This window comes from Fulvia fulva, chromosome 4, assembly GCF_020509005.1.
Source record: "Fulvia fulva chromosome 4, complete sequence".
NCBI lineage: Eukaryota > Fungi > Ascomycota > Dothideomycetes > Mycosphaerellales > Mycosphaerellaceae > Fulvia > Fulvia fulva.
Window position 1 is genome coordinate 3,656,783 of NC_063015.1, and position 217,767 is coordinate 3,874,549.

Consider the following 217,767-nt stretch of genomic DNA (forward strand, 5'->3'; position numbering starts at 1 on the left):
TACTAAAGTGGATTAGCTAGTATTTCTTTAGGGTAAAACGGACGCCGTAGCGTCTAGCCTAGTCCTCGTATACTCTATATCTCTCCGTAAGTAGTCTATAGTTTTCCTCCGTTATCGCGGACTAGGCTAGGATGTTTATATCATCTACGAAGCCTAACGCTAAAGTCTAAGGGGACGTAAGTAAGGAGATCAGGTCGGCTATAAAGATTAGGAATAGGATCGAGGATAGCGTAGATCCTTAGGGGATTCCGGTCTCTACTATTAGGTTTGGTATAACCTAATGATATCACAAGATCAGAAGACCAAGCTCAATCGGGTTTGTTCTCGGGCCGATGGGAAGTTGAGGGAGGGTGATGAAGCAGTAGCTGTCTTGTCTCGCAGAGATCAAGTAGCAGTGAGGCAGAGGTTGTGTTGTGGTGTATTCCAAACAGTGATATTAAACAGTGAGTTGAACGCCTCGAAGCCATAAGGGATTCTCAGCGTTCCTAAATACAAAGGAGATCCCCTTATGCCCAGGGGTATTGCTTTCTTTGCTTTCCATCATTTCTGTGCTTTCTCTAGAAGGCGTACCGAGCGTAGAAATCGCTGCGAGCGAGCTGCAGCGGGAGTGCCCGCTAGTTGGCTCGGCACCACGTGATCCGAAATCGGTTGGCTCGTAGGGTCCAGACGACTCGATCCGTAACACCATCCCCTTTCCAGTCTAGCTCGTCCCGAGCTAATCATAAGCTTGCGGGGTCCCTTCTATTCGTAGGTCGTTATGACCGTTTCTTCTCCTTCGCCATGCCAAAGGCGTCCTCTTCAAAACGCTCTTCCTCCGACGATCGCAAGCGTCTTGGAATTTTTATTCGCGCGAACGGCGAAATCATGCCTCGGGCATGCTCGAATTGTCGTCGTCTAGGTCGGGTGTGCAAGGTGCACGTAAGATCAGGTCGCTGCAGCGAGTGCAACATCCACGGGTTGAAGGGTTGTGACATTAAGATCACTGCGTCGGAATGGGAGAGGTTGAGCAAGGAGCGCGCAAAGCTGCTGTCCCAAATTCAAGATGCGCGTCTGGCTTCTGCCGCTGCGATGGATCGGGAGCGCGAGATCGTCGCGCGGGCTCGCGAGGCCACATCAACGGCTTTAGCGAAGGAGGAGCGGCTGGCGAAACAGCTGGAGCTGTTGGATCGTCGTGCGGATAATGCAGTGTCGGTTGCGGAGGCCAACGCTCTGGAGGCGGAGGCTGAGGAGCGCTCGTTATCATCTCTTCCGGAGGGGGTAGCTTCCCTGGGTCCCGAGCTTGCTTTGTCTCCATTTACTTGGGCAAACGACCCGTCCCTGGATTCCTCAGATTTCTTTGCTGGCGTCTCTGGGACCCTCCGGTTCGATCCTTCTTTATTTGTTGATCCTGGCGGAAGTGTCGCAGGAGCTGGCAGCAGTTCGTGAGGTTTTCTTCTGGCTCCCAGGTATTTTCTGATTCGTCGTATCCTTTCCATTTGACAAGGTATTTCTGACCCTTCTTGTCTAGGATTCTTTCGACTTCGAATTCGTCTTCTGCTTCCGGCTCGAAATGGAAGCTTTCTTGGCAAGGTGTTTTGGCGTCTGCGGGTTCCAGCTTGGAGATGTGGAAGACTGGATGGATTTTGGCGTCAGGTGGTAGTCGTAACCGGTAGTTGACTGGTCCTACGACTTTATCGATGAAAAATGGTCCGACCTTAACATGATCCAGTTTCTTGGTCTGTCTTCTCGTTCTCAGGTTTTTTGTGAGGAGATAGACCTTATCCCCCTTTTTTAGTAGAGGTGCCATTTTTCCTTGGTTTTGCCGTTGCTGAGACAATTTTTGTTGTGCATCTTCGATCGCTTTGCGTGCTTCCTTGTGCACCTCCTTGAGAGTCTCCGTCGTCACGATTGCTCTCTCGGCTTGTGGGTGAGATCCAGGTGTTCCGAACAGGTTAGGATCTTTGCCAACCCCCATAGAATGGCGTCGTTGAAGTTGTCTCTGATTTGTGGTTGTTTAGTGCAATCTGCGCCACTGGCAGTAGTGAAACCCAGTTGTCTTGTGCGTAGTTAATGTAGTGTCTTAGGTATTGTTCCAGCGTTTGGTTCGTTCTTTCTGTTTGTCCATCGGTCTCTGGATGGTATGCTGTTGACAACTTGTGCTTGATCCCGATCGTTCCCATAAGTGTTTTCCAGTAGTTGGACGTGAAGAGCTTATCTCTGTCCGTGATGAATGTTTCCGGGAATCCGTGGTATCGGATCAATCTGTCTAGTACGAGGTATCCGAGCTGCTCTGCTGTATATGTCTCCGATGCAGGAATGAAGTGTGCATATTTTGTGAGTCTGTCGACCATGACCAGTATCATGTCGTACGTTTGTTTCGTGACTTGGTCTTTCGACAATGGGAGCTTTGTAATAAAGTCCATTGTAACTTCGTCCCATGGTTTCGTCGGTGGTGTCCTGAACTGTAGGTGACCGTACTTGGCGTGTCTCGCAGCTTTGTTTTGTTGGCAGTGTACGCATTGCTTAATGTAGCGTAATACTTTTTGTCTCATTTGTGGGAATGAGAAGCTACGTTGTATAAGGTCAACCGTCTTCGTAGTTCCAGGGTGTCCATAAGTTGGCTCGTCGTGATGTTGTTGTATACACTCTTCTTCTCGGTCCTTCGGTACTTGGTATTTTCCTTGCGATATAGGGAACTGTTCTTCCTTGTCGCCTAGGATCTGTACGATGTTGTTGAACTCTTTCGTGTTGGCACTAAGACTTCCATCGGGGCTCGTCTTAAGTATCTTGTGTTGCACTGGTTCTTTTCCTTCCATGTAGTCGCTTCGTCGGCTCAACGCGTCTGCGCGGCCATTCTCTGTTCCTGGAGTGTATTTGATTTCAAACTTGTACTGTCCTAGCAGCTCCGACCAGCGGGCTTGTCTTCGGGTAAGTTCTTTCGTCGTCGTGAAGTACGTAAGATTCTTGTGGTCTGAAAGAATCGTTAACTTCGGTGGGCCCTCGACGTACACTCTCCAATGTTGCATGGCAGCAACAATGGCTAGAAGCTCTTTGTCATGGATGTCGTAGTTCTGTTCCGCTGTGGTCATTTTTCGGGAATAATAGGCCACTGGGTGTCGTTTCCCCTCGTGTGTCTGTGTAAGACATGCGCCTATTGCCATATCGGACGCGTCGGTCTCGATGTGGACTTCCTTACTACCATCGAATAGTCGAAGCGTTGGGGCTGAAGCGCATTGTTCCTTGAGTTTCGTGAACGCTTCATGTTGTTCCTTTCCCCATTTCCAGCTGACGTCTTTTCTTGTAAGCATCGTCATTGGTGTTGCTGTCTTTGAGTAGTCCTTGATGAATTTCCGGTTGTAGTTGGCGAGTCCAAGGAACGATTGTACTTCCTTGACTGTCTTTGGTTCTGGCCATTCTCTGATTGACTGTGTTTTCGCAGGATCGATGGTGATTCCTGTTGTGCTGATGATGAAGCCTAAAAACTTGACTTGCTTCTTGTGGAACTCGCATTTCTCGGGTGCCGTCTTGAACCCGGCTCTGGTGAGTCGTTCGAAGACGTCCTGAACTTGCTTGGTGTGCTCCTGGAGGGATCCTTTTGTGTAGACCAGTATATCGTCCATGTACGCAATGACGCACACGTCGAGCAGGTCTCTAAGCGTTTCGTTGACAAGGTCCTGGCAGGATGCGGGTGCGTTGGTCAGTCCCATAGGCATGACCAAGAACTCGTAGAGTCCATATCTTGTTCTGAAGGCGGTTTTCCATTCTTCTCCAGCTGCCATTCGTATCGCGTAGAAGGCATCTCGTAGGTCAATCTTCGTGTACCAGTCCGATCCGGTTAATCTGTCTTGTGCTTCTTCGATGTTGGGTAGCGGATATCGGTTCTTGATTGTGATCTCGTTCAACTTTCGGTAGTCTTGTACGAGTCGTAGTTTCCCGTTCGGTTTTGGAACGAACATGCATGGAGTTCCTGCGCTCGAGGTGGATCGTCGTATCCATCCTTTGGCCAGCTTCTCCTTCAGCCATTCTCGTAAGGTTTGGAGCTCTTTCTCGGACATTTGGTATAGGGGTCCCCATGGAGGCTCTTTTCCTGGCTGAATGTTTATCTTGTGATCCCATGGTGCGTGTTTAGGTAAGGCGTTCTTGCCTTCCTCTTCTCGGAATAGTCGTGACCATCTGCGATATTCCTGAGGGATGTCTGGCTCCGATTTTCCAGTCATCTTCGATGGTGCGTTACTTCCATCCGTTCTGGTGATCTCGTGACCCAACTGCCCCAAGTCGGTGTCTATCCCAGTCGAAGGTGGTTCTTCTGTCCTTCTGGTCGGTGCAAGCTGTATCCTGTTTAGCTGTCTTACCTCATCCACCAGCGAACGCTGCCGCTGCGTAGGTTCAATAGCGATAACGCAATCGCATTGTTCAAATCTGAGTACTCCTGTTCTCCAGTCGATTACTGGGTTGTGCTTTCTCAACCAAGGTGTACCGAGTACAATGTCATGACTGGCCATGTCAGTGACATCCAGGGTAATTTCCTCGTGGTGCTGTTGGATTGCAAGTGGTAGCGGTATCGTCTCGCGCTCCACACTGGGTAAGGATGATCCGTCTACCGCGATCAATTCATAACCCTCTTTCTTTCTGCGGGTAGCTAGCCCGTGTCGTTTGACAAATGATTCGGAGGCGAAGTTCCCGCTCGCTCCGGAATCTATCATGGCATATGTCCGATGCCCATTGACGATAATCTTCGTTCGAAACACTGTAGTCGATGCTTGAGCCTTTTCTGTGTTGCATAACTCCTTTCGGTCGCTCATTCCTGAGGAGTCGATCCTTTTCCCTGTTCGTATGTGGAACGTCGTGCTTCGTGTCTCGAGGCCTCCGCTTGAACCTGGCGCGAGCCTTTCTGTGTCCACACCTGTAGTCGGTGACGTTCCTGGATCTTCTGCGTTTCTGAGTAGAGAGATCGTACGTGTTGTACGGCGTGTCGTAATTCGTTCGATACGAATGTTCCTGACGGTGTAAGGTATCCTGGTCCTATCATATGGCTTCCTATCGGTGGTCTCTCGATGACAGCTGTTGCTAGGTTCTCGGTGACGCTCACAGCTGGGTATGTCCATACCACTGCCCGTAGCGTGTCGAGGGTCTTGTCGAACTCAATTGGGTGTAGCATTCGCCGTCCCGATATTTTCGGTAGGAATTCTTCATGCCTTCTCTGTAGATGTACGATCATGTCGAATAGCTTCTTAGGTGCATCAATCGTGAAGGTCAACTGTTCGTTGTCGTCGTCAGTGTCGCTCTCTTCTCCTTCGGAGGAATCTTCTTGGCTTGATTCTTCCGGATCCTGGTCTTCTTCGATCGTATCCAGCCCGGTGGTTTCTTGACGTTCTTGTGGTTCCGGTGACCACGATCCATTCCATCCTGGGTCCTGGTTTTCCTTGTCGTCGTCGTCGAAGCAGGATTCGTCGATGTCCACTTCTCGGAGCGTAGCGTCTTGCCTATGCGTCGCTCCCAGGGTTCCTCGCGGTTGCTGAGGCCAATACCCTGCTCCAGCCTTTGCGGAGTAGTGAACTTGACACGAGTCTTGGTAACAGAATCGCCAATGAAGGCTTCCATGACCATTTCGAGATTCGGATTCGATCTCGTAATCGACTCTTCGTGCCATCATGTTGAACTGTTGTGGTCGGTTCTGCAGTCCGAATGGAATGACCTCCATTCGCTGCCCATGGTATCCTCCTCGTCCTTGTGAGGGGTCCAGGAGAGGCTTCGTGCTTCTGTTGCTAGCTCTCTCCTCCACTCTCTGAGTATAGTCGGTATCTCCCGGAGATCCAACACTGCTCTCAGATTTACTAGTTCGGGGTTGCATCATGTTGAACTGTTCGCGGCGCACCATATTCTTACCGCGGCAGTCCCTTGCTAGGTGGCCAGGTTTGCCACATCCATAGCAGGTTCGTGTTTCTCTTCCTGAACTCGGGGGTCTTCCTTTCCCCTTGCTGTTCCTGATCTTGCGACCTTTTTCGGTAACGTCGAGCTCCATTGGTTGAGGTCCGTAATATGGTTTGTTGTTAGGCTTGTGGTTGTAGTTGTCGTTGAAGCCTTTGTTACGGTTGTCGTAGCCTGGTGTGTATCCGGCCTTTCCGGATACCTTGGAGTCGTATCGTCGTTCCATAGCTCTTTCGTAGAGCTTGTCGTCAAGATCAATCGTGACTTGGACTAGGTCGCCTAAGCCATCGATCCTCCGACCGTCCCTCATTAACTCATCCTTGACATGCTCCTTCAGTCCTCGTCGGTACATGACCTGAAGTGCTTCGTCGTCCCAATCGGTAAGTTGTGCGTACTCCTGGAATTTGGCAGCGTATTCGGCGGTGGATGTCTTCTGAGTCAAGTGCTGAATTACACGAACGGCAGTGGCAATCTCGTTGGAGACCCCAAAGACGCTCTTCATAGCATGCTTGAGATGATTGTAAGACTTGAAGACTCCGTCGGCATTATCTTCTCCATTGCTGTCCAGGTACTTCCTAAGGAATGGTTTGACCCAATGCTGTGCTCGTCCTCGAAGAAAGGTAGTGGCAAAGACAGGCTTGAGGTTCTCAGCCATGGAGTTGAACAAGAAGTACATGTCCATCTGAGCAACCCAAGTGTCGAACTTGTCTCGGTCGCCATAGTAGAAATCTGGCTTGCCAATCTTGAGGGTGTCGTTGCCTGTATGAGTAGCCAAGGCATTGATAGCATCGTTCGCGGTCTGAGGTCGTCGGGCTCTGCTTGCTTCACTGGGGGCGGGTGTTCCCCGGTCACTCTGTCGGTCTCCCATCGTAGAGGGCGTTCAAAGCTGTTAGGTTTGGTATAACCTAATGATATCACAAGATCAGAAGACCAAGCTCAATCGGGTTTGTTCTCGGGCCGATGGGAAGTTGAGGGAGGGTGATGAAGCAGTAGCTGTCTTGTCTCGCAGAGATCAAGTAGCAGTGAGGCAGAGGTTGTGTTGTGGTGTATTCCAAACAGTGATATTAAACAGTGAGTTGAACGCCTCGAAGCCATAAGGGATTCTCAGCGTTCCTAAATACAAAGGAGATCCCCTTATGCCCAGGGGTATTGCTTTCTTTGCTTTCCATCATTTCTGTGCTTTCTCTAGAAGGCGTACCGAGCGTAGAAATCGCTGCGAGCGAGCTGCAGCGGGAGTGCCCGCTAGTTGGCTCGGCACCACGTGATCCGAAATCGGTTGGCTCGTAGGGTCCAGACGACTCGATCCGTAACATCTACGTATACCCTATCGGATTTATACCTCCCGAGGACTATTCTCATAGTCCTCTCTTTAAGGAAGGAGTATATAAATTTCGTGGCCTATACGGGGACTCCCTTCTATCGGAGTATATAGAGGAGTCTTTCGTAGGAGACGTTATCGAATACTCCGGAGATGTCTAGAGAGAGTAGCGATACTATTCTGTTCCGTCTATAGTACTAGAGGGTTTAGATCTGTTCGGTTATTAGTTTTATTACCGTAAGGGTGAAGCGGTTACTTCTCCCTCCTATCTATGTCTCCGGGAGGATATTGTTCTCCTCGACTAGTTTTATAAGTCTCTAGACTACTACCTTCTCTAGGATCTTCCCTACTATATTTAGGAGCGTAATCGGTCTATATAACTTGAGCCTATTATAGTCTTCCTTCTATAGCTTCCGGATAACTACTATTAGGGAGTCTCTATACGGCTTCGGATAGTAGCCTTTCCGTAGATAAGAAGTAAAGAGCTTAGCTAGGCTCGGGGCGATTTCCTCTTTATATTCCTTTAGTAGGAGGTTTAGGATTTTATCGGGCCCTAGGGCCTTTCTTCCCTTAAGCTGTCCTATTACAGCCTTAACCTCGCCTAGCTAGACTGTCTAGTACATATCTAGTAGTTCCGGGTATAACGTGCCTACTATATCCGTTAGGTCCGCGTCGACTTATATTAAGAAGAAGTAGTCCGTAAACGCCTTCGCTTTTACCTCCGGCGTTAACCTTAGCGTCCCCGTTATGTCTACTATAGACGGGAAGTAAGGCGTCTTCTCTGTCCCTCTAGCTCTCGCCTACCTCGCTAGTCGCTATATCTAGTTAGGATTCTCTATTACGAGCCCTACCGTCGTTCTCTAGTCTAGCTATTTGTCCCGACGTATCTAGGCTTTCTTAGCTTAGCTAGCCCTTTAGTATACGTCCTATATTGCTTATATATACTCCTTCGTCCACTCTCGTCTAGCCCTCCTCGCCTCCTTTACCCTTTCCGCGTACGCCGGGGTCTAGAATAGCTTCTATCTTTAAGAAGGTCGAATGTAGGGTATATACTAACGAGCTACCTCCTATACGACTATCGTTATCCGTTCGGCTTCTTTGTCGAGCTCGGCTTCTTGTTCTACTTCTGTTCCTACTTCTAGTCCCGTATTTACTCTATTATCGTATAGTTGTGCCGCTAGTTTACCTCGGATTTCTTCCTACGGGGCCTTCTTCTAGTTTAGGTATAGCTCCGCTATAGGTTCCTCCTCGACTCCTACCTCGATTGTTATCTAGTAAGGAAGGAATCGTATTTAGTAAGCTAGCTACGAGATAAGGTAACAAGTCTTTACCGCGCTTTCCTACTTATCTAGTACTACCGTATAGCCTCGTTTCGAGAGGTAAGCCCGGAGCAAAAGCTTCCCTCTACGCCCTCCCTCCCTATTTACTCCTTAAGCCAATATCTACCTCTATAGGCCTAAGCCCTTTAGTGCTCTTTATTAACCGACATACGTATCCGTCCCCTCGGGCTTTATAGACAGTGTTAGCCGTCGCTACTAGTATATACTACGCCCTAGGTTTTGACGCCCTTCGCGTTACCGTAGCCTATCTCTAGAAAGCGGCCGTCTATACCTCGTAAGTTTGCTCGGGGCACACACTACGCCGGGTAGCGTACTCCTTACGTTTCTACCTACTAACTAATATAAAGTTCCTTATTACCCTACCCTCGATCCTCCCCGATTATAGAACTAATTTACTTATATTATACGTCTTTTCCCCGTCCTAATAGCCGTCTTTTCCTTACTTAGGCTATCGTCTTTTCCTCGTCGTAATCTACTATATTAGACTAGGTACGTTATGTAGCGGGACAGATAGTACCTTAGGTAAAACCCTCGTTCCTATACCGGGTACTTAATAGGCCCTTATAGGCTTCGTTACGTATCTACCTACCTACCGTATTGCCCGCTAGTAAACACTAGATTGTTTCGTAGTCCGCTCGACGCCGTCGTATAGTCCGCTTAGTTATTGTTCTATAGTCCGCTCGTCTAATGTTCGTCGCTTAGCCCGCCCGGTTTACGGTCTCCGGAGGTAAAAATTATATACTTATACTAGAGGTGTCCTATCGAGCGTATAGGCCACGGTTCCGCGCCCTTCTTATAAAAGAAGAGGGACTCGCTCCCGATACGAGTATACGCTCGTCGGATAGTTTTTATACCCGTTTTACTAGTAGTCCTCTATTCGCCGCGGCTTCGCCTACGTTACGCGCCCGTCGCGCCTACGACACTCTAGCGTAAGAAGACTTGGCTCTCTCGTAGTAAGACGAGAGGTTCGTAGCCGACACTACGTATAGGTAATTCTCGTCGTCGACCTATATTCGTAATATAGTTACCTATATATTATAGTAACGACATATTCGAAAGCCCTTATTAAGGCTATTTTAACGATCTATAAAGTAGGCTACTATCCCTAGAATTGAGGGAGTTCTACCTTATTTAATTTAGATAGCTTAAAGTTCTCTTCACCCTATTTCTTTAGCTCTAAACGCCGCGGAGGTGCCTAGCTATATTAGGCAACTCCTAGGTAATACTAGCCTAGGCTACGGTACTACCGGCGCCTACGGCTCTATAGGTAAAGCTCCCCTAAGATAACTAGTAGTAACTTATAGAGGACGTAAAAAGTATAGAAACTAATAATTAGCTCCTATACCGGTCTCTATAGCTAATAATCACTTAGCTACGTACGGCGCTAGTACTATCGTATTACTAAGGGTAATAAGAAATAAGGACGACGTCTTAGGCGATTAATAAGGCCACCCGGAATTAATACCCCTATAGCTAGGTATCGGTCGCGGTATTGATACTAGGCCCCCGCCTAACGTACGATATAGTTACGATTCGTACTATAGTAAAGGAAGACTAGGCCGAAGTTACGAAGCTATCGAATAAGGAGCTCGCCTAACGAATTAATTAACTAGGTATAGTCGTAGTAAACTAATAGTCTAACGGTACTCTATAGATCTATACTAGCTCTACTACTACTAGGAGGTACCTAGAGGCATAGCTATAGTAGGTATCTAAGGTTACGGTATTAGCGAAGGCCTTAACGAAGTAATTTACGATCCTAGTCTACGACATACCTAAAGAGTTCGACCTAACTAACTAAGGTTACCTATATACTCTCTAAGAGGACAACCCGGTTACTCTTAACTCTCTAATCTAGAAGGCGACTCAGCTCTATAGGAAATAGCTAGAAGGTAAGAAGGCCTCGGCCTAATCGTATAGCTATAAGACGCGAAAGCGGCGGATCTAACAATAGAACAAGGCCTAGTCTAGCAATATAGACTCAAGATAGTAGAAAAGCACTCCTTATCCTTTCGTGTCCTCTAATACTTTAAATACTAACAGTATAGACACTAAACCTACACGTATATAAATAAGTAGGCCTACTCGAACTATATAGGAGACTATATATCTAGGGACTATATATTGGCTACGAGGCGGTACGCGAACTGTCCGGGGTACTACCTATTATATAGCGCGGAATGCCTATAGCGGAAACTAGCGTAAAACAAGGCAATTATAAACAGAACCGTCGCCCTAAGATTCTACGGCGACCGTAAGGCTAGTCTATACCGGAATAGGCTAGCGGCGGTCGGGTATAAGCGTCCTAGGGCCGAGAATAATATAAAGAATACGTAACCTAGGGCGTACGGGAGGCTACGTACTCTACTAGCTACGGCGAGGGAATCTAACTAGGCCCGGCTCCCCTTAAGTATATAACTTATAGGCGTAGACTAGGACGTACTAGTTAGTAGGATATAGGACATTATAGAGGAAATAATTGTCGATAACGATAACTAGCCTCGATACGCTTAGTATTATCTAGTATAACGTTAACTATAGTAAGGATATAGTCTAGAACTATTTCCTATACGAGGTCGACGACGAGAATTACCTATACGTAGTATCGGCTACGAACCTCTCGTCTTACTACGAAAGAGCCAAGTCTTCTTACGCTAGAGCGTCGTAGGCGCGACGGGCGCGTAACGTAGGCGAAGCCGCGGCGAATAGAGGACTACTAGTAAAACGGGTATAAAAACTATCCGACGAGCGTATACTCGTATCGGGAGCGAGTCCCTCTTCTTTTATAAGAAGGGCGCGGAACCGTGGCCTATACGCTCGATAGGACACCTCTAGTATAAGTATATAATTTTTACCTCCGGAGACCGTAAACCGGGCGGGCTAAGCGACGAACATTAGACGAGCGGACTATAGAACAATAACTAAGCGGACTATACGACGGCGTCGAGCGGACTACGAAACAATCTAGTGTTTACTAGCGGGCAATACGGTAGGTAGGTAGATACGTAACGAAGCCTATAAGGGCCTATTAAGTACCCGGTATAGGAACGAGGGTTTTACCTAAGGTACTATCTATCCCGCTACATAACGTACCTAGTCTAATATAGTAGATTACGACGAGGAAAAGACGATAGCCTAAGTAAGGAAAAGACGGCTATTAGGACGGGGAAAAGACGTATAATATAAGTAAATTAGTTCTATAATCGGGGAGGATCGAGGGTAGGGTAATAAGGAACTTTATATTAGTTAGTAGGTAGAAACGTAAGGAGTACGCTACCCGGCGTAGTGTGTGCCCCGAGCAAACTTACGAGGTATAGACGGCCGCTTTCTAGAGATAGGCTACGGTAACGCGAAGGGCGTCAAAACCTAGGGCGTAGTGTATACTAGTAGCGACGGCTAACACTGTCTATAAAGCCCGAGGGGACGGATACGTATATCGGTTAATAAAGAGCACTAAAGGGCTTAGGCCTATAGAGGTAGATATTGGCTTAAGGAGTAAATAGGGAGGGAGGGCGTAGAGGGAAGCTTTTGCTCCGGGCTTACCTCTCGAAACGAGGCTATACGGTAGTACTAGATAAGTAGGAAAGCGCGGTAAAGACTTGTTACCTTATCTCGTAGCTAGCTTACTAAATACGATTCCTTCCTTACTAATAGGACAGCGCGACAAACGAAGGAGCTATATAGCTAACGAGCACCCTAATAGACCTTATCCTAGCTAGTCCGTAATACTAACATAAGCCAACCTTACTATTATATAGTATAACGTTAATAAAAGTAAGGATAAGGTTTAACTCTACTTCCTCTAGGAACTCGACGACTAAAGGCATTATATTATAGTAATATAAGAGCTATAGCTAAACCTATACATACGAAGACCTACTACCTATACCGACCTACGGTACTATATAGCTATCGAGGGAGGCATAGGCTATACCCTAAGGACATATATATACGTTAGTAAAGTATTACGTACGGACGCCTAGAAGGTAATCTCGTACCCGGAAGGGAGTTAAGGGGACATTACGACTATCTAAATCACTACGAGTTAAGGACCTATCCTGATATATAACGTCTATAACCCTCCTCCTTAGGGAAGAACGAGTAGAGACCTTAGCACGCTAGTACGACTTGACTAGGTACTCGACTAAGGGGATATAAACTATATCCTCCTAGGCGACTTCAACCTCTACTACCTAACGTAGGGTCTAGAATTCACCCCCCCCTTACGTATATCTAGGAGGTAAGCTCCTAGAGATCACGGAAAGTAGGGATATAGAGCTCGTAACCCTAAAGGGTATAGAGACGTAGAAGGTAAGAACAAGCGCGAGTACTATCGACCTATACTTTCTATCGAGGGACGTAGTAATAAGGCTAGTAGAGTATAGACCTAACCTTGCCCTAGAGGCAGGGTTAGACTACATCCCTATCTAGATAACGATAGCGACGGGGATAGAAGAGGAGCTCCGGGGTGAAAAGCGCCTTAACTAGAAAAAAGCTCCCTAGGAGGAGATCCGGAATCTACTTAAACAGTACCTAAATAACACTAGTATCGGGGAGACGGAAGCCGAGCTTAATAGTACGGCAGAATAGATAATAACGACGATATAGTAGGCGGCCGAGGAACATACACTAGAACTAAGGCCCTCGAAGTACTAGAATCCCTTCTAGACCCTAGAGTACTTAGCTAAAGTCAAGGACGTAAGGAGGGTAAGGCGAAAATAGACGAAGGAGTAAAGCCAAGAAGCGTAGGACGAGTACTAGGAAGCAAGTTAGGCAAAGAAGGCCTAAATACGACGAGATAAGCGACAAGACTAGAGGGTAACTATAGGTCTTATAATAGAGAACCCGGAGTAGATATAGCGGCTTATAAAGTAGGTAAGGGCCGGAGACGGGGACAGGACACTACACTTCCCCCTAATCTAGGATACGATAGGCATAATATAGATAACGCCGGAAGGGAAGGCGAAGGCGTTCGCCGACCACCTCTTTACGACATAGTTAACGGCCGACCTAACGGATATAGAGGGAACGATCTACCCGGAGCTACTCGACATATACTAGATAGTAGGCGAGGAGGAGATAAAGGAGATTATAGGAAAGCTAAAGGGCCGTAAGGCCCCGGGACCCGACGGTATCCTAAACCTCCTCCTTAAAGAATATAAAGAAGAAGTCGCCCTACACCTCGCCGAACTATTTACGGCTTACCTACGTAAGGGGTACTACCTACGGCCATTTAGGCGGTCCCTTATAGTCGTTCTAAAGAAGCTATAGAAGGAAGACTATATAAAGCTAAAGTCCTATAGGCCGATCGTACTCCTAAATATAATTAGAAAGATACTAGAGAAGGTCGTAGTAAGAAGAATTATATAGCTCGTCGAGGATAACAACCTACTCCTAGAGATATAGATAGGTAGTAGGAGCAAACGATCCACCCTAACGGCTATAGAGCTTATTACCGAACAGATTTATACTCTCTAGTACTATAGACGGAATAGAGTTATATTACTATTGTCTCTCGACATCTTAGGGGCATTCGATAACGTCTCCTACGAGCGACTCCTCTATATCCTACGGCAAAAAAATCCCGCGGTAGGTAACAAGTTTTGTAAACTCCTTCCTTAAGGAGAGAATAACGTAGATTGTCCTTAGGAAGCGTAAGGAGGGCAACCTTATATATATAGAATACGGGATCCCCTAGGGCTTAACTCTATCCCCGATCCTCTTTCTAATCTTTATAGCGGACCTAATACTACTACTCACCTCACTATAAACGTCGGCCTCGGGGTTCGTCGACGATACGAATATCCTAGCCTAGTTAACGACGACCGAAGAAAACTACCGGCTACTTATAGAAAGATACGAGGTATACGAGGAATAGGCACGTCGACACGGCGCCCGTTTCGCCCCGGAAAAGTACTAGCTTATCTACTTTAGTAAGGCAAGAACCTACTATAATATATAAGTAACGGTAACTATCTAGGGTTACGTAATAAAGCCCTCTCCCGAATTACGAGTCCTAGGAATCTAGCTAGACCCTAAGCTTAGCTAGAACCCCTAGATTAGGAAAGCCTAGAATAGAGCCTAGGTTAACGAGGCTATAATAACTAGACTCATAACGTCAATATAGGGAGCTACGTTTAGTAAGGCAAGGGTTATATATAAGACGATCGTAAAACTAGTAATGCTCTACGGGGCCTAGATATAGGGGATAGGAGGAGTAGGCAAACCGATCCTAAAGCGGATAGAGGGACCCCTAAACCGGACGTAGGCCGCGAACCTCAGACGGATACTAGGAGCCTATAAGATAACGCTAACGAGAGTAGCGGAAGTAGAGATAGGGTCCCCCCCCCGATTAAACATTATATTAAGGGAATGAGGATCTAATACGCTAGGAAGACGGCGGATTATCTAGTATAACAAGCTATTCGGGACTCTACGGAGAAGATCGCTAGGAGGTACGACCGACTGCCTTACCTTAGGGTACATTAAAGCTAAAAGCAAGACGACCTACGTACGTTTAAAGTCGTTAAGTAAACCTAGGAGTGGATAGAGAGGAAGGAGGAGGAGGAAAAGGCACGGAGGAAACAGGGTAATAAGGCAAAGATATAAAGCCTCGTAGAGTAGGTAGCGGGCTGCCTTTAGGAATAGGAATAGAAAGAGAATCCCCTATCGAATCGAGGACCCCTAGCCTTACGCCCCTTCTAGAGACATAACTACCTACTCTACCGTGACCTAATAAGGGCCGAAGTAAGTATCGCGATATATATTAGGTCCGAATATATCGGGTTAAGGGCCTACCTATATAGAAGGAAAGTCCCGGACGTATATAGCCTAGTATACTAGTATAACTACCCGTTATAGAACCCGGAGTATATAATACTACGGTGCCCGTAATAGGTAGAAGGACGAAGCTAGTAGAGAGCCAAGGCAGTAAGACGCGACTACTAGTCAATCGTAACGGATAAGCGAGACGTAAAACGGATAGTATAGTAGATACTATAGTAGGGCTTTCTGAAACAGTTCGCGCTAGCTAGCGAGACGGAGGAGTAGATAGAGAAGAGGCGGGAGGTCAAGGGGGTGCAGACCGGGTAGTTATTAGGGCAGGCCTATAACACTAGTATATCCTTAATAAGGAAAACACGAAAGAAGGTAATGTTAAGAACGTATAGGAGAGGAGAGGGGGTTTTCACTCTATAATACGAGTTTCCCCTTTATAACTAGAAGTAAGTAGTATAGCTATATAGGCCAATAGGCTCTATAACAGCATAATGAACAATATATATATATTACGAATATAGGTTAGTAGGCATGTCGTACGGTACTAAGACTAACTTAGTATATACTAAGTTAGTCGAGACAATAGTACGGTAATACTACCGAGACACCGTACGAATAGTAGGAGCGACTTAGAGGACCTAAAGTCGCTTAGCTAGTTAGTACGAGACTGTCGGAGGAACTGTCGTCGTAGGATAAGATATAGGTAAAACCAATAAGGCGTAGTAAAACAGAACTAGGACTAGAGTAAGATCCCTCTATATAGGTATAAGAGACGTAGTCTCTATACTAATAGTAGAGACACCTTTAGTACTAAATACTATTCTACTATATACCTTCGTATACTACATTAGTCCTTCCTCCTTCCCTATTACGTGTCCTAACTTCCGTATATATATATATATATACTATACCCTTTTAACAGGTTATAAGCCCGGGTTTGCTTAATAGGACATCGATATACTAAGGAAGTACGACGTAGAGTATTATACCCTATACCCGGAATCCGTACGGTAACGTACTAATAGACTCGGGGAGTCTACTATACGGAACGCTACTAATAGACTCGGGGAGTCTACTATACGGAACGCTACTAATAGACTCGGGAGTCTAAGCTTATTCTAACTACCGTAGTTAAGTAGGACTTACTATATATCTAAGGCTACCTTTGCTATAGAAGACTTAACGAGTTACGAGGGCCCCGGAAGGTCGGCCCTACCCTTACTCGTAAGAACTAGAAGCGCTAGATCGTTATACTACGAGACTATCTCGAAAGCCGGGAGGTATTCTAGGTTATCGACGACTCGTCGGCTAATCTCCTAGAATCCGTTACGCCTAAGATTACTTCGAAGGCGAACGGTATAGCGAGATATACTATCTTAGTATATTTGTCCGAGGAGGATAACTAGGAAATCTTAGACATACGAGATACCAAAGAGATCTAGAAACGTCTATAGAAGAAGTATAGTAAGGTCTATAAGGCATACGTAGTATCGCTTATAAAATAGCTAGTATCGTTTAAGCTACCGGACGATTAGACAATTAGATAAGGGTAGATATATCTAGGTAACCTATCTATATAGATAGATAGATGATTCATTTACCCGTTGTAGTGCCCTCCGGCCTATACGGGTTTATGTCTATATATGTTACTGCATAAGGTAGGAAACCTATTCCTAGGTAAAAACCTCCTCTCCTTCTCTAATAGCTTCCTTGCCATGAGTTCTCAGTTTTCCTTCTATTAGGGTGCACTAGTGTCATGGTGGTTAGCCTCTGACTACCTTGTCTGCAACCCTAGAGTTGTCCCCCTCTTCCTGCTCTCCTCCTCCTTCTTTCTCTCCTCAATCCATCTCTCTGTTTCCCTAGTAAGAGAGAACTGCTTAAAAAATCCTTAGTGGATGATCCACCTTGTAATTCTCTGGAGGTCTCCCTTATTGCTGATCATGGCTTGGAAGTTTCTGTTCCTTGCCCTTGCCCTCCATTCACCTCTCCCTGTACTCCATTCTTTGCAAACCAGAAGTCTATGTTCGACATTCTGGGACAGGTAGCCGCATGGGCAACTCTTGTCTTCGATACCTGGGACTTTTCTCTGATGCAGGTATGCCCTGACTCCGATGTGTTCAGAGCGGATTTGTATTGCTATGCTTGCTTCTGACCTGGTCAGGTCTGAGTACAGTAGGTAGTTGTGGCTACCAAACTGTTGGAGTGCCTTTGGGGTTCCTGGCCTCTGTGGGGTTCTTGTCCATTCAGTCTTCCAGAGGAGTCCTGCCATCCTTTCAGCTAGAGACTGTTGCTTCTTCCCTTGGCTGGCTGCTGATCCTCTCCCTTGAGCCCTTCTGTCCTGTTCCTGCTGGGCTAGGTGCAGCTGTTCTGTTAGTTCTTTGAACTTCTGCAGGTCCTGCTGCTTCTGTGGGGCTGGATTGGGTCTTGCTTGTCTGTGCCTTCTTGTGCACTGGCTCCTGATTTTGTTGACTGCCTTCTGGATTACTAGCTGGGCTGGGTATGCAGACGTCTTTCCTGCATACTGGTATCTCAACCCTTGAAGGTAGAGCTTGGCTGGTGGGGAGCCAGACTCCATTTCGACCACCCTTGTTGGAGTTGACTTGTATGCTCCAAGCACCTTTTTCAGACAGGAGGCTTGGGCTCTGCTGATGGGATCTGCAATTCTCTTTGGGATCTTGTCTTGGGCTGACCAGATCTGGGCTCCATATAGCATGGCTGGCTTCACAATGGCCTTGTACATAACCTTTGCTTTCGCAAATGTGGCTCCCCATGTGGAGGCTGTAAGCCTGTCAATTGATTGCCTGTTGTTGTCTGCTCTTGCCTGTGCTTTCTTGACCTGTGGTCCCTAGCTGAGCTTTGGATCCATCCATATTCCTAGCACCCTTAATTCACTTGAGGGTTCTGTTGTGTGTCCCTGAATAGTGATTGGGGCTTGCATATTGTGTCTGTTTCTGGCTCTACTGAAGTGGATGAGTTGATACTTCTCTGGGGCAAATCTGGCTCCATGTTTCCTGGCCTATTCCTCACATTCCTTGTGTTTCTTCTGCAAGATTCTGCAGTTCTCTTCTGTGCTGTCTGACCAGGCTAGGATGTTTGTGTCATCTACAAACCCTGAGGCTGATGTGTTTCTGGAGTTTAGCTTTGCTGGCAGGTCTGCCATAAAGAGGAGAAACAGGATTGGAGACATTGTTGATCCCTGTGGGATTCCTGTCTCTGTAGGCATGCTGTCAGATTTGTATCTGCCCAGTCTTAGTCTTGTGGTTCTGCCTCTGAGGAAGGACTGGATAAACTGGACTGTCCAGTTAGGGATAGCCTTCTGTTTCAGGATGTGGATCAGCCTCTGGTGTGAGACATTGTCAAAGGCTCCTGATATGTCTAGTGAGAGGAGTGTGGCTGCTTTGTTGTTCCCAAAATGCCATAGGGTCTTGATCTGCTCTGTGATAAGTTCCACAGCTGTTAGTGTTGATCTTTGTTTCCTGCCTCCCATCTGTTCTTCAGGAAGGATTCCATGTTCTTCAGCTAGGTTTGTCAGCCTTTCTGCTATGATCTTTTCCAGGAGTTTGCCTAGTGTGTTGAGCAAGGCAATAGGTCTGTATGCCTTTAGCTTTGTGTAGTCCTCTTTCTGTGGTTTTCTCAAGACCACAGTCAGTGACTCCTTGAAGTGTTTAGGACAGTGTCCTTGGGCCATGCACTGTGAAAAGATGTTTGACAGTGCAGGGGAGATCTGGTCCTTGCATGTCTTAATGAACAAGTTTGGAATCCCATCTGGTCCTGGGGCCTTGTTTCCTGAGAGTCTCTTAATGATGCTCTTGATCTCTCCCTCTCCCACTGTGCAGGATTGCTCTAGTGGTGTTGGATACACACTGCCCTCCAGATCCTGCAGGTCAGCTTCTACCTGTGTGCCAAAGAAATGTTTCCCCAATGCCTGTGCCTTTCCTGGGAGAGTGTGTTGGATTACTCCTTCCTGGTCTTCAATGTTTGGAAACTGGGGCAGCATGTTTCTGTCCTGTGTGGGTTGTCTTGCCCACTTTGCTAGTTTCCACATCTTCTCAGGATTCTGGGTAATGGATCCAACTGTTGACCTCCACTCCAGCATCTTGTCCCTCTTGATCTGGGCCTTCTTGTCTCTGGTTGCCTGGTTGTATCTGTCCCATGCTTCCTGGGAGTGGCTCTGGGTAAGGGCTCTCCTGGCCTGCCTGGCTGCCTTGACCTTCTCTGAGCATTCCTTTGTCCAGAATGGCTTCTGGTACAGTGACTGTTTCTTTTCTCTGGTGTGGGCTGCCGCAGTTTCCTGCATTGTTCTAACCAGTTCTGCCACTGCTTGGTCTATGTCTAAGGCTGTTTCCAGTCTCCTGGTCTCTAGTCCAGCTAGCTTCTGTTCCAGGTCTTGTCTGATCTGTTCCCAGTTGGCTGCCTTCCAGGCCAGCTGAGGTTCTAGGTCTCCTTCCTGCTGTGTCTGTGTTTCAAACTCCACCTGAATTGGGAGGTGATCTGATGAGGACTCCAAGTCCTGGTTAACCCAGCATCTGGTGACCTTCTGCTGCAGGTCATGTGATGCAAAGCACAGGTCAATGGTGCTTGAGCTTGCTCTCTGTGACCAGGTAGTTAGGCCCTTTGGGGTAACTAGGTGCATGTTGTTGCTTCGGGTAGTGGAGAGGAGTCTGTTAGCTAGGAAGTGATGGGCAGGTGCAAAGTCTGATCCCCATGTAGGATGGTGCAAGTTGAAGTCTCCCAGCACGATGTGTTGGGAGTCACTCTGCAGGATGTCTGGCAGCTGTTGTAGTGTGCCCAGCTGGGTGCTGCTTCTGGAGCTGGGGGGTGGGTTGTATACACTGTGGATGTGGATGCTGCCTTGGTTGGTGTTGAGTCTGACTGAGGTGATGTCTCCCCCTTCCTGTTGGATTTGTTCCCAGCTGTCTGTTGCCATCTCTTTGCTGATGTACATGCATGTTCTAGGGGTGCCTTGTTTGGCTAGGAGTGTGTGATACCTTGGGTCGTTAGCAGTAGATGGTCTGTTAGATTTGCTGTTGATCCAAGGTTCCTGGACTGCAATAACTAGGTGTTTCTTTGGGTCCAGTGCTTGGAGAAAGCTTCTCTGGACCTTGTGCTGGCTTTTGTTGACGTTGTACTGGATAGTGGTAAGATTAGGTGTCTCAATCATGACTTATCCATGCTGGTCTCCTGCTGGTCATCTCGTGCTTCCTGCTGCTGGCTGCTATTTGGGATTGTGGTAAGGTTGAGCCTGCTTTGTGACGGGTCTCTTCCTGCAACCACAATTGATTTTGGTCTACCCATAGCAGGGTGGCCTTGGGCCTGTGTGGTCTCTTCTGTTCTGCCTCTTTTCAGAGGGTTGTAGACAGTCCTTAGGGGTTCTTGGGTGATTGTCCCTGTCTGGAATCTGATAGGGGTGTTGATCCTGGCTTCTCTTGCCCTCCTCTTTGCCTCAATCCTAGCTGTGCAGTCTTGGGACCAGGAAGGGTGTTTCTTTCCACAGCATGCACATCTGGCTTCACTCTTTGGGGCTGTGCAATTCTGTACTTTGTGGCTACCAGCACAGTGGGAACAAGTGTCCTTTTGGCTTAGGCATCTAGTAGAGATATGACCATACTGTTGGCACTTGAAGCATTGCAGTAGTCTGTGGGTGCTTCTATGGATTTCTGTGTTCATTCTTTCGCATTCCCAGAAGATGCCCTTGTCAAGCACGGTGTTTGCCTGTTCTACAGTGCCTATCCAGAGCACTAGAGAAGACTCTCTCTTTGTGTCCTTTGTCTTTCTGTTGACCCATGCTGCTTTTGTGATCTGTAGCCCTGGGCATACAGCCTGGTTCTGGTCCTGCAGCCTCTTAAGGTCTCCTTCAATGTCAAACTTTGTGGTCATCCCATGGGCAATAACCATATTTTGTTGGTGTGAGACCTTAGCCGTCTTGCCTAGTTTGACTGTCCACTCCTTCTGTGTCTCTAGCCTCTTCCTGTCTTGCTCCTGTGCTGTGAACAGCTTAAGGACACCTCCCTTCTCTTTCCTGGCTCCAATGATGCCTTGTATCCCAATCTTCTGTATGATCTCCTTGCCTGACAGGCCCTCAATCTCTTTCTGCTCTTGCTGGTCGGAAATGTAGACCTTGATAGCTGTTTTCAGGGGGGGGGAGGGTTTTGGGATGCAACTGCTGCCCAGGTTGGTTGGCTTAGTTTCTGGCCTTCCTGTGTCCTCTTCTTTGCTGCTGCTGCTACTGTCCTGTTAATGATCTGTCCTGTTTGGCTCCTTAGTGCCTTTAGCCCTCCAAGGAGCTCCAAAATCATCCCCTTAAGTGCTCTTTCTGGGTGCTCGCCATCTCCTGCCATTGCCATTGTTTCTGCCTTCCTGCAGACCTCCTTCCACTCGTTACTCTCCTGCTCCTGGTCGTTTCCTGCGATCGCTATCATCGTGTCTCTCTGAACCTTATCAACCTATCTATATAGATTACTAAAACAGATAGTAAAGAGACCTACTATAAGGACCCCGTCCGGAGGTTTGAGTACCTACTAAATAGCCTTCCGGACGTCTACGCTAGTACTAGGGATACTATCCTAGCCTAGCTAAACCTAGGCTAGGAATCCGCTATAACCCTACTTAAATCCTACGAATTACGGATCTAAGAGAGTGAGGGCGAGACCGCTCTATACTCCTAGAGATTAGGGGGCAAAAGCGGCTACTTTATCTACGATAGTAACTACCGAGTTATATCGTGCCCGGAACTAGATTCCAGAAGGAGTTTATTAAAAAGAAGAATACCTAGAAGTAACCGGAGAAGAAGTCCTACGAAGAGCTAGTTCGGGATCTAGAGAAAGCCTAAAACGCCCTTAAGAAGTCTAGGAAACAGTAGAAGGATAGGAGAAGCTAATCCGACAATAAGATAAAGGTAAAGGCGGCACGAACCTATACCTTATAAGAAAGCAATACCGAGGAAATATACGACGACGAAGTCGCCTATTCTACTACCGAAGTAAAAAGTAAGTTTCCCGCCTCCAAATAGTTACTAGACTCCTATACCTCCTTATACATAACTGACAATAAGTCTCTATTTAGATCGCTTAGGAAACTAGCGAGAAGGAAAGTGATTAAAGTCGGTAGGGGGTACCTATATATATTCTATAAAGGAATAGTAACTATAGGAGGACTAATAGGGAAACAAATTACGCTAGAGAAAGTCTTGTTTGTTCCTAATCTCGGAGTTAATCTAGTTTTATAGAGGTAGTTTAGTGAGCAATTCGATGTCGAACCTCTAAACTTTATACTTAAGTATAAGAGCGGAAAGCCTATCGTACGAATAGTACTATAAGGGGGGGTACCGGTAGTATCTTCGATATCTGACTCCCTAAACAGTACTTACCTATCAAAAAGGACCTACTAAGATCAGGTCTAGTAGACCCGAACTTCTTAGCGCCGAGAATTACTAAACTAGATAGATAGTAGGCCCCGGAGATATTACCCGCGGATAATATTCCTAATAAGGAAGCTCTAGCCGCGGTAACTACTAAGGATTAGTAGGAGCTTTAGTATAGAAGATTCGTATACCTAGGTAAAGGATTGCTCCGGAACGTCTATAGGGTAAGTAATAAGAAGGACCCGATTCCTATCCCGGATAAGTATAACTATAAGGTATACTCTATCGCGAATATACGGAAGTTTAAAGGGGCTATCGTAGAACGAAAGAACGAAAGAATTGCGCTTATATCTATCGATATCTACGGACCCTTCGAAAATACGATATCTAGGCTAGGTTTTAAATACTAGCTAGAGATCGTAGACAACTTCTTAAGAAAGAAGTAGGTAATCCCGCTTAAGAACAAATCCGACACACCGTAAGCACTATAATAATAGCGGCTAACTATAGAGAAAGTATCTAAATGCTACGTAAGTGTCAGGGCGAGAGCCTAGCCTATGAGATGCAAGGGTGAAAGCGAGAATGCAGGTGCGAAGTGCAGATGCAAAAGGGTATGGTATGATTGCTACACAAAACAAAAGACGAAGAAAGCAAGAGAGGCCTGGGGAAGGCCAGATATTTATACGCGACCCTCGCGAGTGCGTGTCCCCGCATCAACAGGGCTAACCCGTGCGAAGCCGCGCTCAGCAGCTTTGCTCAAAACCTTATTCCAACCTGCCCTACGTTCCGAGTCTTCCACGTGCTTCAAGGTTTGGTAGAGGGGTGAATTTGGAGGGCTGGGTCCCGTAGTGAATGTTGCGGGGCATGTGATTCTTGGCGCTCACACACCAAGCTGGACTGTCACTTCTTGACGACTTCTGAGCGCTCTGAGGCTCTTCTGTCCCCACCTTCTGTACACTCTGTGGGGAGACCATGACAGTAGCCCCCCCGAACAAAGCTGAGTTCCTACGAAGCCGTAGTAGTTCCACATATCGAGGATGTTCAGCTTCAGTACCAGGCCTAGGCCTGATGTCATGGTCGATACACCATTGGTAAGCCCCGTCGAAGAGCTCAGATTCGAAGAGCCTGCCGATGTTGACTTCTGGGCCGTCTGCGCGGGCGTGGTATTCTTCGATTGCTTGACGATTGAAGATGATATGTTGGATAGGTTCCCATGAGGTATCCCACTCAGGGCAACCTTGCCATTCGACTTCATACTTGATCGGCGGTAGTCCTTCAACGTCGTTAGGCTCTGCGCGGATTCCCCGGATCTTGCGGACGGCATAGTCGTCAGAAGGTAGGTTAATAGGCTCGTCGACTTCTACTTCATCGGGAGGACCTGGCATGTCTTGGTTTTGGTTCGGGAATGGGTCCTCAGCCGACGGCCGAAGGCGTACGGGATGGAAGACGTCGTGGATCTTCATGTTCGCAGGAAGAGCTAGACGGTAGGCGTGTGAACTGATACGCTCGGTGATCTCAAAAGGACCTAGGTTCTTCCAGTTCAGCTTCTTGGAGGGGCGGTCCGTCTTGATGTTCTTAGAGTTGAGGTAGACCATATCGCCTACTTGGTAGTCGGGAGCTGGCTGGCGACGACGATTGGCTTGATCCTCGTAGATTGCTTGTGCGTACACCATCTCGTCGTGAACTTCTTCATGGATCTGTGAGAGCATAGTAGCGAACGCGTCTGCTGCTTGCTCGTTTGCGTCTTCGGTAGGCGGGAGAGGTTCTTCTGGTTCCATGCCTGTACGAGGGTGGTAACCTCTCGTAGTATAGAAGGGGGAGTAGCCAGTAGTCTCCGAGTCCCAGTTACGAGTAGCGAACTCCACCGCAGGGATATGCTGAGGCCAATCCTTCTGGTGGTAGTCGACGAAGCAACGAAGGACCTGCTCGAGGATAGCGTTCGTAATTTCGGTCTGGCCGTCGGTCTGTGGCTGAAAACTGGTCGAGAGGTTATGCTTGATGCCCAGGATAGCACACAGACGCTTCCAGAAGTGCGAGATGAACTGGGTGCCTCTGTCAGAGGTGATGCTATCCGGGAGGCCTTGAAAGCGCCAGACGAATTCGTAGAACAAGCGAGCAGTCTCCTTTGCGGTCATGCTCCAGCACGGGATCATGTACCGGTCCTTGGAGTGACGGTCCACGATCACTAGAAGGGCCTTTGCTTTCACGCCGCTAAAGGTCTTGCCGTGAGGAAGATCGGTGATAAAGTCCATAGTGATGTGCTTCCACGGACGATCAGGAGCCGGGAGAGGGTGCAAGAGACCGTGGGGACGGTGGCGGTTAGCTTTGGCTCTTCGGCAAGTAGCGCAGTTCAGCACGTAGCGGCGGACGTCCTTCCAGGAATGCGGCCACCAGTAACACCTAGCGAGGAGCTTGTGGGTCTTGGCTACGCCTGGGTGACCCCCAGAGGCGGAGTCGTGGATGATTTGAAGAATCTCAGCTCGGATATTAGAGCCTTCGGGCTGCGGTACGTAAAGCTTCTTACGGAAGTAGACGACACCTTCCTGGAGCTCGCACTCGGATAGCGAGAAGCCCGGGAATGTCCTCGCGCCAGATCCAAGGGCCTGAACTAACTCTTGGGCGTCTATGTCGGCATCGTACGCTGTTCGTACTCGTGCCATAATGCCTTCGGGCTGCTCCTCATTATCAAACCCCTCAAAGTCTGATTCGGATGAGCCGTCGGTCGTTACTGAGCCCTCTTTATCGTCGTTCAAGTCCTCAGCGTCCGAGGCGTATTCTTCAGGCTCGGATTCATCGTCACTCTCGTCAAGGTAGGCAGGAGCGAGCACGAGAGTAGCAAAGGAAGCGGCGAGCGTAGGCTGGCCGTTCGATAGGTACTCTCGAAGCTCGGAAGAGAGGTTGTGCTCTTTGATGACTTGTTGCCCTGCGATTTGCCGGCCCCCTCTTCGATCAACTGGAGAGTCACCAGGGCGGCGGGTAAGGGCGTCGGCCATCGAGTTGGCCTTGCCGGGCGTGTACGAGATCACGAAGTTGAACCGGGAGAGGAACTCGCTCCAGCGGGCCTGGCGACGATTGAGCAGCTTGCTCTTCATAAAGTAGACGAGGTTCTTATGGTCGGAGCTTACTTGGACGGGCATAGCAGAGCCTTCGAGCTCGGGGCGCCACTCTTCGAAAGCTTTGACGATGGCGAGAAGCTCCTTGTCGTAGATCTCGTAGTTACACTCCGTAGCGGTCATCTTCTTGGAGAGGAAGGCGACAGGTAACCAGGGGGATTCAGGCGAGCGGCGTTGTAGCAGGACACCGCCCACCACGCCGTCGGATGCGTCGGTCTCTACACGGGTCTCCAGTTCGAAATCGAAGTGCCGTAGAAGCGGGTTCTTAACAAACTTCGCTTTGAGCAAGTCAAAAGCCTCCTGGCATTCGTCGGTCCAGGCGAACTTCTCACCCTTGCGCGTGAGCTTCGTCAAAGGGCGTACCACGCCCGAAAATGCGTGGATGAAGCGGCGGTAGAAGTTGGCAAAGCCTAGGAAACCCTGGACCTCTTTGACGTTCGTAGGAGCATCCCATTCGACGATAGCGTCGATCTTCTCTTGGTCCATCTTGATGCCGTCTGCGGTAATGATCAAACCAAGGAACTTGACTTCGGTCTTCTCAAACTCGCACTTGTCGATGTCGAGCTGCAAGCCGGCGTCTGCGAGCTTCTGAAGGACCTTACAGACGTGCTCGCGGTGCTCCTCCTTGGTCTCGCTATAGACTAGGATGTCGTCGATGTAGGCAGTGCAGAACTGATCGAGGAACTCCTGAAGGATGTCGTTAATGAAGTTCTGGAAGGTACTAGGCCCGTTACAAACGCCGAAGGGCATAACGAGCGACTCGAACAGCCCGTAGCGAGTACGGAAGGCTGTGAGATACTCGTGTCCTTCTGCCATTCGTAACTTGTTGAACGCAGCGATGACATCGAGCTTGGTGAAGTACTTGGCCTTAGATAGGCGCTCGAGCGTCTCCTGAATCAACGGTATTGGGTAGCGGTTCTTCTTTGTAACAGCGTTCAAGCCTCGGTAGTCTACGCAGAAGCGTAGACCACCGCCGGGCTTCTTGACGAACATGACGGGACTGCCAGCGCTGGAACGGCTCGCTCGAATGAACCCCTTCTTTAGGTTCTCTTCGAGGTATCTCTTGAGGACGATAAGCTCTTCTCGGGACATGGAATATAACGGTCCGAACGGTGTCTCTGCACCTTCTTCTAGCTCAATCTTGTGGTCGTGAGGGCGATGAGGAGGCAGCTCGTCTGCGGCTTTAGCATCGAATACGTGGAGGATGTGGTGTGCCCAAGGAGGGACCTTCGTAGCAGGGTCGGTAGGTGTACGCTTCTTGTCGAGCTTCTCGAGGGCGATGTCGATATCGCGGAGAGAGGCGGCGAAGACTTGAGCTTTGGGCTGCTTAGCAGCAGTGGTGAAGGCAGCGGCGTTCACCTGGAAGATCTTGGTATACTCAGGACCGCGCTGAGGCGGCGGAGAAGGCGGAGGTGCCGGAGGAACTTCTGGAGGGAAGCTGACAGTAAGGGAAGTCCAGTCGATGATAGGTCGGTGTCGTCTGAACCAGGGGAGGCCGAGGATAAACTTCTGATGCGGTAGGGACGTAAGGAAGCTGGTGATCGACATACGCTTGCCTCCGAGGGTGATTGACGTGTGTACAACATGAGTAATCTTACCAGTGGTAGTCTCCGTGCCGTCAAAGAGTTCAAGGGTGCGAGGGTACTTCAGTTCCTGGGGTTCGAGGTTGAGAGAGGTCGCGAGTTTATAGTCCATAAAAGACTCGCCTAGTGCGCCAGTGTCCATGAGAGTGAGATTGGAAGAAGAGAGTTTCTTTGAGCCGATATTTACATTCGTGACGAACGGTTTGCAAGCGTGGTCCTTGCCCGTCTCGTCGTACAGGTCTAGCTGTGCTGTATTGATCCTCAACTTCTTTCCTCTCTTCACTTTCGGTAAACGTTGTTCTTGGTCTTCATCGCGTCGATGAGGAAGACCTAGGCTTTTTCCTGCTCAGCGGGAGCAGCAGGAGCAGGCTCGATAGCGCCGACAGCGCCGCGAACCGGGTTGCGGGCGTTACGGGCAGCGAGCTGCGGACAGTTGGCTGCGATGTGGCCTGGACCGCCGCAGTAGGTGCAGAGTCCGGCCTGGCGACGGCGAAGCTTCTCTTCGGGAGTGAGCTTACCGTTGACGAGGCCCTGGACTCGAGGGACGGCGGCACCAGCGCTGAGATCCATAGCGTCACCTACAGAGACGGGAGGGAGAGCCGTAGGAGCGGCGGCGCCTAGTGGAGCAGCGAAGTGGCTTCCGGGACCACGAGGCTGACGACCTTGAGAACGGGAAGCGAGGAGAGAGGCGGTGTGTTTCATGTTGGAGTCGAGGCGCTGGCAGGTCTCGACGAGCTCACGGAAGCTCATAGCACCGACGTCCTTGTCCTCGAGGGCTCGAAGAAGCTCTGCTGACAAACCACGGCGGAGAGTGCTCTTCTTGGTCTCTTCGTTGTAGCCGGTGAACCCGATGTCGCGGTTGAAGGCCGCGAGGTACTCGGCGAAGCTCTTGTTCTTCTGGAGGAGGTTGTGGATGGCGTTCTGGGCGGTGGCTCTACGGTCTGGATCACCAAAGGCAGCACGGAGGTCCTGCATCAAGGTGAGGACGTCCGGGCAGCCGATAGTCTACGTAGCGTTGTCGATGTAGTGTTGTACCTGAGCCGCGGCGTCTCCCCGAAGGAGGGAGAAGACGTACGTGACTTTGTCCTTCTCTTGCGGAAAGTGGTCGGCATTAGCCAACAGCTTGATGGTGAGCTGTGTCTCAAATGCCTCAAACTTGCTCTTGTTGCCGTCGAACTCGTCTGGGTCGTTGACCTTCTTGGAGAAGTGCTGGCGGCGGTTGTCGTCGGCGTGCGGGGCGAGGTTCTGGAAGGTGTTCACAATACCTTGAAGGTATGTTGCTTGGTTGTTTGCTTGCTCGACCTGCTGGGCGGTCTCGCGGAAAGAGGAGACGGTGCGGTTGATGAGAGCGTAGGCGGTGTCGGGGTTGGCGTTTGCCCAGGCACCGAAGGCAGCGGCGTTCGAGAAGGGGATGTCAGTCCACTCACTGAAGTGGAATGGAGTGTCTTGGTTGTCGAGGTTGACACCTCTATCGGTGGCGTGGTCACCCATGAGGATGACTCGAGTGGTTGACGGTTTGTTGGTCTTTTGTGATGTCAGGGCGAGAGCCTGGCCTGTGAGATGCAAGGGTGAAAGCGAGAATGCAGGTGCGAAGTGCAGATGCAAAAGGGTATGGTATGATTGCTACACAAAACAAAAGACGAAGAAAGCAAGAGAGGCCTGGGGAAGGCCAGATATTTATACGCGACCCTCGCGAGTGCGTGTCCCCGCATCAACAGGGCTGACCCGTGCGAAGCCGCGCTCAGCAGCTTTGCTCAAAACCTTATTCCAACCTGCCCTACGTTCCGAGTCTTCCACGTGCTTCAAGGTTTGGTAGAGGGGTGAATTTGGAGGGCTGGGTCCCGTAGTGAATGTTGCGGGGCATGTGATTCTTGGCGCTCACACACCAAGCTGGACTGTCACTTCTTGACGACTTCTGAGCGCTCTGAGGCTCTTCTGTCCCCACCTTCTGTACACTCTGTGGGGAGACCATGACAGTAAGAGTAGTACGGAGTAACAATATACCTAAGCTACTAATAGTTCTAAAAGAATAGGAGAAAGAATCGGGTATTTAGTACGATAAGACGGATACTTATAACTCTATACAAAACGGAGTGGTAGAAAGGTCAATCTAGGTATTAGAGAACGCGATCCGCGTAATGCTCGAGGAATCGGGGATGCCGGTAGAATTCTAGCCTAAAGTACTAGAGGTATAGGTAGTTATACGTAACCTACTACCGAACGGACCGTTACTAAGCGGCGTCTAACTTTCGCCGGAAGAAGTATTTACTAGCAAAGTACCGACGGTAGATCACCTAAGAGTATAGGGTTGTAGGGTAGTAGTTTACGTAGAACCGAAATTATATCTAAAAGGGCTACGATAGGATAAGTTAATAAACCGGGGTAAGGAAGCTATTTTCGTTAGATACGGTCAATCGACTAAGTAATAGTTATTCTAGGAGCTAGATATACGAGCTATTAGGCAGTATAGCTAAGTAGATTAGTTCGAAAACGAGAAGGGGGGAGATCTATATTTAGGTATCTCCTTTACGAACTAACCTAGTAAGGCACCCGAACGAAGGCTAGTCGGTCGACTACCGGCAGTCTCGTAACTACTACTAGTTTAGCGACTAGCGGATGCCCCGATAGTAATCTTACGATCCTTAGGTAGTATAATACCTAGGCTCGACGAGAGTAATATAAGCGAGATAGGGTATAAAATACCCTAACTTTCTACTACTAAAGTAGCCGAGTCTTCTATAGAAGAACCGACCTAGCTAATCCCCGCTCCCTACGTAGAGACCGAACCCGCTACGGCTAAGGACAAAGGACAAAGGACTAACTATCTTAAGACCGCTCTATATCTAACTTCCCGGTAGACTAGATAATATCGCGGACTATAAGAAGATTAAGGAAACCCCGGAGCTACCGGAACTAATCGTCCGGAGGAAAAGGACTAGGGATCCTAACGATAACTACGGCTAGGACTAGGACTATAAGGCTAAGCACTATAAAGCTATAATAGCTTTGTTCTACTAACTACTATAGGTGAATAATAGACTTACCGATACCGACGAACGTATATTTATAGCTACGGTAGAGGAACTATTCGACGAAGTCTAAGAACACGCCTTTACTATATTCGGACCTAGTATCGCCTACTAATAGGAAGTACCTATCCCGAAGATATATAAGGCTACGGTAGGGGATCCTAAATAGGGCTACTTATAGAAGGACGCTATCGATACCGAGCTGCTCTCGTTATTAAGTAACAATACCTAGGAAACGGCTGTCGCTCTAAGGGGGGCGAATATAGTCACCTCTAAGTAGGTCTTTAACGTAAAGAGACTTATTAGCGGAGCAATCGAAAAGTTCAAGGCAAGACTTGTCGTAAGAGGGTTTTTATAGAAATTCGGCGTTAACTTCGAAGAGACATTCGTACCTATAGTACGCTATAACACCCTAAGGGTCTTTATAGTAGTAGTTTACGAGCGGGATCTCGAGATGTACTAGGTCGACGTTAACAATACGTTTACCTAAAGCTACCTAGCTAAAGACATCTATATAAAACCCCTACTAGGAGTCGAAACCCTACTAAACACGGTCCTTAAGGTACTCCGGAGTCTCTACGGCCTAAAGTAGGTAGCTAGAGACTAGAACAAGCTCTATATTGCTACGTTAGTCAAAATAGGATTCTACTAGTCCGAGGTAGACCTATGTCTCCTAACTTATACTAAGAGAGACATTATACTACTTATCTATATAGACGACATACCTATCATAGCACTAAGGTTAGCCGATATCTAATAGTTTAAGAAGTAGTTCGCGTAATACTTTAAGATTAAGGATCTCGGGGAACCGGAGAAACTACTAGGACTAAAGATCACTCGCGATAGGCGTAACGGTACCCTAAAACTCGACTAGGGCTATTATATCCGTAAGGCCCTTACTAAAATAGACATAGCAAAAGAAAAGGCAAGCCTAATACTCTCGCTAATAAATAGTTACGATGATCTCTGTCCTATAGCCCCGAACGACGAGAGATATAGTAAGGATGACTACTAGAGCGATAATAGGACCTAGATATAGCTAATAACTATAATAAGACCGGACCTAGCCTTCCTACTTAGGAGAACTAGTATATATATCGCGGATCTAATAAAGCGGTATATAAAAGTACTAAAGGAGGTCTCGAGATACCTAAGGTCGTTCCCCGACCTAGGGTTAATATTTAGACGTAGTAGCGGTACCCTAACCGGATACTTAGACTCCGACTACGCGATAGATCGAGTAGATAGGGTCTTAATTCTAGGACATGTCTAGCTAGTATACGGTACGCCTATATCCTAGATAAGTAAGAAGTAAAAGTCTGTAGTAACCTCTACTATAGAGGTAGAGTTTATAGCGATAAACGCCGCCGCGAAATAATTCTAGTTCCTAGCGGCTATCCTCCGAGAGATAAACTGCCCGGGGCTAGTAGGAGACTACTCTTTCTAACTAATAGTCCTAGCCGACAAGAGCACCGTCGACGAACTAAGACTAGTACGCCTTATAGGGGATAACTAGGCGGCTCTAACCTTAGTTAAGGACGCCTATATCTACGAGAGATCTAAGTATATTAGTATTACCTATAACTATATTAGGTACCTCTAGTAGTAGAGGAAGATTAAAGTAGAGTACTACTGAACTAAGGAGATAGTAGTAGATAGTTTGACCAAACCGCTAGCCGGTCCCTAGTTCTAGACCTTCGTATAAAAGCTATAGCTAGTATAGTAGGAACAATCGTTCCTTACCTTACGACCTAAGTAGGAGTATTACGAATATAGGTTAGTAGGTATGTTATACGGTACTAAGACTAACTTAGTATATACTAAGCTAGTCGAGATAATAGTACGGTAATACTACCGAGATACCGTACAAATAGTAGGAGCGACTTAGAGGACCTAAAGTCGCTTAGCTAGTTAGTACGAGACTGTCGGAGGAACTGTCGTCGTAGGATAAGATATAGGTAAAACCGATAAGGCGTAGTAAAATAGAACTAGGACTAGAGCAAGATCCCTCTATATAGGTATAAAAGACGTAGTCTCTATACTAATAGTAGAGATACCTTTAGTACTAAATACTGTTCTACTATATACCTTTATATACTATATTAGTCCTTCCTCCTTCCCTATTACGTGTCCTAACTTCCGTATATATAAACACTATACCCTTTTAACAAACTATAATAATCTAGGGATACGAGACGAAGCCCTCCCCCGAACTCCGAGTACTAGGAATCTAGCTAGACTAGAAGCTAAGCTAGAACCTATAGATTAAGAAGGCCTAGAACAGAGCATAAGTAAACGAGGCATTAATAACACGTCTTACTAAGTCAACGTAGGGGGCAACCTTCGACAAAGCAAGAATAATATATAAAGTAATCGTTCGACTAGCGATACTTTACGGGGTATAAATCTAGGGTACGGGGGGAGTCGATAAGCTAGTACCGCGACGGATCGAAGAGCCTCTTAATCGAACCTAAGTAGGCAACTTAAGAAGAATTCTCGGAGCGTATAAGACTATACCGACGAGAGTAGCCGAGATAGAGACCGGGATACTACCTATCCGTTACTATATCTAAGGGATAAGGATCTATAATACGGCGAAGACGATAGGGTACCTAATATAGCAAACTATCTACGACAAGATAGTACGAATCGGATAGAGATATAGCCGACTATATATAGGACCGTACGTAAGGAGGACTTAGAAGCGGGACGACTTACGGGTTTTTAGAAAAGTATAAGGAACGCCGGAGTAGCTAGCGAGGGAGGAGGAGGAACGAAGAACCCGGGAAAAGAAGAGGAGTAAGGAAAAGTCCTAGAGCCTCGTAGAGTAGGTAGCCGGCTACCTATAGGAATAGGAATAGAATAGTAACCCGCTAGTAAGAATAGGCCCCCTAGCCCTACGAACCTTCTAGAGATATAACTACCTCCTATACCGCGACCTTATAAGGGTAGAAGCAAGCGTAACAATCTAAATCCGGTCTGAATATATCGGGCTTCGGGCTTACTTATATAGGAGGAACGTCCTAGACATAGACAACCTAGCGTACGAGTATAGCTACTCGTCGTAGAACCCGGAATATATAGTCGAACGGTACCTATAGTAGGTAGAAGGGCGGAGTATATAGAGAGCGAGAGTAGCTAGATGCGACTACTAGTCGATCGTTACGAATAAGAGCGACGTATAGAGGATAGTACGTTAGGTCCTAAGATAAGGATACCTTACCTAGTTTTAACTAGCGAACGAGACGGAGGAGTAGATAGAGAGGAGGAGGGAGACTAAGGGGATATAGACAAGGTAGTCATTAGGACAGGCCTATAACACTAGTATACCCTCTATAAGGAAAGCGGGAAGGTAAATAACGGACAATAGTAGTATAGGAGAGGAGAGGGTTTTTACCGTAAGCGGTTTCCCCTTCGTAAGACAGAAGTACGTAGAATAGCTATATAGGCTAGGAGGCACTATAATAGTTTAATAAACAATAAATATATATATATTCGCTAACGTGCTTTACTACCGAGCGGGCTATACTACCTAGCGGGCTACTTTTACTAAGAACTATACTACTTCTACTTTGATTACGACGGTATCTTAATACGACGATATCCTATAGAATCGTTACTAGGAGGACAATTCCTCTTTAGATTCTTCGCTATCTAGTAAGTCTACTTAATAGGTGCGTACGTTATACCCCGACTCGCTAGATCGCTTATAGCGTTGTAGCCTTAGTACTAGCCGAACACTATCTAGCGACTCTCTACTCACTTCCTACCTCCTAGTATCCTCTAGAGGTATTAATTGCGACGCCTTATCGAAGGTTAGAGACCCTCTAGACTGAATGTACTTGCGCTTTCGTACTTTCCGCTATATAAGGGCCTTATTAGACTTGCGTAGCTTACTAATCTCGCTTCGTATAAGAGCTATTTAATACGCTATCTCTCTACTCCCTTTTATAAGCTAATACACCCCTTCCTATAACGAGTTTAGCGATAAACCTACCCGGGCACGCATTTTATTCGTTACTAGTGTCGATTAAAAGTCGAATTCTTTTGTAGTTCGTAGTGTCTTCGACTCCTAAGGGGTAGAGTCCGGAGCTAGAGGGGTTAGCGTACGTAGCTTAATATTAAGCTTGTCTATCACTACCTATAGATTAAATAGAACCAAACTAGCGCCTCTAAAGCTCGATAGGATGTTCTCCTATCTAAATATAGCGTCATAGGCTACCCGGAAGGCGCGTAGGAACTCTACCTTATCGATATAAGTAATACGCTAGCGTACTAAGCCCGAGAGCTAAGTACCGTATACCTTCTTTAAAGGCGAATAGCAACCTATATTAAATAGCTAGAGTAAGTACGAGGCGTACGATAGTATATATAGGGCCAAGATCTTATATTCCTTATATAGATTCTAGAATGCTATCGAGTTGTAGCTCTCGTAGCTATTAATAATAAGCAGTCTCTATACCCTAGTCGTACGAGCTATAGTATACTTCTAAAAATGCTCTAGCTACCGTATACCGAACTTATTATTAGTCTAGCCGTTCTCTATTAGCTCGATTATCTAGTCTAGACCTAAGTTGCCGTCTTAGTACTAGGTACTAATATACTGTTTGCCTATAAGGATAACGTAGGGTAGGAGCGCTACTCCGTCTATATAGATAGTCTTAATTACTATTACCTATTCTCTATTACCCTATTAAATGACCTTCCTCTTTCTACTACGCCTTTCTAAACCCGTAACGACGCTCTAAGACGTAATGACACCTATTATAAACCCTATCTCGTCGAAGTTATAGGTGTCCTAGTTAAGGATACTATACTTCTCCTTTATATTACGTATAAGTAAGAACTACTTCTTAATAACGTCTAGATCTTCTATTAGGGCTCGCTAACGATTGTATCTACGTATTATACGAACCTTTAGCTCATAATGCCGCCTAATGAACCTGTCTGTCTAATTAAGACCCTTCTCTTATAGTAATAAATTGGCTATTGCTCGTATACTAGCCTTTAATAGCGGGAAACCTCTAAGATCTAGCTCGAGTATATACTTAAGTATCACCCTCTCTTCTAGCTCTATAAGCTTCTTCGAATTAGGCTCGTAGTCACCCCGAGGAGGTCGTCTATTTAATCGATACCCTAGTATAGTTCGAGACGCGTCGTATACCTTTATAGTAAGTCGATTCGTAATTGTCGCGTCGCGTTTCGTAGCCTAGACAGCTAAGGTCAATTTAGCCTCGTTTAAAGACAATATACGCTATAATAGTAGTTATATAGCTATATCTATAGAAGTAGTACAGTTCTTAGCAAAAGTAGCCCGCTTAGTAGTATAGCCCGCTCGGTAGTAAAGTACGTTAGCCCTAACAAAATTTATATCTTTAATAAGCTATGTATATTACTAGTTCTCTACGACGTAGAATAACTTTATCTATAGTATATTATCTAGGCCGACTTCGGTCTTAAGCTCGTTACTTTAGGCTAGGCTTAATTAAATAATTCGCTTTCCTTAGAGAGCCGCTAGATATAACGGAATACTAATTAGTATATTTCGATAAACCTACTATTATAATTCCTCGGGTATATTTCGGACGAGCTCTCGTATCTCTAAGGTAATAGGCCGTAGTAAAAGCAGCCTTAGTAATAGCTTTGGTCTAGCGGACCTATCTCCTACTCGCTTCTTTCTTACGGCCCGTCCCTTACTTATCCTACCTTAGACTACCTCCTCGTCCTTATTACTCGACTTTAATACTTTTTTGTTCTTACGCTTAGGCATCGGCTTTACGCGTAGCTTACGCTTCGTCGCTATATTATAATTATTATCGTCTTTATCTTCCTACTCTCTAGCATTATAAACACTTGCTTTCTTAGTCTTCTATACGCGCTTCTTAGTTAGAGGTATTACGTTAGAAGTGTAGGAAGTTATTGTACGGGCTTATATAGAGTGTTTTAAAAGTAGGTTGTGTATTGTATATATCTATCTAGAATGGACAAGTATTGCTCTTAAAGAGGCTATAGGTAACTAATCAGTCACCTGATTCTTAGTATACGTAGCCTTAAGTTTTGATAATAGGATATTGCCTATATATACGCTCGGATCGCGAGTACGCTAGAGTAAATGAGCTAATTCCTATATAATCGCGTGCACCCTATTATAACTACCCCCCCTACCTATAGCAGTGACGTTAGGCCCTCGGTATTACTACTACTATAGTAAGAGTAAGTCAGCTGTTTCAAGTGAAGTGAGCTAAGGTAAGTAAGGTAAGCTTTGTACCCCTTCCCTTATTCCTCACTTTCACTACTACTATTGTTACCTATATAATAAAGTATAGAATATATAACTATTACCGGTGAGATAGCTTAGGTAATAGTCCCGTTACACGGACTTTTACTTAAGTATGTAATCATCTTACCTACCGGCAAACATCAGAGGTCCTAAGTTCAATCTAGGGGTAGCCTTAGTCCTATCGTATACTTAAACATATATTGTCGTCCGCTTAACTTATTAAATTGTCCGATAATTGCTCTATACTAAGTTATTTCGCTCCGGCGAATAGTAAGAGAGCTCGCTCTACCCCTAGGGAGTATGAGATACTAGTTAGTAGCGTAATATACTAGGCTGTCTACGATAGAGCTTGTACTATATAAGGTGTAATAGGGCTCTAATAGGTAATACCGGAGTAACGGTATCGGAAAGTTAAAAAGGTACCTTCGGGGTGCCTTGCTTTCTATACTTTTAAAGGGTATATAAGGTGCGAAAGTAGCGGATTATATAGTAACAAGGTGGTAGTGTTGTTACTAGTAGTAAGTTAGAGGCGTTTCTCGCTTTCTAATTAGATGCGCTACTTTTGTCGCGCGCGTACGCTACTACTAGTAATAGGGGTGTTTCTCGCCCTTACGCTATTAGCTAGTAGGAGTCCGAGAAACACCTATTAATAATAGTGCTAGGGCCGTACCGGTGAATAGTAGATGCTTTACCCTAGCTTCGTTATCGTCTATAGTATTAGTAGCTACTAGTAGCCGTGTTTTGCGCCTACTAGCGCTTCTAGAGAGGTGTCCGTAAAGATGAAGCCGTTCGGTATTCGTTTCGAGATAAGGTAAGGCCGCTACTACGGGCTTCTTAGGCGTCTATTGGCCCGTTACCTCCTAATACGGCTATAGAGGGCACTAAGGTACGTAGGTCTACGCCTTCCTTAGCTATATTAAGTAGCTTAACGAAGTGCTTGTACTTCTATAGTAGAAGCAGCTTAGTCAGCCCGTCTATAGGCATGTCGTTAGTACTAAGATACTTGATCTTAATGTCTCTACGCTAGTCTCGCTATCGGAGCTAGTAGTAGTAGATATTAACGTGGCGTAGCTTCGTATTAAGCTTTTGCCCTTATTAGTTAATAAGGCGGATAGTCTACGTATTATCGTAGTATAAGTAGGTACGCTAATTAAACTGAAGGTGTATCTTAGCGAAGACTCGTTCCTACTATATAAGCTCTAAGGCGGCTTACAAAAGCCTAAGTAGCTTAGCCTCTATTAAGGACTTAGTAATAGTGATTTGTTTAGATGCCTTATAATCTACTAGTCTACCGAACAGTATAAAGACCTAGGTATTTAAGCTAGTCCTGTCATTATTTATGCCGTAGGACGCGTCAGATGCTCTAAAGAACTCGTAGTTACTACCGAGGTGCTCTAGTTAGCTATAAAGGCTAGTGATGTGTTTGCTAGCGCTATATATAAGGCAGAGGTTCTTAGTCTCTAGGAGATAGCGTAAGTACTAATCTATAAGCTTAAGGTGTGTCTTAGTTAGCTTAGTTAGATACTACGATAGTATAGATAAGGAAAAGGCGATATTAGGCCGCGTATGTATAGCGGCGAAGTTAAGGGATCCTATACGTTATTAGTACGTAAGGATGGCGATAGAGGTGGGTTAATGACCCTCTAGAACGGTCTAATTAAGGTGTTGATCTACTAGTACTATCGTTTTACGTACACTCGTAGATATACTAAATTTAGCGGCTAGCTTCTTAATATAGTCTTCTTAAGAGAGCTATAGTAAGCGCTTATTTCTATCGCGCGCAACCTTAATTCCTAGGAACTAGGAGAGATTACCGAGCTCGTACATCTCGTACTTAGTAAGTAGCCGCTACTTAATATTGGTAGTATAGGCCTTATACTTACGGTAAGAGAGTATAACTAGGTCGTTAACGTAAAAGAAGAACATAACCTTGTTATTATAGTAGATACATTCGGAGTCTGATAGGGGTACTAGTCTAAGGGAGGCTAGCGTCTCGGTTAGGGAGTTGTACTATAATAAAGGGGACTCCTTTAGACTATAGAGGGCCTTAACTAGCTTAAGGGCGTATCTATAGGATGGCCTATCGATTCTAGGAGGTGGTTATAGATACATAGTATATAGTAGGTCCGAGTTTAGGAAGGCGTTAATAATATCGAATTGTTCGGCTTCTAGGTCGAAGCTCGCGGCTATAGTATAGTAGAGGCGGAATATACTTACTAGTAGTATAGCGGCGTATATATCTAAGTGTATTCCTTACAAATCGCCTCTTACGTATAGCCTAGCCTTAAAGCTCTTTAGTATACCGTGCTCGTCTAGTTTATATTTATATACCTACTTAAGCGGTAGTAGTAGCTAAAGTCCCTCCTCTTACTAAGCATCCTAATCCTTCTCTTCCTTTGTTGCCTATCTAAATGTGCCTATTGCTAGGGCTTTAGTAAACTCCTTAGCTATAGCTTCGATCTACTATTAGGAGAAGCGGTGTTTTATAGCGGCTCGGTAGTTAGAAGGTTCGGGCGGAAGGTCATTACGGTATATAGAGGTAGTAGTGTTGATACGCCTTAGAGGGCTATTACCTCTTCGTATAGGGCTTCGATCGCTCTTATCGCGATAGGCGCGTATTCTAGGTCGTATACCGGACATCTAGCCGATGATTATATTAGCGACTATAATCTAGTATAGTATATAGTAGAAGTAGGCCGTTCGTAGGCGCTTTCTATTCTCTATAACTATATAGTTAGACTCCTCTAGTATGTAGAGCTCTAGCTCTAGGGGGAAGAGTAGTGTATTAGACGCGTTGTATGTTAACGCGTCTTCTAGTAGTGTGAATATAAATAGATATAGCTCGCGATTAGGGTCCGTATTACCTATAATCTCCTTACGGTCTTCTACGGTAAGGGTATCTATTATCTGCTACTATAGGGTGTCGTAGTAGTTAGTAGTATTAGGTACTAACTACTATATATTGTCTTAAGTTACGTGATCTATTACGTGCTCGATTTGCCGGTCTTTTTAGTTATATATTACTAACTCGCGGTATTACGGCCAGTATAGTTCTTGCCTAAGGAGCTTTTAGTAGGCGTCTCGAGGTTATTAGGTATACGGCTACTAAGCCTATTCTTCTACCCCCTCGGCCTATACTATATCTTGCTCGTGATAAGCGATATATAGGTCGTAGTATTTTTTAGGCTCTTTAGCCGGTTCCGCTATTACGATGTTCTCGATAGGGGTCGTATACCCTACTATTAGGCGTAATAGGTTATAGAACGTGGTCTTATCGAAGAGGACGTCCTTGACTCGTATAACCCTATCTTTTAATAGGTCCTATACGCGGTAGATGTTAGTAGAGTCGTATCCTATAAGGTAGCCTATAAGCGCTCTCTCTTAGAGTTTCTCGCTCTTACTAGGCTAATCTAGTCTATAGATAAACACGTATATAAGGGAGCTATACACTACTATATAACCTACGTTCGGAATTCGTCCTATTACTAATTCGAATAGGGTCTTCTAGCCCTTTGACTAGATAGGGGATCGCTAGAGGATGTATACCGCTACTATAGTATATTCTAGCTAAAGCTTTTCCGGCAATCGTACGTAGATACGAATAGTTCTGCTTATAGTAATGATTAGAGCTCTAGCTCTTTCTACTAGGTCCTACGTAGGCGCGTATTCCGCGGTTACGTACTATTTAATCTTGTTATTGTTAATAACTAAGCGAAACACCTTCCTAATAGCGGGCTCGTTATCGCTATAGAAGTATACGAACCTACGACTAATGAAGTTAATAAAGCTTAGTAGGCTATTAAAGTAAGCTAATACCGATTGCTAATCCCTGTTCTTAATAGTGAACTAGAAGTGTCTATAGGTATCTAGATCGTAGAAGTAGACGAGGTACCTATTACCGTTATAGGCGATAGTAAATTCTACTAAGTCTATAGCTATATAGCCGTATAGGGTCATTACCCTAATAGGCTAAGACCGATTATATACCTTGTTAGCTTTACTAAGCCTATATACTCTATAATATATAGTGAGGGGTACGCTGAGACTATCGTTAATGATCACCCCCTTAACTCTAAGCGGTAACTACTTGATACGTTTAGCGCTAATATAACCAAAGATTTGATACTACTAGCGGCTAGAGAGCTTTCGGTGTTTAATAGGGGTCCTACTAGACGTAGCTACACCTTAAGTGCCCCTAGTGCTGTTTATAACTACGAGAACGGTGCGGTTACTATCCTCTTAAGTAGTTAGAGATACTACGCTATTAGTAGGTTTATCGCCGATGTTTGTACCCCTACTAATAGTGCTGATAAAGTGCGCGTTACGTATCTTTTTAGTGACCTTTAGTAGTACTAGGCCCTCTTTTATAGGCCATTAGTAAATGATAGGTGACTTAGGTAGTATAACTACCTTAAAGAAAGGGATTGTACTAGTAGGGCGGTGTAGGTCTATCAATTTAGTGTCGTTATACCATATTGAATTACTACGTCCGTACTACTAGAGTCCGGCTCTTTCTATACGTATATAAGAGATAACGTTTACATAAAAGCCTAGGTAGTAAGCTATATCTAGCAAGGTGAATAAATGGCCCCTAATTGATATATAAACACGCCCTAACGCTATAATTAGAAAGGTGGTTGTTCTAGCCTAGATTTCTAAGGTAGTAAGGCGCTCTGTAATGAACTCTACACCCTCCTAGTCATAATGATTGATTATATAAGTGTCTGAACAGTTATTATATACCTAGCAATCCCTAAAGTTGACGCTCAACTTGCTAATTGAGCTAGAAAGAACGGTAAGGCCAATAAAGCCCTTATCGCTTAGTAATGCCTTCTTCGTATTAGTAATAGCCTTGTTACGTTCCTAGTCCTTACAATTATTACGATTCAATACGCTAAGTAGACGCTCGCCGTCGTCGCTTAAGTAGTAGTTAATAAAGTTTTTCTAGTACTTCTTCTACTACTCTAAGCGCTAATCCTTTACTAGGCGCTTGTCGGGGTTAATCACATTATATAAGAACAGGCCCTTATAATAGGTGTCCTTAGGCTCGCCGGTAATGTTCTAGTAGCCGCTTAGCCTATTGTTATCCTTATCTTTGTTCTTATCGCCGCGGCTACTACTACGACCCTTGTTACCGCGGCTATTACTACGGTTATTACTACGGCTACTACTACGGTCACCCTCCTTTTGACTAGCACCTATAGGTACTGTTTCATCCTCTACTTCTACTAAGGTTTCTCCGGAGAAGGTTACGAAGACTAATCGACCGTTAGTTATTACTAGTACGGTGTTACGTATCTATTCGAGGTAACGCTTAGTAAGCTTTTATAGTAACATTTTGTTACGCTTCTACTCGTTATATAGAGAAGCACCGTAGGCTAGAGCCTACTTCTACTAAATAGTAAGTAGGAAGTGTCTACTAAGGTCGTTGTACTCGGCGTAGTTATACTTAAGTATCTTAGTCTATAAAACTAACTAGTCTAAGTACTAGTTATCGATTCTACGTACGCTAGCCTTCTGAAGCCTAGATAGCTTAAGCGTGAGCTACCGCTTACGTAGTATATCGTCTAGACTATACTAATCCTTAATAGCCTAGTATTTCGCTCTAAGGGTGTTCTAGCCGTATATTAGCTCTTACCCTAGCTCTGTCGTTGTACGGATAAGGTAGGTAATAAGCTTTAATCGCGTAGTAGTAAAGATGTCGTATATCTGTTACCTTCGGTCTACGTCTATTTGTCGTAGCTTAATAAGATCTCTTAATATAGCGTCTCCTACCGTATACGCTTATTAGATTTCCTTAAACGTTAAGTAAGTAGGCTCTATTAGCTCGTTACTCAGTTAGTAAGGATCTATATACTTCTAGACATTTAAAGACTCTACGTAGAGCTCTAGCTAACGGTCAAACTTGTCCTATTAGTTATAGCTCTTTAGAACTACGGTACTCTAAGGTAGGGTACCGGTAGTTACCGGCGTCTCGGTAGTAGCTATAACTACAAAATAGGTTATAGGCTAGTAAAAGTTCTACGCGGGTTCACTAGGCCTAGGGGATACTACTATACTAGTTGTAGTAGTAGTGCTATAACAATATAAACTCTACTTTAGGGCTTCCTTATTATAGCGAATGTTAGTAAGCGCTAACCGGGCTTATAACTATTACGTTAGAAGTGTAGGAAGTTATTATACGGGCTTATATAGGGTGTTTTAAAAGCAGGTTATGTATTGTATATGTCTATCTAGAATAGACAAGTATTGCTCTTAAAGATGCTATAGGTGTTAGGGCGAGAGCCTAGCCTATAAGATATAAGGGTGAAAGCGAGAATGTAGGTACGAAGTGTAGATACAAAAGGGTATAGTATAATTGCTATACAAAACGAAAGACGAAGAAAGCAAGAGAGGCCTAGGGAAGGCTAGATATTTATACGCGACCGTCGCGAGTACGTGTCCCCGCATTAATAGGGCTAACCCGTACGAAGCCGCGCTTAGTAGCTTTGCTTAAAACCTTATTCTAACCTGCCCTACGTTCCGAGTCTTCTACGTGCTTCTTCTAGGGTCTAGCGTAGTCGCGGGTGCTTACGGGAGTACCGTAAGTTATATAGTTACGAGCCGAAGTAAATCTATTAAGGTTTAGTAGAGGGGTAAATTTGGAGGGCTGGGTCCCGTAGTAAATATTACGGGGTATATAATTCTTAGCGCTTATATACTAAGCTAGACTATCACTTCTTAACGACTTCTGAGCACTCTAAGGCTCTTCTGTCCCCACCTTCTATACACTCTATAGGGAGACTATAATAGGGGGGGCTACTGTTATAGTCTCCCTATAGAGTATATAGAAGGTGGGGACAGAAGGGCCTTAGAGTGCTTAGAAGTCGTTAAGAAGTGACAGTCTAGCTTAGTATATAAGCGCCAAGAATCATATGCCCCGTAATATTCACTACGGGACCTAGCCCTCCAAATTTACCCCTCTACTAAACCTTGACAGATTCACTTCGGCTCGTGACTATATGACTTACGGCACTCCCGCGAGTACCCGCGACTACGCTAGACCCTAGAAGAAGCACGTAGAAGACTCGGAACGTAGGGCAGGTTAGAATAAGGTTTTAAGCAAAGCTACTAAGCGCGGCTTCGTACGGGTTAGCCCTATTAATGCGGGGACACGTACTCGCGAGGGTCGCGTATAAATATCTAGCCTTCCCTAGGCCTCTCTTACTTTCTTCGTCTTTTGTTTTATGTAGTAATTATACTATACCCTTTTGTATCTACACTTCGTACCTATATTCTCGCTTTTACCCTTATATCTTATAGGCTAGGCTCTCGCCCTAACATTATAAAAGACTAATAAACCGTCAACCACTCGAGTCATCCTTATAGGTGACCACGCCACCGATAGAGGTGTTAACCTCGGTAACTAAGACACTCTATTCTACTTTAGTAAGTGGACTAACATCCCCTTCTCGAACGCCGCTACCTTCGGTACCTAGGCAAACGCTAACCCCGACACTACCTACGCTCTTATCAACCGTACCGTCTCCTCTTTCCGCGAGACCGCCTAGTAGGTCGAGCAAGTAAACAACTAAGTAACATACCTTTAAGGTATTATAAACACCTTCTAGAACCTCGCCCCGTACGCCGACGATAACCGCCGCTAGCACTTCTCTAAGAAGGTTAACGACCTAGACGAGTTCGACGGTAATAAGAGCAAGTTTAAGGCATTTAAGACATAGCTTACTATTAAGCTATTAGCTAATACCGACTACTTTCCGTAAGAGAAGGACAAAGTTACGTACGTCTTCTCCCTCCTTCGGGGAGACGCCGCGGCTTAGGTATAACACTATATCGACAACGCTACGTAGACTATCGGCTGCCCGGACGTCCTCACCTTGATGCAGGACCTCCGTGCTGCCTTTGGTGATCTAGACCGTAGAGCCACCGCCCAGAACGCCATCTACAACCTCCTCTAGAAGAACAAGAGCTTCGCCGAGTACCTCGCGGCCTTTAACCGCGACATCGGGTTCACCGGCTATAACGAAGAGACCAAGAAGAGTACTCTCCGCCGTAGTTTATTAGTAGAGCTTCTTCGAGCCCTCGAGGACAAGGACGTCGGTACTATAAGCTTCCGTAAGCTCGTCGAGACCTACTAGCGCCTCGACTCTAACATAAAACATACCGCCTCTCTCCTCGCTTCCCGTTCTTAAGGTCGTTAGCCTCGTAGTCCCGGAAGCTACTTCGCTACTCTACTAGGCGCCGCCGCTCCTACGGCTCTCCCTCCCGTCTCTATAGGTGACGCTATAGATCTTAGCGCTAGTACCGCCGTCCCTCGAGTCTAGGGCCTCGTTAACGGTAAGCTTACTCCCGAAGAGAAGCTTCGCCGTCGCTAGGCCGGACTCCGTACCTACTACGGCGGTCTAGGCTATATCGTAGCTAACTGTCCGTAGCTCGCTACCCGTAACGCCCGTAACCCGGTTCGCGGCGCTATCGGCGCTATCGAGCCTACTCCTACTGCTCCCGCTAAGTAGGAAAAAGCCTAGGTCTTCCTTATCGACGCGATGAAGACTAAGAACAACGTTTACCGAAAGTAAAGAGAGGAAAGAAGTTGAGGATCAATATAGTATAGCTAGACCTATACGACGAGACGGGCAAGGACTACGCTTATAAACCGTTCGTTACGAATGTAAATATCGGCTTAAAGAAACTCTCTTCTTCTAATCTCACTCTTATAGACACTGGCGTACTAGGCGAGTCTTTTATAGACTATAAACTCGCGACCTCTCTTAACCTCGAACCCTAGGAACTGAAGTACCCTCGCACCCTTGAACTCTTTGACGGTACGGAGACTACTACTAGTAAGATTACTTATGTTATACACACGTTAATCACCCTCGGAGGCAAGCGTATGTCGATCACTAGCTTCCTTACGTCCCTACCGCATTAGAAGTTTATCCTCGGCCTCCCCTAGTTTAGACGACACCGACCTATTATCGACTAGACTCCCCTTACTATCAGCTTCCCTCTAGAAGTTCCTCCGGCACCTCCGCCTTCTCCGCCGCCTTAGCGCGGTCCTAAGTATACTAAGATCTTCTAGGTAAACGCCGCTACCTTTACTACTACTACTAAGTATCCTAAAGCTTAAGTCTTCGCCGCCTCTCTCCGCGATATCGACATCGCCCTCGAGAAGCTCGACAAGAAGCGTATACCTACCGACCCTACTACGAAGGTCCCTCCTTAGGCACACTACATCCTCTACGTATTCGATACTAAAGCCGTAGACGAGCTGCCTCCTCATCGCCCTTACGACTATAAGATTAAGCTAGAAGAAGGTGTAGAGACACCGTTCGGACCGTTATATTCTATATCCCGAGAAGAGCTTATCGTCCTTAAGAGATACCTCGAAGAAAACCTAAAGAAGGGGTTCATTCGAGCGAGCCGTTCTAGCGCTAGCAGTCCCGTTATGTTCGTTAAGAAGCCCGGCGGTAGTCTACGCTTCTACGTAGACTACCGAGGCTTAAACGCTATTATAAAGAAGAACCGCTACCCAATACCGTTGATTTAGGAGACGCTCGAGCGCCTCTCTAAGGCTAAGTACTTCACTAAGCTCGATGTCATCGCTACGTTTAACAAGTTACGAATAGTAGAAGGATACGAGTATCTTATAGCCTTCCGTACTCGCTACGGCCTGTTCGAGTCGCTCGTTATACCCTTCGGCGTTTATAACGGGCCTAGTACCTTCTAGAACTTTATTAACGATATCCTTTAGGAGTTCCTCGATCAGTTCTATACTACCTATATCGACGACATCCTAGTCTATAGCGAGACTAAGGAGGAGCACCGCGAGCACGTCTATAAGGTCCTTTAGAAGCTCGTAGACGCCGGCTTATAGCTCGATATCGACAAGTACGAGTTTGAGACGACCGAAGTTAAGTTCCTTAGTTTGATCATTACCGTAGACGGCATCAAGATAGACTAAGAGAAGATCGACGCTATCGTCGAATAGGATTCTCCTACGAACGTTAAAGAGGTCTAGGGTTTCCTAGGCTTTGCCAACTTCTACCGCCGCTTTATCTACGTATTTTCGGGCGTAGTACGCCCTTTAACGAAGCTTACGCGTAAGGGTAAGAAGTTCGCCTAGACCGACGAATACTAGGAGGCTTTTGACTTGCTCAAAGCGAAGTTTGTTAAGAACCCGCTTCTATAGCACTTCGATTTCGAACTAGAGACCCGTATAGAGACCGACGTATCCGACGGCGTAGTAGGCGGTGTCCTACTATAACGCCGCTCGCCTGAATCCCCCTAGTTACCTGTCGCCTTCCTCTCTAAGAAGATGACCGCTACGGAGTATAACTACGAGATCTACGACAAGGAGCTTCTCGCTATCGTTAAAGCTTTCGAAGAGTAGCGCCCCGAGCTCGAAGGCTCTACTATGCCCGTTCAAGTAAGCTCCGACTATAAGAACCTCGTCTAATTGATAAAGAGTAAGCTACTTAATCGTCGCTAGGCCCGCTAGAGCGAGTTCCTCTCCCGGTTCAACTTTATAATCTCGTACACGCCCGGTAAGGCCAACTCGATAGCCGACGCCCTTACCCGCCGCCCTAGTGACTCTCTAGTTGATCGAAGAGGGGGCCGGCAAATCGTAGGGTAACAAGTCATTAAAGAGCATAACCTCTCTTCCGAGCTTCGAGAGTACCTATCGAACGGCTAGCCTACGCTCGCCGCTTCCTTTACTACTCTCGTACTCGCTCCTACCTACCTTAACGAGAGTGACGATGAATCCGAGCCTAAAGAATACGCCTCGGACGCTAAGGACTTGAACGACGATAAAGAGGGCTTAGTAACGACCGACGGCTCATCCGAATTAGACTTTAAGGGGTTTGATAATAAGGAGCAGCCCGAAGGCATTATAGTACGAGTACGAATAGCGTACGATACCGATATAGACGCCTAAGAGTTAGTTTAGGCCCTTAAATCTAGCGCGAGGACATTCCCGGGCTTCTCGCTATCCGAGTACGAGCTCTAGGAAGGTGTCGTCTACTTCCGTAAGAAGCTTTACGTACCGTAGCCCGAAGGCTCTAATATCCGAGCTGAGATTCTTTAAATTATCTACGACTCCGCCTCTAGGGGTCACCTAGGCGTAGCTAAGACCTATAAGCTCCTCGCTAGGTATTGCTAGTGGCCGCATTCCTAGAAGGACGTCCGCCGCTACGTACTAAACTACGCTACTTACCGAAGAGCTAAAGCTAACCGCTACCGTCTCTACGGTCTCTTATACCCTCTCCCGGCTCCTAATCGTCCGTAGAAGTACATTACTATAGACTTTATTACCGATCTTCCTTACGGTAAGACCTTTAGCGGCGTAAAAGTAAAGGCCCTTCTAGTGATCGTAGACCGTTACTCTAAGGACCGGTACATAATCCCGTGCTAGAGTATAACCGTAAAGGAGACTGCTCGCTTGTTCTACGAATTCGTCTAGCGCTTTTAAGGCCTCCCGGATAGTATCACCTCTAATAGAGGCACCTAGTTTATCTCGTACTTCGAGAAGCGTCTATGTACTATCCTAGGCATTAAGCATAACCTCTCGACCAGTTTTTAGCTACAGACCGACGGCTAGACCGAAATTACGAACGCTATCCTCGAGTAGGTCCTTCGTTGCTTCGTCGACTACTACTAGAAGGATTGGCCTTAGTATATCCCTACGGTAGAGTTCGCTACTCGTAACTAGGACTCAATAACTACTAGCTACTCTCCCTTCTATACTACGAGAGGTTACTACCCTCGTATAGGTATAGAACTAGAAGAACCTCTCCCGCCTACCGAAGACGTAAACGAGTAAGTAGTAGACGAGTTCGCTACTATACTCTTATAGATCTATAAAGAAGTTCACGACGAGATAGTATACGTATAAGTAATCTACGAGGATCAAGCTAATCGTCGTCGCTAGCTAGCTCCCGACTACTAAGTAGGCGATATAGTCTACCTTAACTCTAAGAACATCAAGACAGACCGCCCCTCTAAGAAGCTGAACTAGAAGAACCTAGGTCCTTTTGAGATCACCGAGCGTATTAGTTTATACGCCTACCGTCTAGCTCTTCCTACGAACATAAAGATCCACAACGTCTTCTATCCCGTACGCCTTCGGCCGTCGGCTAAGGACCTATTCCCGAACTAAAACTAAGATATACTAGGTCCTCCCGATGAAGTAGAAGTCGACGAGCCTATTAACCTACCTTCTAACGACTATACCGTCCGTAAGATCCGGGGAATCCGCGTAGAGCCTAACGACGTTAAAGGACTACCGCCGATCAAGTATAAAGTCGAATAGCAAGGTTGCCCTAAGTAGGATACCTTATAGGAACCTATCTAATATATCATCTTCAATCGTTAAGTAATCGAAGAATACTACGCCCGCGTAGACGGCCTAGAAGTCAACATCGGCAGGCTCTTCGAATCTAAGCTCTTCGACGGGGCTTACTAATAGTATATTGACTATAATATTAGGCCTAGGCCTAGTACTGAAGCTGAACATCCTCGATATATAGAACTACTACGGCTTCGTAGGAACTTAGCTTTATTCGGGGGGGCTACTGTTATAGTCTCCCTATAGAGTATATAGAAGGTGGGGATAGAAGGGCCTTAGAGTACTTAGAAGTCGTTAAGAAGTAATAGTCTAGCTTAGTATATAAGCGCTAAGAATTATATACCCCGTAACATTTACTACGGGACCTAGCCCTCTAAATTCACCCCTCTACTAAACCTTAATAGATTCACTTCGGCTCGTAACTGTGTGACTCACGGCACTCCCGCGAGTACCCGCGACTACGCTAGACCCTAGAAGAAGCACGTAGAAGACTCGGAACGTAGGGTAGGTTAGAATAAGGTTTTGAGTAAAGCTACTAAGCGCGGCTTCGTACGGGTTAGCCCTATTAATGCGGGGATACGTACTCGCGAGGGTCGCGTATAAATATCTAGCCTTCCCTAGGCCTCTCTTGCTTTCTTCGTCTTTTGTTTTATGTAGTAATCATACTATACCCTTTTATATCTATACTTCGTACCTACATTCTCGCTTTTACCCTTATATCTTATAGGCTAGGCTCTCGCCCTAACACCCCCGAACAAAGCTAAGTTCCTACGAAGCCGTAGTAGTTCTATATATCGAGGATGTTTAGCTTTAGTACTAGGCCTAGGCCTAATATTATAGTCGATATACTATTAGTAAGCCCCGTCGAAGAGCTTAGATTCGAAGAGCCTGCCGATATTAACTTCTAGGCCGTCTACGCGGGCGTAGTATTCTTCGATTACTTAACGATTAATAATAATATATTAGATAGGTTCCTATAAGGTATCCTACTTAGGGCAACCTTGCTATTCGACTTTATACTTAATCGGCGGTAGTCCTTTAACGTCGTTAGGCTCTACGCGGATTCCCCGGATCTTACGGACGGCATAGTCGTTAGAAGGTAGGTTAATAGGCTCGTCGACTTCTACTTTATCGGGAGGACCTAGTATGTCTTAGTTTTAGTTCGGGAATAGGTCCTTAGCCGACGGCCGAAGGCGTACGGGATAGAAGACGTTGTGGATCTTTATGTTCGTAGGAAGAGCTAGACGGTAGGCGTATAAACTAATACGCTCGGTGATCTTAAAAGGACCTAGGTTCTTCTAGTTTAGCTTCTTAGAGGGGCGGTCCGTCTTAATGTTCTTAGAGTTAAGGTAGACTATATCGCCTACTTAGTAGTTAGGAGCTAGCTAGCGACGACGATTAGCTTGATCCTCGTAGATTGCTTATACGTATACTATCTCCTCGTAAACTTCTTTATAGATCTATAAGAGTATAGTAGCGAACTTGTCTACTACTTGCTCGTTTACGTCCTCGGTAGGCGGGAGAGGTTCTTCTAGTTCTATACCTATACGAGGGTAGTAACCTCTCGTAGTATAGAAGGGAGAGTAGCTAGTAGTCTCCGAGTCCTAGTTACGAGTAGCGAACTCTACCGTAGGGATATACTAAGGCCAATCCTTCTAGTAGTAGTCGACGAAGTAACGAAGGACCTACTCTAGGATAGCGTTCGTAATTTCGGTCTAGCCGTCGGTCTGTAGCTAAAAACTGGTCGAGAGGTTATACTTAATACCTAGGATAGTATATAGACGCTTCTAGAAGTACGAGATAAACTAGGTGCCTCTATTAGAGGTAATGCTATCCGGGAGGCCTTAAAAGCGCTAGACGAATTCGTAGAACAAGCGAGTAGTCTCCTTTACGGTCATGCTCTAGCACGGGATTATATACCGGTCCTTAGAGTAACGGTCTATAATCACTAGAAGGGCCTTTACTTTTACGCCGCTAAAGGTCTTACCGTAAGGAAGATCGGTAATAAAGTCTATAGTAATGTACTTCTACGGACGATTAGGAGCCGGGAGAGGGTATAAGAGACCGTAGGGACGGTAGCGGTTAGCTTTAGCTCTTCGGTAAGTAGCGTAGTTTAGTACGTAGCGGCGGACGTCCTTCTAGGAATACGGCCACTAGTAATACCTAGCGAGGAGCTTATAGGTCTTAGCTACGCCTAGGTGACCCCTAGAGGCGGAGTCGTAGATAATTTAAAGAATCTCAGCTCGGATATTAGAGCCTTCGGGCTACGGTACGTAAAGCTTCTTACGGAAGTAGACGACACCTCCCTAGAGCTCGTACTCGGACAGCGAGAAGCCCGGGAATGTCCTCGCGCTAGATTTAAGGGCCTAAACTAACTCTTAGGCGTCTATGTCGGCATCGTACGCTGTTCGTACTCGTGCTATAATGCCTTCGGGCTGCTCCTTATTATCAAACTCCTTAAAGTCTAATTCGGATAAGCCGTCGGTCGTTACTAAGCCCTCTTTATCGTCGTTCAAGTCCTTAGCGTCCGAGGCGTATTCTTTAGGCTCGGATTTATCGTCACTCTCGTTAAGGTAGGTAGGAGCGAGTACGAGAGTAGTAAAGGAAGCGGCGAGCGTAGGCTAGCCGTTCGATAGGTACTCTCGAAGCTCGGAAGAGAGGTTATACTCTTTAATGACTTATTACTCTACGACTTGCCGGCCCCCTCTTCGATTAACTAGAGAGTCACTATAGCGGCGGGTAAGGGCGTCGGCTATCGAGTTGGCCTTACCGGGCGTATACGAGATTATAAAGTTGAACCGGGAGAGGAACTCGCTCTAGCGGGCCTAGCGACGATTAAGTAGCTTACTCTTTATCAATTAGACGAGGTTCTTATAGTCGGAGCTTACTTGGACGGGCATAGTAGAGCCTTCGAGCTCGGGGCGCTACTCTTCGAAAGCTTTAACGATAGCGAGAAGCTCCTTGTCGTAGATCTCGTAGTTATACTCCGTAGCGGTCATCTTCTTAGAGAGGAAGGCGATAGGTAACTAGAGGGATTTAGGCGAGCGGCGTTATAGTAGGATACCGCCTACTACGCCGTCGGATACGTCGGTCTCTATACGGGTCTCTAGTTCGAAATCGAAGTGCTATAGAAGCGGGTTCTTAACAAACTTCGCTTTAAGCAAGTCAAAAGCCTCCTAGCATTCGTCGGTCTAGGCGAACTTCTTACCCTTACGCGTAAGCTTCGTTAAAGGGCGTACTACGCCCGAAAATACGTAGATAAAGCGGCGGTAGAAGTTAGTAAAGCCTAGGAAACCCTAGACCTCTTTGACGTTCGTAGGAGTATCCTATTCGACGATAGCGTCAATCTTCTCTTAGTCTATCTTAATGCCGTCTACGGTAATAATTAAACTAAGGAACTTGACTTCGGTCTTCTTAAACTCGTACTTGTCGATATCGAGCTATAAGCCGGCGTCTACGAGCTTCTAAAGGACCTTATAGACGTGCTCGCGGTGCTCCTCCTTAGTCTCGCTATAGACTAGGATGTCGTCGATATAGGCAGTATAGAACTGATCGAGGAACTCCTAAAGGATGTCGTTAATAAAGTTCTAGAAGGTACTAGGCCCGTTATAAACGCCGAAGGGTATAACGAGCGACTCGAACAGCCCGTAGCGAGTACGGAAGGCTATAAGATACTCGTATCCTTCTACTATTCGTAACTTATTAAATGTAGCGATAACATCGAGCTTAGTAAAGTACTTGGCTTTAGAGAGGCGCTCGAGCGTCTCCTAAATCAACGGTATTAGGTAGCGGTTCTTCTTTATAATAGCGTTCAAGCCTCGGTAGTCTACGTAGAAGCGTAGACCACCGCCGGGCTTCTTAACGAACATAACGGGACTACTAGCGCTAGAACGGCTCGCTCGAATAAACCCCTTCTTTAGGCTCTCTTCGAGGTATCTCTTAAGGACGATAAGCTCTTCTCGGGACATAGAATATAGCGGTCCGAACGGTGTCTCTACACCTTCTTCTAGCTTAATCTTATAGTCGTAAGGGCGATAAGGAGGTAGCTCGTCTACGGCTTTAGTATCGAATACGTAGAGGATGTAGTATGCCTAAGGAGGGACCTTCGTAGTAGGGTCGGTAGGTATACGCTTCTTGTCGAGCTTCTCGAGGGCGATGTCGATATCGCGGAGAGAGGCGGCGAAGACTTAAGCTTTAGGATACTTAGTAGTAGTAGTAAAGGTAGCGGCGTTCACCTAGAAGATCTTAGTATACTTAGGACCGCGCTAAGGCGGCGGAGAAGGCGGAGGTGCCGGAGGAACTTCTAGAGGGAAGCTAATAGCAAGGGAAGTCTAGTCGATAATAGGTCGGTATCGTCTAAACTAGGGGAGGCCGAGGATAAACTTTTGATACGGTAGGGACGTAAGGAAGCTAGTAATCGATATACGCTTGCCTCCGAGGGTGATTAACGTATGTATAACATAAGTAATCTTACTAGTAGTAGTCTCCGTACCGTTAAAGAGTTTAAGGGTACGAGGGTACTTTAGTTCCTAGGGTTCGAGGTTAAGAGAGGTCGCGAGTTTATAGTCTATAAAAGACTCGCCTAGTACGCTAGTGTCTATAAGAGTAAGATTGGAAGAAGAGAGTTTCTTTAAGCCGATATTTATATTCGTAACGAACGGTTTATAAGCGTGGTCCTTGCCCGTCTCGTCGTATAGGTCTAGCTATACTGTATTAATCCTTAACTTCCTTCCTCTCTTTACTTTCGGTAAACGTTATTCTTAGTCTTCCTCGCGTCGATAAGGAAGACCTAGGCTTTTTCCTACTTAGCGGGAGTAGTAGGAGTAGGCTCGATAGCGCCGATAGCGCCGCGAACCGGGTTACGGGCGTTACGGGTAGCGAGCTACGGATAGTTAGCTACGATATAGCCTAGACCGCCGTAGTAGGTATAGAGTCCGGCCTAGCGACGGCGAAGCTTCTCTTCGGGAGTGAGCTTACCGTTAACGAGGCCCTAGACTCGAGGGACGGCGGTACTAGCGCTAAGATCTATAGCGTCACCTATAGAGACGGGAGGGAGAGCCGTAGGAGCGGCGGCGCCTAGTAGAGTAGCGAAGTGGCTTCCGGGACTACGAGGCTAACGACCTTAAGAACGGGAAGCGAGGAGAGAGGCGGTATGTTTTATATTAGAGTCGAGGCGCTAGTAGGTCTCGACGAGCTTACGGAAGCTTATAGTACCGACGTCCTTATCCTCGAGGGCTCGAAGAAGCTCTACTAATAAACTACGGCGGAGAGTACTCTTCTTAGTCTCTTCGTTATAGCCGGTAAACCCGATGTCGCGGTTAAAGGCCGCGAGGTACTCGGCGAAGCTCTTGTTCTTCTAGAGGAGGTTATAGATAGCGTTTTAGGCGGTAGCTCTACGGTCTAGATTACTAAAGGTAGCACGGAGGTCCTATATTAAGGTAAGGACGTCCGGGTAGCCGATAGTCTACGTAGCGTTGTCGATATAGTGTTATACCTAAGCCGCGGCGTCTCCCCGAAGGAGGGAGAAGACGTACGTGACTTTGTCCTTCTCTTACGGAAAGTAGTCGGTATTAGCTAATAGCTTAATAGTAAGCTATGTCTTAAATGCCTTAAACTTGCTCTTATTACCGTCGAACTCGTCTAGGTCGTTAACCTTCTTAGAGAAGTACTAGCGGCGGTTATCGTCGGCGTACGGGGCGAGGTTCTAGAAGGTGTTTATAATACCTTAAAGGTATATTACTTAGTTATTCGCTTGCTCGACCTACTAGGCGGTCTCGCGGAAAGAGGAGACGGTGCGGTTAATAAGAGCGTAGGCGGTGTCGGGGTTAGCGTTTGCCTAGGCACCGAAGGTAGCGGCGTTCGAGAAGGGGATGTTAGTCTACTCGCTAAAGTAGAATAGAGTGTCCTAGTTGTCGAGGTTAACACCTCTATCGGTAGCGTAGTCACCTATAAGGACGACTCGAGTGGTTGACGGTTTGTTAGTCTTTCGTGATGTTAGGGCGAGAGCCTGGCCTATAAGATGTAAGGGTGAAAGCGAGAATGTAGGTACGAAGTGTAGATATAAAGGGTATAGTATAATTGCTATACAAAACGAAAGACGAAGAAAGCAAGAGAGGCCTAGGGAAGGCCAGATATTTATACGCGACCCTCGCGAGTACGTGTCCCCGTATCAATAGGGCTAACCCGTACGAAGCCGCGCTTAGTAGCTTTACTCAAAACCTTATTCTAACCTACCCTACGTTCCGAGTCTTCTACGTGCTTCTTCTAGGGTCCAGCGTAGTCGCGGGTACTCGCGGGAGTGCCGTGAGTCACACAGTTACGAGCCGAAGTGAATCTGTCAAGGTTTGGTAGAGGGGTGAATTTAGAGGGCTGGGTCCCGTAGTGAATGTTGCGGGGCATGTGATTCTTGGCGCTCACACACCAAGCTGGACTGTCACTTCTTGACGACTTCTGAGCACTCTGAGGCTCTTCTGTCCCCACCTTCTGTATACTCTGTGGGGAGACCATGACAGTAGGTGACTAATTAGTCACCTGATTCTTAGCGTACGTGGCCTCAAGTTTTGATGATGGGATGTTGCCTATATGCACGCTCGGATCGCGACAAGAGGTCCTTAGGTCGCCGAACCGCTATCCTTACTAGAGGCCCCCTTTCGGCCTAGCCTATTCTTCTAATACATTTATATAAGATATTTGAATCGAGCAGGCTCGGAGTAGCTATAGCAAGATCTACCCCTCCTTAGGCGCACGCGGGTTCAGACCCACCCCTTTCCTAATCTGGTATAATGTGGGCGGGGTAGGGTCTGGCGTAGCGCCTGAGGACAAAGTAGCCAAATCGGGCAAAATCCTGTTCACCAGCAATCTCACCAAGAGTCGCATTTTGAATCGCAGCACAACCACGCCAGATATGCACAATCTGAAAAAAACGGCTCCAGATATCAATACGAACAAGGTTTTGTAAGAATTTCATGTACATGCGCGGAAAGGTGCAGCCTGCATATGCTGGAAGGTAGAAGGTCATATTTCTGTTCCCGTGTTTGCTATAGACTGTTGCCCGACACCACTTTCTCATTCACCAACCACGACACATGCGCGCAGATTGAAGTGCACGAGCCCCCTCAGAAAAGCACGCGCTAGCACCTCCAAGTGTCCGTGTGACCACATTCGCAGATTCTACCTTGTTCTCGCCCTCAACCGGGAAATCCACTTCATCCACCACAAACGCCGGCGACAGCGAGCAAACAGCACTGCATCCACGTGGCAAGGCACCTTGCAGAGCATCCGAGAAGCCTTCGAATCCTCCCCTGTCTGTTGGGAGATCTGGCGGCAATGGTCCTGTTGGCAAGTCGAGCTCCTCGACATCAGCCATCTCGGAGTCGGGGTTCTGTGGATCGGCCATGTCGGTAGCCCGGCGGAGGTGTTGTGATGTGGTTTGGACGTTTGCGGTGGTGTCGCAAGCAAAGGATGTGGTTGGATAGGTGGTAAGAGGAAGCTCGAGGTGTCAGAGTGGTGATCTGGTGTGACCGGTGTTGGTGGTGGGTTTGGGGTTTGTCTGGCTGGTCAGAATGGAAGGGAAGATGCGGCTTTATGAACACGCGACCTACCAAGCATTCACTCGTGTTCACGTGCTGAAAGAGCTCCAGGTGTTGGATGAATGGATTTGAAGTGTTGATGTTTGCTGCAAACGCGACCTGCAGCAATCCGAGTGGGCTTGATGGTAGATGGCTTGCGATTGGGATTGTTTCTCAACAGCCACAACACTTATTGCTATATACACAACACAAAAAGTGGTCGCAAGTATGCATACAAGAAGCTCCAAGTGTCATAGTTATGTATTTCAAGTGTTGTGTGGTTTGCAACCGTGGTGAACAGCAATCCGCGCATTCTGCGTGCTTTGGCTTCAGACCCTTGGGCTTGAATCAGGGTGTTGCGCTAATAATTGGTACCTGAGGCACGAAGGACCGATTATGTAAGCTGAGCAACACTCCTTTCAAGGCCCAATAGTCTGAGAAGGAGATAGAGCAAGATGAAGACATACCTTTATAGGAGTACTACGCGGTCTAGTTCCCTAGGCCTTAATACGATCGAGATCATCTTCCGTATAATCGTGGCTAGTAGCATTACGACTTTTGTTCTTGCTTGCTGTTGCCGCTACGCGGGCCGGCTTAGGTAGTATGTTATATGCTGAATGAAGTATGTTATAATGATACGTCGGTAGCACGGGTACAGGAGGTAGATGTGTGTTAGAGGGATAGATAGCAGAAAGCCTAATGATTTTGATGCCGTATAAGTGTGAGTGTGATTATGAGTGTGAGTGTGAGTATAAGTGAGAGTGAGATTGTAGGCAGACAGGCAGGTATAAACGTGAACGTGAACGTCTTTGCTCTCACTTCGCGCCTTAGCGACAATCACAATTACATGCTACACCTGCCGCCTTTACGCTAGAGCTACTTATGCTGGATCAGTGACATTGATCGCGACGACGATAGCAAGATCAAGTACGTAGATGATTCTGTCTATTACTAGCCATGATCTTAGCCTCACACTACTAGTGAACAAGGAGGTATATCTGAAAGACACTTTTTCCCGCGTCACTTTCCTCTTTAGACCTAGCTAAAGTCGAGCACACCACAGTTAGCACTTCTTTGCTATACAAAACACCAACTGTATTTGCCGAGACCAAGGATCTCAGCCCGCTGAAGCCACCGACTACGGTCGACACATTCACCAAAGCTTCACCTAAAATCTGGTTCACACCACCATACGCCCTTGACAGCGTCACATCTGCGCTCTCAATCTTTGAGAGTGCAGCGGTATAGCAACGCCAACTCCTGACCACAAGAAAGGAAGACTGAGGTCTCTCGCTACTGTAAGATGTGTCAGTCTTTTGAGGTTGGAGAACATCACATTGTTGGAGGAGGCTCACGAGAGTATCGCTTCAACTTACGCATGACAGCGTTCAGCACATGGCGGCTAGCAATGTGGATTTGTTTCAGTGCTGTTGTTATCCGGACTACACACGATCATGGATTGCTTAACAATGAGGCGTAAGATTGTGTTAGATTCTCTCGCAAGGAGCACATGGCGTCTAGCAATGTGGACCGTTTCCTGTGCTATTGTTGTGCGGACTGTGGATGGGTCATACAATGCTTGAGGACAAAACCTAAGACTGTGTTAGATTCTCCCGCAAAGATTGGAAAGTATGTCGGCAAACCAGGCTAGATGGGTTGCTTCTGCATAAACGGGTGTCAATGATAATGAGTTTGGCGGAAAAGGAAATTCTGTCGTAGAACCTAGTGAGGAAGTGGAAAGTCTTGACAGCGGAGTTGATACTTATGAGCATGAGGTCCTCAGCTTACACTGCTCTGGAGGCCCCGTTGGCGGCCACTTGCACCTATGCGTTTGTGCCTGACAACACAACCACCAGGGCTGTTACTCGGTGCCTCGAGGATCCAGGAGGTTGCACAGCAGGAAGGCAGAACGTTGCCTCATGCGAAAGCGAGCTTCTCTGCTACGCGAAGAGCATCTCGTGCGACAGCCTCACGTGCAAGGCATCGGAGACAGATCTGACTGCAATACTGGTATGTCCAAGGAAGGGAGACAAAGGACGGGTGTTGTGAGGACTGCCCGAGACATCGGCAACATGCACCTCGGCTTCCAGCTCCCCTGTGGATCTTCGTCGGCCCATGCGCGCAATTGAGTTTCATGGAAGCACATGGTTACTCACGTCCGACCTGTATGCAAACATTTTCGAGGAGTTGGGAAGTTGAGGTGTAGGGCGTGTAGCGGAGCTGAAGACCACATATCGTTCCTGGACATGGCATCGAGTGGCAGCATCGGAAGGTCGACCACAGTGGATGTTGTCCTACTGCCCGGCCTGAAGAGCTGTCTGCTCAACTTGCCGGCTTCACTGGTGTCGCTCCTCCTGAACTCCAACATCGTCGCGCAGAATGTGGTGGTCGAAGTACAATGGCGACAATCTGCGCCATCGAGCCAAGAGCAGCAGAGGGGGAAGCCCGCGGCAACGACTCAGAGCGCGTACCTGGGATGGACGGGCATGCAATCGCAGTCCAAGGTCGCGCCCTTGGTAGGAAGAGATGCTGTGCGGAGCGGAGGCAGACAAGAGCAGGATGTACCAACAATAGAGATCGATGCTACGTTCGCCAGGCGGCTGGGCTTGAGCGAGGGCGTGAAGGTTGGTCCATACCATATGTGTGCATATCCAAGCACCACGATCGTTGTAGGCTGATGTGGTAGTGTAGGCAAATGTTTCGCTTCATGTAGACCCGCCCCAAGCACATACCGTGAACATTGAGCCTCTCACTGCAACGGATTGGGAGAGTAAGCCAGCCCATTGCTACCAGAAACAGCTCGCCCAACATGCTAACAACGCTCTGCAGTAATCGAGCTTCACTCGTCCTTCCTAGAGATGAACTTTCTGTCCCAAGTTCGCGCCCTTCCAAACCCAGTCGCCGGCCAAAGCCACCCGCTTACGCTCCATCTGACTCCTACCTCGACCGCCAACATAACAGTCACCTCCCTCACACCAGCAGTAGCCAACACACAGTCTTTCGTGAAGATAGCGCCAGACGCGGAGGTTATTGTGGCACCGAAGACGAGGGAACGAGCAAGGCAGAGCAGTTCACGGGACAACCGAAGCACAGCCAGTGCTGGTGCAAGAAGTGCAGGTGGCAGGAGCACTAAAAGTCACGTGCGGCATAGAAGCACACATGAGAGTGAGAAGGCGAGACCTCCCTTGTTCCTGCGGGGTGTCACGCGGGCACTGCAGAACGAGTGGTTTGAAGACGGTGGAGATGATCTCAAAGACGAAGGCTTACGGGTCTGGCTTGATCGCGAACACTTGCTTTCGAAGACCTTGCGAGGCGTGACGTGGGTCGCCGTTACAGTGGTCAAGCCAGCAGGTCTGCAAGAGCCTGTTGATCCACAAAGCCAGCCTTCACCAGACCAACTGCCAGCATCGGAGGTGGTCGCAAAGCTGTGCACCTGGGACGATGCGCCAGACAGCAGACATGTGGCACTCTCTTCTATGCTATGCGGTGCACTGGGCGCGGAAGGTATTGTTGGAGGCATTGTTCGTATCGACCCTGCGCCTGCACCACTACCGAGAACAGCTTCGGCCATGAAGGACCCGTCCTCGCAAGCCAGCAAAGAAGCTATCGTGAAACGGTTGAAGGTCACACCATATTCCCCTTCACAAGCAGACAAGAAATCGACTGGCATCAGATTCGGAGGCAAGTCGAAAGGCGATGGAGAAGATGCTGTACAGCTCTTCGAAAATATCTTTGGTAAGGGTCTCCTGGAAGGTCCGCTGACTGATGGCATGCTCCTTCCAGCGCAAGACAGCTGGCCGGGGGGTATAGTCGACTTTGATCCTGCGCCGCCAGGAGATCCGGCCAAGGCTAGGACAAACTGGTTTATAGGAGGCGAGAGAAAGCTCGAGATCTCCGTGCAGGAGCAGACGGTGAGGCCGAACACGCCTCAGTGGCCGCCTGGAGAAAGGCTACCAGAGAGTATACCCGAGATGGTCGGCATTGATATCACAATTGAACAGACACGGAAAAGTCTGCTTCATGCTTCGTCGGTGCTACTGACGGGTGGTCTTGGATCTGGAAAGACATCTCTCACGCACTTGCTCGCTCACCAGCTTCGAAGCGAGTATCTCTACAACATCATCTACTTTCCCTGCCGAACATTGGCGACGGATGAAACACGGGTCAAGACCATAAAGGACACACTACAACGGGTCTTTGCTTCTGCCTCTTGGGGCGCACGGTTTGGTGGCCGGTCACTCGTGATCCTGGACGATCTTGACAAGCTCTGCCCTACAGAGACTGAGCTGGAGCAAGGATCAAATGGCAAGAGCAGGCAAGTCAGTGAGCTACTAGGGCCTATTGTACGAGAGTGGTGTGGGCGTGAACATGGCGTAGTCATGCTCGCTACGGCACAAAGTAAGGAGTCCGTCAACAACATTGTGATTGGTGGTCACGTTGTGAGAGACATTATTGCCCTCAAGGCGCCCAGCAAAGATGGACGACGCAGGGTATTGGAGCTGCTGGTCAAGCAAGCTCAGAAGAAGCCTGGCAACAACACCGAAGCTGGAGGTGTGCTGAGAAACGGCAGTGCTGCAAATGAGTGGATGGACGGCTCCGACGGCGATCACACAAGACCCAATTCTGCTGGAGGTGCTGATCATGAGGGCGTCGACATCGACTCCAATCTTGACCTTCTAGAGATTGCCGGCCAGACTGATGGATATATGCCTGGTGACCTGGCACTGCTAGTTTCACGAGCACGCAGCGAGGCCTTGATTCGTGCTGTATCGAGCGACAACGAGTCTGACGACATTACCTTGGCTGCAGACGACTTTACAGCCGCGCTCAAGGGCTTCACTCCTGCATCGCTTCGAGGTGTAACGCTGCAGTCGTCAACCACTACTTTTGCAGCTATTGGTGGGCTGAAGGAGACTCGCCAGACTCTTCTGGAGACATTACAGTATCCGACTACATACGCGCCTCTCTTCGCAAAGTGTCCACTGCGGCTGCGATCCGGGTTGCTGTTGTATGGGTATCCCGGATGCGGCAAGACTCTTCTTGCGTCTGCCGTAGCAGGGGAGTGTGGGCTCAACTTCATATCGGTCAAAGGGCCTGAGATCTTGAACAAGTACATTGGTGCTTCTGAAAAGTCTGTTCGCGATCTCTTCGAGCGTGCTGAAGCTGCGAAGCCGTGTGTGCTGTTCTTCGACGAGTTCGACTCGATCGCGCCGAAACGTGGCCATGACAGTACCGGTGTCACAGATCGTGTCGTCAACATGCTCTTGACCATGATGGATGGTGCCGAGGGCCTGAGTGGCGTGTACGTCCTCGCTGCCACATCACGGCCAGACCTCATCGATCCTGCCCTGCTTCGACCAGGACGTCTGGACAAGTCCTTGATCTGCGACATGCCCAATGAAGAAGACCGCCTCGACATCCTCCAAGCCATCAGCAAGAAGCTCCACCTCGAGTCAAGCTTGATGAATGACTCCAACACCGGACCACAATCTGCTCTCGAGGTAGCCCGCAGGACCGACGGATACTCCGGAGCAGACCTCCAAGCAGTAATGTACAACGCCCATCTCGAAGCCATTCATGACGTCCTTGGACCTTCAGCAGACTCAGCAGGGCAAGAACTCTGCAAAAAGCAAAAGGACGGCAGAGGACGCGGTAGCAGCGGCAGCAAAGCCCACGACTTCACTTACTTCCGCGTTGGCGAGGTCGGCAAAGACAAATCTGCAGCGGAAGCCACCGCTCAAGCCGCAGCCCAGAACGCAGCGACCCGAGCTGAGATCGCAGCGAAGCTTTCTGCTCTCCAGCTCGCACGACGCAAGGCTAAAGCTGAACGTCACGCCGCACGGGGAAGGCCTGTGTCCGCTCAGGTGAATGGGAATAGGCCGGGCTCTGGCGGGCAGGCGGAAAGTGCTGAGCCGATCATTAGTTGGAAGCATTTGCAGAAGAGTCTGCAGGAGACGAGGAGTTCTATAAGTGCGCAGGAGAGGGGACGGTTGCGTAGAATATATAGGGAGTTCGTGGTGGGGAGGAACGGAGATATGCACGATGGACAGGGTGGGACGGAGATTGGAGGGAGGACGAGTTTGATGTGATGAGTGTACGCATACTGTTCATCTAGACTTGTGTATGGAAAAAGTGCAGTGAATGAATATGTGCAAGGTCAGCACGGATCTCGTGGTGGGGCTTGCAATTGCCGGATGACCCTGGTCAGGCAATCGCGATGACGGAAGCGGCATGTGCGAGAGACAACTGAATCGTGACTTTTGCTTGACAACTCTTGCTTCTTTTCACACAACAACACATCACACTCTCCACCACCCAGCAAACCCTTATTACTTGTACCTTTGACTACCGCCCCAGTAACAATCGGTGGCAAAAACGCTGGTCATCACCCCACGCCGACCAATCTCCGACAGCTTTCATCACGGTTGAAGCTCCCCGAAGCACCAACGGAAAGCAGACTTCAACAGGCAAACGCCACCTCTGGATCTTACCACCGCCAACATAGCATTCAAACGGTCACAGCGGCATAGAGCGCGGCGATAGGACGGCAAGCGACCAACCCAACTCGAGCCAACGAGCTCACCACTGCCCAAGATGGACGAACAGATCACCACCTTCGTCGCATTCACAGGCGCATCGACAGAGCAAGCACAGCGATATCTGCAACTCGCAGACGGCAACGTAGAGGCTGCTGCTGGTCTCTTCTTTGAGAACCCCGACCTTGGCAACGCATCTGCCGCCCCAGCACCTTCCGCGCCTTCAGCTTCGAATCGCGAGCCACCCATCACTATCGATAGCGACGATGATCTGGATTTGGATGCCGATGACGTGCAAGAGACGGGCAGTAGACCTGCACAGCGAGGCGGACCATCAGTGGAGGATGACGAGGCCATGGCTAGACGCCTACAGCAAGAGATGTACGGTGGCGGTGGCAGCGGAGGTGCAGGCGGTGCCGGACTCGATGAGGATGAGGTCAGAGCACCGATGGCACGCACAACAGAGACACTCGTCGGCCCTGGAAGCTACGACTTCAGAAGCGATCCTGGTGAGATGAATGCTGCGATAGCGCAGCAGATGTTCAATCGTCAGAATCGTCAGAACATTGCACGTGGTGGTGGGCAAGCGGGCATCTTCAATCAGCGCTCGTCGGCAGCAATCTGGAACGGTGACGACCCCGGCGATGCAGAAGCTCACCGACAAACTCTTCACCGGGCGACTAATGGTGCCTCCAGTGCATCAAGCAAAGCAAACCACCTCGCAGAGCTGTTCAGACCCCCCTTCGATCTGATCGCCGGCTTCTCCTTCTCCGACGCGAGAGATGAAGGCAAGGAGAACGAGAAGTGGATAATGGTCAATGTGCAAGATCCGTCAATTTTCGACTGCCAGGTGCTCAACCGCGATCTCTGGAAAGACGACAGAATCCGCGAGACGATCAAGGAGCACTTTCTATTCCTGCAGTACAACAAGGATGACCCGCGTGGACAAGAGTACGTGCAGTACTACTTCGCTAACATGCGAGACTCTGACGATGCATACCCGCATATCGCAATTATCGATCCACGCACAGGTGAGCAGGTCAAGACTTGGAGTGGTAGCCCCAGTCCCAAGCCATCCGACTTCCTGATGGATCTCCACGAATTCCTCGACCGATACAGCTTGAAGATGGAGAAGAAGAACCCGGTGCAGAAGCAGAGAAAGGAGAGCAAGAAGGATGTGGCCGCCATGAGCGAGGAAGAGATGCTTGAGATGGCTATGCAGGCCAGCATGGCGAATGGACCCAGCGCGGCACCGAAGGAGGACGACCCCGACGCTCTGACTAAGAGTGTTGAGTTCAGTGGAAAGGGCAAGGCACCAGCTGGGACAGAAGACGCTATGGACGTTGAGCCAAGTGCAGCTGTCAACCCAGAGAAGAAGGACACGCCTTTCTCACGCATCTCCTCTACGAACGCACACGAAGAACCCGCCAGCGACCCAGTAACGACCACGAGGATCCAGTTCCGGCACCCTGGCGGCCGTATCGTGCGACGTTTCAACGTGACAGACCCTGTGCGCCGTCTATACGAGTGGCTCAAGGTCTCGCCGTTTGAAGGTCACGAAGGCGAAGACTTCCAGCTCATCGCAATGGGGAAGAACCTCATCGAATCGCTGGACGCAACAATCGCCGACGCAAACCTCAAGCAAGGAACAGTCATGGTGGAGTTCATCGACGATGAGTAGGTCCTAGTCAATGGACCCTGCCAACTCACAGAATATATATCCCGTGAAAAGCGTCGCATCCAGCTTGTGTCAGAAGAAGCGGCACCACCGGCGCCCAAAAGACCACGTCTCGTGCTCAACCTCACGAAGGCACGTCCAATCCTCGCCTCGCCCACCAACGCATGGCGGTGCCGATGGATTGCCTAATCATCTGGGCCTCATGCTTTTGGAGGCCATCACTTTCAATCGTTCTGCATCCACGGCGTTATGATTATTCCAGGTAGCGCAACGGGAGGAATGGCCTTGACAAGCGTGCTGTAACGCCGCTGCGGCTATGCATAGATGGAGGGTGTAAGTATGTTGGGATAGCTTCACGGCTGCACCTACTCGCTGGTACGCGCTACATACTTTTGAATGAAGAATGAGTTGATGATCAGTTTTCCTACAGTCTCGGGGACCATCTTTACTGCTAACAAGCTTCCAAGTAGCAGAACTTGCGAGCCTTGCTACTGACTCAATCACATAGGCCTTACTACCGCCTCTTCCTGACAGTCAATGGCGCCATGGTCTGGGACACAGTGTTCGGCGAATTAGAAATGCATGGCCCCCCGTGGATTCATTGTGTCGCAGTGGCCACATGTGTAGCCACAAGCTGGTGACGTCGACGCATCGATCGTGCCTCTCGAGAGTGCAGCGTCTTCGTGCAGCCGAGTAAAACGCGCTTTTGGCTGCCGCCAGATCGATGTTGGCTTCTTGGCTCCATACCTGGTTTTTGCCAGGAGGAACAGTCCGCCGGGATCTAAATTGTAACTCGGCTGCTCGAAGACGCTGTACGAGATCAAGTCGCTGTTAGGCATCGAGGCAAGAATCACCCCTACTAGAGGTGTGGCTATAGGTGGCTTGATAACTGGCCATATGTTCACAGTATGGCCAAAGGGCCATCCCTGCTCTCGGTCCCGTACCGAATCCGCCTCTACCAGCCTTCTACTCCGTCTTCGTCTCCCCCCAACTCTGCTGCGTCGCCGTGGGAGGTCTTGTCGGATCTTTGATCCCTCCCTTGCCCGAATCGTCCTTTTTCCACACATTCGGATGACTCTCCTCATGCCCCACACTCATCTGCCTCTCCTTCAAATGTATTCTCGCCATCGCATCCGCTCTATTCTCCCCTTCCCGCGCTGTGCTCACGTCGTCTTGCGATGTTCGAGATGTGGCTACGGCGCCTTGGTGGTCGTCTTTGGCGCCGGCTTCGATGAAGCGGTTTTGGACGTTGGTGGTTGAGGTGGTTTCGAAGGTGTTGCTGCCGAGGGGGACGAGTGTTAGTGGTGGGATGAGAAGGGGAGGGGAGTCCTCGTTGCCTCGTGGGCGCTCGACTTACCCTGTGCGGCTCTTGACGGGGTATGGGTAGATTGAGGTGAGGATTAGGGCGCCGCCGACTGCGATGAGGGCTATGCCTTGGGTTTGTTTGGAGGGCATGCGGGAAAAGAAACCTTTTGGTGCGGCTTTGCCTGTTTGGTGCGCTTCGGTCTCTGGGGTCGGCATGTTGGCAGTCGTGTGCTTGTGTTGGTGAGTGCTGTGGTCAATGGTATAGAGCAAGACCGAAGTAGAAGAAAACGTGGTGATGCTGAGCTTGTATTACCTTTAGTGTCATTGCACTGAGCGTATCACTTTGAGCGTGTCGTCAGAGAATGTCTTTGTCCATAAGCTGTCGTTCGCAAAAGACCAGGCGAGCGATGACCGCCATGTGATGTGCTTGGGATGACACTTGAGATGACATCCATGAAGACTGTAGAGTTTGTGTAACGATCGACTTGGGGACGTTCGAGTGATAAGATTGATCCCCATCGTGCATCTCGAAGTCGTTCTCGAAGCCTATGCTTCGACGGTGAACTGCTGGCCGGCGTGGAAGGAGGCTCTGTATCCGGAGTGTTGTTGTCAGTCTTACACCCTGTAGACCCGCGTGATAGACGCAGGTCCGGACCTTGCAGCCATTAGCTAGCGTGGTCATGTTTCAAGCCAATAAGGATGTTCATGATCATCCATGTCCAGAGTTCGTGATTTCTCGCGTTCAAAAGACCTTCCTTGAGGGTGCTAAAGCTTGGTATACACATCAGCGTCAGGCATGTAGGACAATAGGATAGGATAATGGCCAGACTTGAGCGGCGACGAGGTGGAACTGTCGTGACAATCGTCCATGCATCGAGATGGCATTAATATTATATGGCAATGCCCTTCGGCATTATTGCCAACATATCTACATCGAAGTTCATGCGGTTTTTGTCCCTTCCATGCTTATCATGACCATGCTCCTTCCCTTGCAGTCCCGTTGACCTGCTTACAAGACGAAAGCAGCCATGGCACCGAGGACAGCGAGGAAGCCAGTGGCGGCGACCTGAGTACCAGCGCCCATGTATGGCTCGACAGATGGCATTGGCTTGGAGGTGCCATTGGTTGGTGCCTGAATCTGGCCGTCACCGATCTGAGTGACTGGCTTTCCGGTTGGGGCCTGGATCTGACCGTCACCGATCTGGGTCACTGGAGAGCCAGTTGGTGCCTGGATCTGGCCATCACCAATCTGGGTCACTGGGGAGCCAGTTGGGGCCTGGATCTGACCGTCGCCGATCTGAGTGACTGGCTTTCCGGTTGGGGCCTGGATCTGACCGTCACCGATCTGAGTGACTGGCTTTCCGGTTGGGGCCTGGATCTGACCGTCACCGATCTGAGTGACTGGCTTTCCGGTTGGGGCCTGGATCTGACCGTCACCGATCTGAGTGACTGCGGCGGCGGAGGTAGCGGCCTGGATCTGACCGTCACCGATCTGAGTGACTGCGGCGGCGGATGTGCTGGTGGCAGCCTGGATCTGGCCGTCGTCTATATGATGTTAGAAGAAAGCTCTGAAGCATCACACGACTACGAACGTACTGATCTGGGAAACACCAGCCTGAGCGGCGGCGAGACCAGCGAAAGCGACAACTGCGGCGGCGACCTTCATCTTGATGAACGAATGTGGTGTTGTGTGGTGGTGAGGTGGAATTAGTCGTGAGGTTGTAGTAAAGCGATAGTGGATAGAACAGAGAGAAGCTCAGCAGAGGTAGACTCGTGCGACTTTAAGACCCCTGTGCCTCGTACACAGCTGTCTTCCACACTGGCCGCCTGCAGAGACGGTGGTCTATTGTGATCTGCTGGCCAACCAGAAGTCTTGCCGTCCGAGGAGCCGTCTGGAGAAGGTTGATCGATCGACTGTTTGAGAACTGGTCTGGCGCTTTGGGTTTGATGGCTTTTGGTTCGTAACCGAGCGGTCACTCAGCAAGTGCATTGCACCGAGCACTACTGCAAGATATTTCTGTCGCCACCACGTCGATTCTGTAGGATGCAGCCAGTCTCAACAGAATCACCTCAGGGTTACCGTATTGGTTGACCTGCTCTCGCAACGTGCCGTGTGAAGGTACAGGGGATGGACGTTAAGAAATTGCTTCAATCTGGCCGTTAGATGTCTTGACGTCGTCCAACGCGCGATCGTAAAGTGGCGTGAGAGATCACCAAGCATGATCAACAAACGACTCGACGGCATCCCCAAAGCCGTGCGAAGCTTGTGGCCGCTTAGCAGCCAAAAACGGTTGAGACGGTGGAGGTGGCGTCCTTTCGCTTCGCCGTCCCCATGAAGAACTTCCGCGGTTCACAATGGCCCGATCCATGTGGGGGGGGCTTTATGCAGTTCGTCCAGCAACAAATGCTGCAGGTATTGGTGTCCAACACAACTGTATTTGTTAGAAGTATCGTGTCGTGCTCGTTGTGGGCAAGCACATTGCGAAGTACCAACAAGGTATTGATTTGGATGTCCGCAAGAATTTCTGGACAAACGTCTGCAGCGCGACAAATGCAGACAATCTTGCAACGCTGAAATGAAGGACGGAGCACAGTCAGCTAGCAGCAACACAAACCCAAGCCTTCCAGCTCTTTTGTGGAACTCAAACATCGATGTCTTGCCCTAACCACCCGGATCGCAGCCTTACGATGTAACATTGGTACTGTTGCCCTTCCGCACACGCTTGTCACCTGGACAACTGCCAGATGCTGGCAGTCCGCTATAGTCTCCACTCTGCGTGTCGAGAGCTGTGATGGTAGTGCGCAGAGTGGAGGCACCCCCAGAAGGACCTTTCGCCTGGCCTGACAGAATCTCTTTCGCAGAGATGCCATGCACGCCATAATATCGATCATTCTCGTCCTGGGCTTGATAGATCTTGAGACCATCGAGTTTGAGATCGATAGAGTGACCCTTGCTCTTGGCGTATATCCAGACTGGAGCCAGAAAGCTGTCCGTGGAGTACCCTTCAGCGCCAGCATCACTCTTCGGTAATGGGCCCGGGGAGAATCGCAGGGTCTTGCCGAGAACGCAGTCGTCCCTGGAGATCGCTTCGAGGCTCTGCTTGTCTCTGAAGACAAGCACGACATCGATCACTTCTAGCTCGGAGGTCTTTGGCAGGTCAAAGTCGACCAGAATACCAGCCGTGTCAGACCACTTGCCATCCGGAGAACGAGCTAGAATCACGCCACTACCACTTGCGGCTGGAGACCGCAGGTCATCTCGCAGGACATGGAACACAGCCAGGCCCTGGCTTTTCTTGATAATCTGCACAAATTAGCAGACTCACATAGGCGTGAAGCAGGTTACTGACTTCCTGTGGACAGGACGAGGCGGTCCTGTACGGCACAATGAAGCCGTCGACGAAGAATGATCGCAGGATCGAAGCAGCATTATCGGCTTCTCTGTCAAGAGATTCAGGCCATAGTGTTTGCGCATCTACGCTTCGCTTTAGGCTCTGGATAGGATCGCCTGATTTGGCTGCAGATAGCAGCTCGAGAGCTCTCGCCTTGAGGCCGGACATGTTTTCGTGCTGGAGGAGTAGTTCTGTAGGGTGAAACGGACCAGAGTCGACCGTGTCAACTGCGTCGAAAGGATGTAGTTCCTGTTTTCACGAGTCCATTCTATCCAGCGTGCGGCGTAGCATCGCGCTGTCACCTGGCCAGAATCCTGCGCTAGGAACTTGCTGCGGATGCACAGTAGCTTCTGCTAAAGCTTGTAGAGCTTCGCTGCGCCGCATACGATGCTTGGCATCGGATGATTGATGCCCCTCGTGGAAGGTACGATGATAGGCATTTCTTTTGTTAGTAGCTGCTGATACTGGGTAAGGGATTGACATCAATCCTTCACCAGTAAGTCATGCGCCCAGCCTTTCTGTATGTGCCGGATGCCGTCCACCGAGGTACACCGCTGTAACCAGTGGACATTAGCCACACGTCTGACCAGGATCAGTTCGACACGGCTGAAAGTGAGAACAATCTCGATGTGCTATGCCATCGGTCACTGTGGCGCAACATGTTGGAAGCCCTGTGAGTCGAGAGGTGGCCAAGTGCTTCAGCACTATCACGTCCTCTTCTTGCCTTTGACCACATAGTCATCGATGATCCCGACAGCGAGGATATGCCTGCGTGTATCTTGGTAGGTCGTGGTCTCTTGAGGGTGAACTCATCTACAGCACTCGTTATCGTTCGAAGGTCATCATGCAAAAGGACACTCGGGGCAGATTGGACAAGCATTTGGTCAGTGTTGCTGTGGAGGGGCTCGAGGTCCATGGTCCTTTTGCTCCGGAGCAAGCTGTTGAAGACGTCATGTGCATCTAATGGATGTAACGGAAGAAAGTCCATCAATCGTGAAGAAAGTGCCACCAAACGCAGGTGTCGCTTCATGCCACGTGCTTTCCCCGCGTCACATGGCGACAAAGCCACCGTCTCCATCATCGCTTCTCGACACTTCGACCTGAGCATCACCAGACATCCTTTACCAGCGTGAGCCGGACGTACATCTTGTACGACCTGTGCGCTGCCCATCCCCATCACAGACATCACCACCATGGCAGCGAACACCAAGTACACCCCGGCGCCGCAGCGCGACAGCCTGGACGAACCGCAATACTCCCAGGCGCCACCCAGCTACCAGGCCGAACCACTCCTTAACGAGCCCAGAAGCGACGACGACAATGTGCCCGATGATTTCAAGGTAAGCAGAATGAAGCCTCCCCGTCAGTCCCCCAAGCAGCACTAACACTCCTCCAGTTCGGCGGCTCCGTCGCAGAAGCCACCCTCCCAATCCGCATGCAATTCATCCGCAAGGTCTACGCCATCCTCACCGCGCAAATCCTCCTCACGACCGTCATATCCTCCATCTCCTTCTTCTCCGACTCCTTCCGCGGCTGGATCCAGTCGAATCAGTGGATGATGTGGGTGTCGCTCTTTGGGGCCATCGGCTTCATGCTCCTCACATTCTGGAAGAGAAAGAGCTTCCCAATGAACTTGATTTTCCTGGGAGTGTTCACGGCGCTGGAGGCATACTCGATTGCGGTCATAACAAGTTTCTACGAGTCGAGGATCGTGCTGCAGGCGCTGGTCTTTACGGCGGGAATCTTCGTGTTCTTGAGTCTGTTTGCTTGCCAGACCAAGTATGACTTCACGAGCTGGATGCCGTATCTGTTCGGAGCACTGTGGGTCTTGATCCTTTTCGGGTTCATGTCTGCGTTCTTCCCACACACGAAGACGGTCGAGCTGGGATACGGAATTGTGGCTGCCTTGATCTTCAGCGGATACATTCTGGTGGACACGCAGCTCATCATCAGGCACTACCACGTGGAGGAGGAGATCGCTGCGGCCATCTCGCTCTACTTGGACATCCTGAACCTGTTCTTGGCCATCCTCCGGATTCTGAACAGCCAGAACAACAACTGAATTAAGCGTACTGGATGCTTGAGACCTTACGACCATACCACACCTTACGGATTCAGATTGATGATTAGCGTTATTGATAGTGTACCTTGGCAATGTACCTGAGCCTCGGAATAAAGGGTTTCTTTTGACTTTGTTTACTGCCGCTTTGGTCTGCATTTGCATCGTACGCGATGTATCTTGGTTACACTAATGACTCAACCCCTTTGCCCTCGCCTTCGCAACATCCCTCCAATATCGCTCTGCGCTCGCCGCCCTCAGCTTCGGACCAATCCTCACCATCACAAACAGACTCGCATTCCACGCAAAACCTATCACAGCCACCATAATAAACGTATCGCGATATCCCAGCGCATTGAGCCAGGGTGTGATTCTGAAATTCTAAATCAGCTAACCATCTTCCCCCTTAGGAAGCCCTTGTGTGGTGAAACATGCCCATAATTAACAGCAAAGCTGAGCGTATTCCGGATCAGAATGAGCGTAGTAAGCATATCACCACTCAACGCATGGTATGAGCTGATGGCGTAGCTGATGGCTCCAGCTACACATAGCGAATTGGAGATGGCCAGACTGGCTTGGCTGAAGACTAGAGCGAACCAGTGGATGCGATATGTCACTCCCAGCCCATAGAGCAGCATGGAGAAGGGGACCAAGATCATGGATGCGATGAACATGTACAATGTGTCTTCGGGTTCAGAGATACCGCCCCTCTTGCGAGCGAGGCGAAGCGTCAGGATTCGACCCATTTTGCCGCAGTAGTATGCTCTGTGATGCATTATCAGTTCTCGCCTCGTAACACGTAGTGATAGCATACACACCCAATCAAACACCCCACAACTCCCCCGCTGTAAGCCGCTGCGATCGCTGTGGTGGAGAATCCGTAGTATGTCGTGTACACCGTCCCAGTCGTGGCATTCTGAACCCCAGACCAGACGAGGGCGTTGGCGCCGTACATCAGGCCGGCGTAGACGATTACGGGGTATGTGAAGCCTTTGAAAGGGCCGAGGAAAATGACAAGCATGCGGTTCGGGCGAGGTTTGTCGAGGAGGTAGAGTTTGGATAGGTATGTTTTGCGGGTGTACGTGGTGAGGTGGCCGGGTTCTATGTCGGGTGTAGGGTTTGTTGTGATGTGCTTGAGATCCTTCTCGTCGCCGGGTGTGGTGAGGCCGGATGGGGCATCGGTGGCTTCGACCGAGGCGTGGTTATGGGGGCTGTGGACGCGGTCGTAGTTGGTTTCTTCCATGAGGAAGAAGCAGTAGATGAAGGCAATACCGATCCAGATGGCGGTCCACCATAGAACCCATCTCCAGTCCTGGCCATCGTTGATGAAGCCTGCTAGCATTGGTGCTAGTTTGCCGGTGATGGACAAGCTGAGGCCATACCATGCGAGGTACTTTGGTCTCTCGTGTGCGAACCAAATGTCCGTGATACTGATCTCACACAAAGCCTCGACAGGTGCTCCAAAGAACCCTTGCAGTACTTTGTTCGCTAGGTAAGTGCCCCTCGTGGCACAGAGTGGCGCGCAAGCCATGATGATAATGCTAGTCGCCATGCTGACCAGGTAGGCTGGTCGCTTGCCGTATTGTAGAGCTAAAGGTTGCCCGAATACGCAGGCCCAGCCATGGGCGAGGAACATGACCCCCGTGCCAGTGTTGAGAGTGTTGAGGGTCAGACCAGTTGCTTTCTCGATCGGCTTGACCACCGAGGATACTGATCCGGAGGGCAAGGCGACCATGAGCGTGTACATGAGCACGCATGAAGTGGCCAGCATCTTCCGCTTGAAAGACCAATTGAGAGGGTCCTCGGGATCGTCAGATGGTCGTGGCAGTAGCACAATGTCTTGTTCAGCAGCGCTGGAGGCATGTTTGGTGAGGAGTTTGCCGTGGACATCGATGAGCCGGACTGTGCCTGGTGGAAACTGCTTTTCGTCGTCCATGGCGAAGAGTCGAGTGCCTATGGTTGCATCAAATGGTCACGACAAAGTTCGAAGGACGTTGAAGGACATCCTTGAGCAAATGGGAGGATTTCGCCAAGCGTTACACGAGAGTCACTCCTGTGCTCGCCTATCAGTCATGCAGCTGACTGCCTGTGACAAGGTACAACAAAGGGCATCTGCGTGCTGATGTTGATCTTGGCGAGGAGATAATGGCTGCGATAAGGTGGATCCTCAGATAGGCCTGGCGATTTACTCCATCTGGAGTAATCGTCGGGCAAGGAATGGGTGCACCGATACTGACGTTGCAGTGAGTAGTACGGCAAGCGTTTTCTCCAGATAGTCCATCCACCATGAGCAGGATTGTGTTGGCTGCGTCAGATCTAGCTGGCCAGGAAGTAGTATCGAAATGCCCGCGGACGAGATGAGATCAGACTGTAACGCCGGCATATAAGTATCTGTCAGTCTTTCTCTGGGTACTTCGCCTTCAGTCTGCCACACTGAACAGCACCTTGAGCCATAGACTACAGCCTTTGCAACCTGTCACCAACTCGCCATAGTCTGCATTCTTCTCAAGCTCGGCCTCAGAGATAACGAAAGCAGGCTGGTTGCCACATCGGCATGGTCGCGTCCAACACTCACTGTCTTCATCGAAGTCCAGCTCCTCGAGGTCAACCGTCTCCATCCCGGTGTGGCGAGTGTTGAGTTTGCCCATCTCATCATCCTCTGGACGCTGTAACCTCAGCTCGCGGTCATACTCAGACCGCGAAGCAGGGTCGGAGAGCACTTTGTACGCCTTTGTGATATCGTCGATGCTTGGAACCTGGCTTCCAATGCTCGCTCGAGCAGTTCCTCCTGCCTGTTTATCCGGATGGTGGTAGAGAAGAGCTTGCTTGTATGCTTGTCTGACTTCTGATGCTGGGAGAGGTTTCCCGTTCCTGCTGTTGTCAAGGCCGAGGATTTGGTAGTAGTTCATCGTGACTGCCATGATCGTCGAACGGCCCTCTCATTGTGCGAATACGCGGTCTGAGTAAGTGATTCAATACACGTCTCTGTGCCCTTACCGGGACAAGGCTCAGCTTGGGGAAGAATAATCTGGTGGAACATGACAAGCATTTTTGACAGTCACGTGGGGAGAAGCTTTCTACGGTCTCGGCAACGGCTGCTCGATTTCGTTCCGATCGGATCCCCGTCGTCATTCAGGCCACGATAGTGAACATGCCTCAGCATCGCCTACCGAACATCCGATCGCTCAGAAGCATCGCAGAAGCATGATGGAATGGTGCTCCACCACGCGGCCGGTTCAACCACACGAGCAGAGCTTGTCGTACCTGCAGGCGATGCCGTGTCGCCGTTTGGAGGCTCAACGGCTATTTCGGTCAACACGAAGCTGCCTGATTGGTGTGGCAAAGACATCGAGCTCCAGTTTATGCATTGTCTACCTGGTAACGTGCCAGATCTGGCCACGAGTCTATCGATTCCCTTCGAAGCTTGACATGAGACACGAGTCGGGAGCTATGGGACCGCGGGAAGATGCTGTGAAAGTGTGGCTCAGGATGAGAAACGACATCACTGTTCGTATTTGGTTCCTGCCCGTGTTATCCTTCAAGGCATTCGTCATCGCCTTGAGTGTTCGATGTTTCTTATATGTACTTCTAGCAAGCATTTCTTTGGCTTTCATGCATACTCCTTGCCTATCCTACTCGGCAACTTTCCTAGTATCCTAGCATATCGATTCTTCATTGTTCTTGATATCTCAATATGCGTTTTACTTCCCTTCTGGCCTTGGCCGGTGCTGCCGCTGCGCAGTACAAAGGTTTCAACTATGGTACGCCCTGGTGTGTAGTGGACATCGAACATGACTGACGTGCTTCCGTTCGTAGGCGCAACGATGAATGATGGCACCGTAAGGACTCAGCAAGACTTCGTGAACGAGTTCAACCGCGCAAAGAGCCTTCAGGGTACCTCTGGCTTCACGAGTGCTCGTCTATACACTATGATCCAGGGTGGCACGCCAAACACAGTCTCTTCTGCCATCCCAGCTGCGATCGACACCCAGACCTCTCTACTACTAGGCCTGTGGGCCAGCGCCGGCGAGGATGCTTTCAAGCAAGAATTGACGGCTCTTGAGAACGCCATCAAGCAGTATGGCACTCGCTTCACTTCCCTCATTGCTGGTATCTCCGTTGGCTCTGAGGACCTGTACCGCGTATCGCCCACTGGCATCGAGAACAAGAGTGGCGCCGGCTCCACCCCAGATGCGCTAGTCAGCTACATCAAGCAGGTTCGCAGTACCATCTCAGGTACCGCAGCATCTGGCGCAAAGATTGGTCACGTCGACACTTGGACTGCGTGGGTTAACGGCTCGAATGCCGCTGTCATCAATGCTGTCGACTGGCTCGGGTTTGACGGCTACCCATACTACGAGACGACTGTTTCCAACAGCATTGCCAATGGTGCATCGCTCTTCTTCGAGTCGTACAACGCCACTGTCGGTGTGGCTCAAGGGAAGGAGGTTTGGGTCACAGAAACGGGTTGGCCAGTCCAAGGTCCCACCGCAGGTCAAGCCGTTGCAAGCGTCCAGAACGCCGCGACCTACTGGCAGGATGTGGCTTGCCGTATCCTGAGCAACACCAACACCTGGTGGTTCACTCTCCATGATCCACAGCCGAGCACTTCCGACATCTCCTTCGGCCTTGTCGGCAACGACTTGAACACCGCCCCACTCTACGACCTGACCTGCAAGAACGGCAACACTAAAGGCAAACCCGCTGCCAGCACTTCGGCACCATCTTCCAGCGCCGCTTCACCAACCAAGCTAACCAACGTCGCCGACTCTTCCACCATCAAGATCGCCACCACACCAAACATCCAGTCCCCGCCTCCTGCTAGCCAGTATGCCAGCGGCAAAACCCAAACCGTCTACAGCTCCACCGTCGTCACCATCACAAGCTGCCCCGGCGGCTGCCCCAAGAGCCAAACAACCCTCGCAACCAAGCCAGCCACATCCCCCGCCGGCTCCGCCGCAGTGTCGACAATTCCAGCCGCCAGCGCCACCGCTCCAGCTAGCAACGGCAAGGACTGCCCAACGAACCTCAAAGGCCAGTACGAGTACCCACACCTGATCGTCCCCGTCGACTCCCAAAACCCTAAGAAGGCTTACGGCACCTCATACAACGGCACCATCACGCCAACAATTAGCAGCATTTTCAACTTCGACATTCCCGCCTCCGACGCGGGCAAGACGTGCTCACTCGTCTTCCTGTTCCCGGCGCAGAAGCATTTGCAGACGAGTGCGTACAAGTTTAACGGTGAGGGTGGACTCAAAATTTCTGAGTTGAAGGCGCCTGCTACTGAGCAGACTACGTATGAGACTGTTCCGGCTGCGAGTGGGGGTAGCAAGATTGTTGGAGGTGTGGCGCCGGGGAATGAGTACCTGGTTTTCAGCCGTGCGTGTGCTGCTGGCCAGAGGATCGCATTCGAGCTCTCGAGCACCGACGGACTTGACCTGAGCTTCTTCCAGGACTATAATCCGAGCGCTATTGGGGCTTATGTCACTGTTTGCTAGGTGGGCTGCATTATGGTCATGGAAGGGAGAGATGTGGAATCGGATTAATGAAGTTGGATGACTTGCTTGAACGAAAAGCACAGGGAGGGAGTCGGGTTGCACAGAACCATCAGGATAGATAGAACGATTTTTAATGAAGACATGTACATCACGATCTTCCTTGCCACAGTTGGAGCTTCACATGCTCCAGTCTCGTTCCCAAGCAATACATCGGCGTGACATCATCGCCGAGGTGTCTACCAACTTTCCAACACAGAGCTCTGTAGCATTCCAAGTGGGGATGTTCCAGATCAAAGCGGCTACAACTACAAACGAGAACAACACCAACAACCCTTGCACACTTACCGCCTCAACAGAACCCCCAGCAGTATCCTCCCAGTATCTACCTGTCTCTCCGGTAGCAACAATGGGCCACATCAAATGGCCCCCCTCCCTCCTGCGCACCGACATCCTAGGCGAAATCACGGACACCTCCGGCCGCAAAATCGCCCGCGACATCGGCCGTGCCGTCTGGCTAGGCGGGAACTGCTACTACGCCTTTGGCGATACGTTCTGCCATGATGTTAAGAACGAGTTTTGTGGTGTCACCAACAACTCGATCGCGTATGTTCCGGATCCAAGGGGAGCGCCGACACAGTCTACGTATATTGATTATGCGGCTGGGAACCCAGGGGCGGTGAGGGCGTTTGTGGGGTATACTGATGGTGAGGTATGTACGATGAAGGGGTGGAATGGTGAGGGTGGGGAAGGGAGTGTGATGATGGTGAGCTGATGTTCTCGCTGACGCTCGAGAGTAGAGACAGCATTCAGTTGATGCGCAGGGGAAGGAGAAGCATGATCGGGTGACGTGTTGGAGTTTTGGGGGGATTGTGGAGGATAGGGAGGGGTGTGGGAGTGGGTGGGTTTTCTTTGATAAGATGATTACGGTATGAAGGAAGGAATGTTGATGTGTGTGTGGGAGGGGGCTTGCTGACTTCTTCTTTTGATGGCAGGTCGGCAGTGAGAGTGGGAAGCATTATGGGATTGGCGTTGCTCGCGCGACCGTTCAGCCGGACAAATCGATAAAGTTGGAAAGGCCGATGGGCGATGAGACAGTATTCAAGGAGGGAGAGCCGAAATTTGGAAGTATCTCGCACCTCTGCGATGACGACGGGTTCGTATATCTCATGGGTGGATACGATCCTACTCCCGGATCGCTGGACATGCGGTGCCATCTCGCGAGGATCCGTCGGGATGCGGATTTCACGAAGCGGGAGAATTATTCCTTCTTCTGCGACTCGATGGACATGAAAGGCGAGTGGAGGCAGCAGTACGACGATCCGAATCAGTTGGCGAAGATGGGAGACCTGGACATCCAAGCTCAAGGGAAGTTATTCAAAACCCCCGACTTCGCGCCCGAGGGACGACGCTACATGTGGATCGGCGTGAACAAGTTCATGGCCGGACACTTCTACGTCGGCAGTGCTCCTGCGATCACTGGGCCATGGGAGGTGCACGACTTCGGAGAGCTGCCGAACGATCCACATCCATACGATGGCCATTCCTCAGGTCCGAAGTACGCGCTGTATCCAAACCCACGAGCTAGCGATCTCGCGAGGGGGGAAATGTTGTGCACCTGGACCGATGCGGCGCAGATGGGTGGGAAAGTGATTGCGGCCAAGTTTTGGTTTGAGGGCGATTACGAGAGACCGCCGCCGCCTGCGCCGGGTGTTGTTGAAGGTGGGCAGGGTGGCCACGGCGCTGAGCATAAGCATGGTGACGGGAAGGATAAGCTCAAGAGGGACTTTTTGGGTGGGTTGTTGCCCAAGTAGAATAGATGATCGTCGTTACGTAGGAAATGCAAAGTCGGAGAACTCAGACTTGACCGACGTTGCGGAAGAAATGCGAGGTCCGAGCAGTCTCACACTTGACCGACGTTTCGTATGGTAGATTTTCAGCTTGTGGAAGTTTGATGGGTCGTTCAGATATGCGGTATATTCTGCTCTGGCGATTGACTGCTCGGTGCTGTGTCTCTTCTCCTCGGCTATGTAGTTGAAACGTGCCAAACGACATGATTATGCTTCACGCGCGATGGGGACGCCCGAGCATCTTGTCTGTTTTCGTGAAGAGGCTCGAGAGGTATTTGCAGGAAATGGCTCAAGACGCGTAATCGTCGTAAGCCGGAGATGGAAAGGCGTCGCGTGAGCATGGTCCTGCCTTGCTGTGCGAGATGATGTCGACGGCGCGCGGAGGTAGTGGTGTGGGGCAGCAGAGGGCGATGATATGTCGTGGGTGAGGAAGGTGTGGCGGAGATGTTCAGGCACCAAAAAGTCGCGCAGGATGCGTTCTTTTCTTGCGTAGCCCACAGACATACAATACCTCGTCCTGCATCACATTATCCAACAACACAACTCCGATTACCACCGCATCCAGCTTCACCGCATTGTAAGTCGCGATCCCTGCTGCCTCCCAGATCGCCGATGCGTCTTGTGACGACAGCCACAGTCCCCTCGCACACAAATTCTTCCCCTGCAAGCACCACTCTCACCAACATCACCACCTGCTAATACACGCTACTCCGCCAGCTCCGCGTGAAGCTCCCTACACCAGACTTCGCCTTTGGTCTTCATCAAAGGCGCCCTCACCACCACGGCCTTGTCGGCCTGCGACCGCGTCATCAGCCAAGTTGCCTCAGTCCGAGCACACCGCGACATCAACAACAGCAAGCCGCCACCCACCCTCCGCTCGTTTGGCGTCGTCACTCGAGTGCGACCCTCTGCTTTTTGACTTGTTCCTAGAAACGCCTCGGTCGCCGCCAACTCCCCAGCTGCCGCATAAGAGTACTTCTGGGGCTCTTCCCTTCGCAGGGGAAGACTCTGGGCTCCGCCACCCAGGAAGCATTCGCTTGGGCTTTGCTCCCTTCAAACCACCTTAACGACCCTGTCGATCCTACCGAACACCAATCTATCACCCATCACCCTCACGAAGGGTATGGCACCTTGCGCGATCGACATCACTGCCAACGACTATGAGATTCTGTCTCTCAAAGACGATTACATAGACACCCATTCTGTCTCCGACTGTGAGAGCGGAGCAGAGCCTGTGCATCATGGCGCAAAGACGGCGAAGGAGATGATTGGCGCAGCCCTGCAGAAGCACATCGAAGGAGTTGATCCACACGACTGCGAGGCTGGCGCTGAGGATGCCTTCTTTGTCGCTGACCTGGGAGAGGTCTACCGTCAGCACATGCGCTGGAAGAAGCATCTTCCGCGCATCACTCCACACTACGCTGTGAAGTGCAACCCAGACGACGCCATCTTGCGTCTGTTGGCCAAGCTTGGTGCTGGCTTCGATTGTGCTAGCAAGGCGGAGATCGAGCAGGTCCTTGGCTTGGGTGTTGACCCAGAGCGCATCATCTACGCGCAGCCATGCAAGACGAAGAGCTACCTGCGATACACGGCTAAGACCGGAGTCAAGCAGATGACATTTGACAACACGGATGAGCTGTACAAGGTCAAGGAGCTGTTCCCACAGGCGGAGCTGTTCCTGCGCATCTCGACAGACGACTCGCAGAGCCTGTGCCGCTTGAGCCAGAAGTTTGGCGCGAACATGGACAATGTCCCAGAGCTCCTCGCGTTGGCCAAAGACCTTGACCTGAACGTTGCAGGTGTTGCGTTTCACGTTGGCTCTGGCGCTTCTGACCCACAAGCTTTCCGCCAAGCTGTCAGCGATGCCCGTAATGTTTTCGACCAGGCCGCTGCTCTTGGCCATGAGCTGCACACTTTGGACTGCGGAGGTGGTTTCGTGTCCGAGACCTTCGACGACATGGCTGGTGTACTTGCGCAAGCCCTGGACGAGCATTTCCCACCAAGCGTTCGTATCATCGCCGAGCCAGGTCGCTACTACACCAGCTCCGCCTTCACCTTGGCCTGCAACGTCATCGCTCGTCGCACTGTCGAGGAGAAGCGCCTCGGCGGCAGCACCAGCTACATGCTATACATGAACGATGGCGTGTACGGCAATTTCTCCTGCATCATCTTCGACCACCAGCATCCCGTGCCAAAGGTCTTGCGCAACCAGCGCCGCAACGATGGCTTCAATTACTCCACCAGCTACGAGTCCATGGTCGACTCCGGCTACACTTCTGCCGAAGACGAGCATACGGCCCCCGTCCGCGCTGGCCGGAAGCAGATCACCTACTCCATCTGGGGTCCCACCTGCGACGGCATCGATGTCATCGCCGAGCAGTGGCAGTCGAACGAGACTCTTGACGTCGGCGACTGGCTGTACTTTGAGGACATGGGCGCATACACCAGGTGCTCGGCTACTCGCTTCAATGGTTTTACCAATGGACATGAGACCATCTATGTCTGCAGCGAGCCTGCTGCCGACAGCTTGGTTGCCTTGTAAATACAGGCGAGGGTATACTAGATGGAGGGGTTTGGCTCAGAGCCATGGATACTAGGGTACTACAGGGTAGAGGAAGTTTGCTGCTTGAGTCGTGCTTTGTGCGTGGATTTGAAAGCGCTCTCAGGAGCGAAAAGTTCTTCCTTGGAGTTGATAGAGTGCGTTAATGATAATGCGTGTGACACAGCCCGTTTCACGACGTCCTGATGGCAGAGCATTTTTGCTCAGCGAGACACCGCACTCACTCTCGAAGACGCAGGAAGCAAAAGACTGCATCTCCCGCGCCAGCAAAGCTCAGATACAATTTCAATTTTAACAAAGGCCGGCGCCGCCTAAGACTGGGGAGGATTTGCTGAGGTTTACGGGGTTGAGTGCGGAGGAGATGTGGAGGTGGTGATTGGAGCGTATGGATTGTACTGCTGGGTGAGTTCCGGACTGACATTGTGTGGTCAGATGCAAGCCTTCGAGATGTCGACAATTCGGGCGAAGGGTAGGCCTCGCACTCGCTAGCCCCGAGACGATGCTCGATTGTTACAGACCGCTCTACTTTACTTGGACTCGAGGGTATGTTCTGTGAACCGACTACCACGATGTTCTGCCAATAGGTTATGCTCGAAAGTTCGCGACACATCAGTGTTTCGAACGACTAAGAGTTTGCAACGCTGTGTTCTACAATCAGCACAAAAGGATCTCGCTCTTCGCGCGCATAGGACAAGAGTGAGTTCTTGAGGTCGACGGGGTTGTATCATAGTGATTCAGCTATGCACATCGCAAGACAGAACGAGAGAGAGAGTAAAACTCGGCAGTAGTGATCGAAACCGCAAAGTCTACGCCAAAATACTTCGGACTGCTGCACATTGAAGCACTCATTACGAGCCACACCTCGATCAAAACCTCTCCCAAGCCTGACTCCGCTTTTTCAATCTGCACTGTCCATACTCCAATCACTCCTCGCCGTAGCCCTCCTCTCGCCCAGAAACACAACACTCGAATCCCTCTTCTCCCCCACGAACACCACACTCGCCTCCCTCCCCTCCACACTCCCCATCTGCACTTCCTGACCCCTCCACCCTCCCTCCAACCCATACCCCTCCGACCGCACATCCCCCTTCCCATCCCCAACATCAAGCGGCCCAACCTCCTCCACCGCGTTCCCCCTCGAAGCCCCCGACCTGAAGAAAACTCCCTCGTCGAAGATCACGCGGATCTCCTTCGGCGCCTGATGCGCATCTAACCACGTCTCCCGGTCCGGCAGCTCCTCTGGGTGCAGGTGGTAGTGGTGCATTGCGTTGCGGCGTTGTGGGGAGGTCATGGGGTCGAAGATGGAGGTTGGGTCTGTGTGGGAGGGGATTTGGATTGGGGGCGTAGTAGGTCGCGAGTGGGAAGCTGGCGAATCATTCGTGCTGATTTTGCTCTGGGGACCAGTGAGAGCGCGGGGGTTGATACGGATTGTTGGGCTTCTTTTGGGTGGTGTGGAAGTGGTTATGCTAGTCTGGAGGGCGTTGTTGGACATTGCTAGGGCTCGGAGGTTGAGTCCCTGTGCTGCTGCTGGTGTGCCGGCTGGGCGGCGGGTTGGTTTGGTGATGCGGCTTTTGGACTCTGCGGGCGAGCGGGGGGTAGTTGAGTCTCTCGCCATCTTGGACGATGAAGGTGGTGTTGATCTAGAGTTCGTGTTGTCTAGACAGGCTCGCTATCGAGTCCTATGCGCTGGTCGCAGTTGGATGGTCAGGATTGCAGTGTTGTAGTCGTTGTTGAAGGTTGAAGTTGTACAAGTGGGCTAAGCAAGGTATCGTGACCAGGCATGGATACTGCCGGTCGTGAATGAGGATAGTGCCCACAAACACCGAAGTTTGTCTCCGTGAACAAGCGAAACCGTGTGACCTGATCTGGATCGTGCTGGAGTTTGCTTGAACTTCTATGACTTTGTGAATAGCCAGGGCGATGTTTCATGTGCTCGTGTGTTGGAGTTCTCTGCGGCGGATGTACGCAAGAAGCTCGGGCCCGCTGTCACATGTTCTTGGCAGCCTTCGCCAGGACAGCCCAATCACGACATAACACAGCTCTCACAAGCCAGCAATACGAGACCAATACTGGTTTTCTACCATCATAGTATGGCCTGTGAGCAGTATTCACGAATCACGTCACCACACTTACGTACAACAGACAGACCTTCGTGCCTGCTGGCTTTCCCATGGCATAGTCAGAACTGTCCGTTAATATGATCTCTATTGCGTAAGACGCTACCTATGCGTCACATTTGGCTGTATACAACATCACATCCTTCGGCACCCGTGGAGCTCACCATGCTTGTGCGTCTTGTCTCCTTCCAGACATCCTATCCGTCCTCAGGATCACTCCAGCATCGGCCATCCTATTGTCTCCAATATGGATGACCAAGATCGAGCTTCTATGCCGCCGAAAGTGACGACCAAAGTCATGAAGTTCGAGATCATCGATACCAGATCGCAAAGCAAGCATATCAGCAAGCCTGTGGTCGCAAGCTCAGAGATTCCACCCTCCTTGGAGCTTTCGATCAGACGTGAGTATGCACACAGGTCTGCATCTTCCAGAATCTTCACGAAAGTAAAAGCCTTGCATTACTTGGATGGAGCGAGGATGGAGCGACTGCCGACGTCAATCGCTCGCGAGGACGATGCAGTGAGGAGGATACCCATTCAAGCCGGTGAATTGCTCCGACAGGGACAATTATGTCAAGAATTACTACGACAGGGACCATTATTTATTTCTTACTCCGACAGGGACCTGCACGGTATCCATATTACTGCCACAGGGACCATTATTGCCACATCGTCGCATTCTCACCCCAACCCATTTAACCTGCTCTCCCATTCCAGCAGAGCACGTTAAATGAGTTAGGGCAAGGCCAGAAACGCATGGCCTTGTGAAGGCGAATGATCGTGAGCTACTGAGCCATGAGCAGGTTAATCGTGGAGATGAATGCACGAGAGGCACGAGCAGCGCGAGCAGGTTAATTCAGCAGAGGTGAATGAACGAGAGGCACGAGCAGGGCAATAAGACGATGGGAACAGGTTAATAAGACGATGCGAGCAGGTTAATGACATAATGAGAGCAGGTTAATGAGACGATACGCGGCCAAGAGAGTTCATTCGAGCAGAGCAGAGACAGACAGACACACCCCAAAGCTAATCACAATCCTTGCCTTGGTGGCGGCACTAGGCACACCGATTCACAGCGTCGACGCGAACGCCGACGGCAGAACGACTAGCTACAGAGTAACGCCAGCACCCATCACTCGTGTCACCCTCGGCGACACGGCCAACACAGCGACGGCATGGTGTTAGGCGAGCTTCACGAAGCTCAGGGCGCTCTATAATGTTGCCGACGTGCGTAGCTTCACGAAGCTCGCCAGCAGCGTTCTCATCAAGATAAGCATTCAGCTCGTAAGCTGCCCACTTCGCAGCAGACCACGACCACCACTTGCTAGCGACCACAGGTCGCCTGCGAGTGACTTTCGTCGTACCCGCAGGACGACCTCTCTTCTTCTTAGGAGCAGGCAGCGGTGCGCTAAGACATGTCAGCTTCGAGGTCGTGAAGGGTTAAGAGAACGACAAGCTTGCTTGTCGTGTTCGAGGCTCAGGAGTGAGACTTACGCAGAGGAGGGACCAGCCGTGTCGTCTTCGTCGTCGTCGTCGTTGGTGCTAGCAATATGTCAGATCGTTGCTCGATGCTCAACGTGAAGTGTCTTGATCAAAGCCGAGGACATGATTTGACATATATGTTGTGGCCGGAGTTTATGTCGAAGTCGCCGCCGCCGACTTCATCGTCGTCGTTGTCGTCGTTGGGTGTGCTAGAAACATGTCAGATCGTTGCTCGATGCTCAACGTGAGGTGAGTGCCTTGACCAAGATCAATCAAGACACGAGTCTGACTTACATGTTCTGGCCGGAGCTACCGACCATGTCGTTGTCGTCGTCATTGTTGCTAGCAGCATGTTAGATCAATGCCGAATGCACAATGCGAAGCAGCTCGACATACAATTGCTGGCCGCTAGAATAGTGTAGAGAGCGAGCAGTATAAAAGGTGTGGCCGAGAAGATAGACATCGCTAGACAATAGCGTAGCGTAGGTTATTGTGTATGTGAGGGTAGGGTATAAGGATAGGATGTGAGAATAGGATGTAAGCATATAGCCTCTTTGCTACCCACGTTACGACAATAGCAACGCTCGATTGTAGGGCTAGCAGGCTCGGCGATTATATACGTTATAGCATTGCCCTGTCTAGTATGATTTAACCTGCTCCGCAAGGACAAGTGAGCAGGTAAAATCACACTAGACATAGTGCCTATAACTGTATAAGGTCTAGGGAATAAGAACGCCGAGGGAGGGCTATAAGCTAGGCGATCAAATGTATTATGCTACTTCCCTGTATTATATAACCTGCTCGCAGCTCATCTGTTCTTGCAGAGCAGGTTAAAGCGCATAGGGAAGGCGCCTATAACTGGATAAGGTCTAGGTAACAAGAGAACGAAGTAAAGTACGGTTACACGGACATAGCTATTAACTCTCCTTTGCCTACCTATGCTACTTGATTTGTTGCTCCTATATCGCTTTAACCTGCTCTGCAAGAACAGGTGAGCGGGTTAAAGCGATATAGGAAGCTCTACCTGGCTATAGTACTTCATTTGTGTCGTTGGCGATAATGGTCCCTGTGGCAGTAATATGGATACCGTGCAAGTCCCTGTCGGAGTAAGAAATACATAATGTTCCCTGTCGTAGTAATTCTTGACATAATTGTCCCTGTCAGAGTAATTCACCGCCATTCAAGCTCTCCGGACGATGAGCTGGAAGTCGTGGCAGTGAGGGTTTGGTGACAGAAGAATGGTACCGAAAGGAGAGGTCAACCTTCGTAAGCGATTCTGGCGTGAGACCTATAGGATCTACATAGCTTTCACTGTGATATCCGCTCCGACACAGGATTCTCTTCATTTTCCTGCAAGGTGCAGTAGCTACCACACAACAGCATTACGAAAGTTTGCCGCAAGACAGATCGTCTGATCCTGTCTTGCGAAGAACCCTGATAACTCGACCGTGCTGACGTAGAGTGATCGGATCATGACCCGCAGGCTGCATTCACGTGTCTCTTGGCTACATGTATATGGAGGAGGCGTCGAAGCCTCCAAAGTTTCCGTGAAAGTTGTTGTCGAGAGTGCCTCCTTACAACAGTCTACTGGGTTACACGCCGCCCTTACATGATCTTCAACAGTATACCATGTGGCTCCTTTCAGCATCCTGACAGCCCATCTACGTGAAGCATCTCATGCTCTTCGAGATACGTTCTTGATCCTACACAGCAGCTGTACATCAGTATGCCTACCTCTCCCATTCCTAATATGCAGCGAAGACCTCGTCATTCGGCACCTCCCTCAATGGCTTCGACACCCAGAACGCCTATATACCATAAGTTCCGTTCTCTAAGCGAGTCGATGGCCATCGCTACAGAAGCACCACAATCTGCCGAGCATCCACTGAGGCGCGATCATGCACATCGATCCGCGTCGTCAAAGCACGAAGCGAGAATCATGGCTGAGAGATACCTTGACAAGGCAACTGCGAATGTTGACCGGGCGCGAGGAAATCAGGGTGAGAGTGAGGCCGCGAGAATGGAATCAGTCGGTTCACTGGAAATCGTTGCAGTACGGATCTGGTGATATGATAATGGAGAAAGATGAACCTTGCACGGCTTCGGCGAAGCTATATGTAGTAGTCTCACAGCACGATCTTCGTCGCCCGAACGTTGATATACATCTGATCCAGTACCATTATTCTCTCATGGACTTTCTTCGCTGATCAATTCATGCTGGTGAGCTGCTGTCGCTCCCTACTGCGAGTGCGTTGACTAGTCTGTGACGCCACCAATGAGTGACTCTACCCGTATCTGCCTCCGTCATTACGATCGTCACAACGCACCGTCTGTTTCTCGTACTTGGGCCACATGCCGCCCCTCCGTCACTAATTACAGCAGTGTGCCACAATGACTCGTCAGCACCTTCGGCGTGATTGCTGGCCTGAGCTTCTCCTTTCTTCTACATCTATACTTCCCCATCTACGCTCAGCCGTCGGAGAACATTCACACAGAGACCGCACACAATCACTGCACAGACTTCCTCAACTACAGCTCCGAATTCAGCCCTGTTTCCCAAGCATGCCTCAATTCTGGGTCTCAGTCTCTCCCAACGCACGAGGCGGGGAAGAGATTAAGGTCGTATCAAAGCGAATACGCACGCGGCTTGCCCCAGTCGAAGATCGTAGGCATGAAGCCGCCCAACACGTTCTCAACACCAGGACAACCACTGTCGTTCACACATACACGAGCAGCTACAGCTACAAGAGGACAGTCGAACACAGACTGCTACTTTATCGTAGCCGGTGATGATCTCAATCCTGCTCACGGATAGTACCCAACTCATCATTGGCATGTGAAATTTCACGCTAGTCGGAAAACCCGACGTGATGTCAAGGCATGGTACTGAGGAACCAAGCGGTTGCCTTGCTTCTTATCTTTGCGGATAGATCTGTGTGCCTGAGGTTTCGATAGGGTAGCACGTAGATAATGGATGTATAAGTTCGGGTCTGATCTTTGGAGGGTCTCTTTCCGTAAGTGTCCAGATTTCCCCTGGCTGATCACATGCGTATCGCCTGCAATCCCATCATCGACTTTTCTCACTACAGTCAACCCAGCGACCTGCTCGTCCATGTTGACGCTTTCCAGGTCTTCAATAACTTTCTTATACAATCGCCATGCGCCACCTAGGAATTTCATCGTTAATATTATACACGGCTTCGTCATCGACGCTCTCATCATGCACCAGTTCCTCCTCATATTATAAAAGAGCTTAGAGTTTCTGAGTGCTCCTTTCACTTTTTCCACAACCTGCAATCCGACATCACGACAACGACACAATCTTGCAATCTCCAAATCGACACACGCTTCCAGTACTAACCATACCGCATGCATCACAACATGCCCAGCGACAAAGTGTCGACCAAGACCCCACCCTCCAAAGGCGGTGGAGGTGGAGGAGGGCCATATGGCAACGGACCCGGCCCTTCGGGTGACCCTCGACCACAAATGCCTTGGTGCGACTGCGGTTGTGGAGGCGATCCGGTCCTCAAGGCCCAAATCGCTGCTGAGCGCGGTTCCCGAGGAGCTACTCAGTTCTCACACATTGGACAGGAGTAGTCCTCGCTCACTGAACGTTCAGCGCACGCTGACGCTTGGAGCTCCAACTTTGGAAGCTGGCCACGGAGCCCGTCGACAGTGTAGGCTTCTACAACCGTCTTTTTCGTCGAACATTGGCGAATGTGTTTGATAGCTTTCTAGGTAGTATCCATCACTGAGCTTTGTTTGGCAACAGGCGCGGCTTACTGCCCCCTGAAACGGTGATTCCAACTTCCTTACTGCGTAGATCGATGTGTTTGTATAGTTTGTCTTCATCTCGCGTGACTCTCGATCGTGCTAATGAGTTATCTCCGTAGAGTCATTGTTCGATGTATCGTTGGCACTTGTTCTACGTGCTGCACTTTCTTTCTGGTTCAGGGTCATGCTTTTTGATATGGAAACTCCAGAGCACTCTCATCATGGTATATCCTGTAGCCACAACATACTCGCAGTATGTACCAACTCCTGGTCAATCAGTATGAGGATTCATGCTTTTTCTCTTTTCCCCCTTCTCTTATCAAACCCTTCGACGCCCGCAACCAACCCCTCACCGAACAATCAGCCCTCAGACTCACCACAACCTCTACTTACCCACCTTCTCAAGACCCAGCATTGTGATGTCGAACCACAGCCGACCTTCGAAAGGCGGAGGAGATGGTGGAGGCAGAGATGGGAACAATGGCGGCAACGCTCCTTGGTCACCACACCCACCGCCGAACACTCCCGACCGCTAGTAGCTGCTAGTCGTTCCTGTGTCCTCTGCAGCTGCGATATAATTGCTTTGCCTGAAGTTGCATAGCAAGGGAATGTCGCAGATCTAGGCGTTTTTAGTCTTCCTCGTATGGAATACTCCATCATTCTGCATATCTTCGCTCTGAATCATGTCCTGATCGTGCTATTGTGCCGTATTGCTTGCAGCGGTCAATGCGATGTTTGTGCTGTCACTGTTGCTACTGAGTCCGTTAAATTTGGAGTCATTGTCCTCGTCCTGTACTCATTCGATTGTGTCGCTCACTCACAGTGTGGTATAATGCATCATGCTCTGGCCATGTGCACTGCCATCGTCTCACTGCCACGCGACAGTGTCCACCATCGTATATCCGCCACAGCAGCATAGCTCATCGCGACACTCCATGCTGGCAGTATGCACCACTTGCGAAGCACCATGCACCACCTCCTCTCCAACACTATAAGAAACCTTGCTTCTCTCCCCTTCTCTTACTCCTTCACCCTACCGACCACACTCACATCCACAACTCTAACCAACACCGACCACCATCTGCAAGTACTCACCCAACTTTCAACAACTCCCCACTTCCAAACCAATCACAATGGGCGGTGGCAACGCAATCGGACCTGGCCAAGACTGGGGCCCGACCAACGACGACGACTGATGGCCACCCATCATGTCTCCACCATAGCTGCAGCCACATGATTCGGAATGGGCTCGCAGTCACAGGCGTTTGTTTTCTTCTTTGTTGATCGGCTGCTTTGCATCTATGTAAATAGGTGTTTGTAGCGATCGACAGGCGTTGGTACCATGATTTGCTTTTCAGATCGTCCGAGCCGATAAGTGTGACTCGCCGATCTAATGACTGTACCTGTGAGTCACATCAGTCGTCGTATGAGATAAACCATCGCTGCGATCGTTACAGTATGCCCTCACTCCTCATGCCACTCCCAACTTGCATTCTTCCCAGCAGCAAGCTGGCATTGATAAAGTCGTTACGCCTTATAGCACGTCGCCACAAAATCAAGTCGCAATATACACCAACTCCTCTCCCTGGCCGTGAAGATCACGTCCTCTGGTGGATATTATCTTCTGCTTTCACCTACACACCTCGAGCCTCTCAAAGAAGCATCACCACATCGTTGCTAACCATTGCCTCAACCTCACGATTCCCACCGCGACCATGGCAGACGCGGGCTGCCCTCACACAAGCCCAGACCGCAACGACTCACGCAGCCGCGGAGGCGACCCAGTCCCTGGTCAGAAGTGTGCAGCCGAGCGAGCTGCCCACAGTGAGAGGCAGGCAACATATGCTGATGGCCCTGCAGACCACCATCCACGCAGCCTAGACTTCGGAGCCTGCAGACCAGACTCTTCAAGGCCCGTGGCTGGGAGGTCGATATACTGGCTGCATCGGTGCGGGAGAGGTGGGCTATGATTCGGAAGCACTGTTTGATCAAGACATCTTACCAGATGCCGACGTTGGCGAGTTTGCGTTTCGAGGTGTAGTCTAGTCGTGGTCTGCAGCAAATATACTGCTCAAGTTCGTCTTTCGAGTCTTGCTTGTCGATCTTGGTGCCTCAGAATCGATCTTTCTCGTGACCTAGCAGTGATCGGTAGTCGTGATTCGCTACGATCGTCGCCTCTTGGATTTCCCATCGTCCTGAGGCTTTCTTCACAGCTATATGATCCCCTCTCGCGCCACCCGTCACGATAAGTCGTGAATAATTCATCATGGTATACCTCACGACACCATAGTATACGGCCTCGACCTCTCCCCGACCTCGGAATCAGCATACCAGATCACCAAACCGCCACCCATCACGCACGTCAACTTTCAGTATACAATGACATATGCTTCAGCACCCAAAGCCACACCCACTCCTTCCTCCACTCCTCTTCCCACCAGACAACGCCCACAAACAACCTCAACCTCCATCCACGACCAGAACAACCCAGCCACTTCCCACGCACAATGGGCTCCTCGCACTCCAAACCCCCCAAACGTGCCGAGAGCCCACAACCAGAAGAGTTCGACAGTAGGCTACCGTACAGCGTGGCTAAGTTCTGTCGAACCCATAAACCGCTGCGCGCGCTCGGCAGACTCTTCATACCTAGGCCTGGAGGACCCCAGCGAATTCCTTCTCCGCCACGCCATCGAAGCCGCAGACAAGCAGTGGGAGCTATGGCTGGTGTGTAGAAGGGGCGGGTGTTGCTCGAAGGGGAGTGACGTGGAGGAATGCGACATGGCCTTGTGCTTGCTTCTGTGTTTCGAGCGTTGGAGGTTGTGATTCGGTGATGCGTTCCACAGTTTGCGTTGGTGTGACGTTTAGAGTGGCACCGGGATTGCTTTGCTGTTTGTCCTTTTCGATCGAAGCATTGTGGTATTTGTAGCCATCAGGCCATGCGTTCGAATGCCGTTTCCCCTGGGTTTCCCTCTTTCGTACTTTGCGCTCGTTGAGCGCCAAAATCGCAGTATACAATACTTCCTTTTCTCACGATGCTGCACCATCAGCATACCATACCATATCCTTAACCCGCATCACCCCAAATCCCCATACTTTCCATATACCCCCATCCCCTCCTCCCATTGCCCCTCTCCTTCACCTTTCCTCACTGCCACTCACGACCCACTTCCACTCACAAAACTCTTCAAACACCACAACCCCCTCTAGCCACCGTTCAACCATGCCTTCCTACACCACCCTGCACACCGGCCGACAAGAACCAGTACCTCGCTACAACCGCGGCCCAGATCCCCTGGCAACGTTCGAGGCACTGCAATGCAGCTGGCAGTCCCGGACTAATCCGCTGGTACCTTCGCCATTTCCTGACGAACCTCAGCCTGAGGACACGGAACCGGCGACCAGACTACCGAAGCTGAGGAGGCCAGGTGGTGGAAACGGTGATGCGGGGTGCATCATGGTGTGAGGGGTGTCATTGTTGAAGGGAATCGTGTTCGGAGACGTTGCTGCTTGTTGACCGAGGTCAGGGGTTGTTTTTTTGTATGTTGAATTCATGCTGTTAGGCACAGAGGAGTAGCTAGCTGTAAACACAGGTGTTGTTGTGGTTGATGCGAGTGATGACGCCAAGCACCGGCTAGGAAGAACCGCTTCATACTTCTACATACGCTCGCGACATGCTAGAACGTGACAGCCTCACCAACACTCCTGACCCTCTCTATCGCTTCTCTAAGAGCTTTCATATCCTCAGCACCGACTACGACATCACCATAGCTCTGACCCAGGTCTTTCTCTTCATACCACGCCACCACAATGACCATGCGTCCTTGACTAAACTCATCACTGAAACGCTTGATGAATTCTCCTCTGCTCTCCTTGACCGTGATCGAGATCGACCCGGCAGCGTCCAAGCCTCGACTCGTGAAGTGCGTCTTCATCAATGGCAAGCACAGTGATCCGGATGTGCGAACGTTGAGGTCGATAATCTGGTAGCCGCCTTCCTGAGTCTGGAGAATGTCTGCGCCAACGGGACCGATATATCGATGCTCGAATAGCCAGGCAGCGATTTTTTTCATGATAGGAGTGAGTTGCTTCTTCATTTCCGCCTGGCGCGAATAGATGATTGTACTTCCCAACCATGAGGAACTTGCTGCGTCGATCATTTGGTCAGATGCGGCCAAGAAAATGGCTTCGCCGGCCTTTATCGCGAAGAACGTCATGCCGAAGTTTGCAATTGGGTCTTTGACCATATCGGAGATCATGATAGTGCCAAGATTGAGGTGTTCATTTGATGGGTGAATGTGTGTCAGTAGCTTCTCCAGCAGTTGAGCTTCCAGCAGGTGGATAAGGTCTTTGCGCTCCGACTCTGACTCCAATACGTGCGTCCCAGCCCCAGCGAAACACTGGTTGCCTTTCACGACGAAAGGCAGGGTCTGCTGTCTGACGGCTTCGATGATGGGTTCCTTTTGACTGCTCAGCCAGTCTGTCCAGGCAGTCCGACGATCCATATCAAACCCGTTGTGGTCCGCCATGACGTCCAACCCCGGAGTGTTCATCATGCTGTCTTCGATATGTTGGTCAACCTCTATGATCTTGGTGCGTGGTGTGGGCAGGCCGGATCTCGCGAGCGCCTCTTTGCAGTTGAGATACCACGGCACATCAGCATCAACTAAGCATTCCACACTCCCATCAGGATGATCGGTAGCTTCGACCACATCGTCAATGACGAGTTTCGAGGAAATTCTCTTGAGTCCATTCCTTTGCGCAACCTTTTGGAGACTTCCTGGTCCAGCGGAGTATATTGGCTCGGGTCTTTGATCCGAAGATATGACGCTCAGCGTTTTGTTAGTCTCTTCGATATCATGGGCCATCTTTGCATCATTTCGCGAAGTGTGAAAGAACATAACAGGCGTGCTGCCTGCGATGAATGCATCGCGTTGTGGGACGAGCGAAAGATGCTTCACGGCCATTTCTTGACGGAACCTCTCATCCTTGTCCGATGGATCCGTGAATGCGCTCTCCTGGTACACATATTTCAGATTCCTTGGAAAATCTGGCGTAAGATCCAGGGCAGACGTGACACCACAGAAGATGTGTGCTGTACGTGTGTCGCTGTGATCGTGACCGGCTTGCTTATATAGCTCGCTCAATGTCGTGTCCAAGATGATAGTGGGAAGGTGTGCCATCCTCAAGGTCTGAATCAGCGACCAATGCTGATTACATTGATGGTCGAGTTGAAGTAACTCAGTATTGATGTGACTGTTTTGGCCGCCACCGAGCAAGTCAATGAAGTGTGCTCGCAAGTTGTCAATTGGGTCGTGTCAGATGGTACGCCCAAAAATACGCGAGCATCACCGGCCCCGCAGAACGTGGCGCGAATGGCTTCATCGAACACCAGATCGGGAAACCGTATTACAACGCCTACGCATCATTCGATGATGCGTCCGGTAAGACGACTGTATCTGCTGCGCCGCTGTTTCGATTTCAGCTGCTCATAACACTGCGAAACGTTGTCTCTTTGTGCTTCGGTGTCCGGCGAGCCGTGAATTGTATGTCCAACACGCGAGCAGGATTCCGCTGTTGGTTTCGCTCCGCACGTGGATGACTCTCGATATCCATACAGTGCTGGCGTGCTCATATCCCAGCTCGTGAATGCGGTGCTGACAGACAGCTGTCTGTTCGGACATCCCCAGCCGTCGCTTCTGGAGTGTAGGTCGTGACGGGCGCATGTAACAGATTCGCCTCGTTTAAGATGAACCTGATCGAGTGCTTCACCGCTGGTCGCACCTATGCAGCTCCAGCGACTGGTCGACTCGCTGCTGGAAAGCGTTTCGCACTGAGCAGAAGACCCTTGACGGCACGAATCTCCTTCTTGAAGTGTTCAATCTCGTCATTCTTGCCGTCATTACCATTTCTCAACGCCATGGCGTCTTCGCTTGATTGCCATACGTATGAGCCACCGCCGTATGTCAAGCCATCAAGATAGTGCCTCAGCTTGTTCATTGTCTCTTGCCGATCCTTGTTTGCTTCCGCAGTCTTCTCAGAGCCCGCAGCAAGCTCATCAAGATGACTCTTCATTATGTCCAAAGCACCCACTTGGTACGTGACGGGATCCTTCTTCTCTTGTGCAGTACCACCTGGCAAAGACGATCGTCGCGTTGGCGGTGGAGATGTCTGTGTGCCCATGTCTCGGTGATACAGCTCGGTTGGATCGCTGGTCTCGCTGTCTGTCTCATCGGCATCGATCTCGGATGCCGTGCCATCCTTCTTCGTGTCCGGAATCTTCGTCACAATCTTGGACAGGCGCTCATTGAGCTCATCGACCTTGCTCTGACTGTGTGTGAAGAAGTCGTGGCTTGCTTCACTCAAGCCGTCTTGCATAGGATTGAGTATCCATTTGCTGGCACCGTATAATAGTGCAGCTACAGCTCCTGCACCATAGGTGAAGTTCAAGACTCGCGAAGGTGTGATGAGAGGTGGAGGCTTATGTGCCTCGACAAGGAACTCCGGATATGTTATTATGGGAGGCGCGGCTGGTCTCTGTTGCGGTAGCGATGCCTGCGCAGTCGTTGTCGGCCGGATCTGCTGCTGCTCGTGTTGCCTGAACATCTCGAAGTCGTTGACGCCGAAGCTGTTGCCGGAGTTGACTTGAGCGGCTTCTGCAGGTTGCGCGTCCTTGAGCGCATCCTCTGCTGGCTCTGCAGTTTTTGCCTCGCCATCGACATCATCCTCTGTAGGTGTTGGAGCTACTGAAACCTCCTTCAGCTCCGACTCGGTATCTTGCTGGCCTTGACTCTCCTCCGGCTGGCTGTACACTGGGTCTTCGGTGGGCGCAGGCTTTGTCTGGGCTGTACGTTGCCACTCCGGGATCAATGGCTTTGGTCTACCGTTCGACATGGTATCGATGTGACTGTTTGTTGGCGATACGTGTGTTGTGCACAACATAGTAATGCTATGCTACACTATGCTATGCTATGCTATGCCATGCGACAGCTAGTGGGTCGGCAGTTGAGGCCTCGGCAGGCATATACACATGGTCAGGCATCCACTCATCGCAGCTTCCTCCGCAGACGGCGTTGGCTGCAGCAACGGTAGCACCTTCCTCCCGGACACATACACTTTACCATTGAGCGATTCGACGCGGCAACTACCATTTGCAGATCCCTTGTGCATTACGATGGACCATCACGGCAGCAGTAGCAACAAGAGGCTGAAGTCGTCTTCGGGGGCGCCAATCAGCACCAGTGCAGCATCAGGCGCAGCGAGCCTGCCAGCGTATCAGCCGCCATCGCGTAGCGGCAGCAGCGGGTACGTCACGGCACATTTCATCCTTTGTTGTTCCTCCTGCTAGGCGTGATAAGCTTTAATGCGCGATGGGGGCGATGGCGCCACGTGCGACGAGTTTGGGGTGTGAGGTGAAGAGGACGGACGCTGAGCTTGGTGGGTGCACCACTAAAACCATGTCCTGCACGACGCCGAACGGCAGCTGCGACACGACCAACGCCTGGCTGTGTGGCATCGTGCGAGCGAACGCAGATCTCCGGCCTCCGCCGAACACAACGCCAATGAGGGAACAATAGTGCCTGCCAATACATGTGCATGACCACCCATGATACATGATTGTCGGCTGCACCGGTCGACTACACAGTCAGCATTCCCCAACCACGCGAGATCCACCACATCGCATGCGACAACCACACTGCAACATACCGCGACACCACTGCCACCACCATGCCACCTGCACGCCGCTCAGCCCGCACCGTCTCCTCGACCAGCGCTCGCGAATCCGCGCAGCCTTACGCTCGCACTAACGCACGCACCAGCAGGAGCCCAACTACCGCTCGCTCATCAGCCACCATAGCGCGCCCAGCTAACGGCAAGACCAGTCTCAGGCTCACGGTGAAAGCACCGCCCAGCAAGCTCCGCCAGGCCACCTCAGGCTCGCAGATCCCACCCAACCCATACGCCAACGACCAGAGCGAAAGCGACGCGACACCTGCTCCAGCTCCACGTCGGTCGCGGGCTACGCGCAATCCCAGAACCGTCGTGGACCCAGACAGCGACGAGGACGATGATGACGAAGAGGACGAAGATGCGGAGGGTGAGGTGGACCAAGAACTACTTGCAAACGAAGACGACAGCGAAGAGGATGCAGAAGGAGAGGATGACGAAATGGATGAGCTGTCACGAGATCATCCTCCACCGCCCGTGATCATACAGCAGCGCGTGAATGGCCAAGCCAGACCGAATGTCGCAGTGACCGCACCAAATGAGGGACCTCTGAAGTCTGTGGAAGACAAGGAAATGGAGGACGATGACGATGACGAGTTGTCAGAGCTAGACGACTTGGACGAGCTGGAGCCCGACAACGAAGAGGAGAACGAGGAAGAGGAAGAAGAAGACGATGAGGATGGCAGCGATGAGGACGACGAGAACTCGAGAAGTGCCACACCCGATCTCACTAAGCTCACCAAACGCCAACGAGGTGCCTTTTCTGGCACGGAAGAGTTCGATGGTGGTCTGATGGCTCTGTCGAACGAAGCACTCAAGAAGAAGCACCTCACCGAAGAAGAGCATGCTATGAGGCGACAGGAGATGGCACGACGGCGGAAGAATCTGAGCGAGAAGCGGAATGAAGAAGAAAAAGTGAGCCGACTGATTTCCAAGTCATGCTTGGACTCGAACTAACACGGTATGCAGATGGACACCATCAACAAGCTTCTCAGTAAACCAGCTCCCAAGCGTCGCACGCGAGCAGAGATGCAAGCACTACGGGCAGCGGGAGCTGCAGGCGGAGATGACGAAGAAGACAAGCCAGATCCCATCTACACCCGTTGGGTCAGCAACAAAGAAGGCAGCCGGCTTGGAGTTCCTGCCGAGTGGATGGACGCCCCTGTCGGGATCACATTCAAGTCAGGTGGTGGACGGATGGTGGAGGAGGTAGCTTGAAGGACGCCTGCCTTGCAACCATCTGTCAAACATGGGCACCAGGATCAGTGCGAGCAGCAGATTCGCCAGCTTGAGCGTCGTGGAGAGGTAGACACTGTTGGACATTCACCAAGCTTGTCCATGCGTACCAAACCACACTGCACTCACTACGTCAGTAGCATGTTGATACAGATACCACTGTCGAGACAAGTCGTCAAAAGCATCAGCTCTCTGTCATCGCTGGCTTCGTTCTCGCAGGCTTCGTTCTCGCAGGATCGCCTACCACCGTTCGTGGTGTCTCAAAGGGGCACCCCTAGGACCGTCATACCACTGATGATCACTACCGGAGCCATCACCGAAGTCTCACTCACCAAGATGTATCATTGGCCACCACTATGCGATGGTCCGGGCTTGTCCGCGTGTGCTACCGCAGCTCAGTTGCCTACTAGGCATAATGGCGTCTGCCACATGCGTAGGACATCGATCGTCTGTGCCTACACTACCCCGGTGGTGGCGCACCTATTTGAACTCTTCACACGAGCAATATCTCAGATCGTTCACCTAGGAGCTTGGCTCATAGCTTCAAGAAGGGCGATGTGACGGTTCATGGCATCGACGATGATGTTTACTTGGTTAATGGAAGCGAACATTGAGATGGCTATTTGTCACAACTTGGACATCCGTGCTCTATAAAGACTGGGGACTCCATCAGTTTTCCCAAAATCTCACAAACCAGGAAGCAGGAGTCTCAACATTAACCTCTCATATCATCAACATGCCTTCAACCCTCGCGAAAGCGGTATGCCTGCTCCAAGCAACACTGCTCACCGCTACAGCCACTAGAAACTGCGTCCTCGGGACCCACAAGGTACCAACTCCTATTGCTACAGCCACCTTCTTGGACTCCATCCCATCTCTCACTAACACCCAACCCCACCCAGTTCGACGACATCACCCCAAACCCACTCCTACCCCAACTCCAGCCCTCCCTAGGCCCCTACAACGGCCTCTCCTACAACTTCCGCGTCGCAGTCCGTCCCAGCCATACCCCCCATCCACATCCCCCACCTCTAACACCCCGCACCCCAGCCCCAAGGCCTCCCCATCAACATCATCCCAGGCCTAAAAATAACCCTTGGCCCCACCACCCCCGCCTCCGAGCGCAACGTAATCGGCGCCGGCGCCATCCATCTCGACGGCCTCATCGGCGGCCAACTAGGCCCTCAAGGCATAATAACAGCCACGGGCAAAACGAAGCATTTCGATTTAGACTCTGTCTACTACGCCTGTATGATCAACATTCTGCCGCAAGTCGCGCTGCCGAGGCCGTGCACGTTGACGGCGACGGAGTTCGGGTGGGATGAGGGGGAGGGGAAGTATGTGAGGAGGAGCACGGAGGCGTTGGCGTATACGCCGGATGCGTTGCAGAGGGCGGGGATGTTGTTTTTTGAGTTTAGGGGGTTGAGGAAGATGAGGGAGGTGACTTTTGGGGTTGCGGATGGGAGGGGGGGCGGCGGTGAGTGTGGTTTTGTTGGATAGTGTGGGAGTTTGTAAGTATCAGTAGGGGGAGGGATGGGGATGGGAGGGGGATGGTAGAGGTCTGTGGTTTTGGAGCTGGGGTTGGGGGTTATGGGAAGGCGGTACATCGCAAGGTGGGATGCGGTTATGGGAGTTTGTGGCTAGCTTCGTATGTAGGAGAGCGTAGCACAAGAATGACATGCTGCGATTCATGCAGAAGAATGGTGACCGTGGCGATCGGATCTGCCGGGCTGTAGCTCCTCGTGGACCACGAATTTGGGCAACGTCACAAGCCATCAGTGTAGCAAGTGACAACATTCAAGCCTGGCCAAACCGACTATAATCTCGAGACCGACTTCAGCAGAATGCGAGCAGAGGCATAGCGCCCGTCTTCCCGCTCCGGCCCGCAGCGCGCCAGGTGAATGAAGGATGCGGTAGCGCTTCGAGAGCATCATCACAGAAAGTCAGCGTGGAGATCTTGATCACTATGCATAAAAGGCGTACTGCGGCAGCTAAAGTCTCATCGCCTGTTCCAATGAGAGCCCATGCCACCGGCATCTGCTGGATATTTAGTATCTGTAGCTTCTAGTCTGCATTAGCTCACTTTCCTATCTCGGCAGCTGCCAAGGCGATCTGAAGCATATATACTGACCTGCCCGACCCATGTCCTTTGACCACAGCACGACAACATCCAGGCCTTTTCCCTCTTGTTCCTCCTCACATTCACGCAGAACAAGCCGTCCAGACTTTGAGATGTCGCACACACTAGCTCCGACAACTACAAACGACTTTTCGAAACCATAAGCAACGAGGCTTTGGTGAAGGGCGAGCCGACCATCAGTCAAGAGTCGCATGTCTATGCATTGAGGCGTTGGGGGTGCTGCGAGTACTCCTTGCCATATGTAGCCGCAACTTCGACATGATGATCCAGTATCTTGCCCCAACCCAAATTGCCCCAGACTACAGGATTCTCGACGGCCTCGACCCACTGCTTCATGGCAATCACGCATTGCTCAGCCCATATTTGTGGACTAATGTTGCCAACACCAGTCCCAAGTGGCGTCATTAGAATACTGCGGATCTCCTGTTTTCCAGAGTTCGACGCCCGCATTTATCGATTGTGGTTGTCGATAGTACAAAGTAGGGACCAGACACACTCGTAGACAACTTCCACATCCCAACCGACCAAATCAGGAATGCGCATTGTCGGGCAAAGGAGGAGGTATTTCGTGTTCCAAGGATGTTGCATCTCAACTTTTGACTGACCTGCGTCGTCTTGGTGCTCAAGCGGCACAATTGTACACGTTCCTGGAGGCGCAAAGCCACGCCATTTTTCATATAACACCTTCTGTGCCTTCCGCGTGATCCACTCGTAGTCATTCTTCGGCCCGTATGTTCGTGCCAGGGCATCATCGAAGGCTCCGTCCAGACGGCCGTACGAGTTGGCTGGGGAGACTACAGCATCGAAGCGAAGTTCTTTCGGAAGAGCGCCCAATCTGCAATTATGGATCGTGATGGTGGCTTTCTGGTGTAACTCTGGATAGCACTTTTCGACTGCAGCATTGAAGGCATCGGAGAATTTTTCGTACATGCACAATAGCTGGATGTCGGGCAGGATCCTGGCGTTGTGCGAGCCAGTGGCGCTGGAGACTGGTGCGATGTCTGTCATTGTGTCCGGATTAGGGTTAAGTTGATCAAGAGTCGACGCTGAGAACGGCAGAGCAGCCTATACATATAGCTTGACCATGGGTCGGTGCCTGGCTGAACGCCCCCTCGGGCATGGAAGGATCTGCCACGTTGCTTCTCTTCAAGCTTGACACTGGCATACCACCTTTTCAGGAAGCTCCTTCAAGAGAATACTAAAGAGTCTGTCTTGTCACTTGGCTTGGCCTACTGCAATGGCTATCGTGTCGTGGTCCGCACATCGAGCAGTTGCGCGGCCCACAACTGCAAGCCCAGGATCGAGCAAAGTGAGAACCTCTGTTGTGTATCAGCCCCGTCACTTCCTTCAAGGCAGCGATGATCAAGCAAGCAAGTGATGCATCAGCATACAGGAAGATCAGAGGAAAGAACAACCACACACCAAGAAATGCACCCCTCCCCCTGCCTAGCGCCCTCCAAGCCGCAACTTCGGCTCTCCAACCAATCAAACTCCCTCCCCCCCAAAGCCACTTCTCCTAAACCTTCAACACCCTTCCATCAAGACCTCACCTCCACCACCCACCGCCTGCACCCCTCTCAAACCATGTCCGCAGCCCCGGCCGAAGGCCCAGAAGGCCCCGATGCCTTCAGCCGGGCCCTGCCCCTCCCCTTCCGCCTCCAACTCGAACTGATCCTCGGATTCTGGCTCTGGGGTCTAAACTTGCACGGCTTCTGGCTCTTAAACATCGATATCTTCAGTCTAATCCGGTACCCTGTTCGACCTGATGGGGAGGGCGAGCCAGCGTTGCATACGTCGACGTATCGACTTGCGGGAGTCCTCACGGGGATATGGATGTTTGCGATTGTGGTGTTTTGGAATGTTACGGGGGGAGAGGCGGAGTTGGTTATTGCGTATGATTGGATTCCGAATGTGTTGTTCTTTGCTATGATGGGGGTGTTGGTTCTGCCGAGGGTGGGAATTGGGAGGGCGTTGTTTGGGATGAGGAATTCGAATGGTGTGGCGAGGCTGTTTCAGGGATTGAAAAGGTGCTCTATTGGAGGCATTGCGAAGCCTAAGCCGGAGAAGTTTGGGGATGTGTTGTTGGCGGATGCGTTGACGAGTTATTCGAAGCCTATTTCGGAGGTGTTTGTGACGTTTTGCATGTTCTTCAAGGGCCTGCATACGACGAACAAGCCGGACCGACTGTGTGCGCATGAGGCGATTGTGCCCTTGGCGATTGCATGGCCGTTCATGATTCGACTGAGCCAGTGTTTGAAGGAAGGTCAGAGAGCCAACGCGCTGAAGTATGCGACTGCCTTCCCGGTCATCATCTTGAGCTCAATCGCGAGGAACAATCCAGGGTATCAATTCTTCTGGTATGTACATGCATTCCATATCCGCAGTCCTTAGTTTGACTAACCCCCATCCCAGGACCCTAGCAGCCTTGATAAACTCCCTCTACTCCTTCTGGTGGGACGTCACCATGGACTGGGACCTCACGCTCCTCTCTCAGACCTACCACGCCCAGCCCGACAAGCCATTAGGTCTACGGCAGCATCGAATCTTCAGACTGCCGATGATATACTACATCGTGATCGCCTTTGACCTGATCTTCCGTTTCGCTTGGTCCATGAAGCTCTCGTTGCACCTTGTGTATCTCGACGGTATAGAAGGCGGAATCTTCTTGCTGGAGATTATGGAACTGGTGCGAAGGTGGGTGTGGGTGTACTTTAGGGTGGAGACAGAGTATGTACGAAATCTGCCGGGGGCAGGTATAGATCTGTAACATCAGATAGACAAGGATTGAGAAGCATCACCGATCGAGTTCATCATGAAAGCTTCAGATTCATTTCTCCCTCACACCATAGGGCATCTCCCTTGCTTTCTACTATACATATACTACTTCTCCACGCAGCGACCTGCCGCTTTCTCCCTTTGCGACTGTTGTGCCTCCAAATCTTTCACACATGGTATGCCCTCAAGCCGGTCCCATCTCGTGAACGAGGTATACCCTTGTCCTTATTTCCCACATAACATCTATTCCAATAGGAGTGCAGCGCAGCGTCAGTACCAAAGTAGCAGCAAGAAGAAAGAGTGTCCCATCATGATAACGCCTGTCCGTTGGTCGGCGCTTGTTCGCTGACAATCGGTTCGTCCCTGAAACGCCTCCGCTAGCTGTGTACAAAAGTAGTTGTAATTCCGTAGACAATACAGAAGAAAATGTAGTAGTCGCATAGTAGTAATCGTGATAGTACGGTGGTGCGGTGCGGTGTGGTATTATCATTCGTCCAGTCTCCAATATTCGGTGCCAGGTATCATGTCGTCAAGAGGAATGGAGGAAGCATGTGCAGTACGCACAAGCATTAGCTCTCGCTTGAAAGAATGATGAAATGTTGTTCCCAGATCCAGCCAAGTTCATTGTTAGCATCATCCTGGTTCTTCGCCAACCACAGCTCGCCTTTCTGCGCGACGACATCGAAGACTTCGCCTTGGACGTACTGCAGGTACGGGTAGCCAGCTTCCTTGCGAGTCTTGTCGATACTGAATTCGAACAAGCTGGCGCAGACAAACATGACCTCGGTGTCCTCTGGTGCCGCTTTGGACGAAGATGCTGTCTCTTGTGATGCGACCTGCACTTCCGGAGGTAGTGCGGAGTTGAAGAGGCCAGAATATCGGTGGTTGTCCTCGCTCTTGCCAGGCCTAGGCGTGAAATAAGTGGCGTCTGAGCCACGGGATACGCGTTGGTTGTCAGAGCTCTGGCGTGAGAACGAGGGAAAGGCGCCAGTAATAACAGGCGTGTTGGCAGTTGTAGGTCTGCTAGTTGTGAAAGAAGAGCTAGGTGTCTGCTGGTTGGACCATGGTCGTTGATTGCTTTGCGTTGAGGCTGGCGTCTGTGACACTGCAGTACGGCTTGACATCGACGAGTTCGATCGGATGCGACCATCCAAGTTCAGGATGAGTGGCATCATATCGGTAGCTGTCGAGTAGATGCCACTGTGACGCCTTGTGTTGGGCGCCGTTGACGCCTCACTGCCGACCGAAAGTGTCCGCTTGTCAAGGTTCGATGGACGACGAGATGTGCTATCATCGGCGTACGGTGTCGGTGTTGGTGACAGGAAGTTCGCTGCCTCGATCTTCAATGTGCCATTGCAGATCGACAGCTGATGCAAACTCTTCTCAACCTCCGCATAGTCTGGCTTGAAGGCCGGCTCGATGTCTTGGATGCTCTTCGGTATGTCAACAGCATCCAGAAGTGGTTGCAGCTTCCTCTCCCACGTGTTATGCCACTTGAGCTGGATGTCAAGGAAACAGTGCAGTGTGTTCTGGACCAGCTGCGCCGTCAAGTTGTAGAGCTTTGGCAGATCAATCTTCAGCGTCTCATTCAACGCCACATATTGATCTGATGCTTCTACCGTCTTCTTGTCTGGCTTGACGCCACGGCGTTCTTCAGACTTGCACTTGGCGAAATCCACAATGCGTCGCTTGCGCTTGTTGATCGCATTCTGAGGGCCCTCGTGTAGCTTGATACACTGTATCATTGGTGCAAGCACACGCTTTGTGATGTCGGCCTTGTGCTCGTTGAACGCAGTCGTGGCCAGCTCATGGATGACCTGACCATACCTGCGCCACTTGCTCACAGCGACAGTATCCGGATTTGTTCTCAGGTCAATGAAGAGCTGAAGACCTGTGGCGTAGCTGTTAACCAGCTCAATGGCCTTGTCAGCTCGGTGCACATAGTCCTGGACGTCACGCATGCATATTTGCAGACGGATGAAGTGACCGCCGAACTTGTGTGCAAGCTCGTCGAATTCAGGATCCTGGAAGACCTCGGCGATTCCAACACGCTCCTTGAGCTTCTCAGTACGACGTCCAAACGCCTTCGCTAACCCGCTGCGGATGTCTGACTCCTTGCGAGTTTTGCTCGGGTTCACGATCTGATCGACAATATCTGCACGCTTCTTGGCGTCGTTAATGCGCGTCAACATGCTGATCGCGTCCTTGGCAGCTGTTTTAAGATCCTCATGATCGGGGTGATCCGCTGGAGTGGTCTCCAAAAGCTGCTGCAGCAACATTGGATACTTGGCCACTCGTTGCGTTGGCTTGACAAGCAGTGAATCAAGATCCCACGCTGCTGTGATGTCACTTGCATTCGCGTGACATTCGTCCAACCAACACTTGACAGTCATGATGTTCTGTATCGCCGACAGCCGCTGGTTGGCCGCGTCGTGGTTCCTCAGGTATGCTCCATAGACTTGCTCCATTTGCGCCAGGTTCATCAAGAAAGTGCGACCGATCGTGGTTGTACGGTCCTTTTCATCGTCCACGCCTTCCTGTTGGGATGTCTGACTCGTGCCATCACTTTGAGTAGTGGAGAAACTGCCACGCTTGTTAAGCCAACGATGCTGCTTTGGGGGCACATAGACTTGCGTTGCAGCTTTCCGCAACTCATCGTAGAAGCTCAGTGCGAAGCGTTCGATTTCATCACAGTTGCCAAACAGGACCTTCTTATCTTCAGCAGCCACGAGCTCCGGTGTGCATGTCGCTTTGTAGATGTCCTCGATAATCTTGAGATCTTGATGATAGGAGTTCTCGGTATCCAGCAGCTCTTTGATGATGTGACGACGCTTGAGAAGACGCTTTTGCTCTGGACCGGGCGACGTTGTCTTCGTCAGTCGGGATTGGCTGTCACCACACGTGTCAATTGAAGCCTGTCTTGTCGATTCTCCAGTAGCAAAAGAGGTCATCGATTGCGAACCCGGAAGCTGCATCGCCATTCGTTGACTGTCGATTGACGGCCGCGACGACTCTGACGCGCCCCAATTGGTCTTACGATATTGCGGTGATAGATCACTCGATTCTCGATCGGAATATGCTTTAGCAGAAGCCATGTCGGGGAGCGCAAATGGTATTCTTGATGCCGAGTCTGGCGGAACCGGAGGTGGCGCATACGACGGCAATGGAGGCGCTGAGGTCTGCAATGCCGAAGCTACCAGCGAAGATGGCGAAGTCAGTTCCGCAGCGAGATCACCAGCTGCTTGGATGTCTGCCATGTCCAGTGCACCAATTGTTGATATCCTCAGGCCGCCTTCACTAAGTCCAGATGCGAAAGTCGTGCTGACTGGGCCACTGCTTGATCGAGGTGTGTATCCAGCATCTTTTGGCGGTGGAAGTGGCTTGTCCTCTTCTTGGTGATGTCGAGTGAATGGGTCCTCGCCCATCTGCTGACGTGCCCAATCTTCATCTGCCTTACGAATCTTGGCTTGAAAATCATCTTCCTCGTGCGACGTATTCACATCGCTGCCGTACACGATCACATGACCTGGCTCGAAGTCATCCGCCATGGGCGGTGTGTCTGGTGTCACAGTCGGAACTTCGTACGTGCTCGCCTCCAGCAGCTGCTTGCCACTGACTCGCTCTTGCGGCACCCTGTTGCCCATGATGCTGTCAAGCAGACGCTCGATCATATGCGCATTCGAGCCACCATTGGCAGAGATGCGCTGCAAATCCACCATATTGTGGGTGTTCAGCTCTTCCAGCATCTCTTCGGTGACTGTGCCGGTCGTACGGTAGTACTCGAGCACGCTGGCAAACGTGCCTGTGTCATTTGCGTTGTGATTGTCTTCTCCATGTGCTTGCTCGTAGTTGAAAACGGTGGGCTTCAAGGTATCGTCACGGTTGGGGAGTCTACGCGGAGTTACCTGCGCAGGGTCATCAAGGAATGTCTCAGTCTCCTCCGTGGGGGATTCCATGTAGCCATTGGCTGTAAACGCTTCGTGGTTGTACTGTTGCACTGCTTGCGCATCGGTCTTGGAGTGGTCACCTTGTTGCGCATCTTCAAAGTGATGGTCGACATCATTGGACCAGTGCTCCGCATGTGCTGTGAGATTTGGGTCATCATCAAGCATGATTCGGATGGAACCTTGGTCGCCGTTCAAGCCATTCCCGCTGAGGGTCCACCCATCACCCAAGTCGCTGGGACTTCGATCAGCAGAAGCACTTTCATCTGCAAATTCTGTACCTGTCCGACTGGACGTTGAAGGGCTCCTTTCACGCATGCGCATGACATTGTCCAAGACACTCGGACTCTGCACCTCTTGCCCAGGCGCATCCTGCGTTACGTCAATCGCCGTGGGCTTCGATGGCAATTGATACGTCGCGGGTGCCAAAAACATATGCGGCTCTTCTGCTTCCTGTTTAGGGGCAGTTGTTGCTGGGTCCGCTGCGGGCCGGCCATGAACAGGACTCTCGTCCTCGAACATCGTCCGATCGGTGTGACCAGTAAGAGGCTCCGGACTCACCACACTTGGAGCCGCGAAGCCCGCAGTGTCAACGCTCAACGTTCGTGCATGGCTTTGGTGCTTTGCGGTCGTGTCGTCCGGCGCCGATCGCGACATTTCAAAGGTCCCACCTTTGCCTTGCCTTTGATCCCCGTCCCGCTGCGTGTCGGCATCTGCACCTCTTGTAGCTTGCCCATGGTCGTTGGAAGCCGATCTCGAAGGAGCACGCGAAGCAGCGCCTCTAGATCTGCTCCGTGATTGACTTCTCTTCAAGCTCTCGGACGACTCGGCAGACTTCAAGCTCTGTGATATTGCTCTCTGTATTCGTTCTCGTCTCTCCGCAAAATCCACGTTGTTCAGCTCTGGTATCGTCCGTCTCGATCGCTCACTCGGAGGATCATAGGGTTTGCCCAACCATTGCTCGCTCGGTCTTCTGCCATCTCTTGAGTTGTTCGAGTTTAGAGGACCGTGGAATCGCTCAGCCGCTCGTGCACGGCTGGCAGAAGTGGTCGCCGAGCTCACAGGCTGCCTGGGTCGAGATGAGCGCAGTGGAGGAGAAGTCTTTGGGACAGGCGCCACGATTTTGGCGGAGAGGGTTTGGCCTGATGGGGTGGACGGCATCGGAGGATGGTATCGACTTCGAGCGTTCGGGTTGCTGTTTTCTTTACCTTTCGAAGGGGTCGTCGGGCGGGTCCGACTCGGTGATTTGGCAGGTCGTCTTCGATCGGCGGGGTTGGACATTACTGACGGTGGGCGAGAATAGCCATTGGAAGAAGCACCCGAGTCGTCTGACATGCCACGATTGCTGACCGGTATTCTCGACGGCGGAGGTGAGTTCGTGTACCGAGCATGACGATCAACAGAATCGGGTGGTGTGGGATACAGCCCGGGCATCATCTGCGCGCTGAGGTTGGGCATACTGGGCATGACCTGAGGCCTCATCTGGTCCATGTCGCTTCGACTCCGCTTGTGGCTTAGCTTCTGTTTGGGTGGCTGTGTTAGGTATGGTGATGAGATGCCCTGATGGGACTGGCTGCGTCCATGGCCGAGTGCGATACTGCTCTCGCTGCCACGTCGCGGTGCTTTCTGGAAGGTCGGCAGTGGTCCATAGTTGCCCAGATCGAAGTTGCCATTCCACTTTCCATCCGCCGTGATCTCCCCAAACAGAGGCCTCGAGCCGGCATACTGATGTTTGCTGGGTGACATGGCGCGTTTGGGGCTGAAGGCGGCATGAGGCTGACTGCGCGATGTCTTCATGGTGCCAGTGCTGGTGCCGGAGGAGAATGAAGAGTTTGACAGCTCGAATGACGTCGATGGTGACTTTCGCGGCAGCCTGTTGTCGGGCATGCGTTTCTGCAGGCGTCTCGTCTCGCCCTCGCTGGTGCCGCCGCCTGTGGGAGAGCGCTGCGCGTTCCTGCTGGCCGTGGTCGGTCGTCTGTACCTGTCTCTGCTGGTGCTGAGTGCAGGTGGTTGCGATTGGGCTCCGGGTCCTGCCGCGGCACTCCGGTCGAACCTATTTCGCATATCTTTGACGGTGCCCGGCGTTGGAAGCAGTACCCGGTTGAGGGCGCTGCCTGAGGCGGAGCGCAGTTGTTTTGTTGCAGCGCGCGCGGCAGCATGACTGGCAGCAGCACTGAAAGGTCCAGTCTCTAGTGCTGGGGCCCCTGCTGCTGCTCCGCCTGCTGTAGCACCAAGTCCGTGGTATGGGTCAACATCAACATCGTCAGGCGCGGCCATGTAGAGGTCGGGTCCTGCCCCGTTCGGGCTCAGCAGCACGGGCGGCGTGTCTGAGCGGTGGTCCATCGCATGTCGTGGTGTGTGTCGCCGGTCATGGCATATCGAGTGGTGACTGGAGCGTGCCGTAAAGTTCCGGTCGGTGGTGATGGGCGCGGCTGCGAGTCTGCGGTGGTCTCGATGCCAGCAACACTCGCAGGCCTGTCAACGCTAAGCAGGCTGTCTCCACTGCCGCACTGCGTCCACTCTCGCCCGATTTCAGATTGCAGCGGGGATGTGCGACGCGAGAGCAGGAGAGCGGCCAATGCGCAGCAGCTGGTGACGCGGGCAGCGGTGGTGACAGCAGAAGAATGATCGAACGGCGGGTGTATGTAGGCGACACGAGGTGCGGTGGAAGGTCGCGATGTGAGATTCACGCTGCACGGCGGTGGTCGCAGGTAGGGCCCTGTCGACGTCGGCTCGCGATTCGTGCTAGAACGTTTGTGTGGCGGCCGCTGAGTGGCTCAGTAGGCCGGCCGTTCCTTCTTCACACAAACCTGGAAGTCGGACGGGATGGAAGAAGCCGCACGGTGTTCCTATTTTCGACGGCAAATCTACTAACTAACGAATTTCTCCTCTCAATAATGACTTAATGCCATCACTACACTACCCACGCCTCACTTCTCGGATCACTCGACCCAAGAAACACGTCCAAACAAACAGGTTCCCCTTCGTACGCTTCTTCCCGTTTGCTCATGCAGGCGGACGTAGCCTGCGCATAGCGTCAATGTACGCATGTTAGTGCCCAAAACCCGGATCGCAACCACGCAGCTCCGCGCCCAGAAAGTCGCATACACCAGACAACGGCCCTACGAGCCTATCTGTTGACAACGTGTGAGATTCTGCTGCCCTTGCATCGTACCTTGCAGTACCAATTATCTAGTCGGTTGGTGTGCCACCACACCTGCTTCGGGTCATCAATGACATCCACATCAGCGGCACATTTGCTCAGAAAGGATACTTGCGACTGTGAAGTGATTGGTTATGTGAGTGATTGATCAGGGACGCAACGCAAGGTGTGGTTCGAGTGGCTGAGTAGCCTGAGTTCGAACTTTCTCTAAGCTGATCGGTGTGTGAAACACTTGCCAATATGCCAATATGCCTAGCCGTGTCGCTTCCCATAGTCTATCGTCTATGCAATGGGGCCAGAATGTTGCACGCAAAGAAAGTTTCACTGCCTTTACGTGGCGTGGTGCGACTATGCACTTGTCAAATAAACCGCAAGGGACATCTGTCTCCTGCGCATGGTGGAGATCACAACAAACAGCTCTCTTTCACTTCACGCGCCGTTTGTTTTGCCAGCTTCGCCCTTCTCCATCTTGTCTAGCATATTCTCGATCTTCCGATGCTCGAAGTTGAACCGCGGATACAGGAACGGCCTCAGATCGTATCGATTGTCATCCGGCGTGTACGACTCCAAGTACAACCCAGGCGTCATGGTCGTCATCTTGTGTCGGTTGATGGCGTAGTAGTACATGAAGTTGCGCACTTTCGTGTAGATGTCGCGCGGCTGCATCTTGTCCTTCCACTCGACCACGAGACGCTCGAACATGCCCACGTAGCCGAGCTTGAACGTCTTGCGCAGACGTCCCAAGATCGATAGCTCGTCATATGTGAAGCCCATGTCGACCTCATCACTCTGAACGTAGGTCTCGGTGATGGGCTCGAGCTCCGCTGTTGGCACGGCGTCCAGAAACTGCTGCAAGATGGGAAGGTCGAAGTTGGTCTCTGCCCACTTGATGAAGCGCTTGAGGTCAGTCTTCGAGATGCCGCCAATGGGGTTGATGTCAGCTGAAGAACAGTCGTACTTGGTCAGGTAGCCACGAAGGCACTCATCGACGTTAGCGGAGCCGAGAATGAGGAGACCACCCGCGCCGCCACGAGAGGTGGGGATGAGCTGACCAAGTGCATATGCCAGAACCATTCGTGAGCGAGATTGGAAGTTCTGCAACGCCAGATTCTCTGCTTGCGATCCGCCGTGCACCTTGAACTTGGGCTCGAAGTTGAGAATGCCGGCCACCACTGAGTGCAGCGACTGAACCATCGGATCGATATTTGTGTCAATATGATGTGCTCCTATCGCTGCAGCGAGCTCCTTGGCACGACTCCGTGTCTCGATAGATGACTGCTGCTGCATGCCCATGAATACGGTGCTGAAGACTTTGTTGCAGAATTGTTGTGCAGAAAGAGCTGTTGGGTCGGAACCAGCAAGTCGCTCAGCGTCCTTGATCACGTCTTGGTTTCCCTTCGCGATCTCTGAAATGACCAGTCTGCACATGCTGAAAACGATGGTGGCAGTAGCACAGCTATCAATGCCACCACTGAGAGGTACCAGCAATCCGGCAGCGCTCGAACGTCGAAGATAATCCCACAGCCAACACGCTGGTCCCAGAGCAATCTCTTCCTCCGGCAGATGGTATCGCGGCTCTCTTGCGGGTGTTGGTGGCTCTGTGAAGTCCAATGTGCTTGAACAGAGGCTGAAAGGAACCTGGATTCTTTCGAGCTTGTGCAGCTCCGGGTTGTTCGCTTGCATGCCTCGACTTCTCGATGTCCGATATGGCCAGATCTCATCGAGGTCTACAACTGCAGTCTGTACTTCAACATCGCGCAACGAAAACTGCGCTCCCTGGGCTACCACCTGACCGGAGTTCATAATCAGTGCACAGCCATCGTAATACAGTCTGTCGCCATCGCAACCCTTCTGGTTCGAGTACATGTAGACTCCGCCAGTCTTTGCTGTGGCTTCTCTGATGAGGTTGACCCGAGTGTCGAGTTTGCGCAGCTCGTGATGGCTTCCACTTGAATTCAGGACAATCTCGATGCCAGCGAGAGAGTAGGATGAGTGTGGCGAGTCTGGCGTCCATAGCTCCTCACATGTTTCTGAAGCGAATGTCGCGTCTTCTGCCTCAAATAGCACCTCACCGATCCTCGTGGTCCGCTGTCCTTTCGGTAAAGACTGAATGACTTGGGGTAGACGATAGTCCTCAACTCTCTGCCTGGGCCATGGGGTGAAGTATCTCATCTCTCGGAAGTTGCCATCGTTGCAAAGATCGAGCTTCGGTCGCACAGCCAGCACCTCCCCATTGAGAGCGATAAGTCTTGCATTGTATGTGCAGCCTCGGTGCTGGACCGGTAATCCAAGGTCGATAACAATGTCCTGGCAGTCTTCGTGTGAGATGATGGCAGCAGCAATTTCCCAAGAGTGGACGTAGACATCATTCTCCAGCCAGTGATCTAGCAGTCCATAGCCAGGTATGCACAGTTCTGGTGTAAGTACCAGAGTCGCTCCTGAAGATGGGTGTCAGCTTTAGTTACAAGGCGACTGACAGTCTTGGAGGATGGTGAGGGTGGTGAAGCGAGCCGGCAGCGTTTCGAGCATTCGAGCACTCGGCTGTTGGTCGATGTATTGCTCGATGTCTGGTGATTTGTATCAGTACGTACCTGCTGCTTTCGCTTGACGGATCGCTTCGATGATGCGATCACGATTACCATCCTACATGTAAAACTCGGAGTCAGTCTAGCTGGAAAGGTGCTGCAGATCTGGAGTTCATCGACCCTTGTGAGGCGCTCGAAGACTTTTGCTTGGTGACCATACACAATCGCGCCTCGCTCCCAGGAGACAAGCAATCGCTGCTGCGTGACAGTATTGCTACCGTGGCGTCTGAGATGTGCTCGGGATGATGCGTCGGCAGCCAGTCCACCTTTTTTGCTGGGCGTCCTCATTGTTCAGATTCACTCACCCAATCGAGAACCCACTGGTTGAGCTGTGTTGTTGCGAGGATGCATTTGCGCGCCATGTTGGATGTGTTGCTGTGAAATCTGATATATTGAGTGGTTGGTGCAGGATCAATTGACCTTCAGGTTGGTAGTCACAGAGCTCGGCACGCTCCGCAGTCGCACATCTGAGCGGCTCAAAGCTCAATTCGACTTACATTCACCTTTGCGATAATCTTCACAAGTCAAGGTCAACGCCACAGATACGGATCCAGGTTGATGCAAGTTCTGAGCCGTTTGTTCGTCCCGACTCGGATGCTCGGGCGGCTGGCACCGAAAGGGACCACTCTTCATCGACGGCTATCAAAATTGCTGACTAGGGTGTCCCAAGCCCGCAATCTTTGGCAAAGTACAAATGATCAAATCTTGGGTGGTACAATTGCCCATTGCGTGGGTTGCCGTCTCGCAAGCAGACGCGATCAGATACGGACGATGAGGATTGTACGCATCACGAGCGGTACACGAAGCAGGATGTCGCGCAAGAGCAGCGCAGAAGCTCTGTGAAGTACAGTACGAGAGCTCGGCGAGCTAGACCCGCCAGTTCTTCCAGAGTTCGGGAGCTTGTTGTCAGTTGAAGAGCCGCATCCTGATGTGGCTAGACCGACGAGCGCCGCGGCAGATGTGCAGCATGATCATCTGCTTGCCAGCTTGTTTGGCGACTCTTGGCAACGTCGGCATGCAAGCACGTGTTGCTCGACGACGATGTGTTTTCGAAGCGTGAGATGATCTCTGTTGATGTGTCGATGGAAGATAAACTACGCGCCGTGCCATTGGCACTTTTGAGCGTCAACTGCGATGGATGTATGCCTTATCTGGCCAAGGATAACTCAGCTCGGTTCTGGGTGAAACTACAGCGGCTGCCCGTTGCCACAGCTGCAGGCAAGCAGGCAAGCAGGCGCAGGCAAGCTAGTGCAAGCACGGACACAGAATGTGGAAGGAAGCATGGATGCATAAAGAAGTGGCCTGCCACCACCGAAATCCGAAACCTGAAACCCGCTCCTCGCACAGCTCTTCCTCCTCGCACAGCATCTTGCCATCAACAACAAGCAGCCCACCCCAGCTCGAGATCCATTGCTGAAGAGTATTATCTGCAATCAACCAAAAGGTAAGTCTGACAAGCACAATGCCAATCACCAATCGACCACCCACCACCAAACGACCACCGACCATCGTCGTTGTTCCTTGCACTGACGCGGTCCGCGCCTTTTAGATCCATCCTCCCAGCAACCATTGTTTCATTCTCACCACCAGCAACCACCATGTTCCGCTCCACCCTGCTCGTCGCCGTGACGGCCCTCTCCATCGTCGTCAGCGCCCAGAACTACTCCACCTCCGGGCCACTCACCATCGACGTCAGCCAGATCGAGGTTCCACTCCGTCAGTCATGGTGCCGTGCGCAGACCAGCTCTTGTCCGCAGATCTGCGGTGGTCAAGCTCAGCCCAACACCTGCGACCAGGTAAGCACATCAATGCAATACTGAGAGGCTTTGACTCGAGCGTGATTACTGACCTCCGGCCTAGGAAACCCTCGAATACGTCTGCACCTGCACTGACGGCAGTACACCCAACATCACCAACTACGACCAGACCATCCCGTCCTTCATCTGCGCCCAATGGAAAGCGAACTGTGTCGCCAACCACCCCATGGATTTGCCTGGTCAGACCGGTTGCTTGTCTGTGACTTGCGGCAGTGAGAACGCTACCAGCGGCGACTCTACCGCAACCACATCCTCAGCCTCTGAGACCATGACTGCCACAAGCACCGGCTCTGCCAGCGAAGAGACTGGCTCCGAGTCTGCATCTGCTTCCGAGCCGGCTGCCTCCGCGACCGAATCGAGCGCAGCCATCGCCCTCAACATGGCTCAGCAGTACGGCACTGGCATCATGGGTGCAGGTCTCCTTGCAGTCTTTGGCCTCGCCTTGTAATGTGGAAATGGACGTCTGGTATAATTGCAGTAATGTTTGAAACGGCAGGCAGAAACATTGTGTAGGCGGAGCATACCCATGCCCTCTGTCAGCGCGGATGGGATTGAAGACATTGGAAGCTTCACGGTCCATGGTTTACGAGATAACGCAAGAGCATGCATGTAATAATCGGTTCTCCAGCGTTAAAGCGTTGGAAAGATTTGATACGCGTACAGAATAGCATCGCGCTCATGTAAGCGTTGATGTTTGAGCATACTTTCCCAGTCCCATGGTCCATCACCAGTGCATCTCCACTGTCACTGCAACAGTCGAGCTGTGTTTCAGTACCCTTTCTCGCGCACACTCATTACTGACGGTTTGCAGGTCCGGCAGGAATAACCATGTCAGCCACACTTGCCCTCCGCATGTTTGCGCGTTCGGTACCGGGGCTTGACATGCATGACTGCAGGCCAAGACGACAGGAACAGGGGGGACAAGTACATGTACCTTACAACATTTCAAGACACTGCACGACCTACTGCGGTAAAGTTGATATTTCGTTCATTGCATGCAATACTGATCGCTCGTAGTGTCAATGGCTCCACGGCCGTCTTCGCGTGCTCGACAGCACCGTTTTGCGGCCTTCCCAGACTTCTTCTGGGTTGTTGGCGGTTCGTGCTGCAGCCGGCGATGGTCTCCGTTAGATATCAATCAGGTGTCATGGCCTTCCTCCATCACAGCATCTGTCCTCTCTGGCTCCCCGTTCGGCACACCACTCTCCTCGCTCTCCTTGGCGTCCGACTTGGCGTCCGACTCCGGCACGGCATCCTCGTTCTCTTCTGCATTCTCGCTGGTCGCCTGCCTCTCCTGCTCCGCCTCGATGACAAGTGTGGCTCTTTGAGCCTCTCCGCCGGCGGGTCGTAAGCCTTGTAATGCTGCTTCAACGCCCCACGTGCCTCGTCCGAAAGCTTCTGGTCCTGCTCATTGGCCCCGATGGGCTGGTTTGCGCCTCTGACAAGACCCAAGGCTCCATGTCCAGCTGGTAGGGGGACGTAGCTTAGTCCGCGGGCCCGCGGTGTTGGTGTTGGTATTGGGAGCTGAAAGGGCTGTAGTTGCGGCGCTGGGAAGGCTACTGGTACTGCTGGTGAGGGGATAGCTGGTGTGATACCTCTACGGCTCACCCAGCCCTTGTAGGCCGCCTCGGACGCTTTTGAGCTAGGATTTCGAGTGGACTGGGTAGGCTGCCAATCTCGAGTGGTCGAGCCGGTGTCGTTCTTTATCACCGTTTGGAGGAGGTGATCATACTGCGCGTCGAAGTTGGAGCGTATGGCCTTCTTCTTGCGGGCGAGGGCTGTGCGGCTGGCGGAGGGTGTGGAGGATTGTGATGTTGGTGTGGACGGTGGGGAGCTCGAAGCGGTAGGTGGTGGTGGTGGGGGGTCCATGGTTTGGTGTTGTTTGCTATGTGTTTTCGGGAAGTTCCGAGAAATATAAGGAGGCAGGCATGTGACAATTGCGTTTGTCACATGTCAAGTCGAGGGCTTGTGGCCAATAAAGACCCTGGTCGAGGCCCTGTGCGCTAAGAGGTGTTTTGCTTGTGATTGTGGTTCTCACATGCGCATGCTCGAGAAATGAAGGTTTGCGCTTCTCGATCACGAGTGAATGAAGCCCTACAATGCACGACGCGCTCTCTTTGCAGTCGAGTCTCGAGTCAAGGGCTATTTCGGCGCTTGCGGAGTACGCTTTGGATGGTTATTGGACCCTAGGATCGATACGTAGTATGGGCGCGCTTCAGCAAGGCTCATGATTGCATGTGCCAGTCGAGCGTGACTCTCACATGCTACTAGCCTCACTTCAACGATCTACACAAGCTATCAGTGACGAGTGAATGTGCAAATGCAGTGCTCGACGCGCCTCTCTGGCGGCAATTTTCCAGTGTGATAGCAAAGTTTTGGTAGTGAACCGCGCTCTGGCACCCTTTTGCAGTTCTCTTCGGGTGGTAGCATGGCGCGATAATCCGACATGTGCTCCCTATAAAGTCATCATCCTTATCAGAAGTGTTACTTTCATATGCCGCAACATTATCCACATCAAGCCAAGATAATTAACGTACGACTCCGTTCTTCATGTGAACGGCTGAACCCTTCTGTGCTAGACGCGGCGTCTGCGATGTTCAACTCCATAAATCTGTGAGCTCCATGCCCATGGGTTGGTTTCTGGACCTTCAATGACTTTTCGTCGAAGCAGAAACATCGCGCGATGTTCAGATATATACGCATACAGATGTCTTCACTTGGGTCGAGAATTCCGCCTTCACATGCTAATCGAGCAATCACAAGTGGCTGCACATGCTCCGCCGCTTTCCTTTCGTAATACACGACACGTGATAGTGCAAATGAACACATGCCAGTAATGCTCGACGCGATGCTCGTCCTTCGCTCCGACCGCTAGCTCTGTACCTATCGAATACACTCCAGACCTTCATCGCTTGGCCGCCCGAGTAGAAGCACAGCGCAGCGCAGTGTTATGAACATGCAACGTCAGTAAGTATACGTGATGCTCGAAGCGTTTCGCGGAAATTGCCTCCACTAGAAATCGTCAGCTCTGCTTCTCAGATGCACTCTGTTGCTTTCGACAGATCTGACGGAGGTCGGGGACGCTGACGCTGATGCTGATGCTGTCCATACATATCTTGCTATCATATGATCCTGAGCAAAGCCTACTTTCCATGAGCGAAGATGCTCCCCATAACACACTCTTATGATGTCGTTGTGAGCCTCTGATTTGAGCTATCGCCGAAGACACTTCGTCCAGTGTCAGTCTCTGCATCTGTCGTGGCGTCGACATGCTCCAGGCCGTTGCGGTCAATGAAAGACCGCATCGGCTGCACCTCCTCTGCAGTATTGCCCTGCGATGCCGTCCTGTTGTCGTCGACATCGTCGAGCTCTTCAACCGTACTTTCTCCTCCATCCTCGTCTGGTCCACGCTCCGTGGCTTGCTTCAGCTCATCATCAAGAGCCGTCATCCTCACAATAAACTCCTTCTGCAAATCCTTCAACCAGTTCCTCAGCGTCTCATCATCCATCGACCCATTCTTGGCATGCTTAAGATGCTCCTTCAGATTTAGCAGCAGCTTCCTCCTTCTCGCCTTGATTACACCGATTGAGTCCCGCTTCTTCTTCTGCATCGCCTTCTCTAGAGTCATCGAAACAAGCTCAGCATGTTCGATGATATCTCGCGGCAGTGGCACCACCCTCGCAAGCTTGAGGCCGTAGTGCTCTTCTTGCACTATACCAGCCGCAACGCGATACAGCATCTCCATACGGTCTTGCTCGCTCATGTCGACTGCAAGATGTAGGCTTACGACTCCAGCGCGTTCGGACATGATGTGCGCCAGATCGCGAAAGTGTGTGACGAACCAGACGAGTGCTTTGCTTTCGACCAATGCCTCGGCTATGGCGATAGCAATGGCAATGCCATCACGAGTACTTGTGCCTCGACCCAACTCGTCGATGATGACCATGCTTGACGGATCAATGTTACGCAGGATGAAGGCTGTCTCCCGCATTTCCGCTGCGAAGGAAGAGACATTGGCTTCGATACTGTCATCCAGCGAGATCCGTGCGAAAAATTGCCGGATGATTGGGAACGCTGCGTATTGGGCTGGCACGAAGCTACCAACCTGTGCCATAATGGTCATGAGCGCGATTGAACGGATGTAGGTGCTCTTGCCACTCATGTTGCAGCCGGTGATGACCTGGAAGCGGGTCTGCTCGGTGGCGTACACATCGTTTGGGATGAACTTGGTGTTGTGAATCTTCTCGCGGATAGGATGACGACCAGCTCGAATGGCGAGTGATTCGCCGATCATGGGTCGTACGTAATTCTGAATTGAGACAAGATGGGCAAAGCCAGTGAGCATGTCGAGCATAGCGATACTCTCGCAGATCCGGAAGAGGCTGAACATGTGCTCTCGGACGCTTTCGATCAAGTCTCTGACAGACTGATCGCTCATGAGGAGGACTTCGTTGTGAGCGTCACCGATCTTCTGGCTCAGTTTTACGAGGGTCATGGTCTGGCACTCAATGATGTCTTTCTTGCGGTACACGTTGACGAAGATGGCAGGTAGATTGCGGTCTTGGAGCTCGTCTGCTGATAGCCGGAGATAGAATTGGCGCACGTTGTCGAACTTGGTCTGCAGAGGCAAGTTGTGTTCCTCAGCAAGGTCACTGATATGCTGCAAAGCATCGGTCATTGACTCCTTATACGTCTGACGAGCCACATCGAGCAAACCGTTGACACCAGACTTGACGGCATACGTGCGCTGGTTGCGAAAGTCCAGAGGTTGCTTGGCGTAGGTTGTATCTTCGTTGATCGTGTTGTTGATAAGCTCCTGGACGGTAACTGTGTTCTCCGATGCACAATTGGTCTGGATGGTCAGTAGCATCGGAGAACGTGCACCCGTCAGTGCCTCCCAGACAGGCTTCACCAATAGAACAGCGTGCTTGAGCATAATGACATTGTTGATGCTTTGCTGCACGTCTGGCAGACTCTCCTGGATCGGGACAAGAATGAGCTGAGTCAAAATCTTGTCCAGGTCAAGGAATGGTTTCAGGCCCGCCCGAACAGAGAAGAACAACTGTTCTTTAGTGCTGAGTTCTTCAACCGCATCGTATCGGCCGGCCAGCGTTTCTGCATCCGTGTTTGGCTGCAGGATGTTGCTTCGGAGCATACGCATGCCCATGGGCGTCTGTGTCTCGTTTAGGAGTCCAAAGAGGCAGTCACGAGACTTCGGCATTTGTAGATTCTGCACAAGCTCCAGTGACTTGATCGTGGATAGGTCAATCATCATAGAGCCGTCAGCTGGCTCATACTTGATGCGAAGGGAATGCAGAGGGAATGTTTTCGCCATCCCCAGCTCAGTATACTTGAGTGCTGCAGCAAAGCAGCACACTGCGAAGTAGTTGCCAGTGACGGCAGTCTTGATCGACTCGACATCTTCATGAAAAGCGAGTTGTTCAATGTATTCAAGACCAGTCCCTTCGTTCCAATACTTCCGATCCAGGAGTGTGATCTGGCTCTCGATGTCATCCCCATTTAGCACTTCTTCCTCAAGCACCGAGAACAATTTCGACTTCGGATGGGCAGCCGACTGCACCATACAGATGTGCGATGGATTGTACACGATGAGCTTGTGCACCGTCTTGACATAGGTCTGCGTGTCGTTCAGCTGGCTCAGGACAGCTTCACCGGTGTCGAGATTGATGAACGCAAGACCGACCGAGGGTGAGACACCTCGCGATTCGGCAACAGCGCAAGCGATCTCTTGGTTCTCGACGGCAAGCGTGGAGTAGCCAGTGCGTGGTCTTGCTGTAGCGGCGGTGCCTGGTCTGCCAGTACTTCGCCGGCCAGTGCGAGGGCGCGACACTGATGCTGTCGTGGTATCATTGTATCCGTAAAGACGATTTGACGTGCTGGTGCTGGCAGTGGTGGGACGTGTCTCGTATGAAGTCTTTTGATACGATGTTCTTTGATTGCCCGTGGCGGTCGTCAGGTAGGAGGTGGTTGTTTGTTGGTTTGTAGCCGACCCTGTCGTGTGCGACGTTGACGGTCGGCGGCGACGTGGATCCATTGTGACCGTCCTCTTGCAAAGGTGTTGAGAAGTTGGAACGTAGCAGATGAAGTCAAGACAAGCTCCAGGCAGCCAGCTTCACGCTTTGGCAAGTTCAATGATCGCGCCTTCCCCGATGCTCAACTAACTCCTGAAGGTGGAAGGCACGCTGTTTCGCTGCACTTCTACATCGCGATTCCAACTCTGATCTGCTGTCTTTACACGCACGGCGTCAAGTACGACCCGTCGTTCTAATTTCTCCAGATCCTCACTGCCTTGTCCTGGCCACCGCTGCCCACTCGCTCACCATCCGGCGCCCAGTCAACCGCGAACACTTCATCTTGATGTCCAGGTAGATTCTCAGCCAGCTTGCCTGTCCTCACATCCCACGTTTTGAGCGTTGCATCCTTACTACCACTCACTAACAATCTGCTATCGGGCGAGAACGCGCACTGGTAGACTGGTCCAACGTGTCCTCTCAACGTATTCAAGAACTTGCCATCCTTCGCCTGCCATAACTTCACATGATTGTCGAAGCCCGCACTGGCGATCAGAACACCATCTCCACTAAACGTGACGTGATTGATCTGCTTCTGATGCCCAACCATGCGATGTATGGGTTTCGTGCTCTTCGATGGCTCCCACAGGTACATGGTCATGTCGTCGGATGCGCTGACAAGTCGTTCAATCCCCCCGGAGGTGGCCAGAGCAATGTCATATCGTTGCTTCGCTTTCTTTCTCTTCTCCTCGACCGTTTCTGGCGCCTCTTTACGACCTTTGTGGTCGAAGTATCCTGTTCGAAGGACGAAGTCTGTTGACAGTGCCAAATGGTTCACCCAATGTGCGTGAGCGTTCAGGTTGTGCACCAGTGTACCCTTTACTGCATCCCAGACCTTCACTGTTCGATCTCGCGACGCAGTGTAGATGTAACCCGCTCCTCCCCATTTCACGCAAGTCACACAATCTTTGTGGCCGGTCAGTGCCATATCTGTATGCCCATGAACAGCATCCCATATCCGCACAGTCGCGTCCTTCGATGCGCTTGCCAATCGTGGTCGACCTTGCTCTCTTGAGTGATATGGCTCCCAGGAAATGCTTGTGATCCATTTCGTATGACCTTTCAGCGGCCCTCCTAGTGGCGTTCCCTTGACAGGGTCCCATAATCTCACTGTGTTGTCCATGCCACCCGTTGCTAGTATACCCTCATCGGGACTCCACGCTACTGCCAACACCCAACCTGTATGCCCCTTCAACGTATGTTGTGGTGTACCTGTATCACAATCCCAGATTCTCGCCGTCTTATCACCACCACCAGTCGCCAATCTCGAACTCGTGCCGGGCGAGAACGATGTTGCAAGAATGCTCTCTCCATGACCACTTATACTCGCCGAACATCTTGTCACTGGCTTGACCTTGAAGACCGCCTCGGCTCTACATGGTACGTCTAGTGTGCCTTCTGTGTTGCTTCTGCCATCCAAGTACCTCGCGATGATCTCTTTCTGGTCGAATTCGCCGCTGCCTTCGAACGGATCGTAGAATCGGTAGGGTAGTCGGTCGCTTGGATCCGTCTTTCCCAGTAGACTATTGAGTAGTAGCGAAAGCTTTGCTGGCGAGAGATCGCTAAGTGAGACGGCCACAGCAGGACCTTGTGCATCGCCGCTATCTGCATCTCGAAACTGAATTCGTTGCGTTCCCTGCGGTATTTCAGGCGGAGGTGTAATGGCTTCGCGCGCGCGTGCTGCAGCTGCAGTCTTTTGGCGCTTCGATGGTGGAGGGAGGACGGTCGCCATGGCTGTATGTACGTCTGCTCTGCTGTGTTGAGGTCAACAATAGGTCTTGCCATCGACATTTTCGAGACTGAACGAATCTTGCAAGGATAACTTATCGATATCGCTTAGCGGCAGCCTGATTTGACGCATGGAAGGAGAGGTCACGATCTCTTTCTCTTTGTCGTTGAACATACTGCATCGAATGTCACGTCTTCTGCAAGTTGACATACAGATCTTGCACCAATATTTATCGAGAATGCTCTGAAAAACGGCATTGTCATCGGACCACGGTTCGCTGAGATGACTCTGCAATGTCAAGCAGGAGAGCAAGGACCTAGTACCACCAAGACATTACGACCGTTCATGACCCATACTCGAGAATGTGTTCTACTTCTTATCTAACCTCTCTTTCTCATCGTCCACAATCTCCGGAATCACCTCCTCAAGGGTTGGCCTATGCGGCTTCCAGCCCAGGACACTGCTAGCACGCTCGCCTTTACCTCTAGAATTGAGACCCCAAGACACCGCCTGGAAGTCCGCCACCTGAAAGGCCTCGTCCTTCGACAACGGCTGGTCCTTCCAATCTTTGGAAATGTAGCCCTTCTTTGCCGCCGCCTTTGCGACCTGCCTTGACACCTCGCCCCACACAAATTCGCCATTGACTGCAAGGTAGTACCCTTTCGCACCCCAAATTTCCTGATCCAGCTTCTTCGCAATGGCAGCTTCGACGAGTAAGACCCAGAGATCCGAAAGATCATGGACGTGGACTTGGTTCCAGCGCGCTTTACCCTCGCCGACAATTGGAGCATAGCCCTTTTGCAGAACCAATTTCGCGAGTTCATACGCCTGGCGACTTCGGCTACTGACAGGACCTCGTCCGCGTCCATAGATCGTGGGAGGTGCAACGAGCGCAGTCTTGACATTCTCAGCGTTCTTCGTTCCGGCTTCAAGGACGATCTTATCGACGTTGCGGTGGAACGCCTCGTCAGGCAAGGTAGTAAGTTCTTCTACTCCACTCCAATCGTTGAAGATCTTCTCGTTCCACTCTCCCAGTTTCTCATCCCTCGTGTCGAAATATGTCAGGATTCCAGTTCCGCCTGTGTGCAGCCAGAAGCCAGGGCGTTCCTTCGAATGGCCCGTCGCTAACCCTTCAGCGATAGCTTTTGCGGCGCCTTCGTGGTCTGAGGCGTCAGCGGTGTGGAGAACTATGTCGGCTTTGGCGGCTTCATCGCTGATGATCTGCGAGTCATCGAGACCGCCAATGACAACTCGTAGGTCTGGATATGCTTTCTTGACGGGAGCGGCTTTCTCTTCAGAGCGGATGAGGGCCGAGTACTCGTAGTCTGAGTGGGCTTTGTTCAAAGCGTATAGGGCGTCGCCACCGATGTAGCCTGTTACGCCAGTGATAAAGATCTTGGGAGCCATGGTAGTGGTTTGTTGGAGCGCGGTGGATGTAAAACTGAAGCAATGGAGATCAAGTTATACTCATGTATGGAGCTTATGTGGCCGGAGAATGCTTTCGAATCATGCTTTCGGACAGACCTCCGACTCTGGACTGCCGCCAATGGTGCTTAACAATCCGAGTGACGTTATTTGGATGTCGAAGGCATTGTGGTGGAGGCTCCACGTCATGAAGAAGGCGATGGAAAAGCGTTTATCCACTCCATTACTCCACCCTCCACTGTGCTTCAGCATTGTAGGCGATCCGGAGGCAACATCGAGATGAATGGTTTTTGGACTTTAGAGGCAGACGGTCATCTGTAGGTAGCGGAGCCTGTTGGCCTGCTCGAGCGTCGCCGTGCCACTCGCCATCTGCCAGACTGCCATCTGTAAGCTGGAAATCAGACCGATAGAGCGCTTTGCCTCAGCGCCGCATGTACAACTCTCGGCAAGAGTGACGGAATTCAAGTAGGTCTTCAGATTGGACCAAGATGGGATGTCTTGCCGAAGCAGCCAAGCCTTTCCTTTACCAAAACGCTATGCCATGCCACGCTATAAACATTACCAAGAACTTCCGAGGGTCCACTCTCTCTTATCTCAATCGACAAATCTGCAGAATGTCATGCCTCGCAAAGAACGATCGATTCTTCTTCCCAAATATATCTGCGCGGAATGAGTTAGCACAATATCTTTCATCTCTCCAGGACATTCTGCACTTACACATCAAAATCGTCAACAAACAAATCACGACCTGCACACTACTGATCCACATGAACACCGGCTTGATTCCGGCCTTCACCAACCAGTCCAACCCGCTGAATGTCAGGCCGAACGAGAAGATGTTCTTGAAGATCAGCAGACACGTGAAGCCCTCCACAGCAAGATCCCGATGCGCGTCCACGATGTATAGAGCTGATGCAACAGCTCCCAGCACCATGCTCATCACTTCCAGAGCGAAGAAAAAGTCCGGCCAGAACCATCCAAACTTCCTAGTGTCGTCTGCCGTGATTCCGAATCCGTAGAGCCCGGCACAGCCAATGATGAGCATGGGTATGACGATGACCATCCTGAACTCTGGCTCGTAGATGCCCCCATTCCTCCTCGTCAGCCACCTCGCGGACCAGTCGGACATTAAACCGGCGAGAGCGAAGCCCAATACCGCCCCGATGAAAGCGCCGGTGTACATGTACCCAGTCTCGACTTCATTGAAGAAAAGTGGGGGACCAAGCATGATTGCGGCGAGGACGATTCCAATTAGGACTGTCCAACCAATGATGGCGCCTTGAATGAGGCAGGCCCAGAGGATTCCCGGATGGAAGAAGAGTGGGAAGGGTCGGAGAACGAGTTTGAAGAACGATTCGTCTGTTTTGCGGCCGTTGAAGGGCATCAGTGCCTCCCTGCTTCTCCAGCTATACGCGGGAATGGTGTTGTGGGGCGCAGAGCCGGCTTCGTGGTTGTGTTGGTACGTGTCCGTGTCCATGGGTTTGTCGAACGAGGTCGGGTTCTGCTCTTCGAGAGATGGGGACACTTTCCATTCCTGGCTGTCGGAATTCTCGCCCATACGGGCCCAGGACGTATCGGTGTTGTACGACGAATCGCGAGTATAGGCTGTTTCCGGGCAAAAGAAGATAACCAGAGGCAGGAGCGCTGCGCTGAAGATGGCGATGAAATAGAACGTCCATTGCCAGCCCATGGTGTGTGTCATCTTGCCCACGATGACCGGTGTGAAGAACGCTCCACCGAACAAGCTCAAGTTGCTCAATGCCATTCTCTTACCGCGCTCATGGACGAAGTATAGATCTCCAACACTTGCGTTGACAAGCGCTTCGAAGGGCGCCAGAGCAACACCTTGGAAGAAGCGCGCTGCCATGAGGGAGTTGTAGTTGTGGCCGCTGGCACCACCCCATACTGAGCTGATCACGATCAGGATCGTTCCGCCGATGTATAAATGCCTCTTGCCCCAGATTCGTCCACTTGCAACGAAGATAAAGCCTGCTAGGCCCACGCCGAGGAGATGATATCCTGTCAGTAAGGCGATATCGGTGAAAGGTTTACGAAAGTAGAGCGTCAATGTCAGAGTGTTGGCAGCGAGAAGAGGCGAGAGTGTCGATGCGATAAGGGACAGGATGCAAAGGATGCCGCAGATCAAGTCGCGTCGCCATAGTGGCCAGTTCTGGGCAATGCATCAGCATACGTTCATTACACCGTTCATGCCTGTGTTTGGCTTGCATACCAAGGGGTCTTTTGGATCATCGCTGGGCTGTGGCACCAAGATGGTTCCATCCTTGGCTTTCTTGACGTTGTGTCCTCGCGCTGCGCTCGCAAGAGGATCGAGGTCTTCAAGTGTCGCCGTTCCTGCATTGTGCAACGATTAGCGTGCGCTCCACTGTGTCTCCGCTCCGTGTGGGTATTGGTGGTCCTACCAGGGACGTGCGATAACTTGTGGTCGTTCAAGACTCCCAAACCCATTGTTTCAATATATGCTCACCACAAACATACGGGAACGAAGGATGCAACGACTGGGCTGCTCTTGGAAGCCGAAGGAACATGAAACATGCGCAGCTGGAAAGTCACTCCACCTGAGTCTGGTCCAGCTGAACGGCAAGATCCCGCCGCCCCAACATGATCGACGCGTAGCACAAGGGTCTCGGCAATCTGCTTGGGAGCGAATCAGAACATCCTGATCTCCAAAGTATGCCGTGTCAACATCCTGGTACTTCACCTCAACTTCTTGTTGTGACATTACCTGGGTCTTATCATCGCTAGAGCACCTGTGGTCGCTCATGTTACCAGATGCGCTCATCCATCCCCGCTGGACAACATCACCCCCGTCCATTCTCCTCGGAACCGTGCTATCGAGGCACATCAGGTAGATGCAACGTCAGCAGCCAACGAGTTACAACAGCTCCCTGGTCGATTGCTATTAGTGTCTCACACCGCAGCATGCCCCTGACATACAGCGTCTGTCCGCAGCGGAAGGTTATCTTTTTGGTGCTTTTAGTGCCCGTACCAGGATTTCGCGAATGTGATTTGCTGCAATCCCTGCTTCCGCCTGCTATGGTTAAACAAAATAACCTTCCGCTGCGACAAGACGCTGTATGTCTCGTGGCAATGCCGGCATCACTGGCGTATGCCAAAAGTTTGAATGATCTTTTGTGCTGGTTGTCTTCGATTTGTGCAGCAGGTGTGATCTTGGCCTTGCGCAGTGGCGGTTTGGCTGTCTGGCTGGGAATACATTGAGGACTGGCACGTGACTGGCAAGATGAGCTTCCGGATGCTGATCCTCGAAGCATGTAAAAACTTTCAGTCGCGCATGATGCCACCGTATGGCTTGGTAGCTTGAAGTCGTTCCAGTATTGATGCTCTCTACGAAAACGATGGAAACTTCAAAATAGCTAGTGAGGTATGTGCAGAGCAGATGTGAGTGCGAGGGAGTCGTTTCTCAGGTTTACACGTTCCCCCAACGAGACCATGTGTACGTGTCGGACTGGTCAAGTAAGTGGAAGATCAGCGGCAAGGCCGGGGCAAATCTGGCACGGACTGGAGACATTACCTCAACGAACACTCTGTCTTCTGCCTCGTGTACTGCAGCTTCGATCGGAACGGCCAGAGCAATGCGACTTGATGAACGGGAGTAGTAGCAACTCTGTCACTTGTTGTAGAGCCATGTCCATCAGCTGGAACGTTCCGGCGCCACTGAGCGGTAGCCATACTCTGGGTTTGGTCAGAACATACGACCTGTTGGCATTTGCTAGACCTACTCACTCTTCACGATGGTCTGCCAGGTGTGATCTTGGATCGGCAAGGGCAATTTCACGTGCCTGACGTCCTTGCCGGTAGTGACTTCAGTCCACTTCATCCAGCCTTTCGGATAGACATAGGTCGGCCTACGCTGTCCCGTCGGCCACAGGACTGCGTTGAAGAGATTGTGTAGTCGAAAGTATTCGGTTGGGTGGCTGCGATACTCTATCTCGAAGTACTGACTCACGTAGTCCCAGATAGCCTGTGGGTGATGGGCTTCTTTGATGGACGGCTGGCATATTAGCATCCGCTTCCAGCTAGCCCCTACCCGCTGCAAGATCGACCACTCCTCGCTGCCAATCTTTGACTTTTGGCGTTCGCAGATCAGGTCAAGGAACGGATTGTTGAAGACGAGCGAAGCAAAGCCATTGTATTTGTTTGCAGACCAGAATCCGTTCTTGCCGTTGTCGATGTACAGCACGAGAGGACCAGGGAGTGGCCGTAGGAACAGCGCTTGCTGCAGGCGCTCCGACTTCTCGATGATAGTGAGCCATCGCTTGCTGACGCGCATGGCATTGACCAGCAGATCTCGGGGAGGTACCAGCAAGAGCATAGCCTCCATGATTTTATTGTACTCAATGTCCTGACCTGAAATCGAAACATTCGCAGCAGGTCTCGCATGGTTCTGCTTCTTTTTTCTTCCTCTCGTCATGGTTTGAGCCTGGCCGTAAAGCAACTCGTGCTGCAGAGCCTCAAGAGTGCGTTTTGCGTGAGCCGGGAACGGGTTTCCTTTCCTTTTGCATCTTCTGCGCATCTTCTTGAGTCGACGGACAGTGCGGCGCAGCTTGCGTTCATGCCGCGCCTTGATGTGCATTGCCGCTGCATGATCTGTTGTCGTGTGTTCCGAAGGCATGGTAGGCGAGCAGCTGCGTGCTATATCCATGGTGCGTTCAGTCTGACGCGTCTGGTGTCAAAATGAAGTGCAGCAGTTCATGCCTTCCCATCGTGAAAGTCATAGCAACAACCCTGTCCCGTCTGCGCAAGCCAGCGAACTCTCCTGTCTCGACTTCACTTCATGCTCAGCAGCGGCACCCCGCCACACGTCTCTTTCGCCTTCGTAGACACGCGCTCCTCTATAGTACGATGCCGTTCAACTTCTGTAGCCTCCTTCGCACATTCTCTCGCAGCTTCAGCTGAGCCAAGCTATTCAATCGCCTCATCGTCCACTGTCGTCGACAGACGATGCCACTGCACATACTACACCATACCACCAGACTCGACGGCTGAGACGCTGGCTGAAGCTCCATAGTCCACCTTGCTGTGGCTTGTTCGGTCCTTACCGGGGTTCTGAGCATCAGGCAGCTCGTCCCCAGTGATGATGGCCAGCTGGAACGTTGAAATTGCTCGTCCATTACGCCTTCAGCCCCATCACCGCTTCGTATGGCTCTGTGGTGACAACGACTCTAGAGTTGCGCTTGTCGTACTGGATGGCCTGGAAGCTACTGTCGTAGCTGGTAGGTGAGGTCGAACAGGTAGTAGAGGTTGGGCCGTGAATGCCATTGGTCATTGTGGTGCCGCACTGGAAGCCTGGGAACACTGTGTTAGTGTACTTCAGGTAGATAGCAGAGCAGCGCACGTGAGGTGCCGTCGAGAGTGTTTTGCTGCATGTAGAGGTCACAGAGCGGTGACGCAGATCTCGTCCCAAGGCGACAGCGATGTACCACCTCGTTTACCATCGAGCTACGCATTTTCAACGGTTCGGATGTAGACTGGGTCTGTAAGCTGCCCCGCCGTTGTGCAGAAGTGATAAAGTAAGCGATCATACCGAAATGGAACGTTTTGAACATTGGAAACAGCTCTTACTATGTACAAACGCCTTGCCGACTGTGGTCTTTTCCGTCGCCTGTTGTGCTAGCGCCACTACTAAGACATCCCAAGTTGCTGCAACAATCTATGCAAAAGCCATGCTCTTCTTAATCTCTGCAATTGCAAGTGCAGGGTTGAGACCCTTCGGGCACGTCCTGCTGCAGTTCAGGATCGTGTGGCATCGGTAAAGGCTCATGCTGTTGTTCAAAGCGTCCTTGCGCTGGAGGGTCTTCTCGTCACGCGAATCGGCGATCCATCGGTACGACTGCAGCAGGACGGCTGGACCAAGGTACTCCTCGCTGTTCCACCAGTATGAAGGGCAAGATGTGCTGCAGCATGCGCAGAGAATGCACTCGTACAGACCGTCGAGCTTGCGTCTGTCCTCCTTTGACTGGCGGACCTCCTTGCCATCTGCTGGTGCTGTATCCCTCTGCAGGTATGGCTTGATCGACTTGTATTGCTTGTAGAATTGTGTAAGATCGGGCACGAGGTCCTTGACGACGTATGTGTGCGGTAGTGGGTAGATCCTCGACTCTGTTTTGGTATCTGTGGGAATACGGCCTGATAGAATGTGAGTGGGTGGCGTCGAAATATGCAAACAAAGGTGTCTCTACTCACATAAACATGCCAATGTGTTCACACCATCGATGTTCATCGCACAGCTGCCGCAGATACCCTCTCTGCAACTCCTTCGGAATGTCAAGGTTGGGTCCACCTCGTTCTTGATCCTGATCAGCGCGTCCAGCATCATTGGTCCGGTCTTGTTCAGGTCCAGTGTGTACGACTGCATCTTTGGCTTGCTCGCGGGCTCATCTGGGTTCCATCTGTAGATCTGGAATGTCTTGATGCGCGAGTTCTCGTCTGCCTTGGGCTCGTGTGCAGTGCCGGTCTTGTTTGCTGGTATGGGTGGTCGGGAAGCCGAGGTGGCCTCTGCTACGGCGGAAATGGGCTCCTTGGTGTGCTCAATTGTGGTGGCCATGCCTCGTCGGAAGACCTGAGGCGCAAAGCGCCGTGTTGCAAGTCTCAATGCCATGCTGTGATGTGGTATGTGCGTCTGGAGACTGGTGTGTAGAGGGGCGACTGGGTGTGTGTATATGGAGGAAGGAAGTCGAAGATGTCACTCCCTCGCCTCGCTCACGTTTCTGTCGGCTATGGAAGTAGCCAATCAGCTGAGCTTTTATTACACTGCATTATTTCCCTGTTGTTTCCGCCTCGGCTGATACCGCGGCTTTCAATTCTCGTCGAAAATCTTCTTCCGCCGAACTTCCACAGTAACACAATCCAACACCGCGACCATCAGCGACTCCAGGCTACACACGGCGTTGTTCCATCACCAGCAACATGTGTTCATAAGAGAGCAGGTCCAATGTGCCACGCGATGGACAGATCTCGAAACCGAAACTCAATCTGAGTGGCGGCAGCTTGCACTTTCCTCGGCGAGGTACTTCTCTACCTGCATGTGACCCTTCGCTGCTTCCTGTTGCGGCAAATCTCAACCTCTGCTGGTCTGCGGCAAGTCTAGACCTGGCGAGCACACAACATATCCTGTGGCAAGCACGAGTGACCAACGGCTGCTGCTATAACTTCATGAAGCAGATCATCAACACCATCATCCGGCTCAGCTTAGTCAACCAAAGAACACTCTTCCGGCCTCAGATCGTCCTGAAGCCTTTGAGGGCCGGCCGCGACCTGACGACAATGGCCGCTGGAACTCTCAGGCGTCCTATACACCTCATCTTGGACTATGATGGCACGCTCACAGTCAAGGACACTATGGCGGTCCTGGGCAACCTTCCAAAGCAGCCACGCCTGACTTGGAAGGAGATCGAGGAAGCATACCTGAAAGACTACCAGAGCTACAAGATGGACCACTTCGGCTGGATCCATTACAATGATAAAGAGTACAGCGAGTGGCTTTCGCGTCGTAAGGAGGTCGAGCAAAAGAGTGCCAAGCGCGTTCAAGACGCATGCTTCTTTCGAGGCGTCAAACAAGCAGACGTGGAGCAAAGTATCATTGACTCGCTGCATAATGGCGACTTGCAGTTTCGCTCTGGCTGGCTCGACTTGTTCGCTCTCTTCCTTGCAGACTATGACCCTGCCACTGGTATGTCAGATGGAAGCAAGATCAGCATCCTCAGTGTCAACTGGAGTGAGACTGCCATTCGTCGTTCACTGTGGGAAGCAGCACGCCAAAGTGATCATCCACAAAAAGATATCATCTGCTTGTACGTCAACGACATGGAGATTAGAGCCAACGAGATCGAAGGCCTAGCATCACCCAATGGTTCTTCTGGTCGAGTGTGCCGCCCTCTGCCATCATCCGACATTCGCACAAGTGGCGACAAGCTCGTGCACTTGAATCAGATGCGGAGTGACCAAGCTACGCAACCTCAGCACAACAACGGCTCGATCATCTACGTGGGCGACTCATCTACCGACTTTGAGAGCTTGTGTGCAGCTGACCTGGGGATCTGGCTGTACGACGTGGACGAATCTGAATACAAGGACACGTTTGTGGAAGTATTCAAGCCCTTGCAAATGATCCCGCCCGTGCCAATCCGCGAGGTGACAAAAGTGGCTTCGAGGGACGAGCCAACATGGACTCTGTTGCTGGCTTGGGATCGAGACTTTTATGGCGTGGTCAAGCTTTTCTCCGATGCCTGAGCATTGCTGGTGATCCACTGCAACATGAGGCTTGCATGAAGCACGAGCACTCAGTCAAGAGCGCTGACACCGGGTGCACCATGCAACGACTCATCTGTCAAAGTAAGTCTATCGTCCTCCGCCCCCCCCTACCCTCTGCATGATGAACACACCATACGTTACACCCAGCTCACTCAGATGCTACGGCACGTGCTGTGAACGCGTAAGCAAAGCCCTGATCAACAACTTACACACCTCACACCACCTTTCAAGACCGCCACATGCCCATACTGACTTGAAGCAAAGACAGGTCACTTCAGGGAATGGATGATTGTAGGTGAAGATTCCATTGCTTCGCTTGCCCAAAGTTCTACGCTAACGACTCTCCATCGAGCGCCACAGCATACCCGCCCAATCATGCCGCCACCGCGACCGGTGCGATCTCCTGATCTCTACTTGGGGGAGACTTTCCGATGGTCAACATCGTTGCTTTCAACGACTTCATCCAAGTCTTGTAATCCTCTGCTTCTTGCCAATAGCCGCGGAGCTGCAAGATCTTTGGCAGCACCGAAAACACTGTCCGGAGGGTCATCGCGTGAGGCTGTAGCTCATCCTGGACGATCCGAAGGTCATTGCAGAATTGTCCGATCCCATCTCTCCCGCCAGTCCATCGCGCCACACCTCTTGGGTCGTTACGAGCCATCATCCGAATCTGGACGTAGGCGGCAAGTTTGAGGGCTTCCTTCATCACAGCAATGTCTTCTGTCGCGCTTGTCGCCAGGAATCGTTGCAGTCGTGGACGAGCGACAACCGCGTTGATCCATGTTGCCTTTTCCAAGAAGCTCGTACAGATATGAGACGTGCCTCTTGTGGGTCGCAGGCCCGATGTGTTCTTCGTAGTGACGCCCGTCAATCGCAGGGACCGTAAGTTCGGCAACTTCGGCAGCACGCTCTGCAAGTACGTCTCCCAGGCAGTCCGAACACCTCCCTCGACTGGCAACGGACACGATATCGATGTGATCCACAATCTCTTGAAGCTTTCCATTCTCGCAATTTCGACAGAGTACAAGAATGCTGACATTTGAGCACCGGGCATGTTTAGTCGTGATGGACAACCGCCGCAGCTCAGAGTCGCCGTGCGGAGGAATGGACGTAGGGCTGCAGCGTACCATGCCCCTGAGATCGTGAGTCTGGGATGTCCGACCTGCTGCCAGGGCAAGACTACTCTATAATCGACCAGGTCGTAAAGGCTGTAGATATCGTCTATGGTGAAGGTGTACTCGAAAATGCGTTCGAGGATCTCTGCCGGTAGGTCGAGGAGGTTGATGCTTGCTCTTATAGCTGGAACGATGGTCGTATCTGGCTCTGTCAATGGTGTTAGGCCATCGCTAGGGTGCGACATTATTACGTGGAACTTCAGAGATGAAGGGCCAGCGGACGTGGTGAATATAACGCCATTTTCGACAATGGTGCCAAGGGTCAGGTATACTTCCAGATGAATACGACACGGAACAGACCACTGTGGACCGTCGACTTAGCCTAGCTGCAGCGTGCGCAACAGAGAGGCTGTTTGGTGTCTCTGTCCGCTCCAGACGCAAGAACTCACTTCACTGACGCATGCTGAGACAAGGATTCTGAAATATCTGCTTGTATGCAGTTCAAGTGAGACAATCAGTAGAGCAAGCAGGAGGTGACTCACTTCAAGCACGTGGATCTATGTCGACTGGTTGCGCTTATTTAGCTCGTAAGCACTTCTCTTGCAAGCATAGGCACTCGCAACAGGATGTCTTCCACCAAGATAGACCCGAGACTCACCAACGTCACCACCATGAATTGGCTGACTATGAAGAGTTGGCTAGACGGCAAGATTGACAATCTAGACGTCAAAGTCTCACATGTCAGGGTAAACATCGCTTCGGCTCATCTTGCAGCTGACTATATCTTTGAGCGGCTGAAGACGATAGAGCTTGAGCTGGACAAATCAACGGAGGAAGCAGACGACAAAGGTATCTACATCCACGATGCCTTGCAAGGAATGCAAAACGACGTCAAGCATTTGGATCCGGATGAACTCATTCTGCTGGAAGACTGGGAAGCTGGAGAGTATGTCACAACGCCGCTGGAACAGATTCGAGCTATGCAAAAGGTGAAGATCGAGATCGACCGGAGAATCAAGGACGCAGTGGACCAGAAGGCAAAAGCGGAGAAGGCGGAAGCTGAAAAGGCAGAGGCGGAGAAGGCAGAAGCCGAGATGGCACAGAAAGAGGTAGGGAAAAGTTCAAATACGGAGAGATCAGAAGTAGGGGCAGAGGAGAGTCCAGAGACAGACAAAGCGAAGAAGAGGTCGAGGACCAGGCGACGCAGGAACCCTTGACTGGACGACAATGAGATACGGCTTGTCCTGTTGCCATGGACCTTGAAGGCTTCTCGAAGCACTCAGTATCCGCCGCGGTGGTCTACGCCCGCCTTTAGAGTACCATATTCACGGTGCTGCTTAACTACGTACGTACTTCGACCTATACTGTAAACGTCAGGTATACGTACATTCGATACTACCCGTGAAACTTCCACTCACCTAAGTCCAGCCCGCATGAGCTTTCCACCTTAAGCTGACTCGCAAAGATCTCGTAATCATACGAATCTTGTCCAACTCTGTGGCAACTATGAGGAGCACAGACATTGCCTCGTCTGACGATGGCTCATCACGATACACGTCGAACTTGATATTGTTCAGCATGATGTGCAAAGACTTCTGTGCGGTGCGGTATGGCAGTCCATGACGCTTGCAATCATCACATGTTGACTGCAACTCTTTAAGTAGATCAGCACGCTGCTCACATGCGTCTGATATACAAGTGGCCTCTGTGAAACTCGTACTTCCATTTCTCCTTGTCCTGCGACTCCTGCCCCGGCAGGGCAAAGCGGCGTAACAGTCGAAGGTCATCCTCGTACAAGACTTTCCGAAGCCACCGCCTGAGGATTGTCATATAGGGAGGTGCTTTGTGCTGTGGCGGTATGTCCTTACTCGTGGGTGGTTTGACCATCGCTCGTGGTTGGTGATCAAAGCTTGTGATCGTGCTCGTCGGCGTTGGTGGAACGTGCTTGATGTGGTCGTGCTCAGAACTGGGGTATGGCTGTCGTGTGTGATTGTCGGGTGCGGTCGATAGACTTGAAAAAGGAACTCATGTTATATGTTTCTCACATAAACTTGTTCACCAGAGCACGACACTCGTCTTTGTGGAATCTTCACTGGCGCAACACTGTGAGCCGTGCCGCTAGTTGCCGCACCAAGTATTCCAAGGCATATGGCGAATGAAACGCCACTTCGCGTTGTCAAGTACTTCACTAAAGTGCTCTCATACCAAGGAATGTAGCCTCGCTCTGGTGAAGATGAATACTGATCAAGCGCTTAGCGTCAAGGTTGGTGCAAAATAACGCGCTTCCGAGCAGCGAGACGAAGCTCCCTCTGGTCCAGAAACTCGACGTCTGATTAGAGGCGGTGACCAACTTCATGGTCAGCACTCACACGATTCAAATGCCAGTAGAGCTGGAACGTACATTTCCGTGTACATACCGCCCCTGGTGTACGTACAACGTGCTATACAGTAAAAGTCAGCTCAAAGAAGGTTCTCAACACCCGTGGCCATGGCTTAGCTCGATCTGTCAGTCTTTGCGGTGTCGAGTCCAACGTATACAGCTGATAGTACTGCCGAGATGTGAGGGTAGTATCGAATCGATTCTGGTTTCGATGTCTTTCTACTGTAGTGACCTGTGATGAAAGTCAGCGGCCACTTATCGCAATTGATGAAAAGGGAGCTCACAACTCTTGCGCCGCTTGTCGCTGCCACTTATGTCGCCTTTGAGGTGCCGCTGGCGCTGAGCTCCTCTGTGGCGCAGTCTCCAAAAATCCTCCTTCGCGCAATCTTGCTGTCGGATTTTGCCGCGAATGAGTCTTGTCCTTTCATCTCATCGATCCGCCGTGGAACGGAACCAGTGTCAAAGTCCAGCCTTGTCCTGCTCTGCTCTGCTCTGCTCTGCTCTGCCCTGCAATGTTCATGCTCTGTCTGCCTTCGCCCGCCTCTCACACCACGAACCTGAAGTTCTGTGTCTGAATCACCCACTGCCTTCCTTCACCAGACTTACCCAGGTCCTTGTTCGCCACCAACACGAGGTGATCGGCAAAGCCTCGCATGGGACCATCTTTACGCTCAAACAGCCGTACATAACCGCTGACCTGACCAGTATCCATCAGTCCACAATGTTCTCCACTTAGAGATCCGCATCTTTCATACCTGCACCGAGATGCTCACGTTCCTCTCAGCCTCCTTCTTCGTGCTCTTCTTTGCGCCATCCACGCATTCGTTCAAGATGTGGGCGTTCAAGCTCTGCACCTCAAGGAAGAAGTATGGCATTTTGTCGAACTCTTTCTGGAACTCTGCGCCGCTGAAGAAAGCTTCCCCATTCCAGCAGATGAAAGGAAGGTTCCTCTTTGCGTCGGCCTCGTCTTTTTCGGCTGCGCAGTAGTAGGTGGACACTGTCGCGCGAGAATTGTGCAGGGCGGCGTAGAAGTTGTCGACGAAGGACTCGGCGGTTTCGGTGGCAACCTTAGTGAGGTCTGCCTCGGATAGCTTGACGGTCTTGTCGGCTGCCATGTCGGCTGCAGCACGCTAGTGTGCAGGTGAAGCAAGGAGTGAAATGTTGCAGCTAACATGTGATGCGCCGCTGCAGCTTCCGCCAAGCAGTCGGAATCAAGTCCGCCGCGATTTCCCCACTCGAGCATTTTGCATTGGCTTCGAACTTTTGGCAGGAACGAAGAGCAGTCCACCGCCAGACAACAGCAGAGTCGACCATCGCCCAACATGCCAAAGGAAATCAACGACATCAAGGCCTTCCTCGAGGTGTCTCGCCGCAAGGATGCTTCCTGTACGTCGGCCACCCATTGCGCACACCGGCGCAAGGTGCAGACACGGCGCAAACAGAATACTGACATATGATACTACAGCCGCCAGGATAAAGAAGAACAAGGCCACAGGCCAGACCAAGTTCAAGGTCCGATGCCAGCGATATCTCTACACCCTCACCCTCAAGGACTCGGACAAGGCCGACAAGCTGAAGCAGTCACTCCCACCTGGTACACTCCCATTCCCGCCACCTCTCCCTACCCTCCTTCCTCTTGCTGATACGCTTCATCCCAGGCCTCACCGTCACCGAGACCCCAAAGAAGAACGCCAAGGGCAAGCACACCGCCAAGACCTCATAGACGACCCAACGAAAGCATGATCAAAGAGCACGGCGTTTGGAGACAAGGGACAACTGCATGGGCTTGTGAGGGTATCATGGTACGACTCTGGCAATCCTGTATGGGAGAGCTAGTGGAGACTTTACTTAGTAGCACTATGTCATGAGTAATGGCAATGCGAATGGATGTCTCGTTGCGTGCCCGACTATGTCTACCTGAACGTGAAGAGCTTGTGAAGAACAACGAGGTGACTAATGAGGTGAGTGGGCATGTTCTGGTCGTCGTGTGGTGATGTTTGATACCAATCTTCCCGATTATGGGCTCGCGGGGCGAGCAGTCTTTATGCTGCGGCAAAAGAAGTGTTTACCACCCGGGATGATGTCTCCCAAATCAGCAGAAAGTCATGGACTGCGCCATCCGAGCGAACACGATCGTCGAAGGTCCCAAAGCCCATGTACTCCGTCTATCGTAAATCAGCATCAGTAGGTCAGCTGCCTCCGATTCCTTTACTCCTTTGGTAGCCACAACTCCCTGCGGCACATCCGGTCCTATTCCGATTGTGACGTTGATATGATGATCAACGTGCAGTATCAGCATGACATGTAAGTACAATCCCTTTTACTCTCCTAACATCAATTGAGGTAAGCAACAATCGCATTGCAACAGCTCTCACCACCAGTCATGTCTTCACAAACTATCAAACACCACCTCACCCTGGACCCAACCCACCACCAACCTCCCACCCGCGACGAGACCGCAGAAAGCAGCCAAGCAGACCTTCCACCACCAACACCCAAACTCTCCCACCAACATCCAACCAAATCCCACGGCAAAGAAAACGCCAGCCTCTACTTCATCGGCACCGCAACCACTCTCCTCCAATGGCAAGGCATCCGAATCCTAACAGACCCCAACTTCCTCCACGCCGGCGAGCACGTCCACCTCGGCCCCGGCGTGACTGGCACTCGCGTCACAAATCCTGCCGTCGATCTCCATGCTCTGCCGCATATTGATGCGGTGTTGCTGAGTCATTACCACGCCGACCACTTTGATGAACTGGTGGAGAAATCGCTGCGAAGGGATCTGCCGATTGTTACGACGCCGCATGCGAAGGAGCATTTGGCAGATAAGAAATCTGGCGAGGAGAAGTTCACGCAGGTTCATGATTTGAATACGTTTGAGAATGCTCTCCTCGATATCAAGACCGAGGGCGTGGCCTCGCCGGACCGCATCCCAGCCATCAAAGTCACAGCAATGCCAGGGAAACATGTCCCTCCTGGTCCCCTGAACGTTGCGAACGATATTCTCGGTGCGGTCCCACCGACGAATGGCTGGATGTTGGAATTGGGGAGTAAGCCTGCGATGAGTACGGTCGCCTCCGATTTTCGCTCGGGTTATAGAGTTTACATATCTGGCGACACACTCCTCGTCGACGACCTCAAGGAGATCCCTAAGCGTTACGCTGGACTCGAAATAGATCTCATGCTCATCCATCTCGGTGGTACGACGATTCCAGGCCCGAAAGTGCCGCTGTTGATGGTGACTATGGATGCTGTGCAGGGGGTGAAACTGATGCAATTGATCAAGCCGGATGTGACGATTCCAGTGCATTATGATGATTACGATGTGTTCTTGAGTCCGTTGGAGGATTTCAAGAAGGCGGTTACGAAGGCGGGGTTTGATGATAGAGTGGTTTATTTGGATCGGGCGGAGGAGTATAGATTCCACGTGAGAGAGGGAGAGGATGTTGAGGGCATGTTGAGGGGAGGACGCTGAGCTCCTGAGATCAATTAGAGATCTGATGGAGCCAGTCTGATCAACAAGCAAGTCATTCTCCAAGGTTTGCAATCAAGCCTTGTCACAAGCAAGCAAGTTGGAAGCCTATAGCTTAGTCAGTATTTTCAAACAATCAAGCGGTGTTTTCTCCTTCGTTTACAAGCCTTGTGAGCATGTCTGTGTCGTTTTACAAGGTGTTGTTAATGATATTCAAGGTCATGTCGATCTAAGAAGGTGGAATTCTAGGAAGTGCGGACCTATCTCCAAGCTAATCGGATCACGTACCGACGGTCACGTGCTTTCCCGCTTCAGTTTTCCCGACTTCTCAATTCCGACGCGTCTATCTCAACCTCTAAGCATCAACTTCACGACCTCACTACACCATAACATAGACTCGTAGCAAGTTGAAACTGGCAGTGTGCTTTCAACCGTACTAGATACTGAAGATCTGTTCGCGCCGACTATCGAGATTAACGCCGTGAGCAACAAAGCCGACATATCCAAGGTGCTAGGGAAGAGAAAGTACGACTTGCTTGACCAGCCAGATTGGACGCGACTGAAGGCCTATTGCCGTACCTCACAAGACCGCAACTACTCATCATTCATTTGGAACTACGGCTGGCCTATTGAGGACAAAGATAGGCTCGAATGCTAGCTCTGTAAGCTATGCCACAGCGCTAGTAGAAAAGAGAAGGGCATCTATAAGACCAACGTCTCTACGACTAGTGCTTCGAACTATATAAAGACGAAGCACCACATCGATAGTAACGGTGTCATTCAACCGAAAGAGAAGAAGAGGAAGGGCTTGGATCAATATTACAGTGGGCAGCAGATTAATAACGAGCGTGCTATCGAATTCAATAAGGACGAGTTAAGGTCCAGACAGTGCGCTTCAGACGACTACTTGTCTACCTTCAAGAGCGCTATAAGTCCTATCTACCGTGTCAAGTCACTACCGGCTCAACAATCGATAGAATCTACGATAAGACACTAGGCTATATCACGGAAGAATTGGCCTTATCATTAAGCAAGATCAGCTACAGCTTCGACTTGTAGACTTCGAAGAATAAGCTCGTACTACTTAGGCTCGTTGCTCACTTTATTAATAAGGACGGTAAAGCTACGAAGATGCTACTCGTATTGCTACGATAGCGAGGTCGTCATTCTAGATACAATATCTCCGAGACTATTAGCAACACGCTTGTCCACTACGGCGTAGAGCATAAGATCGGTTACTTTATTACTGATAACGCTAGTAACAACCCGAAGGCAATAGGCTTTATGTCTACCGAGTACGGACTCGATAAGAAGTGGTACTAGCTTCGCTATACTGGTCATACCTTTAACCTTACTATATAAGCTACGCTCTTCGGCAAGCACGTAGGCGATATCACGTAGGGCTTCGAAGACGAGCTTGTCGCTATTGAATCGGTTAAAGAGGCCAATCTACTGCTATAGCGAACGCGAGGGCCTATCGGTAAGCTTCACTACGTACTATATTTCATTGACTCGTCACCTTAGCGCCTAGAGCTATTAGATCAACTACAACTTGACCTTATGACTCTAACGAAGCCGGACAGCGCTTAAGACATATACGGCATTATCTACGCTATCGAGACATACTAGAACAGCTATGTCGATAGTGCCGAGAGAGCCGCGTACCTAATGCTAGCTATCGACGAGTTTATACGCCGAGAAGTCGACAGCTAGCATAACTACCTACGCCGCTATATAGAGCGCGGTATAGAGCCTAGTCGTAAACCTCCTTCGATCGTACGCGATGCCCTCACCGCTGACGATTAGACTGTCATTAAGCGATATATCGAGATCCTTCGGCCGTTAAAGGACGTAACGATGACTCTATAAGGTGATGCCGGCGGCAACTTCGGTATAATCTAGTAGGTACTGCCTACTTTCGCTCGCGTAATACAATACTTCGAAGAGTAGCGAGAGAGGTATCTACTTTAGCCACTACGGCGTGCACTACCGCGGTCTCGAATGACGGCTAATATAACACTTGAACGAGTGTCGGATAAGGAGCTCGAGCTGCCCTTAACCGTAGAGGGTCACTTCTCTACAGCGATCAACCTTGCTTAGCAGAAGATAAGTAAATACTTTATGCGATTAGACGACACGCCTATGTACGTAGCAGCAGTCGTATTACACCTAAGAATGAAGTGGCGTTAGCTTGAGTATAACGAAAGCGATGGCTGCTTCGGTCCTACTAATACGTGGATTATAGGCCGTAAGAAAGAGGTAACGAAGCTCTGGCTAACCTACAAGCCAGTCACGATCAAGAAGAAGCAGCCGCAACAGTCCTTACACCTTGCCGTCGATAAGGGCTTCGTCGAAGATTACGAGAGCGACGAAGATTACGCTCAACGAGGCCTCGATAAGATGGAGCAGTACATACGCCTACCGCGGTGCCCTGAAGCTGAGCTTGCTATTACTGATTCACCTGGCAAGTATTGGGTTGATAAGCTACCGCAATGGCCCAATCTAGCACGAATGGCGCTCGATATCTACTGCTGCCCTACAATGAGTGATGAGCCGGAGCGACAGTTTAGTCAAGCAGGTAATATTCTTACACCGAAGCGGAGGCACATAGCAGCAAGCACTATCAACAACCTAATGACCTTGAAAAGCTGGTGCAAGCAAGGGGTGATAACGATTGAGTAAGAGCTGTTCAATAGGGTGAGAACTCCGGCAACAACACCTCCGACAGCAACACCAGCAACGACGACGATATAGGTCTTGGCACGTCACAAGTTGAGCAACCAAGGCAAGTCAGATGCTGTGTATTCACTTGCAAGGCAGGTCACGAGCTAGCAGGGTACAAACAATCAAGTCATTCACCTCATTTTTGACTCGTTTGTTTGTTGATCAGTCTGGATGGAGCCAAGAGTAGTGCATGTTACATCAGGTTTGGCTGGAGCGCAGCAGCAGCCAAAGACGTGCAGAGCGGTGATATCTTCCCCTGACGGTGTCCAAAAGACACTTTCGGCTTCGGTACAGCTGAATGTCCCTGCTATCCTGCGAATCGGGTACAGTCAATCGTCTAGATAGCTCCAACCTTCTTCAGCCACTCCTTGCTCGCATGCACCAGATCTTGCTCCTGAACCTCAAACTCCTCCCAATCCGGCAACTCAAACCATGGCATCTGATACTCATCAATCGCAATGAGGGTATGATACTTCAAGCCTCTGTCATACTTAGCATATTCGTGGTAGCTGTAAGGGCAGCCACAGCCAAGACCATCGCGATCCGCATCCGGCCGACCGTGGAAGTCCATAGCCTCGGAATAGTACCCTCCATGCCCGATGAAGTGTGTGACGGCGTCGCAGACCAGCTCGGTGGATCTGATCTTCAGTCCGATCGCAATGTAAGACTCTGGCTCGTAGACAACGTCTTACCACATCTTGGGATGCTCTGAAAGCAGCACCTCGATCGCTGATGCGATGCAGGGCAGGAAGTCGTAGTACTCGGCCAGAGCGATGACATTGGCCACGTCCACCACGACGGTCCCTATGGGACTGTCGCTCAAGTCAACCACCATTTGATGCAGGAGCGCGAATGCGATCTTGTGTGCGCGTATTGAATTCTCGCGCTCGACGGAAGTGGTAACCCCCTTGACCGTGCGACACCAGCCTTCGCTGCGATCAGTCCGGCGCTCATTCAACGTGGGGACCCCGCTGGCAAGGCTCGAGTGGCAGAAAGTATTTATGTAGATCGGTTCGGTCGAAATGATACCCCGGTCGTCGCGAGACGTTTCCTCTGTGGGCCACTCCATCGATTTGTCCTGTCGCCATGTCAGCATTGCGAAGGCTAGACTCATAGTCGCGACCGGGGCTTACCTCGTCCGAAATCGTGAAAGCCGCGTCGTCGTAGAGCAGTCGGTATGTGTAGATGGGCAGATTGGTCCCGGCGTTCGTGGTGACGGTCGTGGCCACCTTGGCTTTCTGCCAGTCCTTGCTAAAGCGCGACCTCAACCGCTGCGAGGCCGCGGCAAGGACCTTGCTGTGCACGACCAGAACGTCCTCGGGCTCGTGCGACAGATGGATGACCATGTCGCCGCCCTCGAGCTGAACAAGAGCCAGTGGTAGTTCGAGTGTGATCGCACCACTACATATGTCAGTAGGTTGGGACGTCTGCGGAGTGCGCTGGTACGTACAGGTGCTCGAGTACTGGATCTTGTGTACTTGTCGCCATGAATTCTGGTGTGGAGCACTTGTGTGAGTGTGTCGCAGACTCGAGGCAGTACGAGTAGCGATTTCTCGGGTGGTGCAAGAAGTTCGTGTGTGTGTGTGTGTCGGAAGCTCAAGTAGCTTTTGAAGAGTAGAGCGCGTCTTGATAACACGTCAGTGCGGTCAAAGCCGAGAGCGCTTCATTCATCAACTTACGAGTCCGTGCACGCCATTGTATAGAGTTTCGAAGCAGGGTATAGTCGGTAAATGAAAGAACCTGGGGACAGCGGCCACGACAGGATCCTTTGGACAAGTCTGTTCAGGAAGTGTAAGTGTGTTAATGCCATGGATCTGTGCTCCTGCGCCGCCAATTCACGCCCACGAAGAAGCGATGAAAGTGCCTCGACCTTGCGCGCCATGGTTCCCTCATCGTTCCTTACTGTGGTGTGATCATACTGGACGCAAGCACCTTGCTGAAAATTTCTCAGCAGCGTACATTTCAATCGCGAAACTCGCGCCTCATCTTAACAGCGAGACATGTTTCCTTCAGCTCACGGTTTTTGTGGACCTTTGTAACACTGGACAGCCATTGCTGTAGTGCAAGGGTTGTTGACAAAGTTGATTGCTGCTTGGCACTGTAACGACCGCTCTTTGCAAACCAGGCGTGCTAGAGTGAACAATGTGGAGATGCGAATAGGATCCTACGACGCGCGAGTGCTTCGCGTTGATCGCTATATTTGCGCATCGCTTGAGCACGCCGGCAGGCTTAAGCAACGATGTTTGCAGTGAAAGGTCTGAAGACGACGTCGCGCTTGGCGGTAACGAGCTTTATCCTCAGCCCTTGCTATACCGGTATCGCATGTCTCCGCTTCGTCTTTACTCTTAATTGTCTTGATTGCGGCAGTGTCGATGGCGCTTTTGCCGTTCGTCTCCGTCCTTCACCGTTACGTTGTCGGCCCAGTTGGGCAGACGGGGCAGACGGGGCAGACTCTCGCTGTTGCGGAAGCAACACTCATGTCTCTCAGAGGAGTCCGCTCGGGATAAGGCTATGACCACGTGTCGTCATGCGTATTCGTCAACGTCAACAATATGTTTGAAAGGATGCCGTGAGTGGTCTGTGTCGTTGTATTGTTGCAAAGTATGTCTACGATGAGGTTGCGTTGCCGGCGTTCGCCAAGGTGATGGTAGCTCATAGCCTCGTACCCAGTCCGAGGGCCGTGAAAGTGGAGGTGGAACCAAGCTTGTCAGCGTGAGGGAACTTCACCTGTAACTGCTCCTTCCTCTTCCTCTTTTTGACTTGCTCATCACCCTCTCGCTGCGATACTGATGCCACGGGTGAGGCTCAAAGATGCAGTGCCAGAGCTATGACGGCCGTGAAGGCAGTGAATAAGACCACGCGTGCATGCGCTTGACTGCGATGCACTCTGCAACCACGTAGGCTGCACGCTCGCTCACGAGGGTACACCTCTTGCCAGTGCCAATTGGCGACTGGCTCACCGCGATCAAGCTGCGATACGACGACGATGCAGGACACGTGTAGACGGGTGGAACGACGCGGTGCCGGGCGCCGAGAGAAGAGCAAAGCGAAATAGAAGACCAACAGGCGGTGAGCCGGACGGTGAAAAAGGCGGATGGGCGGAATATGGTCGCCGTTGAGGTGAGATGCTTCATTGTGGTATGGGTCTGCCTCTCAAAGATGCAGCACCGCCATACCGATACTGGCGGGTCGCGGACAGCAACGGCAGGTGCTCATGGGGAGAAGGTATCAGGACAATGCAGCTGACTGTGCAGATGGCGAATATCTCTGGGTGGTTGCGGTTGCTGAGCCAGCACGCATCAAGACCTCGAAGACTTCGCGCTCAAATTTGTGGCAGCTGCTGCCTGAAGCCTGCCTGAACCTCGACTTCCTCCCTCGAACGCACCGGCACCTCGACACCACCACCTACAACCACCGAAACACTCTCACGACCCATCATCAACACTTCACCAACCTCCTCTCGATCATCCCAACCCCCCTCGACCTCCACAGCACCCACAGCACCCTCGCCGCCCTCACCATCGGCTTTGCCGAGGCACAATCCCTCTCAGAACTGAAGCTATATAACACAAAATTCCCATCCCGTGACCATAGAATCCCACAGAGCATTGGAAGATAGCCACAAAGACACCACAACATTGTGAACTCACCAACTGACACGCTTGCGCCTTGAGACACAGCGCCTTCAAGTAGTCAGATTGTGTGTACGACATACACATTGTTCCTCCAGCAACCTTCTCAATCGCGGCGTGAAAACAAACCACGAGACACTTGGGAATTTGATAGGGCTTGCACTCAATATTGGTGTGAGTCGAATTTTTGCATTTTCTTCGGGACGGGGTTCGAGTCCCGCGCAGGAGGACTTGGGGAATGGTGAGGAGGGTGAGTGAGAGTGAGTCGAGGAGGATCGGGAGAGTGGATGTATTTTGGGTCATGTTTTTCTCCTGGGTGCCTCTCTTCTTTTCGGCCTGCCCATGGGTTCGACTCCCAATGGTCGACATAGAACGTGTTCCCAAAGCCGAGCCCCTTTTTGGCGACAATCCACACACATTTTCAAGACACAACCACAGGTAGCTCTCTATGAATCTCAAAAGTGCCAGCGCATATCACACTTCAAGCCCTCTCTAGTTACACAATGTCGTCCACATCATGCAACTACCTACCTATCTCCAGACGAAGCAGGATCTGTCCATTCGAACGCTGTCCATTCGAACGGCTCACCAGAATGCAGATTTGCCAGCACACAACGAGCTACGGAATCAAAGCTAGCCCCAGTCGTTGCTGCCCATCTCACGCTACAAATCACCATGATACTCGCCCCCGACATTTATCTGGCACCCTCACGCGCGAAGCTGGTCCGCCCCTCGCTCACGGCCACCGCCACCTCCATCAACACAGCATGAGGCACCAGCATCAAAGCTTGCCAATCTAGCGCAACTGCCACCATTGCTTCACCACACGATTGAGGCGTACCTCCCGCTTCTCCCATACTATGGCACTCAAGCAGCCTAGCAAACATCTTCCAGATACATTTCACGATACGTCCATGATCGCGTTCTGTACATAATCCTATACGTATCCTACCGCGGCAATTTGAACATGTTGAGGATGATTGATAATACGTATCCTTGAAGGTAACCTGTTGCCCTTACTTACTTCCCACCCACCGACGAGAACACTGCCGTGCTACGGAGCTGCCCATCGGCTGTCTTTCGCGAGATGGCAGAGTCAGGAGTCTGGATACAGAGCTGGTGGTCGGTGGCACAATCAACGGAGAGAAAGAGCACGGTGGTCAAGACGATGATAAATGTGGTCATCTAGTCCCTCAGAACGATTAGAGTTTCATATCGCCCTCCTCGCAGCATTGAGAGGCCTTGCGCAGCATATACCTCCACTACGTACTTCGCTATTCACACTCGCGGTCATACAGGCATCATCGATGATAAGCTATACCTCAACCTTCAAACCACACGTATGCACATAAACACCTCCCTTCTATCGCCCTCAAAGCCTCGCGCGAACCGGCCTACTCTCACGCCCACACGACAGCAGTAGTCAGTCACACCGCCTATACACCACAAAAGCAACGCCTTCGCCCAAGCTCCATGCGTCGCAATCATAAGTCCTTACTCATTATGCGGCTCAATCAGCTCCGGAATATCCTCCGGCTTCTTGTTGCCCTCCAGCACATCGAACACAGCCGTGAACAATGGGAACTTCTTCTCCATGCCCTGCGCCTTCAAAAAGCTGTGTACCTCGTACGCCGTGCTTGTTCCCTGTAATTTCTGCCCGTTCAGCTCCCGCTCCTCGATCTCGTTGATCGATTTGCCCTCTTTGATGGACATCTTCGCGCATCGGAAGTTCCTGCCGCCGGAACAGGATGTGATCATGTCAGCGACACCACACGACTCTTCGGTAATCGTCTCGCGCTTAAACGTCTTGGAGTAGAACGCTTCGCCGAATTGAATTGTCTCGAGGATTCCAACACGCATGATCGCGGCCTTTGCATTGTCGCCCCAGCCTAGACCGTCGACCCAGCCGGCTGCGAGGGCGACCACGTTCTTGAGTGCGCCGCCGAGGGAAACACCAGCGACGTCGTCAACCATGCGGACGTGGAAGTAGGGGCGATGGAAGAGTTTCTTGATGTTTGCGTGGTTTAGGGGTGGGTACTCTGCTGGTAGGGCCATGAGGTTCTGCTTCTTGCCCTTGGGTGTGGTGGCCACGCTGTTGAGGTCTTGGAGGGTTGCGGATGAGCCGTGGGGTGAGCCAGCGGGTGTTCCCTCGGGTGTGGGTTGTCTGGAGTCCATGTGTGGAGGGTCGTAGGCGACTGTTGTTTCGCACCATTTTTCGAGGGCGATTTCGGATGCGATGTTGGCGCCGCTGAGGGCGCCGACGTAGATGCCGAGTTTTTGGCCGATGCTGTCGGAGAAGAGATCGCAGCCTTGGTCTGAGACTTCGACGCCTTTGATGCAGCTGATTCCGCGGGCGTAGGGGAGGTGCTTGCCCTTGATATTGTCGCAGATGCGGCCGATGAACTGGTGGGGAAGGTTGAAGATGAGGATCGTGGCATGCTTGACTGCGTCTACGACGTCTGGGTTGGCGATGATGTTCTCCGGGAGCTGTATTCCGGGCAGATACTTGACGTTCTCGTGTAGGCCATTGACGAGCTGTGTCAACTTCTGTGGCTTCTTGCATAGCTCCGAGCCTGGGTCGAAGTGTTTGCTGTCCTTGGGAATCTGCACTTCCTCCTCGAATACCCACATCTGCACCTCTGCGTCGAAGATGTCCTTGTTCTCCTTCACATTCTCTGCAATCACCTTGGCGATTGTGGTGCCCCAGTTGCCTGATCCCACCACGCACACCTTGTGCTTCTTCGAGTGTACTGCGAGACTCGCCATTTGGTTCGGTGTATGGGCGTGGTGTTCTTGGTGGATTCGACGAAGCTGCCGCCTTTGTAGGTCGCTCTCTCCAGCTGATCGTCTCAAGCTCGCTGTCCTCGTCGATATATAGCTCGGTGTTTTGCTTGTGTTTCTCAAACAAAAGCTTTGTGCCGAGGGAGGCTTGCTGTAAAGCCGACAGGAAGCAATTCCTGCAGAACAATCGACGTTGATGGATCTATGAGTGAAGCATGACTTCAAGGTGATGTGTAACCGTCTGGCTAGTGACATATAGTTCTAGCTCCACGACGAACTTTTTGGTTGAAGATAGCCTGGACAAGGTGAGCTGCAGGTGCTCCAGCCAGACCCAGAACAGCTCAACACCGGCTCCTGGCACGCGCACATCCAAATGACGCAGCTCTTGCATTCATGTCCACCAGATCAGCACCAGGAACAAGACATCAATTGATCCACTACGGCACAGCACGGGGACGATCACACGGTCCGCAGACGGATATCTGTCACGGAAATACTGATTGTGAGAGTGCTTCTCATTGACCTCGCTAGACCTATAGCTCTCACGCTACCTCTAACGTACAGCCGAGAGACTTTCCTCCTATCCAATCTGATATGACGCTCGCTCGCTCGCTCACTGCAAAGCATAAAAGGGCTCCGCCGCTTTGATAGTAGTCGCTAGTGGTATCGTATGTAGTTGCGCCATCCCATCCCTTTGCATCCAATCTTCATTGGTATCGTCTTGCTTCCTGCTTCCTTTGCAACAGCTCCGTAGATGCGCCTGTGTCCTTCGTATGTGAGAGCAAAGTCATCCACATGCGCCAGCCGAGATATCCTTCCCTTCCCTTCCCAGGTAGATCCTGCGCCATCCTGTCTGCGCCCGTGGTCCCCGCCTTCCCGTGTAAACAAAACGCCATTTGGCCAACGCCTGCTGAAAAAACCATTGAGTCGTGTTGACTCTTCTAAACATTCTGATAAGTAACGCCCATTTTGTGGTGCTCATGCACTGTTATGTCGTGCGTAAGGAGCTCGTGCCGAAAAGTATAGACGCCCGCTTGTAAGCAAAGTGCGATGTGGTTGTGGTGTGCTATGTCGCTTCAAGGTCATCGCGGCGACGCGTTCGCGATCGTAGGTGATGCTGCGACTGGTGATGGGTTTCCAGCCTTGGGAGTCGATGTGCCGCTTATGGAAGAGCGCCTAGCAACGTTTTGCTGCGCGATAAGAATCTTCCTTCGAAGTGCGTTGAGGCGAGACTTGGTGCTATCGATGACTGCGATCGTGTTAGTGTCGAGAATGCCAATGCAGCGATTTCACTCACGCTTGATGACAGTCTGCCTATCCTCCGTCTCCATGCCATTGATGACCTCGTCTGCCGGCTTCTCCTTCTTAGCGCTCGGCTTGCGCATCAACGGATCGTCGTCGTTCTCCAGCACAGCTTCGAAAAGCATGATGGCGGTCCTATAGCTCAGCTCGCAGTCTGGAAGATCCTCCCCAACAAGTTCGTTCACAGCTGCTGAACGGCTCATCTCTACCGCGCGATCGAACATAAGCCTCTCTGCTGTAATGCCGCTGGTGATTCGGATGTGCTCAGCCGAAGTAGTGATAGTACCAGAGTGCTCTGCTTGATTGTTTGGATGTCCAGGATGATCTTCAGGGAGTTGTCTCTGTGCATGTTGAAGTTTGCGGCCCACCACTTCAGACTTCTCGAGACATTCGTTGAAGCGCGTACGACACCACTTCACCACATTGAGTATGCGCGTACCCACAGCAGACGAGCTGCCAGAGTAAGAGGTCGGATCTGAAGTGACGCCGTCGCCCCTGCCCTGCTTCGACCACCACTGTCCAGCGAGATCGATAGTCTTCGACAGAATTGCCAGTGCTTTCACATACAGAACAAGCGCCTCTTCAGCAACGCCAACCACGGCTACAGCGGTCATGTCATCATCTTCTCCGGGCCGCTCTTGGGCTTCAATCTGTTGAATGCCGAGGGCATCCTGTGATGAAGGCGTTGCTGGCAGCAATTGCCGGTACTTGACCTCTGCAAAGCCAAAGATGACGTCGCTACGATGAGCGGCTTCCTCCATGATTCGGACAATCTTAGTCTCTTCATCCATAGGAGCTTTGATCTCGTTGGCGTCCCAGATCGTAAGGGCCCCTGCTGTCGGATAAGCTGGAAAGGCGCCGTACCCACGCGGCGGGGAAGGACCACCCATGCCAAATGGAGGAGAACTGCCCAACGCTCCAAACAGACGCGCGTTGGCAGCATTGAGTGCCTTTGTAAGCATGTTTGTTGCAGATTGCGGCGATGGAGCGTAGCGTCTCTCAAAGGAACCAGCACGCGCATGGCCGCCAGGAGCTCTGGTGGTCACTTGCTGCATGGCGCGAGAAGGACTTGCTGGGGTGGCTCCAGTCTGTGAGGTAGGCTGCCCTTGGGTCGTGGCTCGCCTCACCATTTGCCCCTGCTTGGCCGAGGAGCCATATGTATTCTGTGCAGCATCGAGCTCATCCGCGAAGGCATTGACCTCCACTGCACGTTTCTCGATCACAACATATTCCTTCTCGAATGTGAGATCCTGCTGAGTCTGCTCCCGTTCCTTGCGCGCTGCGCGCTCGCTTTTGACCTTCTCGTCGTATGTCGGTTCCCGGACCAACGGCGGACCAGCAAGTGGCGATGAGCGACTAGCTCGGCGCTGTATAGGTGGCGCTGGAGCCAGTGGCTGCTGTTGCTGGTGCAGCTCCTGGCGTCCCGGTGCCGTTATGTGAGCCACGATGCTCGGCCTACGCTGCTCGCGCTGACTTGGCTGTCTCTTCATTCCTGCAGTTGCAGCATCAGCTTGGCCTTGACTGCCCGAAGATGACTTTCGTCGAATCATGTCCTTCGCTCGCTGCTGATTTATGTCTTGCTCTGATGACTTCCTTGATGATGTCCGTCGTGGCAGCTCCTGCGATGGCCTCTTCTGCTGTAGTTGCTGCTCCGGAGCTGGTCGAAGAGCGGCGGATGTCTCCTCTATGATCGTAGCCTTACGTGGGGTCTCGTCTACGATAGTCATCTTCCGGCCCAACTCCTCAACCTCGGGAACAGATCTCGGGGCAATTGTTTCTTGCGGCCTATCCTCGTTGACCAGACCGGGAATCTCACCAACTACCACTACATCATCGAAAAGATCTTCGTAGGTCATGCGTTCCAATGGGCTCTTCTTTAGCAGTGCTCGAATCAAATCTTTCATGCCGCGGCTGATGGTCATGTTCTTGTTGTCGAAGATGATCTGGTCGTTGGCTTTCTCAATCTTCCGCAAAAGGTCGACATGGTTCTGTGCCCGGAACGGGGGTTTGCCCACGATCATCTCATGTAAGACAGTACCAGTAGACCAGAGATCAGCGCGTGCATCGTACTTCTCATAACGAAGAATTTCCGGTGCCATGTAGAGGGGAGAGCCACAGAGTGTTTCCGCCATGGAAGTCGATGGAAGATGTCGTGCAAAGCCAAAGTCAGCAAGTTTGAGCATCGGAAGAGAAGCCACACCGACAGCAGGTATCAGGGAGTCTGCGCTCGCGGCCAGTGGCACATCCTCTGGCTTCTGCTTTGACATGTATGTTGGTGCTGGGTTCAGTAAGAGATTCTGTGGCTTGATGTCTCGATGTATCAGGTTTTTAGACCGCAGGTACTTCAGTGCGCTGGCCACTTGCTTGAGAAAATGTCGTGCCAGGACCTCGTTCAGTCCTCCATGCTCAGGGTTCGGGTACTTCTTGAAGATGTCTGCTGTCTCGGGAAAGTTCGGCAGAGTGTGGCGCTTCTTCATAAACTGTGCCAGGTCCGATAGTTGACAGTACTCCATGACAAGGTAGATGTAGTTGGGCTTCTCCACACATTTGAACAGCTGCACGATGTGTGGATGTCGTAGGCCCTTGAGGATGTCGATTTCGCTGCCCAAATTCTCCTTCAACTTCTTAGACAATTTGGCCATCTGGACAGCTTTGACAGCGGCATAGGATCGTTTCTCCTGTTCACATGGTCAGTAAGCCGTTGCAGCATCGATACGACCGGATGCAGCTCTTGTCGCAGCACATCATCGGGAATAGGCTGGAGTGTCAAGACGACATACCCGATGCTGCGCGAGGTAGACAGTAGCGAAGCTGCCTTTGCCTATCTCCTTTCCTCTCTTGAACTCATCGATGCTCAGGTCCGGCTCGGCCTCTGGCATCGGTGGGGGCCGCTTCGACGATGACGGCGCATGTCGTGGCGGGGCCGCCATGATTGCGGTGTGGAAGAGCGTGTCGCAGTCAATCAGAGACCTCCTCTTCTCGTATGCCTAAGTGTCGTTCTCGGAAGTCGGTCTGCAGTTGGGATGCATGGGCACCCAAGGTCGACGCGATGCGATGCGGGCGACGGATAGGGTGTTGGTTGTCAGGGTCCCGTTGCTCGGCGGGCTATGCGAGGTGCATGAGCACAGGCAGGCAGGTAGTGAATGATGCGGGCGGAGCGGTGCACGGGGCGATGAGGGTGGTGCTCGTGATGGGCGAGACACGCGAGAGTGTCTCTGGTGTGTTGCCGCTGTGACAGTTGATGTCGTGACTCGAACCAGTGACGCTACGATAGGGCGGCGGAAGGGTCGCTGTGGGGTTGAAGGAGTGTCTATTTGCGGGTTATTACACGTGCGGCGCGGGCGCAGAGAGCAATATGAAAGCAATGAAGGGGGGAAGTGTGCGGCGATGGCGAATGGCAGGCAGGCAGGCGGTGTTGTTGAATGGTGATGAGGTCGTAGGACGGGCATGGGCAGTGGAGCGATGGTGGAAGTGTTGCGCGACCTGCCTGGACGACGAGCTCAAGGTGCTCACCTGCAGCTAGTCGCTGATCCCTGGCCAAATGACCGCTAGCGGCAGGCGATAAGAAGAGACGCGCTGAGATACCGGCTGCTTGACCGTCGAGCCAAAGTACCTCGACCTGCACAATCTACTGCGCCGCATGTACTGTACAGTGTACTTGGCCAGTCATTTCCCGTAGCGGGCTATGATGGCAATGGCAAACAGAATCTCGACATTCACCTTGCACACCTTGCGTGCTCGGCGTCCTCTATTGTGCACGACTGCCTACAGTACTCCGCCTCCGCGTTGAAACACCACGACTACGACTACAGTAGCCCACGTTCGCATCCTCGGTACCTGACCAAAGTACATGACCACCCAGATCACGCGTGATCGTGTCATTCGCAGCCATTTCTACGTGCCTGTCGTGCCTGTCTCCCTCACCGTTCATCATCGTCGCGCGGCTGACAACATCTCCGCGGTTCGCCAGAAGTTCCGCCGCTGCGACAAAGAACGGGTCTGCTAGAACATCGTCCTGTACTTTGGTCCCTCTGAAACCTGCGCTCGCCATCAACACGCGTGCAGCTGTGTTGTCCGAGACCGCTCCCATCTGCAATCTGCAAGCCCATGCGGCTGGCCTGAAATCCCGGGCATAGAACCTATCTCCAAACTGTATCTACAACCTACCAGAAGCTAGCTTGCTGCACAACTAACTCCACGACGCGATAAGCAGTGCAACCTGTGCAACCAGACCGCGTGTGCTTGCCTGAGGGAGGTGTGGCAGGCGGCGAGATCTGATTCGCAATGTGCCTATCAATTGCCAGCGTTTCTCCATTCTCTGGCGCCTTTCACCTGCACCCCGGATTGTCCACCAGGTCGCCAAGATGCAGCCGCCTTGACGACAACAGCCAACCACACCTTGAAGGACACACTGCGATGGTACCAAGCGCTAAACGATATCTCAACACGACCTGATGCTGCGATAAGCTAGCTACTCTTCCCCACCGGTGAGCACTGCGGCTGCCTGTTTTGGCAAGGCAACGCAGTTCCTGGAATCAACCAGGCGCCTGCCTCCTATCAGCTCCACTATCGGCTTCACAGTCATCTTCACCTTCATCAGCGTCAGTATTGAGAGTGTCGCGTGCTGCATCTATAGCATGGGAATGTCTCCATTCGACGACATCGCGACATTGAGGTGCTTGACGGTGGTACAGTCACATACATAGCTTCAAAGGCCCGGCCAACAAACATAAGTAGCCCTCGCACGAACAACCACGCCTGATTCACGAATGCGAGCACATCGATCAGCACTACACCGCGCCACCATACGAGCACAGTGATATGTACCACCTCCATCTCATCTTCAGCTTCCTCCCAGACGTGACGTGCAAACAGAGCTTTCGCCGCACGGCCCTAGGACCCACTCACGCAACATGGCGTGCCTTCCTCAAGAGATAGCAACTATGCAAATAGCCTTCTGTGACATCCGGACCGCAGCGTCTGCGCTTACACAGATCGGCCAGTATCCGTGGCGGATTTCTACGTAGCACCAGAACCCCGCCCCGTAATGGCTCAGACCAGGCGCAGCCTACACTGAGGCATATATGTGATTCTGGCTGGAGTCGTCCAGACTGCAGGATCGTTGCACGAGCTTGCTTGCTGCAGTAGATTGGAGTAGGCAGGGGTCTGCCCATGCATGACTTCAAATGGGCTGCCTTGATCTTCCCTTCTCAGGCCTTTGCAGTGCCTTGAAGCAGGCGCAGCCCTTCATCTACGGCGCGGGGTTCTCAATGCCACGGGTGGTTGTGCAATCGCATGGACATGCTTGCTGTCGCATAGGTCCTGTGCACGCAGGCTGTTGACCTGATCGGAGGCAGCAATACCTCGATCTGCCTCTCCCATCTCATCAGGCATGGGATCCCGAGGCGTCCAATCCCACATCTTCTCCCCGTCCGCCCTCTCAACCCCCCGAACATCCCCTCGCCGCATTTCCCACTCCCTGCATATACCTCCCATACTCCTCACTCCCCACCCCACACCTCTCCGTCGCATCAAGGTGCGCAAACACCATCGCCGGCACCATCAGCATCCGATCCACAAATCTGCCCTTCTTCATATTCTGCTCAGCAACACTGAAGAAGCCCCTAAGAGTCGCTAGAATTACAGCTCTGCTGTCTTCTGGAGAGTAAGCATCGATGCCATTCCCCAGGCACTGTTGTCGCTGCGGTAAAGTTCGTGCGATTGATGGAGGAGTGCGTGCTGGGCTTGGGGACGGAAGGGGGGGTCGTCGAGGAGGAGGAGGAGGGGCGCGAATGGATCCGTGGGGGATGGGTTTTGGAGGGCGTAAGTGAGGTCGTTGAGATGTTGTTTTGAGAGGCGGAGGGTTGTGGCTCGGGAGAGGTAGAAGGCTGGGTCTTTGATTGTTGCAAAGGGGCGGTGGAGGGCGGTGATGTAGGTTGTGTGGATGAAGGAGAGGAATTTAGTTCCGAAAGTGACTGCTCCCAAGGTCGGGGAGGTGGTGGTTGAGACGGGAGCCATTGTTTCGTTAAGGTCGGAACTCAGGGAGAGAACGGTGTCGAAGCGGAGGTGTTTCCCCGTGTTGAGTGCCTGGACGATCTTTTGGCGAGTGGGTAAGGAAGCTCTGAGGATGTGCTGGATGTCTTCGACGGTATCGATGGCATTTGGCTGCGTACTTCTCATCTCTGGCTGGGTTGTGGCCGTCGCGCAAGGTGGCATACCAGCTGCGAGACACGCGTTCAGGTCAAGCTCATTGATACACCACCATAGAGTTCTCGAAGCTGCATCTTCAGCGTGATGTACTCCCAGCGCCAACAGTCGCAGACCTTCCATGCTGAGCTGCCCAGCCTCAATCATTGAGGTAAGGCACGAAGATGCCATCTCTCGCCATCGAGGTGTTGCTGTCCCGAACGCAGACGCTTCTCCCGACAGGTATGTAGCCGAGGCCATGGCCTGCACTAGCAAGGACTTCATGACGAAAAGTTTGGAAGCTTTCGCAGGATCAGCGAGCAGGGTAGATGTGTCGTCCTCGAAGGCTTCTCGATCAAGAATCGGGTAGACTGTATCAAAAGTCTCCAGGTATCGCACGATTAAACCGCACGCTGTAGAAATGGGTGGCAGATAATCAAACATCCTGTCGGGCAATCCTGCTACCGACGTCTCCGATGTGCCAGACTCGTGTGTGGGCACGTTCGACGATCCATTACCGAACTGACTGATCGCGTTCTCGGTCAGACTGATCCCGGCGTATGTCATCAGTCTATCGAATGCTTGTAATGACCAAGATACGTGTGTGCGGCCGCGCATTGAACTTTGCTCAGGTACCCAGTCATGAGTTGCGAATTGCGATCGAGCGACTTGACTAGGTTCTGCACGAGGCGGAGGAGCCTGGTCCGGTGTTCGTTGCTGTGTACTACTGGCGGAGTCTGCGATGTCGAAGTGACTCACGCTGGCTTGGGTTTGATGGTTGTGGTTGGAGTTCTTGGTAACATGCTGTAAGGTCCTCGTTTCTGGCTCAACTTGCTGTTTTGACGGAAGTCCGTCGAATCTGCACTCGTCCCGGCAGCCATGCTTGATGCATTGGGCACATGGTAGACTTTTGTCGCATTTGACTTTACGACGATGGCATACAGCACAGGAAATCTGAGGTCGAGGTCCCTTGTGTTTGCGCCGTGTGATGGGTTCGGTCATGTTCTGGCTTGTAGGGTCGTCCTGTGTGGGCGAGAGAAGATGAAAGTGTTGCCGGCGAGTTCGCCGAGATGTACGAAAAACATCGCCGAGCATCCGATCTGACGTTTGTCAGCAACTCTTCGTTGACCGCGTTTATGTTCGCACGACCACAAAGAACGTGCTCTGCACGCGAGAAGCTGACTTGATCTCATGGCTAGTCGCCAATTATATGGTACCAGATGGAGTTCACTAACGTCAACGTCCATATCAAACCTCATGAGGACGGCCCCCATCGCTGTCTTCGAAGGCCGATGCTTCCAATATCCCATGGCTTTCGAATGTGTCCGAAAGGTTTTCATCATAGACATCCGCCGGACATTGAGACTTGATGCAGACTATGTAGGGACTTGGCGCAATGATGCTCCAACTTCGCATCATTGACGGCCTGATGTCGACTCCAGTGCTATCGCATCCAGTTCGTCCTGAGGGAAGCTATAATTGAGAGCAGAGTTGACGATGAGGGCAGGCTGTTCGCAGGTTGATCTGGTACACGCGGCGCACGAACGACAATGACTGTCCTCAGAGCGGAGGCTAGATGCTTATACGGCGCCGGTGTCATTTGCACATCGCTGTGAATGGCTTGTCCCTGGTAGATAACTTTCGATGTCGTATGCCGATTTCCAGTCATGATCGTCGTCAGCCGTCTCGCTCATTGTGAGGCACAATATCACTCTTATTGCGCCAAGCCACAGCTGGCAGCGCACTCGTCTCGACTTTCGCCTTCGCGTGTAAGTCCCCAAGATTCAGATTTGCCTTACGAGCAATTCTCTGTCGATACCCCCAGACCAAAGGATGGTGCTCTTGTACAAGATCTTCCATCTTTCTAGCTGTCGGAACATCACCAAGAAGGCGTGATATGTAGGCGGCGCGGAGCATGAAAGCGCCCACACTTCTCAGTGCCTTCAGCTTCTTGATCTCCTCCTTAGGTTTTTTGGGATGCTCGTAGTAATCGGATGCCCACCGAGCGTAGGGAAGAGGGTCTGGTGATGCTGGATGGAATAGGCTATCCAAGTGTCGGGTGTACTCGCGAGGGTCCGTCATTTTGCGGAGTCCTATGAACCATTCGTACAATGCCGCATTACAGGGTGGGCGGTCGTCGTCGGTCAGCGCGGAAGATATAGCCGTGACAGACTGCATCTTAAACCTGAGAGCTACAGTTCCCTGCAACGCGTCAACGATGCGTTTCATGGCCTCCAGTGCAGGGTCAACGGAGCCATGAGGACTCCATTGCAGCTTCGCTTCGATAAACCAGCCTAGCAGATTACCACACCATGCCTTGTGTCTGGCCCAATCGCGGCTGCCCTCAACGACGCCTTGATCAGCGATCGTCTGCCTTGATTTCTTCACCCATTCGATGACGAACGACTCATTGTGTTCCGCAGCCAAGAGCCAGCATAGCGGTTCAAAAAGGCCCCTGTAGTCGAGGTCCTCTTTGCGAGCGTCAAGGCGATACTCCCAGAGCCATAGCAGTGCCTTCTCGCCTCCTGCGTGTGCGGCTTGATCGTGCCGGTTGGCAAGTGGTAGTGATGATAGTCGCGCCTTAGTCTTTGTGAGGAACGTTCGAAGGTCCTGCACTGTAGCTTCCCCGTCCTCGGCTAGCTTCTGGAACTCTGTGATGTCAGAAGGCCCATCACTGTCATTGATCGATATTGCAGCCGAGTCCTTGCATTTGATGAGCCCGTATTTAGATCGATTTCGCGTCACCTTAGCCGGACGGATGTATTTGATGGATGCCCGTCGGATGCCTAGTGCTATTGGCGCAAATGTACGTGCTGGGAGCCGCGCGCCACAGCGTTGAAGGTGAGCCTGCGCGCATTGCCACGTCCTGGTTGTAATAATCGATGACATTGGTTTGTTTGATGATGGTTTTCGCGTGCACGCCTTCCGGAAAGTCGAAGTTCAAAGGGCGCTTGGCACGCGCGATCGCCCTAGCAAGGATCAAATAGCGAACAGTGGGATGAAGAGCGATGTACCGCATTGCATGCTGAAATCATATACTATAGCCTGCGCTGTTACAGCGGCTGAATTGCTCGACCAGTACGATCTCTATCGTGCCAGGTAGCTTCAACGAAGTAGCGGCAGCGAATGGCGGAGACCAGCAACGGCAGGGCGCGCGACGAACTTGCATTATCGAGGTTGCGCGCATTTCATAACAGCAAATTCAAGATGCTGGAGTCGTAGCACAGCGAGTATACCTCGAAGGATCTGGCTATGTCGACACTTCACCAGCCAAGTCATTAGGTCCATTGGCAGTCCTGCTAGCCACCACAATGGCCAAGCACCACTGCCACTCATCTATGATGCATGCACAACACTATGCACAAGCCCAGTAGCATAATGATGAAACTGATTGTCCGGACCACCGATGGGTGAGAGATGAAGTTGATACGTTTGATTTGGCAGCCGCTTCTCGCCTCACTGCGCCACGTCCTCGCCCAGGCTGTTGTCCCTGCCAACGCCGTGCTCGTGCTTGAGAACCCATATTTCAATCTGCCACCAGCAGATCAGTATCGAAGTCCCGTCCATTCTGCGTCAACTTCTCCCTCCTCTCGCTACTCATCTCAGGCTTCGCCATGGCATTCTTCGCATCAGAAGCCGCCCTTGCAGTATCCTCATCCTCCGCGCAACCACAGTCGTAGAAGTCTCCGATCGTTGCGCAATCAAATATCTCCTTTCCCAGCCTCTTGTTGACCTTGTTGTGCATATCACAAGCCCATACAGCTGCCGCCGATCTCGACGAGACCTGCGGGGGGTACTTCTTCAGCAGCTCGCCAAAGTGATCCGCGCATTCGCCGCAGGGATATAGCCTCTGAAACAGGTATATGAAGCTCTTCAGCGCCGTGCTCTCCTCTCTTGTGGGCTTATCCGGGAAGCGTGCCATCACTGTGTGGAAGTACTTCCATGTCGCCCGTCCTAGCTCTGCCTTTGCAGTCTCATTACCCAACTTCGGCGCAATCGCACCTCCTGGTCCCGTAATGGTGGCATCGGCCCCGGAGAATCCAGGGTCAGGCAGTGCCTCTCGAAGGTCTTTGAGATCCGGCGCCTTGGGCATGCGTTGGAAGAAGGATATAAAGGTAATTCCGAGGAGCACTGCCGCCGCTATGATATAGATGACTTGCCGCCTCGAGCTTCCGCGGGAAGGAGGCATCGTGAAGATCAGGCGCAAGTTGTGTGACCTTCGAGTTGGTCAGGCGCGTTATGGTGGGGCCTGTCTAGCGAGTATGTGACATTTTCGAGCACCGGATCGTCAGTCCAGGGTGTGAACAGCAGGCCTCACTGCTGAAGCCACGGGTATTGACATGTGCTGATAACAAAGGAGATGTGACTGGGTTGTCAATGACAGCTGTTGTCTCGTGAGATTCACTCCTCTACCTGAGCAAGAGCCCTAGCGGCGATCGTCGGGGTGATCGGCAGCCGCGGTGGTCCCTTGCAGAAACGGCGCCGAGTGTCGGATGACATCGTGAAAAGAAATGATCCAATGCTGCTGCTGTTGACTTGACCAATACCACCTCTCACCTGTTACCACCGCGCACTTGAACCACATACAAGCACCTCCCACATCAGGACGTTTACCGCGATGGCATCTAGCTTTCCCCCGCCGCCTGTCAACACCATTGGTAAGACAACGTGGCTGGCTAGGACATCGGCGTAAGTCTGACGGAGAGTACAGATTGGGACAACATAGGCTTCAAAGTAAGAGAAGGTACGTTTGACTGCATTCACTACGCAACAAGAGTATTACTAACGACTGCAGTCAATGGTCACATTGAGTCGACATATACTGTACAAACGGGAAAATGGACGCCTCCGAAATTCGTTCAAGATCCATTCTTGCGCATTCACGGCATGGCGCCTGGCCTGAACTATGGTATGCAGTGCTATGAAGGTCTCAAAGCATATCGAGGTCCGGGTGATGACACCATTGGCATCTTCAGACCTCACCAGAACGCTGAGCGTATGCAGCATTCTGCATCGTACGTCAGCATGCCAGAAGTGCCGGTGGAGCTGTTTAAGCAGTCAGTACATCTTGCTGTCAGTCTGAACGCCGCCTATGTTCCACCACACCGAACTGGCGCGAGCATGTACATCCGACCACTCCTTTTCGGCTCTTGCGCGCAGCTCGGTCTGGATCCTCCTGAAGAGTACACTTTTGTCGTTTATGTTATGCCGACCGGTGTCTACCACGGTGTGCATCCAGTAGCAGCTCTAATTCTGGAGGACTTCGACCGAGCGGCGCCTGAAGGCACTGGAAGCGCCAAGGTCGGTGGCAACTATGCGCCAGTGCTAAGGCACAGTGGTAAGGCGAAGAAAGAAGGCTTCGGTATCACCCTGCACTTGGACAGCAAGACAAGGACCGAAGTTGATGAGTTTTCTACTTCCGGATTCATTGGAATTTACGGCACACCTAAAGAAGGCTGCACCATCGTTGTACCCGACAGCAAGAACGTGATCAAATCAGTCACTAGCGACACAATCTGCCAGATAGGCAAGAGCTGGGGGTGGAAGGTCGAGTGCCGACCTGTAAATTCGTCAGTCGCAGCGTACAAGGCTTCACTGACATCTCGCAATAGATCAAATACGAGGAAATTTCTCAGTTCACCGAGATCGCTGCAGCAGGAACGGCCGCCGCGCTTGTCCCAATCAAGAGCATCACGATGCGCTCGAAGAACGACACATTCAAGTACCAGGGAGGCGGCGACGAACCAGGACCGGCAGTGGTGAAGCTCTTATCGCAGCTCAGAGGAATACAACAAGGCAAAGTCAAGGATGAATTTGGATGGGTTGAGGCTGTTCGCGAGTACAAGGCAAATGAGTATATCTCAGATGGGTCGACCGAGAGAAATGGCGTTGCTGGAGTGCCTAATGAGCTGCCATGATGGCGGCCGTCGACGGCTGATTTGGTGCAGCGACGAGTCGCCCACGTAGAGTCGACTCTATCGCCATGGAGCGCGACAGGAGTGCGGAGAGTCATTCGGACATGCTCCGAGGTGCGTTTCAGCTGGGATGTTGGGATCATGTCAAGCATCATACTGATCGCAATCATGATCAATACCTTGCAGGAGGAAAATCTCCTTCATCATGTACCTCTACTATGACTGATGGTCCACGAGGCTTCCACTAACTTTCTAGCGTTCTTCTTCGATTCGATACCAGCCGGCGCCGAGGAGCACTAGTGGCTTCATTGGGGGAGTCTTTGACAGAGTATGCCATGAGTCTAACAAGGTTCAGCAAGGATCTGTCTGTCGGTACCTATGTAACTGCCGCGTTGAGCGGCATGCGACCTTGAGATTAACCTAAACAAAGTCTGCGGTGTTGCTCGGTGCTACTACTAGAGGAAAATTGCCTAAGTAGTGTCACGGGCCCAGGCGAACGTCCAGTGAATGGCAGTCGGTCACGTGACTCGGCACGGGCCGGCCCGTATGCCTCGGCTTGGATATCAACTTTCCGCACCTCGTGCTCCTCTTAGATAGCATGTCTAACAACTTCGTTCTTTGCCCTATATTAAGAACGGCTCCCTTACACTTTATTAGACCTCCTTTACTAACCGTAGAATACGTACTACGAAGGACCTATAAAGTAATAGGTTAAAGATATAGAAACTACGCTTATCGCTAGTTTTCTATACTAATTACGCGATAAACGTAATAGGTCTAAGTCAATAAGAACAATCGCACCTTTATTAATAAGATACTAGCTAAGAGCATAGGCGGTAGGTACTCTCTACTTACTAGTCGCCCTAAGATCCGCCGCGAGTCGCTTATATTTAATAGTAGCTAGACTTAAGGTTACTAAACCTAACCCTAATAGCTAACTAACGAGCAAATATAGTAGCGTATTAAGTAACTAATATAACTAATTACCGAACCGCCTAAGACGATCAACCTCTCTAACTATATCCGTAACGACGAAGTAAAAGAATATACGACTATAATAAATAGGCTCGAGTTACGTAGTAGTAGAAGACGGCGGATTATACGAAAGACGAAGAAGGACCTAAGAGGATAGCGTATATCTATATATAGTAACGTGCTTTACTACCGAGCGGGCTATACTACTAAGCGGGCTACTTTTACTAAGGACTATACTACTTCTATAGATATAGCTATATAACTACTATTATAGCGTATATTGTCTTCAAACGAGGCCAAACTGACCTTAGCTATCTAGGCCACAAAACGCGACGCGATAATCACGAATCGACTTGCTATAAAGGTATACGACGCGTCTCGAACTATACTAGGGTATCAATTAAATAGACGACCTCCTCGGGGTGACTACGAGCCTAATTCGAAGAAGCTTATAGAGCTAGAAGAGAGGGTGATACTTAAGTATATACTCGAGCTAGATATTAGAGGTTTCCCGCTATTAAAGGCTAGTATACGAGTAATAGCCGATTTATTACTATAAGAGAAGGGTCTTAAGCACGCTAGTCCTAATTAGATAGATAGGTTTATTAGGCGGTATCGTGAGCTAAAGGTTCGTATAACACGTAGATACGATCGTTAGCGAGCCCTAATAGAAGATCTAGACGTTATCGAGAGGTAGTTCTTACTTATACGTAATATAAAGGAGAAGTATAGTATCCTTAACTAGGACACCTATAACTTCGACGAGATAGGGTTTATGATAGGTGTTATTACGTCTTAGAGCGTCGTTACGGATTTAGAAAGGCGTAGTAGAAAGAGGAAGGTCGTTCAATAGGGTAATAGAGAATAGGCAATAGTGATTAAGACTATCTATATAGACGGAATAGCGCTCCTACCCTACGTCATCCTTATAGGTAAACAGTATATTAGTACCTAGTACCAAGACGGCAACTTAGGTCTAGACTAGACAATCGGGCTAATAGAGAACGGCTAGACTAACAATAAGTTCGGTATACGGTAGCTAGAGCATTTCTAGAAGTATACTATAGCTCGTACGACTAGGGTATAGAGACTACTTATTATCGATAGCTACGAGAGCTATAACTCGAAGGCATTCTAGAATCTATATAAGGAATACAAGATCTTGGCCCTATATATACTATCGTACGCCTCGTACTTACTCTAGCTATTAGATATAGGTTGCTATTCGCCTTTAAAGAAGGTATACGGTACTTAGCTCTCGGGCTTAGTACGCTAGCGTATTACTTATATCGATAAAGTAGAGTTCCTACGCGCTATCCGGGCAGCCTATAACGCTATATTTAGACAGGAGAACATCCTATCGAGCTTTAGAGGCGCTGGTTTAGTTCTATTCAATCTATAGGTAGTGATAGATAAGCTTAATATTAAGCTACGTACGCTGATTCCTCTAGCTCCGGACTCTACCCCTTCGGAGTCGAAGACACTACGAACTACAAAAGAATTCGACTCTTAATTAACACTAGTAACGAACAAAATACGTGCCCGGGGAGGTTTATCGCTAAACTCGTTATAGGAAGGGGTATATTAGCTTATAAAAGGGAGTAGAGAGATAGCGTATTAGATAGCTCTTATACGAAGCGAGATTAGTAAGCTACGTAAGTCTAACGAGGCCCTTATATAGCGAAAAGTACGAAAGCGTAAGTACATTTAGTCTAGAGGGTCTCTAACCTTCGATAAGGCGTCGTAATTAATACCTCTAGAGGATACTAGGAGGTAGGAAGTAAGTAGAGAGTCGCTAGATAGTGTTCGGCTAGTACTAAGGCTACGACGCTATAAGCGATATAGCGAGTCGGGGTATAACGTACGTACCTATTAAGTAGACTTACTAGATAGCGAAGAATCTGAAGAGGAATTATCCTCCTAGTAACGATTCTATAGGATGTCGTCGTGTTAAGATACCGTCGTAATTAAAGTAGAAGTAGTATAGTTCTTAGTAAAAGTAGCCCGCTCGGTAGTATAGCCCGCTTAGTAGTGAAGCACGTTATCGCTAGTGTTAGTATTAGTAGATACTAGGTGTCCGGATGTTTACTAGCCTATAGGCGAGTAAACCCTAGTCACGTGATCTAGTTATATAATATACCTATACCTATATACTTGACCTACGGCCTAAATGTTCTTAATACTCCTACTTAGGCTATATAGTCTCCTATAATCCCTTTACGTAAGCTAGAGCTACCTTATAAAGTTTTGGAACTACTAGCTATTAAGGTACTTTATTAACCTATTAGTAGCTATGTCCTTTATATAATAGTAGTCTACTATAATCTTCCCCTACTACTAGAGATGTCTAACATAGTTATATATAACATTAATATGCTTTGACCTTTTATATATATAGGCGTCTTTAATAAGTATTAAAGCGGCTTAGTTATTACCTATAAGCTTAACTAGCCTTAGCTCGTTAATAGTGCCCTTGCTTGCCCTTATACTCGGCTAGAAAGAGCTCTTTCCTACTAGTTCTAGGCACCCTATTTCCCTAAGGACAGTAGTAAGAAATTGTGACTACTTTACGGCTACGTTTATAGCTATAAACTCAGCTTCTATTATTAATGTTATAATAGACTTCTACTTCCTACTTATCTAGGATATAGGTGATCTATAAAGGAACTATACGTATCCTAGAATTGAGACTCTATCTACTTTGTCTATAGCGTAGTTAGAGTCCGAGTATCCCTAGAGATTGCCCCCTCCCTTTCTATATATAAGACCTAGGTCTAGGTACGACCGTAGGTATCGGGAGAGCTTCTTTAAAGCCTTTATATACTACTACGAGGGATCAGCAATATATAAGCTAATTCTTCTAAGGGGGAATGCTAAGTCTAGCCTTGTTATTGTTGTTAGCTATATCTAGGTACTATTATAGCTCTAGTAATCCTGTTTGTTACACCTCTTATCTATAGGAGCCGTAGGCACTAAATGCTCGTAGCTCTCTATAGGTAAGTAGGTTAGCGTAGCCTTCTCTCTAGCTATATTTATCTTAACTAAGTTAGCGTAGACATAGTGTCCTTAATTAAGCTTCAAAGTGTCTTAGGACCTGTCTCTTATAATCCTTATTCTAAGATCTTCGTAGGTTTACTAAGATCTTTAATCTTAAACACTTTTCTAAGCTTAGCCTTAAACTACCAAATATCTAATAGCTTCGGATCTATAATAGGTATGTTATCTATATAGGTAAGGATTATAAGGTCTCTATCCGTATAGATAAGTAGGTATAGATCTACCTAGGACTAGGTAAATCTAATCTTCTCTAGCTTCGTAATATAGAGCTTGTTCTAGTCTCTAGCTGCTTGCTTAAGCCTATAAAGGCTTCGTAGGACCTTAAACACTATGTTTAGAGGTGCTTTAACTCCTAGGGGGAGGATTATATAGATGTCTTTAAGAATGCTACTTTAGGTAAAAGTATTATTTATATCTACTAGGTATATCTCGAGATCTCTCTTATATACTACTACTATAAATACTCGGAGAGTATTATGTCTAATAGTGAGTATAAAGGTCTCTTCAAAGTTAACCCTATATTTCTATAAAAACCCTCTTATAACTAGTCTTGCCTTGAACTTCTTAATAGCTCTACTAATTATTCCTTTTTATATTAAAGACCTACCTAAAAGTAATTAAATTCGTACCCTTTAGCGGTATAACTACTTCCTAGGTATTGTTACTTACTAAGGTAACAAGTTCGTTCTCGATTACCTCTTTCTATATATATCCCTAGGTCGACGACGAGAATCACCTGTACGTGGTGTCGGCTACGAACCTCTCGTCTAGCTACGAGAGAGCCAAGTATTCTCACGCTGGAGCGTCGTGGGCGCGACGGGCGCGTAGCGTAGGCGAAGCCGCGGCGAACAGAGGACTACCAGCAAAACGGGTATGAAAACCATCCGACGAGCGTGTACTCGTGTCGGGAGCGAGTCCCTCTTCTTTCTACGTGTAAGAAGGGCGCGGAACCGTGGCCTATACGCTCGACAGGACACCTCTGGTATGAGTGCAGAATTTTCACCTCCGGAGACCGCAAACCGAGCGGGCTAAGCGACGAACATTGGACGAGCGGACTACAGAACAACAACTGAGCGGACTATGCAACGGCGTCGAGCGGACTACGAAACAATCTGGTGTTTGCCAGCGGGCAATGCGGTGGGTAGGTGGACACGCGACGAAGCCTGTAAGGGCCTGTTGAACACCCGGTATGGGAACGAGGGTTTTGCCTGAGGCACTGCCTGTCCCGCTACACAACGCACCTAGTCTGACATGGTAGATTGCGACGAGGAAAAGACGATAGCCTGAGCAAGGAAAAGACGGCTGTTAGGACGGGGAAAAGACGTACAATGCAAGTGGATTAGTTCTGTGATCGGGGAGGATCGAGGGCAGGGTGATAAGGAACTTCATATTGGTTAGTAGGTGGAAACGCAAGGAGTACGCTGCCCGGCGTGGTGTGTGCCCCGAGCAGACCTGCGAGGCATGGACGGCCGCTTTCTAGAGATAGGCTGCGGTAACGCGAAGGGCGTCAAAACCTGGGGCGTGGTGTACACTGGCAGCGACGGCTGACACTGTCTGTACAGCCCGAGAGGACGGATGCGCATGTCGGTCAATAGAGAGCACTAAAGGGCTCAGGCCTATGGAGGTGGATATTGGCTTAAGGAGCAAACAGGGAGGGAGGGCGTAGAGGGAAGCTTTTGCTCCGGGCTAACCTCTCGAAACGAGGCTACACGGTGGTGCTAGATGAGTGGGAAAGCGCGGTTAAGACTTGTCACCTTATCTCGTAGCTAGCTTGCTAAATACGATTCCTTCCTTGCCAAAGCTTAGCTGGGGACCACAGGTCAAGAAAGCACAGGCAAGAGCAGACAACAACAGGCAATCAATTGACAGGCTTACAGCCTCCACATGGGGAGCCACATTTGCGAAAGCAAAGGTTATGTACAAGGCCATTGTGAAGCCAGCCATGCTATATGGAGCCCAGATCTGGTCAGCCCAAGACAAGATCCCAAAGAGAATTGCAGATCCCATCAGCAGAGCCCAAGCCTCCTGTCTGAAAAAGGTGCTTGGAGCATACAAGTCAACTCCAACAAGGGTGGTCGAAATGGAGTCTGGCTCCCCACCAGCCAAGCTCTACCTTCAAGGGTTGAGATACCAGTATGCAGGAAAGACGTCTGCATACCCAGCCCAGCTAGTAATCCAGAAGGCAGTCAACAAAATCAGGAGCCAGTGCACAAGAAGGCACAGACAAGCAAGACCCAATCCAGCCCCACAGAAGCAGCAGGACCTGCAGAAGTTCAAAGAGCTAACAGAACAGCTGCACCTAGCCCAGCAGGAACAGGACAGAAGGGCTCAAGGGAGAGGATCAGCAGCCAGCCAAGGGAAGAGGCAACAGTCTCTAGCTGAAAGGATGGCAGGACTCCTCTGGAAGACTGAATGGACAAGAACCCCACAGAGGCCAGGAACCCCAAAGGCACTCCAACAGTTTGGTAGCCACAACTACCTACTGTACTCAGACCTAACCAGGTCAGAAGCAAGCATAGCAATACAAATCCGCTCTGAACACATCGGAGTCAGGGCATACCTGCATCAGAGAAAAGTCCCAGGTATCGAAGACAAGAGTTGCCCATGCGGCTACCTGTCCCAGAATGTCGAACATAGACTTCTGGTTTGCAAAGAATGGAGTACAGGGAGAGGTGAATGGAGGGCAAGGGCAAGGAACAGAAACTTCCAAGCCATGATTAGCAATAAGGGAGACCTCCAGAGAATTACAAGGTGGATCATCCACCAAGGATTTTTGGAGCAGTTCTCTCTTACTAGGGAAACAGAGAGATGGATTGAGGAGAGAAAGAAGGAGGAGGAGAGCAGGAAGAGGGGGACAACTCCAGGGTTGCAGACAAGGTAGTCAGAGGCTAACCACCATGACACTAGTGCACCCTAATGGAAGGAAAACTGAGAACTCATGGCAAGGAAGCTATTAGAGAAGGAGAGGAGGTTTTTACCTAGGAATAGGTTTCCTACCTTATACAGTAACATATATAGACATAAACCCGCATGGGCCGGAGGGCACCACAACGGGTAAATGAATCATCTATCTATCTATATATATCCCTATTTAGGGTCTCCTACGGCTACCTTATAGGACTTTAGGATTAGTACTTCCTACTAATAGGCTATAGCCTACCTAATAGTAGCAAATATATATTCTTCTACGTCGTTTAGAATCTCCTCTACCTAGCTTATTATAGGGTCTAGATAGAATATCTAGGCGATAAGAGCCTTATAGTATTTAGCCTTAACGTACTTTACTACCGAGCGGGCTATACTACCGAGCGGGCTACTTTTACTAAGAACTATACTACTTCTACTTTAATTACGACGGTATCTTAACACGACGACATCCTATAGAATCGTTACTAGGAGGACAATTCCTCTTTAGATTCTTCGCTATCTAGCGAGTCTACTTAATAGGTACGTACGTTATACTCCAACTCGCTATATCGCTTATAGCGTCGTAGCCTTAGTACTAGCCGAACACTATCTAGCGACTCTCTACTCACTTCCTACCTCCTAGTATCCTCTAGAGGTATTAATTACGACGCCTTATTAAAGGTTAGAGACCCTCTAGACTAAATGTACTTGCGCTTTCGTGCTTTCCGCTATATAAGGGCCTCGTTAGACTTACGTAGCTTACTAATCTCGCTTTATATAAGAGCTATCTAATACGCTATCTCTCTACTCCCTCTCTATTGCCCTATTAAACGACCTTCCTCTTTCTACTACGTCTTTCTAAACCCGTAACGACGCTCTAAGACGTAATGACACCTATTATAAACCCTATCTTGTCGAAGTTATAGGTGTCCTAGTTAAGGATGCTATACTTCTCCTTTATATCACGTATAAGTAAGAACTACTTCTCGATAACGTCTAGATCTTCTATTAGGGCTCGCTAACGATCGTATCTACGTGTTATACGAACCTTTAGCTCACGATACCGCCTAATAAACCTGTCTGTCTAATTAAGACTAGCGGACTTAAGACCCTTCTCTTATAGTAATAAATCGGCTATTACTCGTATACTAGCCTTTAATAGCGGGAAACCTCTAATATCTAGCTCGAGTATATACTCAAGTATCACTCTCTCTTCTAGCTCTATAAGCTTCTTCGAATTAGGCTCGTAGTCACCCCGAGGAGGTCGTCTATTTAATCGATACCCTAGTATAGTTCGAGACGCGTTATATACCTTTATAGCAAGTCGATTCGTAATTATCGCGTCGCGTTTCGTAGCCTAGATAGCTAAGGTCAGTTTGGCCTCGTTTGAAGACAATATACGCTATAATAGTAGTTATATAGCTATATCTATAGAAGTAGTATAGCTCTTAGTAAAAGTAGCCCGCTTGGTAGTATAGCCCGCTCGGTAGTATAGCCCGCTCGGTAGTAAAGTACGTTAGCAAATATATATCCTATAACTATATTTATCTAGTAGGGAGTAATTAAAGGTGGTAAAATACGATAATCAACGAAGGGGCGATAGCGTCGTAAAAGTAAAGCGCGCCCTCGTAGGGCGGCGAACGAAGGGGGATACGCGGAATAACGACGCGCCCGGGAGAAACGGAATACGGAGACTATCTACTTTAACGACTATAACAACTATAAGCTACTAACTAGAAGAACTAGTATACGAAATACGGTATAGACACGGTAGAATATACCGCGATTATATATAAAATTATAGCTACCCTCGCGAGCGCTAATCTACCCTACGAATACGCGATCCGTAGCCTCCTCGAGAGCTTAGCTAAAGCGATCTAGGAGCTACTACGGGCGACGAAGGCGCTAGCGCTAGTAAAGGAAGTGACGAATACGGACCTCCTACGGAAGATCTAGGCGCTAGGAAGAGCTAGGCCGGCGATATATACCTAAGCGGCTATAGTAGCCGTAGAGTAACTAACGTACCGCGTTAGGCTAGTTTAGCGCGAGGTTACGATATATATAGACAACCCTAAAGAAAGAGAGCGGGTAGCGGTACTATCGTACTAACGCCTCGTAGAGTAGGCGCGCTAGGCTAGTAAATAAGACATTATTATAGCCTAGAAGCTAAAGAGTAGAGACGTACGCTATACGCTCGTAACTATAGTAGGGAGACCGACGCTACTATAGAGCGTAGCCTAGGCGGTCGAGGTACTAAACGCGTAGAGCGTAGCGCCGGTCGCGCTAGTATACTAGGTCCTTATATATAGTGTCCGAGTTAATACCTTCTAAGTAGATACTAGCCCGGTAGTAATAGGAGAGGCTATTATAAAGGACAACTAGGCTACTATTCTAGGCCTCGTTATTACCCGGGCGTACTAGCTAAAGAAGCCAGAACGAATAGAGCGGAAATACTCGTCGCTCGTACTCGCGTTTAAGTATAATAGTTAGAGGATCTAGGCTATAGAGAAGGGACTAGTCCTAGCCTACTCGTACTACTACGTTAAAAAGTACGACTATACCTATATAGTAACCTAGTATTTCCGGTACTAGGGATTCGGGTGTACTATAAAGTATTATCGGTAGGAGCGCGCCTAGGTATACGTTAGGAAAGAGGAGGAATAGCGATAGTACTATACCGTCTAAGAGTCGACGCCGACGGCTTCTAGCCGATTATATATAGGAGTAAGAAGAGGCGGCTAAATAGCGATAGACGCTTAATATACGGAGCGGGCCGACTAGCGCTTACCGACCCCCGGGCCTAGGGCCTCGGATAGACGCGCCTCGATACGACGATATTCCGCCCTTACGGAGGTAGCGCTCCCTTACCGGTAGCTACGCTAGCGACGCCGGCCCCGCGATAAGATAGCGAAGGCGAGGGCGAGGGCGACGAGGACGATAATATAGTAGTAAACCTACGGAGGTAGAATCGGGAACTATAGCTAATATAATAGTCTAACTATAAATAGTACGCTTACCTAGCTAACTATCGTATAGTATAACGCTAATAAGAGTAAGGATAAGGCCTAGAAGCTACTCCTTAGCCTACTATACCCTAGCCGGTACTATATAGTCGCTATCTAAGAGTAGTAGACAAATAGAAAGACGATACTCGTAGACCCGAGATACTACCTTATAGTACCCTAAGGTAACTAGCCGGTAGCGCGGGTCTACTTCTACGTAAGTAAAGAAATCGCGATAATAACGTAGACGACCTATACCTACTCTAGCGATATAGCCTCTCTACGGCTACGCCTTACCGACGGGAAGATAGTAGCTATCTATAACGCCTATAACCCGTACTTAGTATCGGGCTCGATAGAAGACGATAGCTAGTCGGCTACCCTCTACTAGCTCTAAGAAGCTCTCTAAGAGGAAGCTAATATATATATTCTAGTCGGCGATCTTAACCTCTACTACCTAAGATAGGAAGGCGATAGCGTACTCTCGGCCTATAGCGCCGTAGACGCGCTTATCGGTCTAGTAGAGGTATCCGGCCTTAGCCTAGTACTTCCCGTAGGTACGGCTACGTATTAGTAGAAAAATACGACCTAGACGCTTAACCTAAACTTCGCGATATAGTAGATAGCCTAGCGGACTATCTTCTACGATACGGACCTAGAACTCGATACCGGCTATCTAGACTACCTAGCTATCCGTACGACGTTCGACGTAATATACCTATAAGTACTACTAGCCCTAGAACTACGGCCTTAGTAGAAGAGAGCGGACTAGAAGGAGATTAATAAGGTACTAAAAGAACGAATAACGGCCCTCGTACCGCCGGTACCCCTCCGCTTAGAGGCGGAAATCGACGCGGCGGTAGGGAGCCTATAGTAGTATATAGTAGGAGGGATCCGGGATAAGATTCCCTATACCCGACCCTCGAAGTACGCGTCGCTAGTCTAGTCGTAGGAATACGTAGACGTAGTCCGTATAACGGTAGCGGCGCGGCGCCGGTAGAACGAGATAAAATAGGACGCTATATACGCCCGATACTACCGACTAGATAACGAGAAGGGTAGGATTATTAGGCGCTAGGGTAATACTACGTAGCGTAACGCCGTCTATAAAGTTATAGGAGACTAAATTAAGGTCTAGAAGCTCGCTAGATAGGCGCGTACGAGAAAGCCGGAGACGCCGCTACTACTACTATAGTTCCTACCTATCTATAATAGGTAAGGGGTCCTCTAGGAAGCCTAATAAGGTAGAGCCGACGCGCTAGTAGAGGCGTTCTTCCCTCCTCTAGTTACTTCCCGACTCGACGATATCGAAGGCTTCGTATACCTAACGGAGCTCGAGACTAGCTAAGAAGTAACGGAGGCGGAGGTACTAATAGTACTAAAAGCGGCGCTACTAGATAAGGCCCTAGGACTAGATAAGATCCCTAACCGATTCCTTAAGTACTACCGCTAGACGCTCGCCCCGTACCTTACGGGGCTATTTACGGTATACCTCTAGTAGTTATACGTACCGACCCCCTTCCGGTACTCGAGTATAGTCGTCCTCCGTAAGGGGGGTAAGGCTAGATACGACGTTAGGAAGGCCTACCGCCCGATAGCCCTACTTAGTACGATCGGTAAGGCGCTAGAGCGTATCGTAGCTAATCGTATCTCTAAGCTAGCCGAGGAGTACTAGCTCCTCCTAGCCGAGTAGATAGGAGCCCGACTAGGGCGGTCTACGACGACCGCCCTAGAACTCGTTACGGAATAGGTCTATATAATCTAGGTAATACGCCGATAATAGGTCGCTACTCTACTATCCCTCGATATCTCGGGGGCGTTCGATAAGGTTTCCTACGCCCGGCTACTCTATAACCTCCGGGCGAAAGGTCTACCTAGCTAGCTCGTCGCGTTCGTTAAGTCCTTCCTTAGTAACTAGTCTACGTAGCTCGTCCTAGAGGAGTAGTATAAACCTTAGATACGGCCTATAGAAACGGGGATCCCGTAGGGCTTATCGCTCTCTCCGATCCTCTTCCTTTTCTTCGCCTCTACGCTCCTCCCGCTACTTAGGGGAATCGCCGGCGGTACTAACTCCTATATAGGCTTTATCGACGATACGAATATCCTAATATATAGCGACTTAACCGAGACTAATTACCGCTAACTTAAAGCGGCGCTCGAGGTATATAACGACTAGGTAGCGCGATACGGAGTAGTCTTCGTACCTAAGAAGTACTAGATAATCTACCTTACGAGGACCCCGAAGAAGTATAACCTCTAAGCTACGATCGGAGCCGGGACCGGCGTAAGCTAGATTACTCTATAGCTATCTATCTAGGTCCTAGGATTCTAAGTAGATACGTGACTCCGGTAGTACGCCTACCTAAAGTAGCTCCGATAGCGGGGAGACTAGAATAAAGCCTTAGTTATACGCCTCGCGGCCTCTATATAGGGCGTAGCCTTCGTAAAGGTACGCTAGCTATATAGCTCTATCGTCCGACCGGCGATTACCTATAGGGTACTAGTCTAGTATCTATCCTACGCGACTAGCTAGATAAAGTAGATTTAAAACTTATAGAACGAATATTTACGTAGGGCGACCGGGGTATACCGTACTATACTAACGTAGGTCCTAGAAGCGGATACGTAGATCGCGCTACTAGACCTTTACCTCTAATAGCTCGCTATAGGCTATACGCTCTAGACGGCGAATAGTAAGGTAGGGGCGATATCCGCGCGGCGTACTAGGCGATTACGACACGCCTTCGATCTATAGCGCCTAAAAAGAAGATAGGATTATAGGCCTAGCGGTAGCTAGATACGTAATAAACCCCGATAGTAAAGTTCCGAGTATAGGTCCTAGCTAGTAGTATACTAGTAATAGGAGCGGAATAGGGACGCGAAGAACGGAAGGCTATAGCGAATACGGTCCGTAGATATATATAGGGAATCTAGAACGAGCGCTAGGAGAAAGGCGAAAGGTACCCGAACGGGTAACTACTACGGCGACGAGCGTACCGACGAGAAGACGAGGTAGCGGCGAAGATAGGACCTATTAGCCGAGATAGAGTAATACTCTTCCGAGCCCTTACCCGCCTATAGGTAATAGTCGCGATACTACTCCGCTCGGAATATATTAGGTTTAAGGACTATCTATATCGCCGGAAGGTACCGGGAGTAGATAGTAGCCTATATAAATATAGACGTATTTAGACGCCGAAATACGTCGTACTATTCTACCTACGCTTTATAGAAGCCCGGTAGGTAATACGCCTCGAGACTAGGGCTATAGACTTCTAGTATATAATAGGTATAGCGCGTAGGATACGAGTAGCGGTACGAATAGTAATACGGACCGGCCTACTATAGTAGTTCTAGATAGCGGGTAAGATAGTAGTAAGAATAGGGGAGATAGCCTAGAAGGAAGAGCTCTAGGAAGCCTCCGAAGGCGCCCTACCTATAGACGTAGTAGAACTCCGGTAGTACCGACGACTATATAGGCGGGTAGACCGTAGCCTATAGCGACCCCGAGCGTAGGAGGAATAGCGATAGGAGTACTAATAGAGTATAGGAGCCCGGAAGGGTCGACTCGTCGTCTACTTAACGGCTAGCTTGTTTTCCGCTCGACGGTCGACCTATCTCCTACTCGATAGGCGACCCGCCTCTACTAATAGTCGACCTATCGTCTATTCGATAGTCGGCTAGCTACTAATACTCGTTCCTAGGTACTAGGTAGATTAGTACTCCGGGGCGGCTAACTACCTAGTACTTACCGCTTCTAGTACGATAGATGAACTAATATGTAATAGAGAGAACTTACTAATAGCTAAAGAGGGTTTTCCCCGTACGACTGTTTTCTCCTCTCTCTTCCTTAATAGCCCCCGGTCTCGTAAACCTTTTAGGAGCTAGATAGGCATTATAAATATATTTATTTATTGATTAGGACACTAGAAAAACGCTCATCGATCTCTACGCCAAAACAAGACATATTCGAAAGCTCTTATTAAGGCTATTCTAACGATATATAAAGCAGGCCACTGCCCCTAGGACTAAGGGAGTTCTACCTCATTCAATCTAGACAGCTTAAAGCTCTCTTCACCCTGTTTCTTCAGCTCTAAATACCGCGGAGGTGCCTAGCTACATTAGGCAACTCCTAGGCAATAGTAGCCTAGGCTACGGTACTAACGGCGCCTACGGCCCTATAGGCGAAGCCCCCCTAAGACAACTAGTAGCAACTTATAGAGGACGCAAAAAGTATAGAAACTAACGATTAGCTCCCTTACCGGTCTCTATAGGTAATGATTACTTAGCTACGCACGGCGCTTATACTGTCGTATTACCGAGGGCAACAAGAAATAAGGACGACGTTCTAGGCGATTAGTAAGGCCACCCGGAATTAACACCCCTATAGCTAGGTATCGGTCGCGGTATCGATACTAGGCCCCCGCCTAACGTACGATATAGTTACGATCCGCATTGTAGTAAAGGAAGACTAGGCCGAAGTTACGAAGCTATCGAACAAGGAGCTCGCCTAACGAATTAACTAACTAGGGGTGGTCGTAGTGAACTAATAGTCTAACGGCACTCTACAGATCTATACTAGCTCTACTACTACTAGGAGGCACCTAGAGGCATAGCTATAGTAGGCATCTAAGGTTGCGGTATTAGCGAAGGTCTTAACGAAACAATTCACGATCCTAGTCTACGATATACCTAAGGAGTTTGACCTAACTAACTAGGGTTACCTACGCGCTCTCTAAGAGGACAACCCGGTCACTCTTAACTCTCTAATCTAGAAGGCGATTTGGCTCTATAGGAAATGGCTAGAAGGTAAGAAGGCCTCGGCGCTAATAGTATAGCTATAAGACGCGAAAGCGGCGGATCTAGCGATAGAACAAGGCCTAGTCTAGTAATATAGCCTTAAGATAGTAGAAAAGTACTCCTTATCCTTTCGTGTCCTCTAATGCTTCAAATGCCAACAGTATAGACACTAAACCTATACGTACATAAATAAGCAGGCCTACTCGAACTATATAGGAGACTATATATCTAGGGACTATATATCGACTACGAGACGGTACGCGAACTGTCCGGGGCACTACCTATCGTATAGTACGGAATGCCTATAGCGGAAACTAGCGAAAAACAAGGCAATTATAAACAGAACCGTCGCCCTAAGATTTCACGGCGACCGTAAGGCTAGCCTATACCGGAACTAACTAGCGGCGGTCGGGTATAAGCGCCCTAGGGTCGAGAACGTTATAAAGGATACGTAACCTAGGGCGTACGGGAGGCTACGTACTCTACTAGCTACGGCGAGGGAATCTAACTAGGCCCGGCTCCCCTTTAGTATATAGCCGATAGGCGTAGACTAGGACGTATAGGGTAGTAGGATATAGGACGATATAGAGGAAATGATTGTCGATACCGATAACTAGCCTCGACACGCTTAGTATTATCTAGTATAACGTTAACTATAGCAAGGATATAGTCTAGAACCATTTCCTATACGAGGCGGACCCGCGCGTCCACTACGTCCTTATAATCTAGGAGCTATAGATTAACCCGTACTATAAGAGACTAACGACCTATAAGTCACTAGGCTATACGACATACCTACGAGGCGACGGCAGACCCCGTACGTGCTTCTATGTCAGTAAGGACATACTAGAATCCGACTAGGAGGTAGTATACTACGTAGACGAAGAAGGCGGGGGCGATATTACCTCCCTCTACGTAGGTAGCACCTAGATACACAACCTATATATATAACCGCTAGCCTCGAGGTCTAGCCGCGACCTAGGGGTCTGTAGATACCTAGACAGTACGCTTAAGGGACAAGGGTGCTATATCGTAGTAGGAGACTTTAACATATACCACCCTTTCTAGGAAAGCCTTATATAGCCGTACCCTATAGCCGACGAAGTACTCGACTTGATAGCGAGCAACGTAATTGCCCTTAATACCCTAAAGGACCTAGGTACCTAGAAGAGAGGGGGACTCTAAGGCACGATCGACCTCTCCTAGATCTTAGATAGCCACTACTATACGGTAACCTACTATAGGATCGAACATAAACTCGAGGCGTCGTTAGACTACATACTAGTTAGGACTTCTATTACGATATAGATATAACGTATACTAGCGAGAACCCCTAAGCTAAACTAGGGAAAGGCCTACTAGGCTAATATCTAGGCGTACCTCGATAACTCTAAGAGGCTAGTCCAGATCGCGTAGTAGTAATACAATAGTAAAGACGAGATAGACGAAGTAGTCTAGGGGTTGATAGACGAAATAAGAAAAGCGACCTCACTTTACGTTCCGCTTACCTAACTAACAACATAGTCTAAACTATACTAGACGCCGGAGTACACTACGGTAGTAAGAGAAGTAAGGAGAGCCCGCCGGGTATAGACGAGTAGCTATAGCGAGGAGGCCTAGAACGTATATAGGGAGGCATACTAACAGAAGAAAGCTATAATACGAAGGGAGAAAGTAGTCGGCTAGAGGGCTATAGTAGAAGAAATCGCCGGCAAGCTAGAGAGGATATAGAAGCTAGCGAAATGGGCCCGATAGGACCCTATATAGAGCCCCTCCTTCTCTATCCTAGCGCTATAATCGCCTAGTGGCCCGGTTAGCGACCCCGAGGCTAAGGCGCGTCTACTAGCTAGCAAGTTCTTCCCGCCCCTAGTCGAGGCTAATCTAAGCGACATAAACAGCTCTACTCCCCTAGCCCCTAGTATCGCGGTCTAATAGGAGGTGTCCGAGGGAGAAGTTGCCGCTATACTAAGGAAGTTGCCGGCGAAGAAAGCCCCGGGGCCGGATAGGATCCCAAACGAGCTACTAAAGAAGTGTAGAGATCAACTAGCCCTAGTAGTTATAGCGATCTTTAACGCCTGCCTATAGACCGGGTACTACCCGATAGCTTTTAAACAATCGACGATAGTGGTCCTACGTAAGCCGTAGAAGGAAGACTATACGTAGGTAAAGTCGTACCGCCTAATTACGCTCCTTAATACTCTTAGGAAAACGCTTAAGAAGCTAGTTATAACGAGACTCTCCGAGGCGGTAGAGGAACACTCCCTACTCCCGGACACCTAGATAGGTACGCGTCTATAGCGATCGACGCTATCCGCGATAGAACTTATTACCTCTTAGGTAAAGGCTATCTAGTATAAGAATAGGGACAAGGTAGCTTCCTTACTTAGCCTAGACATATCGGGAGCCTTCGACTACGTGTCATACCCGCGGCTACTCTATATCCTAAGGTCGAAAGGACTCCCTAAGTGGCTTGTTAACTTCGTACGGTCCTACCTCTAAAACCGTAGTACGTCGATCCTAGTCGGCTAGTACAGAAGCCCATTTCAAGTAGTCTATACTAGAATCCCGTAAGGCTTAACGCTAGCACCTATTCTGTTCCTCTTCTTTATAGCGACGCTGCTCCCAGCCCTAGAATCCCAGAATACCGCTACGAGCGGCTTCGTAGACGATATAAACATCCTAGCGTAGTCTTCCTCGACTAAGGAGAACTGTAGGCTACTAGAAGAGAAGCACAAGATCTGCGAGGACTAGGCTAGGAGGCACGGGGCTCGGTTTGCCCTAGAAAAGTACAATCTAATACACTTTACGCGCCGGCTACGGTCTTACAATATACAAGCTTCTATCTAGATATAGGGGCACACGACTAACCCGGTAAATTAGCTTAGGATCCTCGGACTATAGGTAGACCCGGCGCTACGGTAGAGGAAGTACGTATAGGCAATATTACGGAAAGCTAAACAGAATATAGCATTATACTAGAGGCTCACTACATCTATATAGGGGGCGGACTTCCGGTAGTTACGACTTCTATATACGGCTATTATACGGCCAGTCCTTACCTATAGTAGCTAAGTGTGGTCCTTAGGTAAGAGGGCCTGCCTATTAAAGGGACTCGTCGCGCCGCTAGCGAAGATCTAAAACTAATACCTAAGGAAGGTCACCGGGGTATATAAGTCGATACTAACGAGGATACTTAAGTACGAGACCGCTATACCGCCGATCGACCTATATATCTAGGGACTACGGACCTCCTACTTAGGCAAGTCGGCATAGTACCTAGTATAGAAGGTCATCGCTAGTATAGTCGTAAGGGCCCGCGAATTAGTACTAGCGTATAGGGGCATTCGACCCGGAAACGAGCCGAACTACCGGGTAAGGGACGAATAGCTAGTAATATAATAGGAAGGTAAGAAATCGTTTATAGAGCAACTATAGAAAGAGAGGTGGAACAACTAGGTTGTAGGGCATAGTGGACGCCCTTAGCTAGCGGGACAACCTAAGGAATAGTTAGCTATAAAATCCGCGGTCAAGTACCCCCCGAAGCTTATCTACTACCGCCTTACGAGGGTATAGAGTAGTATAGCAACCTAACTACGAAGCGAACACATCGGCCTCTAGGGGTACCTATTATAGAGGAAGGTTCTAGGATACACGAATACTAGCTGCCCCTACGGCTATCGCTCCTAGAACGTACGGTACGTACTCCTCGTCTGTCCGAGGTGGTCGCTAGAAAGGGGGGAGTAGATAGTAAAGGCGAGGAACCGGACGATTAGGGCACTTCTTAATAACGCTAAGGACCTACGGCGTATTACGAACTAGATACTAGAGAAGGGCTAGCTAGAACAGTACCGCCTAGTAGGAGCAGTATAGGAAGAGAGGATACGACGTAGCGCGACGAGACCGGCTAGGAGCGGGGGCTAACGGGGTAGTAATATAGACTACGTACGTTCAGAGGGAAAGCTAATCTAGACAAGGAGTAGTCGGGGGCGGGAAGGGTTTTCACCTATTCGGGTTTCCCTTTGTACATAGTAATAGATATATACCTATATAGGCCGGATAGGGTCCTAGAACAGGGGAATGACAAATCTATCTATCTATTTATTTATTGATTTATTAGCTATAGCGGTGCCGTTACGTTCTTAAGAGAGTATACTAGTATACTATAGCTTAAGAATTTCCGAGATCGAGTAGATAAACGGTACTCCTCCTCGAAGTTTAGTCTAGATAACGAGTTTACTAGACAAGGATTTTAGGGTGAAACTAGGTAGTTAGATACCAAACTATTAGCTAAACTAATTTCATAAAACAAGACTAACTCTAAGGCTAGGAACAAATAAGACATTTTCTATAATAATTTACTTTCTAGAAGGACTACCTATTACTACACTTCCTATATATATATAGCTTATAGATAGCCACCTCTAACCTTGATCTACTTCCTCTTTTAAAGAGGCTTTAGTGTCCTAAATAGTGAATCTTAGTTAGTCATATATAATAAAGTATAATAGTTAAGTAACTACTCGGACGAGGGGTACTTACCTCTAGCTTCTATAGTAGAATAGGCAACCTTATTAAAATCATTATCTTCTAACAGTATCCTAGAGTCTAATACGTCTTTCTAGGTCGTATAGGCCCTTATAGGCTTTATACTAGAGGAGGCCTTTAGCTTACGGCTCTACTTTATCTACTTTATAAGGTCCGTTATTACCTTAAGGACATTATAAAGGTTTAGTAATAATAACCTCCTACGAGGTAGTAACGGTTATCTCTTAGTAGGGTAGGTAACCCTAGCTAGTTTGTCCTTATTTCTAATAGCCTACTAAGCTGAAGAAAGGTGTAGGCACTTACTTATAAAATAGTGACTATCGTAGAGATAGTACGTAAGCTTGCCCTAGAAACCCTTCTTAGCGAATATAGCTGTCCCTTAATAAATTATTGATTCTTACTTCTCCCTAAGAATAGTAAGAATGTCTTATAGTAAGAGATTTACCTAGGTATTAATTGTATCGCGAATTGAGCTAAATGAGTCTAGTAGAGCTACTAAGAGTTACTAGATCTTTCTGTCCTTAGTCTTAATGTCTTAGAACTAAGGCGAGATCAAAATAGCCCTCCTTATAATTATGCTAAGCTCCTACTAGGCGTCATCTATTAACTAGTCCTCTATTATTACGAAATTAGTATATTGCTAAAGCAAACTTCTTCTAGTAGCGAGTAGTCTTCTCTTATATTTAGCTTTAGCCTATTCCTATAACTCCTTTATATACCGGATCTCGTATATTATCTCTTAGTTATCTATCGACAGACAGATATACATCTTATATAGGGCCGTTACATTGTGCCGTCTATACGATACCTTCCTTATCGCTTAATCTAAAGGAAGGGATGACTCTGATAATATAGAGGGTATCGCTATAGATAGGGTTATAGCGGGAATGTCCGTAATAATGTCTTCGAGGACCTAGTTAACCTACTTTAATACTAGGTGTATTCTTATTAGCTTGAACTATGTTTCGTAGTTCTCTCTTATTAGAAGAGGTACTACTCTTTTTCTTATAAACCTAGTCTCGTTCTCTATTTTTATAAGTTAAGGGACAGGTTAGCTACCCTTAGGTAAAAGGATATATTCGGTCGTACGCGATCGGATCGAAATGGGATAAACCGAACGCGAGGTTAATAGCGGAGAGGATAGCTATCCGCCGGGAAGAGGAGGAAAGTCGGTCGGTAAGGATCGTATTAGTACTAAGACACTATAGCGTAACTCTCTTAGTAGAGGGGGTTTCTAAGACACTACGGCTCTCTTAGAATAAACAGTTAGTTAATACGAACGCGATGTCCGGAGAGCGACTCTTCTTAGTAAGCTCGCCTACTTATCTAAGGTATTAGTATAGACTCTCTAACTCGGAGTCTAATAGTACCTTACTAGGCTCTCTTACGTCTTATATATACCTATAGCACGGCTATAGCTTCCTATATAAGGCGGGTACGGCCTCTAGTCTACCTTCCTTTTATTCTAAAGAGGAATAACTCTAATACGACTTTATCGAGAGTAATATACCGAGTTACTAACCCGGGCTTATAATCTAATAAATAGGCTCGAGTTACGTAGTAGTAGAAGACGGCGGATTATACGAAAGACGAAGAAGGACCTAATAGGATAGCGTATATCTATATATAGTATCGCTAGTGTTAGTATTAGTAGATACTAGGTATCCGGATATTTACTAGCCTATAGGCTAGTAAACCCTAGTTACGTAATCTAGTTATATAATATACCTATACCTATATACTTGACCTACGGCCTATATATTCTTAATAGACTAGATAAGATATCGAGTTTAATTATAACAATAATATAGTAATAGATAAAGGAGAAGGAGAATAATAGGTAGCTAAGACTTTCCGCTATAATCTAGAGGAGCTAAAGAACCTAGATATAACCGAGTTCTAAGCCCTTATAGTTAGTATACCTAAAGTACTATCTACGATCTATTACCTACCTCGACGCACCTAAGCCGACGACTATATTATAACCGAGTTGTTAAAGATCTTTAGCTAGGCGTATAATAAGCTTTAGGATAAGAGAGTAGTAGTTAGGATAGTCTAGAATAAGCTAAAGTAGGATAAGGCCGAGTTTAAGTATAAGAAGTTAGATATATAGGTATTATAGTAGAAGGTAGATAAGTAGGTCAAGTATCTTATAAATAAGGTCGATAAGTATAAGAGGAACGAGCTAGATATTACTAAAGTAAAGGACAATCTAAAGGTAATTATAGCCGATCGTAGTAATATCTAGAAGAGCTTAGATAACACGACGAAGGAACGTAATACCGCCGTAAAGGATTACGACTAGCTAATAGTAGCCCGTAATCTACTCTAATAGTAGGTCGACGATTTTAAGAAACTACCGCCTACGCCGGATATAGCTAAAAACCGCGAATATATACTTAACGCTATGTCGTAGATATAAGATAAGAACATAGAGCTCTCTAAACTTGACGCCTAGATCGTAGAGTACGTTAATTATGTCTAGGACCTTAAGAACTAATAGAGTAACGTCAATAATAACCTCTCTAACTACAAGTCTACCGATAAGGACTATAACCGTAAGATCGAGTATATTAAGAAGACTAAGGACGACGAAATTATAGACCTAAAGAAGCGACTTACCGAGAAGCCTAAGTAAGGACGTCGCGGCCGCGGATCGCGTAAGGATAGTACCTAAGACGACAACCTATCTAATAGCTCCGATAGCTCGAGCTCGTCCGACTCCGATTCTAACTCCGAGCCTAGCGACGACGAAGATCGCCGTAAGTACCGTAAGAAGAAGTCTAAGAAGAGTAAGCGTAAGAGTATAGACAAGGAGCTCGACACGGACTAGGATACGGTACTTAATATTAACCTAGACCTTAACGTTATATTTAAGATAGATAAGACGGAGGTAAAGAAGTTTAGCGGTAATAGGAACAAGGATAATACGCCTATCGAGCTAAAGTTCGAGGTGTAGTAGAACACCTTAGAAACTAAGCTATAGAATATAACGTTCCGTACCTCGAAGGCTACGTTAAAGTTTGTATATAACTATACTAAGGGTAGCGCGTTCTAATTAATCGGACCTTAAACCCCGTTCCTTACTAGTATAAAGGGCGACCGTATATATAAGATACTTAATAAGCTTATAAAGGACTTACGTAAGCGCTATAGTAAGCGTAACGTAAAGGCTCGCGTACGCGACGATATAGCCGCCTTAAAGTAAGTAGATAGACGTAACGACCCCTTTACCGAGTTTAACGTCTTATTTAGAAAGAGTATAAATATTATATAGATAGATTTGTCATTCCCCTATTCTAGGACCCTATTCGGCCGATATAGGTATATATCTATTATTATATATAAAGGGAAACCTGAATAGGTAGAAACCCTTCCCGCCCCCGACTTCTCCTTATCTAGATTAGCTTTCCCTCTAAACGTACGTAGTCTATATTACTACCCCGTTAGCCCCTACTCCTAGCCGGTCTCGTCGCGCTACGCCGTATCCTCTCTTCCTATACTACTCCTACTAGGCGGTACTATTCTAGCTAGCCCTTCTCTAGTATCTAGTTCGTAATACGCTATAGGTCCTTAACGTTATTAAGAAGTGCCCTAATCGTCCGGTTCCTCGCCTTTACTATCTACTCCCCCCTTCCTAGCGACTACCTCGGATAGACAAGGAGTACGTACTATATATTCTATAAGTAATAGCCATAGAGGTAGCTAGTATTCGTATATTCTAGAACCTTTCTCTATAATAGGTACCCCTAGAGGCCGATATGTTCGCTTCGTAGTTAGTTTACTACACTACTCTATACCCTCGTAAGGCGGTATTAGATAAGCTTCGGGGGGTACTTAACCGGAGATTTCGTAGCTAACTATTCCTTAGGTTGTCCCGCTAGCTAAGGGCGTCTACTATACCCTATAACCTAGTTGTTCTACCTCTCTTTCTATAGTTACTCTAGAAACGATTTCTTACCCTCCTATCGTATTACTAGCTATTTGTCCCTTACCCGGTAGTTCGGCTCGTTTCCGGGTCGAATGCCCTTATACGCTAGTACTAATTCGCGGGCCCTTACGACTATACTAGCGATAACCTTCTATACTAGGTACTATACCGACTTGCCTAAGTAGGAGGTCCGTAGTCCCTAGATATATAGGTCGATCGGCGGTATAGCGGTCTCGTACTTAAGTATCCTTATTAGTATCGACTTATATACCCCGGTTACCTTCCTTAGGTATTAGTTTTAGATCTTCGCTAACGGCGTAACGAGTCCCTTTAATAGGTAGGCCCTCTCGCCTAAGGACTATACTTAGCTACTATAGGTAAGGACTAGCCGTATAATAGCCGTATATAGAAGTCGTAACTATTAAGAACATATAGGCCGTAGGACAAGTATATAGGTATAGTTATGTTATATAACTAGATCACGTGACTAGGGTTTACTAGCCTATAGGCTAGTAAATATCCGGACACCTAGTATCTAACTATACTAATACCGGCGATACTATATATAAATATAAGCTATCCTATTAGGTCCTTCTTCGTCTTTCGTGTAATCCGCCGTCTTCTACTACTACGTAACTCGTACCTATTTAATAGTAACTACTGAAAGTCCGCCCCCTATATAGACGTAGTAAGCCTCTAGTATAATACTATATTATATTTAGCTTTCCGTAATATTACCTATCTATACTTCCTCTACCGTAGCGCCGGGTCTACCTATAGTCCGAGGATCCTAAGCTAATTTACCGGGTTAGTCGTATACCTCTATATCTAGATAGAAGCTTATATATTATAGAACCGTAGCCGGCGCGTAAATTATATTAGATTATACTTTTCTAGGGCAAACCGGGCCCTATACCTTCTAGCCTAGTCCTCGTAGATCTTATACTTCTCTTCTAGTAGCCTATAGTTCTCCTTAGTCGAGGACGACTACGCTAGGATATTTGTATCGTCTACAAAGCCGCTCGTAGCGGTATTCTAGGATTCTAGGGCTAGGAGTAGCGTCGCTATAAAGAAGAGGAATAGAATAGGTACTAGCGTTTAGCCTTACGGGATTCTAGTATAGACTACTTAAAATAGGCTTTTATACTAACCGACTAGGATCGATATACTACGGTTTTAGCGGTAGGACCGTACGAAGTTAATAAGCTACTTAGAGAGTCCTTTCGACCTTAGGATATAGAGTAGCCGCGGGTATAACACGTAGTCGAAGGCTCCCGATATGTCTAGACTAAGTAAGGATACTACCTTGTCTCTATTCCTATACTAGATAGCCTTTACCTAAGAGGTAATAAGTTCTATCGCGGATAGCGTCGATCGCTATAGGCGCGTACCTATCTAGGTATCCGGGAGTAGGGAGTACTCCTCTACCGCCTCGGAGAGTCTCGTTATAACTAGCTTCTTAAGCGCCTTCCTAAGAGTATTAAGTAGCGTAATTAGGCGGTACGACTTTATTTACGTATAGTCTTCCTTTTACGGCTTACGTAGGACTACTATCGTCGATTATTTAAATACTATCGAGTAGTATCCGGTCTATAGGTAGGCGTTTAAGATCGCTATGACTACTAGGGCTAGTTAATCTCTATACTTCTTTAGTAGCTCGTTTAGGATCCTATCCGGCCCCGGGGCTTTCTTTGCCGGTAACTTCCTAAGTATAGCGGTAACATCTCCCTCGGGTATATCCTATTAGACCGCGATACTAGGGGCTAGAGGAGTAGAGCTATTTATATTACTTAGATTAGCCTCGACTAGGGGCGGGAAGAACTTACTAGCTAGTAGACGCGCCTTAGCCTCAGGGTCGCTAACCGGGCTACTAGGCGATTATAGCGCTAGGATAGAGAAGGAGGGGCCCTATATAGGGTCCTATCGGGCCTATTTCGCTAGCTTCTATATCCTCGCTAGCTTACCGGCGATTTCTTCTACTATAGCTCTCTAGCCGACTGCTTTCTCCCTCCGTATTATAGCTTTCTTCTATTAGTATACCTCCCTATATACGTTCTAGGCCTCCTCGCTATAGCTACTCGTCTATACCCGGCGGGCTCTCCTTACTTCTCTTACTACCGTAGTATACTACGGCGTCTAGTATAATTTAGACTATATCGTTAGTTAGGTAAGCGGAACGTAAAGTAAGGTCGCTTTTCCTATTTCGTCTATTAACTATTAGACTACCTCGTCTATCTCGTCTTTACTATTATATTGCTACTACGCGATTTAGACTAGCCTCTCGGAGTTATCGAGGTACGCCTAGATATTAGCCTAGTAGGCCTTTCCCTAGTTTAGCTTAGGGGTTCTCGCTAGTATACGTTATATCTATATCGTAATAGAGGTCCTAACTAGTATATAGTCTAACGACGCCTCGAGTTTATATTCGATCCTATAGTAAATTACTATATAGTAGTAGCTATCTAAGATCTAGCTGAGGTCGATCGTACCTTAGAGTCCCCCTCTCTTCTAGGTACCTAGGTCCTTCGGGGTATTAAGGGCAATTACGTTACTTGCTATTAAGTCGAGTACTTCGTCGGCTATAGGGTACGGCTATATAAGGCTTTCCTAGGAAGGGTAGTATATGTTAAAGTTTCCTACTACGATGTAGCACCCTTATCTCTTAAGCGTACTGTCTAGGTGTCTATAGACCTCTAGGTCGCGGCTAGACCTCGAGGCTAGCGGTTATATATATAGGTTATATATCTAGGTACTACCTACGTAGAGAGAGGTAATATCGCCCCCGCCTTCTTCGTCTACGTAGTATACTACCTCCTAGTCGGATTCTAGTATGTCCTTACTAATATAGAAGCACGTACGGGGTCTGCCGTCGCCTCGTAGGTATATCGTATAGCCTAGTAACTTATAGGTCGTTAGTCTCTTACAGTACGGGTTAATCTATAGCTCCTAGATTACTAGGACGTAGTAAACGTACGGGTCCGCCTCGTATAGGAAATGGTTCTAGACTATATCCTTACTATAGTTAACGTTATACTAGATAATACTAAGCGTATCGAGGCTAGTTATTATTATCGATAATCATTTCCTCTATAATATCCTATATCCTACTACCTTATACATCCTAGTCTATACCTATCGGCTAAATACTAAAGGGGAGCCGGGCCTAGTTAGATTGCCTCGCCGTAGCTAGTAGAGCACGTGGCCTCCCGTACGCCCTAGGCTACGTATCCTTTATATCATTCTCGGCCCTAGGGCGCTTATACCCGACCGCCGCTAGCTAGTTCCGGTATAGACTAGCCTTACGGTCGCTATCGAATCTTAGGGCGACGGTTCTATTTATAATTGCCTTGTTTTTCGCTAGTTTCCGCTATAGGCATTCCGCGCTATACGATAGGTAGTACCCCGGACAGTTCGCGTACCGCCTCGTAGCCAATATATAGTCCCTAGATATATAGTCTCCTATATAGTTCGAGTAGGCCTACTTGTTTATATACGTGTAGGTTTGGTGTCTATACTATTAGTATTTGAAGTATTAGAGGATACGAAAGGATAAGGAGTACTTTTTAACTATCTTAAGGCTATATTACTAGATTAGGCCTTGTTCTATTACTAGATCCGCCGCTTTCGCGTCTTATAGCTATACGATTAGCGCCGAGGCCTTCTTACCTTCTAGCTATTTCCTATAGAGCTAAGTCGCCTTCTAGAATAGAGAGTTAAGAGTGACCGGGTTATCCTCTTAGAGAGTACGTAGGTGACCTTAGTTAGTTAGGTCGAACTCTCTAGGTATATCGTAGACTAGGATCGTAAATTACTTCGTTAAGACCTTCGCTAATACCGTAAACTTAGATACCTACTATAGCTATATCTCTAGGTACCTCCTAGTAGTAGTAGAGCTAGTATAGATCTATAGAGTACCGTTAGACTATTAGTTCACTATAACTACCCCTAGTTAATTAATTCGTTAGGCGAGCTCCTTATTCGATAGCTTCGTAACTTTAGCCTAGTCTTCCTTTACTATAATACGGATCGTAACTATATCGTACGTTAGGTAGGGGCCTAGTATCGATACCGCGACCGATACCTAGCTATAGGGGTGTTAATTCCGGGTGGCCTTATTAATTGCCTAAGACGTCGTCCTTATTTCTTATTACCTTCGGTAATACAATAGTACTAGCGCCGTACGTAGCTAAGTAATTATTACCTTTATAGACCGGTAAGGGAGCTAATCGTTAGTTTCTATACTTTTTACGTCCTCTATAAGTTGCTACTAGTTGTCTTAGGGGAGCTTTGCCTATAGAGCCGTAGGCGCCGGTAGTACCGTAGCCTAGGCTACTATTACCTAGGAGTTGCCTAATATAGCTAGGCACCTCCGCGGCGTTTAGAGCTAAAGAAATAGGGTGAAGAGAACTTTAAGCTATCTTAATTAAATAAGGTAGAACTCCCTTAATTCTAGGAATAGTAGCCTACTTTATAGATCGTTAGAATAGCCTTAATAAGGGCTTTCGAATATGTCGTATTTAGCGATAGCGCCGATCTTAAGCCCGTTCGAAGTAATATATATAGTATAAGACTTATAAGCCGACTTTACTAATTAATATCGTACGCTAGTACCTACGTACGAGGTAGGCGATAAAGTCTACTTAAGTACCCGTAACTAGCGTATAGCTCGGCTATCTAAGAAGCTTAACTATTGCTACGTAGGTCCCTACGTAATAATAGAACTACTACCGAACGATACGTATTACCTAAGCCTACCGCGGTCGCTAGAGAACCTATATAACGGATTCTATATAAACCTCTTACTCCCTATATATAAAGCGTTACCTAGCTAAGTAGAACTAACCCTACCGCCGATCGAGGTAGAGAACGAAGAGGGAATTAATTAGTTCTAGTATATAGATAAGATCCTAAATATACGGAGGAAGTACGGCTAGTATAAGTATCTAGTTAGTTAAGTAGGAGACAACGAGGATCTAATATAGGAGCTAGCGGAGGATATAATAGAGATAGCCGCCGCCTCTATTATAGACTTCTACTATAATAGCCTAAGGAAACTAATACCTACCGGCTTTATAGAACTAGAAGGATAGGTAGCGAATAAAGCGAACCCCTCCGCGTTAGTATTAGTTATAGCTAAAGTAGTAACTATAGGTAGGTACTACCTTTAGATAGAAATAGCGTCGATAGCTCTTCTATATAAGGCAGATAACTATGTTAGTCTAATAGCGATAGTAGCTTTAGATAAAGACCCGTATAGTACGGACCTAAGAAAAGCGACCGATAGTAGGAATACGAGTAATATACGTCAATACGAATAGGAAGCTTCCTATAACTCTATAACCTTAACGGCACCGCTATCTTCGAATAGTATTAGGTCCTATAGCTCTTTAGGTACTTTTATAATAGCGCCTATAACGGAGGCCTTCGTAGACTTTATAGATCGCTACGACTCTCTCGGTATCCGATATAGCGAGGATAATAATAGTATAGTAAAGCGTAAGAGCGTAGTAATAGACGACGTTATAGAGGACGAAGTAATAGATAATAAAGCGATAGATAGATAGATAGATATTTTATTAAGCTATTATAGTGCCCTTTAGCCTATATAGCTATACTATCTTGTTTTTGTATATATAGAGGAGATGTAACGGTTTATAGTCGTGTTGATATAAAGTACCTAGGTACGTAGGAAAGAGGAGCGCGAGGTACGCCGAGGCTATATATAAGCCGAGGTACTACGCTAGTGCGCGCGGTTACGTAACCTACGTACTAGCTAGACATTCGCTAGGCCTAGGGCCGTAACACTACCCCCCCTTCAAAATCGCGCTCAGTCCCTTAAGCTCGTAGTATAGCCGCTATAAACGCGGCGTTATCCTCTATACCGTATTAACGTATATCCGGTACTTACCTACTAACGGTTATCTTTCTTAAAGTAGCCGCCTACGGACTATTATAAGTACTAGTATTAGGTTCGTAATACGTAACTACCGGAAGAGCTATAGGCACCTACGCGAATAACTTACGTAGCCTATATATAGTTACCGGGTTAGGCGTAAATATTAACGAAGCGTTTACGGCTAAAGCGTTTATTACTTCGCCGATCATAACGTCTTCGGGTGTATCCTTATTAGGAATTTACCCTAGTAGCGGCGTAAAGTTAGCTAGCCTGTCCTTCGTAGGGTAGTTGTAGTAGAAGTCCGCGATAGAGGCGGTAGTAGTATCTATTAACTCCTTAGCGGGCTCCTAGGTAGGCTTACTATAACCTACCTATTATATAAGGTATTTATACCTTCATTCCTTCCTCCTACCGCGTAGCGCTAGGCCTAGCGGCAATGTACTCTTTACGTTAAGTACTATATCTAGAAGCTAATACGTATTTATATCTCCGTTATTATCTTCTACCTCGATCGGGGCCGGAGGTAGCTATACTTGTCCTAGTATTAGTACGTATATAGGTATTAGTAAGTTGGCGTAAAAGCCGTTATAGAGGTTACTTAGGGATTAAGGGAGGTCTAGGCGGTACGTGTCGTATAGTAGTACCTTAGTAACTACGTATAGTCTAGTATAGCGGTAATTAAGCTTCTTTAATAGGCGCTTAGTACGCTAGTTACGTATACTAAGGTATACTAGGTCTCCGACTTCGTACCGTAGTATAATCGTTCTATACTTATTAGTATATTTAGCTTACGATACTTATACTATTACTATAGAGTCTCGTAGCTTATACCTAAGGTCTGTTATACGTTATACGAATATATTTATAGACTCTACGTCTAATCGCTATTTATACGGAAGTAGTTATATAGGGAGATTAAGTTCAGTATCTATATAACGTAGGTTCTTGCTAATATTCGCAATAAAAGGACTTACGCTAGTCGTTTCGGAGACGTAGTCGTTTATAGTAAACTCTATAAGTAGGAGCCAATCTAGCTAGTTATCCTAAGCGTAACTAGTAAACGTACGTAGGTACTGTTCTATTATCTTATTAGTATTCTCGCTTTGACTATTAGTCTTAGGGTAATAGCCGGTTAAGATCTTACGCTTAATTTATAGTAACTCGTAGAGGCGTCCCTAGAAGGCTAATACCTATTAAGGACTACGATCCGACGTAATTGTCTTTAGTAGACTATATCGGGAGAAGATGTACTTTACGTAGATATATACGATATACTCCGCTATTATTTCTAATACTAGAATATAATGCCGCTCCTTACCTAAACGGTCTATAACTATAAGTACGTTCTTATAGTACTAACTATCTACTATATACTTGGTCGACCTTCGTATACTATATTAGTCCTTCCTATCGATCTCTGCGCCAAAACACGACACATTCGAAAGCTCTTATCAAGGCCATTCCAACGATATAAAAAGCAGGCCACTGCCCCTAGGACTGAGGGAGTTCTACCCCATTCAATCTGGACAGCTTGAAGCTCTCTTCACCCTGTTTCTTCAGCTCCAAACGCCGCGGAGGTGCCTAGCTACATTAGGCAACTCCTAGGCAATGGCAGCCCAGGCTACGGCACTAACGGCGCCTACGGCCCTACAGGCGAAGCCCCCCCAAGACAACTGGCAGCAACTTATAGAGGACGCAAAAAGCATGGAAACTAACGATCAGCTCCCTTACCGGTCTCTACAGGTAATGATCACTCAGCTACGCACGGCGCTTGTACTGTCGTATCACCGAGGGCAACAAGAAATGAGGACGACGTCCCAGGCGATTAGCAAGGCCACCCGGAATCAACACCCCCATAGCTGGGCATCGGTCGCGGCATCGATACCAGGCCCCCGCCCAACGCACGATGCAGTTACGATCCGCATTGCAGCAAAGGAAGACCAGGCCGAAGTTGCGAAGCTATCGAACAAGGAGCTCGCCCAACGAATCAACCAACCAGGGGTGGTCGCAGTGAACCAACAGTCCAACGGCACTCTACAGATCTATACTAGCTCTGCTACTGCTAGGAGGCACCTAGAGGCACAGCCACAGTGGGCATCTAAGGTTGCGGCATCAGCGAAGGTCTTAACGAAACAATTCACGATCCTAGTCCACGACATGCCTAAGGAGTTTGACCCAACCAACCAGGGTCACCTACGCGCTCTCCAAGAGGACAACCCGGTCACTCTTAACTCTCCAATCCAGAAGGCGACTTGGCTCCATAGGAAATGGCTAGAAGGCAAGAAGGCCTCGGCGCTAATAGTATGGCTACAAGACGCGAAAGCGGCGGATCTAGCGATAGAACAAGGCCTGGTCTGGCAATACAGCCTCAAGACAGTAGAAAAGCACTCCTCATCCTTTCGTGTCCTCTAATGCTTCAAATGCCAACAGTATGGACACCAAACCTACACGTGCACAAACAAGCAGGCCTGCTCGAACTGTGCAGGAGACCATATGTCTAGGGACTGTACATCGACTACGAGACGGTGCGCGAACTGTCCGGGGCACCACCCATCGTATAGTGCGGAATGCCCACAGCGGAAACTAGCGAAAAACAAGGCAATCACAAACAGAACCGTCGCCCCAAGATTCTACGGCGACCGTGAGGCTAGCCCACACCGGAACCAACTAGCGGCGGTCGGGCACAAGCGCCCTAGGGCCGAGAACGATGTAAAGGATGCGCAGCCTAGGGCGTACGGGAGGCCACGTGCTCTGCTAGCTGCGGCGAGGGAATCTAACTAGGCCCGGCTCCCCTTTAGTACACAGCCGATAGGCGTAGACCAGGACGCACAGGGCAGTAGGACACAGGACGATATAGAGGAAATGATTGTCGATGCCGATGACTAGCCTCGACACGCTTAGCATCATCCAGTATAACGTCAACCATAGCAAGGATATAGTCCAGAACCATTTCCTACACGAGGCGGACCCGCGCGTCCACCACGTCCTTACAATCCAGGAGCCATGGATTAACCCGCACCATAAGAGACCAACGACCTGCAAGTCACCAGGCTACACGACATGCCTACGAGGCGACGGCAGACCCCGCACGTGCTTCTATGTCAGCAAGGACATACTAGAATCCGACTGGGAGGTAGTGTACTACGCAGACGAAGAAGGCGGGGGCGATATTACCTCCCTCCACGTGGGTAGCACCTGGATACACAACCTATACATGCAACCGCCAGCCTCGAGGTCTAGCCGCGACCTAGGGGTCTGCAGACACCTAGACAGTGCGCTCAAGAGACAAGGGTGCCACATCGTAGTAGGAGACTTCAACATACACCACCCTTCCTAGGAAAGCCTTATGCAGCCGCACCCTATAGCCGACGAAGTACTCGACTTGATGGCGAGCAACGCAATTGCCCTCAATACCCCGAAGGACCTGGGCACCTGGAAGAGAGGGGGACTCTAAGGCACGATCGACCTCTCCTGGATCTCAGATAGCCACTACCACACGGTAACCTACTGTGGGATCGAACATGAACTCGAGGCGTCGTCAGACCACATGCCAGTCAGGACCTCTATTGCGACACAGATACAACGCACACCAGCGAGAACCCCTAAGCCAAACTGGGGAAAGGCCCACTAGGCCAACATCTAGGCGTACCTCGATGACTCCAAGAGGCTAGTCTAGATCGCGTAGTAGCAATACAACAGTAAAGACGAGATAGACGAAGCAGTCCAGGGGTTGACAGACGAAATAAGAAAAGCGACCTCACTTCACGTTCCGCTTGCCCAACTAACGACATGGTCCAAACCATACTGGACGCCGGAGTGCACTGCGGTAGTAAGAGAAGCAAGGAGAGCCCGCCGGGTGTGGACGAGCAGCCATAGCGAGGAGGCCTGGAACGTATACAGGGAGGCATGCCAACAGAAGAAAGCCATAATACGGAGGGAGAAAGCAGTCGGCTGGAGGGCCACAGTGGAAGAAATCGCCGGCAAGCCAGAGAGGATGTGGAAGCTAGCGAAATGGGCCCGACAGGACCCTACACAGGGCCCCTCCTTCTCTATCCCAGCGCTACAATCGCCTAGTGGCCCGGTTAGCGACCCCGAGGCCAAGGCGCGTCTACTGGCTAGCAAGTTCTTCCCACCCCCAGTCGAGGCTGATCTAAGCGACATAAACAGCTCTACTCCCCTAGCCCCTAGCATCGCGGTCCAACAGGAGGTGTCCGAGGGAGAAGTTACCGCTGTGCTGAGGAAGTTGCCGGCGAAGAAAGCCCCGGGGCCGGATGGGATCCCAAACGAGCTACTAAAGAAGTGTAGAGATCAACTAGCCCCAGCAGTTGCAGCGATCTTCAACGCCTGCCTACAGACCGGATACCACCCGATAGCTTTTAAACAATCGACGACAGTGGTCCTACGCAAGCCGCAGAAGGAAGACTATACGCAGGTGAAGTCGTACCGCCCAATTGCGCTCCTTAACACTCTTGGGAAGGCGCTTGAGAAGCTGGTTGCAACGAGACTCTCCGAGGCGGCAGAGGAACACTCCCTACTCCCGGACACCCAGATGGGTGCGCGCCCACAGCGATCGACGCTATCCGCGATGGAACTTATCACCTCTCAGGTAAAGGCCATCTGGTATAAGAATAGGGACAAGGTGGCTTCCTTACTTAGCCTAGACATATCGGGAGCCTTCGACTACGTGTCACACCCGCGGCTTCTCTACATCCTAAGGTCGAAAGGACTCCCTGAGTGGCTTGTCAACTTCGTACGGTCCTACCTCCAAAACCGCAGTACGTCGATCCTGGTCGGCCAGTACAGAAGCCCATTTCAAGCAGTCCACACTGGAATCCCGCAAGGCTCAACGCTAGCACCTATTCTGTTCCTCTTCTTTATGGCGACGCTGCTCCCAGCCCTAGAATCCCAGGACACCGCTGCGAGCGGCTTCGTAGACGACACAAACATCCTAGCGTGGTCTTCCTCGACTGAGGAGAACTGTAGGCTACTAGAAGAGAAGCACAAGATCTGCGAGGACTGGGCTAGGAGGCACGGGGCTCGGTTTGCCCCAGAAAAGTACAATCTGATACACTTTACGCGCCGGCCACGGTTCCACAATATGCAAGCTTCTATCCAGATACAGGGGCACACGACTAACCCGGCAAATCAGCTCAGGATCCTCGGACTATGGGTGGACCCGGCGCTACGGTAGAGGAAGTACGTATAGGTAATATTACGGAAAGCTAAACAGAATATGGCATCATGCCAGAGGCTCACTGCGTCCACATGGGGGGCGGACTTCCGGCAGTCACGACTTCTATATACGGCTATTGTACGGCCAGTCCTTACCTATGGCAGCCAAGTGTGGTCCTTAGGCGAGAGGGCCTGCCCATCGAAGGGACTCGTCGCGCCGCTAGCGAAGATCCAAAACCAATGCCTAAGGAAGGTCACCGGGGCATATAAGTCGACACTAACGAGGATGCTTGAGCACGAGACCGCTATACCGCCGATCGACCTATACATCCAGGGACTACGGACCTCCTACTTAGGCAAGTCGGCACAGTACCCAGTACAGAAGGTCATCGCTAGTGCAGTCGCAAGGGCCCGCGAATCAGTACCAGCGCACAAGGGCATTCGACCCGGAAACGAGCCGAACTACCGGGCAAGGGACGAACAGCTAGCAACACAATGGGAAGGTGAGAAATCGTTTGTAGAGCAACTATGGAAAGAGAGGTGGAACAACCAGGTTGTAGGGCATAGTGGACGCCCTCAGCCAGCGGGACAACCTAAGGAATGGTCAGCTACAAAATCCGCGGTCAAGCACCCCCCGAAGCTCATCCACTACCGCCTTACGAGGGCACAGAGTAGCATAGCAACCCAACTGCGAAGCGAACACATCGGCCTCCAGGGGTACCTATCATGGAGGAAGGTTCCAGGATACACGAATACTAGCTGCCCCTGCGGCTATCGCTCCCAGAACGTACGGCACGCACTCCTCGTCTGTCCGAGGTAGTCGCTAGGAAGGGGGGAGTGGATGGCAAAGGCGAGGAACCGGACGATTGGGGCACTTCTTAACAACGCTGAAGACCTACGGCGCATTACGAACTGGATACTAGAGAAGGGCTGGCTAGAACAGTACCGCCTAGTAGGAGCAGTGCAGGAAGAGAGGACACGACGCAGCGCGACGAGACCGGCTAGGAGCGGGGGCTAACGGGGTAGTGACATGGACTACGTACGTTCAGAGGGAAAGCTAATCTAGACAAGGAGTAGTCGGGGGCGGGAAGGGTTTTCACCTATTCGGGTTTCCCTTTGTACATAACAATAGATATATACCTGCATAGGCCGGATAGGGTCCTAGAACAGGGGAATGACAAATCTATCTATCTATATACTTGGTCCTTAGTAGTTCGATAACGGAGTCTAAGGCAACGTCGTCCTACGTATCGAAGAGGACTAGTAGTAGAGCAAGTAGTCTATATTAAGGTTTATTAATACTACGGCTATTACGGTATATACGGTATACTCGTACGAAAGATCTAATAAACCGTGTCATTCGTAGCTATATATAGTAACGTAACACTAACTAGCTCGTAGTTGTCTTACCGGGGTGTCCTATAGTAGGTATATCGTAGAAGGCCTTAATAATACGTATACGTATAGTGTTTCCCTTATCTTCGGTAGGTAGGATAAAGAGACTATAACCGCTATATCTGTTCTTAATATAGATCATCCTATCGACTAGTATCGCGTACTTGTCGTTAATCTTGTTCCTTCGTAGCAGTTTAATAGGTTCGCCTACTACTAACTAGGTCGTAGCTTCGATTGTATCGTCCTGTTCGTATAGCTTACTAATGTCGGCTAATAGCGCTTCGTCTATTACTACTCCTTCGACTTCGGATACGCTTAGCCGTAGGATTTGGCTAGCGCTAACAGATAAGAAGTGTTCTAGTTTAAGTAGTATACGATCCTACTATACGTACCGCGGATCTACTTTGTTATATAGAATCGCGTCCTATAAACGTCTAGTAAGGCTGTCTAGTTTAGCTCCTTAAACACCTAGACAATATATAATCTTAAAGAAGAATTATAAGAGGAACTCGGCCCCTCTTACTTATCGTCTATTTAGTTACTTAGAGGTTATAAAGTATTCGAGGTTCTTATGGTCGCTATACACTAGTACTAGGTGGCCGCTTAGATTAGTGAAGTTCTTAAAGTCTAGTTCGTTGATATCGCTAGCTATAAGTTCGGGCTTCTGCTCTTTAAATACTTTGACGATAGTAAGTAGTTCCTTGTTATAAATGTCGTAATTGTACTCCTACGGGCTTATCTTCTTAGACAGGTATGCGATTAGCCTTAGGATGTTGTCCTTATCGTATTGCGATAGGACCGTAGCCGTAATAAAGTCACTCGTATCCGTTTTAAGTACTATTCTACGTCCTAGGACAAACATCGCTAATATAGTACCTTTAGTATCGGTAAAAGCTTACTTTAGCCCGTCGAATACTTTCTAACATTTCTCTGTCTATTACTAAGGGCAGTCCTTCTTAGTTAGCTTTACTATAGGTAATACTATCTTACTATAGTCCTTAATAAAGCGCCGATAGAACCCGGAGAACCTATTAAACGCAAGGATATCTTTCACGTTTACTAGTGTTCTCTATTCCCTTATAGCTTATACCTTAGCTAGGTCTATTAAGACCCCGTCCTTACCGATAATAAGGCCTAGGTATTTAGTAGATTAGGTATAAAACTTACATTTAGTAATATTGAGTTATAGGCCGGCTTCACTATATTTACGAAGTACCTTCTTAACATACTCTATATACTCCTTAAGAGTGTCGCTAAAGATGAGTATGTTATCTAGGTATACCGACGCAAAGTCGTTAAGGAACTCTCGTAGTATGTCGTTAATATAAGACTAGAAAGTACTAGGGGCATTACACAACCCGAATAGTATTACTAGGCATTCAAACTGTCTATATCGTGTTATGAATGCGGTCAGCTATTCGGAGCCCTCTGCTATTCTAATACGATTGAAAGCGGCAATAACATCTAGCTTAGTAAAGTACTTCTTACTAGTAATACGATTGAGTTTGTCTTATTTCAAGGGTATAGGATACCTAGACTTGATCGTGCGTTCGTTAACTTGTCTATAGTCAATATAGACTTTTAATCTACCTCCTAGTTTCTTGATAATAAGTACGGGTGATAAAGTATCTACTCTACCTTCGTATCTACGAATGCCCTTCTAGGCTAGCTACTCTTAGACCTAGTACGCGATGACTTCGTCCTCCTAGTTTAATATCCGGTAGGGTCCGGTAGGGCCTACTAAAAGGCGGTATAGTTCCTAGCTTCAGCTTGATCTCGTGGTCAATACTAGGCCTATGTAGTAGAAGCTCCTTCGTATCTTATCTAGAGAAGTAATATACGAATTCGTGATATATAGGGAGAAGGTGGTCCTTTAGATCGATAGTCTCCTCCTTCTTACGCATAAATTTGTCTATATCGGCTTATATATACATCTTATAGGTAGAGAGAGTCGGACTAACGCGTTGCGCTACTAGTACGAACGCCGCTATACGTATATCAAGTCGCTCGATAGTCTTATTATTAGAAAGCATCCTATAGCCGGTACTAGGCGAGCATGTCGCTATATTACGTATATTACGGGCGCTTATAGCGTAGGTAGTAAGTGGGTCTATAGTACGTATATCGCTAGGTTGCTATAGCTCGTTCCTATTAAAGATAAATATTATATATACCTTTACTCCTTTCCGCCTTGCTATCTTCTTAATTGCCTCCGCGCTAACTTCCTAGATATTAATATCCGGCAGTATCGGTGTAGCTAGTTTCTTTTCGAATAATAGTTTAGCGGTTCGCGGGCGTTCCTTTATAATTATATTAGAGGTTATAGTCTAGACAAAATCTCTATCGTTGTCTTCTTCGACAGTAGCTTAATACGCTAGTCGGGTCTTTAGGGCAGGTTCGAAGGTCTACTTAGTAATTACCGGTTCCTACTTATCGTTAATACTCTATACCTAGACTAGCTCGCTATTCTATAGGTAATATCCCTTATAGTACTCCGAGTCGAGGGTTATAGTACTATAGACGACCAACCACCCTAGTAAGTAAGGGCGTACCTAGTGACCTTAGAATGGCTTACGCGTAGGTGTATATATTTGCCGGTCCGCGGGCCGTAAAATATATACTAAGATCCTAAAAGATAATAAATCTGAAAATCTTGAATTCCCGTCTTTTCACCTTATAGAGGTATTTTTTTGGTAAATCCTGCTTCCTACTAAGGTCGCCTCCTAACTATATATATCTTAGTAGTACCCCTATACACCCCTGCTACGTAATCAACCGTTAAAAGTTAACGAGATTCGACGCGCAAATTTTAGGGGCCCTTAGCTCGTTAATATATCCTCCCCTATTACGAAACTGTCCCTAGTTTCACCTCTGCTACGCTAATATAGACTAAGAAACTATACCTATAAGTTATACATAAAGAAGGCGGGTCCGGCGTCTAGTTAAGTAGTTAGTCTAGAGTTATTAAGGAGATCGTAAGTTCATTCTATAAGGGCTAAGGAGGCTAAGTTAAAGTCTAGTCTTTGTAGTAAGCCTACTCTCAAATTAAGGATATAGCCTAGAAATCGGTCAAGCACGCTAGAAACTAGGTACTAGAAGCCTAAGAAAAAGAAATAACGGAGTCCTATCCCTCCTTTAGCCTAAATCCTAGTGAATTTGGCCATCTCCTCCGTAGTAAGGTCATAAGGCCGTACCTATAGTCTCTTCGGCTCAGATTCTAGTTCCGGAAGTCTAGCGGCCCTATTAATACCTATTAGAAGTATATCGTCATCCTCTTCGTCGTTAGATCCGGACGTATTAGGTCTGTTCTTATTCGGAAGATCGCCCTTTTTAACATTCTCGACATTAACCCTATCCTCTAGCGCTATAATGTCTTTAGCGTTAGGAGGATTAAGCTCCGGGTCCGGTCTTAACTATAGGATTAGCTTTAGGTTCTCTCGGGCTTATACACCCTTCAACCTCGTACTATTAAGCTCTTCGAGGACGTATATACTAAACCCCGAGTATACCTTAGCTATACAATACGGCCTAAGCTAGCGGTACCTAATTTTTCTAGATAGGTCATCCTTATATAGCTTGTCGAACTTGACTACAAGATCTCCGACCTAGAACCCCTAGAAGGTAACACTACGTTTAGTATCGAAGTATTCCTTACTTAGGGTACGAAGCCTTGCTCTTCGTAACTACAACTCCTAAAGACTTATGTCCCGCACCTATAACTAACGCGCCCGAATAGCTAATAGCTCCTCCGTTAATCTAATAGATCCCTATTTATAGTTCGCCTATATTAGGTATTCTACCTCGATCGGGAGAATAGTACGATAGCTATATAGAACCTCCGCCGGCGTTATACCCGTGATTCTAGAAACCGTGGTTCTGTTAGCCTAAAGTACCGTAGTAATCTATCGTTCCTAGGACTTATAGGTGTTCTTAGTAAGCTTAGCTAATGTAGCTAGAATAGGTCGATGTCCTACTTCTATAGTTGTATTTAACTACGGATAGTAGGGTGAGATCCGGATGTACTTAATACCTATACTAATAAGCATCCTCTCTACCTCCCCTTCGTTAATACTAGCGTTATTAAGCACAATCTTATAGTAGTATCTATGTCGGCTAAACACTATCTCGTATAGGAACTTAGTAATCGCCCGCGAATTTAGAGGCTTCCGTACGACCTTCGCCTTAATCTACCTACTTAGAGCTTCTCGGGCGATAAGTAAGTACCCGTTTCTATATACGGAGACGGGATCGTAGTACCACCTTTCTCCTATAACCTACTAAGTCGATAAGTGCATTTCTCCTACTCTCTAGTTGCCTTCGCGAAAGTTATAAGAAGTATAAGTCCTTACCTAATTCGATACGTCGGAGAAGTAGCCCTCCTAGTAATACCGGCTAGTAACAAGATTATATACTAGCTCTATACTCCAGTGACTATGCTTTTCGTGACAGTACATCACGATCTCTTTCTAAGCATTATTATCGTCTACTACTAGCTACGTCGGTGCACCCCTTCGCCGCTAATAAAACAAGAGCTTGTCTCTTAAGTAGTACCGAGGACTCTTCTTAACGAGGTTTCGATACTTAGCCCGGGTGACCCCTTCCGGTCGTGTTCGATATACTAGAATATAAGCTATAAGCTCGGAATTATTACTATACTAGGGTTCGAGGAGGCGTTCACGCTCTAGAATAACGGGGAAAGTATTAACTAGCTCGGTATAACGGAAGAATTTGTCGTTAATTATCTTATTAATGTTATCGTTAGGTTCCGTAAGCTCCTTAGCTATAGATAGTTTACGAGACAGTACATCCGGTCCGGAGTACTTCTTCCTATCGATATACCTTACTTTAAAGGTAAATAGCCGGATCTAAGTAACCTACCTTACTATTATAGAGTTTAGAATGTCGGATACTAGCCGATTCAACTACTATACTAGCGTTTTAGTATTAACTTCGAGGATGAAGTCTACTCCTACGAGGTAGCGCTATACCTTCTTAAGGCCCTTTAGCACTCCGAGGCAATCCTACTTTCCTATATCGTACTTAGCCTCGTTTACGTTCTAGGTGCCGCTCTTATACCTTACCGGGTGCCTTTGTCGAGTATTATCTAGTAATTCCTACGATATTATACAACCCTACCTAATACTACTCGTATTAATAGAAACGAAGATCCTACTAGCTCCTAGGGCGTAGGAGATAGTTACTAACGCTAGTACTGTCACTAAGAATCTTACTAGGTTCTCTTTCGAGAACTACTTATTCTTAGTCTAGACAAACTCGACGTCCTTCCTTAAAAGCTTATATATTAGCCGAGCGACGATCACGAACTAGGGGACCTAAATCCGGAAGTAAATATAGATCCTAATATAAACTCGAACGTCCTTTACGTACTTTAGGGTTAGCTAGTTCAAGATCTTAGCTACTACCTTAGGATCTAGATAGCGGCCGCTCGGGCTAGTAATATAGCCTACGATCTTTAGGGTCTTATAAAGCCACTACGACTTCTCCCCTACGACTACCGCTCCGGCCCTCTCTAGGTCCGTAAGAACAAGATTAAGGGATATAATATGTTCTACGACCTATCGTCAAAGGCTAGGCTCTACCTTAGCGTCACTATAGTCCTTAGTAGGACCTTTTACGCCGATATCGTTAAGAAATAGTTTTGCTCGGTAAGAAATATAGTCTATTAACACCTTGTTTACTGCCCGTACGAACTAAGCAACTAAGTTCGTCGTACCCTATAGTAACGTTATATACCGTATAAGCCTAAGAGGCGTCATAAAGGCCGTCAAGTCTCGGCTGCTTTCGTTAAGCGTAATCTAGTCGTACCCCGAAAACAAGTCTACTAAAGAGGCCACTCTATACCTAGTAAAGTCTTCCGAGAACCCGTCTGTATCTAGGGGAATGTTCGTATCCCTTATCGTTATCTCGTTTACGAGTATAGCGGAGTTGATTAACCTATATAGTATAGCTTTACTATTTAGCTCGACCTTCTTCGCTACTAAGAACTAAGCATTCGTATAAGCACCTTGACTATACTTAAGAATTCTGTTCTTAATTCGAGCGCGGATTATCTATTCTATAATCGCTCGTAAGCTTAGGTATAACCGAATATTCCGCGCCTACTACGGTTTGTACGTAATCGTTATGATCTTCTAAGGAGGCATAACATTATGTCTAATCTGCCGTATATAGCTAAAATCCTACGCTAGGACACCTTCTCGGTTAAAGAGCATTTCTTTAAACATTTGTCTTTCCTTAGCCGAGAGAGCGATACTAACCTTAATACTAGCGAGCCTTTTAGGTATAATCCTCGAGCCGCGCTCGATACTAGAGAACTTTTTAATAAGATACCTCCTATCGAACGGGCCTTGCCCTACTAGTATTAGAGATTCCTAGTAAAGGGCCTTCCGCTTCTAATCTATATCACTATCTACTTTCGACTAAGGCCTCTTGTAAACGCTCGCGTTAACCGGTCTTTTCTTATTAGCTTTACGCTTGTATATAGTAAACATATACGGCATCCTAATACCGGGTCTATATAACCCTACGTCTCGTTTCTAAGCCTACCTATTGATCTGGCCCTGTTTTAGGATCTCCGTACACTAGTCGCCCTATACGGAGTACATATTTGTAATGACCTACTCTCCTAGAGCGTTAGTAGTCACCTTAGCGCTTAAGTATTAGCGGTTCCCTAGTAGTCCTAGTAATTTCTTCGAATACGGGCTAAGGTCGAGGACATCTTCTCTTTGTTATAATACGGGGCCGCGGTAATTCTTAAAGTAGTCGAAGACAGTCGTGTCTATAGGCTTAGGCTTTAGCTTCGTTATGCCTTCTTGTCGATGTCGACGCGCCGTATTATTAGAACACTCCGCCCCTAATATATTTACTAAGGTCTCCCCGACTAGACTCGAAAAGCGGACTTGTTTCAAAACCGGACTTCTAATACTTAACGCGGGTTAACTACCGTAATTCAACCCGCGTTAGTATTTTTCGAGGACTATAGAAGTTCTTAAAGAGTTTTGTACTTGTTAGTACCTATAATAGCCGTGAATATTACACTTTTACCTTTCCTACTAGCGATTGTTCCCTCCTATAATCTATCGTCGTAGTTACGGCCTATTAGTCGTACCTTCCTATACTAAGGGCGGCTAAGGATCGTAGGCGAATCTAGATTAGCGGAGATAAACATGTCGATCTAGTAGTATATACTAAACACCTAAGTATTAAGCTTTGAAATTACCCCCTTGAACTTCGCTCTTCTACCTACTCCTCGAAAGGACAAGTAGGCGCTAGGTACGATAGGCAAGCTAAACTTATATACTATCCTCGGGCTAATAATATTGACTTTAGATCCCTTATTAAGTAGGGCTCGAGTCTAACCTTTACTAGTCCTAAGCTCGGTAACTACCTAAGGGCTAGGTACTATTACAAAATCGTCTAGTATACTAGAGAGACCGATTTTTTCAATGTTTTCGTATAACTCGGCGGTAGGGACAGCATCCTTACTATATAATATCGTTAAGAACATAACTATAAAGCGAGCTTGATAATTATTCCGAAAGACTTCTTTATTAGCCTCTTCTTCCTCGTCTTTATAGGTAGCGACATGACTCGTACGGACTTCAGTCCCTTCTTAGCTAGCTAACTTACGGATAGTAGTAAGCTTAGACTATAGATCAGAGGTATCTACTACTCTCCTAAACAAGGCAGTTTTAAACTAGCGACTATACCGAAACTAGTGCCGGGCATTAACGTTTAGAAACGTAGTCTAAAGGATTTGATCAATCTAATAGATCACTCCCTCCTCCTTAGTAACGGGCCTATCTCCTATACCGTACTGTCGGACGTAGTTATTAATCCTTATCGTCTTTATATTCTATAACCGTTTACGCTATACAAATAGGGCATTAATAGGCCCTACCGGCTGTTCCGAGGGCGTAGGCCTTAACTTAGCTCGAGGCTTAGGTGTCCTTCTAAGAGTCTCCTCTGACGCTACCGTTGACTAGCTTCTACTAGCCCTAGAACCGGCGTCTCTAATTATCTCTACCCCCTACTAACCGAGTTCTTCCTACCGGATCTCCTCTTCGAGTTCTTATTGTACAGCTTTAGCGGCCTCGGCTCGTACCCTTAATGCCTATATACTAGACCTAATTCGAGGGTTCGGGTTCTTTATAATTCGTACTAGAGCTTTGCCTCGAGATTTGTTACTCTAGATTAGGTAGGCCTTAATCTTAAACTCGTCGTAGTTTATAATCCTATACCCTTATAGAGCCGGTTCTTCTTCTTCCTTAAACTAGATCTAGTAACTACTAGCGGCCGTCAGTTACTACCTAGATCTAATATCTTAAGGGCCCTATTCTATAAGGTGTTAGTTATTAGGTAGAGGTTTAGAGTAGTTAGGAAGCTTTACGCTTAAGACACTAGTATAATCTCGACCTATCTATTGTTTCCGAAGCGTAGGGATTTTTATGTCCTTATTAAATAGAATCGGGCTATAGTGTTCCTTAAGCTACGGAAGTATATAAAGGAGCTTAGGTTTGCTATAGTCCTATCGGAAGTTAAACTTAGGGGGATTTAGATCGGTCTTCTTTCCTAGGTACTACTAGTTGTTCGTCGCTAAAAAGACATACCCTTATAAGACGAGGAATAGTATCGCGGGGCACCTATTAGCCTAATTTTCCGTACTGCTATAGTTATAATAGCACCTATTAAGTACTTTAGACTACTCGCGGTTCTATAACTACGGGTACTATATTAAGTAAACCTATAGTTTAGGCACGCGATCGGGGCTTTCTAGTTATATAGACCTTTGATTTTCACTAGGGTTAAAGGATCTAACCTCCGCCGCGCGACCTCGTTAGTAAGCCCGAATACTCATTTCTACTATTTTCTAAATAAGGTCATCGTCGATAGTAGCGGAAACAGCTAGTTTATTAAGTATATTAATCTTAGGGATTAAGCGCGGTATCTGCTTTATAACTGACCGATAGAGCTACGGTAAAGTAAGTAGAAAGTCCGTATATACGGCCTTCTATCCTTCTTTACTATTAGCGATAATTATCGCCTCGTCTAGTATCTTTTAAAAGCGCCGAAACTTCTTAGGCTGCTTCGGATAGAGCCTACATTTCTTATAAACTGCCTTAGCAACTGACTCTAGGAGCCCCTGAAGTAGAAGACGGCTACGGGAGCTATTATCGAGGTCTTCGGGATCAATTAGGTCACTAGAGGCTATAAAGAGACGGATAAACTCCTTTATATCCTATTCCTTAGGGCCTTTCCCTTACTCGGCCCGGACTATCTCTTCTAGATATTCTCGACTTCCTAATATCAAATAGGTATCAAATCTCGAAAATTCAGCTAAGAAGGACCTCCTAAAGGTACTCCGCCTTACTTACTACCCCTCTAACCTCATTACTAAACGTCGGATAGTAGTCTCGTAGTTACGCTCGAAACGACCCTAGAAGTTGTCTTTCTTAATTAATAGCCTTAGTGGATACTAGTCTATAAGATCATTGAACCTCTCCTAGAATTCAGTAGCGTTCCTACTATTAAAGAGGGGGTTTTCCGGACTCTCTAGAGTAGGGAAGCGAGGTCCTACATTTTCTATAGTAATAGTAAGACGGCTAAACAATGCTACTATCGCTTCCGGACTATAGGGCATGCCTAACGTTATAGTGCCCTTATTTGAGCTATTCTCTTCTTAGTCATTTCGTCGTACTCTTTCCTTACCCTTATTAGACCCTAAAGCCTCCGGGGTGTTATCTTCGTCACTATCCGAGTCTTCTATCCCTTCTAGGATTGTGGCCTCCCTATAAGGCCTATAGGCCTTCGTTAGACTTTCTAGTAACTCTTAGCTAGCTCTAATACTAGTAAACGACTCGAACCTCGATAAAGATATAACTGAAACTTATGACCCTATTCGTAACCGTAGCCTTGCTCGTAACGTTATACTTGCTTTGTTTATTACTAAGAGCCTTGACCTTAGGTGCCTTAATACCTTAAGATTTCGACTTCGAGTCGACCTTAACCTTAATTTTGCTAAGATGTGCTAATAATACCACCGGGTATATACTTGAAACCCCCCCTTATTGACTACTAAAATATAGACGACTAACCACCCTAGTAAGTAAGGGCGTACCTAGTGACCTTGGAATAGCTTACGCGTAGGTGTATATATTTGCCGGTCCGCGGGCCGTAAAATATATACTAAGATCCTAAAAGATAATAAATCTAAAAATCTTAAATTCCCGTGTTTTCACCTTATAGAGGTATTTTTTTCGTAAATTTTGCTTCCTACTAAGGTCGCCTCCTAACTATATATATCTTAGTAGTACCCCTATACACCCCTACTACGCAATTAACCGTTAAAGGTTAACGAGATTCGACGCGCAAATTTCAGGGGCCCTTAGCTCGTTAATAGTACCTAACGCAAAGTAGATACCTAGCTAGTGTTCATTATACTAGGGCCTGCCTAGCACGATATTATACTCTAGATATATAACCTAGAAGGTTCTAGTCTCCTTATAACTATTGCCGAGTGTAAGTTCTAGACTTATACGGTATTCTATTATTTCCGCGGCTGTCGAGCCGTTTACTAACCTAAGGGCTAGTAGGTTATTAAGCTTAATTAAGGGCAGATTATGTTTTTACGTATAGGAGAAGTCGACATACTTAGAATTAGTACCGTCATTAAGGAAAGTAAATACATTTTGCCTATTAGCTATCCCTAGTATTACGAGATATAAGCTAATAATAGGGTTATATTCTATTTCTACTATTCTAAGGATATGTAATAATAGCTTAAGCCCTTCGGGTAGCTTTACTAGTAGTACCTCTTCGTTATGTCTTATATTCTCCTTTTTATGTCTACTAGTTATTACGCTTAAGTAGTAGACTAGGCATTTTCCGCCGGTAGTATAACGGTAGTACCGCTAGCGTTAGTACCTAGACGTACTAGTATCTCGTACTCGAATAGCTCGTAAGTACGCTACTATAGGCGGTAACCGGGCTTACGACACTTCTTATAGAGGCTCTTACGTATATAGCGAGTGTTCTTAGCTTCGTCTATAGTCTTACTAAGGCTACTCTTAAATAGTTTAGGTCGGGTAGACTAAGCCTTACGGGTCGGCTTGTTAGAGCCTAAACCTACTAGCTTGTCGTCCTTATTGTCCTTATTACCGTCCTTCTTATCGTTCTTTAGCTTCTTAGAGCGTAGGTAGAGAGCGTCGAGGATCCTAAAGTCCTTATCTACCTAATAGAGATTATTAATCATCTCTTATAACGATTCGGGACGGAAGTTAAGATACTTATTAAGATAGCGGACAGTTAGCTTACGTTATAGGTTATCTATCGCATCTTTACCCTTAAGGCCTAGGATGTTAGTATTCTAGCGCTACTTAGGGAAGAAGGTCTAGAAGCTGTCCTTATTGTCTATCTTAAGGTTAGTTAGGCGATTACGAGCCCTACTAATTAGGTTACGGTCTCCGTATCGCTTAGCGAGTTCCTAGATAAGGTCGTTAATGCCCTTATACGTCTTCTTACTACTAGTTAGGCTACCCGAGATAGTAGGGATCTTTAGTCTAACTAGTTCCTAAGTATTACCTAGTAAGGCTAGTAAGTCGTATACGAACTTAAGTACTACCTTCTTATTACGAAAGACCGTATAGGCGATAATAGTCTCTAACTCGGAGAAGAACTTCTCGAGGGAGGGTCTAGATAGCTTACTATCGATAGTACCGACGAACTTCTCTAGCTTATCTATACTACGCTAAGTCTTAAAAGGCTGGCTAAGGTCTAGATTGTACTTAACTAGAGACTCGAAGTCGTAGACTAGCTTCTTCTTCTTCTTAGAAGAGCGGCGATAAGTACGAGTATCGCTATCCGACTCCGAGTCCTTCTCTAACTCCTTAGATAACGGATCGGAGTCGTTACTATTATCCTTACGTACAGACTTCTTAGCCTTCCTTCTAGTAGCACGGCGAGCTGCCTTGTCCTCCTCGTCCTTGTCACTAGCTCTATTATCATCCTTATTATTGTCCTTAGATAGGGTTCGGCCGTTCTATAGAGCACGACGCTATAATATAGCGCGAGATAGTAAGGATCGTACTCGAGAGCGGCCTCGGCGGTCTTCGAGTTACTTCTTAAGATTATCTACCTAAGTCTACTACGACTTATTAAGATGCTTAATATCGTTCTAGTAGGTTTAAGCTTCTGTCTTATACGTATCGAGATCGAATTCGAGAGTCTTAATCTTCGAGTTATTATTAGATAACTACTAAAGTACCTCCTTAGCTTACTTCTTTAGGGTGTCGTTCTTCGCGGTAAGTATACTAATCTCTACGGGCATTGCTATATTCGATAAGACCTTAGGTCGGGTCTTTGGGTTATCGAGTTCCTTAACTAGGGTGTCGTATTTATTACGTATCTATTAGTCGTGACTCTTCTATCTCCTAAGCTCTTGCCCTACTTTGTCTAACTACTCGTAGAGGATAGTCACTATCTATATTACGTTCCTCTATTCTTACTCGGCGCGTCGTAGGATAAAGTAGATAGCCGTAGCGGTCTCGGGCTCTACTAGGAGCTTGACGAGCTAGTCGATATCGAGTTAAAGGAGGTCGTTCGCGGGAATTCGGAGGGTTTTCGCGACTTATTATATGTCCTCGCCCTTACCTTCCTCGGTCGCGCCGTCGTCGTCGTAGTCGACTACCGCTATAGTAACGCCGTTCTCGTCTTAGATCTCGTCGTCGTTTAGAAGGTCGTATAAGTTGAACTTACTAGGTAGGTTAGTAACTAGGCGCTATAAGTTCTCTAGTTTCTACTATATAGCGTCGTTAGTAGTCTACTACTACTACTCCCACGTTTATCCTTAGGTCTATATATTGAATATAGACTCGCGCTATACTACTAGTTATATAGCTAGTAGCGAGCCTCGCTATCCTTAGAGTCGTACTATATTAGGTGCTACTTAACCTATAGTAGTCTCTTATACCGAGTCGCGCGTTTTTTTTGTCGTACGCCGCAATCTCTTATTACGGTTGTTATTAATAATCTACGCTCTTATAGATCCCGTCGTAGCTCTTCTATAGATATAGAGACCTAGCTAAGTGTAACGGTTTATAGTCGTATTGATATAAAGTAGCTAGGTACGTAGGAAAGAGGAGCGCGAGGTACGCCGAGGCTATATATAAGCCGGGGTGCCACGCTAGTGCGCGCGGTCACGTGACCTACGTACTAGCTAGACATTCGCTAGGCCTAGGGCCGTAATAGGGGAAACCGTATTAGTAAAAACCCCTCCTCCTTCCCGCCTATCTTTTCCCCCTCGTTCTCGTCTTAGATTTCCCTTATTAAGGGTACGCTAGTATTATAGGCGTGCCCTAATAACTACCCTATCTATAACCCCTCTAACTTCCGCCTCTTATCTATCTACTCCTCCGTCTCGCTAGCTAGGCTAAACTACTAGAGGTATCCCTACTATAATATCTACCGAGAGATTTAGCGAATGTTACCTTTATCCCTAATAATTGACTTATAGTCTCTCCTCTCCGCTTAGTACCTCTAATTTCCCCTACTACTCGCCTACTACGGGCATCGTAGTAGTATAGATTCTAGGTTTTATAACAGGTAGCTATACTAGTAGGCTAGGCTTTAGATATCTAGTACGCGTCTACTAAATAGGTAGGCCCTTAATCTAATATATTCGGACCTAATTTAGATCGCTATACTTCCTTCGGCCCTTATTAGGTCCCTATATAGCTAGTAGTTATGTCTCTAGAAGGCTCGGAGTACTATCGGGCCTATTGTCTTAGGGGGCTTCCTTTTCTAGTCCTACTCCTATAGGTAGCTCGCTATCTATTCCGCTAGGCTTTAGGTCTTAGCCTTACTCCCGCCGGTCTAGCGAGCCCTACGCTCCTCCTCTTTTCGTGCTAGCTATTCGGTACTTATCTATACGGCCGTAAAGGTAGGAAGGTTATCCTCTTTTTAGCTTATCTAATGTCCGGCCCCTCTCCGGTAGCGACTTTCTATCTTATTCTTTACCTCCTAGATCGTAGTTTATACTAGATAATCTATCGTCTTTACCGCGTATTAAATTCTTATTCCCTAGATATATTAGCCGATTAGTAGTGTTCCCGTCTCTATTTCTACCGTGCTTATTAACGTTATCTTATATACCCCTAGTATTCTACGTAGGTTACCTACCTATATCCTCTTTAGGGGTTACTCTATCCGTTTTAGGATCGGCTTACCTACGCCTCCTATCCCCTAGATCTATACCCCGTATAATATAGCTAGTTTAACGATCGCCTTATATATTACCCTTACCTTATCGAATATTACTCTCTATATAGACGCCGTAAGCCTCTTTATCGAGGCTTTATTAACTTACGCTCGACTCTAGGCTTTCTTAATCTATATATTCTAGCTTAGCTTCGGGTCGAGCTAGATCCCTAGTACTTATAGCTCCGCTAATAGCCTAGTCTCGTAGCCTTAGATTCTTACCGCGGCCTTTATATTAAAGTACGTTCTCGCTTTACTAAAGTATATAAGCTAGTACTTTTTAGGGGCGAACCGGGTACTATACTTCTTTACCTACTCCTCGTATTTCTTGTACCTGTCTTTAAGGAGGCGACAGTTCTCCTCTATTAAGTCTAACTAGGCTAGAATGTTTATGTCGTCTACGAATCCCGATACTAAGGTTTATAGAGAGGTAAGTAGGGGGATTAGATTAGACATAAATATTAGAAATAGGATAGGGGAGAGAGTAGATCCCTAAGATATTCTAGCCTCTACCTTTACCGGGTCGGACGTATACCTCCCTAGGACTAGGTATATCGTCCGTTCCTAGAGAAAGGAGTAGAAGAACTTCGTTACCTACTAGGGGATGCCTTTCTCTTATAGGATATATATTAGCCTTTAGTATAAGACGTTATCGAAGGCTCCTACGATATTAAGGGATAGTAAGGACGCTACTCGGTTCCTACCGTAGTACTAGAGGGTCTAAATTTACTCCGTAATTAGCTCTATTACTATTAGTATCGATCGCTAGCTTCTTCCCCCTATCTATATTACTAGGAGTACGTAGTTATGCTCGGCTAGCTACGTAAGTCTCTAGGCTACTATCTTCTCTAGGACCTTCCCTATTATATTTAGAAGTGCAATTAGCCTATACGATTTAAGCTAACGTACTTTACTACCGAGCGGGCTATACTACCGAGCGGGCCACTTTTGCTAAGAACTGTACCACTTCTATAGATATAGCTATATAACTACTATTATAGCGTATATTGTCTTTAAACGAGGCCAAACTGACCTTAGCTGTCTAGGCCACGAAACGCGACGCGACAATTACGAATCGACTTGCTATAAAGGTATACGACGCGTCTCGAACTACACTAGGGTATCGATTGAATAAACGACCTCCTCGGGGTGACTACGAGCCTAATTCAAAGAAGCTTATAGAGCTAGAAGAGAGGGTGATACTTAAGTATATACTCGAGCTAGATCTTAGAGGTTTCCCGCTATTAAAGGCTAGTATACGAGTAATAGCCGATTTATTACTATAAGAGAAGGGTCTTAAGTCCGCTAGTCTTAATTAGACAGACAGGTTTATTAGGCGGTATCGTGAGCTAAAGGTTCGTATAACACGTAGATACGATCGTTAGCGAGCCCTAATAGAAGATCTAGACGTTATCGAGAGGTAGTTCTTACTTATACGTAATATAAAGGAGAAGTATAGTATCCTTAACTAGGACACCTACAACTTCGACGAGATAGGGTTTATAATAGGTGTCATTACGTCTTAGAGCGTCGTTACGGGTTTAGAAAGGCGTAGTAGAAAGAGGAAGGTCGTTCAATAGGGTAATAGAGAATAGGCAATAGTGATTAAGACTATCTATATAGACGGAATAGCGCTCCTACCCTACGTCATCCTTATAGGTAAACAGTATATTAGTACCTAGTACCAAGACGGCAACTTAGGTCTAGACTAGACAATCGGGCTAATAGAGAACGGCTAGACTAACAATAAGTTCGGTATACGGTAGCTAGAGCATTTCTAGAAGTATACTATAGCTCGTACGACTAGGGTATAGAGACTACTTATTATCGATAGCTACGAGAGCTACAACTCGATAGCATTCTAGAATCTATATAAGGAATACAAGATCTTGGCCCTATATATACTATCGTACGCCTCGTACTTACTCTAGCTATTAGATATAGATTGCTATTCGCCTTTAAAGAAGGTATACGGTACTTAGCTCTCGGGCTTAGTACGCTAGCGCATTACTTATATCGACAAAGTAGAGTTCCTACGCGCCTTCCGGGTAGCCTATAACGCTGTATTTAGATAGTAGAACATCCTATCGAGCTTTAGAGGCGCTAGTTTAGTTCTATTTAATCTCTAGGTAGTGATAGACAAGCTTAATATTAAGCTACGTACGCTAACCCCTCTAGCTCCGGACTCTACCCCTTAGGAGTCGAAGACACTACGAACTACAAAAGAATTCGACTTTTAATCGATACTAGTAACGAATAAAATGCGTGCCCGGGTAGGTTCATCGCTAAACTCGTTATAGGAAGGGGTGTATTAGCTTATGAAAGGGAGTAGAGAGATAGCGCATTAGATAGCTCTTATACGAAGCGAGATTAGTAAGCTACGTAAGTCTAATAAGGCCCTTATATAGCGGAAAGTACGAAAGCGCAAGTACATTTAGTCTAGAGGGTCTCTAACCTTTAATAAGGCGTCGTAATCAATACCTCTAGAGGATACTAGGAGGCAGGAAGTGAGTAGAGAGTCGCTAGATAGTGTTCGGCTAGTACTAAGGCTACGACGCTATAAGCGATATAGCGAGTCGGGGCATAACGTACGTATCTATTAAGTAGACTCGCTAGATAGCGAAGAATCTAAAGAGGAATTATCCTCCTAGTAACGATTCTATAGGATATCGTCGTATTAAGATACCGTCGTAGATAAAGTAGAAGTAGTATAGTTCTTAGCAAAAGTAGCCTACTCGGTAGTATAGCCCGCTCGGTAGTAAAGTACGTTAAGTATAGTCCTCCTTCTATAGCTTACGTAGTACTACTATTATAGACCCTCTATACGGCTTCGGGTAAGACCCTAGCCGTAGGTACGCGGTAAATAGGTTTATAAGGCTCGGCGCGATCTCTTCTCTATACTCTTTTAGTAGTAGGTTTAGTATCCTATCTAGGCCTAGGGCTTTTCGTCCTTTTAGCTTACATATAACTCCTATTACTATATTAGAGCTAACCGCCTAATCTATATCTAGGGGTTCCGGGTATATACTCGGGTCGACGTCCGTAAGGTCTACCTCTACTTACATCGAAAAGAAATAGTCGGCTAATACTTTTACCTTGCCCCGGGGCGTAGTCTAGGCAATCCCTTCGCGATCTACGATTAGAGGGAAGTAAGGGGTTCGTTACTCTTTAGGTAGTCGTGCCTCTTTAGCTAGTCTCTATATCTATTCCGGGTTTTCTATAACGAGCCCGATTGTCGCTCTCTAGTCCTATAACTTATCGCGTCTTATCTATGCCTTCTTCTCTTATATCGCGCGACAGTATTACTCCTACGTCTCTTAGGTAAACTCCTTCGTCTACTGTCGCCTTGCCCTTCTAGCCTCCTTTACCTTTATAGAGTATTTAGGGGTCTAGAAGGCCTTCTACTACGTTAAGGGCCGGAGTAACGGTATATATTGTTCCGCTACTTACTATATAACCGAGGTAATCTGTTCCGCTACTTGATCTAGCTAAGCTATCGTCTCGAGTTCTCTATACTATAGTAGGTTTACTATTAGAAAGCCTCTTATATCGTCCTAGCGTACCTTCTTCTAGTTACGGCGTAGTTCGCTTACTAGCTCCTCTATCGCCTTCACCCCTAGCGTAGTTGAAATAGGGATATAGTCTAAGGAGGCCTCTAGCGCGTAGTTCGGTCGGTATTAGACTAGTCTCTCTTTAAGTTCTTATAATAGAAAGTATAGGTCGATTATGCTTATACTTATACGGACCTTCTACGTCTCTATTCTACTAAGGCTATTCCGTAGCGTACGGTTATATCTAGTAGCTTCCCCCCTAGAAACGTGTACGGGCGAGTGAAGTCGAGTCTCTACTATAGGTAGTAGAGATTAAAGTCGCCGAGGAGTACTTACTTTATATCTTAGCTTAGGGTCCGCTCTAGGTAGACGAGGGTTCCTAGTTCCCTACTCGTTCGACCCTACGGTAGCAGGTTATAGACGTTATAGATCTAGATAGAGCCTTATAATATATCGATCTAGATTAATGTTATGTCTTCTAGGTTACCCTACTACGGTAGTATAACCTTCTACGACTTTAGGTCTATAGTCTTACTTACGTATATATATATCCTCGGGATAACGTCTCGTTCGCCCGCGATTACAGCATAATATCTCCGGTTATTATAAGTAGCTAGGAGTCCTACGTAGAGATTAATCTATAGTTCCTATACCGGAATTATATAATACCGTAGCGGGTCTAGCTCTTATAGAAAGTGGCGCTAGACTTTGTCCCTACTTTTTTACGTTATACTATACGATAGTAATATTATCGTATAGTATTATTTATTATCCGTAAGGTCTATCTCTATACTAACCTACTATGTCTTCTAAGCTTATATCTCGCTATCCGGCTAGCCCTAGGACCGCTTAGGCGCCCTAAAGATTCGTATTTAGCCTAGTTCGTTAGTAGCCCGGTTAAGGTGTCTAGGCCTACCGGGAGGTAGATACGTTTAAGGTTAGGCTCCCTTATTTAACTCTTCTACCCTCTTCCTCTTACTCGGCTCGAAGCCCTTATATATAGTAGGTCTCTCCTACTATTGTTAGGGGTACCTAGCTAGTATAGAGATCCTTACTTGTCTCGCTCGTTCTTATACTACTATTCTAGCTAGGTATTAGTTTGAACACGCTATGTACCTTCTACCGTAGTATATATACCTACTCTCCTTTTTTAGGCATTCCCTTCCCTAGTATAGGCCTACGTAGTAAGGACACCTTAGGGTCTTCTCCCCGTGTTTTAGGGCTATATAACCGTACTATTACTATTAGAAGCATTATAGTACCCTATAGCTACTCTAATAGATCTCCGTATCTATTCTCTCGTAGTTCTAGAATAGCCTATTATCTAGTATCTAGTTAGCTTGTTCCGCTATCTCTACCTAGATAATAAGCGATAAATACGTCTTCTCTCGGTCTACTGTCTTATATAATTATACCGCCTTCGTTAGTCGTACTCCTAGGGATATGTTCTAGTTCTATACTTAGAGTTAGGGAAGGTCTTCGACCTTAAATGTCCTAGGGACCCCGTAGGCGATAACGGTATACTATTAGTAGGAGACTCGCGCCGACTTCGCGACTTTAGTAGTCTACTCCTTATAGGTCTCTAGTTTTTGTCTATTAGACTCTTATACGGTAAAGAGTCTTACTACGCCTAATGCCTCTACCTTCGCTCTAACTACCTCCTTTTAGCCAAATCTATCGATAATCTCCTTACTTATTAGGGCTACGATTTCTTATTTCTCCGCCGGATTAGTAATATATAGGCGTACTATATTACTTACCTTCGTAGGTATAAGGGCGCGCGTACTATAGGGTCCGAACGAGATAGTTATTATTCTACGAAGCTACGAAAGAGGAGCGCGAGGCGCGGCGAATTTATAAAGCAAAGCTAAGCCGCGCTAACCCGATACGGAAGGTCCGCGGTTTAGCCGGGCCGACGTAGCTATAGTAGGGGGTCGCGGGCTACCCGTGACAGTACCCCCCCTCCTAAAATACGCCTTAGTCCTCTAAGCGTTATCTACCTTATAAGGCTACTTGCCTATCGAGCTCTATAATCGCGCGAACCCCTAATTATCCTCTAGTGCCCTATCGTTATCCGATAATATCGTATTCGCTCTATTAAGACTATCCTCGACCGGCTTCCTTCGAGAAATATATTACCTAGTTAGCTAGCTTACCCTAGACCTAAGTCTATCTTTGGCTAGTACTCGTATATAATCCTTATAACTAAAGTTAGATATTATTATAGGCTCTATAGGCTCTACTCGAGTATCGAATATATACGGAGTAGATTCTATTAGAGGTAAGGCTCGAGGCGACTTATTCGTAACGGTGTCTTTCGGAATAACCCTAATCGTATTAAGCCCGAGTACCTTAGTAGCTAGTAGAGACTAGTTAGATAGAGCTACGAAGCCTATAGGCGTAGACAACTCCGGCCGGTTATAGTAAAAGTCTATAATAGCGGCGGCTACGTGTTTAAGTATATCCTCTATAGGTTACTAGGTCTTACTATCCTCCTCGTTCTAATATCTAGCCCATTTCACCTTATACTATATGTCTACCTTACGCTTGTACCCCTTCTTCACCTTACCTACCCGCTTACGGGTATATATATTAAGGATCTTTCCTACCTCGTATATATACGTAGGTACTGCTACTATATCGGCTACTATATTAGCCTCGGTAGTGTTAGGTTCGATAGTTATTGGTAGTAGCGGCGCTAGATGCTGCCCTTTAAGTAGTAGGAAATCGGGGTGGTCGGCTCGTTATAGTAGTGAGGTGTAGAAGTAGTTATTAAGTCCTACTAGAGCGTCTAATAGTTTTAGTCGATAAGAGAGTCTAGCCGGCATGACTTCCGTGATCTAGTAAGGGCCGGTATATTTCCTATCTAGCTTGTTAGATAGTCGAGTCGTGCCGATGTTCTTAGTACTAAGATATACCTAATTACCTACCTTATAGTCTAGAGGAATGCTTCGGT

General features: G+C 49.2%; 45 protein-coding genes across 45 annotated transcripts; 17 read left to right on the top strand and 28 right to left on the bottom strand.

The window, feature by feature from the left end:
• Nucleotides 1–56,122: 56,122 nt before the first annotated feature.
• Nucleotides 56,123–56,449, bottom strand: CLAFUR5_04756 (uncharacterized protein; the record flags this gene model as incomplete). The annotated part of the gene is made up of 1 exon (XM_047903904.1): nt 56,123–56,449. One exon carries the CDS (start codon nt 56,447–56,449, stop codon nt 56,123–56,125), a length of 327 nt encoding a protein of 108 aa, XP_047761197.1.
• Nucleotides 56,450–58,765: 2,316 nt separating this feature from the next.
• Nucleotides 58,766–62,710, top strand: CLAFUR5_04757 (Peroxisome biosynthesis protein PAS1; the record flags this gene model as incomplete). Its single annotated transcript, XM_047903905.1, has 3 exons — nt 58,766–59,245; nt 59,313–59,391; nt 59,451–62,710. The coding sequence occupies 3 exons, from the start codon at nt 58,766–58,768 to the stop codon at nt 62,708–62,710; spliced, it is 3,819 nt and encodes a 1,272-aa protein (XP_047761198.1).
• A 505-nt stretch (nt 62,711–63,215) lies between these two features.
• On the top strand, nt 63,216–64,838 carry CLAFUR5_04758 (UBX domain-containing protein 5; the record flags this gene model as incomplete). Its single annotated transcript, XM_047903906.1, has 1 exon — nt 63,216–64,838. One exon carries the CDS (start codon nt 63,216–63,218, stop codon nt 64,836–64,838), a length of 1,623 nt encoding a protein of 540 aa, XP_047761205.1.
• Nucleotides 64,839–65,801: 963 nt separating this feature from the next.
• Nucleotides 65,802–66,465, bottom strand: CLAFUR5_04759 (uncharacterized protein; the record flags this gene model as incomplete). Its single annotated transcript, XM_047903907.1, has 3 exons — nt 65,802–66,114; nt 66,193–66,371; nt 66,454–66,465. The coding sequence occupies 3 exons, from the start codon at nt 66,463–66,465 to the stop codon at nt 65,802–65,804; spliced, it is 504 nt and encodes a 167-aa protein (XP_047761206.1).
• A 684-nt stretch (nt 66,466–67,149) lies between these two features.
• Nucleotides 67,150–67,806, bottom strand: CLAFUR5_04760 (Cell wall mannoprotein PIR1; the record flags this gene model as incomplete). The annotated part of the gene is made up of 2 exons (XM_047903908.1): nt 67,150–67,685; nt 67,737–67,806. The coding sequence occupies 2 exons, from the start codon at nt 67,804–67,806 to the stop codon at nt 67,150–67,152; spliced, it is 606 nt and encodes a 201-aa protein (XP_047760486.1).
• Nucleotides 67,807–68,823: 1,017 nt separating this feature from the next.
• On the bottom strand, nt 68,824–69,700 carry CLAFUR5_04761 (SH3 domain-containing YSC84-like protein 1; the record flags this gene model as incomplete). Its single annotated transcript, XM_047903909.1, has 2 exons — nt 68,824–69,444; nt 69,491–69,700. The coding sequence occupies 2 exons, from the start codon at nt 69,698–69,700 to the stop codon at nt 68,824–68,826; spliced, it is 831 nt and encodes a 276-aa protein (XP_047760485.1).
• A 1,025-nt stretch (nt 69,701–70,725) lies between these two features.
• On the top strand, nt 70,726–71,594 carry CLAFUR5_04762 (Bax inhibitor 1; the record flags this gene model as incomplete). Its single annotated transcript, XM_047903910.1, has 2 exons — nt 70,726–70,872; nt 70,929–71,594. 2 exons carry the CDS (start codon nt 70,726–70,728, stop codon nt 71,592–71,594), a joined length of 813 nt encoding a protein of 270 aa, XP_047760484.1.
• Nucleotides 71,595–71,977: 383 nt separating this feature from the next.
• On the bottom strand, nt 71,978–73,527 carry CLAFUR5_04763 (uncharacterized protein; the record flags this gene model as incomplete). The annotated part of the gene is made up of 2 exons (XM_047903911.1): nt 71,978–72,356; nt 72,410–73,527. 2 exons carry the CDS (start codon nt 73,525–73,527, stop codon nt 71,978–71,980), a joined length of 1,497 nt encoding a protein of 498 aa, XP_047760483.1.
• A 484-nt stretch (nt 73,528–74,011) lies between these two features.
• CLAFUR5_04764 (Diphthamide biosynthesis protein 4) lies at nt 74,012–74,512 on the bottom strand (the record flags this gene model as incomplete). The annotated part of the gene is made up of 1 exon (XM_047903912.1): nt 74,012–74,512. The coding sequence occupies one exon, from the start codon at nt 74,510–74,512 to the stop codon at nt 74,012–74,014; it is 501 nt and encodes a 166-aa protein (XP_047760490.1).
• Nucleotides 74,513–75,285: 773 nt separating this feature from the next.
• Nucleotides 75,286–77,092, top strand: CLAFUR5_04765 (putative glucan endo-1,3-beta-glucosidase eglC; the record flags this gene model as incomplete). Its single annotated transcript, XM_047903913.1, has 2 exons — nt 75,286–75,352; nt 75,408–77,092. The coding sequence occupies 2 exons, from the start codon at nt 75,286–75,288 to the stop codon at nt 77,090–77,092; spliced, it is 1,752 nt and encodes a 583-aa protein (XP_047760489.1).
• Nucleotides 77,093–77,372: 280 nt separating this feature from the next.
• On the top strand, nt 77,373–78,903 carry CLAFUR5_04766 (uncharacterized protein; the record flags this gene model as incomplete). Its single annotated transcript, XM_047903914.1, has 3 exons — nt 77,373–77,801; nt 77,890–78,018; nt 78,085–78,903. The coding sequence occupies 3 exons, from the start codon at nt 77,373–77,375 to the stop codon at nt 78,901–78,903; spliced, it is 1,377 nt and encodes a 458-aa protein (XP_047760488.1).
• Nucleotides 78,904–80,062: 1,159 nt separating this feature from the next.
• CLAFUR5_04767 (Ornithine decarboxylase) lies at nt 80,063–81,481 on the top strand (the record flags this gene model as incomplete). The annotated part of the gene is made up of 1 exon (XM_047903915.1): nt 80,063–81,481. One exon carries the CDS (start codon nt 80,063–80,065, stop codon nt 81,479–81,481), a length of 1,419 nt encoding a protein of 472 aa, XP_047760487.1.
• A 916-nt stretch (nt 81,482–82,397) lies between these two features.
• Nucleotides 82,398–83,114, bottom strand: CLAFUR5_04768 (uncharacterized protein; the record flags this gene model as incomplete). The annotated part of the gene is made up of 1 exon (XM_047903916.1): nt 82,398–83,114. One exon carries the CDS (start codon nt 83,112–83,114, stop codon nt 82,398–82,400), a length of 717 nt encoding a protein of 238 aa, XP_047760493.1.
• A 749-nt stretch (nt 83,115–83,863) lies between these two features.
• On the top strand, nt 83,864–84,065 carry CLAFUR5_04769 (uncharacterized protein; the record flags this gene model as incomplete). Its single annotated transcript, XM_047903917.1, is given in 2 exon segments — nt 83,864–84,017; nt 84,034–84,065. 2 exon segments carry the CDS (start codon nt 83,864–83,866, stop codon nt 84,063–84,065), a joined length of 186 nt encoding a protein of 61 aa, XP_047760492.1.
• Nucleotides 84,066–88,479: 4,414 nt separating this feature from the next.
• Nucleotides 88,480–88,698, top strand: CLAFUR5_04770 (uncharacterized protein; the record flags this gene model as incomplete). Its single annotated transcript, XM_047903918.1, has 1 exon — nt 88,480–88,698. The coding sequence occupies one exon, from the start codon at nt 88,480–88,482 to the stop codon at nt 88,696–88,698; it is 219 nt and encodes a 72-aa protein (XP_047761260.1).
• Nucleotides 88,699–92,549: 3,851 nt separating this feature from the next.
• Nucleotides 92,550–94,055, bottom strand: CLAFUR5_04771 (uncharacterized protein; the record flags this gene model as incomplete). Its single annotated transcript, XM_047903919.1, has 1 exon — nt 92,550–94,055. One exon carries the CDS (start codon nt 94,053–94,055, stop codon nt 92,550–92,552), a length of 1,506 nt encoding a protein of 501 aa, XP_047761261.1.
• Nucleotides 94,056–94,656: 601 nt separating this feature from the next.
• On the bottom strand, nt 94,657–95,766 carry CLAFUR5_04772 (uncharacterized protein; the record flags this gene model as incomplete). The annotated part of the gene is made up of 1 exon (XM_047903920.1): nt 94,657–95,766. One exon carries the CDS (start codon nt 95,764–95,766, stop codon nt 94,657–94,659), a length of 1,110 nt encoding a protein of 369 aa, XP_047761262.1.
• Nucleotides 95,767–96,600: 834 nt separating this feature from the next.
• Nucleotides 96,601–97,818, top strand: CLAFUR5_04773 (INO80 complex subunit 2; the record flags this gene model as incomplete). Its single annotated transcript, XM_047903921.1, has 2 exons — nt 96,601–97,515; nt 97,570–97,818. 2 exons carry the CDS (start codon nt 96,601–96,603, stop codon nt 97,816–97,818), a joined length of 1,164 nt encoding a protein of 387 aa, XP_047761263.1.
• Nucleotides 97,819–98,572: 754 nt separating this feature from the next.
• CLAFUR5_04774 (uncharacterized protein) lies at nt 98,573–99,336 on the top strand (the record flags this gene model as incomplete). The annotated part of the gene is made up of 3 exons (XM_047903922.1): nt 98,573–98,665; nt 98,739–98,828; nt 98,887–99,336. The coding sequence occupies 3 exons, from the start codon at nt 98,573–98,575 to the stop codon at nt 99,334–99,336; spliced, it is 633 nt and encodes a 210-aa protein (XP_047761256.1).
• Nucleotides 99,337–100,171: 835 nt separating this feature from the next.
• Nucleotides 100,172–100,381, bottom strand: CLAFUR5_04775 (uncharacterized protein; the record flags this gene model as incomplete). The annotated part of the gene is made up of 1 exon (XM_047903923.1): nt 100,172–100,381. The coding sequence occupies one exon, from the start codon at nt 100,379–100,381 to the stop codon at nt 100,172–100,174; it is 210 nt and encodes a 69-aa protein (XP_047761257.1).
• Nucleotides 100,382–100,426: 45 nt separating this feature from the next.
• Nucleotides 100,427–100,984, bottom strand: CLAFUR5_04776 (uncharacterized protein; the record flags this gene model as incomplete). The annotated part of the gene is made up of 1 exon (XM_047903924.1): nt 100,427–100,984. One exon carries the CDS (start codon nt 100,982–100,984, stop codon nt 100,427–100,429), a length of 558 nt encoding a protein of 185 aa, XP_047761258.1.
• A 576-nt stretch (nt 100,985–101,560) lies between these two features.
• Nucleotides 101,561–102,743, top strand: CLAFUR5_04777 (uncharacterized protein; the record flags this gene model as incomplete). Its single annotated transcript, XM_047903925.1, has 2 exons — nt 101,561–102,333; nt 102,389–102,743. The coding sequence occupies 2 exons, from the start codon at nt 101,561–101,563 to the stop codon at nt 102,741–102,743; spliced, it is 1,128 nt and encodes a 375-aa protein (XP_047761259.1).
• A 577-nt stretch (nt 102,744–103,320) lies between these two features.
• On the bottom strand, nt 103,321–109,038 carry CLAFUR5_04778 (Dynamin-binding protein; the record flags this gene model as incomplete). Its single annotated transcript, XM_047903926.1, has 1 exon — nt 103,321–109,038. One exon carries the CDS (start codon nt 109,036–109,038, stop codon nt 103,321–103,323), a length of 5,718 nt encoding a protein of 1,905 aa, XP_047761254.1.
• A 1,249-nt stretch (nt 109,039–110,287) lies between these two features.
• On the bottom strand, nt 110,288–112,805 carry CLAFUR5_04779 (Glutamine-dependent NAD(+) synthetase; the record flags this gene model as incomplete). Its single annotated transcript, XM_047903927.1, has 4 exons — nt 110,288–112,293; nt 112,336–112,425; nt 112,450–112,501; nt 112,749–112,805. 4 exons carry the CDS (start codon nt 112,803–112,805, stop codon nt 110,288–110,290), a joined length of 2,205 nt encoding a protein of 734 aa, XP_047761255.1.
• Nucleotides 112,806–114,041: 1,236 nt separating this feature from the next.
• Nucleotides 114,042–114,708, top strand: CLAFUR5_04780 (uncharacterized protein; the record flags this gene model as incomplete). The annotated part of the gene is made up of 2 exons (XM_047903928.1): nt 114,042–114,239; nt 114,304–114,708. 2 exons carry the CDS (start codon nt 114,042–114,044, stop codon nt 114,706–114,708), a joined length of 603 nt encoding a protein of 200 aa, XP_047760319.1.
• Nucleotides 114,709–115,398: 690 nt separating this feature from the next.
• CLAFUR5_04781 (uncharacterized protein) lies at nt 115,399–116,129 on the bottom strand (the record flags this gene model as incomplete). Its single annotated transcript, XM_047903929.1, has 2 exons — nt 115,399–115,592; nt 115,640–116,129. 2 exons carry the CDS (start codon nt 116,127–116,129, stop codon nt 115,399–115,401), a joined length of 684 nt encoding a protein of 227 aa, XP_047760318.1.
• Nucleotides 116,130–117,442: 1,313 nt separating this feature from the next.
• Nucleotides 117,443–120,316, bottom strand: CLAFUR5_04782 (MutS 4; the record flags this gene model as incomplete). Its single annotated transcript, XM_047903930.1, has 1 exon — nt 117,443–120,316. The coding sequence occupies one exon, from the start codon at nt 120,314–120,316 to the stop codon at nt 117,443–117,445; it is 2,874 nt and encodes a 957-aa protein (XP_047760321.1).
• A 230-nt stretch (nt 120,317–120,546) lies between these two features.
• Nucleotides 120,547–122,085, bottom strand: CLAFUR5_04783 (Ribosome assembly protein 4; the record flags this gene model as incomplete). Its single annotated transcript, XM_047903931.1, has 1 exon — nt 120,547–122,085. One exon carries the CDS (start codon nt 122,083–122,085, stop codon nt 120,547–120,549), a length of 1,539 nt encoding a protein of 512 aa, XP_047760320.1.
• Nucleotides 122,086–122,451: 366 nt separating this feature from the next.
• Nucleotides 122,452–123,489, bottom strand: CLAFUR5_04784 (Oxidase ucsJ; the record flags this gene model as incomplete). The annotated part of the gene is made up of 1 exon (XM_047903932.1): nt 122,452–123,489. The coding sequence occupies one exon, from the start codon at nt 123,487–123,489 to the stop codon at nt 122,452–122,454; it is 1,038 nt and encodes a 345-aa protein (XP_047760323.1).
• Nucleotides 123,490–124,096: 607 nt separating this feature from the next.
• CLAFUR5_04785 (uncharacterized protein) lies at nt 124,097–125,973 on the bottom strand (the record flags this gene model as incomplete). The annotated part of the gene is made up of 4 exons (XM_047903933.1): nt 124,097–124,167; nt 124,225–125,677; nt 125,738–125,859; nt 125,928–125,973. The coding sequence occupies 4 exons, from the start codon at nt 125,971–125,973 to the stop codon at nt 124,097–124,099; spliced, it is 1,692 nt and encodes a 563-aa protein (XP_047760322.1).
• Nucleotides 125,974–127,177: 1,204 nt separating this feature from the next.
• Nucleotides 127,178–128,188, bottom strand: CLAFUR5_04786 (uncharacterized protein; the record flags this gene model as incomplete). Its single annotated transcript, XM_047903934.1, has 2 exons — nt 127,178–127,218; nt 127,270–128,188. 2 exons carry the CDS (start codon nt 128,186–128,188, stop codon nt 127,178–127,180), a joined length of 960 nt encoding a protein of 319 aa, XP_047760325.1.
• Nucleotides 128,189–129,196: 1,008 nt separating this feature from the next.
• CLAFUR5_04787 (Succinate dehydrogenase [ubiquinone] iron-sulfur subunit, mitochondrial) lies at nt 129,197–130,144 on the bottom strand (the record flags this gene model as incomplete). Its single annotated transcript, XM_047903935.1, has 2 exons — nt 129,197–129,672; nt 129,730–130,144. 2 exons carry the CDS (start codon nt 130,142–130,144, stop codon nt 129,197–129,199), a joined length of 891 nt encoding a protein of 296 aa, XP_047760324.1.
• Nucleotides 130,145–130,698: 554 nt separating this feature from the next.
• Nucleotides 130,699–131,775, top strand: CLAFUR5_04788 (uncharacterized protein; the record flags this gene model as incomplete). Its single annotated transcript, XM_047903936.1, has 2 exons — nt 130,699–131,248; nt 131,324–131,775. 2 exons carry the CDS (start codon nt 130,699–130,701, stop codon nt 131,773–131,775), a joined length of 1,002 nt encoding a protein of 333 aa, XP_047760327.1.
• A 394-nt stretch (nt 131,776–132,169) lies between these two features.
• On the bottom strand, nt 132,170–133,156 carry CLAFUR5_04789 (uncharacterized protein; the record flags this gene model as incomplete). The annotated part of the gene is made up of 1 exon (XM_047903937.1): nt 132,170–133,156. One exon carries the CDS (start codon nt 133,154–133,156, stop codon nt 132,170–132,172), a length of 987 nt encoding a protein of 328 aa, XP_047760326.1.
• A 381-nt stretch (nt 133,157–133,537) lies between these two features.
• CLAFUR5_04790 (uncharacterized protein) lies at nt 133,538–134,128 on the top strand (the record flags this gene model as incomplete). The annotated part of the gene is made up of 1 exon (XM_047903938.1): nt 133,538–134,128. The coding sequence occupies one exon, from the start codon at nt 133,538–133,540 to the stop codon at nt 134,126–134,128; it is 591 nt and encodes a 196-aa protein (XP_047761107.1).
• A 1,707-nt stretch (nt 134,129–135,835) lies between these two features.
• On the bottom strand, nt 135,836–136,406 carry CLAFUR5_04791 (uncharacterized protein; the record flags this gene model as incomplete). The annotated part of the gene is made up of 2 exons (XM_047903939.1): nt 135,836–135,988; nt 136,047–136,406. The coding sequence occupies 2 exons, from the start codon at nt 136,404–136,406 to the stop codon at nt 135,836–135,838; spliced, it is 513 nt and encodes a 170-aa protein (XP_047761108.1).
• Nucleotides 136,407–136,613: 207 nt separating this feature from the next.
• On the top strand, nt 136,614–137,014 carry CLAFUR5_04792 (60S ribosomal protein L38; the record flags this gene model as incomplete). The annotated part of the gene is made up of 3 exons (XM_047903940.1): nt 136,614–136,677; nt 136,757–136,885; nt 136,950–137,014. The coding sequence occupies 3 exons, from the start codon at nt 136,614–136,616 to the stop codon at nt 137,012–137,014; spliced, it is 258 nt and encodes an 85-aa protein (XP_047761105.1).
• A 660-nt stretch (nt 137,015–137,674) lies between these two features.
• On the top strand, nt 137,675–138,769 carry CLAFUR5_04793 (UPF0173 metal-dependent hydrolase; the record flags this gene model as incomplete). Its single annotated transcript, XM_047903941.1, has 1 exon — nt 137,675–138,769. The coding sequence occupies one exon, from the start codon at nt 137,675–137,677 to the stop codon at nt 138,767–138,769; it is 1,095 nt and encodes a 364-aa protein (XP_047761106.1).
• A 3,409-nt stretch (nt 138,770–142,178) lies between these two features.
• CLAFUR5_04794 (uncharacterized protein) lies at nt 142,179–142,978 on the bottom strand (the record flags this gene model as incomplete). The annotated part of the gene is made up of 3 exons (XM_047903942.1): nt 142,179–142,568; nt 142,624–142,891; nt 142,941–142,978. 3 exons carry the CDS (start codon nt 142,976–142,978, stop codon nt 142,179–142,181), a joined length of 696 nt encoding a protein of 231 aa, XP_047761111.1.
• A 3,638-nt stretch (nt 142,979–146,616) lies between these two features.
• CLAFUR5_04795 (Glycerol-3-phosphate dehydrogenase [NAD(+)]) lies at nt 146,617–147,888 on the bottom strand (the record flags this gene model as incomplete). Its single annotated transcript, XM_047903943.1, has 1 exon — nt 146,617–147,888. The coding sequence occupies one exon, from the start codon at nt 147,886–147,888 to the stop codon at nt 146,617–146,619; it is 1,272 nt and encodes a 423-aa protein (XP_047761112.1).
• A 1,097-nt stretch (nt 147,889–148,985) lies between these two features.
• CLAFUR5_04796 (Serine/threonine-protein kinase atg1) lies at nt 148,986–152,135 on the bottom strand (the record flags this gene model as incomplete). The annotated part of the gene is made up of 3 exons (XM_047903944.1): nt 148,986–149,152; nt 149,201–151,883; nt 151,986–152,135. 3 exons carry the CDS (start codon nt 152,133–152,135, stop codon nt 148,986–148,988), a joined length of 3,000 nt encoding a protein of 999 aa, XP_047761109.1.
• A 2,510-nt stretch (nt 152,136–154,645) lies between these two features.
• Nucleotides 154,646–156,393, bottom strand: CLAFUR5_04797 (uncharacterized protein; the record flags this gene model as incomplete). Its single annotated transcript, XM_047903945.1, has 3 exons — nt 154,646–154,863; nt 154,899–155,183; nt 155,244–156,393. 3 exons carry the CDS (start codon nt 156,391–156,393, stop codon nt 154,646–154,648), a joined length of 1,653 nt encoding a protein of 550 aa, XP_047761110.1.
• Nucleotides 156,394–157,068: 675 nt separating this feature from the next.
• On the bottom strand, nt 157,069–158,280 carry CLAFUR5_04798 (uncharacterized protein; the record flags this gene model as incomplete). The annotated part of the gene is made up of 1 exon (XM_047903946.1): nt 157,069–158,280. One exon carries the CDS (start codon nt 158,278–158,280, stop codon nt 157,069–157,071), a length of 1,212 nt encoding a protein of 403 aa, XP_047761113.1.
• A 637-nt stretch (nt 158,281–158,917) lies between these two features.
• Nucleotides 158,918–159,580, bottom strand: CLAFUR5_04799 (FAD-linked sulfhydryl oxidase ERV2; the record flags this gene model as incomplete). The annotated part of the gene is made up of 1 exon (XM_047903947.1): nt 158,918–159,580. The coding sequence occupies one exon, from the start codon at nt 159,578–159,580 to the stop codon at nt 158,918–158,920; it is 663 nt and encodes a 220-aa protein (XP_047761114.1).
• A 429-nt stretch (nt 159,581–160,009) lies between these two features.
• CLAFUR5_04800 (Aminotransferase lcsP) lies at nt 160,010–161,309 on the top strand (the record flags this gene model as incomplete). The annotated part of the gene is made up of 4 exons (XM_047903948.1): nt 160,010–160,049; nt 160,103–160,135; nt 160,187–160,953; nt 161,004–161,309. The coding sequence occupies 4 exons, from the start codon at nt 160,010–160,012 to the stop codon at nt 161,307–161,309; spliced, it is 1,146 nt and encodes a 381-aa protein (XP_047760052.1).
• Nucleotides 161,310–217,767: the final 56,458 nt, after the last annotated feature.